Genomic DNA, 243793 nt, shown 5'->3' with positions numbered 1-243793 from the left:
CCATCTTGCAGGGTCTTCAGTCCCATCATACAGCCCTGTGCTTGGGCTTCTAAACAAAACTTGTCCCCTTCTCTGAGCTTAGACCACTTCCTCAGTGGCTGAGGGAGGGGACCCACACTCACCCATTACACCAGGTCCCAACCCAGGCACCCTAGAAATAGCAGCCACATGCTGCTTCCTGTAATGGTTGCTGCTACTATTCCCTGGGGCCAGGCCACTTACCACAGAGCCCCTTCCTCTTCCTGGGTTCTCTGCCTGTTTCCAGTTTGAGCAGGGCCTCTCCCAGGCCACCTTGCCTGGAGAGTTTCTCAGTCTGTCCTGATTTCACAGGGTCTTTGCTCAGGCCTCTTTGCCCGGAGAACTTTTAACAGTCTCCACCCCCTTTTTAATCAGGGTTCTCTTTTCCAGGCCTGAGCACCTGGACAGCTTCCCAGCCCCATCCCTGCTTAAGCAGGGTTTTGCCCATCTCTTTGCCTGTGGAGTTTTACAGTCTTTTAGTCCTTCACACTTTTGGTCCCAGCCAGCCACTGAGCTGCTCAGGTCCTGCAGCTCCTTGTAACTGGGCCTGGTGCATTCTAATTAGCTGCCTCCATGCAGCGTCTCTCGGCCTACCTGGAGGACCCATCTTCACTGCTCCTTTTCTGGGGTGAGGTAGGACCACAAGACCTCCAGCAGGGGGCCTCAGAGGACCTGGTATACCTGTCACAGGTCTCTTAAATAAAGGCAAGAGGGGAAACAGATGAAGCCTACAGGAGAATTTCACTTCATGGCTACTATCCCCAGTCATCTTCTGGAACCCCAGGCCTTCTTCCTCCTAATCCTGAGGGATGTCCTGACCAAATCAGGTCAGAGAGGGATCCAGATGACATCCCTGCCAGTGCCAGAAACCACTGGAGATTTAACTGGTTTGGACATAACAGCAGCACTGACAGCTCCAGCCCATCTCAACAAATTTTTCCTTTTTCCCCATAAGGCCAGTTATTACCATCCTTGATACCATCAAGGAGACTGCTGAACAAGGGCAGGGGTTTCCCTCCAAAACTTTCTCCAGCTAAGGGAAAGGGGGGAAAAAATGTAGTTAAAATAAAACTTAATACTCTACAGTTCAAATGCTTTAACTGTTTTTCCTTTTCTGTATCTTTAATAAAAGGCAATAGGATTTTTAACAGCTGTTTTGCCATGATACTAAGCAAGCCGAGGTCTCGTGTATACCTGTAAACACTGAACCTTGTTTCTAACTGTTTAATGTTAGACAGTGACTGGGTTATGTGAACACTTTGGCCCATTTATTCTGTCTAAATTAATACATTTTTGGCAGCCCAACATGGGGCTTAAAGGTTTAATTATACTCCGAATCTTGTAGCTTATCAAACAAGCAATTGTTTTCAAAGTTAGAATTTTAAAACAAGGTTTGTTTTAAAATTCTTAAGTCTTGAGCTTGTTGAAATAAGCATGCAGAACAAACAGTTAAAGCTTTGCCTTAAAGAGGGTTAAAAATTGTTTTAAGTTACTAATTTTTGAAATCTTAACTAATGCTTAGTTTCATTTTTTCTTTTATAATGGGGTTTATAGTTTCTGTGACTGGTAATTCTGAAGGTTTAATTAAAAGATTTTTCTTGAGGAAAAGCAGAAGTCATAAAAATGAAGTTTGTTTTAAATTGAAGGTTAAGTTGCTAAAACAGACTTTTAATGAAATAACATTTGGGGTAACCTCCCCACCCTCACTGACAGAATACCCCCTTAATTCAGCGCTGCTTCTGCATTGACTGTGAATCAAATCTCAAACTACCAGATCCAAGGGCTCTTGAAACACCAGACTTTCTCCAATTCTCTCCAGCTAGGAGTAGGAATAAAAAATGTTGAAAGCTTTATTAAATAAAGCATTTGAAATGTAAAGTAACTTTTCCCTTGTGTTCATCTTTAATAACCAATTGAAAGGATTTGTAATGCTGTTTGTCATGGTACTAAGCAGACTGAGGGCTCTGTGTATCAAACCTCAAATCTTGCTTAATTCTGTTTAATATTGCTGGGATTGGGTAATAACAACTTTGACCCACTTATTCTATCTAAACTAATACAACACATCTCTTGCATAGGTTTCCTTTTTTATACCTGCTGGCCTTCCTTACATAGGGCCAGCATTTTCAGTGTGCAGCAATTTTTTAAATTTTTTTCCCTTACCTCCATTTTTGGATGCCCAATCTGAGACAATTTAAAGGCACCCTACCTGATTATCAAAAGATTGGATGCTCAACAAAAATGGAGGCATCCAAAATCATTAATCAATTTTTAAAATCTTTGCAATGGCTCCTGCTAAGAATATTTAGTTTTTTTGTACCACTTGTATCCTTACCTCATTATATTAGCCCCACAAATTAGTCTAGTTTTGTTAAATAAACAGATCAGGGCTTGCCAGCTTAGACAATATAAATTGAAATTTTAGAAAAATTAGTGAGATGGTTCAATCAAACACACAATTTTATCTCAAGAGTGAGATACTGCAATGAACTTGCTAATGTGTAGCACTGCACTTTAGTGAAGAGAATTAGAACTGACGGTCATAGACCCTATACTACAAACATGAAACTGAGACTCTCCTTAAACTCTAGCATTTGTGGCTTTTGCTTTTGGAATAAGAAAATCTGATCTCTCTCTCTCCTGTTGACATGGAGATAGGCGTGACAGTAGTATACAGATCTGTGACAACTGGAATTTAAGGTGGTTATAAACTTGTTACAATACTTTTTTGTAAAGGACACTATCCACTTACATTTGGCCCAAAGCTTAATTTTGTTAAACAAAACAGCTTTAACAAACCTAAGAACAATAGAAGTGTTTCCCCAATTTAAAAAAGAATAGAAACAAATTCCATAATGAAACAGTTGGATTTAAGCAAATGAAAGTTCCTTGCAGTGGTTGAAATCTAATCACAGCAGCACAAATGGTATGAAAGTGGCTACAAGCAAAAACAAAACTTACAAGTGGAAATGCATAGTGGCAAGTAAATTGATTTTTATACTCCTTTCTCTTTTCATAATCTAGGATACTATTAGTAAAATAAGGTGTATTTTTTTACATTGCCAGGGTCCCAGCTTTAAACTGCCTTCAAATTCATCTAAACCAAGGGAGCATCCTTCCCCAAGTCAGTGACTTCAGCAAGTCTGACTGCAGCAGGCAGCTTACAAGTTACACGGAGATAATGATCCAAGAGCTAAAGAAACATGTTACTTCTATACAGGGGTTGTCTTCATTGTACCCGTTGGCTTGAGTTAGTACTCAAGTTTCTCAATGTATAAGGGCTTACCTACACTACAAGTGCTTTGCCAGCATAGCTACATCAATAGCCCCCTAGTGGTGGTGCAGGTTATATGGACAAAAGGAGTTATAGTATTTTGCTGGTATAGTTAAACCACTTTCTTGAACAACATAAACTATATATTGGCAAAAGGACCCTTTTCCTGGTGTAACCCTGTATACAATAGGGCAGTGGTTCTCAACCTTTTTGGGCTCAGGACCCATTTGTAAAGGTTTATGGCCCATCCTGACCAGTAAATAGTCTGGGGTGGAGGCCCTGGGACAGAGCCATAATTAGGCATTTTAGTGTCCAGGATGAGCAAGCATATTTGTGCCCCCTACCGAAGGCAACAGGGGTGTGGGGGAGGTGCCCTTCCAGATTTTTTTGGTTGTACTCCTCCTCCTCCCCACCCCAGACAGGCTGGGTGGCCCACACTGCCTGGTGTCACTGACCAAGCCACCCATGTGGCTTTTGTGCTCTGGACAGCTGCCCCACTTACCCCACCCTGGTTACAGCCCTGCCCTAGGGTGGTTCAGGTTGGGTCCTGCCCAGTACACAATCCAGTGGCAGCTCCTGTGCTGTGGGGCGGGCTGGGCTTGGTTCTCCACTCTGGGAATTGCAACCTCTGTGGTTACAGTGCCACTCAGGTTTCCCCTGACTGGACCAAATTTGTGTGAGTGGAATTGTGACCCAGCTCATGGGTAGGGTCCTACCAAATTCACAGCCATGAAAAATGCTTCACGGACCATGAAATCTGGTCTCCCCCCATGAAATCTGGTCTCATGTGCTTTTACCCTATACTATATATTTCACAGGGCAGACTAGTGTTTCTTAAATGGGGGGTTCTGACCCAAAAGGGAGTTGCATGGAGGTTGCAAGGTTATTTTAGGGGAGGTCACAGTACTGCCACCCTTACTTCTGCACTGCCTTGAGAGCTGGGTGGCTGGAGAGCGGTGGCTGTTGGCCAGGTGCCAAGCTCTGAAGGCAGCGCCCCAGCAGCAGCGCAGCAGTAACTGGCAATGCCATGCTTGCTTCTGCACTGCTGCTGCCAGCTCTGCCTTTGGAGCAGGGCTCCCAGCCAGCAGCCACAGCTCTCCCACTGCCCAGCTCTGAAGGCAGCACTACCCCCAGCAACAGAGCAGAAGTAGGGGTAGCAGTACCACAACCCCCCCCCCACAGTAACCTTGCGACCCCTTCTCCCCCCCCACACACTCCTTTTTGGTCAGAATCCCTAAAATTACAACATTATGAAATTTCATGATTTCAGCTATTTAATTATCAGATTTACAATTTTTAATCCTATGACCATGAAATTAACCAAAATGGACCATGAATTTTGGTAGGGCCCTACTCATGGGGGTTGCAGTGCCACTCACTCAGATTTGGCCTACCTGGGCTCTCCTCGTCATGACTGTGGGGCCAAACCAGAGTGGCCCTGGGCCCCTGGAGGTGGCAGTGCCTGGAGCAGGGAGGTCAGCCCAGCCAGGGCCATGGGACAAGAGCTGCCACATGACCCTTTGAAACATTCAGGTGATCCAATTTTGGGTCCCAACCCACAGTTGAGAAACCCTCCACTAGAGCTTTTGGTAGCATAGTTATGTTGGCTTTGGGTGTGTTTGTTTTCACACTCCTAGCCAACACAGCTGTGCTGGTAAAACTTTGTACTCACTTGCCACACACTGTCTCCATGTAGTCAAGTACTTAGAATGACCACACTTCAAAGCCGCCATAGCCAGAGTGACTGGATTAGCAGATGGGTTGTTGTAACTTGAGCTTTTGCACCCCTGCAGCATTTACTAGTTTCAGCATCAGCAGCACTGGACCTTCAGCACACATATCCTGACATAGTGGCCAGTTAGCTCAAGTTTAAAGCACTAAAGCCAGAGATTTGTGTGTCAACAGGAGTTGAGTTAGGAGCAAAACCTCAGTTCTGGCTTGAGCTAACAAGGCAGTGAAGACAAGCCCCATAATCTTTCTTTTGGGGGGGGAGGACTTGGTCTTCAGTGGTACAGCACCTAGCACAACAGGACCTGGATTCTGACTTGGACCTCTGTTTGCTTCTCTAATAGACATAAGGAATACTTATACCTAATGACAGGTTTCAGAGTAACAGCTGTGTTAGTCTGTATTCGCAAAAAGAAAAGGAGTACTTGTGGCACCTTAGAGACTAACCAATTTATTTGAGCATAAGCTTTCGTGAGCTATAGCTCGCTTCAGCAGATGCATACTGTGGAAAGTGTAGAAGATCTTACTGTATACACACAAAGCATGTGTGTATATATAGTAAGATCTTCTAAACTTTCCACAGTATGCATGGGATGAAGTGAGCTGTAGCTCAGGAAAGCTCATACCTAATGGGAATCTGATCAATTTCAGCATAGGCCACAATCTAGTTAAAAAAAAAAACCACCCCAGTCTTTAGTACAGTGGTAATGGTTGGAGGGTGGGCATGTATGTGGCGGGTCGCAATTAGCAACTACTTAGAAACTGGCCACCTTTGCTCTTACTTTCCCAAAGCAGGGCCTGAAACTGTAAGCACCCCATGGCCGTTGTCCTGGCTACCACTTTGAAAACAACCCGTAAACATCCACCTCAGGAAGGAAGAGCGGGCTGATCCCGTGCGGGCTGATCCCGTGCGGGCACAGGTTAACTTCTCTGCTGCCTGCGGCTGGGCTCACAACCCAGACCTTCCCTTCCCCCTCAGCCAGCGGTGGGATAAACCCTGGGCGCCTAGAAACACGTGCCCTGCGGCGGTCGGAGTCAGTGCTCGGGCTCTGGAAGCTGGGAGGCGTCTCTGCTTTGGCAGGGGTGGGAAGGGAGAAGGTGTCAAACTCTGGCTCTCTGGGCGTTGCACAGAAAGGGGAGGATGGGCTCGTCACTCCTTCCCCTTCTGCTGGCCTGTCTGTCAGGGCAACGAGAGCCCCGTCTCTCCCCCCCCCCCCCCGCCCTTGAGTGACGCTCGCGAGGAGGGTGGAGGTTGCAGCCCTGCCCGCACTTGGCTCTGTACGAGTCTAGCCTCCCCAGGCGTCCGCCCCGCCCCGCCCCGCCCCGAGCTCGCTGCTGCGCGGCCGGGACTTCGCCGGCGGAGCTCGGGGCAGCTGCCGGGCAGGGCTCGGCGTCGCGCCAGACCCCGCTCCAGGGAAGGGGGCGAACTTGTGTGCGAGGCCGAGTCGGCACAAAGGAGGGAGGGGGGACAAAACTTGCGGGAGGATGACAGTGGAGAACCAGGACGTGCTGCTGGAAGTGGAGGAGGAGGAGGAGGAGGAAGAGGATGGGGAGGTTGGTAAGTAAGAGTTTGATCACGGCTGGCTGGGAGCGAGATGAAGAGCCGGCACCTTAGAAATAGAAGGGGGAGTCCTGGAGCTAAGTGCTGACACGTGGAGGGGGTCGCGGTGGAGAGGGTGTGATAGCCCCGACCCCACACCTCAGGAAGGGAGGAAGCGCCCCTTACTTGGGATTAATTTTAGGAGAGTGGTTTCGACTCTCCTTCTGGGGAGGAGGAGGGGCGAGGATCGTACTGTGTGAGGGCTTCAATCGCACGTGGGGATTTTTGATTTCGCTTATTGAAACTCTCCGTTTGCCAGCCCTGCTGCGCACCTGAGAAGGTTTCTCTCGCAGCGTGCTCTTTCAGTTCACGTGGAAAGCTAAACCCCTTGGCGGTTCTTTTTGGCTCTGAACTGCTTGAAGAGCTGAGGCCAAAGAGATGCCTGAGGCTGGAGTTCATGTGCTTATATTTAGACGCCCACGTTTGAAAATGCGGCCCCGAGATTTTACTGGAATGAATGAAGCTGCCCCTGCAGTGAGCGTGTGAATGTGGGTGAGAGGCAGAAAGATACCTGGTTTACATGTGCAGTTGTGAGTGAATTGCAGAGTTTAGTTTTATGATCTGCTTTTGTTCTGCAAGTTTCAAGTGCAAGGTCTGGGACTTCTCCAGATAATGGTGAGATAGAAAATGCTGTGAATTTGTCAGCACAAGTGATGCATGTAGAAATGGGTTGTCTTCCACAGTTAGCCTGAAAATCTTTCCTCCTTTCATGTGAAAGACAATATTGAGCTACTTTAGTGTGCATAAATATATAGAAAATTTTACCCATAAACTGGCCTGTTTTTGAAGAGAAAAAGGAACTCAGTTTGATGTCACAGGGGAAGCACTTTACAGTAACCATGAGGATGTAGCTAGGATCCCAGATCATAGAGCCTGTTTTGGAGGAAGGTGGGGGTGAGATTGGCCCAGTACCTTTAGATAATGAAAAGAATTCAGTTTCCATGACACACACAGGATCCCCTGAAGCTGATCTGGCCCATGCTATTGGCATACCTGTTCTGAGAAAGCAGATTGCTCACTTGCCTTGCCAGGCTTAAGTGCCTTAAGGGGGTGGGGAAGCAATGAGCAAAGCAGGGAGAAGACTGGCCCAACGGAGAATGACTTTTCACTGGAACATGTATACTCCCAATAGTTAAATGACTGGAGAATGTTATGTCCATTAGGATTATATACTAGTTTCTGTACCAACAGCAACTCCTCAGAGCCATTACTTCTGTATTTAATATTGGAGTGAATTCTGTCAGAGTATCTCCCTTCCAGACTACATACATAATGGACTAGATCTTCTGCTGGTGTAAACTGATGTGGTTTCATTCGCTTCCATGGCGATACATTGATTTACACCAGCTGAGGATATGGTCCTATGTTTTTGGATGATAATACCCATGGCATCCAGAAGCCTCTTGTTTCTACATAAGTTGATTTAAAAAAACAAAATGCAGCCCGCTGACATGTGTTATCTTTGTCAGTGGTACATGCCAATGGAAGAGATTGGGTATCAGATATTATCCTGGATTCATCAAAGGGAGAGTAAGCAGATTTCTATATGTTAAGTTTTAACATAAATAGGATTTCTGTTTACTAATATTCAAAAGCTAATGAGTAGTTCTAATGCCAATTAAACAGTGTTGATATTTTCAGAACATTGGGATTGGATTTTTGTATTTGTAGAAAATAGCAAAAATGAAGATACTAGCACTGTTTGATACTCATGAAGGCATAGTTGTCTGTAAACACTCACTCTTGTGAAGTGCCACTAAAACTAAAGCATGTTACTAGCTTCTTGGGGTTTATTATGAGTTCAGTACAAAACTGCACAGATTTTGGCCCTGATCCAAAGTTCATTGAAATCAGTGGGAATTTTTCCACTGACTTCAATGGACTTTGAATCCGGCCCTTAGGGAGTATGTGCATAATACTAAAGGGAAGAATGCAAAACTAGTTTTCCACTTGGTGTGACCCAAAGTAACACAGTTTTACTCCACTCCCCCCCATGAATGGGTGGATCAGCACTGGAATTTTATAATCACTTCATGACTTTTGCTTTCCATTCTGTCCCTCAGAGAACAACTCAATTGTTTTCTGTTCAGGGATGTATATCAGCTCTGGATCTGGGCTGGGTTCAGCTCCCAAAGCCAGCTATCATGGGTTACGTACTTGCAGGATACACCAGTTTGGAACAACAAAGATATTTTGGAAATTTAACTACAAAGTGGGCAGGGGTGATCTCATAAGTTGTTACACAGAGAAATTCCATCACAGAGTTCTGCTGAAACTGTTATGCAGTCTTGTAAAGTGCATGCTCTGTTAATACATGAATATTCAGGTCACATGTCTGAGGTTTTTTACAGGAACTGTAGAGCTACGAAAGCTTATGCTCAAATTTTATTTTCTAAGGTGCCACAAGGACTCCTTGTTTTTTATGGAGAGGATGTTTACCATGAAATATTTCAGAGTAACAGCCGTGTTAGTCTGTATTCGCAAAAAGAAAAAGAGTACTTGTGGCACCTTAGAGACTAACCAATTTATTTGAGCATAAGCTTTCGTGAGCTACAGCTCACTTCATTTGATGCATACTGTGGAAAGTGTAGAAGATCTTTTTATACACACAAAGCATGAAAAATATCTCCCCCCACCCCACTCTCCTGCTGGTAATAGCTTATCTAAAGTGACCACTCTCCTTACAATGTGTATGATAATCAAGGTGGGCCATTTCCAGCACAAATCCAGGATTTAACAAGAATGTCTGGGTGGGGGGTAGGAAAAAACAAGGGGAAATAGGTTACCTTGCCTAATGACTTAGCCACTCCCAGTCTCTATTCAAGCCTAAGTTAATTGTATCCAATTTGCAAATGAATTCCAATTCAACAGTTTCTCGCTGGAGTCTGGATTTGAAGTTTTTTTTGTTGTAATATCGCAACTTTCATGTCTGTAATCGTGTGACCAGAGAGATTGAAGTGTTCTCCGACTGGTTTATGAATGTTATAATTCTTGACATCTGATTTGTGTCCATTTATTCTTTTACGCAGAGACTGTCCAGTTTGACCAATGTACATGGCAGAGGGGCATTGCTGGCATATGATGGCATATATCACATTGGTGGATGTGCAGGTGAACGAGCCTCTGATAGTGTGGCTGATGTTGTTAGGCCCTATGATGGTGTCCCCTGAATAGATATGTGGGCACAGTTGGCAACGGGCTTTGTTGCAAGGATAGGTTCCTGGGTTAGTGGTTCTGTTGTGCGGTATGTGGTTGCCGGTGAGTATTTGCTTCAGGTTGGGGGGCTGTCTGTAGGCAAGGACTGGCCTGTCTCCCAAGATTTGTGAGAGTGTTGGGTCATCCTTCAGGATAGGTTGTAGATCCTTAATAATGTATTGGAGGGGTTTTAGTTGGGGGCTGAAGGTGACGGCTAGTGGCGTTCTGTTATTTTCTTTGTTAGGCCTGTCCTGTAGTAGGTGACTTCTGGGAACTCTTCTGGCTCTATCAATCTGTTTCTTCACTTCTGCGGGTGGGTATTGTAGTTGTAAGAATGCTTGATAGAGATCTTGTAGGTGTTTGTCTCTGTCTGAGGGGTTGGAGCAAATGCGGTTGTATCGCAGAGCTTGGCTGTAGACGATGGATCGTGTGGTGTGGTCAGGGTGAAAGCTGGAGGCATGTAGGTAGGAATAGCGGTCAGTAGTTTTCCGGTATAGGGTGGTGTTTATGTGACCATCATTTATTAGCACTGTAGTGTCCAGGAAGTGGATCTCTTGTGTGGACTGGACCAGGCTGAGGTTGATGGTGCGATGGAAATTGTTGAAATCATGGTGGAATTCCTCAGGGGCTTCTTTTCTATGGGTCCAAATGATGAAGATGTCATCAATATAGCGCAAGTAGAGTAGGGGCTTTAGGGGATGAGAGCTGAGGAAGCGTTGTTCTAAGTCAGCCATAAAAACGTTGGCATACTGTGGGGCCATGCGGGTACCCATAGCAGTGCCGCTGATCTGATTGTCCCCAAATGTAAAATAGTTATGGGTAAGGACAAAGTCACAAAGTTCAGCCACCAGGTTAGCCGTGACATTATCGGGGATAATAAACTGCTAGTCAGAGAAGTTAGCAGTTCACATGTTTGCCTCCAGCCTTATCACACAAGTGTGCACGTGCATTTACCAAAAAAGCAGCCCCTGATATATATTAGTATTAAACGGGCCTTCTCTTGAAATTTGTAGTCATGCAATACTCCCATTGAGTCAGTGGGAGTTTTGGCTGAGTAAGGACTGCAGGGTCTAGCCCTCTGGTTGGGCTTATAGCAAGTTGGAAGGATATTTTTGCAGTGCATGGACATCTCTATATTTTAGAGGCAAATTGTTTGCAAAGGGAAAGTTATATTTGTGACATCGGTTTGTTTCTGAAGCTTCTAGATACTGGGCGTAAGTGGTGGAATGGGAATTGAAGTGTGGTTACTGCAGGAGCTAAAATTCCAAAAACAATTTTCTCTCTAGAAACCATCTTGAATGATTTACTATGGACAGCTCTGCAAAATGTTGTGTTCTTTTGCTAGTGCCAGACCACATATTGCATCTAAATTGGTTTGTATGTATGTGTGGGGATTTCCTAAATTTCTGTGTTCTCCCTAGAGGAAATGTAAAAGGCAATTTTCACAAATGGAAGAGCCATTCAGCACAGCATCCTTGTCACTTGCCTGGGGTAGTTTGCTGCAGTCTCAGGCAGTTTGTTTTTAGTTTTGCTCTATTCTAGGTGTACTTGTGTGTGTTTGGCAATAAATAGGTCGTCTTCATGACAATGCCTTTTACTAGTCGCTCATTAGCCCCTCTTTCTCTCCCTACTGATTTTCTTTTCTGAATTTTAGTTTGGGTATCCTTTCTCTGCAGATACACTCAATTCACTGTTCAGCCTGTCTGCCTGCCTCAATCTCATCAACTCCCAAATCTGCCAAAACAACCTTAGGTTCGTCCTAGCCAAAACTGATATCCAATTGATAAGGAAAGCATTATTGGCCAAAACTCCAACATCTCATCTCCTGCCGACTCAAATCAAACAGTTGCCCCCTCTTTGAGAACCTAGGTTTATTAACCTGTACACTAACCTCTCATCTATCTGGTCTTGAAAATGTGCTGCTATGACCACTGAAACATCTTTTGCAGGATGCTGCTTTGCACCGTACAGGTGAACCAATCCGTATCTCTTTCTGCTAATGCCTGCCAGGTACTATACCTCTTCTTTTTTAAAAAAGATTTCATATTTGACCCAGTTGTTTGTCTGTCTTAAATTTTTCGTAGCTCTTAAGCCACTGTTTCTAGTTAGTTCTCCCTACTCCATCCTGAACGGATGTCCTTAATGGTGCTGCCTCTTAAATTCATCACCAATCTTCAGCGGCTTCCTCCCCATTTCTGAATCCAGCACATTTCTCTCCTTCAAGATCCCCTGTAGATCCTAACTTCTTTTTATGTTTTGTTCAGCATCCAGCACAGTGGAGCTCCTATCATAACTGACCATCTGGATGCTACTGTCGTACAAATACAGAAGAATAATTATAGTGATTCTTTACCTCATTACCTTTGCTTTTAATTCTGCCCTCCCCAGAGGGTGCACTAATTATTTTCTCAGACTACTCAATGCTTCCTATTTCCCACCCATTCTCATTCTTCTTCTTTTGCTATTCAAAATCTCACAATACCCTACATAAGTAAGTACATTTAGAGCACAATAAATTGTTTTCTAAATAATTTACTTACATAAAATATTGTGTACACGCTATGATGTTCTGTAATGCACGCCACTACTTGGGCCTGAATGATACTGTAGAAAGATAAATCATATATGTATGTGCCAAATTCTCCAATCAGTAAAAGAATATGTCAATTGTCAGGAGATTTCCTGACCTACCAAACTATAACTAACTTTCTGCTATAGTTTACTGCAAGCCACACAGTTGGTGGAATATTTCAAATTGGTCTACTCTGCACTAGGTGCTGGTGCTGGTATTAGACTCAGTGACCTAATGCATCTGGTCTTTTAACAAAGGCTACATCATTTTCAGTTTTATTTTCATGTGGAGATATTTTCCCTCTGGGATTTACATATTGGATATGAATCCCTACAGTACAAAACATTGTCTGTTCTGCGCCACTCCTGTCACTTCTGTTATTCTTCAGTTGTTTCTCTGTTTAGTAATCTAACTAAAAATTAATTAAGGTACATCTCAGCCTTCATTTTGAAGCGCACTACAGGCTGAATGTCTGTTGCAGAATAATTGGAGATGGATCAGCAGGGCAATTTGGTTTGCTGTTCAGCCAAAACATATTAGGCTGAGCATATGCATAGAAGGGTTAGTATGCAACTTGCTCTGCTCTGCTATTTATTGTTATACTAGGCTCATGCTGGAATACTAAATGAAGTGACTGGCTGGCACAAAGCAGTGACAACCACCAAAAAAGAAATCAAATAGAAGAAAAATCCTTTTTTTTCACTGCAGCTACAGGAATTGCTTTCATACTTTTTATATTGCAGCTTTGGTACTCTTTCAGTATTTGGGAGAGCAAGATTCTGGAGATAATGCCAGAACCATTCAGTATGACAATAGTTCTGTTGCTGTTTCCACAGGCAGTTTTTCTACAAACTTTGTCAAAAGATTGAGAGAAACTTGTTGACAGGGACTGAATCTGAAAAACACAAATTCTTAGGTTAGTTTTAGATTTAACTTGCATACTTTGCATTTATCTAGCATCTTTCATGTGAGAATCTCTCAGGTGGGTAAGTACTATCTCTGATCTGCAGATGGGGAAACTAAGGAAAAGAGAAATGAAGGTCTCACCCAGTGCCACATAGTAAAGTGGAAGAGGTGGATTTAGAATTCATGAGTTTCTGGTCCCCATGTTCACTGCCTCTCTAGCATATGAAGACGGACAGACAGTTGGATTTCATTTTTTTAAAATATATTTGTGTTAAGTGGAATTTCTTGCCCATACACAGACAAATATGGTGGGAATTCAGAAATTTTGGAGTGCAGTTTTTATTTATTATTGTAATAGCGTAGTACCTAGGAGCCCTAGTCATCAACTAGGAGGACCCTGTTGTGCTAGGTACTGTACAAACACAGAACAACGATCATCCCTGTAAATATCCCTGTAAATTGTTAATTATTGCTCATGTTCTCTGCCTGCTTCTCCTTCTACACATCTTAGACTTTGGTTTACATGCATCTCTTCTTCCCCTCTTCCTTCTACCATCTTACTCTGTCCCCATTTTACTTTCACTTACTACACAGCATCCCAGCAACAAAATAGAATAGAATGTGATCATGCCCGAACTCCCACACATGAATGCTACCTCACTTTTTTTTTAAATAGTTTTTATTTTCCCACAAATCTTCTAAAACACATGTAGATGGGAATATACATTTGTAACTAGAACATAAATATTGTTTTGCAGTAACTGTAATTTACAATCTCTGGAGGATGTCGGAACATTTAAGAAACAAAAAGGAATCTAGAGTCTGGCAAACTTTAGGAATTTGCAAGACCTTCTTTCTGAATGACAAAGCCTTTCCACCTTTCCAGCAGAATGACCTTCCCTCTGTTGTAAATACCACCAACACCCCTCTATCTGCAAAAAAACCCAAGAAAAACAAACTAAACAAATCCAAAAATCACCAAACAAAAAATAATCCCTACCCTAAATAGAGTATATTCTATGAAATCCATTAAGGACTTCACTATTCCCAGCCTATGTCTCATGGAAGGCCCTCGGATATTATGGAAAGGGACAGCGGAATAAAACCTTAGGATGAATAACAGGGGTTAGTAGCCATGAAATAGTTAACCCAGTTAATACAAGGCTTTATGTTATACGTTTAATGTTATACAGAAGAAAAGGGGCTGGACCCTACAAGTGAATGCTTCCAAGGGACTCGGGGACTGCAGTGCACCTTGTGAGAACCATTGAGTCTATGATGGATTTGGAATGCTTGTCTGATCTTGGCAGTGTTTTAATATTAGTCACTCATATATATGTCAGTAATTAGATGCTATTAGTCCTAGTTTCATGGAGTGTTGGTCCTCTGGGAAAACACTACTACGAGATAGTAAAATGTTGAGTGAGATTCTTTAAGATTCTCCAACTTAAATAAGTGAAAGAGTGGGAAGGATTTTGGCAGTTCTGTACCCTCTTTAGTGTACTGATCAGTACCAGGGGTTTAAAGAATTTGTATTCTATAAAAATCTATTGAAATAAAAAAACCTTTCACATATTCATAGATGTTAAGGCCAGAAAGGGACCATTATAATCATCTAGTCCGATCACCTGAATGACACATGCCATAGAATTTCACCAGGCAACTTCTACATCTAGCCCATATCTTTCTTTGATCTATAGCATATCTCAAGTCTTAATTTAAAGACTTTAAGTGATGGAAAATCCACCATTTCTCTAGATAAATTATTTCAATTGTAACCCTCATTGTTAAACATTTACACCACATTTCCAGTCTGACTTTGTCTAGCTTCAGCTTCCAATAATTGAATCTTGTTGTTTGACTGCCAGATCAGAGCCCTCTATTAAATATCATCTCTTCATGTACACTTACAGACAATGATGAGTCATCTCTTAACCATCTCTTGGAAAAATTCATTAGATCAAGTTTCTTAAGTTTTTCCCACTCTTAAGAGAGATGTTCCGGACCTCAAAATCATTCTTGTAGCTCTTTTCTGAACTTTCTCCTATTCATTGACATCCTTTTTGAAGTACGGACACCAAAACTGAATACTGGATTCCAGTAATGGTCTTAAAATAACACCACCTTAAATATCGAAGAATAGCATTTGTTCTCTTAGCCACTATGTCGGAGCTCATGGTCAGCTGATATACACCATAACCCCCTAAGCCCTGGCTCTCCAAAATACACTCCCTGATCTTGTAAGTGAAGTTATTTTACTGGGTCCTGTGTATATCACTTTGTATTCAGCAGTATTAAAATGCATTCTGTTCAAATGAGCCCATGCAATCCAGATCACTCTTTAGAACTGATCTGTCATTTACCATTTAACTAGTTTGTGTTATTTGCTAACTCTACCAGCAATTATTTTATGTTTTCTTATGTGCCTGTGATATTTATTAAATATGTATATCACAATGGCTTCCTTAAAAGTTTAACTTATTTAACACAATCCACGAGGGTTTTTTTAAAGACAAAACATCTCTCAGAATTTGCTGCTGAATATGCCAGAGGTGGTAGAGTTTTTTCTGTCATTATTATTCACAAAAAAAAGTTTCCAGTTTCACTATTTGCCCCAAGCACCTAACTGGCTAAAACTAAGGTGGCCAGATAGCAAATGTGAAAAATTGGGACAGAAGATGGGGAATAATAGGTGTCTATATGAGAAAAAGCCCTGATTATCAGGACTGTCCCTATAAAATCGGGACATCTGGTCATCCTAGCTAAAACAGAACTGAAGTAAAATAACCAAGCTTTTCTCAGCTCTGATTCATAAAGAAAACTTACCATAATAGGCAGTTAAAAACAACCAGGCCTGTTTAATACAATATATCATGTCTGAGGTGCAAAGCTATACAACCATTGGCCAAATATTCCGTAATGATTCAATTATGGAAATTAACATCAAAGAACTTATGCTGTGTATTGATACACTAGCATTAGCTATTTTGCAACTAAAGCATTGTATCAAAACCCATGAAGAAAGTCCAGATTTCAGAAGACTGTTAACAAGGATAAAATTCCTAACTCCAAAAAGGCCACCTCAAAGGACCTGATCTCCATATCGTATAACAGTGTTTCTAAACCAGTGGGTCATGAACCAGAAGGGGATGGGAAAAGGCAATAAAGGGGGTTGCGAGGTATTGGAAATTTTAGTACAATCTGAAACAAAGAAAAACTAACTCCCCCGCTCCCTGCACCCTCTTGCCTCTGAAAGTCTAGTAGTCTCTGTCAACCTCTTGCAAAAACATACAGAAATTATACAGACCTATCATTGATACTCTTTAGTATTTTTTATAGTAAATATAAGGGCTGTGAACGTTTTTCACTTTGAATAAGGGGTCACCAACGTCAAAATGTTAAGAAACATAGGTATAACAAATTGTTACTGAGGTATCTAGAATATAAGAATACCTTTATAGAAAAATGAGGAAAGGATCTGAAATAAATCACCCTGGAGTATTGTGTCCAGTTTTGGGAGCCACATTTCAGGAAAGATGCAACAAAAATGGTTAAAGGTCTAGAAAACCTTTATGAGGGAAGATTGGGAAAAAATAGGGTTTGTTCAGTCTGGAGAAGAGACATAACAGTTTTCAAGTACATAAAATGTTGATACACGGAGGAGGGAGAAAAATTGTTCTCCTTAACCTCTGAGGCCAGGACAAGAAGCAATGGGCTTGGGTTGCAGTAAGGACAGTTTAGGTTGGACATTAGGAAAAACTTCCCAGCTGTCAGGGTGGTTAAGCACTGGAATAAATTGCCTACAGAGGTTGTGGAATCTCCATCGTTGGAGATTTTTAAGAGCAGGTGTAAAGGCTGATTTCCCCACTCTGCCACTTCGAGTGCAGAAGGTGGGGGCCCGCAAGGATTCTAAAAATTAATACTGGCCACTCCAGGCTTGTACTAAACTCCCAAGGTTACAGCTTTTCTCTGACCTTGGATGGGTAGATGTTGCCACCACCCAAGTGCAAAACCCCTTTGAGGACCCAGGAAGGCGCACTTGGGAATCCTTCCTGTGGGGTACCCTCAAGCCCTTTCATCACCTCCCTGCCCCCTCTCCCCCAGGGGAGAGCTGAGAAAGAAAACAAAGGAAATCAGCTGTTGCTACCAGCTAATTAAACAACATGTGCACAAACCTCTTAGGACACACACATCCAATCCTGTTTTTAAAAAAGGTAAATTTTATTAAAAATAAAGAGAGAAAATACATCTGGAAACTCAGGCTACTGCTAGATTTAAAAAAAACAAAAACAAAAAAACACTTACAAAGATTAAGCATCAAGAATAACATTCTTGAGGTCCAGCTTAAAGGTTACAAGCAAAACAAAAGCATTTGGGGTTAGCCCAGAAGAATCCACAAGCCATAAAAAGAGAAACCTAATCACATCTTCCTAGACATTTCCTGATCTACTTACCTATCTGGGATTTCAAATGAGTAGTTTCTAGATATGATACCGATGATTTTTCAAACCTGGCCCCAAGTTTCTCACGGCATAGTTGTTCTGTGTCCCTACCCCCTTCATTTATCACAGAAGGTTAGATAAACACCTGTCAGAGAGGGTCAAGATAATACTTAGTCCTGCCAAGAGTGCAGGAGACTGGACTAGATGACCTCCCGAGGTCCCCTCCAGTTTTATGATTGGGGAAAATATCTGGAGGAAGGACTCATCTAGTTATGTAACCATTAAGAAAAATTATTAGCCTTTATGAATGGTACCTTATTTCATATAAAATGTATTTAAAGAGTTATTAATAGAGCTGGGCAAAACTTGACTGTAACTTGGCCGCTGCCTCCTGAGTGCTCTCTTGTGCCCAAAGGTCACTCTGCAGCATCCTGCCTCTGTTTTCCCCCCTTCACAGCCCTTTTAGAATGGCATAATGGCTTCCCTCTGGGTTAATACCACCCCTGCCTGGTACTGGTTTAATAACAGTAACAGTTCAAAACAATCCTCAGTTTCCCAAAATAACCACAATATATGAACATGTGTTCTTGTTTAGCTCTGGCATCTTATATCATAACCGGAGTTCTTTTCTGTCCCGCTCTGTTCTCTCAGCCAGCCTTCCCAGCTCTTCCTAACTAGAGCTCAGCTTTCTGGCTCTGGCCTCCCAGTGCAAAGCCAGGCAGAGTTTCCCCCAGGAGCCTCCCACTCACTGGACTCCAAACTCTCCTGATGTCAGGGTCTTTCCTGTAGGAGCCTCTCATCTCCTGAAAAAAGAAAAGGAGTACTTGGGGCACCTTAGAGACTAACAAATTTATTTGAGCATAACCTTTCGTGAGCTACAGCTCACTTCATCGGATGCATCCCATGAAGTGAGCTGTAGCTCACAAAAGGTTATGCTCAAATAAATTTGTTAGTCTCTAAGGTGCCCCAAGTACTCCTTTTCTTTTTGCGGATACAGACTAACATGGCTGCTACTCTGAAACCTGTCATCTCCTGAACTTCCTCCCACTTCTCTTTATCACTAAGTCACTTGATCTTTCCCAGTAGTGCCTCATTAGTTATCAGAGTTGGCTAGCCACAGGCCCTCCAGCCTTTTAAGAGGCAAGACACTCTGTTACATAGACAAATGGTTTTTCATAAAAAAATGCATTTTTCAGAGCCAAAAACTTTTGGCCAAATTTGGATTGAATTTGTCTAATAGTTTTGGTTGGGAGGAGAGAGGGAGTTGAAACTAAATGTTTCAATTTTTTTAATCAAACCAATATTTTTATTTCAAATTTAGCCTATTTTAAAAAACCCCCACAAAGGGTGAAAAACAGCCAAATCAAAACCAGAGTGTCGTCCCTCTCCCCCCCCCCCCCCCCCCCGCCAATTGATTTGGTTTGAATCGAACTGGATTTTCTTTTGGATTTTTCGATTTGGTTCTTGAACCAAAATACCCCATTATTTGCTGAGCTCTAGTCATAAGTACTGAAAAGGATGTGGAAGAATAGGGACCTTCCTGCATTATGATGGGAACGCCTTAAGGCAATAGTCTTTTGGAGGAAAATAACAAATAGAACTTTCAAGACATCTGAAGTTCGGCTACCCACAGAATCCAAAGTGGCTCTATTACTTTAGAGATTATTGATTTGAGGAAGGACCCACTGATAAGACAATTACCTGATGTGAGATTAGCTTGTTTTTGGACAAGGACAGATCCCCTAACGTCAGTGACGTGGAGAAATAAAGTACGGGAAGCCCATTTAATAGAAAAATGACAGCCTTATATCAGGATCAAGTAGATTTTATAATGTGTGGTGACCATTTTTGGAATTTGAACAAAATCTATGCACAGATTATGATAAGAGGTTGACCAAACACCAATGGATCTTTTAAAAGCAACAGATACAGGTTATGAAGAAGGTTTATTAATATAGGCATGGAAAGGTCAGGTATGTTAATGACAAAATAATTTTTTTCTTTTTAAGGACACCATTCTTGTTAAAGTACATCGTACATCTTAAAGTACATCCTTTAAACCACTTCATCCTAACATTTCTTGGCACCCAGGCCTTGTAATTTCATAGAAAATGATGTATTGGATGCTGTGGATTCAAATGGTCTGGTTTGCAACTACAGATGTGCCAAACCCCAGAGGGTAACTAACCCCAACCCTGAGGTTTCTAATACCACATTTTAATACCTAATACCTAACTAACCATTGAGCTGTGTGTAAGAGCATTTGCCAACAGCAAATGCAACTGGCCTTGCACTGATTTCCCATTTTTCCTCTTTGCACAGACAGCTGGAAGAATTTTATTTGGTTGTTTGGATTTGGCAGTTTGAGATGACTTACTCTGTATTCAATAAAAAGAAAAGGAGTACTTGTGGCACCTTAGAGACTAACAAATTTATTAGAGCATAAGCTTTCGTGAGAGTGCGCTGTAGCTCACGAAAGCTTATGCTCTAATAAATTTGTTAGTCTTTAAGGTGCCACAAGTACTCCTTTTCTTTTTACGGATACAGACGAACACGGCTGCTACTCTGAAACCTGTCTGTATTCAATGGGAGAGAAGACGGGGGGGGGGAGAGAGGAGGAGCACCATGAAACAAGCCTGGCCTAGCAGGAGCAGGTCAGGAAAAGGGTTGTCTGTTCCACTGTGAAATAGTTAAGTGTACGCTAGAGAAACTAAGCATGCTGTACTTGATATAAGAAAAAACATTTTCTAAACAGTGTAGAAGACATTAAGACTAAGACTATAAAGACTCTGCAGGTGTTCGTTTTAACAAGACATGAATTTAATAGCATGTGAACATAACTAGGAAGCATGGAGGGTTTGTTTGTTGTTTTTATATTGAGAGTGCAAGAGTCAGAAGAGAAGAATTGTGGGAGGCTCAGTGCAATTGCTGAGCTTTGTAACCTAAAGTAATGAAAAACAGAACTTCATTTTCTGTGCTGTAGTCATTGCTTCACTATGTGTCTTTGGCATCGTCCTTTGTAACAACTATGAAGTGTTGGTCTACAGTTTTTGTACTATTAAACAGATTCTTGACCCACAAGCATTTAATAGACCTAAAATAAGAAACAGTTCCTATGGTAATGCCCCTGAGATCACTTGTACCTACAGTCGTATTCTGCCAGGTTTGATATCCAAATTCAGCATGCAGCCGTGTAGAACTGAAAGAACTTGTCTCAGTGAATGTTGTGTGTGACAATCAGTATTCTGATCTGTTGATAGAACTAATATACATATGAGGTCACTGTTAAGGTTTTGCATTAGAGTGCAAGTTTGATGGAGCTGGGGTTCGTGTTGCTTTTGGGTGTCTGTTGGAGATGGAAATGACACACTGGAGTGTTTTATTGACAGAGTTGTAAGCCTTATGAAGGCAGAAAGGAGTCTGTTCTCCCAGCTTTTTATGGTCGTACTTTTAAAGATTTGTGTGGGTGGGTTGTGTCCTCCTGCAAACATAAGTCACTAAATATAGTTTTTGTTTGTCAGTTAATTTAAGGGCTTGTCTAAACAGCAGGGTAATGGACCCTGCTGGAGGTGATTTCTAAAGCACACGGACATGTTGCGCATTAATTGGTTTGTGTAGACCCTGCTGATGCGCACTAAAGGTTCCCTAGTGAGCTTTAATGTAATGCTGTTTCAAACAGTACTATGTTAAAGTGTGCTAGGGAACCTTTAGCGTGCACCGGCAGGGTCTATATGGGTCAATTAATGTGCAATGTTATGGGCATGGTTAGAAATCACATCCTTGCAGTGTGCAGTGCTTCTCCGTGTAGACAAGTCCTAGGTAAAACAAATATTTGCCTGTAGAATCCTTCATTGGGTTCATGCTTTAACTCAAGCATCTCTCATTTCCATGTGATTCTGCTCCAGTCCAGGATAGGTATATTGGCATTTTCTTGGAGAATTATATGAACTGAAATACATTTCCGCTTGCTAAGATAGTAGAGCTGTGCTTTCTTTCAGTGCTGAGCACTGCACAGCTGGTGGAGAGAACAATGTGCCTCCCTGCTCCCCTTGTGGCGTTCAGGAGTGAAATCTTGGCCTCACTCAAGTCAATTACAAAACTCCCATTAACATCAGTAACACCAGGATTTCATTCCAGGGCTCATGGAACAGTCCCTACTCCGCAGAATCCAAGGTAATAGCAGAAATGGTGCTGTAGAGGAAGCTGCCCTCCTCCATACTCTGTAGATGGAGTACCGCCCACATGTGGATCAGGAACTATGATTGTATCCCTTGTCTGTACCTACAGCAATACTGTGTCCAACAGTGGAGAACGCAGCTTGTGTAAAGTTTCTCCTTTATAATGCTGTCAGTTCTAAACCTTATTGATATAAATGTCCTATTTGCTCCACTAAAGTCTTTGTGCAGCAATTAAACTATTAAAGTGCATAATACTATTTAATCAGAAGGGGGTCATGAAAAGGCCAGAGGCTAGTGGTTTTGTCTGCAGTAGTAGATCTATTAGTTAAGTTTGCGTGTCATGTTTGTACAGGGGTAAAATTCAAACCAGTTAAACTGGCCTTTTATCAGGAAAATCTAGGAAGACTAAATGGTTTAGAGAGACACGCTTATGCTGTGTGTTCATATCTTTAGTTATTACACATCCAGATTGGGAAATTAACAAAAATGTATTAAAGCGTAAATTGACAATTTTAAACGGTGTAGTTACAAGTGTGCTGAAGCATAAACGTTCTTTAATTGATTTCATGCCTCATGTGGTTGAAATTGCAGCTCACTTTCAAAATATTGTAAGAAGGCTGAATAAGAACAAACCCCTCCATTTAGCATTTACATTAAATACTTTCCATCTAAACCATTAATTACTATTCTTTTTTTTTTTTTTTAAATAACTGAAAAGCCAAGGTTTGTAGTGACTGCCACCAGTTGTGGGGTATGTTTTTCTTTTACACTTTCTGTTCCTTTCAATTTTGTGTGGAGAGATTTTCTCCCTTTGCCATGTTAATCTGGTCAATCAAGTTCTTCAGGATTTTTTTAAAATGTAGTTCACCATGGGACATTAAATATTTACATAATACAGCACTTAATTCAGAACAAACTCCCAATCCGCCATTCAGGTACTCCTAAGCACTTGGGTGTTTTGTTGTTCCCAAGAGTGTTCACGGAATGCAAAAGTATTTCAAATGCTAATGTGGATAAAGAGCAGCAGCAGAAGTGCTGTCACAGCTCTCTGTAGATGGCACAAATAATTACACATAGTGAATGAATTCATAAAAGTGGCAACTTGCTCATGGGTAATTCATGGGCCAAGAATGACTCTTGCCCCTTGTAATAGTTACATCATCTAGTCAGGGAACAGAAACAATACCATGTGACTTAGGGGATACTGCAGTGTGCATAGTGAATACAGGTACTTCTAGCGAGCTAATTACAGTCATGTTTGTAATACAAAATAAAAATCACTTGTTATGTCTGTGGATAATTCAAGAATAAGAAGACTATAGTCATAGCATAAATTATTTGCAAGAAATATGAATTGCTCTAGGTTTACTTGTGAAGATGGGGGATAATGACATTTAACCAAGCAATCAAGACAGTTAGAGTGCTGTAATATTCCTAGAGTTTTACTAGTTTATTAACATGATAGGACTAAAATTATGATCTGTTTCTGTGTCTCTCTGTGGCTTTTTAAGTGGAATAATTGGCAGAATTCTTAAAGGTGTGTGTGAATAAGGATCAGGTCAAAGAATAAATCTAACTGAGGGTCTGATTCCCCAAACCTTAGTCATACGAGTAGTCCCATTGACATCAAAAGGAATAGGACTGCTCATGTGAGTAAGGACTACTTGTTACCAGGTTTGCAGAACCAATCCCTTAAAGATACTTCATCCCTCACTCTCACAGATCTTGGGAGACAGACCAGTCCTCGCTTACAGATAGCCCCCCAACCTGAAGCAAATACTCTCCAGCAACCACACAACAAAAAGAAAAGGAGTACTAGTGGCACCTTAGAGACTAACCAATTTATTTGAGCATAAGCTTTTGTGAGCTACAGCTCACTTCATGGGATGCATTCAGTGGAAAATACAGTGAGGAGATTTATATACACAGAGAACATAAAAAAATTAGTGTTATCATACACACTGTAAGGAGAGTGATCACTTAAGATGAGCTATTACCAGCGGGGGGGAGGGGGGAAGAAAACCTTTTGTAGTGATAATCAAGTGATATAATGATATATGGGATAGCTCAGTTTAGCATTGGCCTGCTAAACCCAGGGTTGTGAGTTCAATCCTTGAGGGGGCTGGTTAGGGATCTGGGGCAAAAATTGGGGGATTGGTCCTGCTTTGAACAAGGGGGTTGGACTAGATGACCTCCTGAGGTCCCTTCCAACCCTGATATTCTATGATTCTAAGGTGGGCCATTTCCAGCAGTTAACAGGAACCTCTGAGGAACGGTGGGGGTGCGGGTGGGGAAATAAACATGGGAAAATAGTTTTACTTTGCGTAATGACACATCCACTCCCAGTCTCTATTCAAGCCTAAGTTAATTGTATCCAGTTTGCAAATTAATTCCAATTCAGCAGTCTCTCGTTGGACTCTGTTTTTGAAGTCTTTTTGTTGTAATATTGCGACCTTTAGGTCTGTAATCGAGTGACCAGAGAGATTGAAGTGTTCTCCGACTGGTTTATGAATGTTATAATTCTTGACATCTGATTTGTGTCCATTTATTCTTTTACGTAGAGACTGTCCAGTTTGACCAATGTACATGGCAGAGGGGCATTGCTGGCATATGACGGCATATATCACATTGGTAGATGTGCAGGTGAAAGAGCCTCTGATAGTGTGGCTGATGTGATTAGGCCCTATGATGGTGTCCCCTGAATAGATATGCGGACACAGTTGGCAACGGGCTTTGTTGCAAGGATAGGTTCCTGGGTTAGTGGTTCTGGTGTGTGGTTGCTGGTGAGTATTTGCTTTAGGTTGGGGGGCTGTCTGTATGCCCAAGATTTGTGAGAGTGATGGGTCATCCTTCAGGATAGGTTGTAGATCCTTGATGATGCGTTGGAGAGGTTTTAGTTGGGGGCTGAAGGTGATGGCTAGTGGCGTTCTGTTGTTATCTTTGTTGGGCCTGTCCTGTAGTAGGTGACATCTGGGTACTCTTCTGGCTGTGTCAGTTTGTTTCTTCACTTCTGCGGGTGGATATTGTAGTTATAAGAATGCTTGATAGAGATCTTGTAGGTGTTTGTCTCTGTCTGAGGGGTTGGAGCAAATGCGGTTGTATTGCAGAGCTTGGCTGTAGACGATGGATCGTGTGGTGTGGTCAGGGTGAAAGCTGGAGGCATGTAGGTAGGAGTAGCGGTCAGTAGGTTTCCGGTATAGGGTGGTGTTTATGTGACCATCATTTATTAGCACCGTAGTGTCCAGGAAGTGGATCTCTTGTGTAGACTGGTCCAGGCTGAGGTTGATGGTGGGATGGAAATTGTTGAAATCATGGTGGAATTCCTCAAGGTCTTCTTTTCCAAATGGTCCAAATGATGAAGGTGTCATCAATATAGCGCAAGTAGAGTAGGGGCATTAGGGGTCGAGAGCTGAGGAAGCGTTGTTCTAAGTCAGCCATAAAAATGTTGGCATACTGTGGGGCCATGCGGGTACCCATAGCAGTGCCGCTGATTTGAAGGTATACATTGTCCCCAAATGTGAAATAGTTATGGGCGAGGACAAAGTCACAAAGTTCAGTCACCAGGTTTGCCATGACATTATCGGGGATACTATTCCTGATGGCTTGTAGTCCATCTTTGTGTGGAATGTTGGTGTAGAGGGCTTCTACATCCATAGTGGCGAGGATGGTGTTTTCAGGAAGATCACTGATGGATTGTAATTTCCTCAGGAAGTCAGTGGTGTCTCGAAGATAGCTGGGAGTGCTGGTAGCGTAGGGCCTGAGGAGGGAGTCTACATAGCCAGCCAGTCCTGCTGTCAGGGTGCCAATGCCTGAGATGATGGGGCGTCCAGGATTTCCAGGTTATGGATCTTGGGTAGCAGATAGAATGCCCCAGGTCGGAGTTCCAGGGGTGTGTCTGTGAGGATTTGTTCTTGTGCTTTTTCAGGGAGTTTTTTGAACAAATGCTGTAGTTTCTTTTGGTAACCCTCAGTGGGATCAGAGGGTAATGGCTTGTAGAAAGTGGTGTTGGAGAGCTGCCTAGCAGCCTCTTGTTCGTATTCCGACCTATTCATGATGACGACAGCACCTCTTTTGTCAGTCTTTTTGATTATGATGTCAGAGTTGTTTCTGAGGCTGTGGATGGCATTGTGTTCTGCACGGCTGAGGTTATGGGTCAAGTGATGCTGCTTTTCCACAGTTTCAGCCCGTGCATGTCGGCGGAAGCACTCTATGTAGAAGTCCAGTCTGTTGTTTCGACCTTCAGGAGGAGTCCATCTAGAATCCTTCTTTTTGTAGTGTTGGTAGGAAGGTCTCTGTGGATTAGTATGTTGTTCAGAGGTGTGTTGGAAATATTCCTTGAGTCGGAGACATGAAAAATAGGATTCTAGGTCACCACAGAACTGTATCATGTTCATGGGGGTGGAGGGGCAGAAGGACAGGCCTCGAGATAGGACAGATTCTTCTGCTGGGCTAAGAGTATAGTTGGATAGATTGACAATATTGCTGGGTGGGTTAAGGGAACCATTGCTGTGGCCTTTTGTGGTAAGTAGTAGTTTAGATAGTTTAGTGTCCTTTTTCTTTTGTAGAGAAGCAAAGTGTGTGTTGTAAATGGCTTGTCTAGTTTTTGTAAAGTCCAGCCACGAGGAAGTTTGTGTGGAAGGTTGTTTTTTATGAGAGTATCCAGTTTTGAGAGCTCATTCTTAATCTATCCCTGTTTGCTGTAGAGGATGTTGATCAGGTGGTTCCGCAGTTTCTTTGAGAGCGTGTGACACAAGCTTTCAGCATAGTCTGTATGGTATGTAGATTGTAATGGATTTTTTACCTTCAGTCCTTTTGGTACGATGTCCATCTGTTTGCATTTGGAAAGGAAGATGTCTGTCTGTATCTGTATGAGTTTTTTCATGAAGTTGATAGATTTCCACTCTATACAGCTAAATGCAGTGCCTTGCATAATGACAGGTTTCAGAGTAGCAGCCGTGTTAGTCTGTGGCACCTTAGAGACTAAGAGTACTAGTGGCACCTTAAAGACTAACCAATTTATTTGAGCATAAGCTTTCGTGAGCTACAGCTCACTTCATCGGATGCATTCCAACAAAACAAACAACATTTTGTTGCATTACAACAAAAACACTAACCCAGGAACCTATTCTTGCAACAAAGCCTGATGCCAACTCTGTTCACATTTATTCAAGTCACAGCATCATAGGACCTAATCACATTAGCCACGCCATCAGGGGCTTGTTCCCCTGCACATCTACCAATGTGATGTATGCCATCATGTGCCAGCAATGTCCTTCTGCCATGTACATTGGCCAAACCTGACAGTCTCTATGCAAAAGAATAAATAAAGACACAAATCTGACATCAGGAATCATAACATTCAAAAACCAGTAGGAGAACACTTCTCTGGCCACTCGGTAAAAGATTTAAGGGTGGCAATTTTGCAACAGAAAAGCTTCAAAAACAGACTCCAATGAGAAACTGCTGAGCTTGAATTAATATGCAAACTAGATACCATTAACTTGGGTTTGAATAGAGATTGGGAGTGGCTGGGTCATTACACATATTGAATCTATTCCCCTATGTTAAGTATCCTCACACCTTCTTGTCAACTGTCTAAATGGGCCATCTTGATTATCACTACAAAAGTTTTTTTTCCTCCTGCTGATAATAGCTCATCTTAATTAATTAGTCTCTTACAGTTTGTATGGCAACTTCCCCCTTCTCTCTGTGTGTGTGTGTGTGTGTGTGTGTGTGTGTGTGTATAATCTTCTTACGATATGTTCCATTCTATGCATCCGATGAAGTGGGCTGTAGCCCACGAAAGCTTATGTCCTAATAAATTTGTTAGTCTCTAAGGTGCCACAAGTACTCCTGTTCTCTTCATTAAGTCTTTCATCTCCATACTGTACTATAATATTCTGTGTACTTTATTGAGAGACAGTTAATCTGAATAAAATCCCTTTCACTGTACCCCCAAAAAGAACTCTAGTCTATAAAAAGATGCTGCACATATGGGCCTTTTGGTATATAAAAAGAGGGGCTGCACTTTTAAAAAAAAAAAAAAATCTCCTCCGTTTGGAAAGACTTAAGATGTAATATGTTTGTTTTACTCTTATTTAAAATATGACCTGGTGGAGTCACAGCTTAATTTTTTTTAAACAATTCCTTAATGCTACTAACATGGTAAGGGAAATGTGTTTCAGGGATAGTGTGACCTAGTCAAACAGAACATCAGAGGTTTTCTTACTCTTATTGGGTTTTGAGAAAAGAGCAAGTTATTCACTCAAGTACAAGATTTTAAGTAAAAAAGCTGGCTACTAGGCATACGTTAGCTGGTAGGGGAAAAAAAAAACCAGAAGACTCTCTTAAAAATTGGAAAAAACAGGAAAATATTGTCTAATTAGAGGGGAAAAAATGTGAAGTTTTCTTAACTTTGGGACCAAATTTGCAAACATTCTCTCACACAGACAGACATTCATAAGATTTGGCAGGAACAAACCGTGAGCCCTAAATATGCAATGTGCATAAAAGAACAAGATATATTTTCAAACAAATATTCCAAGAAACTGAGTACAGAATTCAAATATCTGCCTTCCTCGAGACCTGATGATTTAAGAAAGATGGGTATAATTTTATAAATAGATATCTCATAGGCATCAAAGTCTAACCAAGCAGTCATTTGCAATTACAATTTGGCTGATCATTTCGGTTCTCATTAAAATCTAGTTTCACAGGTGCCTGGAGATTTGGCATTGGTGACGCACACTTAGACACGGGTTCAAGAATAGCTCCCTGAGCTGCCATAACTCAGGTGCGTTTGGAAATGGTGCTGTTCGGCTCTGGGGCAGATAACACTTGGAGGAAGCAGCTTGCCAAACACTTCACCGAAAGGCTAACCATTTTTGCAGCCCCTCTAGAAGTTGTGACAATAGTGACACATACAATATATCTGTTTTTTAATTAGGCAAGGTTCTGGGCATCCTCTTGATTATGATAGACAGGCTATAGTACATATACACACCAAATGACAAACGGTTCTTGCTGCTGTTTACTTGTTTCCTTTGCAACCCTCAAAACAGAATTGTTGTGATTTTTTGTGCTAGGCTATTTCAGATCTCAATAACTAACATCACCTTAGAAATTTCCCAGAAAAGCACATTGGAAAAAGCAATCACAACCTATGTAATTTAACATGAGTTGCACATTGTTTCTAATATCTTGTTGTTCATTAATGTCTAGAAATATTGCTTGCTCCCCTCATATGGGGCACGATCCAGGGTAGGCGTTGTTATGCTTACAGGATTGTCAGTAGGGTTTGAATCTAGGGTCTTCAGACCAAAATCCAGACCTTTAAGGCTTGATCTAAAGGAGTAATTCCACTAACTGGCAGTAGCAGCTGGCTGTTATCTTCTGTGTACTTGCCACTACAGAAGGACACACTACACATTTTACAAGCTTATTACACAAACACTTAGCTATAAATAACTTCACTTACTGATACAATCAATCCTGGAAACAGAACTAACTGCATGAGTAAATGTATTCATGTGTATGTTTACTGGACCAGCTACCATGAATGTTGTTCATAGTACTCTCTTCCATGGCTTATCTTCCAAAGCGTAAGCTATTTGAGATTTAGGAATGGACAAAAGTATCATTGTTAATCTCTGAGTATGCACAGTCTGCCCAGCCATTTAATAGCATCATCATCAGTCAGATGAAGAGCCGGTAGCCTGCCATCGAAGTAAGTCAGCGGGCACTCGTCAAAGATATGCGACATAGTCCGAAGTTGACTGTATCTACACGCAGGTCCCATTCAAAGAGATTGTTAATGATGGTATCACGTGGACCTGTCAATTGTGCCCTGGTCTCCCTCAAAGTTTCTAGAATTATGGCTGCTTTCTTTGAACGGAGAAAGAGTTAAATTATGTTTTGGGCAGGGTGGATTTGATTTAAATAACTAGTCAGGAAGACTCAATTTAATCATGGATTTCTACATAAAAGTGCATTTTTGTTGGTTGGTATAACCTTAATCCATATTCTTCACAACTCAGAGATAGATGTAGGTTTCATTTTTACAAGGTACACACTATAAATTTTTAACGTGATTTATTTTGAAAACTTTTCAGATTAGTTTTACAGCTATATCAGAAAATAAATGATTGTTTGTTATTTCATTTACCAAAGGTAATTGAAGCAGATGTTTATGAAGTCACTGGGAGATGAACTATCTCCAATTCAACAGGTTAATCATTAATATTTGGAGGATTTTCTTGCTAGGCTGTATTAGGAGGAGAACATCACCAGTCAGATATTTAAATTGTTTTATTTAACTAAAACAACAACGTTATGGATTCTGGATTTTTTTCTTCAACAGCAAACATATAATTTAATAAAACAAGCATATGATTTTTTGAATTTAGTTAAACATTCAAGTTTTTTAAAATCAGGTTTGTTTTTGTTAAAATTGTTTTTAAGTAAAATAGTTTAATGAATTTAAAAAAAAAACAACAAAAAAACCCAACTGTCAGCCAGGTCAACATGAGAAACTTAAAATATTGGCTTAGGCAGCTAACTCAGTTGTCTTAACCTTCATTTTCCTGTTTGTTCATAATCTGGAAAAGAAAAACAAGCTTTCCTGCTTTTTCAGATCCCAAACGATTTCTCAATTTAGAATGAATTAGTCTAAAGTATTTTCTTTCTACACCAGTAGAAGAAGCTACTGCTGTTAAAAGTGAGATTATCACTTCAACAATCTCTGAATCCAAGTGCTTAAGTGACTCCCATCCGTTCACTGATGTGACTTTCTTTAAAACATCAGCAAACATATATTTCTTGACTAGTTCACCCTTAGCTCTGAACTTTATTATAGTTGGCATTATGGAGGGATGATTGCTGGATGCTCATGTCATAGCCAACTCCTCTTCTTCAGCAGTTCAAGGTTTGACCCTAATACCAAGTATTGAGAATATTTGCTAGAAAATGAGCTGGAGATAGTACTTGTCCCATTCATTTTTTTTTTTTTTTTAATGCTTGTAATTTAACTCTGTCTTTGCATATTTCTCTTTTTAAGATCTCACTTGGTTCCTTCCAAATTTCAACAGCGTCAGTAATAAAACAGCTATTTTCCTGCATTTTGTTCGAGGCTACAAGAAATAGGCTTCAGGGTACTCAGCATGTGTTCAACATTTCTCTTAAGCCCAATGTTGAGAACTTTGGCTGTGACAGTGCCATCTATTTTTTCACAGTTTTGTTCACAAACTGTCATTGGATTAGGCCAGTTCTTGATATAGTGCTCAAAAGAGTCCACTACTGCGTTCCATCCACATCTTGTGGGAGAATTAGCATGGTTCCTCCCACTTTTTTCAGAGCAGCTGCTGCAAAGTGGTTGTTACAGAAGTATTTTTGCAATTTCAACAACATTAGCCTTTATTTTCTGGAACACTGAAGTCTTTGGCTAGAAGGTGCACGAAATGAGCACTGCAACCATATGTTATTAGCTTGGGACTCTCTTCTAAATTTCTTCTCATCTTGGATACATTTGCAGCATTGTCTGTGACCAAGCTGCGTATTACACATGTGAATTTTTTTTTTTTCACAGCTTGTTATAGCTTTTACTGCTACTTCTTGTAAGTATTCTGCTGTGTGTGCATTTCCTGATGTGTCAATTGTTTCTGTAGGGAAGACATCCCCTTCTTCTGTTGTCACACAAGCACATACAACAGGATCATTGTGGACATTGCTCCACCCATCAAGACTCAGGTTAACAATTTTACCCTCTAGACCTTTTGCACACTGCTCAATTTCTCTTTCATACACTTTATCCAGCAATTTGCCTGTGACATCTGCTCTGTTGGGTGGACTGTATCCTGATCTTAATGACTGAACCATGTTAATGAAGTGTGGGGTTCTCAATCATACAGAAAGGAGAGGTTGTTGCATAAACAAACTGGGCAATTTTTTCATCAATTACCTTTTTTTGTAATCTGCTGTTTCTAATCACAAGCTTATCTGTGGTTGTTTCTGGATGATGGAGATTTTTTTTTCTTAGTGCTACATGTGATATACTGTGGCTATGTGACCTATATGATGTGACTGAAACACTATCATTGGCAGATAACTCTGAAACTATAGAAAATGATGGTGATCTTGAAGGTGGATAGTCTTCAGAATCCTGTATGTTGAGAATGGCTTCTCCTAAACAAAATAAGTCAAGGCAGTTATTTAATTATTATTACCATACTGCTCATTTAGTATTACTCATTGCATTCACTGACACTCAGTACTACTTTCAAGGTGAAATTGTAAAAGGAAGATCTGCCTATTTCAGCTATTTATAGTTTTATCACAACTGCATCTAAAATGATAGTACCATAGAGTAACAACTATATTTTTTTGCTCAAACATGAGAATTGAAGAGTAGTCCAGAAGGAAGACAGGCAGTCCTTAAGAAAGGAAGTATGAAATAAAAAAGTTTACCAACCTGAAGATCCTGCATGTTCAGACATGTTCCTTTCATCATCTTCAGTGCAGCTTCTTCCTGAAAAGGAATACTTCTCATGATGTTGTTTCATTCGGGCAACCAGGCCTTGCATTTCTTTGTTGCACTGTTTGCATTTTGCAAGCATGCCTGTCTTACCCACAGGTAGAGGAACCTCATTAAAGTATTCCCAAACTGGGTCTCTTTTACGGCCTGCTGCCATTATAGGTTTCCCTGCTAGTGAGAGAATGGCATGGTAGATCTCAAATCAACTAAGGCTACCCTCAGAAAGACCTCAAGACTTCTGGAATATGCTGCTCAAACAGTTTCACTTTTGTTTCTACTGCCTGTCCCTCCCTTCTCACATTTATCTCCAGACTTCTTCTCCTTGTCCAGATCTATTCTACCCCCAACAATCTTCTGTTCATTGAACTTTTTGAAACTTTGCACTTTTAGAGAGAGGTAAGGGGTTGACTGTGTACACAAATTTGCAGAGGGACAATAGGCTCGAGGTCTGTTGTTAGCTTTTCCTGAGGCAGTAATTAAGGAGTGGTCAGTGCATTATTCTGACCAACAGTTTTGCCCAAGCTCCTTACTCACTCCCCTCACTCCCAACTGTGCTCCTGGGCAGTGGTTCTCAAACAGGGGTGCATGTACCCTCAGGGTACTCAGAGGTCTTCCAGGGGTTACATCAGCTCATCTAGATATTTGCCTAGTTTTACAACAGACTACATAAAAAGCACAAGTGAAGTAAGTAGAACCTAAAATTTCATACAATGACTTGTTTATACTGCTCTATATACAGTACACTGAAATGTAAGTACAATATTTATATTCCAGTTGATTTATTATATGGTAAAATGAGAACGTAAGTAATTTTTCAGTAATAATGTGGTGGGACCCTTTTGTATTTTTAATGTCTGATTTTGAAGCAAGTCGTTTTTAAGTGAGGTGAAATTTGGGCATATGCAAGACAAATCAGACTCCTGAAAGGGATACAGTAGTCTGGAAAGGTTGAGAGACACTCTCCTGGGTATGGGCAAGGAAGAACCTTCCAGTTGTACAAAAAGAGATAATGGGACAAGAAACTAAAATACTTTAACCACTCTAATGAAAAGACAGTGAAAGTGCATAATATGAAACTATAACAATATCAAATACTACCTCATAGATTCATAGATTCATAGATATTTAGGTCAGAAGGGACCATTATGATCATCTAGTCTGACCTCCTGCACAATGCAGGCCACAGAATTTCACCCACCACTCCTAAAAAAGACCTCACACCTATATCTGTGCTATTGAAGTCCTCAAATTGTAGTTTGAAGACCTCAAGGAGCAGAGAATCCTCCAGCAAGTGACCCGTGCCCCATGCTACAGAGGAAGGCGAAAAACCTCCAGGGCCTTCCAATCTGCCCTGGAGGAAAATTCCTTCCCGACCCCAAATATGGCGGTCAGCTAAACCCTGAGCATATGGGCAAGATTCATCAGCCAGGTACTACAGAAAATTCTTTCCCGGGTAACTTGGATCTTACCCCATCTAAAAACCCATCACAGGCCATTGGGCCTATTTACCATGAATATTTAATTACCAAAACCATGTTATCCCATCATACCATCTCCTCCAAAAACTTATCGAGTTTAATCTTAAAGCAAGATAGATCTTTTGCCCCCACTACTTCCCTCGGAAGGCTATTCCAAAACTTCACTCCTCTGATGGTTAGAAACCTTCGTCTAATTTCTAATCTAAATTTCCTAGTGGCCAGTTTATATCCATTTGTTCTTGTGTCCACATTGGTACTGAGTTTAAATAATTCCTCTCCCTCTCTGGTATTTATCCCTCTGATATATTTATAGAGAGCAATCATATCTCCCCTCAACCTTCTTTTAGTTAGGCTAAACAAGCCAAGCTCCCTGAGTCTCCTTTCATAAGACAAGTTTTCCATTCCTCGGATCATCCTAGTAGCCCTTCTCTGTACCTGTTCCAGTTTGAATTCATCCTTCTTAAACATGGGAGACCAGAACTGCACACAGTATTCCAGGTGAGGTCTCACCAGTGCCTTATATAACGGTACTAAAACCTCCTTATCCCTACTGGAAATACCTCTCCTGATGCATCCAAAGACGACATTAGCTTTTTTCACAGCCATATCACATTGGCAGCTCATAGTCATCCTATGATCAACCAATACTCCAAGGTCCTTTTCCTCCTCCATTACTTCTAGTTGATGCGTCCCTAGCTTATAACTAAAATTCTTGTTATTAATCCCTAAATGCATGACCTTACACTTCTCACTATTAAATTTCATCCTATTCCTATTACTCCAGTTTACAAGGTCATCCAGATCCTCCTGTAGGGTATCCCTGTCCTTCTCTAAATTAGCAATACCTCCCAGCTTTGTATCATCTGCAGACTTTATTAGCACACTCCCACTTTTTGTGCCCAGGTCAGTAATAAAAAGATTAAATAAGATTGGTCCCAAAACTGATCCTTGAGGAACTCCACTGGTAATCTCCCTCCAACTTGACAGTTCACCTTTCAGTAGGACCCGTTGTAGTCTCCCCTTTAACCAATTCCCTATCCACCTTTCAATTTTCCTATTGATGCCCATCTTATCCAATTTAACTAATAATTCCCCATGTGGCACAGTATCAAACGCCTTACTAAAATCTAAGTAAATTAGATCCACTGCGTTTCCTTTATCTAAAAAATCTGTTACTCTCTCAAAGAAGGAGATCAGGTTGGTTTGGCACGATCTACCTTTTGTAAAACCATGTTGTATTTTGTCCCATTTACCGTTGACTTCAATGTCCTTAACTACCTTCTCCTTCAAAATTTTTTCCAAGACCTTGCATACTACAGATGTCAAACTAACAGGCCTATAATTACTTGGATCACTTTTTTTCCCTTTCTTAAAAATAGGAACTATGTTAGCAATTCTCCAATCATACGGTACAACCCCTGAGTTTACAGATTCATTAAAAATTCTTGCTAATGGGCTTGCAATTTCTTGTGCCAATTCTTTTAATATTCTTGGATGAAGATTATCTGGGCCCCCCGATTTAGTCCCATTAAGCTGTTTGAGTTTCGCTTCTACCTCAGATATGGTGATGTCTACCTCCATATCCTCATTCCCATTTATCATGCTACCATTATCCCTAAGATCCTCTTTAGTCTTATTAAAGACTGAGGCAAAGTATTTGTTTAGATATTGGGCCATGCCTAGATTATCCTTGACCTCCACTCCATCCTCAGTTTTTAGCGGTCCCACTTCTTCTTTCTTTGTTTTCTTCCTATTTATATGACTATAGAACCTTTTACTATTGGTTTTAATTCCCTTTGCAAGGTCCAACTCTACTTGACTTTTAGCCTGTCTCACTTTATCCCTACATATTCTGACCTCAATAAGGTAGCTTTCCTTACTGATCCCTCCCTTCTTCCACTCCCTATATGCTTTCTGCTTTTTCTTAATTACCTCTCTAAGATGCTTGCTCATCCAGCTTGGTCTACAACTCCTGCCTATGAATTTTTTCCCCTTTCTTGGGATGCAGGCTTCCGATAGCTTCTGCAGCTTTAATTTAAAATAATCCCAGGCCTCCTCTACCTTTAAACCCATAAATTCTTCAGTCCAATCCACTTCACTAACTAATTTCCTTAATTTTTGAAAGTCAGCCCTTTTGAAATCAGAAACCCTAGTTGCAGATTTATTTTTGTTAATCCTTCCATTCAGTTTGAACTGAATTAGCTCATGATCACTTGAGCCAAGATTATCCCCTACAACCATTTCCTCTATGAGGTCCTCATTACTCACCAAGACCAAATCTAAAATGGCATCCCCTCTAGTCGGTTCAGCAACTACTTGCTGAAGGAATCCATCAGCTATCGCATCTAGGAAAATCTGAGCCCTATTATTATTACTAGCACTCGTCCTCCAGTCTATATCTGGGAAGTTAAAGTCTCCCATGATCACACAGTTTCCATTAGTATTTACTTTATTAAAAACATTAAAAAGGGCTCTATCCATATCCAAATTAGATCCCGGCGGTCTATAGCACACCCCAAGCACTATCCCAGGGGAGGCTCTAATAGTTTTCTTCCCCAATTTAATTGTTGCCCAGACAGACTCAGTCATATCCATTTCATCGCTTCTTATTTCTTTACATTCTATCTCATCATTGATATACAATGCTACTCCACCACCTTTACCTTTATTTCGGTCTTTCCTAAACAGCACATACCCTTCAATACCTGTAGCCCAGTCATGACTACTATTCCACCAGGTCTCTGTTATACCTATAATATCTGGTTTCACTTCCTGCACCAGTAACTCTAGTTCCTCCATTTTGTTACCTAGGCTCCTTGCATTAGTGTACAAACATCTTAATTTTTGCTGTTTGGCCTCACTCACATTCTGTACCCTATTAGGCACGGTTATTTTACTACCAGTATAACCTATTAGACTTGTATCTACACTGCCCTTCCTCCTACCTACAGCTGTATCCACTCTTACTTCATTTTCTTTCCACTCTATGCTAAATTCTGGCGTGGAGATTACCTGGACATCTCCCAACCATCTCCCCCAAATTCCTAGTTTAAAGCTCTCTTAATCAGTTGTGCCAGCCTCCATCCTAGAAGTCTATTTCCTTCCCTACTCAGTTGGTTTTAAGAATTTAAGACAACTTTCAGCCCAATGTTTGAATGAAGAAATTCCTCAAAATGAAGTTTACATTGGAAATTTAGACAGAACCCCAAATATATTGGCTCAAAAGGTTTTGTTTATAAATCTAATCATAGTCAAACTAAGAGAAAAAGGACATTTGTTGTACGTCTGGCTGCCATGCTGCTTTCTCAGGGCTTATGTGTATGGCCCTACCAAATTCACAGCTGTGAAAAACAGGTCACTGACTGTCAAATCAGACCCCCCAACACACCCTTGTGAAATCTAGCTGTTGGGAGGAAGGGGTGGAGGTGGGCTGGGGGTGACCCAGCCGGGGGCTCCTGCCATTCCCCCAGCCGCTAGTTCCCTCCAGGCTCGGGAGGGATGGGACTTGCTCTTCCCCTACACAACTGCTCTCGGGGGGGATCAGACCCACCTCCAGGTACTTCTCCTGGCTGCAGCCACAGGAGGTTGCCGGAGGTGGAGGTAGGACTGATCTGCCCCGTGCCACTGGGAGTGCCCTGCAGCAGGGGGACATACCCAGAGGGGGGTCTGATCTCCCCCCGGCTCCTCGAGAGCAGCAGTGCACGGGGAAGAGCAGGTCCTGTCCCTCCCCAGCCTGGCCAGGACTAGTAGCTAGGAGCTCCCAGCAGCAGGGGGGAGATCAGACCCGGCTCCGCCTTCAGGAACCTCCTGCAACTGCAGGAAGCTCCAGGGCTGCTACCTTCAGAGCCCAGCTCTGAAGAAAGTGCAGAAGTGAGGGTCGCAATCCCATGAGCCATATGAAAATGTGAAACTGACTAATTTCCAAATCCTATGGCTGTGAAATTGACCAGAATGTAATGAAATTGTTAGGGCTCTACTTGTGTGGCTTTGCACAGGCTTCCGAACACATTTTTTTCAAGTCATGCTTTTTGTTTGCAAACTCCTTGCTTTTGAAAGAAGTAAGCAAAATATTTGTTAGATTAATTTACTGGGCCCTATTTTGCTATCAGTTTAATCAGAACTCTCTCTTGAAATCAGTCTGTAACCAAGCTGCAATCCATGTGTTACAAATTTGGAAATAAGAGAGATGTTCTCATTCAACTATAAGTTGTTGGGCTTGATGCAGGAATTACCAAGTGAGATTCTATAACATGGTACACAGGAAGTCAGACTGGATGATTATAATAACCTCTTCTGTTATTAAAAATATCTGAGTCAGCGTCACGCCCTTCAGCTAGTTGTTTTTTTTTTCTCCCCCAAAATGCAATAGTATGCATTGACCTCACTTTTTGGTGTTCTGCTTGAAAATATCTAATGGTGTGATATGACCAATATCAGGAATTTCAGCTGGTTTTCTGCCCCTGATGTTTTATCAGTATTTCTTTAGCTGAAACTTGTAGTAATATGTGTAAATAAAAGACCGTCTTACTTAGATGAGAAACAATTCTGTAGAGCCTGGAGCTGGAAAGTGTGGTTTTTAACAACCTACCCACTTCCACAGTTTTTAATGAATGGATTATAATAGAAACAGTAATAACTTTGGAAAGAAAAGCATTTTTGCTTTCTCAGGGACATAGTTATTTGAACATCTCCCTAACACTTGATGAAAAGATCAAACCCAACATATTTCAGATCGTTGATTTTATACTATTAACTAATAGTTTCATAACACCCACAATATGTATCTTATTTTCAGTCAAAGTAAAATTGAATCCAGAGCAAAGCTGGCTTGTCTCATTTTGTATTTTGTTTGTTTGTTTTCATAGTACGGCACTGTGATTTAATTTGGTCCATCCTAACTTTGCAACCTAAAGGATTTCTATCCTCCCTACCTCTTTTGGCTTTCTTAGGGCTGAGTGGCATGCAGAGTCAAAGGCCAGATTTTTTTTCCGCTACCAAGAGTCAGCGTGTGATTCTGGCTACCCTTTCCACACACTCTTCACCCCCCCCCAAGAAACTCTCAAAACATGAATTTTCCACATTTTCATGTTATAAATATTTTAATCAGCTACAGACTCACATTTACTCATGTCCTTTTTACATTAGGTCTTATATTGCCTTCTGATCATCTTCCCGCCCAATCGTGTGGGAGGGTAAAGTTACTGCTGGAGTCTATAAATTGCACCTTTTTACTGTATTTCCTATGTGCTTTGATGTGTCTAAAACTGCCTTACTGGTTCCAGCCCTAGAAGACAGAAGTCAGCCATCTCATCACTATGGAATATGAAACGTGCATGTGTGTTTAGTGTACAAAAGAAGCCTTTTGAGAGGGTTTCTAAGCATGCGTTAGAGCTGTGATACCTAAAGCCTCAGTGGTTCAGGAGCCAAATTAGCGATCAACATTACCCAAAAGAGACACAGTAGTCTAATTCATTGTTTCGTTTACTATAGTTAAAGCTATGATTTTTGTCACGGAAGTTATGGAATCCGTGACTTTCAGAGACCTCTGTGACTTGAGTCCACGGGAGCTGCAGGGTCTCCCCACCTCCTGTGGTGGCTGAGAATTGCAGGGGCCCTAAGCTCCCAGTCACAGTGATCAGCAAGGGTGCCCCAGAGCTCAGAGCCACCATGGGCGTCAGGGGGTGCCCAGGAGCTCAGAGCCACTGTGAGTAGAGGGGGTGCCCCAGAACTCCTGGCTGCCACGAGTGCTCCAGAGCTTGGAGCTGCTGCAAGCAGCAGGGATACCCCAGAGCTCCAAGCCATGTGTGGTGGGGGACCCCACAGCTCTGAGCCGGGGCCCCCAAGGTGCTGTGGGGACCACGCAACTCCCCATTTTGTTGTGCATATTTTTATTAAAAGTTACGGATAGATCACAGGCTTCCATTAATTTTTCTTTATTGCTCGTGACCTGTCCGTGACTTTTACTAAAAATATGTGCAACAAAATCTTAGCCTTAACTATAGTACAGTAACTCCTCGCTTAACGCTGTAGTTATGTTCCTGAAAAATGCGACTTTAAGCGAAACGATGTTAAGCGAATCCAATTTCCCCATAAGAATTAATGTAAATGGCGGGAGGGGTAGGTTCCAGGGAAATATTTTTCACCAGACAAAAGACTATATTATATATATGTATACACACACAGTATAAGTTTTAAACAAACAATTTAATACTGGTACACAGCGATGATGATTGTGAAGTCAGAGGGTGGGATATTTCCCAGGGAGTGCCTTATGGCTAAATGATGAACTAGCAATCAGCTGAGCCCTCAAGGGTTTACCCATTGTTGTTAATGTAGCCTCTTGCTCTACAAGACAGCACGAATGGAGGGAGGGAGGGGAGACAGCATGACACACACACTCTCACACTCACTCTCTCTCTCTCTCTCTCTCTGTGTGTGTGTGTGAGAGATGCGCATTGGCCCTTTAAGTATGCTGACCCCACTCTAAGTACACTGCCTTGTTAAGTAGATCAGCAAGTTGAGACAGAGGCTGCTGCCAGGAAGCTCCCTCCATCCTGAGCCCTGTCGTGTCCCCCCTCCGTCGTCCCGTCCGCCCCGCTCTATGGAGATATGGGGTAAGCGGGATGCAGGGGGGAGGAGGGACACCCTGACATTAGCCCTCCTCTTCCCCTTCTCTTGCTCCACCCCCCCCCCCCCCCCCAACACACACACACAGCAAGAAGGAGGCTCCGGGGAGCAGCTCCAAGGCGGAGGGCAGGAACAGCGCATGGCAGTGGGGGGGAAGGACAGCTGAACTGCCAGCAATTGATAGCCTGCTGGGCATCTGCCATACAGGGAACTTAGGGAAGCGGGGAGCTGATGTGGGCTGCCGGTCCACCCTGGTTTCATGCTCGCACCAGCTAGCCTCCACGGGCTGCTCTTCCTGCAAGCGGTGGACAAAGCAGGCGGCTGCCAAACGACATTGTAAGGGAGCATTGCACAACTTTAAACAAGCATGTTCCCTAATTGATCAGCAACGTAACAATAAAAAACGTTAACCGGGACGACTTTAAGTGAGGAGTTACTGTACTATATAGTCATATTTAAACAGTATGATGGAAAATATTTAGTTTATAAATGACTGATGAAGTGTTATTTTATCAACTCCAAGTTGTTAATAACATAGTAAAAGCATCCTGATTGGTTAATAACTTAGGTTAGCTATTAATTAAATCACATAGTTCTGCAAAGAGCCACAAGAGCCACATTAAAGTGCCACTTGTGGTTCCTGGACCTCAGACTGAGTATCCCTGTGGTAGAGTATCATCAGTGTTGTACACAGCTGTGGGCTAGAGTGTGGCACTTGGATCACATCTGTACATAGAGTCCTTGAGATCCTGCACTGTCCCCAGGAGGAGCACTAGGGATATAGTCTGTGCCAGTACTGTTCCTTGAGCATGAAGTGCAATGTGCTCACCCATTTGGATGGAGCATATTGCTCCTCCTAGTGTACCAGCCTTAATCTATGCGGTGGGGTTGGAAGGCATGATCCTGTCCCTGCCTCTGCCCCACCCTTCTCCAGCTTCAAGGAGCAGGGGCAGGAAGGAGGAAGCCGTCCCTGTGCTCATTCTGTTGTGTGAGACTGTTGTACAGTTGCAGATGGTGAGTTCTTGCTAACTCTGTAGATATGCAAGGCCTGCAATGATTCAGCTCTGTACGTACCTCTGGGGCTGTGTACCCTGTAAATTGAGATTTTGCACTGGAAAAATGAATGTTGCCAGCTGGATGCATTGCAGCTATGTCCTCAACCCTGAGAAAACCATAGTTTTGCTGTTGGGTAGAGGTTGTCCATAGAGGAAGCTCACTCCTCTAAATCTGTTCACAATGAGAATTGTTCACATACAGCAAAGAAAAGAGCACTGAGATGGGCAGGGTAAAACCTGATAGCCTTTCCACGGAAGGCCACATGTGATGTGTCCTGGAATTTTCTTTAGTTGCATAACTTGTCAGTCATGTCTTTATTTATACTGTGCTGACCTTGCAACAGCACATTTGGCCTTGTGACCATAAGACTTATTTGGTGTAATCTCCGCACTTCATGGCTCTCAGAAGGGTTTTGGCATCTCTTGCAGCAGCACAGTTGTTCGCTGATCTGAGGTGACTGTTATGTTACTCTTGTTTTCCATTCTGTATATTAGCTACCTGTAAACTAAATTGGCAGTATTGACTTTTAAAGCCTGTAACATTGTTGGCCCTGGCTGTATTTCAGGCTTGCTCATTTAGCAGATTATTGACTGATCATTGCACTCACACATCACCCAAAGTTTATGGTTTCCACCATTGACTAAGGTCATGAGACGATCAGGCAGAAGGTGGTGTAAAATTCTTTCCCCAGTGACATCCATTGCCTTGGTCCATCCCCACTTTATAAAAGGCCTGCCACTTATCATTCGACTTCCCTTACCTCCCCACTCCTTCAGGGTGGGATTTTGTCTGATCACTCTTGGCCCTGTATTGATTGTTTTATTCACATTTTCCAAATTTGTTTTTGTATGTTATGTCTTGGTTTCTTTTTGTTCTGTTGTACAGTGCACCCAGCACTCTGGCTGTAGGCAAAAATAAATTACCGTTACTGTTATTCTTGGTTGAACACTAATGGAAGGCTGTGAGCACAAGTATATCTTTCCTGTTGGTCCTTCCTTGCCTCCTCCTACCAAAAGGCTACCAAAAGGCAGCTTACATGCACTGTCTTCAAAGCTACAGCTGTTTTGCATTAAGTTATCAAAACATAGCTAGGAACAAGCTGTAGTCATTGAGTTTCATGAATTGTCAACAGGATCCAAAACCTTTTATTAATAGTGACTGTGCAAAGCCAAAAATACAGCTTGGCTTTCTGGAATTAAGTTAAATTTCCATTTAATTAGACTCTTTGTACTGACTTTGAAAACTTAGCAAAGCTGATATGCGAATTGCTAAAGAGTAGTGTCAGTCACTTACCTCGTAATACCTACACTTTAAGATGAACAAACAGTAAGGAGTGTATTTTATAGCTTCTACATGTATTCCACTAACCAAATTGCTTGACTAGGTGTAATTCTAGAGTCTTAACAAAGTTTCCCCTCCCTCAGGAATAATTACTGCTACATCACTTCTGGTCAGGGGCACCTCTAAAATGTTTCAATTTTTGTTTGTTTGTAACTTACTGTTTAATTACATTGTGTGTAGCCAGCAATAATCTTTTCCCCCTATTTAAAGATGCGAGGTGGGTGAGGTAATATCTATTATTGGATCAGACACAAGCCTTTAAACATGTGTAAGCTCAAATGCAGATATCAGTTTAATATAGCTCCCATTGGTTCCTTATTGGCAACAGCTGACACAGTCATACATTACATCCAAATATTAGAGTTGCAAAGTCAAGCACACAGAAGTTAGGAAGTGCCAGAGTTAAGTTAGTCTGTGCTATCTTAATTCAGCCTTCTTTGTGCACATACATTATGATACAGTCTTTAACTATGTAATCATACTGTTTTTTTCCCTACAGGTCTGCTGCCTCATTCAATAAATTAGTAGTTAGTACGGTGTTTTTTACCCTCAAAAAATATGTCCTCCACCTACTTTATTTAACACCCATTATCCAAATCCTGCACTGAATAGTTGTTTCCTCAAGGATTTTTTTTTTAACAGTCCTTTCTTTCTCTAGTACCTGAGGGATTCCCAAAGGGTGAATGTAACTTTGTAATACCCCTGTGAAATCAGATGGCATCATCATCCCCATTTCACAGCTGGGGAACTGAGAGACCGAGGTTTAGGCAAAAATTATCATGTCTAGTGCTTTTGGTTGTCTGACTTGACACCTAGGGCCTGATTTCTCAGAGTACATAATTTTTTTTTATTATTTTATTAGAGCAGTGCTTTGAACAAACTTCAGTTGCGAGTCCTCAGCGCTTCTGCAAATCTGGCCTCAAGTGTCTCACTCTGAATATCTAGAAAACGAGAATCACAATTAATAGCCACCTGGGACAAATGTTATTTAAGTGACTTGCCTAGCACATAGCAATTCTGGCACAGGCAGGGCTAGAATGAGTTCTCCACGGCAGCATTCAAACTGTCCTAACCGTAAAACCATCCTTTCTCTTCCTTTAATCCCCTGCCTCATTCACAATGTTGCCGGCACCCAGTGCCGAGAGGCTGAACAACAGCTTGAGTTGGTTCGTTACCCGGTGTGCTGCACCCAATAATCACAACGGGGTGGAGAAGCAGAAAAGTTTATTTGCAGCTGCAAAAAGGTACAGGGAGAATAAAATCTCAAATCCTGCACAACAGAGCAGGAAGTTACACAGGCTTTTATACATCCTTTTTTCCAGCATACTTGTCCAATAGCAAGCTGCCCCAAGTATCCATATAGCCAGCCAATCCAGTTCCCAGCTAGTTCCCTTGTTCCCTTGTATCATTTGTTAAACTATACATAAAGCTGCTTTATTCAGCATTGTTCTTCCATATCTCCCCTGTTTGGCCTTGCTTAGTTTCAGGCAGTCTGACTCTGCAACATACTGTTGCAGATTCTCAGCATAACTGCTGTGTGTGCCTCCAGGCGGGGGGGCCAAGGACACTTGGGCCAAGTACGCAGAGCTGCTGCGAGTGCCTCCAGGCAGGAGGGGGGGGGCAAGGACACAGGGGCCTAGTGCGAGGGGGCTTCATCGACACTTGTGGTCTTCCATCCCCTCGAGTTACCTAGTGGCCATGCCCCAGTGTCCCCAACAACATCATACTTTCCAGGCAGTGTCCACTGACTCTTCAGATGCCTTTGAGGAGCAGCAGGTGCTGTCGGGGGTTCTCTGCTTGGTGTCCCCCTCCAGATCCCTGATTTTTCAACCTTTGACCTCACTCCTGTTCCTGTTTTTTTCATTTGTTGTCCCCAGTATTTACTTGTGGCCTAGGTTCAGGGGCTTCTCCCCCTTTGTTGAAAGCTTTGGGCAGACTTAGGCCCGCTGTCTCCTGGTAACCACAATAGGTACACACTTTCCAGCTTCTGGCACAAATGAGGCAGGGCCCTACAAACAACGGCCTCTTTCACTACCCAGCCCAGCTTCGTTCCCAAAGCAGGTGCATCCTGCGCACTTCCTTGTTGTGTGGAGCTGCTATTGCTGCCACTCCAGCTGCTGGAGCTGGAGGAGGGTGTGTGGCTGCTCTGCTCATACGACTCTTCCAGGCAGCAGTGGTGGGAGATTGTCTTGACTGCGACTGTTGCTGCAGCTGGCCTCCCCCTCTGCTGCCTGGAGTCTCCTAGTAGCAGCAGCTTTTTGTCAGTGTTGTTGTTTCCCCAGTTCCAGCTTGTAGTGTGGCCTGCCCTCCATTTTGGTGCCCTTTCCCTTTGTTCATTTTGGTGAGGTTTTTGTCTGAGGATCTCCCTTCCCCGTTGTGATTGTTTGGTCTGTTTGTTTGTCCGTCCCCACCCTTATTCCCCTTTTTTGGCCCTGCTCTGCCCTTTCACTTGGGAAGACAGGCTCCCTTGTAATCCCCCTTCCTTTCCCTTTCAGCTTTTACAGCTTCGCCCCAGGAGTGCCCTTCTCTCTGGGGGGAACAGGTCTCCCCTATAGTTGCTCTCCCTATAGGGTGCAAGAACCTGAGCCTCCACCACATTAAGTCTTTCCTTTGGTGGAGGGCACTGGTTATTAACCAACTGGTCCTGTCAATGCTCTAGTACCGGTTCAACACCCTGAGTCCACCCCTAGGTACCCTGGCCAACTCCAGAGGGAAGCCCTGGAGTTTTTTAGGCCAGGGAAGCACTGTCTCTCTGCAGGTCTTCTGAGCCTCCCTCTGGAAGAGGAAGTGCAGGGCCTGGTATGCTTTTGCAGTCTGCTCTATACTTTCCATCTTCAGGCCCTGCAGAGATTTCTGTTTAGTGCTTGTAGTCCTCTGGAACATCCGAGGGCTCTGATATGACCAGCAGCTGTTTTAGCTCCATCTGAGAGGTGGTCTTCAGTTTCTCTGAGATGCTGTTTTGTGTTTTTTTTATCAGGACCTCCTCAGGACCTGAACATTGGTCTCCACAGCCAGGTGCATTGCATGGCTGAGGACTTGCTCACTGAACCTCTATTCCACAGTCCACATCTTGTGGCTCAGCTGGTAGAGGTCTCCTCGGTGCACCAGAGGTTGGTCCTGGCTGGTGTTGCCAAAGTTGGAGACCTCCTGGACAATGGTCAGTGGGAGTGGATGAACCCCGGTACACTCGCCCCATGTATGGGATTGTCCATCCTGTGAGTCCCCCACCATGTGCTCCCGGAGACAAAGGCTGCTCTGTCTCCTGCCTCAGTAGCTTTCCTCAAGTGAGTCCTGCAGCATAGTGGTACCTGCTAACCATCTCCCCAATCCCTCCAGAGGTTGGTGTTGGGCTGCTTTGAACCTCCCATGTGAGCAGACTTCAGTGCACCAGGCTGCCTCCCCTTTTCCATCTCCTGTGTTTTTGGCTGCGGTTTTCCCCACACCTTTTTATTTATGCACTTTCCATACGTTCCGAGGCCTCCTTGTCAACCTCCTCCTCACATTGTCCAAGTTGGCCATACATAAATCAAGGAAGAGGGGGTAGATGGGGATGGGAGAGAGTGTTCCTTGCAGCAGTGATTATGGGGCGTAATTTTGTGCACTTGTCTGCTCATGCCTGTGTACAGAGTTCCATCCCCTAGATCCCTGGGCTCTTTCAAGGAGCAGTGGGTGCTGTCTGGAGTTCTCTGCTAAGTGTCACTTTCTGGAATTCTGATTGTGACCCTCTGACCCTCATTCCTATTCATGTTTTTTTCATTTGTTGTCCCCTGGAATTAATTGAACCCTGTGTTGTTGGGTTATTTCCTGCTCCTTTATCTCTGAAGAGGGGAAGGCCCTTCTGGTTTACTAGGTGAATCCCCATCAGTGATCCATCACATACATAGGGACCAAATAGGCCTGTGCACTGAGTGAGGCATGGTTCCAGTGGAACAAAATAAGATAGTTTCATAATGCATAAGGGGCTGAATTAAGGTTTCACAGGCAGCCTCAAGTCTGCTATTTCATAACTCGTATTTGATTTTGACAACTTAATGGTCTTTGAATGTAGGTTTAATGTTCTATTTAAAAAGCAAAATAAAACAGAAATTCTATCACATGGATCTATACTGACCCCCAACAGCACATACATATACCACTTGAACTAATGGAGTAACTGGTAGCAGTAATAGGCTATCCTCTAAATGGACCCAGTCACTAGAAGGGGATGAGACAGACTTTAGCAGTGGGTTTCACAAATATTTGTGGACAGAAGAGGAGTGTGGAGAATTTAGGACTCTGGGGTTCTATTCCAGATTCTGAAACACAGAGTGCTGTAGTGGTTACAGATCTTTCTGCCCCTAGTTTGTCCCTTGTCCCGCGCCTCTGCCTATCATGCACTTAGATACTCACATCCCGCACCCTCCAATGGCTTTATTATCTCCCTAAACCCATTTCCCTCTGCTTCTCCCCACCCCCAATGGCTCCTGCAACTTCCCCCCACCGCCTTTATTCCTCTGCTTTGAAATCAGGCTGCTCTTTTTCTCCCATATTCCCTCAGCCAGTCTCTCTGCTCTCAGTTCCTGTGCCACAGCAGACCCTGGCAGCAAGGAGGAGCAATTGCAGGGAAAGGCCTGCTAAGTCTACGGTGGAACATGTAGCTGCCACTCTACTGAACATGTGTGAATTGAGATTTTTTTTTTGGAAAGCTCTTAACTTGGGTGAACTTTCATGGGGACTGCAAGAGGGTAAATCTGGCACAAAAGGAACCCTCCTGCCAAATTTCAAGCTTTTGCCCCAGAGCTGGGGACTCTAGAGCTTCTCAATAAAACAGCTGTATTTTTTTTTTAAATGGGCAAAAAACCCCACATTCTTCTTAGTCTTGTTTTCAGAAATGGTTGGACTATTACAGCTGCAACTTTATATATATATATATATATATAAATAAATAAATACAAAATCAGTGTGAGGCAGGCACCCAGTATGAAACATTTGAACCTGACTAGCTTAATTGTGGACAAGTTATTAACAACTGAAAAGAGGGTCCTATAATGGAAAGTGTCAGGCATTAGTACATGCACCACCTATATGGAAGTCTAGTAACCCAATCGCTATCAAATCTAGCACTGTAGGTTGAAAGCCTGGCCCAGTTAAGTCAATGGAAGTTTTGCTATCAACTTGAACGGATTCTGGATTTCACCCTGTGTTGTTGTGCTTGCCGTGTAAATCATACCTCCCATTCCTCCCCAGGTAGTTGAATGGGAGAAATGAAAGCCCTTCCCCACGAGGTCAGACTAGAAGACGTCTTCCCCTTAGGAAATTTATTCTTGGGGGTGGAAATCACACATTGGTGCTTGATTCAACTTCCAAATTTCATGACTCCACTAGCCCGGAAGCTCACAGCCCTCTGTACTAGCTCTGGGCACCTTTCTTCACATCCTTAATCCCCCAGCTTCCTGGCAGCCTGGCCAGGACATCCCCACTACCTCAGATATCACCTTTAAAAATGGAGGTGGTCTCCATGATGTAGAGCGTGATTTGGAGAAGAGAAGACTGGGTTGCATATCGGCAGACTCAGTCTGGTATTCAGGGGAAAGGAGTCAGGTAACATGGCTACTATGCTACCCTCCTCCAGTCCATATCCCCAGCCCTGCAGAGGCTCTCGGTGGAGACTAGAGGACTATGGCACAGAGACTGTTGACCCCACACACAGATGAAGGGAGATCCATGTGTGGAGGGTCTTCTCTCAATGCGCTGCTCTCAAGGAACAAGGCAGGCCTATGTCAACAGGAAGGATTTTGAATTTCCAAATCAGTTAATTCTATTAAGCCCTAGGTTTGACCACACCAGATAACATCTTTTTAAACATTACTTGCATTGTTATTTGTAACAGGCTTTAAATAGTGTTAAACAGATCTTGAAACAAGCTGTTTTCCTCATCTAGATTTGGCCTTAGTGATAGATGAAACTTGTAATAATTCATAACCACGTTGTAGGAGGGATAACTGGTTGGCCTCTAAAATGGGTCTTTACCATTGCCAAACTAATGAATCAATTTCTGCTTTAATTTATTCCTTGTGCACCCCATTGAGAGTGCGTGGTGTATAAATCAGTAGAATTTACTCTGGAGTTTCAATTCTGGTCTGAATTACCCCAGTGAAGATCTGGCATCAGCATTTGGGTTTCACTGCCGTTACTCTGGATTTATAGCATTGGAACTAATCGGACTCTGGCCCATGGTCCATTATATAAACTAACATTGGGCCCAATCCAGCTCCCATTGAAATAAATGGGAGTTTTGTCATGGACTTCAGTGGAAACAGAGTCAGGCCCTTTTGTTTTTCTGATGAGTCAGCATTGCCTACAAATGGGCAGTTAAGAGCCTTTCCCAGCCGTTGGGCAGGTGGCCAACTTTCAAATCAAGGTTTGGACACACGAATTGAGCAATAATTGGTTACTGAATCCCTAAACATTCCAGCCTCATGCCTTTTTAATGTATAAGCAGTGTAGTTAGCATAATCATTTCCCTCATCTGTCACTTTCTAACAATCAGCGAGTTTTCTTAAGAGTTACCTTGGCTCGGACCAGTTTCAGGCAGCAGGGCTTTATACTGATGTTCTTCGTATTTATATTCCCAACACAGAACTGTCTTTGTCTTTATGGCTAGTCTTAGCAGATATTTTAGTTTTGGATTTCTAATAATCTGTTCTCAGTGCTCTGTTTGTACAGCTGAAAGGGGGAAAAAAAACACGTTAAAAATAAGTCTTCCAAACAAAAAAGAATAATCTTCCAAGACAGCCATTGCACTTCCTTTAAGATTGAGGTGTGTGTGGGTGTGTGTGACTACATATGGGTTGCATATTCTGAAACTAAAATAAACATTTATTAGATTAGTCTTTGGTTTAACTATACCTACACACATGTGATTTGTGACTATGCTAACAATGTAATTTACCAATAATTTAAAAGCCATTGCTGCATTACTAATTGCTATCTGTTTCTAACTCGCCCTTATAAGGAGCTGTAAGTGACTATAAGGAGAGAACTAAGTTTTAATATTAAAAAATGATAAGACCTTGTTAACTATAAATACTGCATACATAAGAGAGCCCATTAGAAAGAAAAAAAATCAATTTCCTTTTTAAATACATGCCCCTATATAAAGCGGAGCACAGGTTTTTAGTAGCATGTATTTTTAAGCTAAGACCTGCACAAGTGTAATAAAGCAAATAATGTAAGCTTCTGATAAAGGAACATACATAGGGTCCCTTTATAATCTTTGATCATAATGTCCGGGCTCACAGGAAAGTTCTGAAAATAGTTTATCCCAGAGAACAACTGTTCTTGTTACCCAGACAGTATCTAACAACTGAGAAGATTCTGACAAATAGTGCGACATGTCTACCTAACAAGGAGGAAAGAAAACTCCCTTACTTCTGGTGTTAATATTTCCAACCCACCCTTCTTCCTCAGGTTTTTTGTATTTTTGCCTTCTCTTGAAAGGTAATGATCGTACTTCACTACTTCAATATCTTTCCCCCACATCTACCCAGTCCCAAAAACAGACAGTAAGTTAGAGTATCTTATCTCCTGAACTGAGGAGTAGTTTTTGGTGGCTTTGAATTCAGAGTTTCACCCGGGACTGGGAAAAGAGTGTGTACTCTGGAACTCTTCTTTAGGTTGTCATCCCCTTCACCCCATCCTGTAACTTTGAAGCAAATGTTGAAGCCTTGGAAGCAAATGCTCCAGTTCCTACCTGTTGGAGTTGGCTGTGTGTGTTGTACCAATAAAATAAAAACCAGCAGGATCTTATTAAAGGGAAAAAGGCAAAATACCACATTTATTGTGAATGCAGAAAGAATCATAGTAAGCAGTTAGTTATAGCTATAACATTCCATTCAATCTCATATTTATTCACACATTCATTCACACACACACACAGGTTCTGCAAAGTTGTTATCATAGTTACCAGCCTTAGAGTTGCTCATGCCAAGTCACTGGCCAGGTGGCCTGGACATGAGGAGGGAGCAGGGCCTTGTCAGATGCTCATCTGATGCTCCTGGAAGTTGGTTTGCAGAATCAGACCCCAAAGTTCTCACTTTTTAGAGTTTATTTTTATAGGAATTTCTTCCTGTGCCAGTCTATGGGAATTGCTTCATCATGCTGTTGCTGAATCAATCAGTAGATAGCACATTCCTGATGGTTCCGTGCTGCTAGATGTTATCTTGTTCTTTGGTTCTCCCATTCTTGAGGCTGTTGGGTGGATTCCAGTCTGCCCTCCGGGGGGGTCATCTGGTTATTTCCACTTGACGCCTTCTTCAGCCGATGGACACTGGATTCTTAGGCTGGCACCTCCCTGATCATTCAGTTATTATCCACACCAAGCATCCATCCACATACATCCTCTATCTCTATTTTAATCACAATTGTTAATACAACAAAAGGGCAGGGAGTCTCTGAGTGCTGTTTCTGTTGTTAGAGTATTGCTTTGAGTCTCTCTCTCTGTGAATTGCTTTGAGAACAGACTCTGTCTTAGAATGTACTAACACAATTAGCAGCTTGCAAGTTTCACACACACAGGGAGAGAAACAGTACCAAAAACCAAGAGACCTCTTAATTAGTAATACCCTGGAATTTAAACTATGGGGAATCAAACTCATTTGTGATTTTAATACAGAACTTCTTTAATATGATCCAACATGTGGTCCGGGCTGGCAGAACTGCCTAGTGGCAGTATTCCCAAGATGTGACGCCTAATGGTGAGAGTCTAAGGGTCGATTTCTCTGTCTGTTATAGCTCAAGGTAGTGTCGCTCCACACAGTGGCTACAGTTCAGGGGTAGAGTCACCAACTGGCAAGCGGGGATAGGGGAACCTGGGTCCACCCTACTCCAGCAGGTTCCGACCCAGGGCCCTTTGCAACAGCAGCCCTCGTACAGGGCTCAGGGCCTGATACCCAGGGAGGGTGCTTTGGGGTCACTTCCTACCCTTGTTCCAGTCGTTCTGGGGTCATCATGAGCTGGATGTGGGAGTCTCTTGTATGCCCCTCCAATATGTATCTAGTGTCTTTCCCACTGGCCCTGGTGAGTCATCAGCCTCCACTCTTCCAGTGGCTTCGCTATGAGGCTCGGCCCCGGTGGCATGGAGGCTTGGCAACTTCCCATCAGGAGGCTGCTGCACCCCACTGCTCTCCTCCACATTCAGCCCAGACTGATCTGAGTCGCTTCCTTTTAAATGCTCCCTCTACTGGGAGCATGTCCAGCAGAGGGAAGGGGGTGTGGCCTCCTGGGCCCAGAACAATTCTTTAACCCTCGCCTCCCCAATGCAGGATTGGTACACCCTGTCACGTTACCTTATATCAGCATATGTTCAGATCATCCTTTGCTCTCGTGCAGCTCAATTGCCTCCATGGCCCTATGGTGCACAGCTTTTTTTTTTTTTTTTTTTTTTTTTTTTAATTGCATCTTCAGCCTTCCTCGGTTAGGTACTGGTACTTGGAAACGGGAAATCCTCCCACATTTAGGGAAACCCCCATTATTTCAGTGGGAATTTCTTCAGTAGTCCAGGACAGTTACATCTTCAGATTTAGCCTTTCTCACCTCCAGTCTTCAAGTGTGCTTGAGATCCTAGCTTAAAGCAGCAAGCCATGTTTACCTTCTAAAATGCCAGAACAAGGTTCTAGGCTTTAATTAATATTTTTCTACTGACCAAAAAATCAGGGGACTTCAGACCTAGTCTAGGCTCTCCTCTTTAGAGTGAGCAGATGCATAAAGCCCATTTCAGTCAGTGCACCAATCTCTCCCCAAACACTACATGTGCTCCGTAGACTTTAAGGAAGCTAGACTCCAGTAGATATGTACTGACAGATAGTCACATCACCTCTTCTGTGATAGAAACAACAATTTTCAATTCCTCATGTATGATCTGCGGATAGCCATCTTTTCCTAGGAGATGCCTCCTAGCTTCTTGTCCTATCCTCAGAGGTTAAGGAAAACAATTTTTCTCCCTCCTCCTCCTAATTGGAATCAGGGGTCTCCCACATCCCAGGTGAGTATCCTAACTACTGGCTAAAAGTCACGGGGGAGGGCCGCCGCCGCCGCCTCCTCCTCCTCCTCCTCCTTTTCTTCTATTTCCGCCCCCCCCCCCCGGGCGCAAAAACAGCTGAGACTCCCAAGCAGACAGATCCCTCTCACAGAGATACGGACCTAAGCCCAGGCTTCAGGGAGGAAGTGTGCAAAGCCCCACCCCTCAGCTTGGCTTGGGCAAGGATTGGTCCTGCTTTGAGCAGGGGGTTGGACTAGATGACCTCCTGAGGTCCCTTCCAACCCGGATATTCTATGATTCTATGACTATTAGGCCTATCCCTTCAACAAAACCGGGTCAAAGTAATTCATCTGTGGACCTTTGGTTTCATCAGAATCTGGGAGAGACCACTCATAGCCATCCCACGGTCTTCTGAAGGGAGGTATGATTTTTAGACAACCCGCTTCAGAATGGACTTCATTTCAGGAGCCAGATTGTATCCCTGTATTCTTTATTCCTTCCCAGAGCTCCTAGAACAGTGCCTGTGAGATGTGGCCTTGTGAGCAAGGGGCAGTTTCAGAAAGCTCTTTGCTTCTTTGTATGTCGGTGACCTGTTCCTAGAGGTAGGCCCATTTGCTTTCCTTGATGGAAACTCTTCCACTTGTTCTGATCGGGTACCAGCATGAGGAGCATCAGACCCTCTTTTAGGGAACTCAAAGTCACACAATTAGCACTCCTTAGTAAGGAGCATCCTGAAAGAAAGCCCTAGGATTCTGCTACATTTAGACACTGCAGCTTATGCCAGATGAACAGAACAGAACCAGGACCACCTGACTCCATTCAGTAGCTGCAAATCTAGATCTGTTGACGCCTTTATTTTATTTTGTTATTTCATTCAATTTGGACGATTAAACAAGACTAATCCATTTCATGTACTGCTTCTCATGAAGTAGCACTGGGCTGCAGCGGTTAGACTAAACACTGCAGGGGAATATTTAAATTCACATTAAAAACTTACTGTATTTTACTTACTGTAAATGTTTATGGATTTTTTAATTTGTGACATTTCTATTAGGTTAGTAAACACCTCTGTTTTCCTCCAAAACCTAATGGGGTGTTACCCAGTTGACTCAAAATGAATGATCACGTTTTTATTCAGTCAGCCAGTGAATTCCCCTAAATAATTGTCTGTAAATCTTCCCATGTGCAGAGGGCACAAGTATAAAGCCTGTACAACAGGCATATCCCACTGAAAGGCTCAGCAGGCGCTGACTGGCATATAGGCTTTGTATTGACCCTTTGCTCAGGAGTGGATTTTACCCCATGAGGGTGCAGTGTTCCATTTCTTTTTTTTTTTTTTCCCCTGTGAGTGAAGGATTTGGACTGTGTTTAAAAATACCTGCTGTGACAGCCAGTCAATGCTCTCATTTACCGGTACTCTGAGGAAAGTGAGAGATGACATTTATGGCAAGGTAACAATGTTTGAGGACATTGGGGAATTGAAAGTACGGGCAGACTGGCATTACATTAGTGATTACACAGTAGGTGTCTTACTCATTGCCGTGGCTGAGTTTTTGTCCTTTGGGGTGTCTGACAGGGTTGAAACGAAAAACTCCGTTTTTAAGATTGCACGTGATCAGTATTGTGCAGAGAGAGCTTGGTGCTTGGAGTAGTTCTGTTCTGATTGGTTTGGCTTCTCTAGATAATTGAATGGCAAAAAACCTCAGTAACTCAGAGGTAACTTATCACTATCCCAGTGATAGCTCATGCCCTTCCAGACTGCTGAGTGCCACAAAACTGAAACATCTGGAAACCAGGAAATGCAGAGTTAAGGTAAATGCCCGCACAACCTTAACTACACCCCTGAAGCTGGGAATCACCCCTGGGAATTATCTGCATGCTTTCCAGCTGCATTCACTGTGTTAGTTGTAGCTGTACTGAATAGTGGAAGGATAAGCTGGAGCAGTTTGGAAGAGCTGTGATCTGAGGAGATCTGGGTCTGAGCACCACCACCCCGTCATGTTATCACTAGTGCATGTGCACCTTGAGGTTCCAGTCTACATCATTTCAATACAGAATTGTGTAGGCTGTGTCAGTAACAGGGCACTGGGGTCTCCTTGACAGGGTTGCTGTCAGTAGTATAGTGGAATATGACAGCAATCTGTGGATTCTGTGATGGGTAGGGGAAGTATAAGTTTAGGCGGTATCCTCTGTGCAAGTCTGAAGGGGGTATAAAATGGTTGTTAAATTTTACCAGAGTGGTATTTTGCCAGGGAAGTAGGCTCAGTGTTTGAGCCTAGGAGCACAAGTGTAAATAACACCTACCCATTGTAGTGAAAAGACAGAGAAAAAGAGATTGATGGGTGTATTGGGGCATTGCTCAAAGAGGGCAGAGTTAAAGTTGTGTGGGCATTTAGCGTAATTTTGTATTTCCTGGTTTTCAGATATTTGAGTTTTGCTGAACTCAATGTTTTGGAAGGGCATTAGCTATTACTGGGCAACCTTGCCTCCGTCACACCCCTGGAGATTGGGTGCCCCCCGCCCCCGAACGTGAATGTGGGGCTTACAGGCACCCTGGCCTAGTCTCCCTCAGTCCCCCTGTCACTCTGTCTAATCCCCATCTTCTCCCCATCATGTGATTCCCTCAACCTATCTCCCTGCATATTCTTCTATCGCTAATCACCCTCCACTTCCAGAAAGCATTTGTGTAGCATACTTCATTTTAATATATTATATTAATTTATATACGTTATTTATTTCAGTGCCTTCTGAATATTCTTCTGTACTGAGATGACATTTCACCAAAATAAAAATCCCCCTTTGGTAAAGACAATATGCCTTTCCCATCCCTTCAGATTTCTGCTCTGAGCCAGATTTGAACTTGCAGTGCTTGAATTCTAAGCCCATAAAATACCCTCAGAGCCACACACACACCCTCAGAGCCACACACAAAGCTCATGCTCAAATAAATTGGTTAGTCTCTAAGGTGCCTCAAGTACTCCTTTTCTTTTTACACATCTTGTGGTTGCTGAGTTATTTTCCAAATAGCCTCTCTTTCAATGTATGCTCAGTGTAGTGCATCTGATGTGTGAATTGATGCTGAGGCCTCAGGGTGCCTAAATGGAGAAGCAAACTTTTTCAAATAACATTTTAATTTGATTTCCTCAAAGGGCTGGTGGGTGCCATGCACTCTGTTGGGGGTAACCATCAAGCATTTGAGACCCTGGTGCAATGAGCCTTAGTTTGATCTCCATCTGTGAAGGCTGGGAGGTGGGGGAAGAACCACACACCTCCACACAAATTGCCAGAATGTGTCAACTTTAAGAAAAAGCTGTTTTACTCCTCACGCCCCCCTGAGGCACACCAAAATTCAAGCCAGTCTGAACAACTGTATGGATTTTAGAACACTTAGAACAACCGAGTTTTAAACAGAAAGCTGGTCTTGTATAGAAGAGCTGTCACCCTGCTATAATTTAGAAGCCTGAATAATCATTCCTCTTTTCGCCCAAGCAATTAGTCAATATACAGTCATGCTGATTGTTTCTGTTAAAAGGAGAAATTGATGACTCAGGTATTTCTTTCGTACAATCCTCTTTATTTACAAAGAATGTGTACAAAATCCTGTTTCCCCAAACTCAGTAAGAATCAAACAGGTGGCAGTTTATTTGCTCTCTGTTGCAAGCCTCTTTCCAGTTAGCCCTCTCCCCAAAAACTTCTCCGCTTTCTCCCAAGATTCAGAGTGTAAGGCCAGAAGGGACCATCATGATCATCTAGTCTGAGCTCCTGTACATCGCAGGCCACAGAACCTCACTCATCCACTCCTGTAATAGGTCCATAACCTCTGGCTGAGTTACTAGAGTCCTCAAATCTTGATATAAAAACTTTGTTATAGAGAATTTACTGTTTGTTCTAGTTCAAACCAGCTAGTTAATGACTTGTACCCCACACTGCAGAGGAATGCAAAAAAAAAAAACCAAAAAAAAAACCAGGGTCTCTCCCAGTTTGACCTGGGGGAAAATTCCTTTCCACCCAAATGTGTTGATCAATTTAGACCCTGAGCATGTGGGTGAGACCCACTAGCCAGACACCTGGGAAAGAATTCTCTGTAGTAACTCAAGAGTCCTCCCCATGTAGCGTCCCATCTCCAGCCATTGGAGATATTTGCTAATAGCAGTCATGGATGGGCCATATGCTAATATAGGCAGTCTCATCATACCATCCCCTACATAAACTTCTCAAGCTCAGTCTTGAAACAAGTTAGGTTTTCTGCTCCCACTACTCCCCTGGCAAGGATGTTCCAGAACTTTTCTCCCCTGAAGGTTAGAAACCATCATCTAATTTCAAGCCTAAACTTGTTGATGGCCAGTTTATACCTATTTGGTCTTGTGCCAACATTGACCCTTAATTTAAATAACTCCTCTCCCTCCTGCTGTTTATCCTTCTATCATGTTTATAGAGAGCAATCAAAGCTCCCTTCAGCCTTTGTTTCATTAGGCTAAATAAGCCAAGATCCTTCAATCTGCTTTCTGCTCACCAACGCACACCTCCATCAAATGATACCTAGCAAAACCCCTTCGACCAGCCTTGCATTTGGCCTGTGTTTCAGGTGATGGCTACTGTTGTTTCAATTACATTACTCCAACCACTTCTTTCATTTATCCTGAGTGAAGGATGGTTATTATACCCATCAGATTCAATGAGATTTCAGGTTTCAGAGTAACAGCCGTGTTAGTCTGTATTCGCAAAAAGAAAAGGAGTACTTGTGGCACCTTAGAGACTAACCAATTTATTAGAGCATAAGCTTTCGTGAGCTACAGCTCACTTCATCAGATGCATATCGTGGAAACTGCAGCAGACTTTATATATACACAGAGATTTCACACATCCTCCATCATAATATGGAAATAGTGTAATACTAAGTAAAACTGAATTATTTGATTGAAAAATGTAGCAAAGAGACTACAAAAGCAGATAAACGGCTTACAGTTATATCAACTAGCTGCTGCATAATAGAAATTTTTAGTTTTCAGTGAAACTGCAACACAAAAGCAGCCAAATGATAAAATGACACACTTTGTATTGCAGTAATATTTTACACTTCCATAGTCCCTTTCATCTCAGGCTCTGTAACAGTGTCAGCCACCACCTAGTCACTCCTTCATGAGTCCAGGGTGGCCCTGCTAGCACCCTGCCTCAGTTTGCCTTTATCAACGTTCAAACAACACCACACAGTCCCAAAGGCATGAGACATAAGTCCTCTGCCAGGGGCCTACTTTGAGTCTACGTGAACTTTTTTTAAAAAAACAACAACAACAAAATCCACTTCCTTCTCTCTGCTCCACCTTCTGGTTTTCACTCAAGTTCCTCACACTCCTTAAATCAGGAGCCCCAGGTCCTCTTCCCAAAACTGTGTTCAGTTCAGTTTATTTACAGCAGCGCTCACCTACAGCTGCTTTCTCCAGCCAGCTGCAATTCTTCAGGTTTCTGTCCTGCCTGGAATTCCCAGGCCCAGCCCTCCTAGCTGGAGTGTTAGGCTCCCACTCAAACTCCCTTCTTCACAGACTACCCAGAAATCTGTCCCTTCCTGCCTTCCATCCTGACACCTGGCCTGAGTTAATCACATTACCTCATTCATTACCCACCTGGGGAGGTGAACTGATCTTGTCACTTGGGAGCAGAGGCCCCATTTTCCCTAAAAAGGGCCAGCTACTCTGTGACAAGCTCTCAAGGCATTTTACATACCTTAGTAAATCCAGCCTCATTATGCCTCTGAGGCAGGCAAATATCCAAATTTTACAGATGGGAAAACTAAGGCTGTGAAACTTCCCTAGGATTACATAGCAAATCTGTGCCAGAGCCAACAACAGAACCCAGGTCTCCTGATGCAGTGCTGAGGCCAAATTCTGACCCCTTCCACAGCCTGTCCACAGCAGTATATTGGCTGTAAAAGAGCCTCATAAGTGGCTTATACTGATGTAAGGACATGTCAAGGACAGGGACAGGGATATGGTCAGTGCACTCTGCAATGTGGCTAATCTTGGCTTCAGAGTAACCTATAGACAACTGTGGGGAGACTGTGAGTTAGAGCAACTCCTGGCTCTGCTCTACCTTACGCTGGAAGTTGTTCCCTCTGCACCCCTCCCCACCCCCCAGCATCCCAGAATGTTGTCAACACAAAGGTGCCATAAAGGGACTTCTGCCCCCCACTCTTCTTGAAGAGCGCCTTCTGAGTTGCATCTTTCAAGAGATGCAGCACAGAATCTGACCCCTGGTCTTTAACTTGTAGGTCAAGCAGAGTCACAGAGCAGACAAACCTATCCGATTTCTTGTGTTCCCTTTCTGAGACTATGACTTTGTCTACACCAGTGGTGGGCAACCTGCTGCCTGCGGGCCGTATGCGGTCCGTCAGGGTAATCTGCTGGCAGGCTGCAAGACAGTTTGTTTATGCTGACCGTCTGCAGGCACGGCAGCCCGCAACTCCCAATGGCAACAGCGAGCCGCGGCCACTGGGAACTGCAGGTGGCCGTGCCTGCAGACGGTCAGTGTAAACAAACTGTCTCGTGGCCCGCCAGCGGATTACCCTGATGGGCCACATATGGCCCACGGGCCACACGTTGCCTGCCACTGGTCTACACTATGGACCTTACAGCGGCACAACAGTATCACTGCAGCTGCGCTATTGTAAGGTCTCCTGTGTAGCTACTCTGTAAAGGCATAATGAAACAGCTACCGCTGCTTATTAGGCGCGATGTCGGCGAGAGAGAGAGCGTCTCCCACCGACATAATGCTCGCCACACCAGTGCTTTTGTTGGTGAAACTTTTGTCAGTTGGGGTGTATTTTTTCACACCCCTGACTGACAAAAGTCCTAGCATAGACAAAGCCTTAGTTAGCTGAGCAAGCAACATTACATACAGTTGTATCTGACAGACTCTAACCTAAGCATGAACTGTGGTTGGTATGCTACTGAAGTAAAAAAAAAAAAAAAAAAAAGGTAAACATGTTGTTTTACTAAAGGCTAGGTGCAGCGAACTTGCATGCCTGAAGGGGTGATGCCATTAAGTACACAGTGAAACAGTAGTATGGATACTCTGATATTGGGGTTTGGGTCAGCAATAAAATGCTTGTTCAAATTGAAGTAAGAGGGATTATGGGCCAGCGTCCCAGCTGGTGGGAGTGGTCGGGTCCCCTTTGCATGTGGCCTACCGCTGGCCCAGGCATTGTACGGGACAATGTTCCAACAAAAGGTGTGTAAAATATATGTATTTGTACAGTGATATTCTATGCTGCTTCTGATGGTTATTGCTGATGAGTCCCAGACTATTACTACTTGTGAGCAAGTATAAGTGTGAGCCTTTCCACCATGAATGTCATACTTTCGTCTCTCTCCAATTGTGGCTGAAGTGATTTCTAGATAGCACTGAGGTGTGCTGTGCAATTACACATAACGAGTGCCTCGCACCAAGCCCACTTTTAACACATGGTTCTTATTACTTCAGTTCAGCGGCTGGAGCAAATTTTCTTGTCACGTGCTTTTCACTTTGCACATCTGCTTGCTCAGTATAATGGAATGCAAATTTTTGAGTGGATGACTGTACAAAATACCTGCTCTCCATCTAGTCCCTACCCCTTTTGCAGTACTGGCAATAACCCTCTCTCCTCCACAGGATTTCAGACATATGCCACGGACAGAGATAGAACATGCAGAGGTCTTTAAGTCTGTGCAGCACCCGTGTTTAGGAGTATAAAAAGTGATAAACACTACTAGCCTTACATAGGCACTATGTAATTTCCATTTTCTCACACTGGTTTGGATTGAGCCATTACAAAAAGAATAATGATGTGCATATGTGGTAACCATGCAGGAAATGCTGAATTGTATCATTGTTATCTGATTACCCGTAATAGGATTTAGAATGTGTCTGTTATTTCAACTGGACTTCTGGGCTCCTTCCTGTTTTATGTTTGCCTGTACTGGCCAGCTTTTAAGATTTTCTGTAATTCCCCCATCAGCTTCAGAAACGGTTATTTTGAGAGCTGACCAAGTCTGATTATCCAGCTGGGCCAACATTCAGGTTATGATTCAAATGTTTCTGAAGCTTATGCTGACGGAAAATTCATGGAGTTGTTTTTGCTTTACTCCCTTGACTAAATACCATCACCACGCTAGAGCTCTGGAAACTGATGGCTGAACATCTACTACAAAGTCCAACCAAACTATAAGCAACTAGGGGCTTTAACAATGTGCCATTTTGGAACCATAAACATTATTCTCCTGAGCTGTAGCAATAGCTTTAAGGATACTCCTTTGTGGTACACTATTCAAAGTCTTTTTACATCTTGGATCAGCAAGCACTGTAGGGCCACATCTGTAGCTGGTGTAAGTCAGCACAGTCAACAGAGTAACACCTATTTACACCTTCTGAGGATCTGGACATATATAATGTAGTTTAGGTACTAGTGAGGTTGGTGAGTCTCACCTGTTTATCTGATACCTGTTTAAATAGCCTTCTAAAAACACCATCTAGTCAAGTTGCTTACTACAATTGGTGAGTGTTAATGCTGGGGCCCAGACTCACCACTCAGCACTTGTATGCCAGTGCCCCAGTAACCTTTCCACAGTGAAGGCCATCTCTTCCATTTTTAAGGCATGTAGGGCATGAAAAATAGCAAAAAGAGCTAAAGTAGCTTGCCCACAGGGGGGAGAGAATAGTAATCTTCTCCCCTCACCCATTCTTCTCTAACCTCAAATGTGTGTGTTTAATGCTTTTTTTTTTCAGAACCCGAAAAGAGAATAATGTGAAATTCATATCAAAAAGCTGAGGGAAGATCATGATCCTGATGGCTCACAATGATTCACCTTTCATTAATATTCTGATAATTAGCCTCTAATACATTTCTTGGGGTTGATAATTATCTTATAATTCACCGAGTACTTGAATTGGCAGCCAATTTTCCCGCCTGTAGGCAACTGATAGATGGTTGATATTAGATTATGGTGTTGAGAGATGCAGAGTGGTGTCTTTCATTAAATCATCTTGATTTTTATATTGTCATTTTAGAAGAGAAGTCTTACTTTGCTGGATCCAGGACGTAGATTCTTTTTGCAGGATGCCATTCTAGAGAAGCAAGGAAGATATTGTTTAGGGTAGTACATTAATATTATTGTGCTTGTGATAGTTAGGAAGTTATCCCTTCAGGTTACATGGAAGTCATTCACACAATGGCATGAGTAAATGTTGCAGTGTCACTGTCTATACCACACTTGACCTGAAATAAGGAATTCTCTCGCACTGGCAACTTATTGCGTAACAAGTACAGTCAGCCTCAGCCAGGGCGTATCTATGCTTGGTACACGTGGAGCCAGATCCTGGCACCCTGACTCATCATGAGATAATGTTGACACTGGGATTTTTTGCAACAGTGTAGCTGCACCATTACAAACTCTCTTGTGTAGATATGTTGCTCTGGTGAAAGCTTCTTATCCCGATGCAACATATCTACAATAAGAGTTTTGCATTGGTACAGCTAGATCTCTGCCCAACCCTCTGCCCCTAAAATCTGTCACATAGACAAGCCTTGAATAGTACCTCAGTTGGCAAATACCCCATTGGCTTTTCAGTTATATTATGTGAACAGGGCTCCTTGCAGAGTAAGGTACTATTTAGCGTGTGAGTAAAGGTGGTAGAATCTAGACCTTAATGATAACCTTTCTTCCACCATGAACAGTGAGGTGCTAATAGAAAGTCTTCTCCAAATAAAAATTAAGGGTGTTATTCTTTATTCTGTTTTGCTAGTGTAACTCCGTAGACAAAATCAGTCTAAAGGAGTCGAGAATCACCCCAACTGTATAAATGTATGTTGATTAACCAAGCTTGACTGTATTTGAAAGTGTGGAAGGACAAAACTAAGTAAATCCTGAAAATGTGAAGTGCAGTAAAGCACTTCGCCGTCAAGCCACTTGTTTAAAAGCTACAAACAGATGCACTACAATGTTACACTTCTGTTTACTTCTTTTTTTAGTCTTGGAAGAAGTGGAACAGACCATTGTTCCCAGCTATGGAACAGTGCCAGATCAGCAAAAGCTTCATGCTTCAGAGTGGGTGAGTACTCTTTCACTTTAAGTTTACCTTTAGATTTCCAACGAAATTAAAGTGTTTTGTACAATTTAAGGGTAGGCTTCCAGAAGAGTGGCTTTCCTTTTGCAGGTGCAGTTAAGTGCCTGCAGCTCAGATTCATGCATGAGTCTGAATAGCTGCATCTCTAACTAGACTGTGGCCACTGATTCGTGTAAGTCGGAGTTGCAGCTACTCCGCTTTGCACCGACACTTTACTTTAGAGTGCAAACTGTGATCTCCAGATTACACACAGAAATATGGAGGTCAGGCCTCTAACTGGTTTGAAAACATACCCCCTTAATTTCTAGGATATCTGTAATTTGTGTGCTTCATTACTCTACTGAGCATGTTTAGTACTGTTCTATTTAGGTGTTAACAAGGAGCCTATTGCTTTAAGCAACATACATATGTTGGTCAAATGTTATAACATGACAAAGTGCAGAGGAGCAATTTTTTAAGACAACTTAAAGGATTACTTCTTGCAACAACTAGGTCTAGAACACGTGAGGATTCTTGACTTCGTCCTCAGTAACACAGGAATCAGTTCAAGAAATAAATGTAGTAAGTAATCATAGGGGAAGCTAGTAGCTGCCCATAGTTAAGTTGCTTAACGCTTTCCTTTTTAAGCTGTGGATTCCACTAGCAAAGTGTGTGGGTCATGCCATTCTAGTGGATGGCCCACAGAGGATAACAGCCTACTATTGCTACCAGTTACTTTAGTACAGGGGTGGGCAAAATACAACCCATGGGCCAGATCCAGCCTATCATTTCTGTCCAGCCTGCCATGACTCTGGCGGTGCAGCGGGGCGCTCAGGCAGGCTGCCTGCGTGCTGTGGCCTCACGCCGTTCCCGGAAGCGAGAAGCAGCTCTGTGTGCTGCCCCCACCCCCAGTTCCATCCTCAGAGCTCCCATTGGCTGGAAACCGGCCAATGGGAGCTGTGGGGGTGATGCTTGCGGATGCAGGCAGCGCACGGAGACCCACTGCCTCCCTCCCCGCAAGGGGCATGCAGAGACGTTCCAGCAGCAGCCGGTTGCAGCCGCTTCCGGGAGCAGCGTGGTAAGTACCTCCCAGCCAGAGCCTGCACCTCGCACCCCCTCCTGCACCCCAATCCCCTGCCCCAGGTCATAACCCCCTGCTGCACCCAAACTCCCTCCCAGACTCTGCACCCCCTGCTGCACCCCAATTCCCTGCCCCAGCCCAGAGCCCCCTCCTGCACCACACTCCCTCCCAGAGCCCACACCGCTCACCCTCTCCTGCACACCAACACTCTGCACCAGCCTGGAGCTCCCTTTGGCACCCAAACTCCTTCCCAGACCCCACACACCCTCCATTAATATAGTAGAAATGCCCATGATAACTTTCCAAAATTCATGGAGTGGCCCCCTGTGAAAATTGTTGCCCACCCTTGCTCTGGTAGCTCAAGTGGTAGAAGTCTGTGCTGTGGATGTAAAAGTCCAAGCTCTGATGATGACCCAAGTTGCGGGTCAATATGCTTCCTTTTCTCCTATTTTTTTTTAAAAAAAGGGAAGTGACATCCAAAAACTCTTTATTAAAAAATGTTTAAGATTGCAAAGTCAAACACTCAAGTTAGAAAATGCCAGAAATAAGGCTGTCTGTGTCTTGCATATACATTATGATAAAGTCTAATTACATGATCCTACACGATTTCTTTCCACAAGACCCCTACCCTCTTCAATACAAAGGTTGGACAGCACTCTAGGAATGAATCAAGGTTGTATAGAGACAGAGCCTATTATGTGTAGGACTCCTCCTCCACTGTTTAGGAAAACTGGAAGGTGTGTAGTGAATGAGGCAAGGGGCTTGAAGAAGGGAAAGGATGGTCTTATGGTCAAGGAACCAGAATGCTGCCTTGGAGAACTGGATTCTGCCCCTGCCTCTGCCACAGAGTTTCTGTGTGATGCAGGGAAAGTCACTTAAACGAGGCTTTTCAAAGGTGACCACTACTGATGTGTTCCCTATCTTAAGGGTGTACCAGAAAAGACAAGGGCCAGATTTGCAGAAGTACTGAGCATTCACAACTGCAAGTGAAGTAGATTCGAGCTATGCTTTGAACAAATAAAGGGCTGTAAAAAATGTTAAGTACTCTGAAAAAAATGAGTCCCCTGGTATCTCAAGTTGGGCACCCAAAATTAGTAGACACATTTCCATTTTGGCTTGATCTCGGTGTGCCTCATTCCCAAGCACCCATCCCAGTCTATAAAATGGAGATAATGCCACTTTATCTCAGAGCTGAATTGTGAAGATAAATTCATTAATGTTCGTGAAGTACCCAGATACCATAGAAACACACAGGAGGAAAATAATAATATGTTCAGTACACAATTTGGATGGTATGCAGTAAATAAAGCCTGGGGCCAGACGGGGGAATAGTAATTGGTCATGGAAGTAAAGCCTATCATAATGCATACACTCAGAGAGGCCAAATGGAGGTTGCACAGGCAGTCTTAATTGAAGTATTTTCCAACTCGAGTGCTTGACTTTGTAACCTTAATGGTCTTTAATGTAGTTCGAACTGGATATAATTAACTTAGGCTTGAGTAAAGACTGGGAGTGGATGTGTCATTACACAAAGTAAAACTATTTCTCCATGTTTATCCTCCCCCCCCCCCCCTCGTTCCTCAATAGCTCACCTTACCTGATCACTCTCGTTACAGTGTGTATGGTAACACCCATTGTTTCATGTTCTCTATGTATATAAATCTCCCCACTGTATTTTCCACTGAATGCATCCAATGAAGTGAGCTGTAGCTCACAAAAGCTTATGCTCAAATAAATTTGTTAGTCTCTAAGGTGCCACAAGTCCTCCTTTTCTTTTTGTTTTGGATGTAACAGTAGCCATAATATAGACTCATAGAAACATAGGACTGGAAGGAACCTCAAGAAGTTTTCAAGTCCAGCCCCTTGTGATGTGGCAGGACCAAGTAAATCTAAACCATCCTGATAGGTGTTTGTCTAACCTGTTTTTTAAAACCTTCCGTGACTTGGATTCCACAGCCTCCCTTGAAAGCCTATTCCAGTGTTTAACTACGCTTATATAGTTACAAAGTTATTCCTAATATCTAATGTAAATCTCCCTTGCTGCAGATTAAGTCCATTACTTCTTGTCCTACCTTCAGTGTACACAGAGAACAATTGATCGCTGTCCTCATTATAACAGCCCTTAACATTTTTGAAGCTTGTTATCAGGACCCCCCTCAGTCTTTTCTTCTCAAGACTAAATATTCCTCGTTTTTTTTAACCTTTCCTGATCCATCAGGTTTTCTAAAGCTTTTATCATTTTTGTTGCTCTCCTCTGGACTGTCTTCAGTTTGTCCACATCTTTCCTAAGGTGCGGTGCCCACAGGAACATGCACAGGAATAAAAATTTGGCTGCTTTCTGTGCCCCCCATAGCTGGAGGAGTTGGATCTTCCTGCCATGGCCCCGGGCCAGTGGAGCTGGCTCTCCCCACTTCTCCTTTGGCCCTGGAGGAGTTCTGTGCCTGCTCTGATTGCTTGCCCCTCCTTTGCACGTGCCTCTGGGTACCCAGAATTGAACACTACTCCAGCTCAGGCCTCACCAAAGCCAAGTAGAATGAGATTATCATCTCCCATGTTTTACATATGACACTCCTGTTAATACACCCCAGAATGGTATTCGCCTTTTTCACAGCTGCATCACACTGTCAACTCATATGCAATTTGTGATCCACTCTATCCCCTAGAACCTTTTCTGCACTACTACTACCTACCCAGTTATTCTCCATTTTGTAGCTGTGTGTCTGAAATTTCCTTACTAAGCAAAGTACTTTGCACTGGCTTTATTGAATTTCATCTCTTTGAATTCAGACCAATTCTCCAATTTGTCAAGGTTGCAATCTGTAAGAGAGTTAAGTTCAACAATTTCATGGGAGGAATCATCCCCAAAACTCTAACTAGTGTATTAGCGTATCCATTCAGATCATACCTTTCAGCCTGAGGGTACGTCTACACTACGTGCCGCTTTCGGCAGCGTGTAGAGTATATACGTGGGTAGCTCTCCTAGACCAGTATAAATAGCAGTGTAAACTGTGAGGCATGGCTTAGGCAAGTAAAGACATGCCTGAAGGGTGTACATATGTACCCGAGTACATACCCTGTACAGCTCTCTCCCTGCCCAAACAGTGCTTCCCCGTCTACACTGCTGCTTTTAGCAGTGTAGTGTCCTGCTGCTGGAGTCTTTCTCCATCGTAGGGAAAGATTCTGGTAGGGGGGAAAGGCTCCAGCTGCCTGCCCCCCCGCCAGAGTCTTTAACCAACGTGTGTAGCTACACGCCACAGTGTGGATGCATCCTGCTTTCCACATCTTGCTACACATACCCTACACGCTGCCATTAGTGGAGTGGAGTGCAGATGTAGCCTTAGAGGGCACCCAAAGATCCTGAAAGTATGAATTTCCCCACCCCTTCCCTTATATGGGGGCTGAAAACCGGTCGTTCAAGGGAGCGCTGGCTTCAGCCATATGTAAAGGTAAAGACTTCTAGCCTCTTCTTCATAAAGCTTAACAAATTTCTTGTGTCAGCTGCAAAAGTTAAATGAAAAATATAACAGGAAGTCAGCTGGATATCTAACCTAAGTTAGCACAGCACAGTCAAATGACTTCATCACATGTCAGCAGTTACCATCAGTTTTCTTAAGTCAAGGGGGTACTAATGACTCCCAGTATAGTTCTCTGTTCTAACTGGTGCAAAAGCTTTAGTTTTAGTACTGAGCTTCATTCAGTAAATAGAAAGGAAGCAGCTGTCTCCTTTTACATGTTGGGGTACTGAAACCATATAGGAAAGTTTTCCTTTTAACTGATGCTTGCTAATCTCATTGCTAAAAACAGAACTAAAAACATACCTTTGTTTTAGCACTTCATTACATTTTATTACACAGCAGGAGTCAGAAGAAAAACAGTTAACGGCGTAACAGTTTTATTGCTTTGTGACACGCCCCATTTTCCTCTGGTACACAAATGAATTTGCAGATTCCAGAAATAAAGGACTTTGGGTCTTAATGTCAGCCAAGTTGCAGTGTGCATTGGTCAATATGAAAATAAGAACACAATATCTTATTTTAAGTCTGTGATACTAAATAATTTTACATTTCTTTAGCACATTTCATCAGATGATCACAAAGCACTTGGCAAACAATGAAGCTTCACAAAATCCCCGTGTGTTCCATATTTTAATTTTATATATGGGGGGGGGGGGGGGGAGAGAGAGACATGGAGATTTCCAGAGAGGGCTGACGGGATGGATCACAGATACCCCCTTGGGAACTGACTTGATGTGCTAAGACTACCTCTGAGCCCGTTTTCCCTGGCAGCTTGGGACTTCAGTGCCCTGTCTGGTTGTGCCAGACATGTTAGCCTGCTACAAACACAGACCCAGGTCTGAACCACGTCCCCCAAAAGCTGCAGGCTTAACTGAAAACAGCTTAAGAAGTGTTCTTGTCTCCAACACTCAGATACCCAGCTCCCAATGGGGTCTAAACCCCAAATAATTCCTTTTTACCCTGTGTAAAGCTTACACAGGGTAAACTCATAAACTGTTTGCCCTCTATAACACTGATAGAGAGGTATGCACAGCTGTTTGCCCCCCTCCAGGTATTAATACATACTCTGGGTTAATTAATAAGTAAAAAGTGATTTGAGCCAGCTGAAGACCAGATGGAGGGGTCTCCCAGAGCTTTATATAGTTTCTCTTTTGTAGGTGGAAACCCCTCCCTCCCCCTGTGTAGAATCCCCTCTATGAAGTGAGCTGTAGCTCACGAAAGCTCATGCTCAAATAAATTGGTTAGTCTCTAAGGTGCCACAAGTACTCCTTTTCTTTTTGCGAATACAGACTAACACGGCTGTTACTCTGAAACCTCTACAGGATGGAGTTTTGGAGGCCCCTGGCAAGTCATCGCTTAGTTCTCTACAGGTTTCAGAGTAGCAGCTGTGTTAGTCTGTATCCGCAAAAAGAAAAGGAGTACTTGTGGCATCTTAGAGACTAACCAATTTATTTGAGCATAAGCTTTCATGAGCTACAGCTCACTTCATCGGATGCATCCAATGAAGTGAGCTGTAGCTCGTGAAAGCTTATGCTCAAATAAGTTTGTTAGTCTCTAAGGTGTCACAAGTACTCCTTTAGTTCTCTATAGGAATGTTTTCAGGAAAGCTCAGGTGTGGATTGGCGTCCTTCAAAGTCTATTGTCAGATTAAAGTGTTTCTTGATTGGGCAATTACTGAGAATGGTCTTTTCTCAGGAAGCTGACCAAATGCTTCCCTGATGCTACTTAAAATCAAACAAGTACACAGACAATATTCATAACTTCGAATACAAAAACGATACATGCATACAAATAGGATGAATATATTCAGTAGATCATAACCTTTGCAGAGATATGTTACATGGCATCTGTAGCATAAAACATATTCTAGTTATGTCATATTTACATTCATAAGCATATTTCTATAAAGCGTTATCGGGTGCAATGTCACAAGGGCTTCTGGAGAGCGCAGTGAGGAAGTAGAGTGCTCATAACTTGGCATTCTTGAACTGTATAAAGCCAAGAATAGGAGAGGATACAATCTTGGAAATGCAGCTACCTTTCAGGTTGCCCATACTGTCTTGGTGCACTGGCTCCAGCTGCATACTCAGTCTTCAGGCTTTTCAGAAAGCTTCTGTCATTGCAGGCTATGGTATTCAGTCACTGCTCTGCCCACTTGTCACCGAAGCCCAGAGTTTCTCTGCACTTGGTCTGAGCCCCTGACATGTAGCAGAAAGCTATGCTGGGTCTACCTGAAGGCTACTAGATGTAAGCAAGTAGCTTACCTCTCCAGCATTGGTCACAAATCCCTGACAGTCTGCTGCAGGCTGGTAGGCCACTGCTGGCATTTTTGATTCTCTCACTAGAAGTCTACCCTTTCCAGGGATGAAATAAGAGTCCAACTAAACAAAACACTCTTCTGAGCACAAAAGGGAACTAGCAGTCCTTAGCCAGCCCTCCTGAGCTTTCTGACTAAGTTGCTTGACCGTTCTCCAGCTTAAGAGTCTTTTCAGCCCTCCTGGACTTGAACAATTCTTTTCCCTTTTTCAAGTTTTACGCTTTTGACACAGGGTGTTTCCACACCACTATGGCAAGTGGTATCACAGGCAGAACCCAACACCCTCCCTTTAGCCCCTTTAACCCTGGAGCTCTGACACCTTGGGCTGTCTACCCTCTCCTCACAACTATCTTGTCTGTGTCCTAGGGCCACTTCCAATAATGGCCCAGAAGAGGCTGTAAGGGAGACCACAGAGGTCAAGTTCCTTAGTGGAGAGCCACCCTCTTCGTCTGATCTCTCCCTAGAGAGCTGCAAAACTGTTTCTATAGCTTTCTACTTCTTAAAGTCTTCATTGCCTTTTATACTGTCGGTCAGCTGTCTATCACCTGATATCGTCACATGAGCTTTCCTGCTCATTTTCTCCACCTGGGGGAACTACAACTCTTAGAGCTTCTTTGCCTTAAAGGGCCACGCCACACTAATGTCCTGGCTCGCAGCTTCCTTTGTTAAAGGGCCCAGGACACTGAGTGACTGTGGATTAAAGCGAAGCACGCGAGACATCATAAAGGGACAAAGTGCTCTGATGGGTGAGGGCAGCTCCTAGCTTTGTTTGGAATATGAAGAAGTGGAAAGCACAAGAGTCTTTCTGTTCCCTGAACTGTTGCCGGGCATTTAACTATCTTTTTGTCTGTTCTATTGGTCTGTGCATTTTTATTTTGTGGCATCAGTTTGCCTGCTTACACCACAAGCTGTATTTACTTTTTTGAAGCTCTGGCCCAACAGTTGTTCTTGGGCAACAGAAGCTTACTGGGACTGTAGTCAGTACCAGGCTATAACTGGGGCATTACCTCCAGGATGAAGACATCTGCTCACTCCATCATCTGCAACATTGGATTTTCTTGTTGCCCTTTCTGCTTGCTGGATAAAACCACTATTCTCATTGGGTCCAACACCTGCCCTTTTGTCTTGTTCCTGTGTAACACCAACAGACGCCAGTCGTTGGCAGGATCAAACCTGGGGCCTCAGGAGCTTAGGGCATGAGCCTCTACCGCATGAGCTAGAAGCCAACTGGCTCTTGGCTAAGGCTGTAGCGCAGACTCATTTAACTCGCTCTAAGTGGTCTCGCTGCCACTAGATGGGACAGAACACCACACCAAAGTTACACCTGCACCACCACTTACAGCCCTTGCAGCATTCATCTTGTCATGGGGGATACAAAACATATCTCAGAAAACATTCCCAGTAAATGGTGAATGCTTTGTCATGCACAGGCCTCTGGTTGAACACCCAACAGGTCACTTGTTCAAGCACAGACTTGTGAAAGATTTGTACTACTTTAGCAGTGTAAGTTCTGTAGTCTTACAACATCTTTCCCAAAATCTGCCCTTTCCCCATCACTATGTTAATGCATGCCAGGGACCTTTTAATGTGAGCCAGTAGGGTTTACACAGGCCAGTCAGTGAGCACATGTTGGAGTACTTTAGAAATCACATCCCTGTAGTGCACGTTGCCACGTCATGTAGACCAGCCTTACAGCAACTTGCTGCTGTCCAGTCTACCCAACTCTTAGTCTGCATCCCTTCAGCCTTTCTAAAATGCTGCTTTCCCTCCTGCTGTTCTGCCCCCTCTCGTGTGCTTTGCGACTTTTAGGCCAAGGGACAATGGAGCCTTTGGGAATATTCCAGAGTAAAGTACTACTCCATGCAAGAGTGGCAGAACTAGGGACCTAAGTGATTATTATTTCAAGTGCCAACAATGTGTTTGGCTCTGTCTAATTCACACAATGAAGAAAATCTCTGGCCTGAAGAGGTCCCAAGCCATATGGACATTATTTTGTTTCAGTCTTTTTGAGTTCCTTTCAGACAGAGTCTCTCTCCTGCTGCCCAAGTTAAGTAGTTAAGCTCAGGGCATGACAGAAGGGTAACTTGTTTCCAGACTAACTTCTGACACCTGGGAACCAGAACTTAATTCCATGTCAGGCTGATGGCATCTGGCAACAAAAGGAAATTCAGCAAAGCATTATAGTTCTTTTGATTTTTAATAGAACTGTCTGAGTCGTAATATGGATCGTGAACTTGGCACTTGAATATCAATGAAAAAGCAGCCTACACTAGTGCAAAGGAGCTTCTGTGGTTTGGTGTTATGGTTACGTTATTCTATGTGTAAGGGAAAAATAATATAAAGATAAAGCAAAACAATGGGTCAGACTCTCAGGTGGTGTAAAATGACACAGTCCTATTGACTTCACTAGTGCTATAGGGATTAGGGTGACCAGATAGGCAGTGTGAAAAATCAGGATACTTTTTTTGCAGGGGTGTGGGGAGCATAGTTGCCTATATAAGACAAAGCCCCTAATATTGGGACATCTGGTCACCCTAATAGGGATTTACATCAGCAGCAGATAAGGCCCAGTGTATATATAACCTGATGTCCAAGGCAGGCACATTTTTACTACAATGGTAAATTACTGAAGAGCAATTAATCTTGTGAAAGTTGTCCTCTGTAATTTCAAAGATAGTGTGAGCTTGGGTTTTCTGCCATAAAAATGCCAGCTGGACAAGTCATTCCTGCAGAGGGTCTTGTCACTTAGATCAGCTTCTCTTAAAATATTGTGCTTGTTCATGGTGTAGTAAAAGATAAATAAACAACATTCTTGGCTTTTACTAGTTCACTCATTTTTCTTCATTCTCATCTTTTTACTGACCTTCCATGCCTCCACCCACGGACCATTTGAGTGTCCTGAGAAACCGGTGTAAATGTAGACACATTTCACTCTGGCTAATGCCATGTGGCATTGTTTCCATGAAATTGGAGTACAGGCGTAAGCTACTGCTGAAGAATGCTCACTGCTAGAATGTTATCCTTTCATCTTCTGCTGGAGAAATCTCGTGCAGCTAGATTTCACATATGTATGACACTTGTATGACAAAACATTCAAATAGCATTCTGCACCAGAGAGGCACGGTGATCTAGAGCACAGGACCGAGAGTCAGGATGTCCTCAGTTCCCCTACAGGTTCTCACTCATTCGCCACATGGCCTTGGACCGTCACTGCCAGCCAAGTTATCCCAGACCTTGCTTGGTTGTTCAGGATAAACTCCCCCTTTATTTCCCTGTTCAGATTGCAGCTTTGTCCTGACAGTGAAAGAGCAAGGGCTGCTCGCCTGATACTCACTCACTTAGCAAGTAGATGGGAAGGAAGTGGAGAGAAATGGGGAGAGGGCGCAGCCCTGCCTAAGTGCCCCATAATTCACTTGCCATAGTAGCTAGTTAGGCTCACAGGGGCAGTAATTTACTAAATACAGAGCCAGAGAAGGGCAGAGGACACTGACTCTGAGTCACAATTTGTTGCTTTGTCTGGCTCCTAGGGCTCCTACACACCACTCTTTATTCAGGGCAATTGTTATTACAGGGTACAATTTCCGAAAGCACCTCAGTGAGTTAAGTGTCTAAATCACTTTTGAAAATGGAATGTAGGTTCCTAAATTACTTAGGTGCATTTGAAACATTTACCCACAGTCTAGCCCGTCACCTCTCATTTGGATTCCTTATATATAAAATGAGGATAACTGGTACCTATCTCACAAGAGTGTTGTGGTGATTGATTGATTGATTGGAGTGAACTGTATAGTGCTTTGAGTCTTCAAAACATGAAGTAATATGTGCTAAATGTAATTATTCACCAGGTAAAGGTATTGTTTCATACTGTTTAACGGTATTGATCAGTATCAGTCTGCTATGTATTAGGGCATTATTGTAATGTCAGACTGGAAGAGTGATATCTGCATCACTACTTAAAATGTATTAGCTGATTATGCTGAGGCTCTGAAAATTGGACCCATGATTATTTCTTCCCAAAGGGCTGTCAGATACAAAGGGCCTGTCTATAATCTTTGAGCTATATTAAGCTATTGATGTTTAGGCCGAACTCATTGAATTTGCAGCCCAGTTCAACTCATTTAATAATAGCCAGGGCTTAAATTCTTATAGAGTATTTCCTGGAGTCCCCCACACTCGTCCACTCACATGGTATAAAAACTCGGGGGTGGAGGGTTGAAAATATTTACCAGAGCTTTGTCTGAATTTAATCCCTGATAACAGTATTTTTAAGTGTCATCTTAACGGTTTTAAACCTGAAAATGAAAAGTAAGAGAGTATAATAATATAACATTATGGCTGAATAGATGAAATAACAACAAAAAATAAGATTCCAACAGAATTGTTAATTTAGCTGCATTACACAGATATGCTATTTTCTATTTTCCTCCTTTTTTCAATTAAATGTGTTGCTTAATCTGTTACTGTATGTTACAAAAGCTATCCAATAAAATATGTGGGATGTACAACACAATTGAGTTAGTGTGACTATTGGAACCTGAGTGTTTGCATTTCCCGATTTTTTTAACTTTGCAGCACTTAATATTACATTAATATAGATCTTTGTATTTCATAATTTTGATCTTATAACAAAATGATAAATACCCATGTTTAATCTGTTGTTTTAGTTTAACGCTTTATAAAGTGTGTAATGTGGAGAAAACTGGACACTATTTACAGTAGCTAAAAACATAAATTAAACAAAGGCTTCCCAGTGGGATTAAATTTGAAAAATGGGCTTTCAGTTATATTTTCACAACTGTGAACCCTTTGTGGACCTGGACTCACAAAGTTGCAATGAAATTGCTTAATCTTTCAGCTACATAAAAGGTGATATATATATGCATGCTACTGAAATGTAGGACACTGGGGAATGGCCAGCCTCTGCAGGCTTGTAGCGTTCTTGCCCCTCCCCATTATGATAGTCTGTATACTGTTACGTTCAAAAAAACCTCCACATTATTAAAAGAAAATTAGGTTGCAAAGTCAAGCACTCAAAAGTTAGGAAATAACAGATTTAAGGGTGCCCATGCAGCCTTCATTTGGCCCCTTTATATGTCTATCCTGCGTACTGAATGAGGTATGGGTCTTGTGGAAAAAGAAGTATGTGATCGTTAGGGCCGGTGTTTTCTGGAAATTGCTGCTGTTGCCATTATTTTTTCCAAAATGACTCTTCAATCCTGGAATCGCCGATCAGAGGGGGGAAAGGGTATCCAGGCTCATGTCGCCCTCCTCCCTCCCCCGATTTTTCTGGCCGGAGACACCTGACTCATCCCCAGGGTACAGGCCAGAAGCTGGAGGCTGGCTGCTGTTGAGACTCGTGGCCAACTTCTCCCCTCCTTACACAGGCCTGGGCTTAGCAAAACCTCTGTGGCGTTTCTCTTGGGCAGGCAGGGCACTTGGTGGTGGGGTCCAAAATGGCCGGATTAACTTTTTGTGGGCCTGGTGCCAAACATATTTGTGGGTCCCGCTGGGGAATGAAGGGGCCAGGGGCAAGAGCACAGCGGGCAGGGTGGATTTGATTTAAATCATGTTTTAAATCACTAGTCAGGAAGACTCAATTTAATCATGGATTTCTACATAAAAGTGCATTCTTGTTGGTTGTTATAACCTTAGTACATATTCTTCACAACTCAGAAATAGATGTAGGTTTCATTTTTACAAGGTACACACTATACATTTTTAAACAGAGTGATTTATTTTGAAAAATTTTCAGATGAGTTTTACAGCTATATCAGAAAATGAATGATTGTTTGGTTATTTCATTTACCAAAGATAATTGAAGCGGATATTTATGAAGTCATTGGGAGGTGAACTATCTCCAGTTCAACAGGTTAATCAATAATATTTGGAGGATTTTCTTGCCAGGCTGTATTAGGAGGAGAACATCACCAGACAGACATTTAAATTGTTTTATTTAACTGAAAGAACAATGTTTAGTATTCTGCATTTTTTTTCTTCAACAGCAAACATAATATTTTAACAAAAAAGCATATGTTCCTCGCTTCTCACATTTATCTCCAGACTTCTTCTCCTTGTCCAGATCTATTCCGCTCCCAACAGTCTTCTATCCATTGAACTTTTTGAAACTTTTCACTTTTAGAGAGAGGTAAGGGATTGACTCTGTGTACACAAATTTGCAGAGGGACAATAGAGTTGAGGTCTGTTATTTCTAACCTCTCTATATATTTATTTATTTATTTATTTAAAAACATTTTTGCTGTTAACAAGCATGTTACCTCTGGAGATACAAATCCACCGTTTGAGACCATCTTCTAGACCAGGGGTAGGCAACCTATGGCACGCGTGCCAAAAGCGGCACATGAGCTGATTTTCAGTGGCACTCACACTGCCCAGGTCCTGGTCACTGGTCCCGGGGGCTCCGCTGCCGGCCTGGGGCTCTGCAGCTGTCCCCAGCTGTGGCCCACTGGCCCCAGCCTGGGGCAGTGACGGGTGCAGACAGGGGCAAGAGGGACACAGCTCAGCACCCTCACCTTAAAAACTGTTCCAGTGCCACTGTACTGGGATATTTTTAAGTCCTGATTTGCTGCTTACATCACTATCATGGCACGTGGAACAGCGCACTGCATTTGATATTTGGATTAGAATGTACATGCAAGAACTGGGATCAGAATTTTCTGACCGATTTCAAGATTTCCAGTGATTTGGCCCAATGCTTTCTTTTCTAATTAAACCTGAAAAGTTCAACGAAAGCAACTTGGAATTGTCTGTATTTCAGTAGATGGGTGTTGAAGATTTTGAAATGCAGCTCATTCAGTTAAAAAGTTCAGAATTGTGGGCATCAAAGTTTGGAGATCTGCGAAGTGCACTTGAAGCTGCCGAGAGAGATCATGGCTTCTATTCTGACCTGCTGGATGTCCCTGTTCGAAGAAATTTTACTGTTTGAAGAAAATTGTGTTTGCAATGCTTTCAGCATTTGGATCCACATACCTGTGTGAGCAGGTATTTTCACACATTAAATCTGTCCTCTGTCCCTCTCCAAGCCGGTTAACAGCTGATCACTCAGAAGTCTGTGTGCAGCTTAAAGTATCCAAATACGTGCCAGACATTGGAAAACTCAGCAAGGAAAAGCAAGGGCAAGGATCACACTAAACTGATAAGATCTGCATTTTAATTTAATTTTAAATGAAGCTTCTTAAACATTTTAAAAACCTTATTATCTTTACATACAATCCTTTAGTTCTATATTATAGACTTATAGAAAGAGACCTTCTAAAAACATTGAAATGTATTACTGGCATGCAAAACCTTAAATTAGAGTGAATAAATGAAGACTCGGCCCCCCACTTCTGAAAAGTTGCCGACCCCTGTTCTAGACTGAGCACTGAGTCCCATTGGGTAGATAGAAAGATTAACCTAAATAATCTATACAGAAGCCTGTGGAACCCGCTAAGATTGGGTCCCTAATGCATGAACTATTAGAACTCATTTACAAAGCTTTTCTTAAACATTACATGAATATATTGTCTCAGACTATAGAATTAGAATTTATAATCCCTATTCCATAATGAGATATAATGTATCTTAATTAAGACTATCTTTAGATCGGGATTTTTTTTTATTTAAATCAGATTTTTGAGGGAAAAAGCCTATTTTTTATTTTTTTAAAAAAAAGTCATTGATTTTTATCCACCCTGACAGTGCGGCATGGAGGGGGAGCGGGGGGGGAAGGATTGATCCCCAGCTGGAGCGAGGCAGGGGCCAGGGGCAAGATGAGCACAGTGAGGCATGGGGGGAGGATTAGTCCCTGCTGACTGGAGCAAGGCCCTATGTGGGCAGGGGCCAGGGGCAAAAGCACAGCGGGATGGGAGCTAGGGTTGGTCCCTGGAGCAAGGGAGGGGCTGGGGGTAAACTGCAAGCGCAGCAGGGCTAGGGAGGGGGTAAACAGGCTCTCCCCCACCTCTGCCGACATAGAGCAGGTACCTACCTTCTCCCTGGTTCTAGCCCATTCTCTTCATCTCTCCCTGCACTGAGCTGAGGGTGCACTGAGCACAGGGCTGGGGGTGCAGAGTCTAGGAGGGAGTTATGGTGCAGGAGCAGGCTGGGGGAGGTCTGGCCAGGAGCTTGGGTGAAGGAGGGGGCTCAGGGTTGGGGCAGGAGGTTGGGGTGTGGAGTGCTTACCTGGGCAGCTCCCATTTGGTGCGAGGGGTGCAGGTTGGAATGTGGGAGGGGGTGCAGGAGTCAGGACTGGGGGCTGGCGGTGTGTGTGCGGAGGGGGAGTGCAGCAGTCAGGGCAGAGGGGTGGGGGTGCTCCCAGGCTCCTGCCCTGAGCAGATCACGGCAGGGGACTGGAGGGGGTATGCCCTGATTCCACCCCCTTCCCCAAGGTGCCGCCGCCACCGCCACCACCACCACCTCTTCTCCACCTCCTCTCCTGAGTGGCAAGCGTGCTGCAGCTCCACTCTTCCCCCTCCCTCGCGCTGGCAAACAGCTGTTCGGCGGCAGGGCAAGGGGGAGGGGCGGGAACACAGCACACTGCGGGAAGAGGCAGGGGAGGAGCTTGGCTGCCGGTGGAGCCTGCCCTGCTGCAGCAGGAGCCCCAGGAACTAGCAGCACTAAGCTTCTGCCCCCAAATTTCTTCTCCCCAAAGGAGAAAGTGGGCTGGCCGCGGCCCCTTTGGAGCGTGGGCCCGGCTCCATGGCACCATGGTAAATCCGGTACTGGGCGCTGGGCTCCCTCGCCATGCTGCAGAGCGGACAGCGCTTGCACCTACTCGGCAGTGTCTACAGTGCCTCTCCCCTGCTTCCCTCCCCTGCACACAGCTGGCTCTTCCCACCACACAGCTGGCTGTAGGCTGTCAGTGCCCAAGGTCTGTCCCTCTCACCTGCACATCTGGCTCACCCCAGCACATAGCTGGCCTGGCCTAGCTCTCAGTGTCCAGCATCTGTCCCCCACCTCTTCTGTACAGCTGTCTCCTGTCCCCTTCCCCCAGCTGTAAAGGATTACATATTGCTCATGTTTGTAGATACATGTATTTTTTGTGTCACTATCATTCCTATCTGAAATTTCCAAAATATACAGCTTTGAAAATCTGAAATTACTCTGTTTTCATTGCTGGAAAACTGATCCTAGTGATCATGTAATTAAAGTCTGCATCATAATGCATGTGCATAAGGGGGCCAAATTAAGGTGGCATGGGCAACCTTAAATCCAGCATTTCCTAACTTTTGAGAGCTTAATTTCGCAGTCTAAATGACTTTATTTTAACATTGGATTTTTAATGTAATTTCCTATTAAAACAAACAAAAATTCTGTTATGTGCAACTGTAACAATCCCCCCCATTATTCATCATCGTAAGAGTCTGAATGCTGTCCATTCAGCATTGCAACATGGACCACTTGAGCTACAGGACCAAGCCAGCCAGCAGTTTGAAAAAGCTTTTTGCCTAGGGGAGGGCATAGTCTGCTGGGCCATGTGTTGGGTCCAAGGGGGAGAAAGAGGGGAATGATTGGCAGAAGTCTGACCTGGCTTTCTTCCCTTTTCCCCCACTCCCACTGCAACAGCAGCTACAGCAGCTCACCTCAATAGCATTTTCAGTGTAGTGTCTGCTGCTGCTTCGGTGGGGGTGAACGCCCAGATCTACTGCCAGAATTTTCCTGGGGAACACAAGTGAGAAGAGGGAAATAGTGATTTTCAACAGTTTAAATCTCAGTAAAACCTGAACAGAATTTCATGGGACAAAGAAAAGGCTCTTCTCTAACCTGAGGGCTTTCGTAAGGCCTTCTGCAAACGACAGAGGTGTTAGAACTTCTCTTTAAAAAAATGGCAAGAATCTTTTTATAATGGACAGCGTTTGGCTACCTAAATATACGGGTCACTTCTATCTTCCCCTTTCTATTATAGACTTAGATACATGAGTCCACTGTAAATATGAGCATAGAGGTTGGCCCATTTAGTATTTGTCTTTGTCCCATAAGTAACAGGGATGTTGTAAATTCTTTTTAGTATGATTGTTATATTTAGAACACCTGGTTGCTGACTTGATTTTAGTCATTTTAGTCTTTCCCAAATTCATATTGTTTCGTTTTTTAAAATGCAAATGATAGTGTAGTTGTCAAGGTAGAATCAGTATGATAAAAATACAAATCCAGTGTCTAACATCGCTCCACTTTTTGTTTTAGTTCCAAGAAACGTAATAAGCTGCAAAAGTATGATCAGGTTCTGCTTCAGTAGAAAAGAGGGTGCTAATTAAAAAACAAAACATAACTATTTTACAGTAATTTGATATTTTAACTCCATGCTAGGATGTAGTCGTCATGCAGCTAAGCCCAATTACGAGACATTTAAAATAGTCTGGAGATAACACTAGCAGTGCTGCATTTTATATTTAAAACTACAGCTGTTGCAGACAATCCTTGAATGGCCAAGTGGGATGATCTAATAGGTCTGCTTCAGCTCTAACTCCTATAATTCTAAGAAATGACAACTGCTGATTGATTTGATTCAAATAGATACTCTGTGTCACGGCAATAATCTAAAGATGCTGGATGTCAAGAAGTTTTAAACGTTAATTATCCCAAACCTTTGAAGTCTGGAGTAATTTATAACAGTTGTATCTAAACACGTTAGTAATAATAGGTAACATTACCATTCAAACAACAGTGAGTAAAGCCATACCTTTGTACCCCTGTTTGTTGTTTAGAGATTTATTTTGCTTAAAGAGAAAGAATATAACCTTACCTTGCCTCATACAAGCCGTTACTTTCATATCAGGGTCAAAATAGGAAAGGCGGGGAAAGAAGTCCTTGTTTTCAGCAGTTTTGCAAGCTTTTAGGAATACATATCTTCTCTCATACAACTTTGGGCCAGATCCCAAACTGGAATAAGTTAACATAGTTCCATTGACTTCAGTGGAGCTATATCAGTTTACAGCAGCTGAGGATCTGGCTCAGTATCACGAACACCTTCCAGTTTAACCGAAGTCACACAGACACCCACTTCTTCAAACTGGGTAGGAATTCTAATGACATTAAGGTTTAGTTGTTAACAAAATGGATGTGAGGATGAGCATTATTAAGGATACGATTTCATCATGGAGATCACGGATTCCGTGACTGTAAGAGACCTCTTCAGCTTCTGCTGCACGCAGCGGCGGGAGCCCCACAGCTCTCAGTCCCCCTCTCCGGGGCTCGGGCTTCAGTCCCAGCCCCAGCGTTCAGCCCCTCCCTCCCCTGTTGTTTTTAGTAAAAGTTACAGGCAGGTCACTGGCTTCCATGAATTTTTGTTTATTGCCCACGACATGCCTGTGACTTTTACTAAAAATAATCGTGACAAAATCTTAACCTTAAGCATTATTACACATGGTGATGCCCACAAGTATTCCCACAAGCTAACTGCAAAAACGTAACTCCAGCATTCAAATTTCTCCATCAAACCCATCATCAATTGTGCCTAAAATGTCATACACATGAATTAACACATTAAGATGTTATTAGTGGATATGACAATCTATCCTATGTTCCTCTAGGGACTGGGTGATGGTTTATGGATATATTAATCTTTTTTATTTTGGCATATATTATAAAGTGATGGATGTGTGGCGTTTAACAGTGTTCTGTGCCTGCTGAGATTTTGCTAATAAAAATAAGAAGTATATCCACATGGGATGCGTTACATTTTGTGAATGCATTTGCACTATGGCCGTGTCCTCCTCTGGTTCAGGGTTGTGCACGTGGCACTGGTTCTTATGGATATTAGTGTATATGGAGCCATGAAAGGATTTTTCAGTTGTTGAGAAGCTCAGACTTCTGGAAAAGTCTCTGGGAAAGATGGGAAGTCAGTTACTGTGAGAGTCCCTGCAGGAACCAAAATGTTTTATAGCAAGGATCTGTAACAGTATATCACAATGGTATGTAAATTACTTGACGGATGCCTTATTTGGTAATCACAGTATGCATCCGGTGAAGTGAGCTGTAGCTCATGAAAGCTTATGCTCAAATAAATTGGTTAGTCTCTAAGGTGCCACAAGTACTCCTTTTCTTTTTGCGAATACAGACTAACACGGCTGTTACTCTGAAACTTGGTAATCATACTGTCACCTAAGCTCCTTCCATTGCCATATTTGCAAGAGTTAATCTGCAATTTTTGAAGGAGAAAATTAGGTAGAAGTTCTGCTGTCCTTATGTCTTACAGAGACTTGTATCTTTACAAAAGGGAACAGTATGATCCTGAGTTTTGTTGCTACTGTAACTTGTTTCTGCTCCTCAATTTCTGTACATAGTCAACTAACAAAAAGAACTGGCTTGTATAGATCTTCATATTTAAAATGTTCTGCACTCCTTACAGGCAGAGTTTGATCAAAAACCTGACTCCTTGTTCTTTAACGATGGCCAACGAAGAATTGACTTTGTTTTGGTGTATGAAGATGAGAACAAAAATGAGAATCGCAAGAAGAGTGTGAATAAAAAGCAAATGGTAAGGTGTTTCTCAGTTTCTGTTTCATGAAGGCATTGGTCATAATTAGCATGGAAAAAATAATTGATTTTTTTCAGTTCAGGCCAAACTGAAAGCTGGGGGAGAGAGGAGGGGAATTGTTTCAGGTTGATCCGAACCTAAAAAAAAAAAAAACCAAAAAAATTGATTTTTTTTTTTTGCAAACGAAATGTTTGACCCAAAACTAAATTTTATTTCAGTTTTTCATTTTGTTTTGGGCCATTTTTTTTTGGTGTTTTCACCTTTTTTTTTTAATTATCTAAATTTCAAAACAAAACACCATTTTGAAAGGAAAGGTCAAAATGAAATGTTACAAAATGTTTTGACTTTTTCAGTATTTTTTTCTTTTTTTTTTTTTTTTGGCTGAAATTATTATCTAAATGCAGTTTGGCAAGTAGTATCAGTGCCCCTGAAAACTGCATATTTCAGTGAATTTACTATTTGCCAAAAAATGTCACCCAACTCCATAGTTCAGGGTGAAGCCAGACTTGTATTTTAAGCACTATTTCTATCTTCTCTCACTTTTGTTTCGGGTAACCAATCTGTCTTTCAGGGAATTTGGAAAGAGTAGGAATAGAGATGTTTATATGTTGCTTGGTCAAAAATTACATGTGTTTTCCCTGTGGTTCATAATTTTTCAGCCCACATGTTCTCAGCAGCAGCAAGTTTTCTGAACTCCAACTTTCACTCATAAATACTGGTTTTTAGGCAGTGAGGAATAGGGCAGTTTTAATTCACAGACCACTTCCCTTGAGAGAACAATCAAGGAATCATTATTGTTGTAGGCTGGCTCCTCTAGCTTCGGTGCTAGCCTGACGTGCCCCACCATTAATCCGCTCAAGGCTATGCCTTCACAAAGGAAATCCCCATCACCCCCATAGGGACAGCTTTAGCAGAAAGCAACCAGAAGTGGGGCCAAGGATCTGGCCTTGAATGTGAGGGATTATCATAAACTCTGGGATTAGTGTGAGCTCCAAGATTGAGCTCCCAGATGGCTCAGAGCTTGGGGCCAAGCTTGCAGCTGGAGGTCCATTTGTGCACTTCACAGGATTAGATTTCTGTGACGAAAGCATCAGCATCTGGAATGCTCTGGGGCGTCATCACTGACTTGATACATATTAAGGATCACTAGGGGTAGTAAATGATTGGCAGAGAACTGGGGAGTTCTGAAGGACCAGGATTTGGGGGGATATGGAGGAGGGGATAATTTGGAGAACAGTTGTGGGGGCCACGGAGAGGAATGGGAAAGAGAAGGCATTGCTGGGAGTTATAGGGAAAACATGGGTGTTAAGAGTGGGTGGGAGGAAGAACATAGAAACAGGAATGCCAGACTGGATCAGATCCAAGGTTCATCTAGTCCAGTATCCTGCCTCTGACAGTGGCCAGAGCTACTTGCTTCAGAGAAAGGTGTACGAACCCTGCAGTAAACAGTTTTTCAATAATGTACTCCAAATATAAGTCTCATCTTGGTCTCTAATAGTTAGAGACTGGCTTAAACCCAGGAGCACAAGGTTTAATAGCCCTTCCAAAGTTTTAGTCATCATTAATGATGACAACTCTGGATTTTCTTCATAACTGTATAAATACCCAATTATACCTACTGGCATCTTGTCAAGTTCTTGGCCTTAATGACTTCCTATGGCACTGAATCCTACTGTCAAATTACACATTGTGTGAAAAAGTATTTCCTTTGATCAGTTCTGAATTACCCACTTTTTAAATTTTTCCCTTCTTCTTCTGTTATGAGACAGGGAGAACAGAAGTTCCTGATCTGCCTTCTTGATATCATTTATTATTTTATATGCATATATAATGACCCTCTTATTCTTTTTCTTTCCAATGTAAACAACCCCAATCTTTTAAATCTTTATATGAGAGTTTTTCCAGGCCTTTAATCATCCTTGTCGCTCTTTTCTGCACCAAGGAGAAATAGGATGTTAAAAAGAATAATCTTGACTAGGGCAGGGGCACAAAGAGAGAGAGAGCAGATTGTCACTTCCTATATCCTCTCTCCTCACAGTCCTTTGCCCCAGCAAGAGCTGGTCAAAAAGTTTCAAATTCCAAGTTTTCAACAAGAAAAAAAGGACAATTTTTTCATGAAAATGTTCATGAAAAATTCATCCTATTTTTCAATGAACTCCAACCTCAACATATTTTAAGGTGTATAACATTTACATAGATAAAGTTTTCAGCATTAAATGTATGCACATAAGAAAGGGATCAGGACAGAATACAAAAGGGATAAACCTGAGATGTGGAGGGAGATAAATGGGTCATTGAGACAGGAGGCAGGGCCCTCTTCCCACTTTGCCTTAAAGCCTATGCTCTAATCTGTTTCATCCATTTTTCCCACTTCACAAGCCTGCTGCTCCAGAACACCCGTTTCTCAGACACACACAAATGTACTCCAGCAACACCATACCTTCCGTACTCTTCTCTCTGTGTCCCTCCCCCAGCAATACTATTCCCCTAATACTTTCTTCTCCCATGTCACCCCAGTAGTCTGATCCTCCACCATGATCCCCTGCAATATGTCAGCTTCCTATTCACACCAATGTCTTGTTAGTGCACAGTAGGAATAGTGCTATTGAACTGCTACAGAGAAAGGTCAAACATGGTTATTTAATTTCTTCAGTATGCCCAACTGCAGATTTTGTTGATAAAGATATCTAGAACCAAGAGAACATTTCCAGCCATACTATTACAGCACATAGGCATCGTAGGTCACATTTTAGTCCTGGACTCCTTGATATTGTCCCTTTTTTTAGGATTATGTAGACGTACCTACACTTGAAAGGTGCATTTTAACACATACTTCACTCTTGTTCTGAGCAATGTTTCTCTCTTAAATCTTTGAGTTCTAAGAGACTCTGCTGGAAACGGGCAAGGATACAACACAATACCAAAAGCAGCAGGTTTATGAATAATGACTTGCCTTAGGGAAAAGGAGGAGTAGAAGTAAAAAGCCATGTAGCTAGATGGGTTGATATTCACTGCACAGTATTGCAGTTGGCATTGCTGAGGCAGCCATAAGGAATGTCATTAGTGGTGTTTAATAGAGTACAACAGTGGGTGGATGTAGCTTTACACATGGTCACAAGTACCAAAATGAAGTGGAGAGGTAATTAAAAACAAACAGCTGCCCTTTTGGAAACATTGTCATATCAATTACATTTTTATGTTTTTGTCTGTCATTTTGGTCAGAGTCCAAATGTATTTTTTTAAAATGAGTGTCTTGTCCAAATAGTGATGAAAATTAAACATGTGCAATAAATTATTAGTATTTTATTATGTAGATAAAATTAACCCTTGAATTATCAGACCAGTAAGATTATCAGTATTCTGCTAGGTGTTTTCCATCCATAAAAGAAGGTGCAGTCCGTGTCCCCAGGGGCTTACAATCTAAGGCCCCTTCCTGTCATTTGTTGCGTGTGCACAGACTGCTGTGCCTCTGTGGAGCCCAGGTGAAGTCAGTGGGGCTCTGTGCATGCAGTAGTACACCTACATATTATGAATTGCAGGACCAGGGTCCATAGGACACAAAAAGAGGGGATAGTGGGTACAAGTGGCCAAGGTGGAGACTAGCCACTTTTTGATAATTTTATGATGACATGATCTGAGGGAGTGTAGAGGGTGTATTTTCCATTATTTTTATATATAATATGCTGTTTCCAGTTACAGAATTGCAGAGAGTATTGAGACCAAATTCGACACCACTTCATTTCATAAGCAAATTCTGTATAGACATGTAAAACTTCCTGTTTCCTTCCAAGTAATGCACTGGATTTTCTCTGGGTCTTACTGCAGCCTCCTATTAGGAAGAGGAGAGAGAAGAAGCAAAGAAATAAAGGGAGTTAGAGTAATTGAAAATGGTGGGTGGAGAATAAAACAAAAGTTTCTGTAACTAAGAGGTGGAAGGGAAGATGGTGTATTTATTTGTTGTGCAGTTTTGCAGCCGTGGAAAATACTAATAAATAGAAAATGTAATGACAGAATTAGCATTTTGGCCTATCAGAATTCCCAGAAAGATGTGAAAATATTTTATGTGTAAAGATTTTATTTGCCTTGGAGTAATCTCAAATCTTTTTATGTTGTCTTTTACAGGCACTATTGCTTATTTGTTTATATTTTCTTTTGGGGCAAATTGACTAGTACTTTTATGATGAAATACTATTACTAGTAACCAAAATAGGAAATGTTGTCATTTACAATCAACTTTAAATACTGCATACTTCACTGTCTGTCCCTGATTAATAATAAACTGAAAAAAGCCAAACTTTATATACAGCACATTGTGCAATTCAAGGTGCTTAAAGACTGAAAGTTTTCTTGTTTGTACTACTCTTTCTTTGACTCCCCTGGCAACTTTATATACCTGTTAGCCAGGTGTTTATTGTGTACAGAGCTTTAGAACTCTGGTTTATTGAAGAGTAATAGATCCAAAGGGGTCTATTCTCCTGGGGTGAAATTGTGGCTTCATGGAATAAAATAGAAAAACTCCCATTGACTTCAATTGAAACAGGATTTCACCCTTGATAGGTAAGGATAAGATCTACTAGGACAAGTTCTGGCATGAATTGCACTCCACACAACCCTATTTTGTGACATGTAAATAAGGGCAGAAATTAGCTCATTGACTCATTAAAATTAATGAGAGTTAGGATCCATATATTCAGAAGTGGTCACTGATTTAAACCCAGTGGCCTTCAAGCTTCAACTCCCAGAATGCCTCAAAGATTCACCCCATGTTTCAGGTTTGTCTCCTCAAATGGTTCATCAACAACCTCCTTGCCCAACTGGGTAGACCTTCTTCCATCCTCGCACCAGTTATTGTCCATGGATAGGAGGAATACAAAGTACCTTGACCCGCAGCGAGTCAGGGGGAAGCTCTAGATCAGTGTTTCTCAAATGCAGCCACTGTGGCCACATGTGGCCACCAGGGGCTTTTCTTGCGGCCACAGCCTCACGGGGGGGAGAGGAGGGGAGGGAAAAGTAGCGGCCCTTCCCCCTCCCTGTTGCTCCTGGATGTATTTCCTTGGTGTTGGTTGCTGGGGCCGCCAACGGGGGTTGGGCCGACACCTGGGGCACAACACTGGAGGAGCTGGCAGTCGGTGAATTCCCCACCTTCCCGGGGTGGTGGGGCTCAGACTTGGGGCTTCAGCCCTGGGCCCTGGCTGCGTGGCAGCAGGCACTGGCCTCCAGCTGCAGGGCTTCAGGCTCTAGCCCCTGGCTGACTCCCCTTCCAGATATCCAGGGCTTAATTTGTCCACAGGCTTGGCCGGGGTGAGTAAGTCTACTGTGAAAAGTGCTATTTGTATGTTGGTTAATATCGCTTTTCACAGCAGACGTACTAGCTAGCAGTAAAAAAATTACAATGATTTGGATGTATCTATGGGCATATTTATTTGTTTTTCCTAAAGCTAATTAAATACTTTAGGAAAAAGTATGAGAGCGGTCACCAGCAAAAGTTGGTGGGCACTCTCTGAGGCCACCAAAAATTTGTCCTGAGAACCCCTGCTCTAGATAGATTGGAAGAGGTACAGTCTTGGAAACCAAAAGAAAACATTCATACTCCCTGTCTCCTGCAGTAATTTCATTGAAGATACTCTGACAAGCCAGGGCTGGGGGACCCTAGGAGGAGCTCTCAAGGGGTGGAGTACAGGTACTGTCAGGAACTCAGCTGGCTCCAGGCATGATCACCTAGCACCCCACTGAGCTCAGCAGAGATCATTAAACCCTCACCATTTAAGCCTTGAAGCAAGAGCTGCACAGTGGCTGCTCTATGCCTGCAGCTGTGCCAGACCTGCTTCCTGTACTGTACCTTGCTCTAACCTATGCCTGCTACAGTTCTAGCCCTCATTCCTATCGTGCTCACAATTTCTGATTACTGGGTTCCAACCATTGTCTTAGAATTTCCTGACCATGACTTTGGCTTCTGACCTTGGTTCTGTGATGACTGCTGGCTCCAACCATTGGTTGGACCTCTGACCACGCCTCTGGTTCTACCCTCTGATTCTTCTCCACCCAGTAGGCCACACTGCCTACATCCCATTGTAGGACAGTTGTTTAGGTAGGAAGATGGCAGAACTGAATGATCAGAGAATGAATTTGTAATGGAAAAAATCAGCCTGGTCAAGGGATTTTCACCAAAGTCACTTTGCAGTGCGATAGCTCAGTAGCTCCACATCCCTAATAATTCTAATGGGATTTCATGAATATAACTGAGGGCGGAAATTGACCCATGTTAATTTTAGGGCTGTCAAGCAATTAAAAAAAATAATCGCACCATTAATCACGCTGTTAAACAGTAATAGAATACCATTTATTTAAATATTTTTGGATTTTTCTACATTTTCAAATATATTGATTTCAATTACAACACAGAATACAAAGTGTACAGTGCTCACTTTATATTTGTTTGATTGCAAATATTTGCACTGCAAAAAACAAATGAAATAGTATTTTTTCAGTTCACTTAATACAAGTACTGTAATGCAGTCTCTTAATCATGAAAGTTGAACTTACAAATGTAGAATTATACACAAAAAATAACTGCACTCAAAAATAAAACAATGTAAAACTTTAGAGACTACAAGTCCAATCAGTCCTACTTCTTGTTCAGCCAATTGCTCGGACAAACAAGTTTGTTTACATTTGCAGGAGATAATGCTGCCCGCTTCTTGTTCACAACGTCACCTGAAAGTGAGAACAGGCATTCGCATGGCACCATTGTAGCCAGTGTTGAAAGATATTTACATGCCAGATGCGCTAAAGATTCATATATCCCTTCATGCTTCAACCACCATTCCAGAGGACATGCTGATGATGGGTTCTGCTCTATAATGATCCATAGCAGTGCAGACCAACACATGTTCATTTTCATCATCTGAGTCAGATGCCACCAGCAGAAGGTTGATTTTCTTTTTTGGTTGTCTGGGTTCTGAAGTTTCTGCATCAGAGTGTTGTTCTTTTAAGGCTTCTGAAAGCATGCTCCACACCTTGTGCCTTTCAGATTTTGGACGGCACTTCAGATTCTTAAACCTTGGGTCGAGTGCTATAGCTATCTTTAGAAATCTCACAATGGTGCCTTCTTTGCGTTTTGTCAAATCTGCAATGAAAATGTTCTTAAAACAAACAACATGCTGGGTCATCACTCGAGACTGGTATAACATGATATATATGGTAGAATGCAGGTAAAGCACAGAGCAGGAGACATACAATTCTCCCACAAGGAGTTCAGTCAGAAATTTAATTGTGTTGTTTTTTTAACGAGTGTCGTCATCAGCATGGAAGCATGTCCTCTGGAATGGTGGCCAAAGCATAAAAGGGCATATGAATGTTTAGCATATCTGGCACGTAAATACCTTGCAATGTCAGCTACAAAAGTGCCATGCGAACATCTGTTCTCATTGTCAGGTGACACTGTAAATAAGAAGTGGGCAGCATTATCTCCCGTAAACGTAAACAAACTTGTTTCTCTCCGCAATTGGCTGAACAAGAAGTAGGACTGAGTGGACTTGTAGGCTCTAAAATTTTATATTGTTTTGTTTTTGAGTGCAGTTATGTAACAAAAAAATCTACATTTGTAAGTTGCGCTTTCACGATAAAGAGATTGCACTATGGTACTTGTATGAGGTGAATTGAAAAATACTATTTCTTTTATTTTTACAGTGCAAATATTTGTAATAAAAATAATAAAGTACAGTACAGTACACTTTTTGTATTCTGTGTTGTAATTGAAATCAATATATTTGGAAATGTAGAAAAAATCCAAAAGAAATTTCAATTGGTTTTCTGTTGTTTAACAGTGCAATTAAAACTGCAATTAATCGCAATTTAGTTTTTTTAATTACAATTAATTTTGAGTTAATCGTGTGAGTTAACTGTGATTAATCAACAGCTCTAGTTACTTTGTATGTATTAGTAGCATGATTAGGTAAATTGCAGGGGGGGGCTTTCCTCTTCATGGCTTAGCCCTCTGGCCAAGTCACCGTGGTGTCCCCCAGGGTAATAACACTCTCCTTCCTAACTGTCTCTGGCAGTCCCTAAATGGGCTGCACACCTACCATGCCATTCCGAAACTGGCTTTTAGGGGAACTCTGGCCTGCACTCTAATCCAGTTTCCAGTCCAGGTACCCTAAACCCAGCAGCTCTGCGCTTTATTCTCCAAGCCCTTACTGCTGTTCCCTGGACTGCTTCCTACCTTAGCTAATACAGGCTCCTGCTCTTCCTCCTTGTGTCAAGGACTATATCTGTAGGCCAGGTCTCTGTTGCCAGCTCCCTGGCTTTATAGAAGCCATGCCTGTTTGTGCCCAGCTGAACTTCTTCACCAGTTAAGCCTCATTGCGTTCTAGCTCCACCTTCAGGAGCTAATTGGCCTCTCTTGCCTATGTTAACTCCTACAGGGCTAGTGTGGGGTGAATGACCCATCACAATTCACCTTCCCTAGCTGCATCCCCATGTGCTTCTGTGTCTTTGCAGTATAGTCGAAACCAAAAGTCAGAAATGCTGAAATACTATGAAGGAAGCCTGTTCTCATACGATTTCCAGACAAATTTATCAGACTCGGAAGGGGTTGATAAGCTTCATATAAGCATCTGAACTTGAACTCTGAGCCCTTTGAAGTTTACCTGAAACTAACATTACAAGCACTGTTGAAAATCAAAACAATTTAGGACTAGATGCCAAACTCCAATGGGTGGAGTGCATTTCCAGTAAATTTTATAACTATCTGAGGGTGTGCTAATTTTTGTGTGTGTCTGAGATTAAAATTTCTCCCATGAAGTATGAATTTAAATCCCCGCAATTGATGTGCTCAGTTTAGTCCCCATGAACTATTTTCATCTACAAGTCATTAGAGTTTCAGTAAGTGTTCCAATATGCCATTTTTTTTCCTGCTGGGATCCTTAAATAGCTTGTATTTGAAAACTAATGAGGCAGCAATAGAAAGGTAAATTCAAAATAAATTAACAGATAATGTGGTTTTAGTCCCAGTCCAATTTACATTGAAAGACTCTCATTGACTTCAGTGGGAGTTGGATCAGAACCATCGTTTCTGATCTTGGTCACCAATGAAGATAAAACAATCTGTGCTTTATAAAAATAATTTTAAAAAAATCTTTATCCAGGCAACAAAGAAACAACCTACAGCAAATATTTGATGTTCAGCAATTTCTACAGAAAGTTTACAGAGAACTCTAGATTAGCAGGATATGAGAGGTTTGTTTTCGTAAGTAAACAGTCTTTTTCTAAATTGTTCCTGCTAATCAAATACAATTCATCTAATTTAGTTTAGCTACCTGACAAACAGAAAATTGGTTTGAACAATTTAAAAAACCAACATTACTTCTTCCTTTGTTTTTGAATGTGTCATGCCTGAAGAAAGGGAACAATATCTGTGTTATTAAAATAAACACTGCAAACAAATATGATATTTGAGGTCCATTTTATGCAATTGCTTGGGTCTGCAAAAGGCAGCAAGCTACATAAACTGTTTGTTTGCCAAGATTACCTATCTTGCAGTGAAGTAAGAAAGTTGAAAGAGCCCATTAAGTTAAGGGAGAAGGGCAACCACACCTGTTCTGCAGTCTGGTGGAGAGATTTGTTTGGCAGGGCTGAGGGTAGTAAGGAACTTCTGGAAATAAGGTCTCTATTCATGTGGCAACCCTACTCGTATCCTGCTCCCACTTTCTTGCCTCACCTACTGGGGCAGGAGAGAAATCAGGAATTATAAGTGGGCAGCTCCATGGGGCGATGGGTCCAGAACTAGTTTCTTTCCAAGTACAATTATTATAAATTATCATTGACAGTCAGGGTGGAGTCAGCAGTGTTACCAATCCCAAGTGTTCAAAAATCATGAGTTAGGCCTGCAGAAATCATGAGATTGGCTTAAAATTTATATATATATTTAATATGAAAAAACTCTATTGTATAGGGTTTCTTTTTTCTTTGCCTTCAGGTTTCTGAGCCTTTACGGTACACTCACTTCACATTTTCAAGCTTTAGTCTTGCAACTATGAGCAATAGAATCTGACTTTTTTTAATGAAAAAAACGAAGCAGAGAATCTCTTGATGCCAGAAGCAACAGCTTTAAGAAAACTGCCCAATAAAATCATGAAAGATGGCAAAAATGAGATTGGAGGGTTGGTTGTTCTATTCTCCCCCCACCCAACTACCAGTGGGGTGCCTTAAGCCTGATGAGCCCATGTTCTCTTGGTGACTGACAGATCTCCCTCTGATGTTCTGAAGACCAAATTAACTTGTGGAACTCATTGCATGCTATCATTATTGAAGAAAATGGACTAGCAAGATTTTTTTTAAAAAAGGATTAGACACATGTAAATAACCACAGTATCAACATTTACATTATCTAGAAAAAAAGAGACTTTCTGTCTTTGTGCTTCATGTATTAGTCAAATGACAGCAGGAATCAAGAAGAAATATGACTAAGATGAGACATCATAAAAAGATTAAAATAATAGTATAAAGAAGATAGTTCTATTGTTCTCCTTGTCTCATAACACACAAACAAAGGGATGAATAGTCCATTAAATTTTTTAAAAGTTGGAAATTCGAAACCAATAAAAGGAAATACTTTTTTTCACACGTGGGATTAAACTGTAGAATGTGTTACCACAAGAAATTGTTGAGTCCAAGAATTGAATAAGTTCTTAAAAGGGATTGGATATTTATAGGGCTGTCAAGAATATCCAGACTTATCATAGTTAATGCTAACAAAAATTTTGTAAGAGATTTTAAACCTCAGGGTTTAAATCAGGGGTGGACAAACTTTTTGGCCCGAGGGCCAGATCGGCATCACAAAATGTATGGAGGGTCGGGTAGGGAAGGCTGTGCCTCCCCAAACAGCCTGGCCCCCGCCCCATAGCCGCCCCCTCCCACTTCCTGCCTTCTGACTGCCCCCCTCAGAACCCACGACCCATCCAACCGCCCCTGCTCCCTGTCCCCTGACTGCCCCGACCTTATCCACAGCCCAGCCCCTAAGCACCCCCTGGGACCCCATCCCCTATCCAACCCTCCCTGTCCCATGACTGCCCCAACCCCTATCCACCCCACCAACCCCTGACCTCAGAACCTCTGCCCATCCAACCGCCCCCTGCTCCCTGTCCCCTGACTTCCCCCACCCAGAACATCCAACCACCCCTTGCTCCCTGTCCCCTGACTGCCCCCAGGATCCCCTGCCCCTTACCCAATCCCCCCGCTCCCTGCCCCCTTACCATGCTGCTCAGAGCAGTAGGAGCTCACAGCCCCGCTGCCCAGCAGGAGCGGTGGGCCAAAGTGCTGGTGGCATGGCAGGCTGAGGCTGTGGGGGAGGGGGGCAGTGGGGGAGGGGTCGGGGGCTAGCCTCCCCAGCCGGGAGCTCAGGGGCCGGATGTGGCCCACAGGCCGTAGTTTGTCCACCTCTGGTTTAAACCAATCTCTAACTATTAGAGATTAGGATGAGACCTAAATTGAAGGCAGATTATCCAACATCAGCCCGCTGTGGAGTTCTTAGACCTTCTTCTGAAGTATCTGGTACTGACTTCTGTCAGAAACAGGATACCTGGTGGATCTTGGATCTGAGCCAGTATGCCAATTCCCATGTTCCTATCAAGGTTCTGATTCTGCTTCCAGTTTAGTCAATAAGAGTTTTGCCATTGGTTGTTGGAGCAGGACTGGATGTTATGTACAGAGGTTACAGCTGGATGCAGAGTGCCAGAGTAGGTGGATATAGGCGGTTCTTGTTTGAGAAGCTTTGAGATCGGAAGTCCTTAAGCACAGGACAATACAAACAACTAAGAATATGGTCTGGGGTGTGAAAACAATCTATTGCACTTAATAACCCAGAAGACTAATCATGGATCTTCACCTAGAATATGTGATAATTAGACGAACAAACTGCCCATAGAGGAGTTTATATAGTGGGCTTCAAGTAGCTTTAATTTGGTCTACTTCACATCAACTTTTAAAATATCTAGTAAAAATACAAATCTCTTTGTGAGTTCCTTATTTTGTTCCATTCGTGGGGTTCTGAGGAATTTCACAGAGTGTACAGCTGAGCATCAGAGACAGATTTTTGAGCCTCTGGATAGATTGCCAAGTGAGAGACACTCTGTGAGTGAAATTAACATTTCTCATGGACTTCTGCAAATTGCTGTCACTCTGCACATCGTGGGGTCTGTAGCTGCCCCATCTGCCAGCTCCTTTGTTACATGAGGAAAGGCTATGAAACCAGGCCTCCCTCCCTCCCCACCTAGGGACACTGAGGACTGCTGGACAACACCACTACCCCTACAGCCACTCCAACCACGAGATTTTTAATTGTAGGATGTTGCATTTATGGATTGTGAGATTGGTGAGGATTTAGATAGAATCATAATATGAGGTTATGTCCTTATTGTGAAAAACGGAAAAAATTGCAGACTATTGGCAGGGAAATGGGGGGATTGGTTGACATGGCAAGATTTTGGAGGTGAAGAATATTTACCGGTGGGTAGCACAAGCTACTGGGAGGCATTCCCTCAGTGGTTAAATTAGGTGAGAAAAGGAGAAGATTGCCGATGTTGATGACCGTTTTCACAGAGCCAGAATTTGGGGCTGACTCATCTCTGTGATGCATCAGACTAAAATGCTAGATACAAATCAAGATCTGAACTTGTGTCTCGGCCCACCTGTAATTGTAAAACATGGGTTAAAGATCAAGTGCCTTCAGTAATCCAAGAGAGCAGGTATGCCACATAACTGCATTTTAAAGTGTTATTGCTTTTAGAAAAAAGTATAAGACTAGTGGTTAATAGTGCACTGACTGCCATAGCAATTATAATATAAATATTGAGGATAATAACTCATCATCTGGGTGATTCTTCACTTTTGCTGGACAATCCTGTTCCTTTATTTTATGTACACTACTTTATATGAATGACATAAATCAGCAAACAAAGATATTTTACTACTTGCAATTGATTTTAACAGAGGAAGAGGCGCGCATATGAGTCTAATCTGATAAGCAATGGCTTGCAACTTGAAGCAACAAGATCGGTGAGTATCCTTTCCTTTGTGTAGACTATTGTGTTTGAAAGCAGACTTTGGCTCCATATGGAAAAGGAAATAAGTCCATGAATGCACTGTAGCTTCTTCACCCTCTTTATTTCTATGAGATCAGGATGTTGGGGTCACAAGAGGTTCCCCTTGCTGCCTCTTTCCCTATTCTTTGTCTAGGAGCCAGGAATCTATGTGCTGAAATCATGGATCTGTCACTGACTTGCTCTGTGGCCTTGAGCAAAGTCACTTAAGCTTTGTCTCTGTTTCTTTCTCTGCAAAATGGAGGTAGTAGTCACCTACTTCACAGAGGGGTTGGGAAGATTAAATAGTTAGTTTGTTCAGCACTTTGAAAACATGAAGCCCTATAAAAATTCTAAGGGACCAGTTCTGCCCCATGCCCTCGTGGCATATAGGAATTGTAAATGGGACTCCAGAGCTTGGGGAGAATTCACCTAATGAAACAGCAGCCATAGATCTGACATAAGTGGCGAATGTTCCTTGCAAGCCCCAGCATAGTGGGAGTAGCTGTAGCACTCAGCATTATGGAGATTCTGGGCTGCATTCCAGCCTGTAGGCATCCCTGGATAGGCTGCTACAAGATGAAGCAGCCACTGGGGATGTTCTCATTTACACTGGAGGCCATGTTAGCCACCGCAGTATCCCAGAATCCAGGCAGCACAAAGATGGATCTTCCCCTCCTTTCTTCCTGGGCTGCCGTTGCTCCCAGCAGATGCAGCACAGGATCTGGCACAAAGTATTTTTATGATTATTTTGTAACGTAATGAGCTCCGGAACAGGAGGCCCTCTGCCACTTTCTCCCAAATGGGGCTCAAAATCCACATCTTTAGGCTTTTGATTAAATAGAAAGTTACAGTGGAAACCCCACTTGTGGCATCCCAGCACATGATTTGGCCCTCTGACCATAGCATGCACCTCAGTGTGCAAGAAGAACTGTTAGGAGAAAATCCAACATGGATATATTGCTACTTGTAAATGGTACATTGTAAATTTGTGCTGGTTTTGGTAATCCTGCAATGCTAATGGTTCAAAATCTTTTTAAATAGTGAGCTTCCTGAGAACTAGATCTAAAAATAAGCATTAAGAAAGGTAATGTAGGTAATGTGTGCTAAAATTTAAATTGCTTTGTAAAATATTTTGCAAGATGTTACCATTAAAGCAACAATTTAGTGATCTTTTTAAAATGCCAGTCTCTCCAGAGAGTTCTCATCTCCCTTCGGTGCCTTTACGGAAGTTAATGAGATGTTCACTAAAATGGATAAAGAATACACCCCTGAATTGGTTTTCTATGGGTTTTAAAGAGAAGGGAAAATCTGTAAAAAGAAAAGGAGGTCTTGTGGCACCTTAGAGACTAATAAATTTATTTGAGCATCGGATGCATCCAATGAAGTGAGTTGTAGCTCATGAAAGCTTATGCTCAAATAAATTTATTAGTCTCTAAGGTGCCACAAGTACTCCTTTTCCTTTTGCGGATACAGACTAACACGGCTGCTACTCTGAAACCTGTGAAAATCTGTGTTACTTTAAAAGTATTATGAAGAGCTCTTTGCTTTCATTTTTTGTGGGCATACGTTTTTAATATTCTTTCACTTTAGGTCTTAGATGAAAAGCTTATTTTTGTAAAAGTGCACGCACCTTGGGAAGTGCTATGCACATATGCCGAGGTTATGCACATCAAATTGCCGCTGAAGCCCAATGACCTGAAAACCCGAGATTCAGCTTTCAACTGGTTTAGTAGACTCTTCCGAGTGGATGAAAATATCATCAAACCAGAGCAAGAGTTTTTCACTGCCCCATTTGAAAAGGCCCGTTTGTCTGATTTTTACATTCAAGACAAAGACATCTTCTTCAACCCAGCAACCAGAAGCAGAATTGTAAGTCAATATAAAGATTTATTTCTTTTCTGTCTCTAAACCCACACAAAGACATTTGTTTATTTCTCTTTGTCAATCAGAGCAACACAACCACCATCACCAATAACAGACAACCCTCCTGACACATTAGAAATGTACTGTAGAGAACAATCCTACATTCACTAGGAAACTGACTGGACAGTCTAATGAGGTGAAATTCCGAACCTTTGTCCAACTTGGGTTCCACTTATGCCCCAAAATAGAGTTTAAGTGGGACTTAAATGGGGGCAGTGGCCTTGTACAGTGAATTTCACCCAAAGAACTTGCCCCTCTTTAGCATCTATGATTCTGGGATGACATAAGTTATGGTTTATATTCCTCACTTACAAATTGCAAGAGATTCAAGGCATTTTGTACTTTTCAGGTTCATTTTATTCTTTCCCGTGTGGAATATGCAGTAAGAGACAATGTGAAAAAGTTTGGTATTAACAAACTCCTGGACTCTGGGATCTACAAGGCAGCATTTCCTCTTCATGATGTAAGTCCAATGCTTGGAACAGGTATCTTAGTTGGGAATAAATTTGTATGCTGATTGAAGGCATATGCATGATTCCTATAGCAAAATGCCTATGGGCGTTGATTTTATTTGTTCACTGACTGTCCTATTTGGAGACAATGGCTGGAAGAAAATTTTCCTTCAAAACTCTTTTTCAGAGGAATACTGATTTTTCAAGTCAACAGAATTTTCCACAAAAAGTGTCTTTTCAGAGAAGATTTCAATTTTTATTTCAAAAACCAAACACCCAGAAACTGAAGTATTTTTATCTGGAAATGCTGCCGAGGTGCCTGATGGGAGCTGTATGTAGTTCAGTTGCCTCACGTCCCTATTGGCCTCTGTGCACCAGGCTCCCCAGCCAGTCTATATCTTCTATGATGCTCCATGGCCAGAAACTCCCAGGATGTATCACTTTCCTCTCCAAGAGGGAAAGCCAAATGATCTTCCTCATCGCCTTTCTTGTTGCACTATAGAATGAGAATGGAAAAATCCATTAAAAATTCTTAATACAAGTCCACATTTTCACCAAATACGTTTACAACTAACCTAGCAAGGAAATGAAGGGTTATTTCCCTCTGTACCCTCTTTTGAATCTAAAACAGATGCTGGAAGCCCTTCATTTATTCTCCAGAATTTTCAGCTTTCATTGTGGTACATCACTGTCCTGAAGAAAGCACGTGATAGTATGTTAAGGGTACTTAAAGTTTCATTTTTAATTAGAACTGATCCTTTTCTATTTATTCTCCCAATCCTAGGCACCAAGCCTGCAAATACTTACATGCATGTTTAAGCACATGACTAAACCCCATTTTTTTCAGTGAGATGACTCCCATAATTAAAATTAAGCATGTGCATAAGTATTTGCAAGATCAGGTCCTTAATGACAAGCCTCTGTACTGTTAGTGCTTGCTTACTTCCAACTCCTTTTTTGTAATTTGCAATGGAACTTGGGCTAAGAGATTACCCTGTATACTAGTCTCACAAGTGTAGCTCCACAGGGATCAGATTTCACACAGCCAGCGGGGCTGAAGTGGCACTGTAAACTGGTTCAGCTGCCCGTACGGTTTGGGTACTGTAAGTGGTTATTTTATGAGACAGTGTTTCCATATTCATTCTCTTTTGCAGTCTAGATTCAATCACCGGTCAGAGGACCCCAACTGCCCTAATGAACGGTATCTTCTTTACAAGGAATGGGCTCACCCCCGAAGTATTTACAAACTGCAGCCATTGGATCTTGTCAGGTGAGTATGCATATGATCAGTACAATTCAGAAAGACCGAGGAATTCACATAACATTTTAATGTTTTGGTACATTGAAGATTCATGTCTTAATTCTAATTGCTGATATGTTTGCCCATATCTGCACACACATTTGAGCATGCTGTTTCTGACTTTATAAGATACAGGCACATGCCTATATAACCAATCAAAAGTGAGCTTCAGTGAGAAGTCGGCATTGCATGCAAATATAAAAAATCATGCAAATTCACAGAAATGGTTAGCTGCTGTACCTCTGAGTCACACACTGTAAAAATATGAAAATAGAGTCTAGCCCTAAATATTTGGAATAGCCGGTTGTCTGAGAAAGAAATGTGGAGTTATTTGCATTTTCAAAGAGTATTTTTCCCCTCACAGGAAATATTATGGAGAGAAAACTGGAATATATTTTGCTTGGCTTGGTTTTTACACTCAAATGCTGAGCGTGGCAGCAGTAGTAGGACTTGCCTGTTTTTTATATGGATACCTAACGAAGGACAACTGCACATGGAGGTACCGGATGGACAGTTCAAATGTATTTTCGTATTGACACAGTTCTGAATACTCACAAATAGCATGGAGTTTTCTAGGCATTAAAAAAAAAGGAACCTTGTTAGTGATCCCAGGTTGAAGTTCATGGTACTGTTGAATGAACACTATGAAAAGGAAATGACAAGCATATATCAGGGCTACAAGAACATTGGTGGGTCATCTAGTCCAAGGGACATGAAAATCCTCCGACGCTCCCCCCCGATTTCTTCTACTTCCCTTGCATCCTCCCTTCTCATTGTGCATGTTCCCTCCTCTACTCTCTGTCCTCCTTCTCCTTCCTGACATATACTGTAAGCAAACAAAGAGCCATATCATGCCATCAGCTTTTAAGCAGAATTCCCTATTGAAATCAGTGGGGAGTTGTGCTATAAATCTGATGGCACATTATGGCCCGAAGGCTTTTACAAATCAGAATGTACAGAGACATTCATGTCAAATAAAAAGGACATAGAATGAAAGGGGCAGATGAGCAAAATGATTAAAACAACGAAAACATTAAAAGAGCATCCCAAAATATAAATCAGTTTTCTGCCTTCAAAATAAAGAAGACATAAAAGGAAATTAAAAAGCAGAGAAAGAAAATGACAATAAATCGTGGGGAGAAAATAAAGAATACAGCACGGCATCTGAAACAGAATCAAATCATAATATCTTTTAGGAAACTAAAGCTACCATGTACGGAAAGGGCTCTCTAAGGACCTGATCCGATACTTAGTCAGTCATTGAAATGATTCCCATTGACTTCAGTGAGTGGTGGATCAATCCCTGCACTAACAAAAATCAAGTTAATGGAGAAACAAATACAGAGAATAAGAATAGCAACTGGCTTGTTTCTGAAGTTAAAGATGCAAAGATACAGGGCAAAAAAGTAAGACAGACATGAGATGTTACAATGACTTGTATTTAAGATTTTGTTTTTTTCATTCTTTATAGTTTGACAATTCTTTTTGAATCCACATACAGTATAATGTAAAAATGTAAAGAAAACAGTGAAAAATCAAAACTTCAACACAGGTTACCATAGCATGCCCATTTATGTTTGCTGCTCCCTATAGGAGAGCAAAAACTTTCTCATAGGTGAAATTCACATATGGGTGGAGGGCCTGCTAAAAGGCACTGCTTGGAACTCAGGACTCCCCCCCCCCCCCCTTTCTATAGGAGAATAGGCAGAACAGCAGCACAGGGGAAATTCTGCTCCCCCTTTACACCCTGAAGAGACACATTGGTGGGAAAGGGGCTACTGGATCTGCACTTATGCAGATCCCCTGATCCTCTTTCACCCTCTGTAGCTAGAACTACTTCAGACTATTTTAGCTACTCCAAGTGACTCTGCAGCCACTCCCTGGCCTGAAGAGAATTCCTCACTTTTCCGCCTCGAACCTCCCCTACCACCATGCTCAGATTGAACATTATAGGGTGGATTTGCCCATTATAAATCAGGTAAAAGAGTCACCCTGAAATCCTGAAAATGTGAACAATAGGATTTTTTAAGATCTCTGTTTTGTTCTTAACTTGATTCCTTTTAGAGAATAGCTCCAAGAGTAATGGGAGATAATTCCTTCCATGCTTCATAATCTAATCTGCAGTCTATTGAGGGCTAAGAGTGGAAGTGGAGGAGGCGCATTGTCTGAAAGCAGCACACTTAGCAACTTATTCCGTACTTCACCGAGTTATCACACCATCTACAAGCATTAATGGTAGTCTGAGTTTCGTGCTTGTGTAATTGATTGATTTTATTTTTAGCCAAGAAGTGTGTGATCCCAACATCGGTGGCAACATCATAATGTGCCCGCAGTGTGATCAGGAATGCACATACTGGAACCTCACTATTACCTGTGAATCCTCTAAGGTAGCATGCCATTTACATCCTGCAGAAATGGGCTTCTAAGTTCAGTTGCAGTAGCCTTTGTATTTTCTCTTAAACCATCCATGGGGTGAAGTGGCAGCAGTGTTATTCTCCCTCCAGTGCAAGATTAATGTTTCTTCAGCACAGCAATATAAAAGGTACAAGAGAGAAACATGTGAAAAGGGAAATGTTGGAAGGAAAAGGCAGAAGGCAACCCCACAATTACCATATCAAAGCAGTATTTTCTTATTAAATAGGTTAATGTTTTTTGTGTCACTTCTTGTTTGTCAGAATTATTTGTTCATTTGCTCTGTGTGTGTTTGTGAGAGAGAGAGAGAATACAATGTGTGTGTGTCATGTCAACTGAAATTCCTAACACTGAAGTACTGGCTCTCCTCTTCCAGTACAGTGAGTGGTGGAACATTGATACTACAGCAGTTGTATACCCTTTTGCTGCATATTTGACTCGTAGGTTTAATGTAGGTTTTCTGCATTTAATTTCCTTGATTTTGCACATTGGAAGAATACTAGGAGGAAAGGTGAAGATTAAACCATGTAAAAGCTCAAAACTAAAATCAAAATGTGCAACATTCTATCAGCGTTCTTATCCCATGTAGAAAAATTACTGACCCATTATGGCTAAATCGTTTATATTTTAATTCTTTACAGAAACTGTGTATATTCGATAGCTTCGGAACACTAATATTTGCAGTATTTATGGGAGTATGGGGTAAGTCGATTTCAAGGTTTTGCTTTCTGTCTACAGTTTTGTCGTCTAATTTTGGGCAGACCTAAGGCATAAGCCAAAAAGTGTAGCTAAATGTACAACTATTTCAGTTTCTAGTGTTCAGGAATATTACAAAAGGGAATTCACACATAAAAATTAAGCATAACAGTAACTCTTTTTAGCATCATTTGGAGACTGATTTCAGAACTTCCAGGGGCAGATAGGAACAGTGGGGTGGGTTTTTTTTTTTTTTTCAGTGTTTGCTTCATCCTTTTAAACTCGGAGAAAAGGAAGAAGAAGGGATTAGAATTGCCCAGTGGTAAACCAGCAGGAGCCACATGCTTAAACATGTCTGGCAAAGGAACTGTTTTTCTCCAAGGAATCTTGGAGCTCTCTATTCCTACTAGCAGCTGCGTGACTGAGGAAGGCAATGGGAAAAATAGAGCCATTTTTTATAAACTCTAGTAATTATTTCTTTCCTTCTTCATTTACGTAATTGATACGCAAAACATGCAGTAATTACAAGCACTAGGGACATCTTGTGGCAGTGAAAGTGTCTCTTTAATCAGGGGGTTCCCACTGACTGATTCTATTCTGTACTGGATTCAGTGGACAAGTCAAAGCTTATTTTTCCAGAAAGTGTCTTGTTTCACTGGACCGCAGAGGCAGAACCAGAATTTTCTTAGCAAGGGGGCCCATGTTACTGGCCAAGTAGCAGAGTTCACAGTATGTGCTACTTCCCAATTTCTTCATTGACGGGACTCTGCTTTATGCATGAGTTGCTTACCTGGAGGTTTGCAGATGTTTATGGGGTTCCTTCCCATTCCCCTCTCCCACCGCTTCACAGTGTCACCCATGTCCTCACCAACCCACCATCTCTTCTTCCAGAGCAAGCCTGGAAATGGATGTGGTAGAGGAGGCAGCGTGAGATGGCAGCCCGGGGCTCAGAGAAGTGGGGAGCCAGGTCCAAGACGTCTCCCCCGTTCTCCCCTCCCACCAGAGAGATGGGGAGCAGCCAGGATCTTTCCTCGCACCCCTCCTCTCCCATCAGAGAGACGGGGACTGTAAATTAGTAGTAGCAGCATTGTCTATGGCCAAGGGAGGAGCCTGAGGGTCCCTCCCCGCTTTATTAAGCCTCTTTAGATTGTCCATATTAGCAAGGTTGCTAATTGGCTTTAACTGTAGCCCCTTAACTAGAGTAATTACTTGTTGGTGATTAACAAGTAATGTTGACTTGGAAGCTAGTCAGCAAAGTTACAGAGGTAAGTTTTATGTTATCAGTGGTGCTCCTTGAAGGGTAGTGTACAGAAGACAACTACTGTAACATTTTAGAACAATATCTCAGCTTGATAAGAAAAGGTTAATATGCTTGTTATTGTAAAACATGTTGTACTTTGATCTTTTGATAATGAACTTAATATAAAGTGCTTTAAAGTAACTATTTCAATAAAATAATTAAGTTAAATTTGATTCTTTTAAGAACTTTTCAAAGGTATACTATGCTTAAGATACCAGCAGGAAATTCCCTAAATCAAAGATTAGAACAATTTGATGTTAATTTGATCTTTTTTCTGTTGTCCCAATAGTTAACTTACTTGTAATTTGTCTGTTAATTAAAAATTGTGATTTTCTGTTTTGAAGTATGGTTCCAAAAATGATAAATGGAAAGTTAAACTGCATACCTACAATAATGCTGACAAGGGTATGTTAGTATTCTCATCATAAACCCGCTACATAAGGAGGTGAATTGTCCATCACAATTGTACTGAATCCAAGTGAGCCATGGTCTTGATGCCATTTCAATTGTAATTTTCATTGAATTGTAATACTTTAATTTAAGGAATGATATATTTTTAACCCTATGATTGCATTGCGACCATTAATATACTTATTAATAACGGTACTTCTGTAATATGTTCCCTTCAGAGAACTCAAATAACTACAAAACATGAATTAATTAAGCCTCACAATACCCCCTGTAAAGTGGGTATGGACTACTAAATTATAGTAAGTGACATGCCCAAGGCCAGACAGGATTAAAACCCAGATCTCCAGACTCCCAGTCATTTGTTTTAATCAGTAGAAAATGCCGTCTTAGAATAAATTAAAGAAAAGAGCAATTAAAATACAGACAGAAGAACCTGCCCTGCTCTGAGGCCTGAGCGGTACAATATAGCTATAAAGTTATCTCACCTGGAGGAGTCCCTCTGTGTAGGCAGCTCCCTCAGTGACAGAGTCATCATAGCCTCTCTTGGGCCACACCCATTTCCTGGCTGCTCACACAGGGATTGTGGCAGGGGGAGGGGCAGCATGCTGTAAGGCCAGGACAACCTTGCACTCCAATATTTCCCAGCTATTGGAACAGTCCTTGAGGGCCTTTTGCAGCTGGTGCTAATTGGAGCACTGATGAGGTGCTCTAAATTATGCTGGGGACCAGACCAGTGGCCAGATGTAGGGATGGAGGAGCTTGCTCCTCTTTGGTCCACTGGCCTTGCTCTGCAGGTTGATATAGAAGGTCAGGGCACCATTTCCCCTTTTTTGGCCTCTTGCTTGTAAAGAGTGGTCTCTGTGCTCCCTAGAGTTCAGGGAGCGTCGGGACTGCCAGTGTGAGAGGCCCGTGTGAAGCCATGTAAAGGTAGGAGCCTTCCTTCCAAGAATGCGCTCGTGCAACGGCCTCTCCCAAACTCACCCTTAGAGTTTTTCTTTTTATTTCTTGCTTGGTTTTGGTGACTTGACTGTAACTGTGTCTGGAAAACTTTTAGTAGGTGTGGCATTAACTCTATAGTGTATATTAAATGGGCATTAGTCTTTTCCCTATGGCAGTTTCCTATATGTGCTAAAGTTTTATTTTAAAAACATCTATAACTCTCCAAAATTATTTTCCTTCAATTAACCAAACAATCTGCTTTGAAAAACCATACTGCAATATAAAATCCAAATTGTTCCTATTCAATACGTTTTCAGAAAAGAAAAATAAACTTTTATGCATTCTTTAGCATAAAGAATCCACAGGTTGATATCATAAAAACACCTACATCATTAGAGCAGTAATTAGGTAAAGAAACAGATCCAGTTATTTTCTCCCTGAGAAAGTCTTGGCACCATCCCACCAGCCAGTAAAGGTTATATTCTGTGTCTGCAAAAAGTGATCTAAAAAATTAACGGTTCACATATTACAGCATAGGAGTTCAACGCTGTCCGGTGTACGTGTGGTATAGCTCTGTTTGTTTTTCCTTTGGTTAGTTACTTTGTTTCTGGAGTTTTGGAAGCGACGGCAGGCTGAACTGGAATATGAATGGGACACTGTTGAATTTTTAGAGCAGGAAGAACATGTACGTCCAGAATACGAAGCACGATGCATTCATGTAGTAACAAATGAAATCACACAGGTAAGGAATGTTTTTAGAATTGGTCATACTGCAAACTGTGAAACCTAGAAATTCAAACAAAGACCTTGTGATGGGCCAGATCTTCAACTGATATAAATCTGCGTTTCTCCACTGAAGTCAGTGGAGCTACCTCGGTTTGCAGCAGCTGAGGATCTGACCCAATATGTTGATCTAATAAATTGCAGGCCTAGCGTACACCAATCTGTATCAGGCTAAAATGTGAGGCCTGGGGTTCACAGAAATCACATCTATCATTTCAGCTGGTTGTACCAATTACTGCAACCTTGGGACTGGCAACTTTCTGTAATCTATGTTCTCTATGTATATAAATCTCCCCACTGTATTTTCCACTGAATGCATCCGATGAAGTGAGCTGTAGCTCACGAAAGCTTATGCTCAAATAAATTGGTTAGTCTCTTAAGGTGCCGCAAGTACTCCTTTTCTTTTTGCGAATACAGACTAACACGGCTGCTACTCTGAAACCTTTCTGTAATCTATAACACCAAGTGAGGGGGTGATTACTAAAGGGCAGTTTCATAACAGCCAGAGGGACTGCAGTAGAATGATCTGGTGCCACAAAATGGTACCTCTAATCTCAGGTAACAGCCTGGCATTGAATAATTTTTGTTGTGAGAAGCCCACAGTCGTCACTGATAGGGTTGCCAACTTTGGTTGGACATTTCCTGGCGGTTGCATCACATGACATAATCTTTAATTAGCTGTTAATCTTTAATTCCTGGGTACTCCAGAACAATCCTGGAGGGTTGGCAACCCTCAACTCACTGATTGTTCCTTGTTCTTGGAAGCCTGGAGACATGCCAGGAAAACAAGACAAAATGGAGGAAGAGAAGTTGCATTTCATGCAGTTTCCAGACTTTGTTATCCACAGGTTTCTTTGAATGAGAGAAGCACAAACAGGTATTATGGCCAAGCATATATGGATGCTAATAACATTAATGAGTTCACCTGGACAGGGATAATTCTCATTCTAGTGAAACACAATACACATTTACGAGGCTCTTAGTTTAGAGCTCTTTTTTTTAATACATTTTCAAGTGGCTTTAGCGGCTCACTCAGCTCAGCTGTCCGGTTTTTATTATTTTTTGTTATTGCATCACTATAGCGTTTACCTGATCATTTGCTTTGCTTTCATGTTCTAGCCATATTATATTAATGTTTATAATAGGGGACTTGAAAAGTTCCAAAAATAGACTGACATGGTTAAAAATCTACCCTAAGTAGCCCCTTCTGTATTATAATCTTGTGCTACAGAATACCTGGTTTTATTAATAAGCTTATAAAACTTACATTATCTTTACTACACAATGATAATTCTAAACAATTCTTAAGGCATTTTTAGATAGAGAAGTTTTGGCTAAAAAATAATATTTTTGCCGTTATATAGACCTTTCATCTGAGGGTCTCAAAGATTTTTTAAAACATCAGTGAAGCCCCATTACACCTGGGTGAGGTAGGCATCATCCCCATTTTAGAGGGAGGTAAACTGAGAGACAAAAGGCTGAGGTCTACATTTTCAAAATGTCCACTAATTTTGGGTGACAGTTTTTGGATGCCAAATCTTAGGTACATAGGGACCTGACTTTCAGAAGTGCTGAGCACCCACTAATCCAACTGATCTGAGCAGTGGGTGCTTAGCACTTCTGAAAATCAGGTCCCACATTTCTCAAATTGGGTACTCAAAAACTGACACCCAAAATCAGTGGACTCTCTTTTTTTTTTTTTTTTTGGAACGCGTCGGCCCACATGAATTGCCAGGGGGACATGGCAAAAATGTCAGGTCTGGGAATAGAAACCAGGATTCTGATTCCCGTTCTTGTGCCCTAAACATGTCAAAGTGCTTAACAGGTCACATGAAAAATATACTTAAAAGAAGAGCAGATGTATGATTAATCCCCTTCTAAATCAACTCTCTTTCCAGCAAGAAGAGCACGTGCCATACACTGCCTGTGGAAAGTGTGTACGGATGACCTTCTGTATAAGTGCAGTCTTCTTCTGGGTAAAATTCTGTTGGTCTTATTCTTTAATATAATGTACCTTTCTTGACAAATAATAGCTTCATGAAAAACTAAACTATATATGAGCCAATAAAGTGACAGGCTGATCTGAATGTTCAAATATGGATGTTTAAGTTGCCCCCAAAAAGCATCTGCACACATGCCCAAACACATAACTGCATACACCAAACATACATTTGCATATGAAAAACAGATAATCATGCAGATAAGTTTATACTTATGCATATTTTGTGGCTACAGCTTGTGGACTGTGTTTGAAAATGTGGTTCACTGTTTCCTCCATCAGCATTTTCAGATACATGTTTTGCTGGTAGGTGGAACAATGGATTACCTTGGGGACAGATCTGGTTGCACTTCCCCCCCTCCTTCCCAGTTTCTTTCATTGTTGTTCCAGCCATTCAGTTCAATAGCATGTCATGGACGAATGGGCCTCTTTCAGCTTTTTCGTTTCACTTAAAAGAGCGAAGCTGGGAGCTCTTTGATTTTCCCAATCTTGCTACTTTAATTAAAACTAAAAATTGAAAGAAGTCCAGCCACCCATGAAACAATATGTAACATGGTGGGCAGGCCCAGAAAGGCCATCTCTAAAAGCTGAGGCTCTAATAATTGCATGCTCCCAGAGCCTGTACAACATTCTGTAGCCGGAAAACCATCACCAGTGATAGGAAATGAAGCTGGAGCACAGGGACTGTATAGAATGCTGGCTGGCCAGCATGGAAGAGGCTATGCTCTGGGTTTTCATGTCTGGAGCACAGTGAAGAAAATAACTAACTGGCTGGCTGGGGTTCAGAATGCTGGGAGAATCTGATAACATGTATTGCGATTTGGTTTATTACTATGGTATTATGTCTGTGGTGTGGGGGACAGGGGATAAACGTCACTTTACAGACATATAAGAAGAGAAACTTGCTGCCTTGAAGAACTTACAATCTAAATAAAAACTAGATAGCTAACAAGAAATAAAAATGGGGAAAGAAGCAGATATGACAAAAAACAAGGGGGAAAAAAATACTGAACATGAAAGTATTATTTCAACCAATGCAGATGGTATGACTGATTAAAATTAGGACTATCAAGCAATTAAAAAAATTAATCGCGCTGTTAAACAATAATAGAATACCATTTATTTAAATATTTTTGGATGTTTTCTACATTTTCAAATATATTGATTTCAATTACAACACAGAATACAAAGTGTACAGGGCTCACTTTATATTTATTTTTGATTGCAAATATTTGCACTGTAAAAACAAAAGAAATTATTATTTTTCAATTCATCTAATAAAAGTACTGTAGTCCAATCTCTTAAACATGAAAGTTGAACTTACAAATGTCGAATTATGTACAAAAAACCCTACATTCAAAAATAAAACAATGTAAAATTTAGAGCCTACAAGTCCAATCAGACAAACAAGTTTGTTTCCATTTCCAGAAGATAATGCTGCCTACTTCTTGTTTACAATGTCACTTGAAAGTGAGAACAGGCATTTGCATGGCACTGTTGTAGCTGGCATCACAAGATATTCACATGCTAGATGCGCTAAAGATTCATATGTCCCTTCATGCTTCAACCATCATTCCAGAGGACATGCGTCCATGCTGATGATGGGTTCTGCTTTATAATGATCCATAACAATGCAGACCAACACATGTTCATTTTCACATCTGAGTCAGATGCCACCAGCAGAAGGTTGATTTTCTTTTTTGGTTGTTCGGGTTCTGAAGTTTCCGCATCAGAGTGTTGCTCTTTTAAGACTTCTGAAAGCATACTCCACACCTTGTGCCTCTCAGATTTTGGACGGCACTTCAGATTCTTAAACCTTGGGTCGAGTGCTGTAGCTGTCTTTAGAAATCTCACAATGGTACCTTCTTTGCGTTTTGTCAAATCTGCAATGAAAATGTTCTTAAAACAAACAACATGCTGGGTCATCACCCGAGACTGGTATAACATGATATATATGGTAGAATGCAGGTAAAACACAGAGCAGGAGTCATACAATTCTCCCCCAAGGAGTTCAGTCACAAATTTAATTAATGCATTATTTTTTTAACGAGCATCATCAGCATGGAAGTATGTCCTCTGGAACAATGGCCAAAGCATGAAGAAACATATGAATCTTTAGCACATCTGGCATGTAAGTATCTTGCAATGCTGGCTACAACAGTGCCATGTGAATGCCTGTTCTCACTTTCAGGTGCATTGTAATTAAGAAGTGGGCAGCATTATCTCCCATAAATGTAAACAAACTTGTTTCTTTTCACGATTGGCTGAACAAGAAGTAGGACTGAGTGGACTCGTAGACTGTAAAGTTTTACATTGTTTTGTTTTTGAGCGCAGTTATGTAACCAAAAAATCTACGTTTGTGAGTTGCGCTTTCACGATAAAGAGATTGTACTATGGTACTTGTATGAGGTGAATTGAAAAATACTATTTCTTTTGTTTACAAATATTTGCACTGTAAAAATGATAATCAAAAATAGTACAAAGTGAACACTGTACACTTTGTATTCTGTGTTGTTATTGAAATTGATTATATTTGAAAATGTAGAAAAACATCCAAAAATATTTAATAAATTTCAATTGGCATTCTATTGTTTAACAGTGCGATTAATCACAATTAATTTTTTTAATCGTGATTTTTTTTTTTTTTTAGTTAATCGCGTGAGTTAACTGCGATCAATTGACAGCCCTAATTAAAATGTGCCTGTTTCTCTTGAGGGGCAGTTGCTTTTTTCTGGCCACAATCCGCAACAACAATAATACCTGGCTCATATGCAGTGTTTTTCCTCCAGAATGCATCCTGCCAATTGTGCAATGCTGTACATGGGGTGTTGGGAAGAGAAGATTCTTTTCTAACCCCAGGAAGTGACAATCATATGCCCCAAAGCATGAGATCTGATTACCTTTCTCCTTATCTTAGCTTGCGTAGCTACAAACATTATCGGTCATAAAATTATCCATCTCTTTTTCCACAGGTTGACTGTATGCTACACAAAGTAGTCTTCTCTTTTATGGGCTCTAAATTTACTGTGCTTTATCTTCACAGAGCATCCCCTTGCTCTCATATTATGGGATGGGGAGAAAGAGGGTCTAAATAGTTTCACTTTGCCCTTCATAATATATATTTCAAACCACTGTTTTTCCCAAGCCATATGATTTTACACTATTATATATATTGTACTCTATTTTCAGATTCTTTTGATCATTGCGTCAGTTATTGGCATCATCGTCTACAGACTCTCTGTTTTCCTTGTGTTTTCTGCAAAGCTGCCACGGCACATTAATGGAACAGAAGCAATTCAGAAGTACCTGACTCCCCAGGCAGCCACTTCAGTAACTGCTTCAATCATCAGTTTTATAATCATCATGATTTTGAACATCATCTATGAAAAAGTGGCAATCATGATTACTGACTTTGGTAAGTTTATGCTTTCGCTAGGAACTATAAGAAAAAACAACATAATTCTTATAATAAGGACCCCAGTAAATTAATATCTACACCAAGTATTTCAGAATTTTCCCTCTATAGCATGCAATGACTTCTAGAATTTTTCAAATATAGCTTTTCACTTTTATCAACGAAATATATTTTACTCCTCGCCTAAGAAATCCTTGTATAGCCAGCATGAAAGATCAATTGTTTACAGCTTTGTATTTGTGAAATAGACAAAACAAGCAAGATTACTATAATACCCAGGCTTTATAAAAAAAGATCAGTACCGCATAACACATTTAAGAACATTATGGAGAGAACAGCCCCTTTTTTGTAAATAAATGGAATATGGTCACTGGTCCAATGCTAGATGCTTTCCTCTCGTTATTAAACAGACAACCATTCACAAATATTACTGTTCTTTCCATCCAGGCCATCTACATTAAAGTAGCTATTCTACTTTACCTGTGTAAAGTAGTGGTATTTTAATATGGTTTATTTCCGTCAGTTCAAAGTGTTATGTTTGTTGTTTGTTGAGTCTGTGAGGATTTTCTTTCTATGAGAGCGATAGAGAATTGTGTTGCTCTTTTTCTTTTAGTGTCAAAGAACAAATTATTTCCTCTTTACAAGTGTCTTATAATTAACATAATGGCTACAATGTATTAGGGACCCTAAACAATCTAAATTGTGCTGTAAATTCTATTCAAGCATGCAAGGCACATGCACATTTTTTGACGGAGGCACTAAAGCTGTTCAAATATTAATTTTCTTTTCCTTTTTGTTTTTTGGTGTGTTTTTTTTAAACTACAGAACTACCAAGGACGCAGACTGATTATGAAAACAGTCTGACCATGAAGATGTTCTTATTCCAGTTTGTCAACTATTATTCTTCATGTTTCTACATTGCATTCTTTAAGGGTAAATTTGTAAGATTCCCTGGAGACCCAGTTTATTGGTTAGGAAAATACAGAAATGAAGAGGTAAGAATCCACTATAGTTTATCTTTTTTTCTTAATTAACAATGTAAGATATTAGCCTAGGGCCTGGTCTACACTAAAAAGTTAGGTCAATTCCAGCTACGGCGCTCAGGGGTGTGAAAAATCTACACCCCTGAGCAATGTCATTATTCTGATCTAATACCCAGTGTAGACAGTGCTAGATCAACAGAAGAATTCTTCCATCAACCTAGCTACTGCCTCTCAGAAAAGCGGATTACCTACACCAACAGGAGAACCGCTGTAGCATTTCGAGTGTAGACAAGGCCTAGTTCTTCAGCTATTGCCAAGGAGTGCACAGAACAGAAGGGGAGTTCAAAGGTAACCTTTGCAGTTCCCCAAATCCAGGACAACTGTGTGCTAGACCAGCCCCTTAGCATAATTTAGAGTAGCTTCAAGTTTTCTTGAAGTTACTTAGGTTTTCATTGACCCACAAGGGACCACTGTGGCATAACAAAGATCCAGCCACACTCACTTTCCCATGAACACCACCTATATCAGCAGCAGAGAGGGGGGTGGTATAACATCCTCAGAACCAAGACTCCACCATCCACAGATCCCCCTCCCCTAGAGTGATCTTCTCGTAATGACAGTGCAACACAGAGAGGCTGTATGATCTGGGCCATTGTTCCTTTGGCTTCACTGGTATCCTGCCCACTTATAGCAATGTCAGATTTGGTCTGTTGGGCCTTTTCAAAGGGATTTGTCTCAATTGTCATCTTGGATTATTTTTAAGGTTAAAATAATGTAATTTTAAAAATTTTAGTATATTTTTTTAATTTAAACACTTTAATCTTGCCTGAAGAGTTATGCAGCATTTTTCACACCTCTCTCAACCTTTAGTGTGATCCGGGCGGATGTCTCCTTGAACTTACAACACAGCTAACAATAATAATGGGAGGTAAAGCAATTTGGAATAACATTCAAGAAGTGCTTCTTCCGTAAGTACCTAATGTTTTTTAAAAGTGACCTAATGAAATAAAAAGGTCAAATATTTGATGGCAAAGGCCCTGCTCCTGCCCCTGTTGGAAGTAAGTGGACATTTAGATTTCAATAGCAGCATATGCTCAGGCACCTGGAGAACAAGACCAAAATTTTCCATGGTCTCCAACTTGGATGCCATTTTTGGGTGCCCAGCTTGAAACGCCTTGGGCCTGATTCTTCAAAGATGCTATCGATCCCCAGTTCCCACTCAGTTCAGTTCAGGTTGTGGATGCTCAACACTTCCAAAAATCAGGCCCAACATGTCTGAAGTTGAGTGCCCAAAACTGGAGGCTACTTTGACCATCTTCACCTTATTATTGCTTTAAATGGCATACTGCGATTTAGTATTTACTGTTCTATGTCAGACTTTCCACAAAACAAGTGTTTAAAATGCTATTTTAGTTTTTAAATATATTTTTGTAGTTGTATTTTGACATTCACAGCTCTGTTCATATGACAGACACTCCCAAAGGGTAATGTTGAATGTATATGATACAGTAAAACTGGAGGCTGTATGTCTTCTGTGTAACTTACACAAAGTTGTTAAATAGTATTGCGCTTGTCAGGAGACAGGGAATGATCTAGGTACAGAAAGCTGGAAAAGGTATAGCGAATGGAGGTGGCAAAGAGAGGGAACCAGCAAAAACTCATTTAAATACATATCTGATGGAGTTGTAATGGAAACGTAGGACATTTCTTCACCAATCAAGTATGCACAACTGTAAATAATAACAATTATCTTGAAAACTGGAGGTGGGAGTCCTAGAAACTAGGGTCAGATCCTGTTCCCATTTACACTAGTGTAAACCAGAGTAACTCCACTGCCTTCAGGAGAGTTACTCCAAGGGTACGCTGTTGCAAGTACAAGCAGAATCTGTCCCTTAGAATCAACAGGCCTGATTTTGTGTATGTACATCTGTGGATTAAAAAAATTGCCACAGGTGTCAGTTTTTCCTGCATCAGGCTGACAGCCAAAAAGTCTCATTGTGCTAGTTGATTTTATTTATGCCAGTATTGTCCCAGTTTGTTTAGCCAGTTATCTCTTTTTGCCATTACTTATGCCTATCCATCACCACACACGATGTATCACCACTCGCGGTATGCAACCAGTAGTCAAGTCCTAGGTTCGTGCTTCCTTCCCTGATCAATTCTTAACATGGCCTGGTATTGCTTGCATTTAAAGAACTAGATCCACCCAATTCTGGCATTTTTAATCCACCCAATTCTGACATTTTTAATCCACCCAATTCTGACATTTTTAATGTAATAGGCATTACTGATGCTTTACGATGAGAAAAATTGAATTGTGAAGATTAAAATGTGTCTACATATGGTGATTCAGAGGAGCAAGTGGAGTATGCAGTGAGTTGGATATGCATCAGGGACTTTTATTATTTATTGAGCACTGATAGAATGCTCAGGACTATACAAATACAGAAAACAAATGATCCCAGACTCAAACATCTTGCAATCTAAATCAGACACAAGCAATACACACTGGCTACAACAATACATGGATTGAAGGCAATGAAGGAGAAAGATTAGGAGACAGAGAGCATGCTCTCTGACAAATAAAGCTGTTTTAAACAAGATAACACTCAGAATATTCGCAAAAAGAAAAGGAATACTTGTAGCACCTTAGAGACTAACAAATTTATTTGAGCATAAGCTTTCGTGAGCTACAGCTCACTTCATCAGATGCATTCAGTGGAAATGAAAGCTGTAGCTCATGAAAGCTTATGCTCAAATAAATTCGTTAGTCTCTAAGGTGCCACAAGTACTCCTTTTCTTTTTGTGAATACAGACTAACACGGCTGCTACTCTGAAACCACTCAGAATATTGAAAAGCTTATCAGGGAGTGTAAATTTTGGGCCTTGAAAACAGGTAGCTGGTGGACAGGAGGGAAGTGTAAGAGATGACGACCAGGAAGAAAATGTGGAGAAGAGGGTTGGAAATAGGGAGTGACCTAAAACACAAATATGGGTAAAGGAGACTTAGAAATGGAGGAAAAGAGAAAAGGCCAAAACCTTGCTTTCATTGAACTCCTGTTTGCAATGATTGGGCCCAAAAACTGTAAGTAAGATGAGAAAGGGGGAAGTATAATGTATAAAGGAAGAGTGTCACATTTTACTTGATATTAAATGGTTTCAGATTGTCTCAGTGCATCTGTTTTTCAGGATATATTTAAGGGCTACTTTAAGCCAAGATACCACAGTGAGGGATGCATTAGAAGTTGGATAGATTGGAAATTTGGACAAATATTGAAAAAGCAATTCTTCCTGTATATAAGGAATAACACACCTTTTGTAAAACCGCGATGCCTCATGCAAATCTTTAAAAGCATTTGGCTGGTATCTCATTTTCATTTCTCTAATTACAAATGGAAATTTTCTCTTCCTTTATTATGAAGGACATTTATGTGCAAACGATACCTTTTTGTTTTTTCCCTTCCTTAAAAGCTCATCTGCTGCTTGCTCCTTATTCTAAGGTAACAGATAGAAATAGTTATAACTACAGCATCAATTTTCCTAAATTCTGGTGCTTGTATTTCAGACCAAGAGCTTTTGGGGAGGAGGGATTAAAAACTGTGCAGTCTGAGAAACATATTGGGCCTGGTTCTCTGTTGCCTTTTCACCTGATGCAGTCATTTACACCAGTGCAAGGTGGGTGTGACATGCTACCAGACAGAATAGTAGTGTTGTACACCCACTTTGCATTACTGTAAATGATTGCAAAAGGTACAGGACAAGAGCGAATCAAAAATAGCATTGTTTGTATTAAGGAGTTTCAGTAGTTCAGTTATTGTCAAAACCAATTTTCAAACTTGGCTATAGCACCAGAGCAAGAACTTTGCAATAGCTCAGCCTTTGGCAGGGTAGACTAACAATGTGAGTCATCACTTTTCTCCTGACTGATAGCTGGGTTAAGAATCTAATCGGAAGATGTTGCTCAGCAGCTAGATCAGAAAAGACTATTCCACGCTGGGAACAGGACTACCATCTGCAACCCGTTGGAAAACTTGGATTGTTTTATGAGTATCTGGAAATGGGTAAGTCAGCTGTGCAATTCTGATTCGTATGAAATATTTTCAGGACCCAAATGTGTATTTTTTTAAAAAAGTCTTCAGATAAATAATATCTGATGATTTTATAGATAGTATAAACATGTTATAGAGATTAAAGCTTGTGCGAAATGGATAAAGGTAGAAATTTTTGTTAGTTTAAATCAAATAAATGACAATCCAGTTTACAACCAAGGACGACATGGCTTCTATAGCTAGGGATTGTATGACTAGGTCTGTTGCCTCTTCATCTATTACCCTATCCACAGGTCAGGGGCCAGAAGACTGTCATCTTCAACTCCAGCACTGCAGCATCACATTCCTATACCAGTTTGCTGTAGATTTACAGCAACTTTAAAGATTTTATTTTTGGAAGCTGTAGAAAACCTGAATTTCTTTGCAACCAACCATACTTTAATAGTATTGTAATCATACTTATTTCAGCACACAAACACTAATAATGTGATTCTTAATTGAGGCTTTTCAGCATAGCACTGGATTAATAAATAAACTTACAAGCATGAAAGGTAAGAAGTCATATAAAAGAAGCAGATATTTAAATATTCAGAATAGTTCATATGTATGAGTTATGGCTTTTTTGTGCTAGTGTGCACCTCACATACTTTTACAGGCTATTGTTCATTTTTGGTAGGCCTCTCTATCTTTCAGGGGCTTATTGTACATTTCTGCATATATGTTCACACAAGGTCTGCTATTTGAGAGAGAGAAAGAGTCTCTGATTAACCATTAAAAAATGCATTCCTGTCTCTGTCACGGTCTGGGTAAATATATACACATCGGCATTAAGGCATCACCAATGTACGTCACATTCTCATTGGCAGTTATACAGTTTGGATTTGTCACTTTATTTGTGGCATCATTCCCGCTGGCTCCTCTTCTGGCTCTTGTTAATAATTTGTTGGAAATACGAGTTGACGCCTGGAAGATTACAACCCAGTTCAGACGCATGGTGCCACAGAAAGCACAAGATATAGGAGCGTGGCAGCCAATCATGCAAGGAATAGCAATTCTGGCAGTGGTGACCAATGTAAGTATGACCTGATAATTATAAAAAATGGTATACTCTAAATATTCTAGTCAAGTGAGGATGTGAAATATTAATATGTATTGTGCCAGACTGACTAGAGGTAACATTTTCAAAAACACCTAAGTAATTTAGGATCTTAAGCAATGTTCCCTCTAATTTTTTACATCCGTGTGCGGAATGAATTTTGTTATGCACTCCAATATGGAGGTGATGTGTGGCGGGGGTGGGGTCAAGGGATTTGGAGTGTGGGAGGGAGCTCAGGGCTGGGGCAGAGGGTTGGGTTGTGGGTGGTGAGGACTCCTGCTGGGGGTGAAGGCTCTAGGGTAGGGCTGGGGATGAGGGGTTTGGGGTGTAGGCTGCCCAGAACTGTGGTGAGAAGAGAGGACTCCCCCACAGCCCTCTCTCACTGCAGCAGCCCGGGGACAGGATTGGGGGAGAGATGCATCTCCCTGGCAGCAGCAGCTTCAGGGCTGAGGTCAGGAGAGAGGTGCCTCACCCCACCTGCGCAGCCCTTGATAGCCTGTGGCCACACAGTTTATAGGGAACTTAGATCTTAAGTCCCATTTTTAAAAGTGACATAGGCATTTAGGAGCCTAAATATCTAGCATCCTAAATCTCTTTTGAAAATGAGACTTTGGCTCTAAAGTCATTTACATGCTTTCAAAAACCCTAGGCCTAAATAAAGGAAGTTTCACTTCTCAAGATGTGACATCCTTGAGAAAATTCTGGGTCCAACCTTCCATTATGTATGAAGAATATAGTGTATCCTCCCTAAACTTACAGCACTCACTGAATACAGAATGAATTTTCTGAGAATTTTCAGGTAACTGCATGGATTTTGAAGAAATTAGGTTGTAATTAAACTTTATTTATTATTGTATTTATTACGGTCGTGCCTCCCCGTCTACATAGTTTTGCACTTAAAGCAGAGATTCAACAGCTTTGTTAGGTATGAAAAATACAATGTAGCCGCAAAATTACAGCACTTACCCTTTGAGTGTAAAATGAGTTTTCTGAGAATTGCAAGTAAATCTATTAATCAGTCTGAGTTAAAGTTAATTTAAAAAATGAGTCCTTTACGAAATTTAGTACTTGGTTTAAGATCTTTTTTTGCCCCCGAAAGGTCTTATTAATCAAGAGTGCAGACTCTTCAAACTTCCCATATAGTTAAATCATACTGAAATCTTATGCATAGTCTATGCTGGTAAAAAGGTAATTGTCTTTTTTGCAATTATGAAGTACACAAGAGCTTCTGCTGGAGAACAAACTAACATATAATCTTATCCTTCAGAAATTTCCACCAACTGCCCTCTTTCAAAATGGTTGCCTTTTCCCCCCTCAGCAGGACTGAGTCACAGAGTGTCTTCAGTTAATGTCCTTCTCAAAATGGCCACCATCTTCCATTGTTGTCAGTAGGACTGAGGCCTCAGGCTGTCCTTAGCAAAAATAGCCACTTCTGACTTCATATGATGCTATCATCTGCCCAGAGGGCAGCTTGGCTTCTCTACTATTCAGTGAACAATCAGACGTGGCCGCCATTTGGAAAGAGGGCAATTCGTGGCGAGCTTCTCGGAAGGAGAAGGTTTTGTGTAAGCCTCTGCTGACGGATACATTTTTCAGTTATGACAAATAACAAAAAATGACTGTTACTCCTGTGCGTATGTATGCAGATGCATAAAGGATTGTAGAGGGAAGTGCAGGCAAGAAGGCAATTTAGAGCAAAGGGGATTCACAAGCGAATGTGGAAGACAAGAGATTGAGATAAACCCTCAAGTTGCTTTGTGCTACTCTGGTGATACAAAGCAACTGTAAATCCAGCTTAAATGTCCAGTAATGTCTGGCTGATTTGTGCTGCTCCAGAGTGGTGTAAAGCGGCTAGAATTTACTGGTGAATCTGGAGCTAAAAGTTAACATAAAAATGATTCAAAGTTGATAGTACATATCTTCAAATCATTAGAAATATTTCATGGCACCAGTTTATATTTGGCTTTCTTGTTTAGTGTTCATGTACAAAGTTTTAAATAATAACTTCAATTAAAAAAAACAGGAAAATTCCCAGACAAAAATAGCTCTATTAAGTTACAGTTAAGGTTCTGAGTACATATTAGTAATTTCTTTTGGGTCACACTGCTACAAACCTAATAATAAAACACATATAACCCTGATGCACCAAAAGAAATCCAAACATGTTATCACACAGTTAGGAAGTCCAAACGACCTTAACTCTGCCTTGTAAAAAAACATCAAGAAAGAAAGAAAAGTCTAATGCATCTCTAAAAATTAGTTTAAACTACTCTGGGAGCACAAACACTAAAATGTCTTCATCATAATCCTTACTGTTATTATATGGTGTCTTTACAGGTCAGATGCAGTCTGTAGATTGTTAGGATTGTTTTGGTGATTTAACTATATATTTAGATACCTTAATATGTTTGGATTCCTTTTAGTGCCCAGGAAGTTATTAGAGTGTTCTGGTTTTAGGTTCTATAGAAGACTGACCCAAAGAACTAATTTTGGTCTGTCTCTCTCTCTTTTCCCTCCACAACTCAGAAGAGGAGGCTATCTCACATTCTCCGGTGCAAGGAACTCTAGATAATTGAAGATGCATTCTCCCCCACAATTGATTATTTACTTGTCTGCCATTTTCCCATAAGACAAATCCTGCTACCTCAGACTAACTGCAAACACTCTCCCTCAAAAGGCAAGCAGCAGCTCTTAAATGTATAATACTTGTAATCACCACTAGACAGGTAAATTTAAAATGCAGCTTTACTCTGTCTTTAGCCCTCTAATTAGGAATCAATCCCATAGTCCTTGAGTACCAACACATTTCTCTTTGACTTCAGTGAGATTATTAGTACGTAAGGGCTGTAGGATCACAGTGAGTGGCTCTTCTGCAATTTTCGCAGTCCGAGTTGTTTTAAGAAACACAAGGGACTCAAGATCCAACCTATGCTGAAGCCTGCAGGACCCTGTGGGATGGACTCCCTACAGTCAGCACAGGCAACCAGGACTGGCTAGAGCAGCTTCTCGCTCTGGCTGAGTTCTCGGAAGCCTTCTGACTGATGCCAACCAACAAATCTCCGGACATGGACAGGCTGACCGTGCAGTTCTACTGCATGTTCTAGGATGTCCTCAGCTCAGACCTCACCTCCGTTTGGGCCAAGTCCTTAGGGAGCAGGGTGCTCCTGCTGTTGAGCAAGTGGGCCATGCTTGCTCTGCTGCCTAAGAAGGGGAATCTCTACAACCTTTGGCACTGGTGCCTAGTCTTGCTCCTCAGCATGGAGTACAAGGTCATAGTGAAAGTCATCTCGTTGCAGCTGGGATCCATGCTGATAGACATGCACCACCCTGACCAGCTCTACACCATCCCAGGCCGGACCATTTTCGACAATGTCTATCTGGTCCAAGACCTACTCCATCTCATGTGCCGGGATGGTCTGTCATTCACCCTTCTGTCCCTGGACCAGGAGAAGGCATTTGCTGCACCCCAGCCCCGCCTCTTCCTGCCCCTGCCCTGCTCTGCCCCAGCCCCGCCTCTTCTCACCCCTGAGGAGTGCAGCAGGGCTGGGCCTGCTCTCACCGGTGGCGGGAAGTGCAGGGACCCGGCCCCACGTGCCAACGGTGAGTGCTGGGGGCTGGTTCACCCCTGCCCCCCAAGCCAGGATGGATCATGGGTATTTCATGGGCACTCTGTGGGCATTTGGCTTTAGGACCCCTTCATGGGCTTTCTCCAGGTGCTGTACATCTCTGTGGATTGCCTCGTCAAGCTCAAATGGGACTTGACTGAACCCATCGTTTTCAGTCAAGGGGTGCATCAGGGCTGCCTGCTGTCTGGCCAGCTCTATAGTATGGCTATTGAGCCCTTCCTCTATCTTCTCCGTAAAAGGATGAAGGGGTTGGTTCTTTGAGAACTGGACTTGTGGGTGGTGCAGTCAGCATATGCCAACAATATGCTCCTCCAGGAGACCTAATGCAAGTGGAGGCTTGCCAAGCCATCTGTTTGGCAGCCTACTCCACTTAGGTCAGCTGGGTCAAGAGCTCTGGCCTAGTGATCATGGACAGGTGGCAAGTGACCTTCCTCCCATTTGCACTGTGGGATATCCAGTGGGGCACAGGTTCGCTGCTCTATCTGAGCATCCATCTTTGTGCCACCAATCCCTCCCTGCTGGAGAATTCGGTCAATCCCAAGGCTGACCAGTTACAGAGACTACTCTGGTGCCTTTCCCATCAAGGGAGGCTGAAGGTGCTCAACCAGATGGTCCTGTCCATGCTCTAGTTCCAGTTCAACTCCCTGATCCTGCATCTGGGATCCCTGGCCAGCCTGCAGAAGATCCTGCAGGTTTTCTAGCTGGGGCTGCACTGGGTCTCTAACAGTTCAAGGGGCTCAAGATTCATTTTGGATGGAAGTTTGCTAAGCATCAGGATATGGTGCTGTAGCCCAAATATTAGAACAAGCTTTTTGTTGGTGGTGTTTTGTTTTGTTTGAGGTACAGGCTTCTACATATACACATGTGAACTTTCCCTCATCATCTCTACCTCCCACCTGATCGATTAACCTGAATATACAGAATCTGTATCTCCTCTTCTCCACTCAACTGTTGGTTTTGCTATTGCTGTCTAGCTGTTATAGCCTAAGGCACCATATATTCTTCCACTGCATATATTACCTTTGCAGCACCTGCAAGGCTACAAGAAACTTTTTTGTGTAAAGCTATCAGTCTTGGGACTTGCAGTTCAAGCAGCAGAGCTGCTATTGTACCATGCCAGAGCATCTGTTGTTGATTTGAAGGCTGATTTTAATTTGTTATGGTATAAATGGAAAACTGTGTTCAGTGTAGATTCGGAAATAGAGAACACTATTGGTTTGTACTTTTCCAGTGTGATACTCTAAAAAGCAGCCCACAGTTCAGGGAGGGAAAGTTTCCTTTTAGATGACACAGTAGAATTAGTTTTCATGTTTCTGTCCTTGTAGCAGTTTGCAACACATCTGGTGATCATTCTGCAGGAGGGGAAAAAGTGAAACTGAGTTCAGATTTATGATTATGTGAAAACTGGGGCCTTGCAAAAAAAATTCAGTAAAAAAGAGCCATTAAGCTATGTAAATACTATATCCCAAAATATTTTGGTTCTTAGGAGACGCATCAAATTGGTTTGCTTCAAGGGGAGAACAGGGTTGGGGTTTTTTAACCTTACCTTGTGATTCCCTTTAGCTAATTTGTGGTCTGCCCATATCTAAACTATATGTTCTAATGAATATTATAAAATTATATTTAATTAAAACTTTTGTTCTTTTACTTAAGTTTCAAACTGGGTAATGTACCTGTCAGGTTCCCGCTTCCGCAATTAGAAAACTTGTTAATATGCATTTTTGTTCTAACGTTACCCTTTGGAAAGAATTTGTATGATAAAAACAACTCATCTTAGTGTAAATTTAAACAATGTAGAGTTTCATAGAGTTTCTTGAAAATGGTTTTAAAAAGGACATCCCCTACATTTAATTTATGCTAGAATATGTTACAAAAATCCTTCATAAGTAGTTACGTATCCTCAAAAACTTAAAAACAAGATTCCTTACCCATAGTCTATCTCCACTTTCCCTCTTGTCAGCCAAATGGACGAGAGTTTTCTCAGCTAAACTTCAAAAGTATCAAAAACACACTAAAAGTTGAAATCAGATTTTTAGAGCCAAATCCTGGTACCGCAGAAGTCAATGGGAGTTTTGTCCAGTTGGGACCAGGGTCTGACTCTCGATCCTGCCACCTTGCTCATCAAGTTCTTTACAGTGGGTCTACTTGGTGAGTGAAGTATTACCCAACAGATGAGAGAGATCTCCACAGTCTTCTGTCTGTCCCCCCCACCCCCTCCCACTCCCCACACATAGAGTTTTGCATCCCTCACAAATGTCCTCAAATCAAGACTTCCCTTAGGTACACTGCTGCTCCTAGGCAAAGAATATTTGGCACTCCTCCCCCAAAGGTGAGGAACTATGTATATTAAATATAATCTTACCCTGAAAGTCACCCCTAAACACAAAGGCTATCATGAATGTGAATCGAATACAGTTTTACCAACTTCGAAGTTACACATTTTCCCTTATTCTTTCCATTGCTTTATTGCCTGCTCTCTCCTTCCATTTTCCACTTTATGTAATCACTGTTCCTTTTCTCTTTTCTATCCATTTTTCCTCACTCTCTCTTTATCGATTTTGTTAAATCTTGCCTCTGTCCCTATATCTAATTTTGCCCCCTCTCTCTCAATCCCACCCCTCTTTCTATGGCTTTCATTCATTCACTCTTGCTTCCTCTTTATTTATTTCCCACTCTGGGTTTTGGTCTCCCCAGTTGGCTCCCACTCTCTTTCCCCATCAATGCATCAGCTACTCTGTTCACATTGACAAGGTTTTACTCACTGCCATAAGGACAAGAGACTTTTTTTGGCTTTTAGATTCTGGAGCACAAGATGTCAGCCAGAACTGGGAGTACTGGGCATAAGCCTATTGTGCCCCGTTGTTAAACTGGGCCTGTGTCTAGTCCCTCAATTGCAGTTTTTAACAAAGGAGGTCCCACTTCATAGTGCAGCCCTTTGAATATCGGGCAACCAAGAAGAACATCTGATTAGCCAGGATGAACCTATCTAATGACTTGGGGGTCGTGATGGATAATCAGCTGAACGTGAGCTCCCAATGTGATGCTGTGGCCAAAAGAGCTCATGCAATCCGGGAATGCATAAACAGGGGAATCTCAAGTAGGAGGAGAGAGATTATTTTATCTCTGTGTTCGGCACTGGTGTGACTGCTGCTGGAATACTGTGTCCTGTTTTAGTGTCCACAACACAAGAAGGATGTTGATAAATTGGAGAGGGTTCAGAGAGGAGCCATTAAAATGATTAGACTCAAGGAGCTCTATCTATTTAACAAAGAAAAGGTCAAGGGTGACTTGATCACAATCTGTAAATCTCCACATTGGGAACACATATTTAATAATGGACTCTTCAATCTGGCAGAGAAAAGTATAACATGATCCAATAGCTGGAAGTTAAAGCTAGACAAATTCAGACTGGAAATAAAATGTAAATTTTTGACAGTGAGTGTAATTAACCATTGAACAATTCACCAAGAGTCATGGTGGATTCTCCATCACTGACAGTTTTTAAATCAAGATTGGGTGTTTTTCTAAAACAGCTGCTCTAGGAATTATTTTGAAGACGTTGGATGGCCTGTGTTATACAGGAAGTCAGACTAGATGATCACAATGGTCCCTTCTGGCCTTGGACTCTATGACTCTTCCAGAACAGGAGGTCTTCATGAGTCACTGTTTTAACCACCCCGCAAAAAACCTCAGGCCTCATTCCCACATACAGTTTATGGCACTCACTCTGAGTGGGGTATGGATACTCTTTGGAACAGGATGGCAATAAGAGGCCATGTAATATGTGAACTGGTATTAAGCAGCTGCTAGCAAGAGGGGAAATACTGTCTTGGCATCAGGAGCAGTTTCCACATCTGCTGACAACTGGAATCCCCAAGCCAGCAGCTGCAGAAGTGAATTCGGGCTGGGTATGACCCCTAAGGAATGTTTTGGAGGTTATACGTGAATGATCTGTAGCTTTTAAAGTTTGAATTATCTTTAAAATGTTCCTTGTGAAATTTAATTTATTTGTAATGGTAGGCTTCTTTGTGTGTGTCATTTTACTTGAAATGCATAAGGCAGTGGTTGTTTAAAATATGTGGTGAGCAGGTCTCGATAGGAAATGTGGACTGAAGAGGAACATACAGTAGTATATGTTTAATTTGGTGAGAGTGGCCGTAAGAAAAAAAACATTAACCGCACAACTTTTTTAAGGCGTCACGCACAAAAGATGTAATTTAGAAACTATAGAGAATGCGTATCCCAGAGAGATTGTTTTATGCCACTGAATGATTGCACATATATTTGCAGAGAGAACCACTGAATAGAAAAGTGCAAACTCTCTGATTTTTAGTGCAGTAATGCATATTTGTTGAAATCTAAAGTGCATGGAAAAGCTATGTATATATTAAGGCTGCCAGTTAAATACTGCTCCCTTTTTGTCTTCCTCTTCTAAAATACAGGCAATGATAATTGCTTTTACATCTGACATGATTCCTCGTTTGGTTTATTACTGGTCCTTTTCAGTCCCTCCCTATGGGGATCACATCAGTTACACCATGAAGGGGTATATCAACAATACGCTTTCTGTCTTCAATATATCAGACTTCAAAAATGAAAGCAAACCAGTTCCACTTCCTTGGTTTGGCAACCAAACAACATGCAGGCAAGTGTCAAATAATTATTCTCGTCGTTGGAAAGGAAAACATAAGAAAATATCCTAATTTTGTTTCTAAAAATCTCTTTAGTAATATTAAGACTCAGCTAACCTCAAGAACAGTCAGAAGGTAAAGTAAAACAACATGGAGTTTTCTAAATCTTTGATTCATTGTATTTTCCCCAATAATTAATAATACATTATTCAAAATAATATAAAGGTGATTTAACATATTTTTGGTATAGTGGAGAAAAAATGTATTTCATTACGTTCAACTTATTCTGTAGATGTAAAATTTACCCATCATTTTAGTTGTATACAGCTTATGACTCCAGGCTCTGTTAAATGTGACAGATTTTGCTCCATCCCCTGGCCATAGTGCATTACTGCAGAGGTTGCTGAAATTATTTCTTGCTTTTCTAAACTGTCTTTAGATATCGTGATTTCCGATACCCTCCTGGGCACCAATATCAGTATGAACACAACATATATTACTGGCATGTGATTGCAGCCAAGTTGTCTTTCATCATTGTCATGGAGGTCAGTACATTAAGTCTTGATTTTTTAAATATAATTTTAGGCTTCCCCTCAACAAAAAAAACCCCTTCAGTTTGCAATTAATGATATTCTTCACTCAAAGTTATTCATTTTATTTTGTGAACAATGTTGAATATTATGAGCCAGATCCTTAGCTCAGCATATCTTAATTTAAAATCAGTGAAGCTATGCCAGTTTACACTAGTGGAAGATCTCACCCTATGTATTTAACAACTTCTTAGTTTGGCAATTTAAAATACTGTCAGAGAAATTTTGTACATCAGATCTGGAAAAAAACGTTGCTCTAATAAATGTATGTAGATAGCTGTTAGATCATCTTGTGTATGTGTTTGTGAGTACGCACGCATACATCCACACACAGAGAGAATTACCTGCATAAAAATAATCAGTGTTAAATATTAGTCTTTTAATGATCCCTGTTGGGTAAAAATCAATATAGCCACATTATCCTCCATTACATGAAGTGTAGCAAAATTCCCAAATCCAGAGCTAAACCTGTACTGGGGGCAAAAGAGCTGCTTTTATTAGCATTATACTGTAGATATGGGCATCTGTAATTCTAGCTGGGAAAGGAGCAACAGAGAAGCTGCATGGTTCTCAAGTGTGAAGCTAACTTTGTATGTTCTTTTATTTTCCGTGTGGGTTTTGAACATTTAGGTATTGCATTTCCAAGCTTTTCTTCGTAATCATGGGGGGCTAGAAACTTAGTCTTTTAAAAAAAAGAGGAAAAGCAAAGATTCTAACATAAATCCCCAGCTATTGGAGTCCGGTGAGTAAGAAAGACTTAAATATCATGAGACTTGCAATAAAATCACGAGCTGCAAATCTGGTGGATAAGGAGCTAAAAGCATAGGCAGAGCAGACATTAGTAGTAATAGTAATTTATAGAGTATGTTTCATCTACCAAGCAGTTTACAGACAGACATTAATCCACATAATGCCCTGTCTGATATAGCAGATAAGGAAGGATTATTATTATTATCTTAATTGTTAAAATGGGGGTTCTGAGTCAGAGACTCGAATGACTAGAATGACTTCTAGACTCTGACCTCTCCCACAGTGCAAGAGAGTTGGGCTGTGCCTCCCTTCGTACAAATATTGGAGGCAATGCAGACTGGTCCTTCCAGCTCTGGGATTTGGCCACACTCCTTCTGCCCTTTCACCAGTGTCTCTGCCAAAACACTTGCCCACTGCCAGGTGTCTGGTGTGTAGTGACCACTGCTTACTTACACTAATCATAATTGTCCCCTGCATTGTTCTGTGCACACCAGCTCCGTGTCTGTTGTATCCACTCATTGACTTATCATATACTTATATTGTAAACACTTATATTGTAAACAGGCAAGGGACTGTTCTTTTGTTATGCATGTACCGTGCCTTGCATGTTGATACTCCTAGGTACTGCCACCATGCAAATACTAAATAATAAGGGATCAGAGTCCATTTAACTCCATTGTACTATCCTGGGAAGAAAGGGAAGAAGATCTGTAAAGCTACCACTTAGTCATCCATCAACACTTCAGTAAAACAGTACAGGTTTGGCCTTTATTCCTCTGCAGAGGCATCCTTCAAAAGGAAGGTATTCCAAGCAGTTGCTTCAAAATAGTGTGATATTATTAAGTTTAGGGAAGAATTAATGTTATTTTCTGCTTATCTCTCCCACCCTTTTAATTTTCCTTAGTGCCCATCCAGGGCCATCCTTAGGATTTATGGTGCCCTAGGCAGGATTATGAAACTGGTGCCCCTATGCCTGACTTGCTCTTAGCAACACAAACATAAGCTTACAGTATTGGAAAACTTGCCACATGCACTTTATTAAAAACAGTTTAACTTAATTAAGAACACAGTAATGCTGGTGGACTAGCACTAAAGAAGTAGCGCTATAGAAAAAATTCTGATTTATTGACAGAATGATGCAAATAGTATAATTTTTTTAATTTGTCAACATTTTATTGGAAATTTCTATGAAGAGGTACTGAAACAAGGATTTGTTTTTAATTAAAAGCGATCTTTCTGGCTTTTTTGGCTACAAAATCAGTAATAATGTCATCGTATGACAAAGACAAAGTGATGTCTTGTTCGATTGCAAGAATAGCAAGACCAGTCAATCGTTCCATTGTAGAACGAAGATAGTTTTTAATGAGCTTTTAGTTTTGAGAAACTCCGTTCTCCTGATGCTACTGTTACAGAAATTGTCAGTAGAATACGAGTGGCAATGTACACATTAGGATATATGTCAACAAGTTTGCTGATATGAATAAACTGTACAATGTACATCACCGATTTTGCATGTGGCAACACTAATGACAATGTACTCAGTTCTTCGTACAGTTCAAGTCCATTTAAATCAAACCTATCACCGTGCTTCAGGAGGCTCTCTAGGTTCTTGCACTTTGTCATTTGCTGCTCTTGTTTTCCTATTTCGCTGAATTTAGTTATGTCTTACAAAAATCCAAACTGTTCATGGTGTGCTCGCAAGGTATTAAACCTTTCATCAACGGCTGATATTGCTTTATCCATCACAACATTAAAAATCTCAACCTCAGATTTCTTTTCTGGATTGTCTACGGCTCATCTGCGCTTTCATATTCCGCTTGCCGTTTTTTCCTTGAAACTCGTGTCACGTTTGGACATGGAAATTTTGGTTCTACACCGAGTGCCTGTGTACTCTGTGTACAGCTCTCTTGCTGTAACCTGTGCTTCTTTGAATCCATTTTCTCTGTATTTCACTAAAAAGTCTTGTGTGTTGTTTAGTAAGGTAAGTGTTGAATCAAGCTGCATCATTGGACTCTGCATTATTTTGCTTACACTTGAGATTTTAACAAGAATGTCATACCAGATTACGACAGACGTTAGAAACTTGAAGCTGGATATTTCAGAGGCGAATGACTGTGCTTCACTTTTAGCTTTTGGATCTCTGGCTTCTTCCGAAATAGCAACCAGTGCTTCATAAACTTCCTCAGATTGATATCTCAACGTTTTTGCACTTTCTACTCTGCTTTCCCAGCGTGTCTCAGATAGAGGCTTAAAGGTAATACCATTGACATGTGCTTTGAATATTTGCCATCATTGAGCGGAAGCTGAAAAGAGCACGTAAATGCATTGCAGCAAACCAAAAAAAAGAAATAGCTTCTACAGAAGACTTGGCTATATCACACAAAATCAAATTAAGGCTGTGGCATGCACACAGAACAAAAAAGGCTTGTGGATTTTCTGCCAGCAATCTAGCTTGCACGCCAGAAATGCATCCTCTCATATTGGCACCATTATCATAGCCTTGTTATCTAATGTTCATTACGGACAATCCCATTCATTTTAGTTCATGTAGGAGAGCTTGAAGAAGTCCAAAACCTGTAGTGTCCTCTTTGTCTAAAAATGTGATCAATGATTCCTTAACTGTAATCTGTGCTGAATCACTAATGTTGACAAATCTCACTACTAACGACATTTGTTCTTGATGACTTATGTCCGGAGTGCAATCTACAATTACAGCAAAATATTTTTCCAAAGTAACCAATGAAACAATTTTGTCTCTCACTTTATCACTCATTAGCATGATCAGTTCATTTTGAATTCTTGGTCCCAAATAGTGGTCCTGTATTTCATTTTCAGTTACTCTTTGGAGATGTTCACTCATCACTGTGTCAAATTTTCCCAGCAGTTGTACGAGGCCCAAAAAATTGCCATTTTTGGGCAGGAATAATTTCTCAATGCTTCCTCTAAAAGCAAGATTGTTTGTTGATAGATATTCAACAATAGATAATAGACGTTCAAAACACAACGCCAATGTTGCTTCTCTTACTCCAGCAATCTTTGATTTTGGGCATCAAGAGTTGTCTGATTTTTTAACCTTACACTCAGCTCACACCATTTGTGCATACTTTCAATGTGGTGTTGTGCCATTTCATGTTGCGGTAATATGTGACTAAGATTTTTCCAATCATTAATACCCATGGTTGCTATCTTAAAATTGCAGCTATTGAAAAGCTTGCATGGGAAACAAAATACAGCATCCTTACATTTAGAGTACACAAGCTACTATCTGTTGACAATTTCACCATTAGAAAGTCTTTTGTAGTAGTTGTTTTCTGTGAATTTCCTACCTCTAATGTCTTTAGGATATTCAAGACCTTTTATTCTCCCAGGGCCTTTCTCAAGTATAATGGCACAAAATTCTTTGTTTAAAGATTGTGGCCATATGCCAGTGTCATCTATATCCCATGCTAGTACAGTTTCAACTGTTGTAATTTCTTGTTTTGTGTCTGCATCTGTTTCAAATGATTGTTCTGTGTGTGGTTGCGTTTCTTGAGCTTCGTCTACACAAATATTTTGTTCGGCACTTACTTGATGATCTTCATCAACTTTGTTGTTTTCATGACATACAAACTTAAGTATAGAATCCTTCCATGCTTGTACAGCTAATCCTATTTCATCTTTCCGTTTTCTTTTTTGTGACCCGGAAAGTTGTTTTCAATATGACATAACTTACAAGGGTGTTTTTTAAAGAAATAACTGTTTAAATTATCAGATTATCAGAAATATTATTTAAAATAACTAATATAGGATAGTTGTGAGTGTGTGACCTTGAGCTCGTGTGAAGACACCTCACAAAGCACTCCACCCTGACTGAGACACAGTAGAGTTGGAAACCCATGTCATTTTTACAAAGCCACTTTTTAGTTTTAAATTGAGAGTGGGCATCAGTCTTAATGTTAGTTACAACTCTATATCCACCTTATACTGTAAACAGATCAATGGCATTATCCAGTTTAATAGGCTGGGTTTCCAAACAGTGGCAAAATATAACCCTAGTTTTACTCCCAGGTAAAGCACAGAGTGACCAAAATAAAGTCAGCACAGAATCATCTCATCTTGATCAAGGCAGCACAGAAATGTTACAGAAGTCCTATTGTGCCTTGTTTTTGTTTGGAAAGACGTTAGCAATAGTAGCACATTTTGGGCGCTGCCAGAAATACATGATAAATCACTGCCTCTAAAGTTCCATCAAAAACTGACATTTTCACAGCTCTATCATGATCTGCTGCACAGATTCTTCACAAGGAAGTGTCCCTGGCCTTTTTAACTCATATTAACCATGTATTTACTTTATGAAAGTTGGACAAAACATTGTGAACACATCAGACATTGGCTGCCCAACCTCTGGGCTGGCAAAAGCTATACTGACTCACTGGGAAAAAAAGCAAGAGAATCTTAGTACAACATATGGTCACTCTATACACCAGTAAGGAGAGGAGCATATTGCAGTTGTTGGAGGGCTCTATTTAGCAGTAACAGGGCTATAGGAAAGCCAGTCAACATTTTTTGTTTCTCTGATGAAAACTGGCCCACGCCCTGCCCCAAACCAAACTTGTCACAAATAATTGTCAATAACTTAATTTTCTGGTTTTGGCTAAGATATTGATTTAAAATATTGAAATTGGATTCAGGATTGTTAGCAAGCATTTTTGGCAAACAAAGTTGTTAAATGACAATCTAAAATGGCAACACAGTACTGCTTTCATGCTTGGCTCACTCACTCCCCAGCCTGCTGGTCCAACAGCTGCAGTAGAGGAGGAGATAGGTGGAAAACTGCAGTACCCCAAGATCCACCTCTTGGGGGGCAGAGTAGCAACAGCAGCAGCAAATCCTCAGGTCCAATCACACGCCAATGGGCACCACTGCCAGCCCAATGGACCACGGTGAAGTTAACACAGCATCTGATCTCAGTGATGGTGCACCCACAGAGCCACAGCAGCTCATCTTGCCCTGCGCAGCTGCCAGCCCCGGGGAGAGACAGACTTCCCAGCTAGGGTAACCAGATGTCCTGATTTTATAGGGCCAGTCCCAACAGTTGGGGCTTTGTCTTATATAGGCACAAATTCCCCCCACCTAGGGTGATCAGACAGCAAGTGTGAAAAATCAGGACAGGGGGAGGGGGCTAATAGGAGCCTATATAAGAAAAAGACCCCAAAATTGGGACTGTCCCTATAAAAGTGGGACATCTGGTCACCCTACCCCAACCCCCATCCTGATTTTTCACTCATGCTATCTGTCCCAGCCAGCTGCGTGTGACCCTTCCAATCCTGGCTGGCTGCCGAGGAAGTGAGTTACTGTCACTTTCGCAGCCAGTCAGCCCCCTGCCCGCCCCTTCCCCTCACCCAGCCCTGCCGGAGGAGGGGGGGAGAGGGGTGCTCCATGGAGGGGGGGAGAGAAGAATGGGCGTTATGGGGGGGGCAAAAAAGGATACTGCAGCCGCCAAGCCTGCCTCACCTCATGCCAGGGGAGAGAGTCACACTCACAGGTGAGTTTCTTCCCCCACCCATACCGCCCCCTTCCCAGAGACCCCAGCAGCCAATCCCCTCCCTCAGACTGTGCTGCATTTGGCTCTCTCTAGGACCCAGCATCCCTGCTCTTACATGCTCCACTGCTTCCCATCTGTCTGGACTTCCAGCAGAGTGGTGCCCTAGGCGGCTGCCTATTCTGCCTATGGCTAGGGACAGCCCTGTGCCCATCACATCCCAAATGTCTCAGGAACAGGGCAGGATCCAGAATGGAAAACATATTACATGACAATTTCCTTTCTGGGATGGACCCGCCTCCTAGTATCCCCCAGCTAAGTCTATTGGGTGGCCTTCTCAGGATCCATATATAGAGTGGAATAAAGCAGTGTTGTTACAAAATTTCTATTTAATCTACTAGTAAGAAATTTGTGTTTCCATACAGCTTTGGAAGTACTGCATGGTGGAAGTCATCTGGGAAAAGGTGGAGGCTTTTGTGGAGGCATCTGGGGAGTTATGAAGCAGTGTAGGATTGTGGGAGGAGCACACTAGTTAAATGTTTCTGTATAAAATTCAAGGGCCTGATTCAAGGCCCACTGAAGTCAATAGAAAGATTCCTACTGACTTCAATGGTTGTTGGGTCAGTGTCCAGGTAAGAGGTCAGAGGAGATGTACCCAAGTCCTGGAGTCATCTGGACAAGTTGGCACTAGCTCCAATAGTTACAGGAAGAGAGAGACTCAAGCCAGATGTGTCAGATGGGGAGGAAAAGGGGGGAGAGGTCAGTCCCAGAAAGGAAGTCATCAGGTAACAAGTTTCCCAAGGCTACAGGAGAAGTCACTGTCCCAGGATATTGCTCCTTATAGACTTCTGTATTCGTTGGGACATTTAGCTACTGTGGTATAAAACACAAATGTACCTTAATGTAACATTTCATCTATATAATAAGATTGCAAAAAAGTCACTCTGTAGCTTATTATGTCTGTACAATCATCATGAAGCGACGGAAGCAGCTATAAGCGTGCTTTGGGGGCTCTTTATGTTCAGAATGCAAAAAGAAAAGGAGTACTTGTGGCACCTTAGAGACTAACCAATTTATTTGAGCATGAGCTTTCGTGAGCTACAGCTCACTTCATCACATCTGATGAAGTGAGCTGTAGCTCACGAAAGCTCATGCTCAAATAAATTGGTTAGTCTCTAAGGTGCCACAAGTACTCCTTTTCTTTTTGCGAATACAGACTAACACGGCTGTTCCTCTGAAACCTATGTTCAGAATGTTATCAGAGTGAATCACCACTGGTTTTGTGGTCTGTTACCATCCAGCTTTTAAGTTCTCAGCCAATTTGACTTTACGAATTATAACTGTGCAGTGTACAACACAGTAAGGCATGTATCTATGCCATGCCAAGAGGCCTCGACCATTGTGATAGTAGAGATAACTCAACCATCCGCCACCCTTATTCTGCTCCTAATTGTATGCAACAATTTCATTGGTTGCATGAGGGAGACTGCACAGATGGTGGATTACTTGACCCAATTCTCACATCACAGCACACACGCTTATTCACCACCCACACAAATCAACACCACTCTCCCAGCACACTCCCTCTAGACACAAATCAACAACCCACACAGCAACACAACCAGCATACACAATAACCCCAAATGTACACAGCCCCTCACTACAGCACATGCCCCTCACTTGCTTCCCGCACAGATCCACACAACTCTCCCAGAACAAAACTCATACACAAATCAACACAAGCACCCACACAACCAGTACACACAATCACCTCAAACATCACTCTGAAGCCTAGAATATCTGTTGCGTCAGTGTGCAGCAGTGGACACAGCTACAAGCATGGTTAAGAGCTCTTTTTGTTCAAAATATCACCAGGTTCAATCATCAATGGGATTTGTGGTCAGTTACCATCCAGTTTTTAAGTTCTCAGTCATTTTTGGCTTTTTTTTTTTTTTTTTTTTACCATGCATGACATTGTGAATTACACCTGTGCGACAGCATGGGCTTTCAGCTTCTAATTAGTAATAATAATAGCCTGTTCTGCGTGACTGACATTCTTGATTTACATCTTCCCTAGCATGTCATATACTGTGTGAAGTTTATTGTTTCGTACGTAATTCCGGATGTATCACAAAAGACGAAGAGCAAGATCAAACGAGAGAAATACTTAACACAGACACTCCTGCATGAGAATCATCTCAAAGTTGTGAAAAAAAAAATGGGGAAAATAGCTGACAGAATCTGGAAAGAAGCAGACGGCACTTTCCGAACTAAATATGACTAAGAATTTTACACACAGACAGTACTTAACTGGCTTAGTACTGGTTACTAATGGCTAATCAAAATATTACTGATGTCTAATCAAAAGTTGGGGATTAACTCCCTTTAGCAAATAGTTTCTTGTAACTCTTGCCTATGTCTGGAACATCATTGTACATCATTGGCTATAAAGGCAAGGATTGGAAAATACAAAACCATGAGACCCAGTAGGGCACTGGAAAAAGTAAAATGAAGTCTTTAATAGTTGTAGCCGGACAGAAAAGAGAAGTCACACAGTTTTCTTTAGACTGTCTCATAAGAAGGGGCAGATTCATTCTGAAATGCAGCACAGCACCTTCCACTTCATTCAGCAATTGGTTATTTCATCTGCTGTTCAATTTGCGCAAACCCTCAGAAACCAAATCATTTGTATTAAAAACAACACAGCTGCCATTGAATGAGTTGTGATCACTTGAAGCGGCTGTCACTGGATAATTCAATCACTAGCTATATAATTAAGCTCAGAGGAAAAGACAAACTCAGAAAGAGACAGAAGACGAAAAGATGACAAGAACTAAACATTAGGATGTTCAGCCATTGCTGTTGCCATGATAAGCGTACTATGTGCCATACAAGCTAAGAAATGCGCAGTGGGGATTATACAGATAACAAGATATTTCAATCAACGTGGTAAGAATGGACCTGAATCACAATGAGAGGAAGCACTGTAAGCCTGATTCTCCTCTCACTGATACCTGCGTAAGGTAAGTGGTGATTCCCCGCCTTCTTACAGCAGTATGAGTGAAAGGAGAATCAGGGCATGTGTCTTTACCCAGTTGATGTACATTAAATAGTTCATTTTGCCCATTCTGTGTAGAACCTGTATGCTCTCGGAGGCTTCTTACCTGTAACAGGAGTGAGAATTTAAATTCTTGTCACACATTAGATCAGTATGCACAGAGGGCTCACTTTTGTATTTCTTTCACAACCAAAACTCCATTCGCTTCAGTGGTAGTTTTCAGTGTGCGAGGAATGCAGGGTTGGACCTACTGTTGGACCGCAATTCAATCCATCACAAAATAGCATGTGTCAACACAGTAGCCAGGAGGTGTGATTTCCAGCATGGGTAAACAGACACATGCTAGCTCTGCTCAGGTTAGCAGACTGAAAAGAGCAGTGTGGCCACAGTAGCTCAGGCTACCCAGGAGGTTGGGCAGCTAGCCTGAGCCACTCCCAGTACCACACGCATCAATGATCATCATGCAAAAAAAATCCATGTTAACCTTAAAGACTCTTTTACAGTACAGTGGTGGTGGGGAAATATTTACCTAATGAAAAAGGTCAAAATCCAGAGGGAATGGAGGAGAGACCAGCCTGAGATGGGACTGTGATTTGGCCTATGTAAATAACCTCACAACACTTATCACCCATTTTATAGATGGGGAAACTGAGGCACAGAGCAGTTAAGTGCCTCTTCTATGGTCACACAGTGATCCGTGGCAGAGCTGGGATTAACATGCAGGAGCTCCTGGTCCTCAGTGACCTATTCAATCCACTGGACCTCATCCCTGTATACCCAAGGGCATGTACTATCTCTTCCTTTTGCTGTCATCTAGCATTATTCTCTTGAACATAGTAGCCTTAATCCACATCTGGCAATTATTCCTCCTTCAGAATAACATTATGCGCAAAATTCAGAATTACACATAGTGATAAGTATGGTGCCTTAAAGATTATCTTAAATAAAAAAATACTTAACATTCTGTTCAGTTTACATAGACTTTATCTCTGCCTGCTAAAGATGGGATTACTAGGCCTCTCAGAACTTTTGAAGCATAAGAATGAAACAATCAGGAGGAAAAAAACAACAGTATTTGTAACTCCTTTAGAAACTAGGTTACTCGGAGAATATTTCACTAGCCTTTTAAAGGGAAAATTAGAATCTGCTTGAAAATATAAATAGCTTTTTCGCTTTTGATGCTGCAGATCACAAACTGTGACATCATCATCCGCTGTGGGCCAAAATCATCTTTGGTATAAATTCAGTGAAGTCAGACCTGCAAAGAGCTCTGTGTAAGCTCAAAAGCTTTTCTCTCTCACCAACAGAAGTTGGTTCAGTAAAAGATATTATCCACCCACCTTGTCTCTCTAATAGGCTATTTGAGCAACTTTATAAACTACATAACAATACCAATATTTGTAAGGTTCTTCAGAAGTTGATATGATTTGATGCATAAAAATACATATTTTGTATTTTTTGCTAAGAACATTTGCTATTAATTTCTGAACATTAAGATATTTCTTTATATTTATCATTTTAATAAAATTTATTTTAAAATGCATTCAGTGTCTTCATTTGTGCTGTTCTTTTTCAGAAGCAGAACAACAGAGCAGCCACCAAGTACCATGGTTAAATTATAAAAATATTATCATTGTCTATTTTCCGTATTACTGCCCATTTTCAAGTTCTTGCCATTAAGTTGTGCCACTGCTATTGAGAACTATCAGCTTCTTTTCTAAATTTTCTGGATGATGGAATTCCTCCTTTTCCACAGCAGAGCTGTGATATGGAGGGTAAAATCATTATGCTCTCATAAAGACTCATGATTTAAGCTTTTTTCTTTTTGTCTTATTTTTTTTTTCAAAACAATTTAAGCTCTTTAATGATCTGGGATTCAGTTTATTCCAGCAGGATCAGGTCTATAACGGGCACCCTACTTCCAGATAATTCAGCCTTTGGGTCCCTTCCTGGGGCTCTTGCTAATCCAGGTTTATCCTTTATCTGGGACTGCACAATCAGCATGAATTACTGTTTGTTACTCCCATAGCCCCCTATGGATGGGAGTGGGGTATTTATTTGACTTAGGCATGTACATACAATTAGAAACAATCTACGGATCTTACTGTACTCATGAACTCTTCCTCTCCCTATCATCCATTCAGACCTCAAGCCACTTAACTCTCTTACGCCTCTGTAGCCCAACAATAACCTCTTCAAAGGCCTAGGAGAATGGATAGGCTTGTCGGATAAAAGATTCTCTGGCCATTTCAGACACAAACTTTGTCTGCACTTGCCTTTTTTATGTTTTCCACACAGCTGCTTTTAAACACCAGTGTAGCTCCATGGCGGTTGTAACACTAGAGCACTAGTTTAGCTGTTTTTGCCACCATGGTGTCTAGCCCTATACTGAGCAGACTGACAACCTAGTCATAAAAATGGCAGTACCCCATCTAACATAACATAACATCAGCCACACTATCAGAGGCTCGTTCACCTGCACATCCACCAATGTGATATATGCCATCATGTGCCAGCAATGCCCCTCTGCCATTTACATTGGTCAAACTGGACAGTCTCTACGTAAAAGAATAAATGGACACAAATCAGATGTCAAGAATTATAACATTCATAAACCAGTCGGAGAACACTTCAATCTCTCTGGTCACGCAATTACAGACATGAAGGTCGCTATCTTAAAACAAAAAAACTTCAAATCCAGACTCCAGCGAGAAACTGCTGAATTGGAATTCATTTGCAAATTGGATACTATTAATTTAGGCTTAAATAGAGACTGGGAGTGGCTAAGTCATTATGCAAGGTAGCCTATTTCCCCTTGTTTTTTCCTTCCCCCCCTCCCCCCGACGTTCTGGTTAAACTTGGATTTAAACTTGGAGAGTGGTCAGTTTGGATGAGCTATTGCCAGCAGGAGAGTGAGTTTGTGTGTGTGTGTGTGTCCCCGGGGGAAAAAAAAAAAGCGGGGGAGGTGTGGGATGTGAGAGAGCCTGGTTTTGTGCTGGAAATGGCTCACCTTGATTACCATGCACATTGTAGGGAGAGTGGTCACTTTGGATGAGCTATTACCAGCAGGAAAGTGAGTTTGTGTGTGTATGGCGGTGGGGGGGTGAGAAAACCTGGATTTGTGCTGGAAATGGCCCACCTTGATTATCATGCACATTGTAGGGAGATTTCAGAGTAACAGCCGTGTTAGTCTGTATTCGCAAAAAGAAAAGGAGGACTTGTGGCACCTTAGAGACTAACCAATTTATTAGAGCATAAGCTTTCGTGAGCTACAGCTCACTTCCTCAGATGCATATCGTGGAAACTGCAGCAGGCTAGCTATTACCAGCAGGAGAGTGAGTTTGTGTGTGTATGGGGGTGGGGGGGATGTGAGAACCTGGATTTGTGCAGGAAATAGCCCAGCTTGATTGTCATGCACATTGTGTAAAGAGTTGTCACTTTGGATGGGCTATCACCAGCAGGAGAGTGAATTTGTGCGGGGGGGTGGAGGGTGAGAAAACCTGGATTTGTGCTGGAAATCACTTTAGATAAGCTATTACCAGCAGGACAGTGGGGTGGGAATAGGTATTGTTTCATATTCTCTGTGTATATATAAAGCCTGCTGCAGTTTCCACGATATGCATCTGAGGAAGTGAGCTGTAGCTCACGAAAGCTTATGCTCTAATAAATTGGTTAGTCTCTAAGGTGCCACAAGTCCTCCTTTTCTTTTTATTGTAGGGAGAGTGGTCACTTTGGATAAGCTATTACCAGCAGGAGAGTGAGTTTGTGTGTGTGGTTTTGGAGGGGGGTGAGGGGGTGAGAGAACCTGGATTTGTGCAGGAAATGGCCCACCTTGATTATCATACACATTGTGAAGAGAGTTGTCACTTTGGATGGGCTATTACCAGCAGGAGAGTGAGTTTGGCGGGGGGGGGGGGGGGCGGAGGGTGAGAAAACCTGGATTTGTGCTGGAAATGGCCCAACTTGATGATCACTTTAGATAAGCTATTACCAGCAGGACAGTGGGTGGGAGGAGGTATTGTTTCATGATCTCTGTGTGTATATAATGTCTGCTGCAGTTTCCACGGTATGCATCCGATGAAGTGAGCTGTAGCTCACGAAAGCTCTTGCTCAAATAAATTGGTTAGTCTCTAAGGTGCCACAAGTACTCCTTTTCTTTTTGCGAATACAGACTAACACGGCTGTTACTCTGAAACCCATCTACACTGTTGCTCTCACAAGGCCAGGTGCTGCGATGACAAAATTGCACTGCCATAACCTCAGCTAATGCTGAGTGCATTTTACAAGCTATGGGTATAGAGGATGTAGCATCATATTAGGCCTTGTCTATGCTAGGAAAATGGACCTATTTTTAAATGTTAGCTAATGTGTTAATGTGCTTAAATTCTGTTGCAGACAAGGCAGTCGAGCCTAGGGCTCACGCTTTGTGCAGCTCATATGCATCAGCAAGAATAAGTTATTTTGCAGCCCTTGTTAGTTGCTTTGACTGTTAGTAGTTTACCTGCTACCTCCTTCCCTTTTTGCCATTGTTCAAGAGAATTACTCTTATTTTGCATATCCACTGCATACCAGATTGGCACAATTAAACTGTTTTACCAGTTGCACCCATTTTCTAACAAACTCCAGCTGAGTAGCTTACTCCACTATATACCTCACAGGAGAATTTGGCCTAGAGATTGCCATGGGCATTACACCAATTTACACCAGATCTGGAATTTGCTTAATGCTCTGTCATTTCATGTCTGGTAAAAGGGGGCTGGGGGGCTACTGTAATTCCTCTCAGGAAAGAAAGCATGCTTGGTGGCTTTAGAGCAAATATTTATTTGTATTACGTAGACCTACACAGCCCACTCAAGGATCAGGGCCTAAGTTCCCTGTAAGCTTCGCAGCCACGCAGCTGCCTATTAAGCCCGGTATAGGGGCAGGGCAATCACTAGCTATTCTGGGACCCTACTCAGCCCACCCCCACCCCCCCATGGGGGGGCAGGCCTCCGTGGGGTGGGGGAGGCTGGCCCCAGGCCTCCGCGGGGGGACGGGGGCTGGCTTGGGGGAACAGGGGGGAACCACCTCCCAGCATTCACCGGTGGCACGTTAGGGGCTGGGTCCCTGCACTTCCTGCCGCTGGTGAGTGCAGGCCCAACCCTGCTGCACTCCTCAGGGGCAGGAAGAGGCAGGGCTGGGCGGGGGCTTTGGGGAGGAGTGGAGTGGGGGCGGGGCGGGGCTGGGGCAGAGCAAGGGTGGGAGTCCTGGGGAAGAAGTGGGGCAGGGGCTGGAGCAGCACGCAGCTGCGCAGGGCACCAGGAAATTTGGTGCCCCAAGTTTCCTGGTGCCCTACTCAGCTGTGTACTTTGCGTATGGGTAAGGACAGCCCTGCACAGGGGCTTAGGGCTGCAGCAGGGAGAGATGCCTCTCCCCCAGCATGGACCCGCCATGGGGGGGACAGGGCGCCGCTCCCCACCAGCCCCAGTCCAGACCTGCCACGGTGGGGAGAGGCACCCCACCCCACTGGCCCCTGTGTGGACCTGCCCTGGACTTGCCGTGGCCAGGGGAGAGGAGACCCTCCCTCAGCCCAGCCGGAGCTGCCACAGCCAGGGAGAGACACCTCTCCCCCGGCCCCGACCTGCTGCGGCGAGAGAGGGCTGCGGGGAGTCCCCTCTCCCCACCACAGCCCCGGGGCAGCCTGCACCCGAAACCCCTCATCCCTGGCCCCACCCCAGAGCCCTCACCCCATCCTCTGCTACAGCCCTGAGCCCCCTCTTGCACCCTGAACCCCTCATCCCTGGCCCCACCCCAGAGACTCTTCACCCCTAGCTGGAGCCCTCACCCCCTGCACCCAACCCTGAGCTTCCTCCCACACTCCGAACCCATCGGCCCCTTCCTCACCCCAGAGCCTGCACCCCAAGCCAGAGCTCTCACCCCCTGCACCAAACCCTTCGCCCCAGCCCCCACATAACCTCCATATTGGTGCACATAACAAAATTCATTCCGCATATGGACATACAAAGTTAGAACACTGAGGGCCCCATTATGCTCGGGCACTGTACATGTACCCAGTGATTAGGACATGACTTGGTATAACAGCAGCAACACAACCTGTGTGAACTTTAATTTATTTGGGGGATATTTCTCTAGTAAGAAAGAAACATTTCTCAACAGCCAAGTAATAGCACAGTATTGAATTCTTCCTGAGCCTGCTCTGTAAATTGGATTTTATTTGCAAGCTGAAACAGCATGAGAACTGGCACCTTTTATTTTTCTAATTTGTTGATTGTGTGCTTTGATATGATTAGCCCCTAAAAAACAACACTAATCTCTGAAATACAACTCCGTTTTGCAAGTCAACAATGAAGCAAAGAATTGATTGAGGCTCTCAGCAACACCCATTACTGTACTTATTAACTCACCACTCTTGCTTTTAGTCGACCTGACTTGTTATATTTTCCCCATTCAGTAGTTTTAGTCACTAACAATACAGGGTCACACACATACACCCTGGTCATCAGCTAAATCAGAGCCATGGCACTCAGGGAACAGAACTCACAGCTGCTTCATGGCAGAGGATGCTCCCTCCAGTTCCAGAAGAATTTTGTGTAGGTCTCTGTAGTTACAGGTTTCAGAGTAACAGCCGTGTTAGTCTGTATTTGCAAAAAGAAAAGGAGTACTTGTGGCACCTTAGAGACTAACCAATTTATTTGAGCATAAGCTTTCGAGAGCTACAGCTCACTTCATCGGATGCATACTGTGGAAAGTACAGAAGACATTTTTATACACACAAACCATGAAAAAATGGGTGATTATCACTACAAAAGGTTTTCTCTCCCCCCACCCCACTCTCCTGCTGGTAATAACTTATGTAAAGTGATCACTCTCCTTACAATGTGTATGATAATCAAGGTGGGCCAATTCCAGCACAAATCCAGGTTTTCTCCCCCCCCCCAACACCCTGCCCCCCCAAAAAAACACTCTCTTGTTGGTAATAGCTTATCTAAAGTGATCACTCTGCATTAGCCTCAGTTGGCCAGCTATTAGAGGGCCAAAAAACCCCCAAAATCCACACATTTTGCCAGCCAAAAATCACCCAGGTGAGTCACTGGGTGCCTGTTAAGGATGTAGGGCTGGGAATATGGAGAGTTTATGCAACTTCATCCTAATTTGCATATTTGATGGCTATACATGGATTTATTGCTATAGATTTAACCACAATTAAATTAATCACTTTGCCCACCTCCATGCCCTCAAATCGATCCTCTCCCCCATCCTTCCCCCTCTTCCTGGCTCCTCCTTGAATTTGACAAGCCCTCCCCTTTTGTGTTCCCTTCCTCTCCCTGGTGCCCCCTGTCTACCTTGAGTGTCTCTGCACTCATCCGACTCTCCAGCGTCCCCTGGGGCAGCAGTACTTTTTCTCCTGCATTGTGGGTGGAGCTAGGAAGGCTCCTCATCTCAGTTATGTGTTTGGAAGCCAGAATCTTGCTCCCTTCCCAGGCTGTTGGTGAAGGGTTTTGCCTCCATCCCGCTGAAGCCTGCAGCACCAAGCCTATCCAGGCTGTGGCTTTGTGGGAGGAGGCAGGGCTAGTGAGCAGATGGTCACCCCTGTGAAAGTGCAGAGTTTTGGGGACAATTGAGGGCACCCTGTCCCAATGGGAGGCCCAGCCAACCACTTGGAAGACCAAGAGATAGCACCCAAAATTAGGAGCCTTACAAGACATGTAGTCGCAGAAAAAATCTGACTGGCTTGGTGTTGGTAGGGATTGTTGGATGGGGAGGAGTTGTGATGGGTGCTACTGGGTGGGAAAAGACACTTGCATGGGTGCTGCTGGATGTGTTAGTAATGGGGGAGGTGCTCCTGGGTGAGGGGTGGCATGCTGATAGAAGCAGTGGGTGCTGTTGGGTGAGGGTTTGGTGCTTCAGCCTTCTTGTCCAAGCTCCATCCTCCCCGCACCAGCACTGCACACTGTTGTGGTTCATGACTTGCCACTCACATCTGGTGAAGAGCTAGCTGAACACACCAAACAGTGGGGCACACTGCTGGAATTTTGCTGTGATGCCCCCCTCTCCCCGTCATTCCCAGCCAACTCCTTGCAAGTCACCCAGCTATCAAGACCCAGGTGCAAGTCACCAGTGTCTGGCAACATGCTGGAGATTTGAATTCTTCCTTCAGACTGTATGTTTAACTCTACTTTTTCCCCAGCCCTTTGAGAAACTATATTCAGCCATGGGTGGTTTTTCAATTTATTAAAATTTGTTTTATAGTAGCACCCCCACTGGGCAAGGCCCTTTTCCCAAGGACAGTTTTCCCCTTTGCAGAACTCACAACTTTAGTATAAAGATGTTACTGCTTTGACTTGCCTCCATCACTCTGAGCCCCTTGGTGCATGCAGGTACTGCAAAACCATTTATCTTCATAGGCATTCATCATCATTTATCATCATAGGCATATTCATCAAGGGTCCCTCATTAATCCCCCCCCCCATCTTAGTTTAATCACTACGACCTGCTCTCTGAATTGCCCAGTCTCAAGATTACTGTTTCAGTTGTTCCAATAAAAGATATTACCTCACGCATCTTGTGTCTCTAATATTCTGGGACCAACATGGCTACAACAACTCTGAATACATCTTTTATCCCCAGTCCTCTATTTCTAAAATATAACCCAAATTCCAAACATAATCAAATTGTGATCAGTGTGGATCACATTCGTGCTATGAGTGTCTCTCCAGTCAGTACCGTGGGAAGCTGGGTAGGTAATTTAGGCTCAAAATTTAGTTTTTGTAGATTATTATTTTTATTGTGGTACCTAGTGTGATAAGTCCTGTCCCTTCACCAAAGAGCTTATAATCCCAAAAAACTATTGTCAGTTAAGGGGGAAAGGATACCAAAATAAACACATTTGCTTAATTTAAATTATAAATAAAATGCTGCTATTCTCGTAAATAAGCGTTATTAATTGGCTGATTTCTTTTAAGCATTATAGCAGAGGTGGGACTTGAAGGGCACAGCTTCACTGAAATAAAAGTGTGTTCTTAAGTCGATTACCTGACTCAGGTAACATTGAGTCATTGGGAGGGAGTTGGGATGCTTGTAGGCCCGGCTCAAGTTCAGTGAGGGTGTGTCAGGGGCATCATGGAAGATATGGAGACAGTTCTGCAAGAAGCTGATCAATTGGTAGTCAAAACTAGCATAGTTGGCAGAGTGTTTGAGTAAGGGGGCTATTAATAAAAGAAACGAGCAGACCAGTTGGAAGGGGTCAAGTTAAGGGGGGCCTTGAAGATGAGAAGAAGCAGCTTGATCCTGAAATGGTGAAGAAAGGCATGCAGGGATTCGCACAGGGAGGGGGTGTGCATGTTATAAAACACAATATTAATGGAAAATGTTAATTAAATGCATTTAGATTGAGGTATCTGTTCCCATTGTCCAAGCTGCATGAAATCCAAACTACCAGCGTAAGTGGTAGAAAATAAATTCAGCAACTGTTCCATTTTAATAATTACACCACTAATAACAATTGTTTAATACAAGTTGTTTTTATTGACAGTATCCATTTACTAATCAGCCTCCTCTGTCATTTCCCTGCTTCTTGGCTAACGACCATGAGTCAATAAACAATCTCTGTTTATATCCACAGCCATACAGCCAGCTAGTGTATTACCTCCACTGTACACAATCCAGGTTAGCCCTACCTCACCGCTGTCTCTTGTTGCAGACACACCTCTCTCATTCAGCCAGTCATTTTGTAAACCAGCTTGACTGTTTGGCCCTGCCCTGCCCAGACTGAACTGAATCACGCTGAGTCATCTACAAATATGCCACTGTAACATTGTGGGGGCTTTTTTCTGTTCATCCCCTGTGCAGCACTAGTGAAAGTTAGTGACAAATATCTATAGCCCAGCAGTCAACCGGTAGGAAATGTACTAATCCCCAAGTGGATGGTACAGGGATTTGCTAATTCTTTGGGGGTCTGTGGGCTGGAAGCAGTTAGACAGCACCTTTTGCAGTGGAGGGAAGAGGGAGAGTCTCTGGCCACTGAGACAGAGCAAATCTTTACCTCTTCCACCTGGGAAATCCGTCTCCTCCCACAGTTAGTATGCCCAATGTGTCCCATTTCCCATGGGTCTTTTTACTGAATTAATAAATGAAAGTTTTAGATAGCTTCATTCCCATATGTGTGTTTTACTTGATTAACCTGCTGACCAAGTCCTACTCCATCTTTAAGACTCTAGCTGCTGATCCTTCACTGCTGCAAATACTTGTCTACACGTGGAAATTAATTCAGATTAAAGTAGGGTGTGAATTTAAAGTGCAATAGCTCTTCCCAAATAACTCCATGTGTGGATATGAGTGCTTTAACTATTCACCCTATCTTAATCCAAATTAGACTTTCGGTGTAGACAAAACCTATAATTCATGTGCACAACTTAAAGGAATGGGAAAATTACATCAGGGCTACAAATTTGCAGAACTGGGCCTTAAATGTAGTTTTAAAAGGAATAAGTGAGAGTCAAACAGGAAGTTGCCATTTTGACAGCCTTCTGGTGGAATCTGTGACAGGAAATGTAGCTCAGCAGCACTGGAAAGTATGAGAAAGTCCTGAGATTGACATTTTTATTTACTGCGTCTTCTAAAAGTCTGCTCCATCTGTTGTGTCACAAACTAGATCAGACAAGAATTGCTGCTGGGAAGTATCAGTAATGGGGCACTGGTCACTGATGGGAGAGCAGCTCCAATCACAGTTATGGAGCCATAGCCTGGTGGCAGGTATTTTTAAGAACTAAACTGAACATTCTTTCCATAGTTGTTGTTAATTAGTAACTACTTAGTTAGCTATGTAAAAGCCATATCCTGCCACTGATCTTCATCTCAAAGGATCGTGCTTCTGGATTAATGGCAGATTATGGCCCTATAACTACTCACTGCCATTTTCCTTTAATGACAGAGGAACTAGGAGACTTTTTTTTCCCTAACTGACAAAAATGTGTCTTGCTTTAAATGGTTTATTTTAAACACACACAGAGACACACAGTCTCTTATAGCATAAACCATGTTTCATGTTATCTACTGTTCTCCACCAGGAACATTTTTTTTTTAAATGAAGAGACCTCAAGCAACTTTAAATCTTAAAAACTTTAATTGAAAGGCATAAACCCAGAGAATAGTTTCGTCAAATTTCCTTGTGTTTCTCTCTTTCCCTAGTTTGTTCCCAGTGAGCTGCAAGGAAAAGAATAAGACATTCACCATCCCTAATTGGAGCAACTAGAAAATCCTTTCTTATCTTGCAATTAAAGTAATAACATCTTATTGACAGCACAGTAGAGTAAACAGTGTCTTATTGAAAGCTCAGTGTTGCAGGAATTTGGGTTGTCCTCAGGACTTCAAGCTGAGTAATGAAAACAGGTTTTGCTACTAAATCAAAGCCTTCACTAGTTTTTCAGCTTGCCTTTGGCAAGCAGAGGTGCTTAAAACCTCCTTCTAGCTCACTGAGGATTGTTAATCAGCTAAACATAACTGAGTAAGGAAACCTGCTTAAAACAAAGAACTCAACAGATAAAAAGGTTAAGTACAATCTGTGGTATATATGGGAACCATGTTGTAATTGTGTCTTGGGACTTGACTTTATGTGATGGGGCCTGAGAGTGCAAAGTTTTCTTAAAGGTCGAATTCAGCCTTAATTATTTTTGTTTGCAGTGTTGTAGCCCAGGAAATGAGAGAGACAAGGTGGGCGAAGGTTTCAGAGTAACCGTCATGTTAGTCTGTATTCTCAAAAAGAAAAGGAGTACTAGTGGCACCTTAGAGACTAACCAATTTATTTGAGCATAAGCTCAAGCATCCGATGAAGTGAGCTGTAGCTCACGCAAGCTTATGCTCAAATAAATTGGTTAGTCTCTAAGGTGCCACAAGTCCTCCTTGTCTTTTTGCAAGGTGGGTGAAGGAATATCTTTTCTTGGACCAACTTCTGTTGGTGGAAGGGACACAGTTTCGAGCTACACAGAGCTCTGAAGTAGTAGTACAGGAAGACGAGCTACAAGCTCGAAACCTTGTCCCTTCCACCAACAAAAGTTCAATGCACATTCAACTTTGCCCTTTTGAAAAATCTATCCCACTACTATTTGTAATCCATTATTATTAAGGCTACAATTCTGTCATGCAAATTTGTACTCAATTTCACGGCATAGGTATGGGGGAAAAACCCATGGTCAGGAAAGGTCATGGCCCAGGGGGAGGGGTATTGTAGAAGAAAGGGCCCACTCCAGCAAGGAGAGGCAGCCCCAAGGGTCCTGGTAAGCAAGCCCACCCCAGAGAGGAGGGGAGGTCCTGGGGATGGAGAATGAGCGCACCCTGGGGTAGAGAAGAGGCTTGCGGGGAGGGGGGACTAGTGAGCAAGCCCACCGCAGTGAGGAAGAGAGGCCCCGGGAGTAGGGCTGGAGTAAGCCCATCGTGCATCTACCCCACAATAGCAGCTCCTATCCCACAGGGCTGGACTCAGCTCTCTGCTCTGAGCAGTGTGACCCTGTGTGTTAGGTTACAGCCCTTCCATCTCAAAAGAACATAAGAACGGCCCTACTGGGTCAGCCCAAAGGTCCATCTACCTCCAGTATCGTATCTTCCGACAGTGGCCAGTGCCAGGTGCCCAAGGGAATGAACAGAACAGGTAATCCGCAAGTGATCCATCCCCTGTCACCCATTCCCAGCTTCTGGCAAACAGAGGCTAGGGACACCTGCCCATCCTGGGTAATAGCCATTGATGAACCTATCCTCCATGACTGTATCTAGTTCTTTTTTGAAACCTATTATAGTCTTGGCCTTCACAACATCCTCTGGAAAAGAGTTCCACAGGTTGACAGTTTGTTGTGTGAAAAAATACTTCCTTTTGTGTGTTTTAAACCTGCTGCCTATTAATTTCATTTGGTGACCCCTCATTCTTGTGTTATGAGAAGGAGTAAAAAACACTTCCTTATTTACTTTCTCCACATCCGTCATGATTTTATGGCTCTCTATCATATCCCCTCTTAGTCATCTCTTTTCCAAGCTGAAACGTCTTGATCTTATTAATTGCTCCTCATACGGAAGCTGTTCCATACCCCTAATAATTTTTGTTGCCCTTTTCTGAACCTTTTCCAATTGCAATATATCTTTTTTGAGATGGGGCAACCACCCCTGCATGCAGTATTCAAGCTGTGGGCATATTATGTATTTATATAGAGGCAGTATGATATTTTCTGTTTTATTATCTATCCCTTTCTTAATGAGTCTCAACATTCTGTTAGCTTTTTTGACTGCTGCTGCACACTGAGCAGATGTTTTCAGAGAACTATCCACAACGACTCCAAGAGCTCTTTCTTGCATGGAAACAGCTAATTTAGACCCCATCATTTTATACGGAAAAAGAAAAGGAGTACTTGTGGCACCTTAGAGACTAACCAATTTATTTGAGCATGAGCTTTCGTGAGCTACAGCTCACTTCATCGGATGCATACCATGGAAACTGCAGCAGACATTATATACACACAGAGATCATGAAACAATACCTCCTCCCACCCCACTGTCCTGCTGGTAATAGCTTATCTAAAGTGATCATCAAGTTGGGCCATTTCCAGCACAAATCCAGGTTTTCTCACCCTCCACCCCCCCCCCCCCACACACACACAAACTCACTCTCCTGCTGGTAATAGCCCATCCAAAGTGACAACTCTCTTCACAATGTGCATGATAATCAAGGTGGGCCATTTCCTGCACAAATCCAGGTTCTCTCACCCCCCTCCAAAAACCACACACACAAACTCACTCTCCTGCTGGTAATAGCTCATCCAAAGTGACCACTCTCCCTACAATGTGCATAGTAATCAAGGTGGGCCATTTCCAGCACAAATCCAGGCTTTCTCACCCCCCCCCTTTTTTTCTGGGCGACACACACACACAAACTCACTCTCCTGCTGGCAATAGCTCATCCAAACTGACCACTCTCCAAGTTTAAATCCAAGTTTAACCAGAACGTCTGGAGGGAGGGGGGGAAGGAAAAAACAAGGGGAAATAGGCTACCTTGCATAATGACTTAGCCACTCCCAGTCTCTATTTAAGCCTAAATTAATAGTATCCAATTTGCAAATGAATTCCAATTCAACAGTTTCTCGCTGGAGTCTGGATTTGAAGTTTTTTTTGTTGTAATATCGCAACTTTCATGTCTGTAATCGTGTGACCAGAGAGATTGAAGTGTTCTCCGACTGGTTTATGAATGTTATAATTCTTGACATCTGATTTGTGTCCATTTATTCTTTTACGTAGAGACTATCCAGTTTGACCAATGTAAATGGCAGAGGGGCATTGCTGGCACATGATGGCATATATCACATTGGTGGATGTGCAGGTGAACGAGCCTCTGATAGTGTGGCTGATGTTATTAGGCCCTGTGATGGTGTCTCCTGAATAGATATGTGGGCACAGTTGGCAACGGGCTTTGTTGCAAGGATAAGTTCCTGGGTTAGTGGTTCTGTTGTGTGGTATGTGGTTGTTGGTGAGTATTTGCTTCAGGTTGCGGGGCTGTCTGTAGGCAAGGACTGGCCTGTCTCCCAAGATTTGTGAGAGTGTTGGGTCATCCTTTAGGATAGGTTGTAGATCCTTAATAATGCGTTGGAGGGGTTTTAGTTGGGGGCTGAAGGTGACGGCTAGTGGCGTTCTGTTATTTTCTTTGTTAGGCCTGTCCTGTAGTAGGTGACTTCTAGGAACTCTTCTGGCCCCCTTCTATCTGTTTCTTCACTTCTGCAGGTGGGTATTGTAGTTGTAAGAAAGCTTGACAGAGATCTTGTAGGTGTTTGTCTCTGTCTGAGGGGTTGGAGCAAATGCGGTTGTATCGCAGAGCTTGGCTGTAGACGATGGATCGTGTGGTGTGGTCAGGGTGAAAGCTGGAGGCATGTAGGTAGGAATAGCGATCAGTAGGTTTCCGGTATAGGGTGATGTTTATGTGACCACTGTTTATTAGCACTGTAGTGCCCAGGAAGTGGATCTCTTGTGTGGACTGGACCAGGCTGAGGTTGATGGTGGGATGGAAGTTGTTGAAATCATGGTGGAATTCCTCAAGGGCTTCTTTTCCATGGGTCCAGATTATGAAGATGTCATCAATATAGCGCAAGTAGAGCAGGGGCTTTAGGGGACGAGAGCTGAGGAAGCGTTGTTCTAAATCAGCCATAAAAATGTTAGCATACTGTGGGGACATGCGGGTACCCATAGCAGTGCCACTGATCTGAAGGTATACATTGTCCGCAAATGTAAAATAGTTATGGGTAAGGACAAAGTCACAAAATTTAGCCACCAGGTTAGCCGTGACATTATCGGGGATAACAGAACGCCACAAGCCGTCACCTTCAGCCCCCAACTAAAACCCCTCCAACGCATTATTAAGGATCTACAACCTATCCTAAAGGATGACCCAACACTCTCACAAATCTTGGGAGACAGGCCAGTCCTTGCCTACAGACAGCCCCGCAACCTGAAGCAAATACTCACCAACAACCACATACCACACAACAGAACCACTAACCCAGGAACTTATCCTTGCAACAAAGCCCGTTGCCAACTGTGCCCACATATCTATTCAGGGGACACCATCACAGGGCCTAATAACATCAGCCACACTATCAGAGGCTCGTTCACCTGCACATCCACCAATGTGATATATGCCATCATGTGCCAGCAATGCCCCTCTGCCATGTACATTGGTCAAACTGGACAGTCTCTACGTAAAAGAATAAATGGACACAAATCAGATGTCAAGAATTATAACATTCATAAACCAGTCGGCGAACACTTCAATCTCTCTGGTCACGCAATTACAGACATGAAGGTCGCTATCTTAAAACAAAAAAACTTCAAATCCAGACTCCAGCGAGAAACTGCTGAATTGGAATTCATTTGCAAATTGGATACTATTAATTTAGGCTTAAATAGAGACTGGGAGTGGCTAAGTCATTATGCAAGGTAGCCTATTTCCCCTTGTTTTTTCCTTCCCCCCGCCCCCCGACGTTCTGGTTAAACTTGGATTTAAACTTGGAGAGTGGTCAGTTTGGATGAGCTATTGCCAGCAGGAGAGTGAGTTTGTGTGTGTGTGTGTGTCCCCGGGGGAAAAAAAAAAGCGGGGGAGGTGTGGGTTTGTGAGAAAGCCTGGTTTTGTGCTGGAAATGGCCCACCTTGATTACCATGCACATTGTAGGGAGAGTGGTCACTTTGGATGAGCTATTACCAGCAGGAGAGTGAGTTTGTGTGTGTGGTTTTTGGAGGGGGGTGAGGGGGTGAGAGAACCTGGATTTGTGCAGGAAATGGCCCACCTTGATTATCATACACATTGTGAAGAGAGTTGTCACTTTGGATGGGCTATTACCAGCAGGAGAGTGAGTTTGTGTGTGGGGGGGGGGGTGGAGGGTGAGAAAACCTGGATTTGTGCTGGAAATGGCCCAACTTGATGATGACTTTAGATAAGCTATTACCAGCAGGACAGTGGGGTGGGAGGAGGTATTGTTTCATGATCTCTGTGTGTATATAATGTCTGCTGCATTTTCCACGGTATGCATCCGATGAAGTGAGCTGTAGCTCACGAAAGCTCTTGCTCAAATAAATTGGTTAGTCTCTAAGGTGCCACAAGTACTCCTTTTCTTTTTGCGAATACAGACTAACACGGCTGTTACTCTGAAACCTGTCATCATTTTATACGTATATTTGGGATTATATAGAGGGAGGGACATACTAAACCTGAGTGGTGCTGTGACCATGTGGGCCAGATCGCAATGCGTGGAGTAGAAGCCAGCCCTTTAGCTGCTGCAGGGGTCACAGACGTCATTAAAATTCACGGTTACCATTTACACCATGACCTCCATGTCAGAATCCTAGCCTTAACCTTTATACCCACACCATAGGCCAGATTCTCCTCTAAATATAAGCTCCTCCTGACAGGGGGCAGGATGGGGAAAAGAAGGGGCTACTGCAGATCACAAATAAGACTCTAGCTCAGATCCATAAATGTGACATTGAACAACTAAGGTCATTGTCAAACAAAAACTGGATCCTTATCCCAAAATACTCACAATTGAAAGGCAGAGACAGAAACAGACCTTACTAACATGATAAGAAGTTACACTGAGTGGGCTGCCTGCAACTATTACAATTAGAACATTTCACCAAAAAGCAAGGGGGCTTTGGGGCTGGGGGATGGTATTGTTCATTTTATTTGTGTATATGTTTATAACACCAATGTATGTATTCTCATTAATGACAAGGCAGACACACAACAAAACACACTGAGAAGAAAAAGCTCAGAAGCTGAGGTTAAGACAAAAGTCCTGCATTTATCACATACAGTCTGCTGGGCACTGTGTAATGTCTTTTACTTTGTAATTAAAGTATTTTAACAAGTAAAGTGTGTCAATAAGTTTCTTGGGTCAGAGACTGTCATTTTGTTCTGTGTTTGTACAACACCTAGCACAATGGAGTCATGATCCATAGCTAGGGTTCAGACATGCTACAGTAATACAAATAAACAAAGGCCAAGATAATAGCAAGTGAAAAAGGACAGAGCTGAGGGTATTCCTACAATTTGAAAACATCTCCGGGATTGGTCACTGGAGAAGATGGATGGATTCATTAACCACCGAGGCTTCAGTTTTCAAAAGTGATGTGCCACTTACAGGTCCTTCCTTCCTCCAAGTTGGCAGGCAGCAGGCTCAGGATAAGAGCTTTCCTTTTCCAGATGTTCCTATCAGCTCAAAGATAACTTGTCAAGGAAGGAAAAATTTGGAGTAGATTAAAAATCAACCACATTTTTAGAGAGGGGTAATAATTAGAATAACCTAGGTGGGATAGTCCCAGCTGTCGTTTGATCTACAGAGAAGCTGTGGTTCTTGTCTACCATTCTCTTTCAAGGACTGTTAAAAGTAGTTAAAGGTATCCCTTTCCTCTTTCCATCATCTAGCTAAAGTAAAGAATCCGACAGGTTGTCTCCAACTTTCCTCTTGTCCTGTCCACGAGACCGCTTCATAAGTATCCGCCAAAGTTTACACTATAGTTTACGTTATACTTAGTCGTGTTCTATAAGAAAAGATGTCCAAAAGCAGACCTCAAATTCAATCTAAAATAGCTGGGAATGTTCAGCTCTGAACTTCATAGTTTTGGGTCCAGGTCTGATTCAAAACCAGAAAGGGCCTCGATTTAGCACTTCCAATTCAGGGGCAGCCAATATCTCATAAGACCAGCTGTTGTCACAAAACCCAAGATGGCAGAAGTCTCACAATGCCAGAAGCTCTTGTGATATTTCTGCCATTCAGCCCCACCAAAGCTGAACTCAAGCCCTGGCTTTGATTCAGCCTCAAACCTGGACCCAAGCTCTTAAAACATTATTGGCTTATTCAATTGGTTCCTTGTGGTCCTCCTGGCTGCTGTATCCATCTTTGGTGTCTCATTTTATACTTAGATTGTGGACTCTATGGGGCAGGGACTGTCTTTTTGTTCTGTGTTTGTACAGCCCCTTGCACTATGGGATCCTGATCCATGACTGGGGTTTCTAGTACTGCAACACAAATAATAATTCAACCTAAGCTGACACTACCTCTTTGTTCCATTTTTATTTATAATTAAACCATGTAAATGAATCCCACAGCTCAGTGAATACAGAATTCCCTAATTTAGGGTCTTGCTGTACACAGAGGTTTCATTTATTCCTGTTACCTGACCTTAAGCTGTATTACAACAGGAAAGGTCAGAGTGCCCTGTAAATAAACTACTTTGATCCTGTGATATTGGCAGGGTTAGAAATTTTCCGTCCTGAGGCTCAAAGAATTAATTTATTTTCCAAGAATGTCAAGCAACCCCTTCAGAAGACTCCTTTAAATCCAGGTTGTCTAATAATTTATCCTCAATTATACATCTAAGGTTAGAGTTAAAACTTAAATTTGGTCACAGTTTGCAAACTATCAAAGGTGGAATGTGATTAGAGAATCACTAAATCTAGTCAATATTTCTAAATTTAGCAGACTGGAGTACATCAGTGCTATACTTGCTATCCACACATAATTTTCCCAACACAGGAGTCCACAAGTTTTATACATGCCAGTCACGCTGAAAGTCACTGTCTTTTTCTAGTGAAACCATTTGCAATTTTTCCCACTGTTCTTCCAAAAGTGCCTATGATATTTCAGTGAATATAAAAGCAGCAAAGAGTTCTGCAAAACTCAGTGACTGCAGTTTGCAGAGCGGAGTTCAAACAAATCATGTTTGGTTTCAACACTGTGCCATAAATACCATAGGCACTCATTCACCAAAACAACCCTTTAACTTTAAGCAGTAAGTAGTTCCATCTACATAAATTAAGCATGCGTGAGTGTGTCTTTGCAGATCAGGAACTCAATGGCAGCCTGAATGGGACAATCAGCACACAGATATTGCTATAAAGTAGGTTTCAGGCTGTAGCTCACGAAAGCTTATGCTCAAATAAATTGGTTAGTCTCTAAGGTGCCACAAGTACTCCTTTTCTTTTTGCTAGAAAGTAGTAATAGAGCACTTGCATCTTGTTACCTCATGGATAGATAACGCCAGATTCTGTTGATGGGAAGGATTCTCATCTTTTCTAGGGAATATGAGACTTCATTCAGATAAAAAGCTGAGAGCGTTGGGGGCCCATAAGGTCAATTGTCCGTCTTGCCCTGGCATGGGCTATTCTGAGAAACTGAGCTGAAAAGTAGTTTCTTTAAGATCAGGAATTCCCTAAGCTCTGTCATCCACCATTGTTTAATTGTTTGGGTATCAAATCAAGATCTCCTTTCAAGGATGAAATATGTGGGAAAGAGTGCTGAATTTGTTCTATTCCACCCCCAGCGCTCCATGGTTAATTGGAAGGGCAAATGCATCTATCTTTTTTACTAGGCAATTTATAGTGAAGCTTATATTGATCCTATCACCCACAGCATGTTGGAAAGTGGTTCTGCCATATTCATATCCATCGGGAGCTTGTAAGGGCCCATAATATTCATACGCATCTTGACTGTGGTTTCCTCTCCATCTGCAGAGCTAAGCAGGAAATGCGAGGTAGAACTTTTGTTGGTTTGTTTTAAGGAGCACTTACAGGACTTAAGGGCTAAACCTAGTGCCACAATGCCCACAGGGTGGCTAGATCCTTAATGATCTTTCCGTGACCAAGCAGGTAATCTTTGCCCAGTTCATTCCCATGGGGAAGGAAGAAGAAAATGAGCCCCAGAACTCTTGAGTTTTTGCTTTTGTGATGGATTTCTGAAAGTCTGAGTGAAATAAACCTTTCAAATGAAACAATGCCAATAGAGTCATCACTGTGGCATATCAGTAGTGCTGGAAAGAAAGTATGTTAATCCCCTGTACAGTCTCTCTATTTATACCCTTAGGCCGCAAAGAGACTGGCCAAGTAGAAGAACAATAGCAGACTAGAAATATCTCCTCTGGCTGTTCTTCTCATCAGCTGTTTATCCTCTTTATTAAGGATCAGTGTGAGAACAACCTCTGTTAAGGGCAATGTTATACAAATAAGTGTGATTGTCACGCTGATTAAGTGGAACTTGGCCATGTGATTTGCATCTCACCATCTGATCCTCTGCCCTGTTTTATTGTTATTTGTAAAAAGAAATGTTCTGTAGTTCTGGTTCAGAGAATGCATAATAATTTAAGGTGATTCTTCTGTTCACATCCAGAGAGCAGTTCACTGCAGGATTCAAGAGCCTCAGTGTGGCATGGACAGAATGCATGCAGCTATGTGTCAAGCTAAGGCCTTGTCTACACCACTACTTACAACACTGACATTTTTTTCGCTCAGGGGTGTGAAAAAACAACTCCCTGAGCAATGCAAGTTTCAGCGCTATAAAGTGGGAGTGTAGATCGTGCTACAGCACTGGAAGCGCTGTTCCCCTTGCAGAGGTGGTTTTATTACAGCACCGGGAGAGCTCTCTCCCAGCGCTGGAGCCGTGACTACTTGAACGTTGGCTGTGTAGACAAGCTGGCAAACTGAGATGTAAAGGTTTCTTTTCACAACAATCAAACGTGACAATCAATAATTTGATTGACAAAGAGTAAAAAAAATCTTAAACAAGAAATTTACTAGATCATTCAGGGAAATTGTGATAGCTCTTAAACATGGAGTTCTAAGGCCAGTTAATTCTCAATCAATCTGACCTACCTTTTTAGGAATCTGCAGTATTTTTCTGGTTGTATTTTTTTTTCAATTTTCAATTGATATTTTCAATATACATAGCTGGTTCATAACTGTAATTATCTCCTCTATTTAGAAGGAGCAAGCGCTTGGTCTTTTCTGCACAGAATGGTCTTTTCTGGTCTTTTCTCTCACCCTTCACCATGGTTGTAAATAGAAGGATAACACCTTTGACCTCAAAAGCTGTACAGTCCTATCCTACTGACCCTCTGTTAGTCAGACCCCATGAATACAGACTCAAGAAACCTGCATGTGTTTACCCGTGTCTTAGGGTTTGAGCGACAAGGTGGGTGAGGTAATATATTTTATTGGACCAATGTCTTTTGGTGAGAGATACACGTTTTTGAGCTATACAGAACTCTTCTTCAGGTCTGGGAAAGATAGGGAGAGTGTTATCACAGCTAAATACAAGATGGAATGAGTGATATAGCAAAAGTATAAGTAGTTAGCACATATTCTAAGGGACTATTCAAGGTGAAGGGACCCATCAACACCCCTGTTGTCATAGGACAAAAACGGGGGTTAGTGGGTTACAGATTGTTGTAATAAGCCATAAATCCAGTGTCTTTATTATGGCTGGGATTTTTAACATCTAACAAAGTTATGAATTTAAGCTCCCAGACTCATCTTTTGAAAGTGTTGTGTAGGTTTCCTTTGAGTTTGATCCGCAAGGTCTGAAGCACTCTGGCCCCAATCCAACAAGTACTTGAGCACGTGCTTAACTTTAAACATGGTCAAAGTTAAGTGCATGTTTAAGGGCTTTGCTGTATCAGGTCCGGAGTGCTTAGCACCTTGAAGGATTGAGCCCTTACACTCTGCTTTACTGTTCTGTCTTTCAGTTGTAATCTCAAACTTTGCAAAATTAACCAATCTGGAGAATTACTTCAACTGTAGCCTTTGGGTGCAAGATCTGATCTGCACATTCTAATCAACTGTATGATCCGTTCTGTACATGCCAGACACTAAATTTTAGCAATTAGAAACAGTGTGAATTACAGTATAATTCAATACTGTACAATATTATGTACTAGTACATAATAAATTATGCCTAGTACATTGTGAATCAAAAGGTTGGAGGCTGAGAGTTGTCTAAGAGCTAAGTGTGAATTACCACATCGTAACTCAAGGCCTGTGGTGTCTTATATTAATCATTTATACAACAGCATATTATTAATAAATGCAAAAGCAGATGTCTCTTTCTGCAGTAGAATGTGCTCAAGTGAGCAGTTTGGGGAGACCAACTACATTAAGAGGCAAAGCCCAAGTGAAGTATATACAGTAATAATGAAAAAGAGAAACAGTCACTGCAGCCAACAAAAATATATTGGGAAGTCTCTTAAATTTGTATGTTACCTTCGATTATAAATCTTGTATCATTTAAATACACCACAGGGCAGATCCTCAGCAGGTATAAGGGAGCTAAATTGACTTACAAATAGCCATGCCTAATTACACTAAGGGCTTGTCTTCACTACCGGGGTAAGTCAACCTAAGTTACGCTACTCCAGCTACGTGAATAATGTAGCTGGAGTCATCATAGCTTAGGTTGACTTACCCTGGCGTCAATCTCCCCATAGTGAAGACAAGCCCTAACTGAAGATCTCACCCATGGTCTTCAAATGTTAAGAACTAAAACACCACCAATGACAAGCCTGTTAGATATTTCAAGTACGCAGTAACACAAGGCAGGACATTTATTACACCATAATATCAATATAACTTGGGTACGCTTCAAGACATAGGCCCAAGTGCGGTTATTACAGTACAATTAGTACCTTAGAGTGATGTTCTCTTTATGCATTTATAAAATGGATATTTTCTTCCCACCCTTGCACCCAAATTCTTTACTTATTTGCCACATCACAATTTCCTACACTTGAGGACTGAATCTCTGCACCACTTTTGGTTTTCAAAAGCACTCTTCGGTTTCCAGAAATCTGTTCCTCCTATTTAAACACATAATTAACTTTGTGGCAGCCATTTCCAAGAAGTTTTTTTAAACCATTTAAAATGCCCGTGTGTAATTCTCTTCAAAGCAGCAGCAGCAGCAAGTTCAATCTGCTACCACTATATATCAAGCACACTGTAAAAAAGCAACTTTCAGAGTAAAACAGTAATTTCTTAACTATGACGGTTACTTTTTAAAAGTCAAAGAAAAAAGCAAAAACATTTACTCCCATAGAAACATGTGAAAGGCAATAACTAAATATAAAATAATTTTTATCTATAGGTACTGCAAAAGAAATGAAATGTAAAGTTAATACATTTCTTAAGCCAAAATAGTTACTGTAATAATAAAACTTTGACTTTTGGACAAGTTCATAATCTATGCAGTGTAGCCTAATAGACTTCCAACTTTCCATAATTTGACTTCACACATTTTGACTAGAGCCCCATAATCTTAAAAATATGATTTTTCTCATATTAACCTCACTCAAACAAAGCTAATTAACATTATGCAGTTCATGAGACCATTCATTGTCTAAATATGTGACTGGATTGACTATTATAGGTGCAAAAAGAGTTTCCATTGTAAGACTGTTTTCATCTCCTTTTGGCTGAATTTTCCATAGTTGGTGTCAGGTGAAGAGTTGACATGTGTTTGTTTTTATCTCTTTTGGGAAGACTGAGGAAAATCTGCTCAGCCATTTTTGAGTATGAGGCTGGAAAAAAGCACCATCTCCTTTTTCATGATCAGTGAATAGAGAGCTACCCAATAAGAATGGGGTCTGGGCATCTGCTGTCTTGAGTCCAAAATACAAGTAAGTATCCATAGGTTAAGCTATTCTGCATATAGAGGTTTTTGGGACAAATCCAACGCTATGGAGGGGGAGCGTAGACTGGGACTGTCAAAAGCCTCTGTATCTACAGAGACAGGTACAATGGAGGCCTGAGAGATTAAGATCAGGTTATAAAATGTTGTAGGTGGTTTAATGAAGCCCATCTGATTGGTATGTTTAATGGTTGGGAGAACTTTCTCCAGTTTCTGTGCAGATATTTTTGCCAATATTTTACTGTTGGTATTTATCAAAGACAGTGGGCAGTAACTGGCATGTTAACCTGGGTTTTAGCAGTAATGAAATATGGGCAGTTTGCAGGATGGGAAGTAGAACATTTCCTTTTAGGATTTTATTGACATACACAGATGAATATACACACAGAGAGGCAAGTGTTTGGATAGGTGTTAGGAGAAGTCTACTGGGAAACCAGCATTTCCAAGAGCTTAGCTAGCTATTGTCTTCTGGATTGCTTCCTGGACCTCCAGAATGATGGGGAACTTCTAGCTGCTAGTGGTATCCTTCATTTTCTGAGGGAGGATAAAGGAATCAAAGAATTTAGAATGGACCAGATTGGAGACAGAGAGATCACTGCAATATAATCTTCTTTGCCTTCACCTTGCCCCATTAGTCGGGGTCATCAGCTCTTATTCTTCATCTCCAAGCAGACACTGACCTTCTTCATGTCCTCCTGCAGCATCTCAAACCATCTTTTTCTGGGTCTTCCTTGTGGTCTTTGTCCCATGACTACTAGCTCTTGTACTCTCTGACCAACACATCCCACGCCTCGTCATTTCACATGATCCAATCTTCTCAGTTGATGCTTCCACAGCTTTCCATGGTAAGAGCTACGTGCATCATGTCTTATACTATTTTACTGCACAGCATATCAACTTTTGTTTTACCTAGCGTCCACCTGAGTATTCTCATTTTGGCACTCTGATGTAGTTATTGTTCTCTGTAGCTCACTGGCCAGAATTCTGACCCATATGCCAGGATTGACCTAATCGTGGTTTTATACACTTTGTTCTTCAGTTTACTTGGCATATCCTTAACACAGAGAATTCCCATCAGCTCCATGCATTTGCATCAAGTGCTCTTCATGCACTCCTAACATCCACATCCCCATTATAGTTTGACACTGAGATATTTGAATTGTTGCACAGACTTTAACTCTATACCATCTAGATTTACTGGCTTCTCATTGTCCCTCTCAAAGAAGCATTACATGTCATCCATTATGTAGACTGATTTGTAAACCATTTTCTTCTAATGCAGCCCTCCATTGTTCTATATCCTTTTCCAGTTTTCATGACACAATATAATGTCATCAGTGAAAAGCATGCTGCATGAAGTCTCTCCTCTATTCACCTGTGTCCATTAGAATCACAAATAGCAATGGGTTTAAGACTGATCTTTGACATAGGCCTACCTGCATAATGAATGGCTCATTGTCGCTGCAGTTGCTTCTCACTACTGTTGTGCTACGCTTGTAAATGTATATGATCATCTCCAGCAGATTGCATGACCACAGACATCATCATATCAATCCTCTAGGAACTCTGTGGTAAGCCTCCTTCAAGTCCACAAACACCAAACACAATTCCTTGTGTTTCTCCCTGTACTTCTGCACCATTCAGGTTGCAAATACTGCATTTATGATTGACCTTTCTGGCATAAACCTGAATTGATTGTCATTTACTTGTGGTTCCAGTTCCTCATGAAATCTTTCCTCCATAATTCTTTCCAACCATTTCATTCATCGTGTGACTCATTAACTTGAGAGGTCTGTAATTACTGCATTCTTGAACATCCCCTTTACTTTTGAAAATAGGGACCAATGTGCTCTTCCTCCATTTGTTGGGCATTTTTCCAATTCAAGATTAAGTGGAAGAAGTTCATCATCATCACCATGACTCCCTTACGTCCTAATGCCTTAAATGCCTCAGTTGGTACACCACCCAATCCCTCTGCCATGTTTCATCATCTTTAGTGCTGCCTGACAACTCGCCATGCTAATAAATTGTGAGGTTGTTGCCTGCGCACACTTCCCTCAACAGTTTCCTTGGATTCTTTTCATTGAGCAGTTCTCATAAAACTGCTGCTATCTTCTAATGATTTTGCCATCTTCCATTAACACTCTTCTGTTTTCGTCTTTGACGCCCTTCACGGCTCCCAAATCCTCAGTGCTTCTTTGCCTCATCTTGGCTAATCTGTCTATTGCTCACTGCAATATGAGGCTTGCTAGAGAATGGGTGTTGATCATGTGATCATGAGCTACGAGTTGTGTCATTTCTCTGTGGTGCTGGAATGGGAGAGATTGGACTAGACTTAGGCTACCGTCTACACTACACTGAATGAACCACCCCCGCGAGCGACATAAGTTACACTGACATAAGCGCTTGTGTGCACAGCGCTATGTCATAGCGACACAGCTTCTGCCGCTCACGGAGGTGGTTTTGTTATGCCGATGGGTGAGCTCTCTCCCATCAGCACAGAGCGGTGGGTCTCAAACCCCTTGTATTGTGACCCCTTTCACACAGCAAACCTATGAGTGTGACCCTCCACCCCCTTATAAATTAAAAACACTTTTTCAATGTTTAACATTATTATAAATGCTGGAGGCAAAACAGGGTTTCGGGGTGCAGGCTGACAGCTTGCAACCCCCCATGTAATAACCTTGCGACCTCCTGAGGTTTGAGAACCCCTGGCATAGAGCATTGTCACCAGATGTGCCGCAGCAGGGCAGCTGTATAGATGTGAGCTTAGTTACCTACCCAAGGTGAGAGCACATTTTCAGCAATTACAAATAAGTACAATGGAAAATACATTTTGCTATTTTTCTAAAAATGTGAATAAAATAATTTTGAAATGGAGCAAAATATTTCGTAATATGTAATTATACATCTGACATTTTTGTTACTGTATTTCAGTTTTTAAAATTACAAACAAAATGAGGAAAGTGTAAAGTAGTTTGAAGCAAAACATCTTTCTGTTCAATACCATGTCTTTTTAAAGTACTGGATTACATTTAAAACTCCTTTAGTAACAGTAAAAACTGTAGTAATATTAAAAGAATATATTGAGCTTCCTACTACCTGCAGTAATACCATGGTGACACAAATTTCCTGCCAATAAGAAACAGGAATGCTTATTCCTAAAAAAAGGTTTTTCACTTTATACAATGTCCTGTAGAGGGAGTGCCTCTTTCATTTAGCAATCAGATTCCAAATGCAAAGTGATGGAAATAAATATTAGTAAATCAGTCAGCCAGGAAACTAGCTAGCTAAATTTTAAATGAAGAAATGCACAGTGGGAATGTTTTAAATGCTACATATTTCTTATATAGAACATTTTACAACAGCTCTTGACCATCCAAAGTCAAATGTGCCCTTTAGACACTTTTACAAATTTAGGCCCTGATCCTACAAACACAGTAGTTAATAGGGTTGCCAGGCGCCCGGCTTTCGATCAGAATGCTCAGTCGCAAAGGGACCCTGGTGGCTGCCAACCAGGCCGTTAAAAGTCCAGGCAGTGGCGCGGCAGGAGGCCGGGGCAGCTCCACGCACTGCCCCCTGCCCCAAGTGCAGACTCCGCAGCTCCCATTGGCCAGGAACCACGACCACTGGGAGCTGTGGGAGGTGGCACCTGCAGGCACAAGGGCGGCGCGTGGAGCCTCCCTGGCAGCCCATGTGCCTAGGGGTCACAGGGACCTGGCAGCCACTTCCTGGGAGCTGCGGTAAGTGCCGCCAGGACAGTGCAACCCTTCCCACATCCCACCCACCTGCCCCAGCCTGGAGACCCTCCCACTCCCAAATTCCCTACCGGAGACCACACCCCTCCTCACACCCCAACTCCCTGCCCCAGCCCAGAGCCCTCTCCTGCACCCCTGAACCTCTGATTTCTTGCCCCACCCAGAGCCCACACCCACAGCCCATACCCCCCCTGCACCCAAGCCGCAGCCAGGAGCCCTCTCTCGCACCCCAAACCCCTCATCCCTGGCCTCACCCCAGAGCCCGCACCCCCAGCCAAGCCCTCAAACCCCAACCCCCTGCCCCAGCCCGATGAAAGTGAGTGAGGGTGGAGAAGAGCAAGTGATGGAGGGAGGGGGGATGGAGCGAGTGGGGGCAGGGCTTCAGAGAAGGGGCATGGTAGGGATGGGGTCTCGGGGCAGGAGGTAGGGCAGGAGTTTTCCATTTTGTGCAGTTAGAAAGTTGGCAACTCTAGTAGCCAATGGAACTGCTCACATGTTTAAAGTTAAGCACAAATGTTTGTAGAGTCAGGGCCATTGCAGTACTACAAATGATTACTTATGCAAGTAATGAATACTCCTATACATATGGGAAGACCAGGTCCATAAGGCAAAGAGACACTTCTGAACAGTTAGCCAATCTTCAGGGCCTTGTCGGTAGTTTCCATTAGGAGAAGAAATTGATTATGAGAATCAGTTATATTTTTTGATACAATCCTGTTTATTTACAAAGCATGTACACAGAGTTCTGTTTCCCTAAACACAGAAGGCACAAACACCAGTTGACAGTTTCCTTGCTCACAATTTCCAAACCTCACACTCCAGCTAGTCCTGTGCCTCAAGGAGCTCTGTCTCTGCTCCTCTCAGGGCCACACTCACGTTTGCTTCTCTCTCTGCTGCTTTCTTTTGGCTTTCAGGTTGCTTTCCCCTGCTGACACACATAGCTCCAACAATCCATGACCCGCTCCCTGTATTTGCAGTCAGTCCCCAGGGCAACCACTCTCTTATTTTCTATGAGTTAGTTCTTGCTTAAGCCTTCCCATATGGCCCTGTGCCTTGGATAGTGAATGCTATTGTTTCAGCTTACTCTGAAAAAGGAGCTTAATTGCTCCTTCCATCTAGCCTGAATGGGGGATAGTTAGTGTGCTCATCAACTTTAACAATTTCTATGATTGCCTATAGTTCAAAGATATGCATACTGGTAGCAATTAACACCTTCTAGGATAACAAAATGGGAAAACAGCAGCCCTGATTCTGATTTTGGGCCAGGTCTATACTACAGACTTAAAGAAAAGGAGTACTTGTGGCACCTTAGAGACTAACAAATTTATTTGAGCATAAGCTTTCGTGAGCTACAGCTCACCTCATCGGATGCATTCAGTGGAAAATACAGTGGGGAGACTTATATACAAAGAGAACATGAAACAATGGGTGTTACCATACAAACTGTAACACACACACACACACTCTCCTGCTGGTAATAGCTCACCTTAAGTGATCACTCTCCTTACAGTGTGTATGATAACACTAATTTTTTTATGTTCTCTGTGTATATAAATCTCCTCACTGTATTTTCCACTGAATGCATCCGATGAAGTGAGCTGTAGCTCACAAAAGCTTATGCTCAAATAAATTGGTTAGTCTCTAGGGTGCCACAAGTCCTCCTTTTCTTTTTGCGAATACAGACTAACACGGCTGCTACTCTGAAACTACAGACTTAGGCCTTGTCTAGGCTACAAAGTTTTGTCGACAAAAGGCAGCTTTTGTTGACAAAACAGTGGATGCATACACACTGCGATGTGACTTTTGGCAGCAAAAAGGCCCTGTTTTGGCGACAAAATAAAACCACCCCAATGAGAGAGATAAGGCTTTTTGCGCAAAATTTTTGTCAACAAAATTGCTAGTGTAGACACCATGCTCGATTTTATCGCTTTAATTGAGATTCAGGAGGTGTCCCACAATGCCCAGTGTGATCGCTCTGGTCAGCAATTTGAACTCCATTGCCCTGCAGCCAGTAAACAACCATCTGCTCCTCCCACTTTGAGGCCCCGGAAATTTTTGAAATTCCGTTTCCTGTTTGCTCCGGGTGGAGAGGTCTCATCACATCTTCCCAGGTGACCATGGCAGGTTATCACAGCAAACTCTCTCCCGTTTGGACCACTGTGGAGCTGCTGGATCTGCTAAGTATACGGGGAGAAGAGGCTGTGCAGTCCCAGCTGCGCTTGAGCCGTAGGAATTTTGATACCTACTAGCAGATTTCTCGAGGCTGGTGCAAAAAGGGCTGTGATCAGGACACACTGCAGTGCAGAGTGAAGATAAAGGAGCTGAGGCAGACGTACCATAAGGCGAGGGAGGCAAACCATCGCTCCAGTGCTGCACCTAAGACCTGCCGGTTCTATAAGGAGCTGCCGGTTCTATATGGAGCTATAACCACAGTGGACCCACCTCTACCGCCAAGAGTCCCGTGGATACTTCAGTGGGCCTGGAGGCAGTGGAAAGAGGGCCTAACCCAGAGGACAAAGTCACTGATGAAGAGGTAGAGTTAGACAATAGTGTGGCGCTCCCGGTGGGGCAGGCAGCCAGGAACTGTTCTCTACTCCAGAGGTGTCTAGCCAGTCTCAGCAGTTGCTCTCCAGCGAATAAGAAACAGGACAGATGCCTGGTAAGTGGCTGTGGTTTGTGTAGTGCTGAGGCGGGTTCAGGGTATAGAAATGTAGAAGGCTGGCTGTGTTTCTGTGAGCTGGACATTTCCCTATGTAGCTAATCAGTACAGTGGAACAAGGTGTTGATGCACACCGAGATCTCATGGAAATCCTCCAGAGAGATCTCTAGGAAAGTTTCCTGGAGGTATTCGGTAATCCTCTGCTGAAGGTTCCTTGGCAGAACTGTTTTGTTCCTTCCCCCATTGTAAGAAACTTTCCCATGCCATTCCGCAATCACTTGTGCAGGGACCAAAGCGGCACACTGGCGAGCAGCATAGGGACCAGGGTGGAAGCCACAAGCATGTAGTAGATGTACCCTTGCTTTACTGCTTACCCTCAGCAGTGAGATATCTGCTACAATGAGCCCTGCCAGTTGAAACATGTGGGAGAATTTTAGAAAGTTTTCCCTTGTCGGCTGCACTGCAACCCTTGCAGAGCGTGTGCTCTTTTCCCACTGAATTGTATATGGATTTATTTTGCAGGGTCCCCCTTAGCCCGAGGCCCTGGGCTGCAGCCTTAAAGCCCCTGAATTAATCCAACCCTGGTGACCTGGCCAGAGGGCTAAGTCACAAAGCAGCCATACTACGACTCCATGAGCGGGAAGAGCAGCAATGGTGGAAGAGAAGAAAGGGGGTGCTGAACTAGGCAGAGCTAATATGCAGAGGAGGTGCCACCCAGTGGTGAGTAGAGCATGCCGTGACCCCAGTATAAGAGGAATTTGCCATGTGTATCTCTAACGTGACTCTTGCATCCATTTTCTAACATCAGCCCAGAATCCTTTCAATTTAGGAAAATTCCAGCAGGTATGAGGATGGTTATAACTTTGTATCTTTTCTATTAGCCTTCTACTCAAAAGCATTTGAACCATTTTTGCTTAAACTTCCAAGAAAAAAATATTCATACAGGTACAGGCCCAACACTGAAAATTTCAGCCCATTAGGGTAAACGTGTAAGATGGTTTTACAAGCAAATGAGACCAGGAGGTTAGTGTGGAAAGGCTTATGCATCCTTAGCTAGAATGGTTGCTCCAAACACACTGTACATTTTAGAAGCTTTGCATTAAAATTATTGCATGAAACAACTTTGTGCATTTGATTAAACTACATTTTGTTTACAAATGATCTTTCCCTTATTGCTGCACATTAAATTTACAGAATTAACATTTTCATAATATAGTGCTACAAATAGGCTTCTGCATCCTTAAATTAGTCTGAAATGCCATCATACTTTAGTATATAGGAACTATATACCCAGTATTTTTGTTTAAAATGTTAAACACATTGTGTAATATTTGACTCTATTAACTACTCCTATACACCACACACACACACCAACTTTAAATTTCATATTAAGCTTCTCAAACAAATACAGGAATATACATAAACTAAGATACTATAAACACCACCATGAAGTTAGTGGAAGGACTCCCTTGCTTTAAATGAAGTGTGTGCACAAACATTTGAGGGGGTCACAGTCCAAATAGTTACTTCTATAATAAATTAAAAGTATCTAGTCAATTAAAATAAAGCAGTAGGGCTGTTATGTCTCCCAATATCCAATCAACCAATTGTGCAATTCATTTGAAATAAAATGACTAATTGGATCAGGAGAGCAACAAGATAATAGAGTAAAAACAAAATCAAGTTAACATGGTGAGAGAGTCCCTGTTTGCAAGCTGCATCCAGACCCATTTAAGTCTCCAAATAATTCCAGTTGCAACTGTTTCCACCTAACACGGAATTTACATTCTGTAACCCACCAGCCTCTTCTTTATGTCCTATGACCAGTGGTGAGCTGGAGCCGGTTGTTAAATTTAGAAGCCATTTTAGAACTGGTTGTCCTGAGAGGGACAACCGGTTCTAAAAGGGCTTCTAAATTTAACAACCAGCCAAAAGTGGCGCCTTAGGTGCCACCACCGTGGGTGCTCCAGGGCTGGAGCACCCACGGGGAAAATTTGGTGGGTTCAGAGCACCCACTGGCAGCTCCCCACCCTGCGCCCGGCCCCAGCTCATCTCCGCTCTGCCTCTGCCTCCTCCCCTGAAGGCGCCGCCCCGCTCTGCTTCTCCACCCCCCCTGCCCCGGCTTCCCGCGAATCAGCTGTTTGCGCGGGAAGCCTGGGAGGGCTGAGAACCAAGTGGCGGCTTCACACTCAGGCCCAGGGAGGCGGAGGTGGAGCGGAGGTGAGCTGGGGCAGGGGGCGCGAGGAGGGCCGCCTGTGCCGCAGCAGGTAACCGGGGGAGGGGGGGTGCAGGGGAACTGCTCCCGGCCGCAGCTCATCTCCGCCTCCCTGGGCCTGAGTGGGAAGCCGCCGCTTGCTTCTCAGCCCTCCCCAGCTTCCCACGCTAATAGCTGGTTCATGGGAAGCCAGGGGAGGGCACAGAGAAGCAGAGCGGGGCGGCATGTTCAGGGGAGGAGGCGGAGGTGGACCGAAGGTGAGCTGGGGCCGGGCACGGGGCGGGGAGCTGCTGGTGGGTGCTCTGGACCCACCAAATTTTCCCCGTGGGGGCTCCAGCCCCGGAGCACCCAGAGAGTCGGTGCCTAAGGCGCCACTTTTGATGTGATCGGTGCGGGAGGCAGCTGCTCCCCCTGCTCCCCCCCAGCTATGCTACCCCAGCTCTGGGAGCCAGAGGAACCTGCCGGATGCTTCCTGGGAGCCGCCCCAGGTAAGCACTGCCAGGACTCCCCATCTCGCCCCCCAGCAGGTCCCTCTGGCTCTTAGGGGCGGGGCGCAGTGGGCACCCACTACGGTGGCCCACGAGACCCTCCTGCCCGGTTCTGGGGGCAGTCAGGGGACAGGGGAGGGGGGCGGATGGGGCCGGAGTCCCGAGGGGTGGGGGCGAGGAGGGAACTGGTTGTTAAGATTTTGACAGCTCATCACTGCCTATGACTGCACCGAGGGCCGGCTCTAGGCACCAGCAAAACAAGCAGGTGCTTGGGGCAGCACGTTTCTAGGGCCGGCGTTCCGGTGCCAGCCATGCCGCCCCTAGAGATGTGCCCCGCTGCCGCAGCTCGCCTCCGCTCCGCCTGCTCCCCTGAGTGTGCCGCCGCCGCCGCTCTGCTTCTCCCTCCCAGGACTGGCACGCGCAAAACAGCTGTTTTGCGCAGCAAGCCTGGGAGGGAGGGAGGGAGAAGAAGCCGAGCGGCGGTGCACTCAGAGGAGGCGGCGGTGGTGGAGCGGAGCTGAGATGGGGCGGGGAGCGGTTCCTCTACCCCCCATTACTTCCTGCGCTCCCCCCCACACCCTCGCTCAACTCTGCTCTGCCCGCTCCCCTGAACGCGCTGCCTCTCCCTTGCCTGAGAGGGAGGGGGGAGAAGTTGAGCGGTGGCGTGATCAGGGGAGGAGGCGGAGCGGAGGTGAGCTAGTGCAGGTGGTTGTGTGGGGGGGAGCTGCAGGAAGCAATGGGGGGGGACATGTGGCATGCCAGGGGAGGAGGAGGCGGGGCTGGGGATTTGGGGAAGGGGTTGGGAAGGGGCAGAGCTGGGGGGGGGGGGGGCACAAAAAAAAAAGCAGGGGCAGCCAAAAAATGTTTTGCTTGGGGCAGCAAAAATCCTAGAGCCAGCCCTGCCTGCAGGGGTGTTAACAGGCCACTCTACCTTGAATGGTCCCTTACAATATGTGCTCACTACTTATGCTAAACTATCTGTTCCACCTTGCCTTTAGCTGGGATGCTCTGAGTACCTTTCCCAGACCTGAGGAAGAGCTCTGTGTAGCTTGAAAGCTTGTCTCTCTCACCAGCAGAAGATGGTCCAATAAAAGATATTACCTCATCCCATCCACATTGTTTCTCCACCTAACAAGTCTTTTTGCACTGTGTCCAGAAGGTGCCAGGCCTTAAAGATGCAGTAACTGTATACAGTGTCCACAGGGAGCTCACACACCTGCAAACTGCAAGATTCAGACGTGAGCACAGTCTGTCTGAAAAATACCCTGGGAATGTTTGCAACTGAATCTTCTGATCTTGAAAGTACAGACTGCGTTTTAATGACACAAGGAGCAGCTTGCACACCTGCAATCTATGCTTTTTCTGAAGAAGGTTGTTAATATCTTTTTTATAAGGTCTATAGGTTATATCTTTAATGTTAACAACAGATTCACCTTTGTAAAGGCTCTCTACCTAGTCACTTACTTTAGTGATTGATGAGCATAATATAGCTGGGTGTCTACCTAATATAGCTGGGTGTCTACACTGCATACTTTTAGTTCACTGAAGAAGTATATATAACCACAAGAAGGCAGAGCACTAGCTAGTTTTGTATTTACTCCTCCGTTGAATGCTCATAAATTAGAGTTTGCGTTGAAAGACTAAAGGGTATGTAATCGCCTCAACACACAACGGATTTAAGTGCAAAGTTCCCATTAGTGTCTGCTAACAGGAGTTATCTGTGTAAATCCCTGTACATGAATAAACTTTGAAAATACAAAGAATCTCTAAGGAAGAAAGGAGAGAAGTTAAAATGAATGAAAAAAAATAGCAGCAGAGCTCAGAACATAAGCCAATCCCCTGAGGCCCAGATCTTGAATGGTATTTAGGTAGCTAACTCCCACTGGGAGTTAGGCGCCTAAATGCCTTTAAAGATCTGGGCCTGAGCTAGCAAGGTCTGGGAGCACAACAGAGACACTGACCACCTCAGTTATTGTCTAGCCAAGCCAACCCCTCTAACTGACGCAGGAATGTATTTAATGGTTTCCCATAAAGCCCAGTCTCAACCTCCTTTGCCATGGGTCTGCCCCTTGTGATGTCTGTGGAAGAGGAGGGAATTCAAAGGGAACATGGGAAAGAACCCTTCACAACTATATAAATCTCTGATAAGTGAATAAATTGTCCCTGCTTCTGTGTGATGAGAAAAGATGTGACTTCAAAGTGAGTTACTTCCATGCCAGGACAGAAATGGAGGGTGGATTCAGACTCAGGATACTCTTTCCTAATATATTTTAAGTTATAATAGAAATATATAACAGGAATTGCCAGACTGGATCAGTCCTGCAGTCCAACTAGTCCAGTATGCTCTCACTGACAGTGGCCAGAACCTGGTGCTCCAGAAGAGGGTGCAAGAAACCTTGCATTAGGCAGCTGTGGGGTAATCTGACCCCACATTTAGTCTCCTCCTAATCTCCAATAGTTGTAAGTTGTTTTAAATCCTGAAGCATGAAGTCAATAGTTCTTCCAAAATTAGTTAGAATTACGACCCCTCTGGATAGCCTCATTAGCCATATAAATACCCAATCCCTTTTTGCTAAAATTTTCGCCTCAATGACATCCTGTGGCAATGAGGTTCCTTCTCTGTTTATGTATTATTTGAAAAAGTATTTCTGGCTTTACTGGTTTTGAATTTGCCACCTTTTAATTTCATTGAAAGTCTGTGTTCTTCTGTCCCGAGATACTGAGAACGGAAGCTCCCAAGCTCACTGGTTTTCAACCCTTTTTCATGTGTGGAACCCTAAACAATTTCGAATGGAGGTGTGGACCCCTTTGGAAATCATGGACATAGTCTGTGGCCCGCCATGGGTCTGAGGACCACAGGTTGAAAAGCATGGCCAGGGGTTCTCAAACTGTGGGGTTGGGACCTGAAAGTGGGTCTCAACTCCATTTTAATGGGGTCACCAGGGCTGGTGTTAGACTTGCTGGGGCCTGGGGCTGAAGCCATACCCAAGCCCCACTGCCCAGGGCCGAAGCCCAAGGGATTTCAGCCCTGGGTAAAGGGGCTCAGGCTTTAGCTTCAGCCCTGGGGGGGCCAGGTTCAGGTTACAAGCCCCCCTGCCTGGGGCTGAAGCCCTTGGCCTTCAGTTTTGACACCTCCCCCCCCTCCCCCCCACACACACCCCCGGGGTGGTGGGGCTCGGGCTTCAGCTTTGCACCCCCTGTCCTGGGGTCATTTAGTAATTTTGGTTGTGAGAAGTGAGTCGTGGTGCAATGAAGTTTGAGAATCCCGGCTTTAGACCATTCATTATTTTATGTGCTTTTATCATGTCCCCTCTTATTAATCTGCTTCCTAAAGTAAACAATCCCAATCTCTCCAATCTCTCTTCACAGAGAGTTTTCCCGTGGCTCTGATAATTTTTGTCACCCTTCTCTGACCCCCATCTAATTTCTGTTATTGCTTTGAACAAAGACAGAGAGAACAGCCAAGCAGCAGCAATGCTCCCAGCAGATGCAGGTCCACTGACAAAACTACAGCAAAACAGGTTAAGGCCAAATTAATCTCTGGTGTAACTTCACTGAAGTCAATGGGCTTATCCCAAGGATGAATTTACTCCTCTTCAGTTAAGTTCCCAGGCAGAGTTCAGTTTCTCTAGCATTAGCTACACTGACAATTACCTGTTCCTGACAACAGGTGTCAGCAATGGGTGAAACTGAACTGGTGCTGAACACAGTTTTATTGCAAATGCAGATAACTGTAGTCAGCATTGTTTCAGAAACCCTGGTTAAAACCAGGTACACAGGAACTGCTGTGCCTGTTTAGAATTGTGGTCTATCTACTTCAGTATCCCATTCTGACCCGTGCCAGATGTTTTAGAGGAAGGAGCAAGAAACACACTAATGGACAGTTATGGAATAATCTACACACGGGTTCTTTTTCCCTAACCTGTCAGCTAGCGGTCAGCTCATGCCATAAAGTCCTATCTAATGTAGTTGTGGATATTCTCATTATCCATACAAAGATGTTCTCTTTGTTTGAATCCTTCTAAACTCTTAGCTTCAGTGATGTTTGTGTCAATCTGTACCATAAGTTAATTATGCAGTGTTTTACCTTTTGAGGCAAATTGCCGGTACGATTATGATGAGTCCCGCACTTCCTCTTCTTGGGGGCAGGGAGGGAGGAGTCAAGGCACAGTTTCTTTATCTACTGTCCCACTAGTAACCCAGAGAAGAGTAGTGGAGAGGGAGGGCCCCGGGCCCTAGGGATAGTGGTAAACCACTTGAACTAGTGCTTCCTTCCCCTGGACTACTTCCCTCTCCTGTTCTTCAGCTTGTGGGGCTTCCTGCCCTCTCTCTCTCTCTCTGCACAAGCCAGGTGTCTCTTTGCCTAGGGTCTTGGTCTTCTAGCCAGCCAAGGCACTTCTCCAAATTCTCCTCTACTTCAACTCCTCCAAACTGCACTCCTGCTCCAACTCCAAACCACTCTGCTCCAACTCCTTCCCCTGGCTGATTGAAGCAGGTGGTTTTTATCAGGTAACTGGCTTCAGGTGCTCTAATTGGCTTCAGGTGCTTTTAAATAATCTATAGAAACCTTTCTTCTCTCTACAGGGAATAAGGCTTCTCCTCATCCTGGGACTTACATATCTCTCCTATATCACTCTCCTGCTGCCTTCTGGCCACGCTGTATCACACTTTCAATTTCATTTAATGTCCGCTTGTTTTTGTATTAGGCAAAAGTGCAGATAGGGGGGCCCGATTTAACATTTTCTATAACACTAATTATTTTGGATACCTCTCATATCCTTTTATTCATCTCCTTTCTAAACAAAACTGCCCCATCTTTTCAAACCCTCTTCATAAGAAATCTGTCTCTGCCTGTAATAGATGTCTGTTCATGCTGGGTGAGTGGTCTGTTCCCCTTTGCCCATGTGCTCTGCAACATATAGGAAATCTTCGCCAATTCAGTTAACCTGCCTCTCAAATAAGGGACCTAACTCATCATTGGTGTAACTCCACTAGCTTTAGTTGCTTTAGAAAGCATTAATTTGTCCCAATATCTTACAATATCTTCCACTGATGTCAACAAGAACCTTTCTATTCACCTGAAAAGCTTTGCAACCGGGTTACCTAGCACTTTTCATCCTTAGATCTCAAAGTACTTTAGAAAGAAAGGCAAATATCATTATTCCCATTTTATCGAGGGGGAAACTGAGGCACAGTAAAATGAAATGACTTGACCAAAGTTACACAGCAGGCCAGTGACAGAGCAGGGAACAGAACTGTCCATCAGCAGTTGCCGTCCATTTCTCTCAAATAAGTACCTTTGAGCACTGAGATAGGCATATCCGTAGTGACAGACCCCAGTCTGGAGGGTCTTATCTCAGATATGTATTTGGCATTTAATACTGATTACCAGTTTAACATCTAAATGTTTTCTGTGATAAGGTGCATTGTATTATGAAGAATTCTATAGATTCAATACAGTCAAGTAGTTGTCTAGAACCAAAAACAACTGATTAATGCTTTGCTCAAAGAGGTTTTCACAATGAAAAAAAAAATCGTAATAAAAAAATCAAATCAATATAAATGTATGTCATGGATAGCTGTAAGTTTTTCAGGTATGCCTAACTAAAGGCATTTTTATGAATTCTCACCTTAAATCCAACTCTCTTTCAGAAATTTCATCCCTTTGAGACTTTTTACAGTACTTCCATACCTGCCAATTTTTGAAACTTATAAATGGGAACATTTTAATGAGAATATTTGGACACAGTTTTTAACTCTATTGTAATATATTGGCTAGGGAGAGCTTTTAGCAGGAACAGAACTGAGGAATTACAGATTGCTCTTTAAAAGGGGGGTGGGGGGAGGTGTAGACAAATCCTGTCCCTCTCCCCTTGCAGTAAGGCCTAGCAGGAATAGTTTTAATCCATCATGGCTGCAGAAGCTGTTGGGAGTGGCGGGGGGTTAGAATCATAGAATATCAGGGTTGGAAGGGACCTCAGGAGGTCATCTAGTCCAACCCCCTGCTCAAAGCAGGACCAATCCCCAATTAAATCATCCCAGCCAGGGCTTTGTCAAGCCTGACCTTAAAAACTTCTAAGGAAGGAGATTCTACCACCTCCCTAGGTAACGCATTCCAGTGTTTCACCACCCTCCTAGTGAAAAAGTTTTTCCTAATATCCAACCTAAACCTCCCTCACTGCAACTTGAGACCATTACTCCTTGTCCTGTCCTCTTCTACCACTGAGGATAGTCTAGAACCATCCTCTCTGGAACCACCTCTCAGGTAGTTGAAAGCAGCTATCAAATCCCCTCTCATTCTTCTGCAGACTAAACAATCCCAGTTCCCTCAGCCTCTCCTCATAAGTCATGTGTTCCAGACCCCTAATAATTTTTGTTGCCCTTCGCTGGACTCTCTCCAATTTATCCACATCCTTCTTTTAGTGTGGGGCCCAAAACTGGACACAGTACTCCAGATGAGGCCTCATCAATGTCGAAGAGAGGGGAACGATCACATCCCTCGATCTGCTCGCTATGCCCCTACTTATACATCCCAAAATGCCATTGGCCTTCTTAGCAACAAGGGCACACTGCTGACTCATATCCAGCTTCTCGTCCATTGTCACCCCTAGGTCCTTTTCTGCAGAACTGCTGCCTAGCCATTCGGTCCCTAGTCTGTAGCGGTGCATTGGGTTCTTCCGTCCTAAGTGCAGGACCCTGCACTTATCCTTATTGAACCTCATCAGATTCCTTTTGGCCCAAACTTCCAATTGGTCTAGGTCCCTCTGTATCCTATCCCTCCCCTCCAGCATATCTACCACTCCTCCCAGTTTAGTATCATCCGCAAATTTGCTGAGAGTGCAATCCACACCATCCTCCAGATCATTTATGAAGATATTGAAGGGTTGGGGGAGAAGGGGGATTAATATTACTTCTACATTAACAACATTAACTTCTGAAAGGAATTCTTGGGATGAAATCCTGGTCCCATTAAAGTCAATGGCAAAACTCCCAGTGACCTCAAAAGCACCAGGATTTCACCGTCAGTCGATATCTACCAGGTGTCCAGGGAACATGCTGCAGATATCGGTGCCTCTACCTCTCCCCCAACATGCCCTCTCCAGTAGTTACAGGGGGATTTCCATAGATTCCAAAGTGGACAGCATGCACCAGACTCACCTCTGCCCTTCTTCCATGCTCTCACCCCAGATGCTCCAATCTTGCTTGCTCCACCCACGTAAATGGAGGCGTGTACATGTATCAATCTAGCCCATTCTTATTAATGAATCACAAGTTATGTGAATTCCTATCTAATTTTAGGAAAACAAAAGAAATGGCTTGGCCCGCCATTCATGTATTACTCAGTATGAAATACTGGCAGAATACATTAGCTGTACAAAATAGCTGAAAGTAAATACACCTTTACCTAGTGAGTTGGGAAACAAAGCTCAGGATGAGCAGAATGTTCTAAAGCGAGATTATGTACATTCCAAAGACATGAGTGCTTCATCTATTAAAGAAAACCTACTCATTAATTAAGGTTGTTGCACTGAGACAGGAAAGAGGCTACAAGAGACACAAGAAAGAACACCAACGGAAAGAATTCAAAATCAGGCATCTTTAAGAAGTAAGGAAACAGCCCAAGAAGAGTGAAAGTACTCAAAGAACAGAAGAATAGGAGAACAAGGCACAAAAATCCAAAGGAGACAGAAAACAGAAAGAAGGACTAGAGAAAATAAGAAAAGTCATCAAGGTCATTCATAATAAAAGAAATCACTGAAATGTACAAGCTATGTTCTGTTCATTTATATGGGGTTTGCGTGTGTGTGTTGTTTTTTTGGGTTTTTTTTTTTTTTTTTTGCAGTCATTAAAATAGGTTCTCAACAGTAAAGAATATCTTTAAGTTTTATATATATATATATATATATATTTTACAGCAAGACAACTAATTCCTTAACTTTGCAGTGAAAATGAAAACGGTCAGGCACTCAATAAAATGGGAAAGTATCAGGATTAGGTTAGTGAGCACATTTGTCTGATTAATCTTCTCTGTAAACAGTTATTTGTAATGGTCCATCAGTCTACAGTGTCAACTCATGTTAGCAGTTGAATAGCTAACCAGTTCTCAAACATTTTTTTTAATAGAAACAACCATAAACCCACAAAATAAAGTACTCTAGTCACATGATAATCCCTGATCATTAAGAAAAATATGTTCAGAATGTTCAAAACATCTGGTGACAAGTCCTGTTTCAGAGAATTCATGGAGTTTATAGACTTATTATCATGAAATACTAATGTGAGAATTGAATTATATCAGGAGAAAAGGTCACATGCATACATAATAAAAAGTTGTTAAAGTTTTTCAAATAGCAAGGAAAAAATGAATCTGCACAGTAGTGACTGAAAGTTGTTAATGCTTGGCAACCTGTATGTGTTTGGCAGAGAACCTGTATGTGAAATTAATTGTTGGTCTCAATACAGCTAGTAGTAAACAGGAGCTATATCACAAAAATCTACCATGACATTTGGTGATGAATCTCAGAGGATATAACAGGTTGAGCTACCAAAGAAAAAGTGATCATGGAAGCCAAACCAACCGCCCCTCCCAGAGCTGGTCCTTTAAGAACTACTTCAAAATATACAGCATGGCAGTAGGGTAGGGTGACCAGATGTCAAGATTTTACAGGGACAGTCCCGATATTTGGGGCTTTGTCTTATGTAGGTGCCTATTACCCCCCACCTCCTGTCCCAATTTTTCACACTTGCTGTCTGGTCACCCTACAGTAGGGGAAGGTTTATTTTGCCACTGCCTATGCTCTATCAGTCATATGGTTAAATACAGGCCTTCATTCTCCGCGCCTGCCAAGTCAATACCTTGATTCACTTAAAAAAGAAAAAAAAAAAGGAAAAAAAGACCAATATATAAGTGAATTCTAGAAGTTAGTTTTTATTCTGCCTTTTTGTTGAATAGGGTCATAGTAGGGGAGGAGGCAAATAAAAACCTTTTCAGATTTTTGGTATCATGATGCAGGGCATAAGCCAATCATAACCTGCCTGAGGTTAAGAAATACTACTGTGGGCAGATTACTACATAATATTAATAATAGGAATTGTTGCACCCGCCCTTTAAAGCATCAGGTGCTAGCCACCGTCATGGACAGGATACAGACTAGACAGGACCACTGGTCTGTCACAAGACTGTAATTCTTCTGTCCCTGTGTTATTTACTAGAATTGGGCCAATAATTCACAATCAATAATTTATTAGATAACTATTCACTTTTTTCTTTTGTGAACTGTCCTCAAACAAACTGCAAAATTCTCAGATATATCTCTTATTCGACAATTTCTACTGTGACTAATTCTTGCTCTGGAGATTGTGCACAAAGAGTTCATTAAGATTAGCAATTTGCAAATTTGTGCTGTGTTGGTGAGTTATGTATATCACATGGCATTGCTTTTGGTTTCTGTGACCTCCACTCTTAATCCCCATCAATAACAAAGGAGTTAAGCAGCTGCTCTGAGCCCAGGCACCTCCACCCTGCCACCCCTGCAAAGCATGCATGACTTGGAGGAGGAGTGTCAAATGAGAATAGGCCAGCAGACAGTGGAGGGGAACTGATCTATACCCTGTGTGCCTGCTCTCTGAGGTTTGGCTGTTGCTAAGCCCAGAGGGAAGAAATTTGTGATTCTCAGGTCTGAGATATTATCTTTGATTCCAGTTATTTAATGTAAGTACTTGACCCACTGGGAATGTGGAGAGTGGTAGGAAATGATCCAGAGAGGCCTTCCTGAAATTCCAGGAGGCGGGTGGGCACAAACCCACCCACATCTAAAGGTCCCTCCCCCGAGCCTTGTGGAAAGAACCACTGGGCCTGGGATTCAACCGATGACTGGGGACAACTAAGGAATAGGGTCAGGAGTGAGGTCATAGGTTCAAAACTAGGGATCAAAAAGAGGGACACTGAGCAGAGAACCCCAGCCAGCACCCACTGCTCGTCAAAGCTGTATAGGGAGCCAGCAGACACCACCCAAAAGGAACTCTGCCCGGATACATGAGACAAGGGAGAAACAGAAATAAGCCCCACAGTTGCAGAGCACCTCCCCATCCAGCATCCTCCTCCTGGTGTTGTAGATGGCTACGTTGGCCAGTGCCAGGAAGAGCTTGAAGAGGAGGTCTCGCGATTTCGTGGGGCCACCGATTAGGTGTGCATATACAAAAAGGTGTGGGGGAAAGTGCAGCCAGAACCTCAACAGGATGCTCTGGAGGAGCCAGAATAGGGGCTGTAACGTGGTGCATTCCAGCTAGGCATGTGCCAGGTTCTCCCTCATGCCTCAAAATGGACAGGCGACGGGGATGGGGCTGAACCGTGTCAGATACACGCCCATGTTCAGAGGTCCATGAAGGAGGGAGCAGTGTAGAGCTTTAGGGTGCAGGTCTTAGTTGTTTACACTGGGCCCTGGATCAGAATCTGGTGGAGAGGGTGGGCCTGGGTTTCCCTACCGATCTCTAGTGGGTGCTGGAGGCAGAAGTGTACTGCTTATATGGGGAGTCTAGAGGAGGGACGGTCCTGAGAACAGAAGGGTCAAGATCCTGAGACCTCAACCCAGAAGAAGAACAGAGTGCTGCCCCAGTGCTGGACCCTTTATACACCCTGAAAAGGATGGACATAAAACATGTGATCCAGCTGGCAGGATGAGTCATGGAAGGGGCAGAGCGCTGCAGGACCAGAGTGGCTGCCAACAGGGGGCGCCAGGGAAGAAGAGAACTTTGCAAGCCCTGCCTGACCACTGAGTGGTGTCTTCAGAGAGTGATCTCCCTTACAGTACTTGATGGGATCATGTATATAAGTAAAAGCAAAGTGTGAACTGCAGATTTTTAATATGATGAACATATAATGCAAAAACTGGAAAATATGAGAGCATAAAAAATACTTTTTGCTAAGCGTTTGTACTAGGAAATCTCAAGCATTCAAATGTTTACAGAATAAGGACACAAAAGGGTTGTGTCAAATCAAAGCTTGCTGTCAAATTCAAACTTCAAATACTCAGACTAAATACTAAAGACTTATTAGCCAATCTGTCCTAAATGACTCCTGTGTAATCCCATCTAAAGATCATATTCTGCCACCCTTATTTAGGAGTACCTTACTCTGCGAGAGTGGCAGAATCTGGCGTTTAGATGTCAGAAAAAATTGCACATCATTTACAGCCATCTGTGATGGGGTATACAAACCGCACACTGGGCCCAAGTAGCCCCACCCCTCCGAGCCTGCCAAGCACACCCCAGCTGGTAGAGTTGCCAATTTTGGTTGGATGTATTCTTGGAGGTTTCCTCACAAGACATAATCTTTAATTAAAGATTAATCTCTAATTCCTGGAGATTTCAGGACAATCCTGAAGGGTTGGCAATCCTATCAGCTGGAGGAGCCTGCTGACAGCAGCTGAGAAATCCAGGCACAGGCTGTGGGACAGGCTGCAGGAGAGAAGAATCCTTCTCCAGGAAACGAGACAGAAGGGGGAGACTGAGAGAGAACCACAGAGCGGATAAGGCCCCTCCAGGCAGTGCCTTCTCCAACCACCACCTGCAGGGCCCTGCTCATTTGAATTTTTTGTGAAGCTATTGCCTGTTTGGACTACAGGGGCCAGTGGGCCACACCCCAAACTGAAGGAGCACATTGGTAGGAAGTAGCTGAGCTGCAATCTGGTGGAGAGAGGGATGGCCTGGGTCCCCCTAACATTCCCCACTTAAGGCCCAGATACAGGGGCAGCACAAATGCTGTGGCCTGGAGTCAGGAACCAGGCACCACTACTCCCCTTTGCAACAGAGGCAGAGAGTGGAGGTCAGGTGCACTAACAATCAGACCTGGCCCTCTGGGCATCCTATCACATGGTACAACCCCACTAATGATAGTGGGGGCAGAATTTGGCCTCACATGCATTTCTTCTATTGGAGTTTTGCAGTACCATTTTCTTAACTATTGTTTGCTAATTCTGGTATTGACCTTCCTTTGAGGAAGCAGGTCTCTTTTGAGGACGGTATTAGCTGAATTTTTCAAAATGATATAATAAAAAACTATATTAAGGCCCAAATGTTTGTGGTGTATTCCTTTGGCTTGAGACCAAGTGATATTATTTCCAGAAATGGCTGAGGTTGCTGCTATCTACATGTACCAGAACATTCCATACACTTTATGGAGGTAGCCTGACTCACTGATTTGGTCTGTTTTATAAAAAGAATGTTTTCTGCTGTTACACAAATATAAGAATAATTAATCAAACAATACATGGACCAGTCACTAGCAGGCTAGATCTCCCAATGTATGGTTGCTGTAATGGGATGCATTGACAGTCTAACATTTGTGATGCTCCACAGTTCTTGTGAAAAAAGCTCAGAAGAATTCAGTGCATAAAGAAGCTGCTCCGGCTGACTTCTGAGGAAGCAAGAGAAGACCAGTAGCATAGCTGGTGGGGTGGGGGGAGGAGGGGGGCAGCAGCCACTCCCACACCGAGCAGAAGTGGTGCCTTTTTAATTACTTGGCGCATTTCAAACTTTTACTCACCCAGCGGCATTGTGGTGGCGGAGAGCGTGTGTGTGGGGGTGTCCTGCAGTGCCAAAGACCGGAGCGAGTGAAGGAGCCGTCGCCAAAGTGCTGCTGAAGACCCGGAGCACCGCCGGGTGAGTACCAGGGGGTGTCACATTTTTTTATCTCTGCTCCCCCTGGTTTTTCCACCTGGCTATGCCACTGGAGAAGACCCAAGCAGTAGTACTGGCATGTTCTGTCAACCACCCATAGCAACTTCAGCCTGGATTGAAGGAAGAAAGACTATTGGAATTCTGATGGTGCACTGGCTTTATTTAAAAGGGGACAATTTTTAGGAGTTACAGTAGGAGAGAGAATGTGCAATGGGCAAAAATTAAGTCTATGATGTTTCCATATAGAGTATTGTCGACAAAAGCCAGCTTTCGTTGACAAAATAGTGAAGGTGTACATGCTACAATATTCATTCCGCCACCAGAACTCTCCTGCTTTGCTGACAAAATAAAACCACCTCGACAAAAAGCATAGAGCTTTTTGCGGCAAAGTTATATTGACAAAGTTTCAGTGTAGACACTGTGCTTGGTTATGTCACTGTAAATGGCCTCCAGGAGGTGTCCCACAATGCCCATCCTGACCACTGTGGTCAGCAGTTTGAATTCTGCTGCCCTGCACCATAGGCGCCGACTCCACTCCCCGACCTGCACATTTGCGTTAAGGCAGCCGCAATGATGGACTTCTCAACTCCAAACTGATTCACAACTGACCAGTAGCAGACTGGAGTCGCCAGCTTCCACACAGCGATCACCACACACTTCTCCACAGAGAGGGCAGCTTTCATTTTGGTGTCCTTGGGCTGCAGCGCTAGGGCAAGCTCTACACTCAGGTCCAGGGAGGTGGTTTTCTGCAGCCACTGCTCGTCATCCCAGATCTGCATAACAGTGCCATCCATCCACTCTGGGCTTGTTTTCTGAGCCCAAAAGCAATGATCCACCATGAGCAGCTGCTCCATTAATGCCGAAAGTAATATGGTGTTGTTTCTTTCCATGGCACACAGCAGCTCAGGCACCTCTGATTCCTGTCCAGTTTGGGAGTTCATGATATACTGCATGCCCAGCTGCAGTATGGTCATAACAGTGACCACAAAAGTGGAGAGCAGTTCAGGAGCTATCCTTTTAGACAGAGATGGCAGGCACACAGTAAATAGGGGCCATTGAACCATGTCATGAAGTGCAGTCAGAAGCCCATGGAATGATGGGATGGGAGAAAACTGCATCATGGGACATTGAGCCTGCACTCATGATGCACTGCGATCCATTCCGCCTTCCCACAACTTCCAGTGGCAGAAGGCGGCAAGTAGCACAGTGGGATAGTTACCCACAGTGCACTGCTCTCTCTGTCAACGCTAGAACACCAGCTGTGGATGCACTCTGCCAACAGAAGGAGCATTGTGTGAACATGCACAAGTGATATAATTATACCGTTTTTTTATTGTCAGTATAACTTGTGTTGACAAAACTCTGTAGCGTAGACAAGACTTAAGACATGAACAGATGAGTCATGTGACTGAGGATTCGACAGGCAAAGGGGGAAGTGAGATCCTGTGAATAACAGTAGATGTTCCAACAAATGTTTGGTCTGTTAGACCTCTCTCATTCCTCTAATAGAGGAGTCTTCCACCTAGAAAGACCACATGTTAACTTTAGTGTCAGTTGTGGATCACATAGAGGCATGTACTTTAGACAGATTATCAAGAGTATTTTTCTGGCCTCAGGGCTAATGAGTAATCTCTCTGGTGGACTGGCAAAATTCAAAAGGTTCATAATAATAAAGAGTGAAATAAAAAGTTTTGAGAGTATGGGATGTACATTTACTTTAATGTAAATTAAGAGATCTAACAGCAGGGTTTCCATGAATTCACGTTTTCTCAAGTGGATACCCTTAAGGAAAAGATTGAATATGCAAGATTGAATTTCCATTTAATTAATTTATTTATTTAACAGTCTGAAAATAAAAGCTTGGAAGAATTCTCTAACATGCTGATCATGGATCAATTCTTGAGAATTTTCTCTGAGCATGCCAAGTTGTAGATGTAACACCAAACAGAAAATGGTAAAAGAGCAGTTTCTGGGTTGGAGAGTTTCCCATTTATCTGATAAGATTATGAACAATTACAAAGGAGAGGTAAAAAGAAAAGGAGTACCTGTGGACCTTAGAGACTAACCAATTTATTTGAGCATAAGCTTTCATGAGCTACAGCTCACTTCATCGGATGCATGCTGTGGAAAGTGTAGATCTTTTTATACACACAAAGCATGAAAAAATACCTCCCCCCACTCCACTCTCCTGCTGGTAATAGCTTATGTAAAGTGATCACTCTCCTTACAATGTGTATGATAATCAAGGTGGGCCATTTCCAGCACAAATCCAGGTTTTCTCACACACACCCCCACACACACACACAAACCCACTCTCCTGCTGGTAAAAGGAGAGGTATAGACTATACAGGTCTCTTCCCCGTCCCCAAAATGTAGATACTATAGTTTAGCACAGAGAAGCAAATCAAAGAGTCACCAGAATTAAAACACTATTGTTAACCATTTGCAAAGGCAGAACACCTTACTCCACTCTGCCATAGGAAAGGTAAGGAGCTGGCCACACTGCCAACAGACCTGCACTCATTTCTGGCTAGATTGTGTGTTTTAGCCACAGCTCACATTGAACTGGAGATAGGGCAGCTTCCATAGCACTAGGGATGTGCACTCAGTAGTGCTTTCTCATTCATGCTTCTACATGGCGCAGCGTGTGCTCTCCATGGCAGTCCAGCTCTAGGAGGAGGTACATGGAACCTTGTTCACACCACTCGAGTCTCTGTGACCTATAGGATTTCTGGTGCCACTGCTGGTATTAAGGTTCTATAATTCTGTGCCCCCGAAACGTAAGAACTGGAATGTGCCCAGCTCCTGCTTAGGAATATGTAAATGGAGAAGTTCACAGCATGTCAAAAAAACTGCACTACTGAACATATCCTGTGACCCTTTCTACACTTACACTTTTAGCTCTTGCCAACTGTTTCCAGCATTGTACTTCTAAGTGCATGGTGGTTTTAACCCTCTTTGACAGTTGTATTACTCAGGTAAAAATCAATGGACACTTGGTTAGAAGTGCTCATCTTCCTTGGTAGTCTTTAAACTTTGATTAGACCTGAGCTAGGGCTTTTAAAACATGTCTATAGCAGGCACAATTGACCTCATTAACCTTACTCTAAACAGAACCATTCCTTGTAATCTTTTCCTCTTCTTTTGAGTCTTTGTATCATCAATCTTTCAAAATATAAAGAAAGGTGAGTGCTTCCCAAGCTTAACTAACTGCAAAAATAATTACTCTCCAAAAAAAGGAAGAGAAAGGAAATTGGTGCATTTGGTATTCATTATTAAAATGATTAAATATTCAAAGGTGATGCATTCCAGAAATATTTCCATCCCTAATACAAAGTAAAATTTTTTGCACAGATAGAAATGTCCTCTGAATTAACAGATTAGGAGCCAGGCCACTTCTGTAATTCCATTAAATAAAAATGGTATGAATGCATAAGAACAATTTAAGTCAGTGAAAAATAAGTCAACTTATATTAGCTGAGAATCTGGCCCCAAACACCCACAAATGAACTCTTACCATTCTGGCACCGATAATGTGGCTGTTTGTTTAAAGTATGCTGTGTAAAAGATGCTGGGAAAATTTGTTCAAGGGGATTTCGGGGAATGTGATTATTTTTCATATGCTAGCTGCATTGACAGAAAGGAACCTTAGGCATCTACATAATTTTCTCCTTTTGAACTTTATGGGTGACAATCCTGAAGACCTACAGCTATTATTGGAGAAACTTGGGTAGCTAAGAAAGCATAATGTACTGGATCTCCCTGTCATAAAGAAAACAAAGGTGTCAAAGATTTAAATCAGAGAAAAGTTAAATAACCTCCCAAATTATGACATCACTGCTGGAGGAAATGCAAGTATCAAGTATAAGAAATAGTCTGTCTTGTTACTCAAAGGCTTACTCCTTTTACCCAGATCTGAAAATAATTAAAGAAAAGGGTGATAAACTAATCTAAAACAAAATGGGTTTTTATAGGATAATAGGATAGAGCAATATCTGAGAACAAGCAGAACTTGATTTACCTTACTAATGTGCTCCAAAAAAATAAGTTAAACCTAAAGACGGTAAAGCTTTTTTGGACTGTAAATTCATAGGCTAAGGCTAAGGAAGTATAAAATTTATCCTCCCAAGCCATAACCCAAGATGAGATACCTAGGAGCCAAGATGTGAATCCTGCTCAAACTCAAGGTTGAGGAAAATGTTCTCTGGATGCAACGAGGTTTTTTAGGATCTTCCAAAATCAGGAACAAAACACACCTTTGCCAAAAAACTGTCTCCTCTCCACATGCAACCCAAAAATATTGGGGAGATTGGTTACAGGAGGCCACAATACTCTCATCCCAAACCTCAACTCATCTTCCAAAAGCCTGGGAGAAGTTATGAGACTTAGTGGTTTACCCTGGAGGTCGAGAGATTTGGCTGTTGCAGACTAGGGTGGGAGAGTGTATTCTAAAATCTTGGGGCTGTTGTGGAAAAATTTCCTGGCAACAGTTCCTTCCCTCTTAAATCAAAGGGATTTCAGCTCACGTGCATTTGCTCACCGTATTTGTGGCACCAAAGCAGAGAGATGGCTTTTCAAATAGGCCCAAAGCCATTTATTAACAATCTTCTTCCCTCCCATTGTCCCTCCAGAAAAAAGAAACACCCATACTCACACCTTAACCAATGATCAATCATTCTGATAAGCGCAAGTGTTTGCTTTATAAAGTACCAAGCAGGATTCCAATTGCTGAATAGCTACAGACTGCATCTGTCTGCTTTTCTCCAGCCAGGGTTTTGCCTTTGCACAGACAGACACTTCCTTTTGTTCCAGTTATAACTTCAGTCAGCTGTAGAGTTGCCAACCCTCCCAGATTGGCCGGGAGTCTCCTGGAATCAGCCTCGGTCTCCTGGTGGCTACTGAAAGCAATCTGGGAGATTTTAATAGACCGCTAAAAGTCCCATCGGTGGCACAGCGGGGCTAAGGCAGGCTCCCTACCTGCCCTGGCTCTGCGTGGCTCCTGGAAGTGACCGGCAGATCCCTCCAGCTCCTAGACACAGGGTCGGTCAGGTGGTCTCTGCGTGCTGCCTGCCCTGAGCCCCGGTTCCGCAGCTCCCATAGGCCAGGAACTGTGGCCAATGGGAGCTATGGGGGTGATGCCTGCAGGCAGTGGCAGTGCACAGAGCCACCTGGCCACCTCTAGGAACCTAGGAGTCAGACATGTCAGTCACTTCCGGGAGCCTCCTGAGATAAGCGGCGCCCAGCTGGAGCCCGCACCCCAACCCTCCAACCCAGCCCTGAGCCCCCTCCTGCACCTAAACTCCCTCCCAGAGCCCACACCCCTCACCCCCTCCTGCATTCCAACCCTCTGCCCCAGGCTCAGCCCAGAGCCCCCTCCCACACTTCAAACCCCTTGGCCCCATCCCCCAGCCCAGAGCCTGCACCCCCTCCTGCACCCCAACCCCCTGCCCCAGCCCAGTGAAAGTGAGTGAGGGTGGGGGAGAATGAGCAATGAAGGGAGGGGGAATGGAGTGAGCAGGGATCGGGGCCTCGGAGAAGGGACATGGCATGGGCATGGCAGAGGCATGGCCACAAGGAAGGGACAGGGCAAGGGTGTTTGGGTTTGTGCGATTAGACAGTTGCCAACCCTAGTCAGCTGCTATAACCCTGAAGAGGTCCGTTTATTGGAGGGGGAAAGCGGTGGTGGCAAAATTCCTTCTTTCCTGTTAGTTATACTTAAAATTGTGTTTTTATGAAATGAGGAGGCTAAGGTTTTTGGTTGGGCTTTTATTTTATTTTATTTTATTTTTGTTTTGTTAAAGAAAAAGGATAGCCTCCCTGCCCCTTGTGGCACCCAGGCTGGAGCAGATCAGCCTGTGCCATGAGTTCAGTGTCAGGCTTAAACAGTTAACAATAAACAGATACAAGATTTGGCTGTCTGCACCTTTAAACTATAAACAAACACAAAAGGGGACTGCTTAGTCACAGTGCTTAAGCAAAGGCCCTAGGGCTCTAGGGTAGCACTGAGCAGCTCTTCTCTCATCCCAGCACTAGAGGAAAGCAGGCAAGCCTTCTTAACCATACTGCTGGCTCCCTACTAGTCTGGATCTCCTCCAGTCCCTTCTAGGCCTCAAAAACTAAGTCTCATTGGTAGCCCAGGCTGAGCGGATTTTTTTTTAAGCAAGGAGGTCCAGAAGGGGGTAGAGAAGGCCTCAGATCTCATTACACTTATGATTCAAATGACTGGAGGAGTTACTGCCCGAAGGGTCAAAGCTTTGTAGTGGTCCTGGTTGTGCTGAGAAATAAAAAGAAGGAACAGGTAGACTGTGGCTGACTAGCTGGAGAAAGAAGAAATGAAAGGGAGATACGTTTACATGGAGCTTCCTTGCTGTGAATCAAAACCTACATCCCCACTGGCAAATACAGTGAGAAGGGTGGTCAGCTTGAAATGTGACATGCTACTCTCACTCACGTCGCCTGCTACATATTGGGTTCTATCTTCAGAGCTAAGAAATAATTTCCCAACATCCACTTACAGGACCTTTGTTCTTAAGACCATTAAAACAAAGACAAAAATGAAGAATAGGTCTAATGCTCTGCTGACCAAACTCAATGGCGAAATCTTATGGCCTGTGGTATTCAGGAGGTCTGACAAGATGATTATCAAGGTTCCTTCCATTGTTGTTTCTTATTTCTATTATGGTAGTACTTAGAATTAGGGGAGCACTGGGCAAACAAGTAACAAACAATAGTAATAAAACTTAATTCTTACACAGTGTTTTTCATCCATAGATCTCAAAGCACTTTACCAAGGAGGTCAACATCATTATTCCCATTTTACAAATCAGGAAACTGAGGCACACAGAGAGAAAGTAACTTATCCAACATAATCCTATGGCAGAGCTGGGAACAGAACCCAAGTCTCCTGAGTGACAGTCCAGTGCCCTAGGTCACACTGACTCCAAGAGGATGGTACCTGTCCTACACATCTTCTAGTGTAGGTGTGAGATGGGATACAACACGTGAACCAGACACACAGGCCCTTATGACCTTAATATTTCTTAAGGCCCCTCCAGTGAGCCCTGGTCAGAACTGGTTCCTTTCTGGCACTGTGCTTCTTCTTTAAAGAAAAAACACTCAAAGTTTTTCTTCCAAATGCATAAAATTGGATTGTGGTCAAAATTATATCCCACAAAATGTGGTTTGAACTAGGGAAAATGCTTTGTTTGAACCCTTGCCTGCATACTGTCTTCATGATTTTATCTTTTTTTAATCTTGTTCTTAATGTTTGTGCTGTATTTGCTTGACTAATTTTAACACTTTACTCTTTCCATGTTTTTGGTGCTCTGGATTTTATTAAGTTTATCCTGTCACTGTGATTATAGATTAATTGCTATTGATTTCTAAAGAAAACATATTTTGATATATGCTTTTGACTAAATATGATTATTTTCACTGTCATTTTTAGAGTCTATTAATCTTAGAAAGTCATTTTGCTGTCTTTTCAGACAATCTGCTAATCTCACTTGCATTTTTATCAGGTATTTGATTTCCACAGTGTTCTTTGTGATCTAATTCCACTGTTAAGCCCAAAAGACCCAGATGCTCCTCCACATATGTGAGAGGAGGCAACCTCAAACCCAGAATCCAAGCTCAAGGGACAGAGATGGGACAGTGCCTACTCAACACCATGTTCTCCTGTTCCTGTGTAGTCCCTGTGTTGGAGCTTCATATTGATCCAGGCCTGTGGCTGTGGGTGTCATCAGGTGCCAGCTTTTTCTTCCCTTCCCTTCACCTTCCAACTCACTAAGACTGCCACCCACACACTCCAAGAGGACTCTGGGGACAGCAGGCAGTATAGGAGCCCCTCGCAGCATGGCTTGCAGGAACCGTACTGTCAAGAGGAGGCAGGGAGCCAGGTAGCTGTGTACCAATTACAGGTACTGGGGTAGGCAAGTGGCTATGAAGAGGCAAGGAACCTCTTTGTGAATAGAAAAGGAGTACTTGTGGCACCTTAGAGACTAACCAATTTATTAGAGCATAAGCTTTCGTGAGCTACAGCTCACTTCATCAGATGCATATCGTGGAAACTGCAGCAGACTTTATATATACACAGAGAATATGAGACAATACCTCCTCCCACCCCACTGTCCTGCTGGTAATAGCTTATCTAAAGTGATCATCAGGTGGGCCATTTCCAGCACAAATCCAGGTTTTCTCACCCTCCACCCCCCCACACAAATTCACTCTCCTGCTGGTGATAGCCCATCCAAAGTGACAACTCTTTACACAATGTGCATGACAATCAAGTTGGGCTATTTCCTGCACAAATCCAGGTTCTCTCACATCCCCCCCACCCCCATACACACACAAACTCACCCTCCTGCTGGTAATAGCTCATCCAAACTGACCACTCTTCAAGTTTAAATCCAAGTTAAACCAGAACATCTGGGGGGGGGGGGTAGGAAAAAACAAGAGGAAACAGGCTACCTTGCATAATGACTTAGCCACTCCCAGTCTCTATTTAAGCCTAAATTAATAGTATCCAATTTGCAAATGAATTCCAATTCAGCAGTTTCTCGCTGGAGTCTGGATTTGAAGTTTTTTTGTTTTAAGATAGCGACCTTCATGTCTGTGATTGCGTGACCAGAGAGATTGAAGTGTTCTCCAACTGGTTTATGAATGTTATAATTCTTGACATCTGATTTGTGTCCATTTATTCTTTTACGTAGAGACTGTCCAGTTTGACCAATGTACATGGCAGAGGGGCATTGCTGGCACATGATGGCATATATCACATTGGTGGATGTGCAGGTGAACGAGCCTCTGATAGTGTGGCTGATGTTATTAGGCCCTGTGATGGTGTCCCCTGAATAGATATGTGGGCACAGTTGGCAACGGGCTTTGTTGCAAGGATAAGTTCCTGGGTTAGTGGTTCTGTTGTGTGGTATGTGGTTGTTGGTGAGTATTTGCTTGTAGGTGTTTGTCTCTGTCTGAGGGGTTGGAGCAAATGCGGTTGTATCGCAGAGCTTGGCTGTAGACGATGGATCGTGTGGTGTGGTCAGGGTGAAAGCTGGAGGCATGCAGGTAGGAATGCTAATAAACAATGGTCACATAAACACCACCCTATACCGGAAACCTACTGACCGCTATTCCTACCTGCATGCCTCCAGCTTTCACCCTGACCACACCACACGATCCATCGTCTACAGCCAAGCTCTGCGATACAACCGCATTTGCTCCAACCCCTCAGACAGAGACAAACACCTACAAGATCTCTGTCAAGCTTTCTTACAACTACAATACCCACCTGCAGAAGTAAAGAAACAGATTGATAGAGCCAGAAGAGTTCCCAGAAGTTACCTACTACAGGACAGGCCTAACAAAGAAAATAACAGAACGCCACTAGCCGTCACCTTCAGCCCCCAACTAAAACCCCTCCAACGCATTATTAAGGATCTACAACCTATCCTAAAGGATGACCCAACACTCTCACAAATCTTGGGAGACAGGCCAGTCCTTGCCTACAGACAGCCCCGCAACCTGAAGCAAATACTCACCAACAACCACATACCACACAACAGAACCACTAACCCAGGAACTTATCCTTGCAACAAAGCCCGTTGCCAATTGTGCCCACATATCTATTCAGGGGACACCATCACAGGGCCTAATAACATCAGCCACACTATCAGAGGCTCGTTCACCTGCACATCCACCAATGTGATATATGCCATCATGTGCCAGCAATGCCCCTCTGCCATGTACATTGGTCAAACTGGACAGTCTCTACGTAAAAGAATAAATGGACACAAATCAGATGTCAAGAATTATAACATTCATAAACCAGTCGGAGAACACTTCAATCTCTCTGGTCACGCAATCACAGACATGAAGGTCGCTATCTTAAAACAAAAAAACTTCAAATCCAGACTCCAGCGAGAAACTGCTGAATTGGAATTCATTTGCAAATTGGATACTATTAATTTAGGCTTAAATAGAGACTGGGAGTGGCTAAGTCATTATGCAAGGTAGCCTATTTCCCCTTGTTTTTTCCTCCCCCCCCCCCAGATGTTCTGGTTTAACTTGGATTTAAACTTGAAGAGTGGTCAGTTTGGATGAGCTATTACCAGCAGGAGAGTGAGTTTGTGTGTGTATGGGGGTGGGGGGGATGTGAGAAAACCTGGATTTGTGCAGGAAATAGCCCAACTTGATTGTCATGCACATTGTGTAAAGAGTTGTCACTTTGGATGGGCTATCACCAGCAGGAGAGTGAATTTGTGTGGGGGGGTGGAGGGTGAGAAAACCTGGATTTGTGCTGGAAATGGCCCACCTGATGATCACTTTAGATAAGCTATTACCAGCAGGACAGTGGGGTGGGAGGAGGTATTGTTTCATATTCTCTGTGTATATATAAAGTCTGCTGCAGTTTCCACGATATGCATCTGATGAAGTGAGCTGTAGCTCACGAAAGCTTATGCTCTAATAAATTGGTTAGTCTCTAAGGTGCCACAAGTACTCCTTTTCTTTTTGCGAATACAGACTAACACGGCTGTTACTCTGAAACCTGTCTTTGTGAATAGACCTTTCCTTCTGGTAGCTCCTCTAAGATCCACAGAGTTAGGGGGCCAAGTGCCCTGCTGTTTCATGGGGCAAATTCCCTCCTTTATGGAAATGGTGAATGCAAACAAGTGGCATTTCCAATCCCCTATTGTTTTTCCCTAATAGGGGAGCATGGAGGCCCCAAGCTTTTTGAGAGACTTAGGGCAAAATCATTTTTTCACAGAACTCTTCCTCTTTTCTGGACTATTACTAAGATGAGGTAACCATTGTGAATGTTATCACTTTGAATTATATGGAAACCAGGACCGGCTCTAGGTTTTTTGCCGCCCCAAGATCCGAGAGCACAACTGCCCAAGCAAAAAAAAAAAGAGTGGCCGGAATGCTGTCCCTGGAATTGTGCCACCCCAAGCATGTGCTTGCTTTGTTGGTGCCTAGAGGCGGTCCTGATAGAAACAGGGGCAATTAACTTTTAGACAGTTGCTCATTTGCACTTATTTCAGCTCTCCCATTTCAATATGTCCATGTACTGAAGTCAACAGCACATACTTTCTTCAGCCAACTTTTAAAAATTGTGTTCATCAGCTCACTGAGCATACATGTTTATTTTCACATTTGATTTTTTTTCTTCACTTAACAGTAGGTTGCGTTTTGCACTGCATCTGCTTTTTCTTTGCTTTCAGACTCTGAAAGCTGTGTTCATGGGGTAAGTTTCTAAAATATAGAATTATGTGGCAAGCAGATAATGGATTATCATATTATGTGTGCATATAGTTAGCATTATTCTTTGAATTCTCAAGGTTTGCGCACATAAGGTGATTTTTCCCTGATAGGCTGGAGATGTATGCAACCTGTTAAAGAGTGAGAGCAACCTCACGGAAATCTTGACTCCATAATCTAATGAATCACGTGCAGGGCCACAAGACTTCTACACGTCCAGGGCCATGCAATTTGCCAAAGAATCGTCCCCCACCTTCCCCCTTGCTGCAGAACTGTGCACCAGAATCAGACTTTTAATTTTTAAAAGGTTATGTTTTTAGCCCTTATAGTAGCAGAGGAAACCTCCAACATGAATAGAGTGTAAACCAATGTGATGTTATATGCCCATGTCTGCAGAGGGACTGAAAAACAGTTCTGAGGGGTGTGACCAACCTGTTCATCTCAGTTAGGGTCCCGTGGACTAAACAATTCTATATTTTCCCAAGATGCCATAGAATTCAGCATTTCTGCCATGGATTTCCCAGTTTTGCTGTCACCCTGCATCTGCCATGTTATGTTTGGGCTCATTTTCTGCTAGGACAAATCTGCAGCTGCCTCTTACTCTACAGCTATCCCCACCAGGGGGAGTTAACTGGATTACCGTGAATGCTCCTGGCCCTGTTCCATTTAGCTATGCTCCCTGCACTGCTCCATTTTAATGAGGAGTAAGAGCTGGAATCCAGCTTGCGGCCAGGGAGTTGGGGAGACACACGTGTAGGCTGGCAAGCTAGATAGCCTAAAGAACAATGCAGCAGCCAATGCCTGGGAGCTGGGCTGGTGAAGGTGGCTACAAGCTTCCCTCTTCCCAGGTGCATAGGGAGAGAAAGAGGCTCTGAGGGGCTGGTGGTCTCCTGAACAATATCATGGGAACCAAAGCCAGAGAAGTGCAGCTGGACTGCCGGGACACTATAACGAAAAACCCATCTTCAAAATTAATCGTGGTGGAAAAATCAACCAATGTTATGTCAATAAGTATTTTTAACTATGAATCATAGTGGGGGGGGGGGTAAGGGCTGGAGAGGAGTGCGTGAAGGCTGCTTCAAGGTGATAGAATAAATTAATGTCACCATAGAATTAAGAAGTGGCTGCTGCAGAGTTTGGTCACATTGTGCCACAGAGTCCATGGGGCCTTGATCTTTAGTTAAAAACCACTGTCTATTTCTCCAAGTCTGGATTTAAATAGACTGACAAATAAGTAAAGAAAGCTTCAGTTGCTGTTCAGTAAGAAAACTCTCTCACTTTTCTAGAGAGAGAGAGACTTAAGCTGGCTATTGCTCTCCTGTAATTTAAGATAGACTTAAAATGGCACATTCACACTGGATGAAATTCACCCCTGTGCAGATGCCAGCAAAAGGCCTATGCACCACTTAAGTACCATTGAAAATAGGGTGTAAGCAGCCATCTCAGCCTACTGCTGGCCAACCACACAGAGGTACATTTTACCCCATAAGCATATATGTAACCAGATTTTGCTAGGAAACAATTTTAATTATATTATTTTATTTGGCAGGGGCTTTTATCAGAGTAATTTCTGAAGACAAGTTATTCTCTTAGGGTGAAATCCTGGCTCCACTGAAGTCACTGAACACGATGGTGAGAAATTTTACAATGCTTGTACCTCTATGCCAGAGAATAGACCTTTTGGGTGTTCAACACGGTATTTCTCATCTGTACTAGATTTCCTAGTGCATAAAGTTGATTAAAAAGCAGAGATGAAAAAACTAAAACTAAAAGTAACAAAACAGGGAGGTTTTGATGATGAGAACTTGACCTACTTTTAATATTCTCTTGTTGAAATCCTACATTGTTTCCTTAGTTAGTTGGTGTGGTGAGCCAATCATGTTTAGTATTTAGCATATCTCAGAGGCATTTAGCATTTTTAAAAGATGGAGGTTTCTTCATATGTCTTTTTGTGCTCCTGATATTAAGAATATATAGCCTCTCATTTCAAATATTTTTTCATAGTAATAAGAAAACAACTCTAGATCTGTTTTAGGCAGCCACCAAGATGTACCCAAGGGGTGTAATTATCACTTACTATATTAAAAAGAAGGTAATGCAGTACAAATGTCCCGAGATAAACAAGGATACTAGAAAAATAATTGCTTCCAGTTTTCTTTTCTTCCAGAGATACCTAATATTGCTCATTGAGTGTGTGTATATGTATATATAAAAAAAATTTTAAACAAGCTTTATCCATGCCTTTTGGCAATGTAATTGGCTGCTTCTTGATTACCTAGGTAAATTGCACTTGGACCAACAGGGATTTTAAAAGTCCTGACTGATGCAAGGTAACTAAAGATACCTAATATTGAAAGTTTATTTTGTTAAGGGCAGGTGATATGCTCAACAGTGCACACAGCACACATGACCACAGTCCCTGCCCTGTGGAGCTTACAGTCTGAAGTTCTGATCCTGCAGTGTCCACATGGAGCCGATTTCAGGATCAGGATCTAAAAATAAATATAGATAAGACACAATGTCCCAGGATACCCAGCAGAGGCATTAGTTTAGCACTTGCTGTCAATACACTTGTACATCAGAAATTATTGTTCATCTTCTGGCCAGAGTTCATCCATCCAAACTTATCAAAGAGACAGAATAACTGAGTATCCATATTGTCATTATCAATTAAGACATTTTGAAAGTTATTACAAATTTCCCTGTTGGGAAAAATCCAGTACATGGGGGGATATCAGTGCTTCTGATTTTTTCAGAATTTCACTGTATCCTTACCACATGAGGTCAGCTTTTTATCTAATGACACTTTGGAAGAATAGTTTTATGTATGAAACAAAGGGCTTAATTCTGTGTCACACTACTGCATATCTGGCATAAATCCCCCTAAATCAACAGAGTTAGCCAATGTAGGTGAGATAAGGGTCAGTCAAAAAGACTTAGATATAATACATTTACATTTCTCAATTTTAATACATTATTGAGGATCTGAGTGGTGCATGATGGCCATAATCAATTGTGTATTTGATATAAACTTTACGTTAGCTAATGGCAGATGGGTTAATGGATGCTCCCTTTTCCTTCCTCCTTCTCCTCATGTGGAGATATGTAGAGAGAGTTCAAGAGGGATGACTGAATTTAAGCTAACATCATAAAAGTGACACTGGGTTATAGAATACTGTTGCTGGGAAAGTTACTCTGCCCCACCCAGGATGGACCCATAGTTTAAGAAGGGCATTGAAAAGCTAAAGAATATACACACAGCAAAAAATAATTATTTAGTGAATGATGTATAAAATAGGAAGTTAGACTGAAGGAGCTCAAATTCTACAGACTTCCAACGAGAAGACTCAGGGGAGAAAAGATCATGTTGTATAAATACTTTCAAAGGAAGAGGATAATTCACATTACCAAAAAATGATAAAACAAAGAGTAATGGCCTAAAACTAAGGAAGGAAAAGTGTAACAGTTAAAGTAATTAAGCACTGGAATAGACCATGGTATCAGGGGAGAGGGGTCAAGCAAAGATATGAGTGAGAATGCAGTAGAAAGAAGGGATTAAAATCAAAATGACTTTAGTGTTTGTGAAGGTGCAAAATTAATAGAAGCAGAGAACTATGTCCTCTCTCTATCCACAGAAGAGTTATAGGGCCCTGCAAACTGATCCACACAGGCAGAACTTCATAGTCTTCAGTGGATCTCTGCAGAGGGACATGGGTCTGCCCACGTAGACCAAAACTGCAAGATCAGGACCATAATGTGGACACTGTAGCATACTACACAGCTAGTGTTCCTGATGTAGAAGGACATACTCTTGGGGTGAGAGGATAGTTCAGACTGCTGCTGTAATATGCACAAGGAGCAGACAGATGATCAGTTCACCATGACTCTCTCTCTCTAATCAATCCTCTTTACTGCATTGAACATAAATTTGACAAAGCAGATAATCTGGCCCAGAATGATTGCAAGCCATGCCACTTTCTGGTCCAAATGCAAAATTCACTGATTTGACCCTGATTCACACATAGGGGGAAGGTGAAGAAGAAACTTCATTTGACTGACATTATAAACTTTTTAACTCTAGTAGTTGCTCAGACACCACAGTAATGGACACGATATAAGATCGTAAACAGAATGGAATTCCTGGCTCCCAGAATACCCTTGGGATCAAGGTAGGGGAATGGTCTTACCTGCCCTGCACTCAAAAGGGAGCAATTGGGTAATGCCCTCTGAAAATTCAGGGTGGGAAAATTCACCTAACCCTAACCCAGACCAAGTAAGCAGCAGGAGTCTGGAGCAGGCAACTGGAATCTCTGAATATGTGGTACAATCATATAGTCTATATTTCTTTTTTATCTGTAATATATATCCTGCTGCCCACTGCATGCAGAAAGAGAAGTCAGAGAAAGGTAAGGCCACTTCGTGGCTTCTCGGAAGACCCTTGGGTTTGGACAAGCAGTAGCTGCCGCACTGCTTTCTTTCATTATCTACACAATACATAAAGGTATTTTAAGCTCCCTGGTTCAGATTTAGTAATAGCCTGTCCATAGTTCTAGTCGCAAAATGGATGAGCCTTTAGGAATAGATGATAGAACACATTCTATTCAATTAATTTTCAAATTCTTGCTTGTGAAATCCAATGAATATTTGTTTAAACGTGCTACATAGTAGTATTTGATTAAGCATGGTAAAGGAAGTCCTCCCTTGGTTTTCCATGTCCTGAAGCATTTTAAGATTCCCGCCTCTTCTTTTCCTTTTCCAAAGGAACCTAGATATGTATAACTTGATTTGGATGAAAAATTCCTTTGGGAGAGATGGAAACAAATAATGCATATAATATTTAATGATTTATCTAAGATAAAGAAGAAAATCAAAATTAATGAGAACCCTGGAAGCGAGACGGTCAGAAATAATGCTCAACATGCATGTGACTACAATACATTCTCTCTCTCATGGAGGGAATTTCAGAGAAGGATAACTTGATTTTCAGTGACCCCATCATCCTAAAGAGAATTGTTCGTATTTAGTGAGAAGGGTATGGTCTTACACATGTCTTGCAAGTGTCCAAAGATGGATTTGGATTGGATCCAGGTTCATAACAAGGTACTGTACACTTGAATAAGAAAGGTCTCTTCCATTTTAGGACACTTTCCGGCAGAAATCAGTGTCTAAAGAAAGATATGTGTAAAATATTGACATTAGACACTGTGTACCAGTACTGTGGCCAGGTAAAGAAATAACTGAGGACAACATGGATAAGAAAACCTCAAGAGATGGAGTTCATCACCTCCAAATTACAATACTCAGGAAGTATTTCTAGAAAGGCAAGACTTGATTAGCCTATTGTTTAATCAGGTAAATTGAGGACATCCAATTCTATAGGCAGTACTGAAGATTGTGTCAATAAAAAATAGCCAGATGAGAACTTTTTTAATGTCTGGACTGTTTTCAGATTAATTGGAATACATAATTAAAGTAATTATACTCTGGTGTTATGATGGATGTCTCAGTGTTTCTTGGAAGAAGTCCAGCAGGTTGTCTGCCCAAGGTTCTTACACAGGATAATGATTTTGAAATGGTTCCTTACTAGCAATGAGGAAAGAGTATTTGTACAGTGTCTGAATTTTACTTGTATTCATTTTTCATAGATTCATAGATTCATAGATATTTAGGTCAGAAGGGACCATTATGATCATCTAGTCTGACCTCCTGCACAATGCAGGCCACAGAACTTCACCCACCACTCCTAAAAAAGACCTCACACCTATATCTGTGCTATTGAAGTCCTCAAATTGTAGTTTGAAGACCTCAAGGAGCAGAGAATCCTCCAGCAAGTGACCCATGCCCCATGCTACAGAGGAAGGCGAAAAACCTCCAGGGCCTTCCAATCTGCCCTGGAGGAAAATTCCTTCCCGACCCCAAATATGGCGATCAGCTAAACCCTGAGCATATGGGCAAGATTCATCAGCCAGATACTACAGAAAATTCTTTCCCGGGTAACTTGGATCTTACCCCATCTAAAAACCCATCACAGGCCATTGGGCCTATTTACCATGAATATTTAATTACCAAAACCATGTTATCCCATCATACCATCTCCTCCATAAACTTATCGAGTTTAATCTTAAAGCAAGATAGATCTTTTGCCCCCACTACTTCCCTCGGAAGGCTATTCCAAAACTTCACTCCTCTGATGGTTAGAAACCTTCGTCTAATTTCTAATCTAAATTTCCTAGTGGCCAGTTTATATCCATTTGTTCTTGTGTCCACATTGGTACTGAGTTTAAATAATTCCTCTCCCTCTCTGGTATTTATCCCTCTGATATATTTATAGAGAGCAATCATATCTCCCCTCAACCTTCTTTTAGTTAGGCTAAACAAGCCAAGCTCCCTGAGTCTCCTTTCATAAGACAAGTTTTCCATTCCTCGGATCATCCTAGTAGCCCTTCTCTGTACCTGTTCCAGTTTGAATTCATCCTTCTTAAACATGGGAGACCAGAACTGCACACAGTATTCCAGGTGAGGTCTCACCAGTGCCTTATATAACGGTACTAAAACCTCCTTATCCCTACTGGAAATACCTCTCCTGATGCATCCCAAGACGACATTAGCTTTTTTCACAGCCATATCACATTGGCAGCTCATAGTCAACCTATGATCAACCAATACTCCAAGGTCCTTTTCCTCCTCCGTTACTTCTAGTTGATGCGTCCCTAGCTTATAACTAAAATTCTTGTTATTAATCCCTAAATGCATGACCTTACACTTCTCACTATTAAATTTCATCCTATTCCTATTACTCCAGTTTACAAGGTCATCCAGATCCTCCTGTAGGGTATCCCTGTCCTTCTCTAAATTAGCAATACCTCCCAGCTTTGTATCATCTGCAAACTTTATTAGCACACTCCCACTTTTTGTGCCCAGGTCAGTAATAAAAAGATTAAATAAGATTGGTCCCAAAACTGATCCTTGAGGAACTCCACTGGTAACCTCCCTCCAACTTGACAGTTCACCTTTCAGTAGGACCCGTTGTAGTCTCCCCTTTAACCAATTCCCTATCCACCTTTCAATTTTCCTATTGATGCCCATCTTATCCAATTTAACTAATAATTCCCCATGTGGCACAGTATCAAACGCCTTACTAAAATCTAAATAAATTAGATCCACTGCGTTTCCTTTATCTAAAAAATCTGTTACTCTCTCAAAGAAGGAAATCAGGTTGGTTTGGCACGATCTACCTTTTGTAAAACCATGTTGTATTTTGTCCCATTTACCATTGACTTCAATGTCCTTAACTACCTTCTCCTTCAAAATTTTTTCCAAGACCTTGCATACTACAGATGTCAAACTAACAGGCCTATAATTACTTGGATCACTTTTTTTCCCTTTCTTAAAAATAGGAACTATGTTAGCAATTCTCCAATCATATGGTACAACCCCTGAATTTACAGATTCATTAAAAATTCTTGCTAATGGGCTTGCAATTTCTTGTGCCAATTCTTTTAATATTCTTGGATGAAGATTATCTGGGCCCCCCGATTTAGCCCCATTAAGCTGTTTGAGTTTCGCTTCTACCTCAGATATGGTGATGTCTACCTCCATATCCTCATTCCCATTTATCATGCTACCATTATCCCTAAGATCCTCTTTAGTCTTATTAAAGACTGAGGCAAAGTATTTGTTTAGATATTGGGCCATGCCTAGATTATCCTTGACCTCCACTCCATCCTCAGTTTTTAGTGGTCCCACTTCTTCTTTCTTTGTTTTCTTCCTATTTATATGACTATAGAACCTTTTACTATTGGTTTTAATTCCCTTTGCAAGGTCCAACTCTACTTGACTTTTAGCCTGTCTCACTTTATCCCTACATATTCTGACCTCAATAAGGTAGCTTTCCTTACTGATCCCTCCCTTCTTCCACTCCCTATATGCTTTCTGCTTTTTCTTAATTACCTCTCTAAGATGCTTGCTCATCCAGCTTGGTCTACAACTCCTGCCTATGAATTTTTTCCCCTTTCTTGGGATGCAGGCTTCCGATAGCTTCTGCAGCTTTAATTTAAAATAATCCCAGGCCTCCTCTACCTTTAAACCCATAAATTCTTCAGTCCAATCCACTTCCCTAACTAATTTCCTTAATTTTTGAAAGTCAGCCCTTTTGAAATCAAAAACCCTAGTTGCAGATTTATTTTTGTTAATCCTTCCATTCAGTTTGAACTGAATTAGCTCATGATCACTTGAGCCAAGATTATCCCCTACAACCATTTCCTCTATGAGATCCTCATTACTCGCCAAGACCAAATCTAAAATGGCATCCCCTCTAGTCGGTTCAGCAACTACTTGTTGAAGGAATCCATCAGCTATCGCATCTAGGAAAATCTGAGCCCTATTATTATTACTAGCACTCATCCTCCAGTCTATATCTGGGAAGTTAAAGTCTCCCATGATCACACAGTTTCCATTAGTATTTACTTTATTAAAAACATTAAAAAGGGCTCTATCCATATCCAAATTAGATCCCGGCGGTCTATAGCACACCCCAAGCACTATCCCAGGGGAGGCTCTAATAGTTTTCTTCCCCAATTTAATTGTTGCCCAGACAGACTCAGTCATATCCATTTCATCGCTTCTTATTTCTTTACATTCTATCTCATCATTGATATACAGTGCTACTCCACCACCTTTACCTTTATTTCGGTCTTTCCTAAACAGCACATACCCTTCAATACCTGTAGCCCAGTCATGACTACTATTCCACCAGGTCTCTGTTATACCTATAATATCTGGTTTCACTTCCTGCACCAGTAACTCTAGTTCCTCCATTTTGTTACCTAGGCTCCTTGCATTAGTGTACAAACATCTTAATTTTTGCTGTTTGGCCTCACTCACATTCTGTACCCTATTAGGCACGGTTATTTTACTACCAGTATAACCTATTAGACTTGTATCTACACTGCCCTTCCTCCTACCTACAGCTGTATCCACTCTTACTTCATTTTCTTTCCACTCTATGCTAAATTCTGGCGTGGAGATTACCTGGACATCTCCCAACCATCTCCCCCAAATTCCTAGTTTAAAGCTCTCTTAATCAGTTGTGCCAGCCTCCATCCTAGAAGTCTATTTCCTTCCCTACTCAGATGAAGTCCATCCCGAGAGAACTGTCCTCTATCCATGAATGCCTCCCAATGGCCATACATCCCAAAGCCCTCCTTATAGCACCACTGCCTAAGCCATCTATTGATAGTCATAATCTTGTCACACCTTTGTTGCCCTTCTCTAGGAACAGGCAGAATCCCACTAAAGATCACCTGAGCCTCAATTTCCTTAAGCGTCCTCCCCAGCCTAACATAGTCTCCCTTAATACTTTCCAGTGAGAATCTAGCTGTATCATTTGTTCCCACATGAAGGATAATTAGGGGATTCTTTCCCGCTCCCTTTAGAATCCTTTTTAACCTCAGGTCTACATCCCGTATCTTAGCACCTTTCTGTGTCCTAAAGAAAGATGTCAATTAAGAGTAAACAATTGAAAAGAAGATCCCAGGTATATTTGCTAACTAGCATCACACTCTTGAAGCTAAGTGAATAATGGCCTAATGTTTCAATATCCTTGTATATGCCATAGAACGGCTATGGAGAGCACATAAAAATTAGTCAGGCACACTCTTCCCAAAGTAGATTATGGTGCAAAACAGACTGAGCTAAGCTAGGCAGGCAGATTGACATATACCAATATTAACTAGGGGGAAAAAACAGGAAGAACGTCAGTTTTCATTTTGGTCTCAGAAAAATACACTAATCAATCAGTGTACGACAAAACACACGGAATAATTCTTTTCCTCTCTTCTGGTATGTAAACAGCTGGTAGACTCTTTCTGCACTATCCCTTTGTAAAAAGGTATGGGATAAAGTGTTAGGTCAGAAGGTTCCATGGAGTTTGGATTTGGACATTTAGGACCCAATCTAAAGTCCACCAATGTCAATGGGAGACTCTCTGTTGACTTGAGTGATCTTCAGATTAGAGAGGAGAGTTCTGTAGAGAATAACCAGACAGCAGCAGCTGTATCCCTGTGAGGAGAAGAGAATGGGGAAGCAGGCAGTGAGAGAAAGTTGATAGGAAGCCAGGTTCAGTGGGAGAAAAGAACACTGTCAGGGAGGTGAGGAAAAAAGCAAGAGAGGAAATCACAAATGCAAGGAGCGGCTGAAATCCCATTGAAGACACACAAGTGAAGCAGCTCTTCAATATCTCATTACACTAACCACGCAGAGTTTGGTTCAGTCTAAGAATTAGCAGATCATTTCTTTTTCAGTTTGAGTCAGTTCTTGCCTCTGACAGTAACAAGTCACGTTTAGTGAGGAGGATCATCAGCAGCCAATACTACTGGTAATGTGGCACTTTAATAACACAGTGTGGTCATCATGGTTGTAATAACTACTAAATCATGGGAGTCTGGGTCGTCCTTTGGTGGGCCCAGATCTTTCCCTTCCACAGAGATTGCAAAACAACTTATCCTAATAACGCAAGAGTTTCTTTGCTGTTCCCTCAGCCCTTCCTCCCTCAGTGCAGAAGGAAATGAACTAGCTCCAGAGAATTCCAAACCCTGTAGATCCTTAAGTAGGCCAGTGGCATTGCAGACCTGCCTAGTGTCTGTTATGCATTTCTACAGACTGGAAAGTGTCAGGCTCATCTACAAGATAACATATTCTTCTGGACTACTGGCTAACATGGAAAGTCAGAACCCATCAGCACTCATGCCAGTTCAACTACTGATTGTAATTAGGGTTTCTGCATATTTTACAATCTTTATTATTAACCAAGGCCTACATCCCCACTTATGAAAGGCAACTATCCTTCACCCGTTTACAAATAAGAAATGTAAGTGTGTCTGCAAGATTACTTTTGGCAGAGCTACAAATAGAACTCTCATTCACTTTGCCGCACAGCCCTTAAGAAGAAATACACCAAATTATATGCTTGTGTACCCACATTAACACCATATACGTCTTTGTCCTCTTCTGCTCCTGCCTCCTCTCCATGCTATAGAACTTGGTCCTTTAGCTCAAATGATGAAGGCTTGTACGTTTTGATCCTGGGGTCCTATATTTAGTTCCTGCAGATGACCCAAACGGGAGTATCATAACCCTTGGCTATGCTATGACTAACTACGAGATTCTATTTTGTTCTTAGCGACAGGTAGAGAACCCAAAAATCTTCATCTTCAGCATTCCGGTACTATTTCACAAGTAGTTACATAAAAGACTAAAAATACAACAAAAATAGTAACATAACATCCACATTCAAAGTTATTTTATTTTGTATAATATTTTAAACAGTTATTACTATGCCAGTAGATCAAAGCAACCTCTGGAACTTTTAGTGCACAGCAGTAGAGTCAACATGGCCAATTGGTGCATCATCCTGCTGCACTCTGTAGATTCCCATCCTGGCTTGCCAGGCACTAACTCACCACATAGACAAACCCTGATTTCCAGAAGTGCTGAGCACCTCCAGCCCCCTGACTCAAATGGGAGCTCTGGGCCTTCAGCACTTCTGAAATAAACAGGTACAGAGAATCCCAAGTTGGGCACCCAAAACTGCTGACCTCTTCTGAAAGTTGCTGTCAGATATTTCCTAGCATGACTGAAACCATTTCCAAAGCCCAGTTTTTTTCTAAACTCAGGAAGTCATGCAGATTTATAATACAATTGCCTAAAACATTTGTTAAAATTGTGCCTCTTGGGTCAGGGTCAATTTATTTAAGCCACTGATTTTAATCATGATTTAAAGCTGCAAATAGCAAACCTTGATTTAAGTCAATGATTTGAATCTTATGTTGCATTTGTACTTTAGTTATTTTCCTAATCATAGAATAACAGAGTTGGAAGGGACCTCTGGAGGCCATCTAGTCCAACCCCCTGCCCAGAGCAGGACCAATCCCAACTAAATCATCCCAGCCAGGGCTTTGTCAAGCCTGACTTTAAAAACTTCTAAGGAAGGGGATTCCACCGCCTCCATAGGTAATGCATTCCAGTGTTTCACCACCCTCCTAGTGAAAAAGTTTTTCCTAATATCCAACCTAAATCTCCCCCACTGCAACTTGAGACCATTACTCCTTGTCCTGTCATCTGCTATCACTGAGAATAGTCTAGATCCATCCTCTTTGGATCCACCTTTCAGGTAGTTAAAAGCAGCTATCAAATTCCCCCTCATTCTTCTCTTCCGTAGACTAAACAATCCCAGTTCACTCAGCCTCTCCTCATAAGTCATGTGTTCCAGACCCCTAATCATTTTTGTTGCCCTTCGCTGGACTCTCTCCAATTTATCCACATCCTTCTTTTAGTGTGGGGCCCAAAACTGGACACAGTACTCCAGATGAGGCCTCACCAGTGTCGAATAGATGGGAACAATCATGTCCCTCGATCTGCTGGCAATGCCCCTACTTATACATCCCAAAATGCCATTGGCCTTCTTGGCAACAAGGACACACTGTTGACTCATATCCAGCTTCTCGTCCACTGTCACCCCTAGGTCCTTCTCTGCAGAACTGCTGCCTAGCCATTCGGTCCCTAGTCTGTAGCAGTGCATTGGATTCTTCTGTCCTAAGTGCAGGACTCTGCACTTGTCCTTGTTGAACCTCATCAGATTTCTTTTGGCCTAATCCTCCAATTTGTCTAGGTCCCTCTGTATCCTATCCCTACCCTCCAGCGTATCTACCACTCCTCCCAGTTTAGTGTCATCCGCAAACTTGCTGAGGGTGCAATCCACACCATCCTCCAGATCATTTATGAAGATATTGAACAAAACCGGCCCCAGGACCGACCCTTGGGGCACTCCACTTGATACCGGCTGCCAACTAGACATGGAGCCATTGATCACTACCCGTTGAGCCCGACAATCTAGCCAACTTTCTACCCACCTTGTAATGCATCCATCCAGCCCATACTTCTTTAACTTGCTGACAAGAATACTGTGGGAGACCGTGTCAAAAGCTTTGCTAAAGTCGAGGAATAACACGTCCACTGCTTTCCCTTCATCCACAGAACCAGTTATCTCATCATAGAAGGCAATTAGATTAGTCAGGCATGACTTTCCCTTGGTGAATCCATGCTAACTGTTCCTGATCACTTTCCTCTCGACTAAGTGCTTCAGAATTGATTCCTTGAGAACATGCTCCATGATTTTTCCAGGGACTGAGGTGAGGCTGACCGGCCTGTAGTTCCCAGGATCCTCCTTTAAAGGCTCATTCTCATTGGTTGGTACAACCATTAAAACATGTTGATTTGAAACCAAATATAGCCATCATACTAAATCTGGCACTTTGTTCTGCTAACTAGGAGGATACACTGTATCTACTATACACATTTATTTAGGTAATTATATAGCTTAACATACATTTATTCAGATTCTTTATTACTTTTTTTTTGTTACTCATTATGTTAAGAAATGGGGAATAAGACTCTCTTATTTACTAAATGCTCTTTTTTTATTTGGGATGTGTATCAAGCTGTATTTGGATGGAAAATTTAAAATTTTTTAAGCATTTTAAAATAGTTTTATTTAACTAATAAAAATAATCTTAAGTGTGCTGGATACATAAGAAAAAAATAATTTTATAAAAATGTTTTGTATTTAAAATTGATTTATTAAATAGAGGAAATATTTGCTGTTACGGGGATCTCACAAAACTGGGTAACAAAATGACAGATGAAATTCAACGTTGATAACTGCCAAATAATGCATATTGGAAAAAATAATCCCATTACACATATATAATGAAGGGTTCTTAAATGGTAACAGCTAATTTAGAAAGAGATCATCGCAGATAGTTCTTTGATAACTTCAGCTCAATGTGCAGTGACAGTCCAAGAGGCTAACAGAACTTTAGGAACTATTAGGAAAGGGATAGAAAATAAGACAGAAAATATTATAATGCCACTATATAAATCCATGGTGCACCCACACCTTGAAACCTGTGTTCAGGTCTGGTCATCCCATCTCAGAAAGGATATAGTGGAACTGGAAAAGGTTCAGAGAAGGGCAACAAAGATGATCAACCTATGGAACTGCTTTCATATGAGGAGAAACTATGAGGGCTGTGCGTCTTAGAAAAGACTATTAAGAGGGAATATGAGAGAGGTTTATAAAATCATGAATGGTGTGGAAAGAGTGCATAGAGAAGTGTTTTTTACTCTTTCCCACAGTACAAAAAATGGGGGTCATCCAATGAAATTATTAGGCAGCAGGTTTAATACCAACAAGAGGAAGTACTTTTTCACCCTGCGCACAATTAGTCTGTGGAATTCATTGCCATGGGATGTTATGATGGTCAAATGTATAACTGGGTTCAAAAAGAATTGGATAAGTCCATGGCGGAGAAGTCCATCAATGACTATTAGCCAAGATGGTCCTGGATGTAACCTCATGCTCAGGGTGACCCTAAACCTCTGGCTGCTGGAAGACAGGGTAGATCTCTTCAAATTGCCCTATTCTGTAGATTCCCCCTGAAACCCTGGTACTGGCCACAGTCGGAGCCTGGACATTGGGCTAGATGGACCACTAGTCTGACTCAGTATGGCTGTTCTTAACTGTAGTCAATTGACAGATGGTAACCAGAAACAATGGGCCATACCAATTTTAAAAGGAATTTAAGTGGGTAAAGAGATGCCCAGTAAGATTTTTCAAAAGCACTCAATGGGAGTTGGGGGCCTAACCTGTTTAGACACCCCTGATAATCCTATAAAGCACATAGTTGCATCTTTAGGCACCTAAATACCTTTGAAAATCTTGCTCCATATCCTTCAAGTTTTTAGAATTAGTAGATCACTTCCTTTACTGTCTGGTTTTTAATCATTGACTGAAAAAGGAAAATAAAGCTTTCCTGCTTTTTAAACTCCCAATAAATTTCTCACCTTTGAATGAACTAGTCCAAATGAAGAAAATATTTTCTATGCACCTACTAGCTAAACTGAAACAAAAGTAATTATGGCACAAGCTTTTCTGCATAAAACAAATTGAAAGTACTTACATTTAGAAAAACTATATACATAACGGCATTTGTGCCATTGTAAAGACCAAAATATATAGATACTTAATGCAATGCTTGACATTGTGGCATGTTTATAAAGCATGAGGTGACCTCAACCATTAGATATTTTCTCCCTTATTCTGTGTAAAATTAAAAAAGCAGCACCTTTTAACTCATTAAAATTTTAAGATGGCCCATTGATGCAGAACATTTTTATCTATTAAAATCATTTAAATAAATAATAGTAAGTTTAGACCTTAGATTTAAAATTCAAATAATAAATAACTGAAATCATTTAAAAAAAGAAAAGTGTCTTTAAAGAAAAAAATCCATTTTCTTGATTTAAAAAAATCATATTGATTTTTATCCACCGTGTCTTGAGTGCAAGCTGGGAAGAATTTTCCAGTCGTATGCTGAGATATCCAAAATTCTTTAATATAGTGCAATATATAGTGTTTGTGGCTGCATAATATTTTATGTAAAGCCACAAATGTAGGTTTTGATGTATGAATCGCCACAATGGCAAGAGTCCTTAAATGCAGCTTGCAAATACATTCAGCAGCAAAAGGGCATGACAACCATGGAGGCAGGGTTGGCTCTATCAAATAGAGAAATCAGATGATTATCAAGGGAAGAAAAATGTTTAGTGACAGAAATTGTGTTAACGTCTGTAGACTGTAAAGCATGTGCTTTTTCATTTTGCCTAGGGTAACAAAAGCCAAGAGCTAGGCATTGATGTTTACAATATAAACTAAAAAGGTAGAGAATAGTCTACAGAGATGTGACGTTAGGCCATAAAGATTTAAATTAAGGGAGTGAGACAGACTGAATGGTGGGTTACTGGTGGGCACCTGAGCTGTGGTTCCAGACACTAATTCAAACATCAAGCCCTTGTATTTCTGTTCCAGTGGAACAGATGTGATATTAGTATTGGCTATTAGAATCTGACCACAGCTGAGACAGTACAGTAATAGGCACTCAAGCAAAACTTAAGATAGATTTTATTTACAACTTTTCACTGTGCTTCAGTTGTCCTGATCTTGTTTTAAAGCTTTGCCTAAGATTTTATCACTCTTTTAATAAAGAAATGCTCATTATAAAGACCATTTTGTCCCTTCAAGTTCTAAATCAGAGCAGCAGCTAACATTTATAAGACTTCAACATTCAGATATGTAAGCCACCTAATAGCATTTGGATAATGTGCTGGTGCTGAGTGAAAGTGATGATAAACTAATCTGGATTCATTACAATGACTCAGAGAAACAATATTACATTATAAATTCTAGGTAATCTGCTTCTGTTGAGAGTAGATGTGGTTTTGCAATGGAACACTATGAAAAACAGCTATTCAAAAAGTTGTTCCTTTGGGCTAGAAAAGCTGTTCGAATTTTTAAAGATAAAGGATATTGAAACAAGGGAAACGCCTAATTAAAAAAAACCCAAAAGTTCCGTATAATAGTCTAGTTCCTTTTCTGGTACCTTACTAAGAGGGTCTTGTTGCCATCTAATTTTTCGTTTGGTTACAAGCTGATAAAATGTGGTTTCAGGATGTTGGTTTTTGTAGCTCACAGTGTCCAGTAGATTCTGTGCCACCATGAAAAATTGATTGCCTTTATTCTGTTATAGTATGACACACACAAGAGAAAAGAAGAATGTGATCACAGTGACAATTCTATTTGAATCAGCGTAGTGGGGTTAACCTCATGAACACAAGCAAGATCACTAGGTCAGCAGTAGCAGGTCAAATGAAAGGGACCTACTTGTTATCTACACAAACTATTCTGATAATACCCCACTATATAATATCTTCAGTCCGGTATTTTTGAAATCCTATTAGCATGCTTCATAATAGCAGCCTGTAAGTGGAGTCTGACTGAGAAATAAATGAATAAAATGACTGAAAACTTCCAAAGATGTAAAAAATATAATTTTGTACCACCTGTTGTTAAATAATTCTTGATCTGATTCTGCAAGCCTCTGGCTTCAACTGGAGTTAAAGGATATGTCTACACTGCAACTGGGAGCAAGCCTCTCAGCCCAGTAGACAGACTCAAAGCAATGGGGCTTCAGCTAGCGTGCTTAATAATATCAATGTGGATATTGCAGCTTAGGCCCTCAAGCCCACCAGATCCCCTGAGCCTGAGTCAAATGGCTAGCCCAAGACTCCAGCACAGCCACCATGTTCACGCTGCTATTTTTAGTGGGCTAGCTTGAGCCTTACTATCACGAGTCTGTCTACCAGGGCTGGGCGGCTCACTCTTAGCTGCAGGGTACACCCTAAAAGACTGGGACCTCTTTTCTGCATGTTCTAAAATTAGAAGCATATAATATAAGTTCTGATACTGCACTCCTGGAGTTTCATTGAGCTAAGCCAAGGAAATTACACTTATACTCTGCATTATCTCATCTGATACCTACCTATAAATGATTTACTATAACTAGGACATACTGAACTTTAGCTAAAGAACAAGATTGATAATATAATATTGTGGTATGTATCTTGCTCACATCAGACCTATTTAATAAAAGCTGAGCAGCAATCTACAGTAAGTATCTTAAATCTGCCATGTCTGATACTGATTGCAAAATAAAATGATCAAAGTGGAGGTTATCACTATATCACTTATACATAAGCAAATAATGTCTTACTTGGATTGATTTTCTCTGATTCAACAGAGAAATAAATTAGCTGAGAGACTTCATTATTATGTGTACTGAAGGAAAAGCATCTATTACTACTGGTAATTTTACCCTAATAGACTGGTATATGTGTTAAGTCTTTAGCAGTATGTTTTTACCATCCATATTATAGACTGAGCTGGTAGTTCTGTTTATACTTGTAATCCTTCTTCTAGGTCGTACACGCAGCAGCAAGGGCTGAGTTCAATATCTAACAGTTCCTCTTGACAATACAAAACAGAGGCGGCTTGAGACCCCACCCAGTAATGTGGGAAAAAACTAACCACCACCCCGGGCACCTCGAAGAGGCAATACTTCCCCACGCGCAAGCACTAAGTCTGTGTATAACAAAAGAAACCTTTTAATAAAAGGAGAAAAAACAGTATTCATTTGGGGAAAAGACTGCAACCACCATTTGAAAGTACACAACCAATAAGAAAAACACAGGCCCCGCAGTGTCTTAGGCAGTGCCCTTTTTCTCACCTTGTGGTGGGAAAGTCCAAGGGATCAATGTCTCTAACACACCACTCCCCTTTTCCCTTCACTGAACCCCTCTCACAATTTGTTTTCTGAGGTGAGCAACATCCCCAGAGACCAGGATGCATTTGGGTGGGTTCACCTCCCACCCCTGAGGGAACAGGATGGTTGGCTGATGCTGAATGGAGACAGAGGCAGTCTTTGCCACTGCTTGTCGCTACCACCGCTCTCATCACTGCCACTGCTCACAGCTGCCACCCTCACCTCTCACTGCAATGCTGTGTTCTGAGTTCCACCACTTAGCCTATTTCTGAGTAATTTCAGCTCAGCAGTGATTTCACTGAGTAATGGGGAACCTCTCTGCTACTACCTCTCCTCTGTTGTCTTTTCACCAAAACGCTGTATTCACACCAGGTCTAAGATTCAGCCCCCTTAGATCAACCTATCAGGGACCTCAGCTGTACCAATTGCTGAGAAAGAACCAGAACTCTCAAATGAGTCTAGTTTGCTTTAAATACCAAAGGGGGAGGGTCAAATAGCTTCTAAGCCCCTTCAAATAGGTCCAGACCACCAGTAGAAACACCTGTTTCATTCCCCTCCCCAACACTTATTGGGGTTTGGCATCACTACCCTCGCTTAGCAAGTGAACTTACAAGTAGGGTGACCCCCTGAATTACGGCATGCTAAATACAGTCCTGTTGTCATTTGCTCATACCATAAGAATATCAACATTTCATTACCCCTGCATTCAATAAAAGTGAATTTTAATCCAAAACACTCAAAACTGATCACTGTGGCACCACACATCTGATGGCTGATCACCAAAACAGAAGAGGTGTGTCTATGCAAATAAAATCTGTTCCTGAGGTCTTTCCCCCCTGGATGTTAGGGTAGAGCTCGTTCAGACCCACCTTACAACCCAATGTTTCCCATTATAAGATCTTTTCAGTTGCTTTTTCAAACTAATTGTTTGGGCTGAAATTTTCCATGCCTTTAATTACATGATCAGCTACTATTTTTCCACAGGACCCTAGCCTCGTGTAGGGCACAAGATGGACCTTTTCCGGGGATGAATCAAGGTTGATTAGTGAAGGAGATTGTTGTTTGTAGGAACCATGCTTCTTTTGTATGAACAGCTAAAAGGTGTGTAGTGAATGATGCAGGGAATGGCTGGAAAAGAAAAAATGGTCTCAAGGTTAAGAAAGTTGAATGCTGCCCTGGAGAATTGGATTTTACCCCCACCTCTGCCATAGAGTTCCTTTGTCCACTGCTAGATAATTCATTTAAAACACTATTTCACAGGTAGCCACCAACGGTGTGTTTCCTGACTTGAGACCTGGGAGTCTGACTTGCAGAAATTTTTAGCACTCAGAGCTGCAACTGAAGTGAATGGGAGCTGAGCATTGAATATGTAAAGTGCTATATAATGCTAACTGCTCTGAAAAAAATCAGACCCTAAGTGTCTCATATTGGGCACTAAAAATAGTTGAAACTTTAGACTTTAATCTCGCTGTACTTCAGTTTCTCATCTGAAAAATGGGGATAATACCACCCCCTCACCTCACACATGTGTTGTGAAAGTAAATAAATTAGTGTTTATGAGGCACTCAGATACAATAGGATGATTGCTATAGAAAAGCCCATGAAGAAATTTATAATTCTGTACTCACAGCATTGAACTGCCCTTGCGGGGGCAGGGGAGGGACACTGTTCCCTCCAGGCACATTTCCAGCTCGCATGGTCTCTCCTTCCAGCAGCCAAGCCTGGCCTGGGCCGGTAGTGGTATGGAGCTGCTTCTCACACTGGTTAACTCCACCCAGCTGGGGAGGTAGCAGCAGCCCACCCTCTCTGATCTCCACCCAGACCCAGCTGCCAGGGACAGCAACCAAGCGAGCCGGAAATGTGCTGATGGAGGGGGCACTCCACTCACTCTGCCCCTGTTCCCAGCAGCTGGGCCTAGGTAGGGAGCAGAGTGGGTGGGCCACCACCGCCTCCCCAGCTGGTATCTCTTAGGCAGCCACCACGCTGCACAGAGGTAGCAACCGTGGGTGTGAGAAGCAGCTCCACCCCGCCCCTTCCACTCCCTCCCTAGGCCTGGCTACTGGGGACAGGGGCCGAGTGAGCCAGAAATGTGCCAGGGGGAAGGAAGTGCAGCAGGAGAAGGACCGAGTCCTCCCTGCAGGTAATTCTGGTGGGGAGAGCACAGTGGCTCTGGGCCAGGCACAGGTGACGGGGGTCTCTAGTAAAGGCACTGGGAGCAGGTTCCCTGCTCAACCTAAGCTAGGGGCATTTTCTGCACCTCAGGACTCCTCTGCTGAGGTGTCCGTCAGGGCACTGGAGCTCGGGAGAGACACTGTGATGCTGTGAGTCTCCCCAGGCCAGGGACGGCCCCAGCCTCAGACAGAGGCCTGTGCTCCCACTCCTATGGCCCCAACTCCCAGGAGCCAGCAGGATTCACTGCCCTGGCCCAGGAAGGTGGGGCTAAGGTTCTTCCCAGAGGCAACATGTGGTGTGATCATGTGGCTCCCCTTTTACATTGTCATCCCCTCCCCAATATCAGCAAGCACGAGTTGTCTCTGCAGCAGGGTTTGGATGGTATGCAGGAAATAAGCTGTGGGGGCCACACATTGAGCAATGAGGATAAAAGAGAATATTGAATATGCTCGTTAATTGAGCACCATCCATCTTGTGCAGCAATTAAGGCAAGGGTCCCATCAAAAAATTAGGATGTGATCATGTAGTTAAAGATTGTGTCATAATGCAGATGCACAAGGGGGCCAAGTAAGATTGTACAGGTAACCTTAATTCTGGCATTTCCTAATTTTTTAGTTGCTTGACTTAACCTTAACATTCTTTTAACATCATTTATTGTGTTTTTTATTTTATATAATGGTAACCCTTCTTCTGCCAGGTGAAGCCAGCAGCAACAAGGGCCGGGTTCAGTGTCTTGGGGTTCCTTTTCAACAATACAACACAAAACTGGCTCAAGTCCCCACCCAGTGACCTGGGACAATTACACACAACCCCCCTGGGTGCCGCTAAGAGGCAATACTTTCCCTCTCCAAGCACAGAGTCTGAGTTAGCAAAAACTTTTAATAAGAGGGAAGTAACTCAGCATTAATTTGGGAAAACAATGCAACTAGGGTTCATACGCATAAACCATGAGCAAAAGACCCACTGCCAAGTAAGTTGGGCAGTGTCCTTTTCACCTCAGGTTCTTAAGTCCAGCAACCCAAAAGTCCCTTTAACGTGCTCATCCCTTCTCTGCACCCCACTCACAGTTGCTGTCCGTGGCTAGTGCAGCCCCAGAGTTCAGAGATTCATCTGCAGAGTTCACCTCCCTCCCTGTGTGGAAGGGGAAGTAAGGTGGCACCTTACACGCTTCGCTGCTCGGGCACTTGCTCGTCACCCCACCGGCTGATTGCTGCACCTCTCTGCCAGCCACCATGCTGGCCGCTTGCTGCACTTCTCCGCCAGCCTCCCTGCTGACCACCCACCATACCTCTCTGCCAGCCACCCAGCTGGCTACTCACCAAGATATCTTCAGGGCCAACCACCTAACACAGCTCTCAGTGATTTCAGCTGTTAGTAGGGGAGTCTCACTGCTAGTGCACACTAGGTAGTCTCTTGCAATAGAGACAGTGTCCCAAAGTAGGTCTAATACCCAGATATCAGTGATTTCAGTTCTGTAGCACATAAGAAGACTCTCAACTGAGTCTAAATTAATTGTGTATTGTTTTGGGTTTTTTTTTATTGTAGCAAGAAGAAGAGTCAAATAGCATCTAACACCCTCAAACAGAACTCACCTTCTCTCAACTCATTGGGCTTTGGAACCCATGTCCCCTGCCTAGTGGGTGCTGTTTAGTTGAGGGTGAGTCCCTCCATTGAGGTATGCCAGGTATAGGTCTACTGCCCTCAGTTCACACAACAAGGATAACAACGCTTTATTACTCCTGCCCCAATAACAAGGAGACTGGGGATCCAATACCAGCCACAAGTGATCATTTGGGCATGCAACCCCATTATGCTGAGCACCTAGGCAGGGTGGGTGTGTCCATGCAAATGAGATCAGCTCCTGAAGTCCTTTTCCACAACTCGCCACTAGATGTCAGGGGAGAGCTCATTCAGACTCTTCTTACAAAATACCACATATGAATGATAACAAAACACACAAAGGATAAACTGAAACTTATAAACTGACAATCTTACATGCTGAGATAGTTCCCTGAATATAAAACAACTGTCAGATCTTTTATTGTGTGACATATGAAGGTAAGCAACACTGAAAACTGATTTAGTTGTAGACTACTACTCTTGAAGATTGCAGGAGGCCAAAACAAAGCACAAGATCAATTTAACAGCTCATATAGAAGTTAGTGTTTTATTTTAAAGAAATGTGAGCAAAACATGGTGTGACAGCACAGCTTACTTAGTCCCAGAATCAGGTTGCAGTTCTGCCTCAGTTTTCTTTCTTCATTGACTCAGTTTCCCTCAGAGAAGATTTAGGTGATTTGGGCCTTCCAAGATAAACAAAGTCCCAAATAAGACACAACAAACAAATGCCCAAAACAAGTTCTTCACCCTCTTTGGGCTTTGTCCAACCTTTACGTCATTCCCCTTAGTTTAGAGGTTTTCCACTGCCACTAGCTCCACCAGGAGGGAAACACAAGCCACCCAAGTGCTGGTCTAGGGACTCTGTATTATGAAGTACCTATGCACAGTCAAACACCAAACTGCCTTACTTCACAAGTCCAAGCACCTCTTCCTCTGTTTAGGCTGTGTTCCCAGCAGTCCTGTGCTGAGGCCCATGCAGCCTCTGTTCCTGACTCCTTCTCATCTGGGAAACATTCTTCACTTATTTTGGACCTGACTCTACAGAGCATCAATCAGCTTATCACCCTCTGGTCCACTTTCCAGAAGAAAAGGGATCCTCCTGTAGTCCTTCTCCAGCAAACTGCCTTACCTTGCAGTCACATGATTCTCCCTACCTATCCTTAAAGGGCCAGAACTTGGAGCAGGGATAGGCGTGACCAAGGTGTAGCAAATTCATCCTGTGACATGTGGGAATAAGAGTGCAGCCATCTCTGTTGGTAAGCTCCATTAACACATTTTTGTTACTATTCTTTAATAACACATTCTATCATAATTATAAATCATACACTACCACAAAATTAAAAATACCTTCTGTGTAATGTTGATGAAATACACCCAAGTGCAGTGGGCCATGTATAAGCACACTGCGCCACCTAAACCCTTACACTGCATGTGTTTATCACTGCACGTGTGACGTAACTAGGTCATCTCAAAGACAGTGGTGTTCTTCGGCTTTGCTAGTAAGGTTAGGAGCCACTTATAATTAGGGTGACCAGACATCCCGTTTCTAAGGGGACAGTCCTATATTTAAGCCCTCCTGCAGGCGTCCTGACTTTTTCTTAAAAACAGGCAAATTGTCCCATATTTTCTGTCTCCCCGCCATGAGTACTTGCAGGTCCTGCTACTGGATGGATCCCTGATCGCCAGTCGCATGTCCACCAGTGGTGAGTGGGGGGTCCAGTGGCTGACGATGGGTGTGGTGTGCAAGGCTGGTGGCAGGGCAAAGCTGCAGTGCACGGGGCCGGACACTCCCTCTGCTAGTCCCTCAGCACAGCCCCTGCTGCATGCTGACTCTCGGCTAATGGGCCCCCATCTCATTTCAAGCCGGCATGAGCTGCGTGCGGTGAGCTGCGGTGGCTGGTGACTGCAGGCAGGCACCAGATGGCAGCTGGCTATGTGTCACCTCTGCTGCCCACCTATTGGCTCTTTACATGCTCCCCCTCTCTCGCTGTCCCCTTCCTGCTTTACCCCTTGACCCTCCCCCCCAGCCCCACTGCTCTTCCACATCCCCCCTGCCCTGCAGCAGGGCGCATCCTGCTCCCAGTGCTGCGCAGAGAACCAGCCCCTGTTCGGAGCACTCAGCGCATCAACAGCCTGGCTGGCAGGCTCCTTCCTTCCCCTACTGCTTCTGACTGGGCCGGCACCCCAGGAAAGCCCAAGACCCTCTGGCCTGGGGCGCTGGCCAGGAGGAGCCAAGCCCTGCATGTGCCAAAGCCCCATTCAGCACTGGTACGGGGAAGCCTCTCCGCCCCTCAGCTAAGCTCTGGAGTGGCGGGTGGGGATGGGAAAGCAATTTCCAGCCTGTTTGTCCCCCAAACCTGCAGGCTCCACAGCAACCCCCTGGGCAGGGACTTAGCTTAGCACCCTCTTTGCACTCCCCCCACCCCACCTCCTTGGTTCCTGCACGGGGCTGCTCCATCCCCTCAGCATCCTCCCTTACTGAGCCACCTCTCTGGCAGGGTTCGCTGAAGCCCCTGACAGGACCTGGTGCACAATGCATCCTTAACCCCTTCCTGCCTCACTGCAGCAAGGGAACAGGAGGTGGCTGGGTTATGTTGGTGACCAGCAGCAGCCTGGAGGTGTTATCTGCCTTTTGACACTGTGCAGGCAGGAAGGGACAAGCTCTGCAAAGACACAGGCCAAGTTATCCCTCCCTCCCCCTCATGGCTGGAAGCAGCTGTCGTCCTTTCCCTCCTGCACAGTGCTGAAAGGCTACCGCTGGTCACAATTCTGTTATGAACCCTGGCAAAAACCTGTGGGGGCAGGTGTGACTGTGCGTGCTCCCCCCTCATGTGCTGACTCTGGAAGACGCAACGGTTAGGTACTAGGAGAGGCGGGTCTGTCCTGGAGGCTCAGCCAGGCATAGAGGGTGGAGAGCGCTGGGCAGGGAGGGTCGGGTTAGCCGGTCACCACCACCACCACCTCCGAGCGAGAGAGGTGAACAGGAGTGTGTGTGTCACCTCTCCCTGTGTGAACCCTAAAGCCTTAAAGATAAGAAGGTAAATAAAAAAGAATTGAACTACACAGGATTTCTTTTTTAACAGGTGCTCAGTCAACTTGACGTTAATTTGAATGTTTGTACTGCATAGTTGTCATTGAACTCACTTGAATACGAGTAATTTTACCAGGTGTCCTGTATTCAGCATAGGGAAATATGGTCACCCTACTTATAATTCTGATGGAAATTAAGCGACAGTGCATTCCTGACCTTAAAATAGCAACTCTTAGGAGGAGCCAATGGTGAGATCCACAAAGCAACTTAAGTGCCTAAACTCCAGAGTTAAGCACCTAAATCCCTGTGCTCAGCACCACTATGATCCAGGAAACTCCAGCTTCACTGCCACTTATCCCTTTAGGCACCTAAACTCACTTGGCACCTAACTTTCCACTCACTAGGCACCTAAGTTTTAGATCCTTGGGCATGTGCATAGACATCTGGACGCCCCAAGGGAGGTGGCAATCTGCCAACTAAGTCCCAGAGTGATCCATGAACTGGGGGGAAGATAGGCACTCAGCTGCCTAGGTCCCAGGGGGGAACCCGTTCTAGTAGGTGGCTTCTGAGTATGCTGGATTGTGGGCTGTTGGACTCTGTGAGGGGGAGGGCTCTAAAGCCTTGGATCCATCTTTAGCCCAAATGTCTACATGGCAATTTTTAGCCCCACAGCCTGAGCCCGTGAACCCAAGTCAGCTGACCCAGGACAACCGTGGGTCTTTTATTCCAGTGGAGACATACCCCGACAGTTTAAGTATTTATCCACAGTGGAACAGTCATTGATCCAGAGAGAGGAAGAGAGAATGACTCTAAAAGGTGCCTCACTTGGCTTTGTGGACTACAGTGTTGTCCCTGAGATTTTCTAGGCACCTAAACATTAGGTGCTGTGATGCTAAACATTGCAACATCTAAGTCCCTTTGTGGATCCCACCACATGTGCCTTGAAGGGTCAAGTCATAACTTAGTCAGGAATTCAGTTCATTGTGTGAAACTCTGCATGCACTTGAATGTTTTTATGAGCCAAATTCTTTGCTGGCATAATTCCATTGACTTCAATTGAATAATATCAGCACAGGATTTGGTCTATGGCAGGAGTTCTCAATCATTGGTACATGTATCCCTGGGGGTATGCAGAGGTCTTCCATGAGATACATCAACTCATCTAGATATTTGCCTAGTTTTACAACAGACTACATAAAAAGTAGGGCTGTCAATTAATTGCAGTTAACTCACATGATTAAATAAAAAAAATTAATCACAAATAAAAAAATTAATCACAGTTTTAATTGCACTGTTAAACAACAGAATACCAATTGAAATGTATTAAATATTTTGGATGTTTTTCTACATTTTCATATATATTGTATTCTGTGTTGTAATTGAAATCAAAGTGTATATTATTTTTTATTACAAATATTTGCACTGTAAATATGATAAACAATAAAATAGTATTTTTCAGTTCACCTCATACAAGTACCATAGTGCAATCTCTTTGCCGTGAAAGTACAACTTACAAATGTAGATTTTTTTTGTTACATAACTGCACTCAAAAACAAAACGATGTAAAACTTCAGAGCCTACAAGTCCATTCAGTCCTACTTCTTGTTCAGCCAATCACTAAGACAAATAACTTTGTTTACATTTACAGGAGATAATGCTGCGATCTTCTTATTTACAAGGTCACCAGAAAGTGAGAACAGGTATTTGCTTGGCACTTTTGTAGCTGGCATTGCAAGGTATTTACGTGCCAGATATGCTAAACCAGGGGTAGGCAACCTATGGCACACGTGCCAAGGCAGCACGCAAGCTGATTTTCAGTGGCACTCACGCTGCCTGGGTCCTGGCCATAGGTCCGGGGGGCTCTGCATTTTAAATTTAATTTTAAATGAAGCTTCTTAAACATTTTAAAAACCTTATTTACTTTGCATACAACAATAGTTTAGTTATATATTATAGACTTATAGAAAGAGACCTTCTAAAAATGTTAAAATGTATTACTGGCACGCGAAACCTTAAATTAGAGTGAATAAATGAAGACTCGGCACACCACTTCTGAAAGGTTGCCGACTCCTGTGCTAAACAATCGTATGGCCCTTCATGTTTCGGCCATCATTCCAGAGGACATGCTTCCATGCTGATGATGCTCGTTAAAAAAATAATGCATTAATTACATTTGTGACTGAACTCCTTGGGGGAGAATTATTTGTCTCCTGCTCTGTTCTACCTGCATTCTGCCATATATTTCATGCTGTAGCAATCTCAGATGATGACCCAGAACATGTTCATTTTAAGAACAGTTTTGCTGTAGATTTCACAAAACGCAAAGAAGGAATCAATGTGAGATTTCTAACCAGCCCAAGGTTTAAAAATCTGAAGTGTCTTCCAAAATCTGAGAGGGACAGGGTGTGGAAATGCTTTCAGAAGTCTTAAATGAGCAATGCTCCAATGCAGAAATTACAGAACCCGAACCATCCAAAAAAAAAATCAACCTTCTGCTGCATGACATGAGGGGGAAAGGAGTCCAGGAGAGCTGGCTGTATTTTAAAGAATTCTTATTGAGGTTACAGGGACAAACCATCCCGATGTGTAGAAAAAATAGTAAATATGGCAGGTGACCGGCTTGGCTTAACAGTGAAATCCTTGCTGATCTTAAATACAAAAAAGAAGTTTACAAGAAGTGGAAGATTGGACAAATGATCAGGGAAGAGTATAAAAATATTGCTTGGGCATGCAGGAGTGAAATCAGAAAGGTCAAATCACACCTGGAGTTGCAGCTAGCAAGAGATCTTAAGAGTAACAAGAAGGGTTTCTTCAGGTATGTTAGCAACAAGAAGAAAGTCAAGGAAAGTATGGGCCCCTTACTGAATGAGGGAGGCAACCTAGTGACAGAGGATGTGGAAAAAGCTAATGTACTCAATGCTTTTTTTGCCTCTGTCTTCACGAACAAGGTCAGCTCCCAGACTGCTGCGCTGGGCAACACAACATGGGGAAGAGGTGACCAGCCCTCTGTGGAGAAAGAAGTGGTTCAGTCTATTTAGAAAAGCTGGACGTACACAAGTCCATGGGGCTGGATGCATTGCATCCGAGAGTGCTAAAGGAGTTGGCGGATGTGATTGCAGAGCCATTGGCCATTATCTTTGAAAACTCATGGCGATCGGGAGAGGTCCCGGACGACTGGAAAAAGGCTAATGTAGTGCCCATCTTTAAAAAAGGGAAGAAGGAGGATCCTGGGAACTACAGGCCAGTCAGCCTCACCTCAGTCCCTGGAAAAATCATGGAGCAGGTCCTCAAGGAATCAATTCTGAAGTACTTAGAGGAGAGGAAAGTGATCAGGAACAGTCAGCATGGATTCACCAAGGGCAAGTCATGCCTGACTAATCTAATTGCCTTCTATGACGAGATAACTGGCTCTGTGGATGAAGGAAAAGCAGTGGACGTGTTGCTCCTTGACTTTAGCAAAGCTTTTGACACGGTCTCCCACAGTATTCTTGTCAGCAAGTTAAAGAAGTATGGGCTGGATGAATGGACTATAAGGCAGATAGAAAGTTGGCTAGATTGTCGGGCTCAACAGGTAGTGATCAATGGCTCCATGTCTAGTTGGCAGCAGGTATCAAGTGGAGTGCCCCAAGGGTCGGTCCTGGGGCTGGTTTTGTTCAATATCTTCATAAATGATCTGGAGGATGGTTTGGATTGCACCCTCAGCAAGTTTGCAGATGACACTAAACTGGGAGGAGAGGTAAATACGCTGGAGGGTAGGGATAGGATACAGAGGGACCTAGACAAATTGGAGGATTGGGCCAAAAGAAATCTGATGAAGTTCAACAAGAACAAGTGCAAAGTCCTGCACTTAGGACAGAAGAATCCAATGCACTGCTACAGACTAGGGACCAAATGGCTCGGCAGCAGTTCTGCAGAAAATGACCTAGGGGTTACAATGGACGAGAAGCTGGATATGAGTCAACAGTGTGCCCTTGTTGCCAAGAAGGCCAATGGCATTTTGGGATGTATACGTAGGGGCATTGCCAGCAGATCGAGGGACGTGATCGTTCCCCTCTATTCAACACTGGTGAGGCCTCATCTGGAGTACTGTGTCCAGTTTTGGGCCCCACACTACAAGAAGGATGTGGAAAAATTGGAAAGAGTCCAGCGGAGGGCAACAAAAATGATTAGGGGACTGGAACACATGACTTATGAGGAGAGGCTGAGGGAACTGAGGATGTTTAGTCTACGGAAGGGAAGAATAAGGGGGGATTTGATAGCTGCTTTCAACTACCTGAAAGGGGGTTCCAAAGAGGATGGCTCTAGACTGTTCTCAGTGGTAGCAGATGACCGAACAAGGAGTAATGGTCTCAAGTTGCAGTGGGGGAGATTTAGGTTGGATATTAGGAAAAACTTTTTCACTAGGAGGGTGGTGAAACACTGGAATGCGTTACCTAGGGAGGTGGTAGAATCTCCTTCCTTAGAAGTTTTTAAGGTCAGGCTTGACAAAGCCCTGGCTGGGATGATTTAATTGGGGATCGGTCCTGCTTTGAGCAGGGGGTTGGACTAGATGACCTCCTGAGGTCCCTTCCAACCCTGATATTCTATGATTCTATGACCTGGAATGGTGGTTGAAGTAAGAAGGGACATATAAATCTTTAGCGCATCTGGCATGTAAATATCTTGCGACGCCAGCTACAGCAGTGCCATGCGAACACCTGTTCTCACTTTCAGGTAACGTAAACAAGAAGTGGACAATATTATCTCCTGCAAATGTAAACAAACTTGTTTGTCTTAGTGATTGGCTGAATAAGAAGCAGGACTAAGTGGACTTGTAAGCTCTAAAATTTTACATTGTTTTACTTTTGAATGCAGTTTGTTTGTACATAATTCTACATTTGTAAATTCAACTTTTGTGACAAAGAGATTGCACTACAGTACTTATATTAGATGAATCGAAAAATACTATTTCTTTTGTTTTTTTACAGTGCAAATACTTGTAATCAAAAAGAAATATAAAGTGAGCACTGTACACTTTTTATTCTGTGTTGTATTTGAAATCAATATATTTGAAATTGTAGAAAACATCCAAAAAAATTTAAATAAATGGTATTCTATTATTGTTTAACAGTGTGATTAATCCCATGATTAATTGCAATTAATTTTTTTAAGCAAGCGATTAATCGCAATTAATTTTTTAATCACTTGACAGCCTAATAAAAAGCACTAGCAAAGTCAGTGCAAACTAAAATTTCATACAGACCATGACTTGTTTATACTTCTGTATACACTGAAATGGAAGTACAATATTTATATTCCAATTTATTTATTTTATAATTATATGGTAAAAATGAGAACATAAGCAATTTTTCAGTAATAGTGTGCTGTGATTCTTTTGTATTTTTACGTCTGATTTTTTAGACAAGTAGTTTTTAAGTGAGGTGAAACTTGGGAGTACACAAGATAAATGAGATTCCTGAGAGGGGTACAGTAGTCTGGAAAGGTTGAGAGCCACTGGTCTATGGCTTTCAGAGACTCCTTTCAATTTATGAGGATGAGAAAAAACACAATGCACAGTCAAACTGTCTGGTCTGCAGATGTACAAATAGATATTCCTATATGCATAAGAACAGTGTGACTAACACCTCAGCTATAAATATGATTTGGTAAATGAAAGTGTTTGCTTTTTCTTTGGAGTGTGATGATAAAATTCCTTCTTGCAGTGTTGTTGGTAGAGTTCAATTCCCAGTGTTCCTTCTCAGAACAAGGCCCTCTTGCACAGAGCTGGCTTTACTTCTGGTACAATGTCCTTATTGGTTTTTTTTTTTTTGGGGTATCTTTAATTTCATCAGCATTATTTTATGTGATATCAAAATCACTGAAAGGTATTTAATTCCAATGATTAATGACTGAGTAACTGATAAAGCAAATTATAATTGTTTGTGCTTCGTTGACATATTGGGGAGAGATGGGAGCAAAAGTGAAGTTTCAAATATAATTTAAATTAATAAATAATTTTAATAAACCTAGAGTGATTTATTAAAAAAATACAGAATAGTTTAGAATAAGGCTTATAGTTTAACTCCATAGTATCCCCCAATGATGGGTGTAAAAATTCACAATAACGATCAACATGGCAGTGTTATGTTTTCTTAATCTGAGTGTTGTTCTTCTCCTAGCAATCTGATCATGCTTTTGAACTGTGCAGTCTGCAAATACTTCAGATTTATCCACCCATTCCTTCACTCTGAGACTACTCTCTTTTCTGCGGTAGGAAATAACACTATTTTAACAACTGAGTTAGCTCAACTGGTACTGACCAAATCTAAACCATGGCCAGCAATCAGCTAATCTGATTGCTGAGTCCCAGCTGTTGAAACAGTGCCATTTCCTAGTATAGACAAGATACACAAGAGTTAAGGAAAGACAGATTACAATTTAGTAGTTGCTAGGTATTCATGAAGAAGGCATTATGGAACCAGAATGAATAAACCAAATAATTTGCTATTGCAGGCTCAGGTGCAGTTGACCAGATTCAGTGGTGGTGTTTTATGGAGGGAGGAAGTTACAAATTTCACAGGAGACAAGAATGAGCCTTTATATGTTCTATCTGCAGCTAATGCTCTTGGAATTCAGAGTGTATTCACAGTACTCAAGCCATACTTTTTACAGGAGAAACTGATTTTTGCTCTTCAAGAGAGTTTTAAAATCTGAACTTTGGTGAATTTTAGCATTTTGAATTGCATTGTCAGCATTTCAGCAATAATATTTTGAGATACCAAAAGCAAGTTTTTGTGCAGGTCTTACTTGTATTTTGCACTTATTTCTTAGTCCATTCGGTCTTACAGCCAACTTTCCTGAGAGATACAACACAAAAATTGTCCTTTTTAATGGAAGTGTTTTAAACCTGGGGGGGGAGAATCTATTAACTTTGTTTTGCATTTTTTTTCAAGTTTGTTTCTTTCCAATTCAAACATACAAACTGTGTTTACTTCTTGTCTTACTGTTTCTTTCCCAAATCTTGTCTTGCTTTCCCAAATCTTGTCTTGTTTTATGACTCTTCAGCTGACCCAACCTTCCAAAATAGTCATGAATATCTACCAGCCTTGGCACAATATTTACTGGTGCACCCATATTTTCACTCACCTGCGAAAAAAATTATTCCATGTAAAGGCAAATAAAATTCTGCAAGACTACGTTAAACAAAATTTTGCTTTTCATATAAAATAAGCTGTGTGTTTCCATGGTCCTGCTTTCTCATGCAAGGTGAAGATGATAATGACTATCCTAGCCAGGAAAAAAAAAGTTTGCTTTTGTTGTTCACTCTGAGCTAGTCTGTAATTTGGACATCTGCCCTGAGTAAGGGGTGGCATGTAGGTGCACCATCCCACGAGCAGACCAAGACAAGTCGTGTATTTTGCACAGTTCCTCTCCTGTTGCCTTGCTCTCAGAGGAAGGGACAAAGGGGAAAAGAATAAGTTACTTCAGCTTTCACATGAAGATGTTTACTCCATCTGCCTGGTCAGCTACTCTAGGCTCCTCCATCTCAATGCTTCCAACTATTTGCTCATTTGACAAGTAACCCTCTGCATTCTTCCTTGCAGCTCAAGTTACAGGTGAAATCTTGGCTAGGAGGGAGTACCTACTCAGCCACACAGAGCAGTAAGTGCTGATAAGGGGAGAGGCAAATGCTGGAATCGGTATTGCCGAACCTTTTGATTTGTGCTTCTGATTCCATCTGTGTGACTTTGCAAACATGAACTCAAGTTACGGAAATCAAACATTCCATGAGGCAGAATCTACAAGTATTACAAATGTGAAGTGTTAGCGAAGGTGAAGGCAAAGGCAGCATGTAAGAGCCAGCTCTTTTGTGAATCAAAATGTAATTGTGCACAGCCCACTGCTGTTCCTGGAATTGCTCTGGTGTACAATGTGCAACTGCACTTTACAAATACATCCTGGCTTAGTGATTTCAGAGCCCTTTTGTCATCTGTTGAGGTACACACCTTTACTCAGTAAGAAGGGTGATAATTTCTTGGCAGTGTCAGTTGTGGTCTCTGTTAACACAAGATAAAACACGTGTGTATTTGCTGCCGCAGGCCACTTTAAGAAAATGGTTCCCATTGTCCAGCTATACTACCCAGTTTCTGGTTGTTTGTTATGAATTACTTAATGATCAGTTCCTAAAGTTCTGCCAAAGTATTTGTGTGTTTTTCTTGAAGCCAATGACAGTGTCTCCTGTATGGGGGCTGAGTGTTACCTATAGCAGCCTGGATAGCCAAAGTGCAGAGTAAGCTATAATAGCATCAGGATTTAATGTCTACTTACTGTTCCCCATGCCTGTGGTTACATGCAGCGACTTGCAGCATGTGTCTTGTAATAACAGTCTACACCTGCAGTGTAATATCACAAGCATAGCACAACTGTGAAAATGAAAAATCTCACTGGAACAATAGACTTGGCCTAGTAACTGCATAATCTCGTTACGAAATATAGGGGATAAAATGAATCTTGGCAAGATTCAGATCTTCTGAATGAGGTTGCTGCACTGTAAGATGCACATGCTAGCACAAAAAGTGGGGTTAGATGCTTTTCCCAACTGGAGTAATGAAAACAAAATGGACAAAACAGAGACAGAACAATAATTCAGAAACATTAAAAGTTATGAATAAGGATAAAACTCACCACTAATCAGTGACATATTAACGCCTAGGCTGACACGGCCTAGGCCTAAGGCAGCAAATTTGCAGGGGTGGCAAATTTATAATAGCAGCCAGAGGCAGCTTCCCCCGGTGCCAGTTCACGCCCTCCGCCCCCGGACCTGCCCCAACTCCACCCCTTCCCCGCCCCCATTCCCCACCCCCTCCCTGCCCCTATTGGTCCCTGTCAAGGTTCCTCCCCCACTCTGAACTCTAGGGTACAGATGTGGGGACCTGCATGAAAAACCTCCTAAGCTTATCTTTACCAGCTTAGGTTAAAACTTCCCCAAGGTACAAAATATTCCACCCTTTGTCCTTGGATTGGCCGCTACCACCACCAAACTAATACTGATTACTGGGGAAGAGCTGTTTGGACGCGTCTTTCCCCCCAAAATACTTCCCAAAACCTTGCACCCCACTTCCTAGACAAGGTTTGGTAAAAAGCCTCACTAATTTGCCTAGGTGACTACAGACCCAGACCCTTGGATCTTAAGAACAATGAACAATCCTCCCAACACTTGCACCCCCCCTTTCCTGGGAAATGTTGGATAAAAAGCCTCACCAATTTGCATAGGTGACCACAGACCCAAACCCTTGGATCTGAGAACAATGAAAAAGCATTCAGTTTTCTTACAAGAAGACTTTTAAGAAAAATAGAAGTAAATAGAAATAAAGAAATCCCCCCTGTAAAATCAGGATGGTAGATACCTTACAGGGTAATTAGATTCAAAAACATAGAGAACCCCTCTAGGCAAAACCTTAAGTTACAAAAAAGATACACAGACAGAAATAAGAAAAGGAGGACTTGTGGCACCTTAGAGACTAACCAATTTATTAGAGCATAAGCTTTCGTGAGCTACAGCTCACTTCTTCAGATGCATATCGTGGAAACTGCAGCAGGCTTTATATATACACAGAGAATATGAAACAATACCTATTCCCACCCCACTGTCCTGCTGGTAATAGTTATTCTATTCAGCACAGTTCTTTTCTCAGCCATTTAAAGAAATCATAATCTAACACATGCCTAGCTAGATTACTTACTAAAAGTTCTAAGACTCCATTCCTGGTCTATCCCCGACAAAGACAGACTATAGACAGACACACAGACCCTTTGTTTCTCTCCCTCCTCCCAGCTTTTGAAAGTATCTTGTCTCCTCATTAGTCATTTTGGTCAGGTGCCAGCGAGGTTACCTTTAGCTTCTTAACCCTTTACAGGTGAGAGGAGCTTTTCCCTGGCCAGGAGGGATTTCAAAGGGGTTTACCCTTCCCTTTATATTTATGACAGTCCCCTTCCCCAAATCCCAGCCCTGGCCCCGCCTCCTCTCCTGAGTGCGCCTCATTCCCTCCCTTCCCCCCTCCTTTGTGAAGCTGTTTCACGCGCAAGCACTGGCAGGGAGCCTGGAGAAGCAGGACCCGGCGGCGCGCTCAGGGGAGGAGGCGGAGCGGAGGTGAGCTGGGGCCGGGGCAGGGGTGCGGGCAGGGAGCTGCTGGGAGGGGGTGGCAATTATTTCTGGGCCTAGGGGTGGTAAAATCATTAATCCGCCACTGCCACTAATGTGAGTGGAATTTGTATATCTCTTCTTGAGGCATATTGCTTTTGGACCTGAGATGGGATGGGGTTCTTCCACTCAATGCTACGAACATATACATATTTCTGGAATGAAAATGAACATGTGATTACTTTAATAGTTCAGGCTAACAAGCTCCTTTTTATAGTTTAATAGAGTAGTTTCCCCCCTGTCTGTAGTGACACTGCACATACACTCAGTTATGGGGAAAACCAAGTCCCTGACAGTCAGAAAGACAGAGAAAAGAAAAAAACTTCAGGCCTCCATTGCACTATATTGCAGCAGTGTACGTTTTGAGTGATGACGGCAGGGAAAGCCCCACTCTAACTGCAACCATATACAGTTAAAATGGAGACACAGATAAGCAAAGAGTTCTGACATTTAATTTTCTTCAGACTTAAGTCCCCCAACTGAGATGAAGAAAGTGATTCAACTGGCATGGTTGTTGTGCCAAGCTGTCTGGCTGTAGACTTAAGCCTCGTCTACACTAGGATTTTTAGCTACACTTTCAATTTTGCTAGCAAACAGGGGACTGCAAACAGGGAAGTTTGAGAGGGAGAGGAGATCGCCCTGCTGAACAAACAAGGTGCAAGTACTAATCTTGGGATGAGTGAGCTTGTTTGGCTGTTTGGTTTTGGGCTCTTTGTGTTTGGGCTCTTTGTGTTTTTCTTTCTCTTTCAGGTTATCTTAAAGTTACAGGGTCAGTTGGGATTGTATGTCTGGGGACTGTTTGAACCTTTGTTTCCTGGATCATCCTTGATCATCAGTTATCACCCTCTCACTGTGTGGTTAATGGGTGGGTGCGGGCTGACCTAAGAGAGAAGGACAGAGGCTAAGCGACCAAGAGACTGCAAACAGGGGAGCTTGAGAAGGAGTTTGTAAGACAGAGTCATAATATCATCACTATCGTTAGGAAAGGTCACATTGCCAGTGCCAACACTGCTCCTGTCTCCTCCACCGATATCCAGACAGAGAACCTAACCATGGATGCCTCTACCCAGATCCTGGTGTGTATTTGCAGAGACTGCGGCCTGCATTTCCACTCAGAAAGCCAGGCTGGGGGGATCATCCAGTGTGAAAGGTGCTTGCTGGTGGAATCTCTCAGGGAGCAGGTGGGAGAGATACAGAGGAGATGGCTAGGCTGAGGAGCATCTGTGAACATGAGGAATTAATTGAGCGTATTCATATGGAGATGTCCAAGGCTGAGGAAGATATCCAACTAGAGAGGACTGCTGTCATGCCCCCAGGAAAGATGGCTATGGCTCTGTCACAGAAAGGACACTGGCTGCTGCTTACTTCTCGCAGCAGGCAGTGCTCCACCCCTACTCCCAACCCACCCACCGTAGTGATGAAGAACCGTTATGCTGTCCTGGCAAGGAGGAATCACCCCCAAAGATGGAGGAGGAGAAGCCAGGTACCTGCAAGGCTGGGAGGATCACAGCCACCACTCCCAGGAAGAAACGTAGGACAGTAGTGGTTGGTGACTCTCTTTTGAGGGGGACGGAGGCACCCATCTGTTAGCCTGACATGGCATCCCAGGAGGTATGCTGCCTGCCAGGGGCCCGTATCTGAGATGTTACAGAAGGATTGTTGAGGATCATCTGGCCCTCTGACTACTACCCCATGCTATAAATCTATATCGGCACTAATGATACTGTGAGGTATGACCCTGAGCAGATCAGAAGTGACTACAGGGCTCTGGGAGTAAGGGTGAAAGACCTAGGGGCACTGGTGTTCTCTTCGACCCTTCTGGTCAAAATTAGGGGCCCAGGCAGAGACAGATGCATCCTGGAGGTGAATACCTGGCTGCGAGGATTCCTTGACCATGGGATGCTGTTTTAAGAAGAAGAACTGCTAAGCAGAGATGGGGTTCACCCTAACAAGGAATGGGAAGAGCATATTTGGATACAGAGTCTGGTTCTGTTTAATATTTTCATTAATGATTTAGATAATGGCATAGAGAGTACACTTATGAAGTTTGTGGATGATACCAAGCTGGGAGGGGTGGGAAATGCTTTGGAGGATAGGATTAAAATTCTAAATCATCTAGACAAACTGGAGAAATGGTTTGAAGTAAATTGGATGAAATTCAGTAAGGACAAATTACAAAGTACTCCACTTAGGAAGGAACAATCAGTTGCACACACACAAAATGGAAAATGACTGCCTAGGAAGGAGTACTGCAAAAAGGGATCTCAGGGTTATAGTGGATCACAAGCTAAATATGAGTCAACAGTGTAACACTGTTGCAAAAAAAAAAGCAAACATCATTCTGGGATGTATTAGCAGGAGTGTTGTAAGCAAGACATGAGAAGTCATTCTTCTTCTCTACTCCATGCTAAGTCTGTCTCAACCAGAACATTGTGTCCAGTTCTGGGAACCACATTTCAGGAAAGATGTGGATAAATTGGAGAAAGTCCAGAGAAGAGCAACAAAGATGATTAAAGGTCTAGAAAACATGACCTAGAAGGGAAGATAGAAAAAAATTGAGTTTGTTTAGTCTGGAGGAGAGAAGACTGGATGCAAGGGGACATGGCAACCGTTTTCAAGTACATAAAAGATTGGAGGAGGAGGGAGAAAAATCGTTGTCCTTATCCTCTAAGAATGGGACAAGAAGCAATAGGGTTACATTGCAGCAAGGGTAGTTTAGGTTGGACATTAGGAAAAACTTCCTATCAGGGTGGTTAAGCACTGGAATGAATTGTATAGGGAGGCTGTGGAATCTGCATCACTGGATATTTTTAAGAGCGGGTCAGACAAACAACTGTCAGGGATGGTCTAGCTAATACTTAATGCTCTCTTGACTGCAGGGGACTGGACTAGAAGACCTCTTGAGGTTCCTTCCAGTCCAATTCTATGATTTAAGTTTAGATTGACACTGTTTCAATTTTAAATAGTATCTAGGGCTGCATCTACAATAGCCTTTTTTCTGGGGGTTGTGATACTGTGTATAAGAAAGGTGACCATTTATATCACTGTTGTTACCATTTACACAATTTCCATAAATCTTATACAAAGCATATCCTATAAGGTATCAATGGAAAAGTTATGATTTGCTAAGTATGATTATCCTATTTATATGCATGTATCATCTTTGTGTCTGAAATTATGAATATTAGCTATGTGCTTGTATCTTATACATGTGTTATATTCCTGGTTGACACCCAAATAGATTTACATTAGGGCTAGACAGCTATGTGTTGATGGCCCATTAAGGACACTCCACTCTCACAATGGGCCATTGAAGAATCTCATCCCACCCAGCAGGCCTTTCCTGTGGATGCCTCAGACAGCAAGGAGCCAGTGGCCACTCCTTGTGATTCAGCAAAACATGTAAGGACATGTAATATGCTCGAGTGCCCTGGACCCCATCTTGGGCCAGTAACTTTCCATACAAAGAGGCTGTGGGCTTTGTTTGGAACAATAACTTTCTTTGCACATGGCAGAAGGTATAAACAACACTTGAAACATCTCCATTTTGCCTCTTTCCTGCTCCAATTCTTTGGAATGTGGATTTACAACTAAAAGGAGTATTTTGAACTAAGGATTGAGGACCTTCCCATAGGTGCGGGACTGGAGCACCCACGGGGGGGGGGGGGGGAAATTAGCAGGTGCTCCATACCCACCGGCAGCCAAGCTCCCCATGCCCCCGCCTCACCTCCTCCTCCCCCCCCCCCCCGAGCGTGCTGCATCCCTGGTACTCCCCTTCCATCCCAGCGCTTCCCGCCCACTGCCAGACAGCTGTTTGGCAGTGCTTAGGACTTTCCAGGAGGGAGGGCGAGGAGTGGGGATGCAGTGCGCTCAGGGGAAGAGGTGGAGAAGAAGCAGAGCAGGGGCAGCGACTTGGGGGAAGGTGGTGGAATTGGGGCGGAGTGAGGGTGGTACAGGGGTGGGGCCGTGGGAGGGGCAGTCGAGCACCCACGGGGCAGAGGGGAAGTCAGTGCCTGTGGATCTTCCAATCTTTTGGAAGTTACCAGAGAGACTTTTGCAAGCCAGCAGTCTATTTCATCATTACTACAAACCTGATTAGGACTTGCAGTCATTTGTACGTACATGATCTATTAACCATTTATAACTCTCTTCTTTATAAATCTTTAGTTAGTTTACTAAGGATTGGCTGACAGCGTGATATTCGGATAAGACCTGAGATTCATATAGACCTAGGGATAAGGTGACTGATCCTTTGGTGAAATGGGTTTTCAATAACCCCTCACTGACTTGGTTGTCTGGGTCATAGCCAAGGACTGGAATGCCTAAAGGGAACTGTGTTTGGCTTCTGGTTAACCAGTGTGGTACTTCAGAAACTCTTTTCTTACTGGCTTGGTGAATCAAATTACAGAATAAGCCACCACTTTTGGGGATGGTCTGCCATATTTCTTGTAGTCTGCCCTGACTGTGGCCTTCTCAGTGTGGTCCATCCCAGCCACCTGGTCACAGGAGTTTCCCACCATTGCTAACAAAGGTGGGGGGAAAAACAGTGGAAATGCTAATGTAAGCAAGGCTCTCAGCGGCAGATTATGTTGGTCCATGATCACCATGTTGTTCAGGGCTGCATAGTGGTGAAAGACCCATTTGGTTGGCTGCAGTCTCTACATCTTTTTGACTGATGTGTCTCGTAAATGAGTTAACAATATGAGAAATTAGGCACAAATTATTATTAGGGCAGTCAAGCGATTAAAAAAATTAATTGTGATTAATCACAATTAATTACACTGTTAAACAAGAATAGACCACCACCAAAAAAGAAAATCGACCTTCTGCTGGTGGCATCTGTCTCAGATGATGAAAATGAACATGCATCAGTCTGCACTGCTTTGGACAGTTATCGAGCAGAACCCGTCATCATCATGGAAGCATGTCCTCTGGAATGGTGGCCAAAGCATGAAGGGGCATACGAATGTTTAGCATATCTGGCACATAAATGCATTGCTACAAAAGTGCTATGTGAATGCCTGTTCTCACATTCTGGTGACTTGTAAATAAGAAGTGGGCAGCATTATCTCCCATAAATGTAAACAAACTTGTTTGTCCCAGCACTTGGCTGACCAAGAAGTAGGACTGAGTGGACTTGTATGCTCCAAAGTTTTACATTGTTTTATAGTTTTGTAACAAAAAAAAAAAGTTCTACATTTGTAAGTTGCACTTTCATGATAAAGAGATTGCACTACAGTACTTGTAGGAGGTGAATTGAAAAATACTATTTCTTTTATCATTTTTACAGTGAAAATATTTGTTAAAAAATATAAAGTGAGCAGTGTACACTTTGTATTCTGTATTGTAACTGAAATCAATATATTTGAAAATGTAGAAAAACATCCAAAATATTTAATACATTTCAATTGGTATTCTATTGTTTAACAGTGTGATTAAAACTGTGATTAATCACAATTTTTTTAATAGTGATTAATTTTTTTGCGTTAATCATGTGAGTTAACTGTGATTAATTGACAGCCCTATTTATTATTTGCATTACAGTTTCACTCATTGACCCCAATCAGGATTATGTCACCTGTATTAGGCATTTGTACACACATGGAGCAAAAGTCCCTGCCTTGAAGAGTTTACAATCTATTTTAAAAGATAAGTCATTTCTATTCTCTCACATTTAAAGAGAGAAGAAATGTCAGTCTTGTCATAGGACAGCCCCTCCTAGGGTACTCTCCTGTGGAAAGAGAGGTGCATCTGTCTCAGTTTCCCCTTTATTTACTCATGCAAAGGAATGTCTCTCTCAATAGTAAATTCAAATTCTTTTGGTCATATATGAAATAGGTGAGGCATGATGAGAGAGGCTGGAGCAGTTTCCTCCTTTTCACGGATGATTTTACAATTCTGGATGCGCCTTCTCCAGTTCCTGATTATTTTAAATCAGGAACTACTGAGAAGAACAAATATATCTTTGGGGATTCAAAGTGAGCGTGTACAAGAAAACACACACATAAGCTCTTAGATATTCTCCAGGCTTCCACACTAGGGAGGAAAGCCCTCCCTATTATTGAAGTTCTTCTAAAACTGGCAAAGACTTTGGCCCCTAGAGCTAAGCACATGGATAAGCACTATCATGTTCCCATTCCCAGGAGTGTTTTTATTCTCAACCTGCACCCAACTCTCTAGTAGATATGATTGCCAATGAGGGATCATGACAGGGAATACTTAAATCAACTCCTAAAGAGAAAGAGCCAAAAGACTTGATTTATTTGGTAGAAAAATGTATTCAACCTCCTCTCTCCAATGTGCATAGTGATTCACCAGGTGCTTTTAGCTAAATATGGCTTTGTGCACTGGCTTGCGGTGTCCAAAATTACTGAGAAGTTACCTGAAGAGTCATGGGCAGAATATAAGGTTTTTCTTGCAGAAGGCCACACAGTGGCCAAGATCTCACTACAGTCTATGTTGATGTAGCTGATGCTTCTTATAGCGTAATGGCATCTGCAATAACAATAAGGAAAGCATCTTGATTGCAAAACTCAGGCATAGTTACAGACATTCAACAAACTATTGAAGACCTTCCCGTTGATACTCAGTTTTTATTTTCTAACAAAATGGATGAGACTTTACATTTGTTTAAGGACTCTCAAGTGACTGTTCACTCCAACACCCAGGAAATGTCAATATAGGCCTCAGCAACAGCGGTATTATTGGCAGCTATTTTATTCATCAACACAGACAGGCTTTTCAAAGAAGAGTCATAAATCTCAGTGTAGGAAATAGTCTAATTCTACCACTATACTGGCATCCCATCCTTAATCAGCTATGGGGAAATAGTCCATTTGACTTCCCACTCAAGGACAGCAAAACAGTCATCAGCAATCTATCCTCTTTCTCCCCACCATTTGGGGGTATATTATCTCATTTCCTCAGTGCTTGGAAGTCCATAACTATGGACAAATTGATCAGAAGTATTGTGGGATTGAGTATTCAATCCAGTTTCTTCCTACCCCACATCCTCACCCATCGTCCCCATCCTTCAGGAACCACTCTCATGAGTCAGTGCTTTTTCAAGAAGTTCAGACTCTGCTCTATCTAGGGGCTGTAGAGGAAGTTCCGATTCAACATTGGGGAAGGGGGTGTTATTCACAATACTTTCTGATTCCACATTTTAAAGGAGACATGAGATCCATTCTAGAGCTTCACAGTCTCAACAAGTCCATCAAATACATAAGTTCTCACATTGTCTCTAGCACTGATTAGTCCTTCCCAAGATTGTACCGGCTGGTTTGGTGCCCTCGATTTGCAGGATGTCAACTTCCATGTGGCAGTTTTGCCAAGTCACAAGACGTTTCCAAGATTTGTGATAGCAAGCTGCATAATCAGTACACAGTACTTCCCTTTGTCCGTTGTTGGCTCTGTAAGTATTCACAAAATGCATGACAGAAATGGCAGCCTATCTGAGGAGAAACAGGATCCATGTCTTTCCATATCTGGATGGTTGGTTAATTTGATGCAGATCCAAACAACTGGTTCTCCACAACATCCAATACATTAGTCTGTCCGAGCATCTGGGGCACATAGAAAGCAAAGGGAAATATGTTAGCCACAACACAGAAACTCAAAATTCACTGGGGCCCTACTCAACTCTACAAATTTGACTGCCTATCTGCTCCTGGAAAGATTCTAGGGTATTCCTCAGCTGTGAACTTCACTCAGGTCAGACCCCAACACCATATTTTGATCCTAAGATTATTAGGCCACATGGAATCAGGTACCTTTGTGACTCAACTTGCCATGCTTTGCCTGCACAGCCTCCAGGGGTGGCTAAGCTCTATCTATCGACCAATCAGGCATTCGCTGGACAAACTGGTCTGCGTACTTGCTGCAGTCCTGGCATTTTTGGAGTGGTGGATGGATCAGAGCACTGTGTGCAGAGGTGTCCTGTTCCCTCTTCCATCCAAGAGGATTATAATTGACGTGACTCATGGGATGAGGTGCTCACCTGGGGGATTTACAAACCTAAATATTATGGTCAGAACAAGAAGCGAACCTTACATCTATATACACTAGTTTTATGCAATTCATAAGGCCCATCATGCCTTTCTCCCTCACATCAGGGGTTTGTCAGTTCAGGTTCTGACAACAATGCAACCATAGTATACTACCTAAACAGACAAAGAGGAGCAAAGTCCAATCGGCTTTATCATGAAGAGATGAAACTCTGGAATGTTTGCATCAAGGAAGGCATTACTCTCTACCCTTATACTTACAGTTTCTGGGATCCCTGTTGGCCAATATCTCAGCAGATTTTTTCATGATCACAAGTGGTCTCTGAAGTGCAGTGTGCTCAGAACCATCTTCTGTGGCTGGGGAATCCTGTTGGTTGACATATTTGCAATGAATGACAACAGAAAATGCTGTCAATTTTGCTTTCAAGCAGGTCACAGCCCAAGCTTGTTGACTGATGCTTTTCTTCTTTGGTGGGGACCATACTTCATGTATGCATTCCTTTCCACTCACCTCATCCCACAGGTGATCCTCATATCAAAACAAGCCCATGCCAGAATAATTCTCATAACCCCCAGCATGGTTCAGACAGTGCTAGTTCTTGGATCTTCACAGCCTCTCCATTTGGCCTCCTTGGACTCTGCCTACACTTCCAGATCTACTGTCTCAACACCATGGTCAATTATTACACCCAGACCTGAACAGCCTGCACCTTACACCCTGGCTATTGAGTGACTTGATGAAATAGAGAAACATTGTTCTTTGGCAGTTCAAAATATTTTACTGAACAGCAGACAGCATACCACTAGATCTGCTTATTTAGCCAAGTGGAAGCATTTTTCAATCTGTTTCAGCCGCTGGGGTATAACTGCCACAGATGCTAAGATTCAGGACATTTTAGAGTATGGTACATCTGAAATCATTGAATCTTTCTCTAAAGTTCCCTGAGAGTCCACTTAGCAGCGATCTCAGTTCATGAGATCTCTCAATGGGTGTGGGTCAGGAGGGAAAGATCTATAAAAGCGAAAGCAAGAAACAAAAAGAAGAGAAAAGGAGTACTTGTGGCACCTTAGAGACTAACCAATTTGAGCATGAGCTTTCGTGAGCTACAGCGAAGTGAGCTGTAGCTCACGAAAGCTCATGCTCAAATAAATTGGTTAGTCTCTAAGGTGCCACAAGTACTCCTTTTCTTTTTGTGAATACAGACTAACACGGCTGTTACTCTGAAAAAAAGAAGAGAGAGACTAAAATATATTCTATGCAAGTTTAGTACAGTAAACCTAGTACCATCAAGGTCAATTTGTAACCTTTCATAGGAATTAAATAATATTTAGTAATGATGCTTACATCAAATAAATGCTTACATTTCCTACGACCAAACGAAGACGAAACAAGATGAAAACAAAAGCCTAGTATATTCAGACACACGGTCCTTGTTTTATTTGTAATTTAAGGGATTTAAAGTAGTTTACTTGATACACAAATGATTAATCTGATTTTATTAGGACAACCGCTGATTCTACTTTATGGCTTTGTTCTGTTTCTTGCTTCTGTGATGTTCTGGGTCTTGAACCATGGCCTGGGAGTCCCAGGAAGCTGCAGCATCCTGGCCTCCACCCATTGTCTACCGAAACCTGATGGGCCAAGAAGCTAGTAGGACTATAGTCTCAACCAACACACCACCCACGGGATACCTGATTGGAGGATCACCTGGCTCCAACCTATTGGTCCAACCATGCAATTTAAGGCAGGAGACACAGGAAGTTTGTCTGAGCAACAAGGCGATTTCCTATGGTAGCTGCATTGGATCCTGCTTGTGTCTGCCTCCTGCACCCAAACCTGTTCTGGTCTGGGCTCATCCCTGCCTTCACTACTGTTCCCACTGTACTCCTGCTCTGTGCTTGATCCTTGCCTCTCCTCCAGTTCCTGCCCTTACACCTCACCTCCAATCATCAGTTACCAGTCTGGTTCTGCCCCTGGCCTCCAACTTCTGACCCTGACTTGACCCTCGGCTCAGGCATTTGGTATCGGACCTCAGCTCTGACCCTTAGCTTCTATTCCTTGTTCTGATTCTGGCTTGCTCCCTGGCAGTGGTAATTGGCAGTTGACTCTGCTGACCCTTGGCTTCATTCTCCAACCCGGACATCTGCTCTGCCCAATAAACCTGAGTCATGCTCTGCTACTAGGCCAAGCCACCTACATCCCAGTCCATACAGCCTCCATCCATTCCCAGGGTTTGCATTTCAGGTTTTCATGTACTGAAAATGGCCAAGAAAAGCCATCTCATCTCAGCCTAATGTTTTCCCTGTGTGAGTTACAGAATGACATAAATATTCCTGTATCTCAATGACTGAAAAATCAAAATAAAGGTTGTTATTCCATTATACAGAAACTTTCTTCATGGTAGTGCTCACTTGGAGTAAAAGGATAGTATTCAGTCGTCCATTCTGTGAATGGTCAATATGCTCTACCTAGCCTTGCATGAGGATTAAACACTCAACAACATATTGAAGCTAATCTAATATATTGGTATCATTCCTTGCTCCCTTTGACCTTTCACCACTTCAAAAATACTTTGACTTTTTTTTTTTTGCTAAACACTTAGTGTTTAATGTACATTACAATGGAAGCAGTGGGGGTAGGGGGGGAGCCAGGGTCACCCCATCCCAAGGGAAGCAGCTCAGCCCCACAGGACAGTTGAGTCAGTTTAATCAGCCTGTTGTTAGGGGGTGTCAGTGTCTGGGAGGCAGCAGAGAGACCCTCCAGCTCCTCGGTTTATGTACATCATATAAAACAGAGACACATGGTAGAAATGGGTGACCCTACAAGGGACTGGAATAAATGGCTGCCCTAGAGTGGGTGAGGTGTGGGGGATGGAATGGGCCTGCGGAGAACCCAGGAGCCCTGGCGCCCAGCCCCCCTGCTCTAAGCCACTAGACCCCACTCCTCTCTCAGAGCTGAGGATAGAACCCAGGCATCCTATTGGATATTGCAGGGGTCGGCAACTTTTCAGAAGTGGTGTGCCGAGTCTTCATTTATTCACTCTAATTTAAGGTTTCGCATGCCAGTAATACATTTTCATGTTTTTAGAAGGTCTCTTTCTATAAGTCTATAATATATAACTAAACTATTGTTGTATGTAAAGTAAATAAGGTTTTTAAAATGTTTAAGAAGCTTCATTTAAAATTAAATTAAAATGCAGAGCCTCCTGGACCGGTGGCCAGGACCCGGGCAATGTGTGTGCCACTGAAAATCAGCTTGCGTGCTGCCTTTGGCACACGTGTCATGGGTTTCCTACCCCTGGGATATTGGAAAGTAATCCTGAGAGAAAGTGGTAGACATCCATAAGAATTTGATTACTGAAGGGATGTAGTTTCTCTGACCAGTGTAAGAGGTGAGAACAGGCTCATGCTTAGTTGCTATCGTCCCTTCAGAAGGGTCCCATCCTACTGTATTTGTATTATACATTTACTGTTGTTGCTAAGCATACCTTCTTAAAGAGTAAATTAGTGAGTACTGACCATCCACCATACTGATGTCCTTCAAGAAACAAGCTTCCTGCAGTGATATTTTGTAGAGTAGTTGTTGTCTCTGCAGCTGCTAGTAGAATCTGTCTTGTACGATAGCACTATTAACACATACCATCTTAATTCTACCTGACTCTTCCATTGAGGTACTTGTTATCCTCCTGTGTTCACCTATCTTGAAGAAGCTCTTCCAAAGTCCCCTTTCCCTGAAAAATCTTACAGTTGTTGCAACATCTTGCTATAAGAGTCGATACCACCACATGCTATAATGCTCAAGAGGATGATTACCCAGGTATGTAAGCTAGTAAGGTACATAAACAGAATTGCTCTTTTTCATTTCTACTTTAAGCCGCTTGTGTATAGTGATAGACATCTAGTTCTTTCAAAACACATCTTTTAATAGGTAGGAATACAGGCACTGTGGTTTAAATGCCAAGGCTACCTGTACTTTTGTTGAGTAAGTCCTCCTTTCCCGCCCATGCTGTGGCGAAGGGGGTAGTTTTGCATATATCTATCAAGAAACAGCATGCAATAAATATGTGGCATTCTGTTTCCTGTGTTGCTCAACCTATAAGAGTGAATTGTATCTTAGGAAAACAATTTTACATAGTTAAAGTATCCATTATCCATAGGAATTGCTTCTCAACTGGAAGAAATAAAACTAAAAATAAGCTATTAAGGTATGCATTTATTAAGGTAGGACTTATGTGTATTCTTTTTGTATTTATCATCAATATACTCCTTTTTATTTTGTTTGCTATATTGTTTGATGCGTTTTTCCTCTTGTGCATATTTTTAGTTGCCATAAGAACTTTCCTATTTCCTGTCAGCTGACACAACTATTTGATACCATTAACTGTATTAAAAAGGGGGTTGATTCTGGCACTCTAAATGCTGAGAAAGGCCTGAGCTAGGCAAAACACACATTTCAGTTTTTTCCATTTTTTGTTCCTTTATTTCTATCAACAACATTTTCTTTAAAAAGCTTTCAGAGTAGCAGCCATGTTAGTCTGTATTTGCAAAAAGAAAAGGAGTACTTGTGGCACCTTAGAGACTAACCAATTTATTTATCTCTAAGGTGCCATAAGTACTCCTTTTCTTTTTAAAAAGCTAATTAGCATATTAACATCGGGAAATGCTGGCGGTTTCTAGTGGCAGAATGTAGATCCTTTCAGTCTTGTTACTCTTTGTTTTGGTCTAATTTTCCCTCCCACTATGAATTATATAGATATTAAATATAATATTTTGTCTATTTGGTTTGTGGTTTTGCTATTCCTAGAGACGCCATATAGTCCAGTCCCCTGCACTCATGGCAGAACTAAGTATTATCTAGACCATGTAATTAACAGATCATGAATCCTTTTCTACAAATTCATGCCTTTCACCAATTCACACCTACCTTATACAGAAACATACAACTTGGAATGGACCAACCACCAAATACACTTACTTGATAACTGAAACTAAAGTTATAAATGTTAGTGTCTCATTCAAAGCCAACTAATGTCAATGGGAGTTTATTCCACTGACTTCAAGGGGTTTGGATCACTAACAGAGCGGAAGAGACAGACTGTGCCATCTCTCTACTCATGAAATTATCACCTCTTTGTGGGGTCTCTGGAGGGCTGCGGTACCAATCTTTGTTTTGAACCAGTCCCCAGTAACATACCATTTGTACCATGGCTGAAGCAAGAACTGTAAGTGCTTAAGCTACTAATGCTCTACGGACCTCAACTGCTGGTACCAATAGGCAGCTTGCCAACTGCCCTCAGCACCATGTTCCTAATAGGGCCAGACACCCAGCCTCCCCACCACCTGCTGAAGAATATTCTCTTTCTGATGACTACTGGCTTCCACCCACTGGAGAAGAGCAGCTGTGAAGGTGGGCAGCTCACCACCTGGTACCTCCCCACGGCCAGGTGTGGCATGGCAACTCTCTCACCTGGGGGCAGCAGCCACCAGCTGCTCTGCCTCCTCAGTGCAGTGCCATACCTCCTCCTGTGACTTGGTCCTTCAGCCAGGTCACTTCCAAATCTCTCCCCTTGCAAAGGTAGTCCATAAACAAAACCAAGGGGATTTAACACAAACAAACTGAGTTAGTATGAGAGAGGTGGAAATGCTTCTGTCTCAGAGGCTATCAGAGAAAGACCTTCAGGCAGTTGCTGTTGGGAAGGTCCCTACTTTCCCTCAGCTGTTTTCTCAGGATTTGCAAGTTAATAGTCTACTCTCTTCCCTGGTCTGCTCACCAGTGAGCTGTTCTGCTTCTCTTAACTCCTCCCCCAGTCTGTGCATCTCTTGCAGGTGTGGCAGGGTGGGGAAGGCTGAGCCCAGAGCAGCTCCTTAACCTCTTGTTGCCTGTGTGGGGTTTGTATATCCCATCAAAAGCACAGTTGCCACACTGACCTATTACTGTTCAGCAGATTAATCATATGCCAAGTAATATCTTATTCCTCAAGCAACCCTAATGACTTCAATTGGACCCTGAAATAATTAATTATTAGAATGTCAGTGCAACAAGGTTATATAATATGGTTCTGCTATTTTAGTCTGCTATTTTAGTCTGATGTATTAAACACCTATTTTTTCATTAAGATTATCAAAAAATTTTTAACCTAACTGGAAGTTTATTCTTTAAATAAAGTTTCTTTCTTTATAACAGGATGCTTCAGAGAGAGAGTGAGAGAGAGCACGCGAGCATGCAGGTTTGCCTCATGGAAGTTGCATCTATTAATAGAGAAGGTATTTAAGTCAGCTCCTTCATGGTAAGGCTGCTTTTGGGAGCCAAAGACTTTAAATGTTATTGTATGCATATAAGTGGCAAGTTAGATTTAACCAAGCCAACAACTTTCCACAGTAAAAATTTTTTTAAGATGACTTTTCCAAGGATAACTTGAATCTTACATTTAGTTATCAAGACAATAAAATATGGTTGTCACTTTTAATAAATTGTATTGTACAATAAGTTAGTACGTTTTAATTTCTTTTTCAAAAGACAAGCTACCAATCTGATCTGCATTAAAATTCTGGGTGTGTACTTATTGGTGTGTCCAATATTGGTGTGGTTGAAAAGAAATCCCAGCTCAGTTTCCTGACCACAGAATGGCGTTTTTAACCCATATTTTACTTAATGAAAAGGACATGTTTCATTAGCAATTTCCTTAAAACGTAGCTCAGTATACAACTGCATGAGCCAAGCCATGGCAGGAATTCAGGAACGTAGCAGGCGAGGCAGACAAAGTATCTACAAAGAAATGAAAGTGGAAGGCCAATTTCCTTTACATCCTCTTCTTGAATGCTTTGGCCAGGTCAGTCAATAAGCAACAGGATACACATGGAGGGGTATCTGAACAGCAAGCTGACTCTTCTGGGCAGTGAACTTTTTTTTTTAATAGTTCTGGGTGGAATGTTATAATCACAAGGTTTCATGACAATTAGCTTTGAGCAGTTAGAAGAGGAGAGGTGAGCAGAGAGGAGTGGCAGCAGCAGGATCCCTGTGAGAAGAGGGAGTTATTAGGAAGCTGAATTCAGAGTATGAGAAGAACAGCATCAGGGAGCTGAATGGACACAGAGCAAGATGTTGCGGGGTGAGTACACCCCATCTCCCTCTTGAGTGGGGCAAGGGCATTGCAGCCCCCTGGCAAAGCCCACCTGACTGCCCTTAACCTCAGGGCACCCTGGCCTAGTGGCCAGAGTCAGTATAAGTGCCCTCTCCCCCTATCAAAGCTGATTCCCCACTCTGGCACTTCAAGTGCAGAAGGTGGGGGCCCACAAGTATTCTAAAAATTAATACTGGCCACTCCAGGCTGGTATTAAGCTTCCAAGGTTACAGTTTTTCTCTGACCTTGGCTGGGTAGATGCTGCCACCACCCAAAGTGCAACCCCTTTTTTGAGAACCCAGAAAGGCACACTTGGGGGTACCCCACAGGAAAGCATTCCCAAGCACTTTCACCACCCCACCACCCCCTGGGGAAGAGCTGAGAAAGAAAAACAAAGGAAATCAGCTGTTGCCCCCAGCTAATTAAACAACATGCACAAACCTCTTAGGACACAGAAAAACCAATCCTGTTCTGTTCTTGAAAAAGCTAAGTTTTATAAAAAACAAAAAGAAAGAAAATACATCTGGAACTTAGGCTTTTTGCTAGATCTTAAAAGAAACAATTACAAAAATTAAGAATCAAGATAGCTCTCTTGAGGTTCAGCTTAAAGGTTACAAGTGTAGTATCTAGGGGATCCATTCCAATAACACAATGCAAACCGGCTCGAGCCCCCACCCAGTGACCTGGGACAAATATATACCACCCCTGCTGGGCGCCTCCAAGAGGCAATACTTCCCCTCTCGCAAACACATAGTCTGAGTGCAGCAAAAAGCCTTTTAATAACAGAGAGAAACAATGTGGCATTATGTTGGAGAAACACCACCAACAGGATTCATAACACAACCCATGAGCAAAAAAAAAAACCCACCCCAAGCAAATTGGGGCATGCCCCTTTCCCTTTGGTTCTTGAGTCCAGCAACCCCAAATCACCCAAAGTCCCAAAAGTCCAATGACCCAAAAGTCTCTGTCCCTGGTCAGGGCAG

The 243793-nt window shown here is 42.5% G+C and overlaps 1 protein-coding gene and 1 long non-coding RNA gene across 7 annotated transcripts in view; one reads left to right on the top strand and one right to left on the bottom strand.

The window, feature by feature from the left end:
• The first annotated feature begins 6405 nt into the window (after positions 1–6405).
• ANO6 (anoctamin 6) lies at positions 6406–188891 on the top strand. 6 transcript variants are annotated; one of them, XR_012156788.1, is made up of 21 exons: positions 6406–6578; positions 62962–63041; positions 82292–82420; positions 95408–95473; positions 97090–97368; positions 97772–97885; positions 99029–99144; positions 99539–99673; positions 101456–101561; positions 102228–102288; positions 105529–105674; positions 107614–107691; positions 110904–111129; positions 111955–112124; positions 112983–113080; positions 116043–116173; positions 117028–117233; positions 125326–125528; positions 125954–126059; positions 166348–166545; positions 188727–188891. XR_012156788.1 is itself a non-coding variant. In XM_073327998.1 (20 exons), the coding sequence occupies exons 1-20, from the start codon at positions 6506–6508 to the stop codon at positions 166357–166359; spliced, it is 2535 nt and encodes an 844-aa protein (XP_073184099.1). In that variant the 5' UTR covers positions 6406–6505; the 3' UTR covers positions 166360–166868. The 6 variants fall into 6 exon arrangements, 4 of the variants coding, with proteins under 4 accessions (XP_073184099.1, XP_073184098.1, XP_073184097.1 ...); XR_012156787.1 differs by lacking the exon at positions 188727–188891 and adding an exon at positions 176066–176288; XM_073327998.1 differs by lacking the exon at positions 188727–188891 and having other exon boundaries at positions 166348–166868.
• A 45041-nt stretch (positions 188892–233932) lies between these two features.
• LOC140905189 (uncharacterized) overlaps positions 233933–243793 on the bottom strand; it is a 33533-nt gene continuing 23672 nt past the window's right edge. The window contains exons 2-4 of the long non-coding RNA XR_012156786.1: positions 235951–236056; positions 234920–235248; positions 233933–234178 (exon numbers count right to left, since the gene is read on the bottom strand). This is a non-coding gene — a long non-coding RNA (uncharacterized lncRNA). The remainder of the gene's footprint in view (positions 234179–234919; positions 235249–235950; positions 236057–243793) is intronic.

This window comes from Lepidochelys kempii, chromosome 1 (assembly GCF_965140265.1).
Source record: "Lepidochelys kempii isolate rLepKem1 chromosome 1, rLepKem1.hap2, whole genome shotgun sequence".
NCBI lineage: Eukaryota > Metazoa > Chordata > Testudines > Cheloniidae > Lepidochelys > Lepidochelys kempii.
Note: the sequence above shows the minus strand (reverse complement) of the source record. Positions and strands in the feature narration are given on the sequence as shown.

Excerpts from the sequence above, each read along its gene's own strand:
- ANO6 (XM_073327995.1), top strand. The coding sequence starts at position 6,506 with ATGACAGTGGAGAACCAGGACGTGCTGCTGGAAGTGGAGGAGGAGGAG. Across the intron at positions 6,579-62,961 it reads GGAAGAGGATGGGGAGGTTG|TCTTGGAAGAAGTGGAACAG; the intron begins GTAAGTAAGAGT and ends TTCTTTTTTTAG. Across the intron at positions 116,174-117,027 it reads TTATGAGTATCTGGAAATGG|TTATACAGTTTGGATTTGTC; the intron begins GTAAGTCAGCTG and ends TCTCATTGGCAG.